Source organism: Simochromis diagramma, unplaced genomic scaffold (assembly GCF_900408965.1).
Source record: "Simochromis diagramma unplaced genomic scaffold, fSimDia1.1 OVJJ01000031.1, whole genome shotgun sequence".
NCBI lineage: Eukaryota > Metazoa > Chordata > Actinopteri > Cichliformes > Cichlidae > Simochromis > Simochromis diagramma.
The window spans coordinates 868790-1124222 of NW_024386983.1; the positions used below are offsets into that span (position 1 = coordinate 868790).

Sequence of the window (255433 nt, forward strand, 5' to 3'; positions counted from 1 at the left end):
ACACGAATAACTTGAGCTTATGAAATAATAGAGAATATTTCTAACTAACCAAGCAGCTCATTCTATTTCTTTTGATGATACTTACCTTACACAGTTGTATGATATTAACAGACGTCATCATCAGAAAAAATGTTCCAGTTACAAGAAAACCGCTGAAAGTTGAAGACTTTGAACAGAGCAGAGCAAAATGTCTTAAACTGGAACAGTTTGAAATTCAGTGTAACACAGTTGTGTAGTTAAATGTTTGAAGGTTGAAGCGTTCGTGGATTTGTGGTTACAGTCTAAGACTGGGGTGTACTACTCCAGCACACTGACTCTCCAGCTTCACCCATAAAAACACTGAAGCTAATGTGTCCCTGTGGATGTGGTGATGTGGATGAAGCTGTGATTGGCTTAGAGCAGAGGTTCCCAAAGTGTGGGGCCCGCCCCTTAGGTGGGGCGCAGAGCCGTTGCAGGGGCGTGGTATGAAAAAAAAAAAAAGAGTGCTTGGACACTGCTAGCATCATGGACAGGTTTTTTGACGGGGCGCCCACTCAAACGCAAAGCAGGAGGTGAAGCATCGCTGAACATGTTTCCAAACCAACTTCATTCTAAGCCAAAGACTAGAAAATATGGTGAAGCAAATCTTCCCTTTGGCTTCACCTGCACAAGTGCGAGGTAGGTCTCCCTGCAGGATTGGTTTTCCCTGCGTCGGGAGCAGCGCTGGGCTGTTTAGATCACAGACAAACAGGATCCCACAGCTGTTTATGTTTTTGAACCCATTTTGCACAGAAAAGCATTTTTTGAAAAATGTATTGATGCAATGTTGAACATTATTACACAGGAAAAAACACCTACACATAAAATAACACGAATGAATATAAATCAATAAAACAAAGGAGTCCAATGTTGACTTCACTTTAAAAGGTCACTTGTCAAAAGTCCAAGTACAGCTTAGAGCAGTATATTTACACACCTTCTGTCTAACACACACACACACACACACACACTGACCCAGAAAGGCATTTATATTTTTTGATAAAGCCTGTTTTCCCTGTCAAACCCCTTCATCCAACATCACATTGGACTGACTACGCTTTTCCCCTCGGCTCGATTGGTCGGGTCGTGGGTGAACCAATCGGGGGATAAATCGACTGTTGACTTCCTGTCAGGCATGCTGCACGCTCCTCTGGGATTCAGGGTGTTTATCCGATCACGGATTACACACTGATAAGTTGAGTAACAGCGAGTATGTGTGTTTAGATTCGAGTGCAGTCACTTCCTGAGGTTGTATCACTCTCCGAGCTGGGGAAATCCAACAAGAAGGAAGACGTGTGACCTCAAACCTGCGACCAAAGAACACAAAGGCCCTGTTTGAGTCCTGGAGGCCTCCAGGTGAATGCCACCGATGTGAAACAGCAGAGTCATCCTTCACTGCGTAACGTGTGACAGAAAGTTTGGTAAAACCCAAACACGTCTCTGATGCATTACTAGATCAGCTGCCAAAGTAAACAGAGAGCTGAGCGAGCGCGACTCGTACCGACAACGATAACGTACCATGAGTCAGAATTCAAATTAAACCATTATTCTCATGTTTGCCTGTAAATAATTACAAACACCACCGGGTTTGTTGTTTTGAAGGGAGTTTCTTTCAAAAGAGCAAGAAAATGAAGGTACAAATTCAAATGTACTGATGTCACAAGTCAAAACATCACTCAGATATCAGATAAACTGTCCGTCATCAAAGCAACAAATAAATCTCAGCTGCCTTTTAAAGTTACAAATACTGAGAACTGTACCGATATGGTCGTTATTAACTGTGGAAACGTTTGATTTAATCAAAGTGTTTTAAGATGAAAGTGTTCATGAACATTTCTGTGATCAAGAAAAAGAAAGAAAGAAAAACTTTGTGTCCTCTTGGGATTTAACGTGATTTCTGCACTGATTACGCAGAGAAGCGAGCTCAGGAAGCAGGTGGTTGGCAGCACGTAGACTGCAAATGTTTTCTTTTTCGCTCTGAGGAGGAAACAACCTGAATGAAAAAGCCGTGGGAGGGAAATTCAGGACATGGCGAGGCGTACGAGATGAAAAGTGATGAAAAAACTTCCTTTAACACTTCTGACAAGCATTGAAGTGACAGAGTAGGTGATGTAAAACTTACAGAGACAGCAGGAAATGATTCGGAGTACCATCTGACACTGCTGAGGGCAGAAACCAGGACCATGCAAGTTCAGCATATCTCTGCGTTACCTGGATTCACTCACAATAATGTCAGCGAGCAGGATATGATGTCACACAAAGCTTGTTAATGATTCGTTAACTCAGGGTTTCTCTTGGGGAGCATCTGACCAATCAGAGTGGTGGATACTGATGCTGATATGAATGATTGAATGAAGGATAAAAGTGTTATTGCTGTTGAGTGTGAGTGCTTTAAATGATTTGGTCAGTGAGACTGGAAGAGAGCGTCGCACAAGTTTAGCCTGTTTGAAGGCAGGAAGGGAAGCTGGTGAACCCACAGACTCTGAGTTAAGACGGATCATCAGGAGAATGTGATGGGTTTAGTTTTTATTGTTTCAGCTGCAGGTTCGGTGGAGTGAAACAACCTGACAGGAAAGAATAAGAATAAATGGCTCAGTTCAATTCAGTTCAATTCAGTCCAATTCAGTTCAATTCAGTTTTATTTATACAGCACCAAATCACAACAACAGTCACCTCAAGGTCTTTATACTGTAAGGTAGACCCTACAATAATGCATACAGAGAAAAACCCAACAATCATATGACCCCTATAAGCAGCACTTTGGCGACAGTGGGAAGGAAAGGAAAAACTCCCTTTTAACAGGAAGAAACCTCCAGCAGAACCAGGCTCAGGGAGGGGCGGGGCCATCTGCTGTGACTGGTTGGGGTGAGAGAAGGAAGACAGGATAAAGACATGCTGTGGAAGAGAGACAGAGGTTAATAGAAGGAAACAGGAGAGTTAACAGAGGACAGAGAGAGAAATCTGCTTCAACACCTGCTGAAAAAAACAAGCAACAAGAAAACAACACAGCAGAGAAACCACAGCAACAACAACATACGCATAACAGTAAATCATAAATATTAAATGTTACTGAGCAGGTAACAGCCAACCCAGACTCTGTGTTTCTGTGCGTACACCTGTCACCCATAGATGTGACATCTGAACGGTCTGTGCGACTCCCGTCCTTAACCTCGAGTAGACAAACCTCGAGTAGACAAACTGAAAAGCTGCACTCATGTCCTCATTTTTTCTCAAGTTCACACAGACTTGTGCTTACAGAGTCTCAGCCAGGCGGCTTTGTTTTATGTGCACATGTGTTCTGAACAGAGCGTTCTCACTCCCGAGGCGTAACATGTCGACGTTTTGTCTCCTTTTGTCTCCTTTCGCGTTCCTGAGGAACTCGAAAGGAGACCTTCGGCGTTCTTATGGTACGCGGCGGGTTATGGCTGGAATCCAGTGCAATGACGCTCCCGCGGTAATAGACGTTCCAGCCCTGTATTCCAGCCCTAAACCTAACCTTATCCCTAGCCCTGACCATAACCTTATTCCTGACCTTAACCAGGACTTTAATGATGTTAAATAGCGTGTTTCTAAGCGATTTGAAGAAAAAGAGCGAACATGTGTAGGTTCAGTCCAGACGGTTCTCATATTTCCTCTTTTTTCCGAGGTCGTCATTTAGGAACGTGGTGGGTAGCCAAAAACGTAATATGGTGACGATTTGTCACCTAGCGTAAAATGTTACGCTTTGGGAGTGAGAACGGGTTGTTCTGAAACACACACACAAACGGGACCCAGCACATTAAGTTCTTTAAAAAACACCCATGGCACTGGGAATATCGAAAACCCAAACGTGCCACATAAGTGCTTTGTTCTCAGACATGAGGACAGCAGAGAAATAAATAGAGAGAGTCGTTTGATCAGAGCCGGCGAGTTTTTTCTTCCATCTGCGTGTCGACCTGCAGACCGGCAGGTGCGGCGGCATAAGCTGGAAACATGAACATGAACAACTAAAGAAGAAGAGCAGCGTGAAAGGAAAACTGGCTCAGAGCGTGTGGCGAGAGTGCATTACACACCTGCGAGAGAACAAGGTGACGAGGGAGGAGCAGGTGCACCAGCAGCATCGCTCACCTCTGCAGGGCGAACGGTTTAAACGCAACAACCGTGCAGCCACAACCCCTCCACACACCCCTCATTTCCCTCCTGCCTTTTGTTGTGCTTGGTCGCCCTGTATACTTCTCTCTGTGGTCAGTTATTTATAACGCCTGTAATACTTCACAGATGTCACAGATTTGTGACTGAGTGTGTTTTCTCGTGTGATTGTTTAAAGGAAACTGCAGGCCTTCTGGCTCAGTTTGAATTTTCTGCAGCCTGCTCAGAAAAGCTTTAATCACAGTTCTGATCATCACACAAGAAGATGGTTCAGTTTTTGCTTCTTGCTTTCAGCCTTCCACTAACATCCTCTGATGATTACATTTCTACAACTAACGAGGCGATAGGAAACAATTAGTTCAACTTATTTTTATAATATAGTTCATGAGACTAAATTACAAAACCTGAAAGTCTGAAAGTTCTTCCTATAGAGCTCCTTTTTTCCTTTCAGGATTATCATATCAGTTTCAGTCTACGGGTGCCTCTCGTCCTGTAACTTTATCCTGTTCAGAATGCACCACTCTAAAAATGATGTATTTAAATATATTATAAGAAATATTAAAAAGTTTCTATTGTAAATGATCTCTCATACCCACCTGCAGCATCTTTGTGTCCCACTGTGAGGCCACAATCTGATGATATTTGAAGTCAGCATGCACATCAAACAAAATAGCAACAGGGTGAAGAGTGTGTGTGAGGGGTGTGTGGGGTCCTCCACGATGCTGGAGGACCCCACACATTGCACCTGCCGGCTTTCCGGATGCAGCGGGTGCGATGGGTGTCTGTGATGGAGGGAAGAGAGGCTCCAATGATCTTCTCAGGTGGTTTTGTGGACACTAGTTTCAGTTTCAGACAATTGAAGTGATCATATTTTATGACCTTTCATTTATAATTTTATTATTTCTTTTCTTGTCTTTACTAAATAATTCAGTGAAGAAGGGAAGGGAACATGTGAAGGAGAGCGGGAGGAGACACGCAGCAGAGGGGCTGAGTCAAATCAACCCGGGCTGCTGTCTTTGGTGCATTTGTGTTTGCCTGCTGAGCTAAATCAGCACCTATAAAAGAACTCCTGTTACCTCCACATCAGATGGTTGTTTCAGAGGTAAGACTTAGGGTTAAAGGGCGGTGACATGACTGTGACAGTTCTCAGTCATCCAGGTCATCGTAGTCTAAGGAGCTTGGAAAGGAAACCATTTGGAAGCTTCTTCAGTTCTAAGAGCAACTGGTGGAGAGTCTCAGACTTTAAATCCAACTGGGAGTGTCCCCAAGAGGGTCATGGACCCCCCATTGATCCTCAACCTAATCACATGAACGTGAAACCGGTGTGAAAACGGGTGTAGGTCACAATCAGCCAAGGTCTTGATGCATGCTCAATCATCCAGGTGATGAGGATGTTCACATCCTGGACGGGGAGGAACGCTGGTTTGAGGGCGGAGTCAAGGAGGCCATTTACGTGAAAAGGGAAAGCTACGTCCAGATGAACAGAATCAACGTTTGGAGACAATCAGCCAGGGTTTCAGGTGAGCTCATTGTGAAACCTGGCCCCACCCTATCATGTGATTTCCTGAGGTCAGATGGCCCAGGATGTGAGTGGGCGTTAAGGCGTCTGGGAAAGGTTCTGAAAACTGGATTATAGATGGCAGACAGTTGATGTCATAAGCCCCGCCCTCTGATCAAAGATGGCCATTCACAGTGGACATAGATGCTTCTTTCACTTCTCTTTCAATCCTTCTGTCTTCTCTGTCCAAAATGTGAACATCCTTGAAAGAGTGACCTTTGTCCCTTAGATGCAGATGGACGAGTCTTGTCCTGTCCAGGACCCTAATGGGGACACTCCCAATAGGGCTTAAAAAAATCTGGGACTCTTCGCCTGTTACTCTTAGAACTGAAGCTTCTGAGATGAGAGCTGAAACTCAAGAAACTCAAAGAAGTCCAGAAGCTTTTCTTTCCAAGCTTCTTAGACAAGGGTGATGATGGTGTAACGATGAGCAAAGAGGCAGCCAGTGCCATCGTGAGCATCTTGATCATTTTTTAAAGTAAGTAGGGGCTTTTATTTTCCAAGTCCCACAGAATGAACAGAGTGTAATAACATCCATTAAATAACTGGAGTCTTTAATTTGAAAAAAGCGAGACTGTGAAATTTCTGTCAGCCTGCTGGACACTCCCAAAAAAATCTTGGCTACAGTGCTGAATACCAAAACCATCTGAAGTGTTCCTGAGAAACAGCCAGACTCAGTTTATCTGAGGCAATTATGACCCAAACTGAGAACCAAGACTAAAGTACGTCACGGTGGAGTGGAAGGAAGTTCATCTGGGCTCGCTTTTACAGCCTGATGGCCCAGCTGACCTTCATTAACTGATGTGGGTGAGCTGTCAGTGAGGGAAAGTGAAGACGGGGCAACATTAATCTCTGCGAGCCAAAGATCAGGACTGCTGTAATCTCCATCCAGCATACGGAGCAGCTCACAAGCACTCGGGGCAGCTTCTCAGCATGCTTCCAGAAACGGGCCAATCAGAAGAAACTGGGAATAAAGAGTGGGCGGTGCTTGGTTGGTTTCCCTGCTCCGGTCATTTACAGGGGATCTTCCTAATATGGTTATCTCAGGTGCCGAAGCACCGCCCATCTTCTGCTGAAACCATCTGTTTATTCAGTTCAATTCAGTTTTTCTTTCCTTATAGCACCAAATCACAACAAAGGTCAGCTAAAGGTGCTTTACACTGTCAGGTGAAGACCCTGCAGTCCTCCGGGGAAAAGCCCAACAACCCGGTAACAACCTATGAGCAGCACTTGGCAATGGTAGGAAAGAAAAACTCCCTTTTAACAGGAAGAAACCTCCAACAAGGGAAGTTTCTTCCTGTTAAGAGACCTGAAGGAAAGCTGTTAGTGAGTGACAGCCAATCAGAAAACAGTTGGTTTAAACCTCTTAAACCAGTTACAGTCACAGGTTTAAGAGGAAGTTTTATATTTGGTTTTATGGGCGCTTTTTTGTGGACTTGTATGTTTCATGTTTTCATTTCCCAAAAGGCTTTGGTATTCAGATCAGGTTGTTTCCAGTCATGCTCAGTGTGGTAAACAAACCCAAGAAATAAACTCACATAGTTTTCTGTCATTATGTTTAATCACTCTGCTTCCTGAGTGGATGCGCCCCTCTGTAGGAACGCCGGGTAATTCCAGGTTTTATATCAGAGATTTTAATGACACGGCGTGATTGACAGGTTAGAAAACAACAAGCTGAGGTTTTTATTTATGTAAGGCAGAGTTCAAGGAGAGTTGATTGCTCCCGGCCGGTCCCTCGGATTTGCGTAATTTGCACAATTACGTGAAAGTCCGATGTGTTTTTTCCCCTTCCTGCTTGCGACGCCTTACACCTGTAAGTGAAGTCACCATCTGATCTCAGCGATATCAGCATCCGAACTGGGGCTCAAACCGGCAACCTTCAGGTCACTCCTGAAGACCGCATAGGCAACGAATTAACCGAGATAAAGCTTTAAAAGGGTGAAACTTGCTGCTATGTAGAAAGGTGTTGGTTAAGTGAGAAGCAGCTCATTGACAGACAACAGGAAGTGATAGAAAACGCCTCAGGGCTCATGTCAGAGCGCCAACAGACACGCTGAACCCATTCTGATCAACTGTTGTGGAAAAAACCCCAGAGTTTCCCAACTCAGAGTAACCCAGCTAGGATATCAGGACCAGACTCTGGGGATGCGAACGGTTAAGAGCTTTTGGAGGATGAAGAGGATGAATCAGAGTTTGTTTCTGTGCATTCAGTGCTGGTTTGTGTTTGGGGATCTGATAACATGACAAATGACGCCAGTCTGGTGTAAACGCTGAGTTTAGTGTAAAATAACACAGCTGGAAGAAAGCCATCTGTGATGCAAATGCTTTAATATGAACATTTCTCAAGCCTGCAGAGAACAGCTGACCTCAGCCTGAGTGTTGTAATCGCAGCTCCTCTGTTTATGCAAGTAACACAAACTGGTTAGTCAGCAGCTCCCTCCCCTCTCACCTGGCTGGCGTCGTGCCTGACATGCTGCGGTTATCACTCCGTGCCAGCGTTATACCAGCAGCGCATCATCCACGAGTCGCAACTGAATCAACAACTGCTACTTTCACTATTCGAGTAAACCTCAGCTCGAACGGTGGCCCTCGAAGTCCTTAATAAGTCACTTGGTGAGCACATTTAACCAGAAAGAATGCAGGAGCTCAAAATGAAAGCGAAAGCATTTTATCTGCACATATATCTTATCTTAATTAGTCACAACAGAGAACTATAAATGTTATCAGAACTCTCAGGCCCCCGCTTCACATTCCTCACTGAGACACACAAACCAGCACACGTGTCAGAAGTTTTGGTCAGTCAGGCAGTCCTAATATAGCACTTTTCTGTTGTGTTTTATTACAGTCACACACAGTCATAGGCGCTTTCATTTCTGTGCCTAAATGTAACCCAGGGTTCAGTGTCTCCACCTGTTCTACCTCCTGGCCTCAGGTGCACGAGGTGTTCAGAAAGACTGACTGTACATAAGAGATGGAAGTAGCAATAGCAACGTCATCCAGTGTTGTTCTCGACCGCACATTTTTGAACCTTTGGAGCCAGAAGTGACAATATTTGGATGAGAGCTAATGGTGGCGAGCCTGGAGATCGAGCTGCATCCACAGACTGTGTGGGAGCCTCTGGTGGATGTTAGAGGTACAGCGGTGCAGTTTTGGCACGTCACTGGTGGTTGCCGCTTGATTTATTTTAGTTTCTGATCATCGTTACTCCGATGTGACACAACAGTCTGATCCCAGAGGGAAATCTGAGGAGACAGAAGCATTCACCTCCCTGCTGCCCCTCTGCTTAAGTCCGGAGAAGTTGTCCTCTGGGCTCAGCGTTCGGAGAAAATCATCGACAGTGATGGCGTTGTCACTTTGGATCACAGCGTGACAATAAAGACACTGACTAACACGGAGGAATGTGCGCTCAGAGCTGCACGGTCACCCCAGCAGGAGGTGAGCAGACGGAGGTCAAACACATGCCAGAGTGGATGAACTCCTCACTGCAGCTCCACAACAACCCGATGTTTCTGCACATGCTTCTTTCAGATCAAAATACAAACCTGCTTCTTAGATTTTCACAAATCACATTTTTGAATAAACATAAGTGAGCAGCCCGGTCTGCCACATGTAAACAGCTAACAGGGGGACATAAACATGCCTGGTGCACACCACACATCCAGACAAACAGATGAGGAGTGGATTGTTCTCCAGGAGAGGTTGGAACGAAGCGAGGGGGAACCAACTGAGTGTCATTTCAAACTCAAACTCAACTGCACGTGCAGCAATTCTAGCGTTTAGTACGGGTACATGCAGAAGGAAAAAAGGGATGAGGGTTTTGCAGAGTACGCACCGTTACCGTGTCAGATTCTTTATATTAAGATGGAATTAAGCATTTTAAACTCTTTGAGCTCCTTCGGGCACAGATTGAAAGCTGCAGGCCTACAGCGATCCCTGCGCGTTTGATACGCAGGACTGTGACTGCAGCGGAGCTCAGGTGGAGGCCGGTAGTGCCGCATAGCTGAGAGGAGCTGAGGCGTGATGAGACATGCAGCACCAGAACACTCTGCACGCTTTTCTGGGTCACGGCCAGCCTCAGAGACACAGAAGCAGCAGCGCTGACGTGCCGACGCACAGCAGCTGCCAAACAAAAAGTCTATAAGTCATGATACGCAACGCGTTCTGTTGTTACCCTCGTGAGGACAGAAATCTTAAAGCCGGGACGAGTTTTAGCAGCATGAATCCAGGGTTGCAGGTATCACCCAAGGATCTAAAATGAGGCCAATCAGACAGAAGCTGTGCAAATACTCCCTGAGATACAGCAGCAGTGTGGCAGCTACAGATCGGCTGCCCTCTGAGTCAACAGGACGTGACCTTTCACCAACAGGAAAAAGGATATAAGCTGAAAGGAAAAGCTTTTTTCGTAGAAACATTAAGAGCCTTCGTAAAGGCACTGACTAGACGAAAGGAGACAGAACAACAGGAAGGCAGACAGAGGGGGTAAAGAAATACAGAAATACTGTATTTATCTTTGTTTTGTCAGCTCATTAAGCTCCCCTCATTTCCCTCCACTCTCTGCGCCTTTGTTTACCGTCCTCTGATTGGTCAGTCGGCCTTGATTAGACGCACAGAGGAAATGTATATGTGCCTCCGGTCTTCCTCTTCATCCCTGTACGTATTTTTAGCCGGCTCTTCCTGCCTGAGTGAAAGACACAAACAAACATTTTCAGAGCGGGCTCAGAGGTGGGAGCTGTTCTATAACCCGACCACACAGTAAAGCTTTGACTGTTTTAATACAGGATTTACATATTTGTTAGTAATCAGACTTCAGCGTTTGTTCCTTTCCCGCAGTGTTAAAGTTCCTGCATTAGGTTGTTTATATAAAGCCAAAATTTCCTGCATGTGTTTCACATTAAAAGCCATACATCACTTCAGTAGACAGCAACAGTTTCTCATTTCTTATTGAGGCTTTTATTTTGAAATATTTGTAAGACTAAATTGTATGTGAAGAAATACACGTGATTATCTGTGGATATCACAGGAAACTGGTTAGTAATTTGTGGGTTATATCAGGACAGACAGGGAGACACAGACAGGTGTCAGAGGCCACGCCCCCATGTAAACATCTTTATTTCTGCTGACAACATGGAGTCTATGGAGACTGACTCACTGTTAGAGCCTCGAATGGACGATAGAGGAACTGCACGTTTGGCTCGACAGTCACATGTGCAGGAGCTGCAGGAGTTTATCAAACAACCATACCTGGCGTCAGTCAGTAGGACTCCCAGCATCATCTCCAACTCTGTCTCTGACCTCTGCAGACGGGTTCGTTCTGACAGCTTTCAGGGGCAGTTGCAGGTGACAGGTGTCGTATTTTGTGTGAGGTTCAGCTTTTCCTGAGCACAGCAACAACTTGAATTAACTGTGACCTCTGACCTCACTGCAGAGACAGACAGCGTGTGGCAGAGGATCACAGAGATTCCTCATGCTTGTTACAGTACTGTTCTCAGCAGCGGTTTATGATGGACATGTGAAGCAGGTGGGACACAACGCGTCACCCTTCCTCTAAAGGAGGGTCGGGGAACTCCAGGCCTCGAGGGCCGGTGTCCTGCAGGTTTTAGATCTCACCCTGGGTCAGCACACCTGAGTCACATGATTAGTTCATTACCAGGCTTCTAATGACACCCGGTTACGCCAATCGGAGGTCACTAAAATCAATATTGAATCGGTGTGCAACTTTGCCAAAACAATGTGGGACTCTGTAGTTTTCTCTGGTCCCCTCCCCAATCAGACCAGGAGTGACATGTTTAGCTGCATGTTCTCCTTAAATTGCTGGCTGTCTGAGTGGTGTCCCAGAAACGATGTGGGCTTCATAGATAATTGGCAAACCTTCTGGAGGAAACCTGGTCTTGTTAGGAGAGACGGCATCCATCCCACTTTGGATGGAGCAGCTCTCATTTCTAGAAATATGGACAAATTTATTAAACCCCCCAAAATATGAGTATCCAGAGTTGGGACCAGGAAGCAGAGTTGCAGTCTTACACGCCTCTCTGCAGCTTCTCTCCTCCTGCTACCCCCCCAAAAACCCATCTCCATAGAGACTGTGTCAGCTCCCAAACAGACAAAAAACAAACTAAAAACCAGCAACAAACAACTTAAACATAAACAATTACAAAGAAAGAACAATACAGTATCCACATCTGAACCAAAGAGTAAAACAGTGAAATGTGGATTATTAAATATTAGGTCTCTCTCCTCCAAGTCTCTGTTAGTACATGACTTAATAATTGATCAACAAATTGATTTACTCTGCCTTACAGAAACCTGGTTGCAGCAGGATGATTATGTTAGTTTAAATGAATCAACACCCCCGAGTCATTCTAACTACCAGAAATCTCGAAGCACAGGCCGAGGGGGCGGTGTGGCAGCAATTTTTCACACCAGCCTATTAATTAATGAAAGACCAAGACAGACTTTTAATTCATTTGAAAGCCTGATGCTGAGCCTCGTCCACCCCAGCTGTGAAACTCAGAAACCAGTCTTACTTGTTATCATCTATCGTCCACCTGGGCCTTACACAGAGTTTCTCTCTGATTTCTCAGACTTTTTATCTGATTTAGTTCTGAGCTCAGATAAAATAATTATTGTGGGTGATTTTAACATCCATGTAGATGCTAAAAATGACAGCCTCAACATGGCATTTAATCTGTTATTAGACTCAATTGGCTTCTCTCAAAATGTAAAAGAACCCACCCACCACTTTAATCACACTCTAGATCTTGTTTTAACATATGGCATAGAGACTGAACATTTAACAGTGTTTCCTGAAAACCCTCTCCTGTCTGATCATTTCCTGATAACATTTACATTTACAATAATTGATTACACAGTGGTGAAGAGTAGACTTTATCAAAGTAGATGTCTTTCTGAAAGTGCTGTAACTAAGTTTAAGAATATAATCCACCCACTGTTATCATCTCCAATGCCCTGTACCAACATAGAGCAGAGCAGCTATCTGAACGCTACCCCAACAGAGGTCGATTATCTTGTTAATAATTTCACCTCCTCACTACGTACGACTCTGGATACTGTAGCTCCTGTGAAAACTAAGGCCTCAAATCAGAAGTACCTGACTCCGTGGTATAATTCTCAAACACGTACCCTAAAGCAGATGACTCGTAATCTGGAGAGGAAATGGCGTGTCACAAATTTAGAGGATCATCATTTAACCTGGAGAAATAGTTTGCTGCTTTATAAGAAAGCCCTCCGCAAAGCCAGAACATCCTACTATTCGTCACTGATTGAAGAAAATAAGAACAACCCCAGGTTTCTCTTCAGCACTGTAGCCAGGCTGACAAAAAGTCAGAGCTCTTTTGAGCCAACCATCCCTTTAACGTTAACTAGTAATGACTTCATGAACTTCTTCACAAATAAAATTTTTATCATTAGAGAAAAAATTACCAGTAATCATCCCACAGATGTAATATTATCTACAGCTACTCTTAGTACCACTGATGTTAAGTTAGACTCTTTTTCTCCAGTTGATCTTTCTGAGTTAACTTCAATAATTACTTCCTCCAAACCATCAACGTGTTTTTTAGACCCCATTCCTACAAAACTGCTCAAAGAAGTCCTGCCATTAATTAATTCTTCGATCTTAAATATGATCAACCTATCTCTAATGATCGGCTATGTAGCACAGGCCTTCAAGCTGGCTGTAGTTAAACCTTTACTCAAAAAGCATCTCTAGACCCAGCAGTCTTAGCTAATTATAGGCCAATCTCCAACCTTCCTTTCATATCAAAAATCCTTGAAAGAGTAGTTGTCAAACAGCTAACTGATCATCTGCAGAGGAATGGTTTATTTGAAGAGTTTCAGTCAGGTTTCAGAGCTCATCACAGCACAGAAACAGCTTTAGTGAAGGTTACAAATGATCTTCTTATGGCCTCTGACAGTGGACTCATCTCTGTGCTTGTCCTGCTAGACCTCAGTGCAGCGTTCGATACTGTCGACCATAATATCCTATTAGAGCGATTAGAACATGCTGTAGGTATTACAGGTACTGCGCTGCAGTGGTTTGTATCATATCTATCTAATAGACTCCAGTTTGTGCATGTAAATGGAGAGTCCTCTTCACACACTGAGGTTAATTATGGAGTTCCACAGGGTTCAGTGCTAGGACCAATTCTGTTTACATTATACATGCTTCCCTTAGGCAGCATCATTAGAAGACATAGCATACATTTTCACTGCTATGCAGATGACACCCAGCTCTATCTGTCCATGAAGCCAGATGACACACACCAATGAGTTAAACTGCAGGAATGTCTTAAAGACATAAAGACCTGGATGGCCGCTAACTTTCTGCTTCTTAATTCAGATCAAACTGAGGTTATTGTACTCGGCCCTGAAAATCTTAGAAATATGATATCTAACCAGATTCTTACTCTGGATGGCATTACCTTGGCCTCCAGTAACACTGTGAGGAACCTTGGAGTCATTTTTGACCAGGACATGTCCTTCAACGCACATATTAAACAAATATGTAAGACTGCTTTCTTCCATTTGCGCAACATCTCTAAAATTAGAAATATCCTGTCTCAGAGTGACGCTGAAAAACTAGTTCATGCATTTATTACTTCCAGGCTGGACGACTGTAATTCATTATTATCAGGATGTCCTAAAAACTCCCTGAAAAGCCTTCAACTAATCCAAAATGCTGCAGCAAGAGTCCTGACAGGGACTAGAAAGAGAGAGCAGATTTCTCCTGTTTTGGCTTCCTGTTAAATCCAGAATTCAAAATCCTGCTCCTCACATACAAGGTCTTAAATAATCAGGCCCCATCTTATCTTAATGACCTTGTAGTACCATATCACCCTATTAGAGCACTTTGCTCTCGCTCTGCAGGCCTACTTGTTGTTCCTAGAGTATTTAAAAGTAGAATGGGAGGGAGAGCCTTCAGTTTTCAGGCCCCTCTTCTGTGGAACCAGCTTCCAGTTTGGATTCAGGAGACAGACACTATCTCTACTTTTAAGATTAGGCTTCAAACTTTCCTTTTTGCTAAAGCATATAGTTAGGGCTGGACCAGGTGACCCTGAATCCTCCCTTAGTTATGCTGCAATAGACATAGGCTGCCGGGGATTCCCATGATGCATTGAGTTTTTCCTTTCCAGTCACCTTTCTCACTCACTATGTATTAACAGACCTCTCTGCATTGAATCATATCTGTTATTAATCTCTGTCTCTCTTCCACAGCATGTCTTTATCCTGTCTTCCTTCTCTCACCCCAACCGGTCGCAGCAGATGGCCGCCCCTCCCTGAGCCTGGTTCTGCCGGAGGTTTCTTCCTGTTAAAAGGGAGTTTTTCCTTCCCACTGTCGCCAAAGTGCTGCTCATAGGGGGTCATATGATTGTTGGGTTTTTCTCTGTATCTATGAAGCGCCTTGAGGCGACTTTTGTTGTGATTTGGCGGTATATAAATAAAATTGAATTGAAAAATTGAATTGAATTGAATTGAATTGGAGAACTTCAGGACATGTTGAGGAGGTCATTTAGCCGTTTAAATCAGCTGTGTTGGATCAAGGACACATCTAAAAGCATCCAGGAAATCACAAAAGAACCCAGGACAGCACCTGCACAAAACCACTGAAGAACACAAAAGCATGTCTCATATTTGCCAGAAAACATCTGGACGAGCGGCAGAATTCCCAGAAGTTACTTCTTCAAAGTTTTGGGAAAAGTATGACGAGACAAAAGCCGAAGCTTCATCTGGCATCAAACTAACACAGCATTTCATAAAAAGGAGATCACAGCAACAGTCAGACCTCGTGGTGTTACGGTGATGAATAACACATCGTGAGGGAAGAAGGAACACCCAGTGCATCATGGGAATCCCCCAGCATCTGAGGCCTGCTGGGAGAATTCTGCTCTCTATGTCTGAGCGCCAGTTTGTGAAACTGAAGCAGACAATTCGAAACACACCAGCAAGTTTATATCATGGAAGGATCTCCCGATGTTCATCGTAGGCTTCGATTTAGCTGCACGCACGTTAGATCCAGGTTGTGTGTGTGGCGTGCTTCAGAGTCTGAACTGAGTGGAAATGTAAGAAAGTGTGTGTGTGTGTGTGTGTGTGTGTGTGTGTGTGTGTGTGTGTGTGTGTAGACATAACAGGACGAACACATGGTAAAGTCATCAGCAGTCCATAAACCTGCGAGGTGCCCATCTACATGAAACAGATCTGAGTCACAACATCCTTCGTTATCTCTGCCCTCATCTGCTCCCAACTCATCACTGCGAGCTTTTTGCCACGTCAGCCGGGACTTTCTCTTCCTATTGTCCTCCCTGCACCGACCTGGATGTTTAAAAAACGACATTTAGACATTTCTATTTTTCAGGCAGAGCATATGAAGTTGAAAGGTGAATCTTTTCACAGCGTCACTGCTTGATTATTGTTGTACGGATGTTTCTGCAGCTAAAAATGGAAATAAAATGGCTTTGGACTCATTCATAATGACTTTTTATTCTCTGTGTTTAAATGAGCTGGAAACTGTTCACAGGTGGACACATGCACCATCATTTACTCTTTAAGGTGAGTTTTTTGATAAAACACTTCAAGATAACAAATGAATGGAAATGGATTCTGCTTCGAATCAGATGAGTCTTTTTATACGAGGTCACATGCAACCATGAAGACGTGTGCTGCATTACATACACATATATGAATAACCTGCTAACAGCAGTGGAGTAAGTAATACTTGTCTCAGCACCTTTCCTGGTTGGAGCCCTCACACTCCTCACTGATTATTCCATTCTCACCTTCATCCCCAAAAACAGAGTAACTAGCTGACCTTCCAACCTGATGATTGGCTAACGTAACAAACAGCAGGGCAGCAGGGGGGTTTGAACATTAGTGGCTGCGACTTACATTTTACTTACATTTGTACTCTGGCCAAGTTTTCAACAACAAGCCATTTTATTTCTACGCCTTTAAGCAGTTTTCCCTAATATTCATACACATCTGCACTCAAATGCATCACAGTTTAGTATCTTCTACATGCAGGGCTGCAGACTGATGATAGGAGGACGGCCTTGCGCTACCTTCAGAGCCACAGCTCCCCAAATACAGTCCTGATCAAATGTTTAAGACCACTTGGAAAAATGGCAAGAAAACATATTTTGGTTGGATATAAACACATCCTGCGTGTCCCAGGGATCTAAATCCAATTGAGAACTTGGACAAATGTCCCCCCTCACCTCATGGAAACGCTTGCATCAAGCATGCCGCACCAAATTTAAAGTGATCAACAATAAGAGTGGAGCTGCTCATTACTCAGCTCATGTTTGGTCCTAAACTTCTGACGAGCTGTAAACAGCCTGTTTCAGTTTAAGCGTTGTTTGTCTCACTCCCATTTCTACATGTTGAATGTTGAAGCTCTACTTGGAACCTTGTTCAGATCCAACTATGCAAAATATGATTTTTTGCCATTATTCAAGCGGTGATGGTAATAAGTAACATTTTATTTATATAGCGTCTTTCAAGATAAAAATCACAGAAGCTAAAACACGAAGACAAAATCAACCAAAAGCAGGTTTAAAAAGATGAGTTTTGAGCTGTTTTTTCAAAGCGACCACTGAGTCCACAGATCTCACAGTCTGGGGGCCACAGTTACAAAAGCTCGGTCTCCTTTTGTTTTCAGCCTCGTGTGCTGGACAACCAGCAAGCCCTGATCACATGACCTCAGGGACCTGCTGGGGATGTATGGATGTAAAAGTCCACATATGTTGGTGCTTGTCCACGCAGAGCCCTGAATGTCAAAGTCAAAACCTTAAAGTGGATTCTGAATCTAATAGGGAGCCAGTGCAGCTGAATCAGCACTTGGAGGACTTGGTCAGAAGCGTTGCAGCAGCTCTCTCTGTTAGCCTGTTAAAGTAAGGATGTGCCACAGCATGAGAGAGCCATGGGTAAAGGAGTCCTTGTGCATCAAATACATGATTTCCTTGAAGTGCACAGTAATAAATCAGCACCAGATTCACTGAAAGCGATTCAGTGGTTCATTCTAAAGTGAAACAGCTGTTTTGTGACATGGAAGTGAGCTCGGAGATGTGTTAGGTCTTGTTTTTAATAAAACAGCACTTCTCTGGATGAATTTGGTGCTCTAAGCTCTCAGATCTGTTCAGCCCTAACCTCAAAGATCCCCAGCAGCATCTGTTGGAGGGCTCTGATCTCTCGGCTGCCTCTCCTCGATCTGAGCTGCTTCGCGTTTCAGATCGGCCCATTTTCTGTATTTTACATTTGCGAACTGACCTGGGTTCATCTGTGCGTTGTTTGGTCGCCCACTGTTAGACTGACTCCGTGACAGTGAGATTATGGTTCTAGTTATGTCCCACTGTTTCTTATGTAATCCCAGACTCTGTGACACATCGGGGCACTGCATGTTTCTGGATGTGGTTCAGCTCCTCTTTGAAATTAGTTTTGGAGCACATTGAAGATTTCTGTGGGTTTAGGCCTCTCATTCTGTTCTGTATGAGTCTGGCTGGGTTGTGCTCCCATCAGATGAATTTGGGACAAACATCCAAAGAGAACACAAATGTTCCATGCCTTCAGCCTTTTGTGAATCAAAATCCTTCTCGCACAGGGGAAAACCAGGATTCCATAACCCCCCTATTACAGGACGTGGTTTTAGGTCACATCCGAGTAAAACTAAGGTATGTGAGAGATGAAATAACTGACTGAAAGCAGAGATTTTCCTTGTACACTTCTCTCTCCTGTATCTTTGTCATAAACTTGCTGTCGGGCTAATTTTGTCCAGGATTTTTCTGATTTTCCACAGCTGTGGTCAGCTTTCTCCTCGCTCTCTAACCAGCAGCAAAGCAACTGATTGCAAACATTAATGTGCCGTAAACTCGAACTGAAAACCAGAGGGGGTCCTTAAAGGTTTCCATGGTGATGTGTAGATTACTACATCAATACTTAGGTAATAATCTAGTTGCACCACATTTCCATCTCAGCGTTGGTTAACCGCAATTAGTGTGTTATCAATTACTCACACCCACACAGCAGATGTTAGCTGATATGCTCTTCGCAGTCTTGCCAAAGAAACAGATTTGGATTGTTTGTGTTGCAGTAAGCGGAGGAGGGGAGTGCACTATAAAAATCACAACTTTCTGGGCAGTTAAAAAATGGTTACGGCTTTGAGCAGCTAAATGTGTGAACTTCACAGATACCTGATGATATTGATCATTCAATCCTTCATGGGCCTTCTGCAGCTGGTTGCTCTCAAGCTCAGCATCTGAAAAATGAAGCTGTGCAGCCTGGACTCCGTTTTAATGGGCAGCAGGGAGCGAATAAGAATAAGAGCGTATCAGGGTCTCCTCAGCAGCCACACGATTATTGTTCACACATGGAGGGAAATGCCTCACGGCTCCCGTGCTGTCTAAAACTGTGCAAACACACGACAGGTGTGCTGCTCGCCCCAAATGATGCCAGCCTCAGGCATCCTGCCCCACAAACAACAGCCCCCCATCACAGAGAAAGCAGAGACGAACTCAATGAAATCTGTTTAGCAAAAAACAGCAACGAGAAAGTTTGTTGCGTTCACAAAGTGTCCGTTTTGTCGAGACGGTGAGTCGCACGTATGTTATCCAGACGGCCGTTGGATTTTTTTTGCCTTTTTAAAGTGACGCCGTTGTTTTTACAGTGCATCTGCGTTTGGCTCTCAAACTGAAAGGTCTTCAGTTAAATCGCCTCTGCCTTCCTTTCATTCCTCCTGTCAGATGTTCTGCTGCTGTTTCAAAATAAATGGACACACAAACAGGATGTAAGGGTCAGCAGTCGCTGAATTAAAGAGGGGGTGAGGACATGTAATAATTCTTTTCAGTAACACTCACAGTCAAAGCGAGAGACCTTGAAGAGATAAACTGTGGAGACAACAGCATGGAGAGGAAAGTGCAGACATCCTAAAACGATCAGGGCATGTAGTGGTTTTGTAGATAAGTGTTTCTTCATCAGCCTCAAGCATTTTCCCAGAGTTTAAAAAAAAAAAAATCATATTTTTAGGAGCAGCGGACAGACCAGTAAACACCACACCAGCTTTTAACCTTGTATCAACAATTTAATCCAATTAAAAAGACAACTGAGATATTTCAATAAATGTCCCGTTATTAAAACATATCAACTTCTCAAAAGTTAACAGAACAGCGGTGAGCACAGCATCAACTAAACTAAACGTCTGGGGTCCTGATCAGGTCCGTGGAGCAGCAGAGGGGCTGCTGATCAGGTCCAGCTGCTTTGGTGTTCATGAAATTAACAACAGGTGCACTATAGGGCAACAATGGGGCAACTCCAACAATAGGAATGGGTTCCCTCCTCATCAAACTACAGAGCACCACTTTGAATTTGCAATTCAAATTACAGCAAAACAGACTCACCAACAGCATCACTTTTTCACTTTGGTTTTTGGGTGATTAATGATTTGCATTTCCATCAAATGACGTGTCATCCTTTCATTCTAACACCTGACCACATCAGTACAGATATCCTGCAGGATTCTTTTTTCCATTGAGACATGATGTGTTTCCAAAGTGTTGCTTTATATTTTTAAACGCTGTGTATATATTTATTCCATTTAAAAAATAGTGACAGAGCAAATGAAACCAACCAAGAAGAAAACCAGTGGAACAAAAAACAAAAGGTCCACCAGTAAACCATTAAAAAGCCTTCGTGTTTTACACATCGCAGTAAAACTCAAAAAGGCTCCACAAACCTTCAGTTTACACAAATATATTCCTGCTATGCAAAGTTTGACATCAGTTTGTCTAACAGATGGTTTTAGACTAAATGATACTGTAGCTTTTTGGTGAGTGAAGCTCGTTGATTTTGTCCTTCTGGATATAAACCGAGGAGAAACAGCTTCGGTTGAGTGGAACTACTTTTGACACAGTTTTCTCAAATCACTCTCGGAGGTTTCCAGAATATCTGAATCCTTCTGTCAAACACAGCAAAGCAGCATTCCTTTGGCCCGGCCTGAGTGTATTTATATGCACACGCGAGAACACTATGTGCCAGTATTATGTGTATGAGGAGCTAGAAATAAAATACAGAGGATCCTAATCCTCTGTTCCAAGGAGGTTGACTTCAGCCCTCTTAGCCTCCAACTCTGCAGCCTGTGCACCTGCTCACGATCACCTCATCACCTGTCATTTTATCAACTGGCTCCACGTTCAGTCTTCACCAGATTGTCATCGAACCCAGAGTTGTAATCTGGCTCCTCAATGACTGTCTTATTTCTTTGTGTGGTCCCTAATATGACTTCCTTGTAGGGCTGTGCGATATGACCAAAATCTCATATCCCGATATAAGAATTCTATCGTCCGATAACGATATAAATCACAAAAATGTAACATTTTCTGTAAATTCTGTGAATCTCGGGTAGGTGAAGTGTTTCCAGCTGGGCGTCATGTAGCTGGAGTTGAGTGTTTTAACCGATGCATGAAACGATACATTTTTAGACATAAGTTGTAACGGCCGCCGTTTTCTTTGTGAGTATTTATTACACGGCGTGCTGCGGGGAAAAGCCTGTTCTAACGTTTGCGTCTAAGGTTTATTTTTTAGCACCTGGCGGCTCTTTTTTACTTCTCATCCGTAAATAATCTGCTCTTTCACGTGATTCGGTTTATTTTGAAAAGTCTCAACAGGATCTTGAGCTTTATTGTGAAAGGTTTATGTGGAACATAAACAAGCGGACACGCGATGGTGTTACCGTCGTTGTTGCTAACGACAATGCATAAAAACAGGCGCTTGTCCGTCCGTAGTGTGGCTATATTAAATATAAGAGAAAGAGAGAACTTTAAGAAATTAATACAGCCACTACAGTGACCATCAAAACATGAAAAAATATTGTCGTAAACATTTTATTTTGCGACACCACAAAACAAACGATAGCGTAAAATGAAACGATAGATGTTTTTATATCGTCATCCGATATATATCGTTATATCGAACAGCCCTACGTCCTTGTGTTATTTCTCATTCCTGAAATAAACCCAGATTCACTTGAGCTGCTCTACTTTCCCCAAAGAAACCCATCTAAATACTCTCTGTCCAGATCCACCTGCCTGCTCCTTTTCCAGCCGAGTGGATTCCTGCCCAAGCCCTGAACAGTGCCTTTCATCTGCAGTTTGTTCCTCCTCAGGTCCAACTACTCAACAGTAAGCGATTGAGTATATTTACTCTCACTGATACTGTGGACTGGGCACAGCACCCATCTCCTGTTGTTCCCAGAGACACCACACTCTTCCCAGTGCCCAGCTAAGTAAAAACTCCCCGTGTAAAAATAAACTCAGTGTAAAACAGTGCGCTATTGTATCCCAGGTCCAGAGTCTGTTCTCTGACAACACCTTTCATGGTCATGATACCTGCCAACTTTGGTTTCTGCAGGAATCCAAATCTGCTGTCAGAGGTCGGACTCCAAACATTTTCCATTATTCTGTGTTAACCTGAGCTCCAATCCTGAGAGTTCATATTCACAGAGGCACAGCACCAGATACTGAAGGCTGTGGTGTGGGGGTCGACACTGAAATATCGATTCCTCCAACACCAGATGTCAGAACAGATTCTCATTAAAATATTGATATTTTAGCAGTTTGGGGAAAACAGGTTTCCACAATTTACAGGAATACAGTGGAAAGTAACTAAGTAATAATTGGGACTGTCTACAGGATCTGCAGGAATTACTTCTTCCACTTGTCACGGCTGTTTGTGGAGCTATTTCAGCTTCACAAACAGCTACGACGTGGTTTGTGACAAACTTTGTTGAACACAACCATGAGGATGACTTCATGATGAGATGAGAGGGACAGGTGCTGCTAGGGCGGAGCCCTTTGCAGGTACTATCCAGGTACAGGGGGAGAAAATATGGAGCTGCTGACTTTTCAGGTTTTTTATTTCTTGTATGATTTTCTTCATAGTTAAACAATATGAACAAATAGTTTGATGCCTTGCATTCATTCTGAAGATATCATTTGAAATACCTCCGATGTTCCAAACACGTTTTTGTACAAAGTATCAGATCAGCTCCGTTGATAGATCGGATCGGAAAGGAAATCCATGGTATCACACGTCACTAAACGACACGCCTACTTCTCTCTCTGTGGACAGCAGGGACCCGAAAGTTTGCACAGTTTCTATTTAAGTGTTTAGATGAAACGAGTTTGTGCAAAACCTCTCAGCTGCAAATCTTGTTTGAATTTATGCCTCAGTTCTTCAAGGGCCACGATAAATTCAGAGCTTCGAAGATAAAGATCTTGACTTTTTTTCAAACCCAGTTTTAATGCATCATATGTTCTCCAGTCCTCGTAGCAAATTGTTTGTTTCTTTTATGCATGTTCCCACATTATGCCAAATTTTAATCATATGAAGGCCGTGAGATGAGCCTGTTTTGTGAGTTTTTGTTGTTGTTCAAAGATTTCATGTGTGTGCAAGAGAAATATTATCTGCTGAAAAATAAAATATAATGGACCTCAGCTGTGCAGCCCAGCAACAATAAACTGGCACATTTAAATCCCCCGTCATTAAAAGACAAGTATAAAAGAATCAGTAATCCCACGTTCTTGATTTTTAGTTCACAAACACTTGTTGTAATGACTAACTACTCCTGACATGTTGGAGATGTTTAGCTCTTTATACAGTAAAGTTACAGCGGGTTACAAATAACATCAGGCTGATCCTACCACGATTTCTTCCCCCGGTTCAAATCACAGACAAACAGGATCCCACAGCTGTTTATGTTTTTAAATCCATTTTGCACAGAGAGAAATCTTTGAAAAATGTATTGATATCAATGTTGAATATTATTACACAGGAAAAAAACCAACTACAGTAAAATAATCACACCGTGACGCCTCTGCCTTTGTAAACAGAGGGACAGTAACTGTGTGTATGTAAGCGTGTAAAACCTGACGATAGAGACAAAATGCTGTTAATCTGACTATCTGCCATTCTGCAATTCATGTAAACAATAACGTGGCCACAGCGTGACGTGAATAAAGGCACATACCTTTGACGTTGCGTGATGAACTCTGTATTCCTCGTCCACACGTAAACGCAAAAAAGGAGTTTTAAAAAAATCTCAGTTTTCGGTGATTGGAAACGCCGTTTACGTGGACGAAACAGCTGCGTGTTCAAAAACACCCGTGTAGGTGCGGACGCAGCGTAAAAGAGTTTATTTTATAGTTTATTTTATTGCTACCAGTAATTTATTGCTGTTTACTTGTATTTGTTTAATTGTTTACTAAATGTTTGAGGTGTGAAATAATTTTTTTTGTAAAAGAAAGGGGGGCCTAACAAAAAAAGTTTGGGAACCACTGCCTTAATATAACATCTTGGTTTTGTTAACATTTTATTTATTGTTTAAACTGTTAGTTTTTCCAGTTTACTGTTTGAGAACTCACCCTACTTTCTTTCTTTACCCTGCCGCCTACTGGTGTTGGCCAGAGGGGCCGATGGCGATATGGCAGCCTCGCTTCTGCCAGTCTGCCCCAGGGCAGCTGTGGCTACAACTGTAGCTGCCTCCACCAGTGTGTGAGTGTGAGAGTGAATGAATAGTGGAATTGTAAAGCGCGTTGGGTGCTTGAAAAGCGCTATATAAATGCAATCCATTATTAATCCATTATTACTTTCCTGTGTTCCAGGAGCAAAAGGAGGAGGTCCCGTCCTGTATTGGTATTTGTAGCTTCCTGTTTAGTGCTGATGTCACAGGAAGGGAGCAGGTGAAGCGGGAGAAGAAAATTGTTGTAATTTAGGGTTTTTTTGTTTTAGTGTTATATGTATTATTGTAAAATGTAATGGCTACACTTTAGAGGTGGGCGTTTTGTTGCTGGTAAAAAGAAGCATCATAATGTTTAGTCTTACACGTTGTTTGGATAGCTTGAGTATTTAAACAGAAGAAGTCCGGTATTTTTGCACAGGCAGATTTTTCTCTGCGTTCCGGCCTTTGTCCACATAAGCTGAGTTTGGAATCACTGAAAACTGAGATTTTTTAAAACTCCTGCCACGGTGAAGATTTTCAAAAACTCAAACTAAGATTTAGTCTCTCAAAGGTGTGAGCTGTGCGCTACGTTATCGTTTACATGAGATGAATTTCTACAATGATACAAACAAAATACTGTTGCTGTTAATCTGACTGTCTGCAGTTTTAACACACTTACAGGTACACACAGTTACTGCGTTTGACTTTCTTGTGTTTACACGTGGGCAGATTTTTTTTTTAAACGAAAGCAGAAAATCTCAGTTGATATAAAAATACCCGTGTACGTGTGTGTACGTGTGTGTACGTGTGTGCACGTGTGTGTACGTGTGTGTACGTGTGTGCACGTGTGTGCACGTGTGTGTACGTGTGTGTACGTGTGTGCACGTGTGTGCACGTGTGTGTATGTGTGTGTACGTGTGTGCACGTGTGTGTACGTGTGTGGTTCAGTTATGTTTATTTGTTCCGAGTTAACTTTGGAGTTATTGAGTTTTTTTTATTTATGTAAATATTTTTGGTCAGTGATTCTAAATAAATCACCGGCTGCACTGGACAGCATCGTCTCCTGCCCTGCTTCTCCCACCTTGGCCAAGCTATCTCGTGTGTATTTAAAGCTATTTGATAAGGTGTAGGTAGCTATCTTTTTTGGTTATTAAAATATAGCATTATTTAATACCAGACACTTCAAATGTTACTCACATGTGAGAAGCATCTCCACCAGTTTCCAGTGTGATGAATTTACAGAGTGTACCGTTTTAACTCGAGCATCAAAATCAAGCAGCGTAAAATGAATTTAAGCAACAATGTATCAATAAAAATCTAAAATGTGATTCTTTTTCCTACAAAAGAATAAACAAAAGGTTGCTGTTTGCGTCCATCTTCAGACACAGATCCCTTTGTGGTTGCATCAGAAACAATCCAGCACCAAAGAAATTAACACGCAGAGCTGAAAGCAGAACAAAGGCAGGAACAGTGGGGCGTCTAATTTAGACCAAAACAAAAAGTTTACACAGAGGTAAGGAACGTTTTCAAGTTCATGACTTTGCAAAGTAATTTCTCATGAAAGCCACACAGCAGCAGTTCCCAGTTTGAGACAGGCGGTCTGAATCTGGAACGATTCAGCCCAGCAGCCACATTAGAGTGAAAATGACCTTTCATACAAAGAGCTGCATTTTTACAGCCCAGCCAAAGCTCAGAAAACAGCTCACAGAGAAAATAAAATTCTCGAAATCGTATCAACAATCACCCCAATCTTTCCGCCGATGCATAAACACATCAGTTTTTATTCTGAGGAAATTATAAACAGGTTTGTTTCTCTGGAAGATGTCCTTGCTTATGATTAAGAGAAACACTGAAGTGTAATTTGGGAAAAGAAAAGGAAAAGATTTCCATATTTGGGAAATTTCTAAAGGCCTTTAGACACAGGTCCTGAAGGAGTTCAGAGAACAATGTGGTGCCTATAAATAAAAGTCTGGCCATAATCAAGTTTGATTTCCTTGCAATGAAATCTCAGCATGTGGAGAAACAATGTACTGTGTGGATCTCAGCGCCTGATATACTCGATTACCGTGAGCCTTAGAGCTCCACTGGTGTCCAAAAACCATCACAAACCCATCTGTGGGACATGTTCCATTATAACCCACACACACACTGTGTATCTGACACAGATCCACACACACCATCCGACTGCAACAATCAGATCACCACATGTGGATTAATTCACAGGTTACAAAAGTCAGCGCAGACATTTCAGATGGGCTGGACACAACATAAGCAACGCTGTGACGTGGGCTCATGTCTACATCACTGAGAACATGAAGGACCACTGTTGAAAAATGTTTGGTTTCTATTATTTTTTAGCCTTTATTAATTATTATTGTATGGAAAGGATATGTCAGAAGCAAGATTTAGGAAAATCAGTGCAGGTACTGAACGTGCAGTTGACTCGTAGACATCCAAGATCTCAATGAATGAGTCCATCGAGGCTTATGGTCATGGTGGCCCCATGCCCATAAGCCTTGTAGGGACACCGTGACCATAAGGTTGAGGGTTCGAATATGCTGAATATTCTGCTTCATGGGTTAAATGCAGAGATGAATTTCCCCATGGGGATCAACAAAGTTATTAATGTTAATTATTATGTTAAAAAATTTTCCCACATCTAGTATAAGTTGTCAGTTTAGTTCTTTGCAATCAGGCTTGCAGCACTGTAGCCTCCATTCCTGCTTTTTTGTACAGGAGAGTCACCGTGACAACCACTTTAAATTGTCTTTGGGCTGCTTTTCATGCTTTGTGTTCATATGTAAACACGTATGTTTGTCCTTATTAGAATACGGATTGGTGTTGGTGTGCAGGACGCTAGCCTCAGGTTTGTATTGTTAAATGGCAATTATGTGACAATGTGTTTCAGAAATGTTACAAATTCAAATTCAAATTCAAATTCAAATTCAAATTTTATTTGTCACGTACACAGTCATACACAGTACGATATGCAGTGAAATGCTTGGACAACTGCTCGTGACCCATAGAAAACAAAAAAAGGAAAGGCTATGAATAAGATAGGAAATAAATATGAAAAATTAAAAAGAAAAATTAAAAAGGGTAAATTTAACTAGGAAGGAATAAAATTAAATTAAGGTTAAAATGAAATAACTGTACAACACAAATTAGAATGAAGGGTAAATTTAACTGGGAAGAATAAGATAAAATATATAAATTAAAGTTGAAAATAAAATAACTGTACAACAAAATACACAATACACAATATAGAACTATATAAGAATGTATGAAGAAATCTAAATATAAATATATATACACAATAACAGCAGCTGTACAAGTATTACCGGAAATGAAGAATATAGTGACCAGTGTTGTGCAAAAACAAAGTCCAGAAAGTCCAGTGTGTGTGTAAGAACCATATGTGTGGGTCAGTACTGTGTGGTGGTGTGATTGAGAGACCGTATCGCCTGCGGGAAGAAGCTCCTCCTCAGTCTCTCTGTGTTGGTCTTCAGGGAGCGGAATCGCTTTCCTGACCTCAACAGAGAGAACAGTCTGTTGTTGGGATGGCTGAGGTCCTTCACGATCTTCCTGGCCTTGGTCCAGCACCGCCTGCTGTAGATTGAGTGCAGGTCAGGGAGCTCGGAACGGATGGTGCGCTCAGCTGACCGCACAACCCTCTGTAGAGCTCGTCTGTCCTGCATGGTGCTGTTCCCGAACCAGGTTAAGATGTTTCCCGCCAGGATGCTCTCTACAAGTAGAATAACTAATTACTTCCTCTGATGAGTAATTAAGTAATGAACTGGAATATTTTTAAAGTAACAAGTAATGCGTAATAGATTACTTTTTTTGAGTAATGACCCCAACACTGGTTCTAGATAAGCTAACCTTTATTAGTCTGACATGTAGAAAATTTGTTTTGTTACACCAAAAAGTGGACAGTACAAAGTTACAGATCAAAAATGAGAAAAACACTGGAATAGGATATAACTGAGAATAAGATACTGTACACAGCTGTACACAGCTGTACACAACAGAACAGGAGGGCTGTCGACCAGGCCTGTGTAACTGAAACCGTAACCAAACATTTTTCAGTGCTTGGGTCACCGTGAGCACTTGGACGTAGTCACGCTGTGGGTTTAAAAAAACAATAATCTTGAAGACGTGCTGCCATTAACTTTCTAATAAAGAACTGAAGGATCACCTGTGTCCAAAAAACCAAGAGAAAAAGCACTGCGGCGGTGTCGTCCAGTCAGGATGTGCTTGGACCACCAACAGAGTTTGTGCATCTCCTCACAGGTGAACCAGCTTGTTCAAAAATCCTGGGAAAAACAAAAAGACCATTTCTTTGAATGCCTGCACAGCCTGCTGTGATGCATCATTCGCTGGGAACTACTGAGATAAAATAAATTCATGGAGAAACAACTGTTAGATGGGAATTCTGCAGGTCTTTTCCGTGTCAGTAATTCTCAGAGCTGCCTCAGAGAAATGTCTTCATCCCAGCAGAACAGGTTCAAACAGAACTGCAGCTGTTTTTTTAGGATGATAATCTGTGACATAATAGTTTCATAAATAATACCAAGGAATACATTTCTTCTCCTTCCAGCAGTGCTGGATGTGATTTCATGTTTAGTTTGTGACATGCAGCTGTGCTTGATTCATGATCGTCAAAACTCAGACTCGAGGCTAAATTTATTACACTAATAAAAGTGTTCGATAAACAGTGAACAGGACAGTTTCTCTTCATTTTGCACTTTGACAGGACCATGTGTCCGTCTGTCAGCATAGCAATAGAGAAATAATCAAACCACTGAAAATTAAACCAAATTTTTCTAGATTATTATTTTGTATGTATTTCCAATTAATGTGTGCATTAACAGACTGTGCTTAGACTGTTCCTCCCCTATGCAAGGCCACCTGGGTTGGCTGGAAGACTGTTTACTTAGCCTGGCAGGGCGAAGGACACTGTCTCAGCTGAACTCTGAACACACACACACACTGATAGTGATAAGAATCAAAGTGCTGCCAAGGTCCAAAGTCCAGACCTCAGCCCGACTGGGATGCTGTGGTGGAACCTGTGCACCTAAATAGCTTCACGGTGATGTGACTTGCACAGAAAACCATCACTGCAGGTTACTGCTGAGGATCCTGTAGAAAACTCTATATGTTCTATATTCATTACATGCATTTTAATCCTGATGATCACGGCTCATAATTGATGAAAATTAAAATCAAATACCTAAAATTATTAGTCTACTTTCATTAAATGACTATTCTAACAGTACAGAGATACCATATATCTCTCAGTCTACTTCAGTACACACTCAGTACTCCTCCCACAGCTACATGTGGACTTTCTACCTGTTAAAAGGGAACAATAGTAACACACATGAACACAAATCAATACATAGATGAAAAATCACATCCAGAGGTATTAGAGCATTTCACAAACTGCTGTGTGATGTTGCTGCCTGACACGAGCCTGCACGCTTGCTGGGAGATGACGGTGGTGCTGACTCACTGGCTGTGGCTAATCTGTTAGTGGGTGTCGTGTGTTTGTGGGCTAGCTTGCATTGAAGTGGCTCTACTCCTGAAATCTGTATCTGATCTTATCTGATCCCTGATAATCCTGTCTGCACTCGTGACACGTCACTGGCTGTGATGCTTCATCACTGGAAGCAGAAAAGAAGGCTGCTCGTTTCCCTGAAACGACTCTTTTTGTAAACTTTTTTAAACATATGTGTGTGGCTCATGCAGAAAGAAATCCTGTGACCCTGCAGAAGCTGTGTGTGTCAGTGTGTTCTCTAGAAAAAATGTGTGAATGAGGAAGCATCAGAGATGTGGTAGGTAATTTACATAAATAAAGTTTTAACTGTAATTTTATGTCCAGTCACCCCACACACCACTCATTTCAGCTGCCACAGTTAGTTTAACTGCTCAGTGTAATATTCATCTGACAGAAAGAGAATTTCCAACATAGTCATTTTTCTATTTGTCTACACAGTACAGGGTCAAGTTTTATTTATATAGCACCAAATCATAAGAGCCGTCACCTCAAGGCGCTTTATACTGTGAGGTAAACACCCTACAATAATACATCAAACGCCTAACAATGAGACAAACTCTATGAGCAGCACTTTGGCGACAGTGGGAAGGAAAAACTCCCTTTTAACAGGAAGAAACCTCCAACAGAACCAGGCTCAGGGAGGGGCGGGGCCATCTGCTGTGATTGGTTGAGAAGGAAGACAGGATAAAGACATGCTGTGGAAGAGAGACAGAGATGAATAATAACTAATAATTAAATGCAGAGAGGTCTGTTAACACATAGTGAGTGAAGAAGAAACACCCAGTGCATCATGGGAATCCCCCGGCAGCCTACACCTGTTGCAGCATAACTGAGGGAGGATTCAGGGTCACCTGGTCCAGCTCGAACTATATGCTTTAGGAAGAAGGAAAGTTTAAAGTAATAGATATAGAAGCTTACAGTGAATTTTAAAACACATGATTGAATATAAAGTTCTACATACACAAGTTAGAATGTTCACAAGTCAATGTTTCCCCCTCAAGACGGGCAGCGTGTTTCCATATGAAACTCCTCCCATATTTGCAGGCATGTCTGTAACCACTGCTGTGGTTATGCTATCCACCGGCCAACAGGTGAAACTCACAAATCCACTCTTTCCACCAGTACGTAGCTGATGAACAGCTGCAGAGTTAAAGGACTTTGACTCTTTTTGATACAAAGAACTGCCGCTTTTTACGCATGAAGCATGTCGAAGTTGGTCGGTTTGATCAGTAAGACCTGCAGGATTTCGATGGTGACCCTGATATCCAGAACAAAGACGTATCACTGCTGTCACAATGTGAGGTCCACACCCAAATTAGCAAAGGCCAAAGACAAACATGAGCCTAAAATCCAGAATTGGATGTAAACACAAACCCCAGCAGTAGCATACAAAGGCACACGAGAGATGCTGAAGCACACAGTGCACAACACATGACAAACAGCTGGTTACAGGAATCAGGTTCCAGGGCTGGACAGGTTTTTCTCCCTGTTCGCTCTCACACACCTTCTCCTATCTTGAGCCTACTGTTCCTGCTCCTCAGCTGACACACCTGTACCTCATCAGTCCACTGCCTACCAACCAGCTGAAGATCCCGTTCTTCAGCGGACAGCTGTTACATATCGAGAGCCTCAGTGAACTTCCTGTGCTAATGTCTTTTCTCTCTTTCTGTTAAAGAAAGGAATTGTTTTTATTTTTCGGGAAGCTCAGCTGCCTGTCCACTCAGGAAAAAGTAAAAGTAAGAAGACAGAAGTAATTATTATATAAAAACCTTCAGTGTTTAACTGCCAACAAGGCAAAAACACAAGTCTGCTCTCGTGTGATCAAACCAAGATAAACCTGAGTGCATGTAAAGAAATAAACCCTTTAAACTGTGTTTGGATCCTGCTTCAGGAACGCTGTATTAATCGCATCAGTCATGACAACAGGAAACGAGACAGACGAGGAAGTGGAACTAAATGCAAGCATAAGACAAATACCTATTAAAATAAAAGAGGAAATGAATAACAGCATAGCTGAGGCACAGAAACATGAATGGAGGGGAGCCCAGAGACAGCCGGAAACATCGACAAATACTGGACAAACTTAAAACACAGTAACACAATCCAGACACCTGAACTACATCCAGGAGACAAAGTTGTGCCAGTTTAGCTGAAATAGAAAATTAGTGCAGGGAACTGGCACAGAACGCATGGATCACAGTTTTCTGGCTCAGCCGTTTGTCCTGTTACAGATTTATTTTGTGAAAATTGGAGGTTTACAAGACTTTAAATAGAATTTGTGGTGGATGTTCATGTGTGGGGCTTAAAAAAGCTTAACAAAGGCTCAACAAAGCAAAGAAAGCTATGATTTCAAAGCTTGATGCAAAATTTTCTGTGCGTTTTTGTCCTTGACGGGTTAAACCACAATAAATAGAGATAGCGTACACGTGGTGTGTGTGTAGTTGTCTGCCTCGTATAACTCCAGTGATTTTCCTACAGTTTGAAATCTCGTGTGATCTTGTGAATTCCATGAGTCCAGCAGCTAACCGCTCTTGTATCACGGCATCTCAACAAGAACAAATTAAGTTGTTGAATTTCTGACAGCTCTTACATGATTTATTTAAGTTCACCTTAGAAACATGAAATGATTTTGTTCAAATTACAAGTTAGACTTTTGTAAATGTAACAACCATCCAATTTCCTTTTGTTGGTGTACTGAAAAAAGTAGAGGCGGCCGCCCTAACCCGAACCCTTCCTCAAACCACGATCCAAAGTGCGTGACATGAAATGCTGTGCGGTGTCGCGAGATTTACCATTACTGATTTACTTTACACAAACATGATATGTTTAATATTTAACATACCCTCTCTGTATATCCTGTACTTTCTACACTATATAGTTACACTTAACTTTAAAGCATCAGGCAACTGTGTTGAATGCACACAAGACGCTTACATAAATCCAAGAGATGGCCTTCTTTCAGTGTACACTGGGAGCCGTTCGGTTTAAGAATTGATTTGACGATTTTCAATACTTTCCACAGTATTTTCTGCACTTCTGTGATCTTTGAACAAACTTCCATCTGTTGAGCAGATGGCCCGGATTACAAACATAGAGGAGATCGCGCCTTTGCAGTAACTGCTCCTAAACTATGGAACAAACTGCCTCTCAGCATCAGGAATGTTTTAAACCTGGTTTTCTCCTTTGGCCTTTAAACCAGCCTGCGCTCTGACTTTTTCTACTTTTTACTTTATTTTTCTTTAAATTTCATGTTCTGTTGTTTTATATTGCTGCTGACTTAATTTTCTACAGTTATAGTTCGTCTACTTTTGTTTATTTTATCTTTTATGTTCTTTTCAGTTTTATTTTCCTAACATCTAAGATTTGACTTTTTGCACACGGCTGAGTGAAGAATCTATAAAACATTTGAATCCAGTGTTTATTAAAGTTAGATATCAGTAGACTGCAGATTACAGTCAACTGAATTCTGTTTTCCTTCTCCTCCTAATTCAGGACATCCTGAATCTAATGGTATCGCTGCTGTTAGCCTCTGTTAGCCTCTGTTAGCCTCTGTTAGCTGCAGTTAGCAAGTGTTGGGGAAACTGAAACTTTGAAGTGGTTCTAGCATTGCTGGATGTGAGAATGCAATGCAACTGTTTATCAGAGAGAAAGTATGATTTTTGAGCCAAATATTAGTTGGTATAGTGTTAGCTAATAACCAGCTGTTGTTGTTGTTTCGCCACTATTGCTAGCTGCCCAGAGATGGGAGTGTCACATGTCTAACCTCCTTCAGTTCAGGAGATGAGCTCCAGGTGAGGAGGAAGAGGAGAACATTTTATTAGGAAGCTACTGCACCTTAAAACCAGAGTTTTGCTGACATATGACCCAATTTTAATATTAGACAAAGCAACATACCAAGTAAACACAAAACATGTTTTTTAAATGATGGTTTAATTTAATAGGGTAAAAAATCCCAGTGAAACTGGGTTTTGTGAAACTGGAAAATCAATTAAATCCTGCATTGACTGTGATTAACATTTATTTTGGAGAGCAGAGTTCAGTTTCAGTGCAACATCAGGTTACTGCCAGAGCTCCTGAATAAAAGAAATCACTTAAATCGAAGCTTTCTGACAAAGTAAAGCAGGCTTAAAGATCTCAAAAAGCAACATGTCATTTTGCAATCTAAAGACACAGCTTAGACTCAAAGTCACTGACATCTATCTGCCTACAAAGGGTTACAGAGCCATTTCTAAGGCTTTGGACTCAAGTGAACTACGGTGAGAGCCATTATTTGTGTAACACCCGTCCCACGGTCTATTGAGGGGGGTCCTGGGTTCCTGTTGTTACTTTCCTACTGATACTCCCTTTTTAATGCTTATGACATAAATTATGTAATAAAACTACACTATATGGAAATAAACCACACACAAGCAAGTCAATTATAAAGTTAACTCCACTTTAGTGAATGATTAATTAACAACAACACAAAAGAAAATAAGTAAAATTAATAAAGTTTGTTAAACAATGGTGAGGTATCTACCTCAACAGAAACAAAATAATCAAATAATATTGTGGGCCCACACGTGGGACCTAAAACAATGTGGTCGCTTCACTTGTTGCCAAGCAGTAAAACAAAAAGCACGCGCAAACAACAGTACTCACACCTCCAGGCAGTTCAAGGGGATAGCGGGGAAACTGGGTCAAGGCCACCAGCAGCACTCACAGTGGTCTCCACATGCTCCCACGTGAACACATAGCTTCATCACAGCAGCAGAAGGGACCTCTCTGACACGCCAGCAAGACGACTCCTCCTACTCACAGTAGGGTACAACAGATTTCCACTCCAGCTAACTATCCGTCAACCTGAAAATACGTCGCCCTTCTATAAACTCCGCGTCCACTCGACACTGCTGTCCATCTCTCGTCTCTCTCACTTTTACATCGCGGCTCCCCACTTACCCCCACCCCCTCTACCTGAGACTACTTCAGGGTTCACTGGAGCTGTAGTACATATCAATACCATATCAAAAATCAATACAAATGAACTATTTAAATAATGACCTATTTATATAGTCAGGGCTACACTTGGAACAGCGCAAAACCTTCCCAGGAGCGTCCGTCCAACCAAAATTACTCCAAGAACGTGTCTTCAACTCATCCAGGAGGTCACAGATGAACCCAGAACAACATATAAAGAACCGCAGGCCTTACTTATGTCAGTTAAGGTCAGAGTTCATGATTCATCCATGGGAGAGCGCCAAGGAGAAAACCACTGCTGACCAGAAAGATCGCCAAAGTTGTGGCAGAAATATTCTGTGGACGTCACACCACCAATCAACCATAGTGGTGGTTGTGTGATGGTCTTTACATCGCAGCCCGTCCAGACATGAAATGATGTTCTCTGTTAAACTGGCATCATCCAAGGGTCCTGCTCCGTGGTGTTCAAGGACGCGCTCCTGAACCACACCATCATCTTACAACTAGAGACAGTTTTTCTGTCTCATCTGCCAAATAGAAAAATGTTCACTGTGGACCTCGTGACAGTCGTCTTTTCACTAAGGCATCATGTTCGCTCATAAGATCTAAGGTCTTGAGGACATTTCCCTGTTTTTTTGTTGTTGTTTTTTTTTTGGGGGGGGGGGGGGGGTCCTGTTTCATCGTGGCCGCATTGAGAAATGTTCTGAGTTGCTGTGAAAAGCAAACTTTCAGCCAGAGTTTTACTGTTAGTGTGATTTTAAATAACTTGTTTTTATTAACATCTCCCATCAACCTTAGCACACATGTATCTTTCCTTGCTATACTTTTGCACTCACTTCAAGCTGTCATGGCATTCACGCGTGCATCTGGCTTGGTATGTGCATCGAACCCACTGTCTGACGGGAATAAACTTTTTTCTTGTCTGCAGGCAAAGCAATCGACTGCACCTCTTGACGGAGACTTGTTACTGTCATTGTAGCCTCTTTGTTCTTTTCCCAGTCTGACGGTAAGAATGTAACGCGGTTTCATTCTGTCAGAGCCAAAGTGAAACTTCAGCCCCTGAAACAGCAACCCCCCCCCCCGACATTTTTTCATATCTAAACTTGTGTTTATTGCAAACAAAACTAAGAGCAATGACTTGGAAAACGTTTGTCCCTTAATAAATTAAATCCACATCTAAAAATTGCGTGATTAATTTCCTCTGCTTATCTTTGTCTAACAATAACGTTTGTTGGATGATCTGAAATATCTAAGTGTGATAATATGTTAAAAACAACAAATGCTTTCTCTCAGCGCTGTGCGTGTTGCAGTAGTGTGGTGTCTGTTTTTCCACGGTATGAGATACAAAGCAGATCTGTTCCCCTGAGGACTCACTAGGTCTTTTGTCAGGTATCATTGAGTGAAAATTTTCTTCAATTAATTTGGAATAATAAACAACGGCTCTGAATACACATGAAAGCTTCGTGAAAACACCAGGAGTGCCAAGATAAGCACACAGGTTGGGCAACAAACCCAAATAGGAACTGCATGACAACACAGTCGCTGATGCTGCCATATGTCAGCCTGCAGGCACAAAAGGAAACAAAGCTCTGGCTGTGTGCCCATCAACCACTTTCCACCCATTCCAGCCACTGGTTTCTGTGGAAGGAAGGTGATAACAATATGCCAACGTTCTGCAGAAACCAAAGGGACCAAACCCGCAATGAAGCAAACAAAGATGTGAATCAACCTTCTCAACTGCAGCAGTGACACAGGCAGGGCTCCTTGATGTCCGGCCGTGCTTCCTTTTAACGTAAGACAGGAGTTTTTCGTGCCTGTGGTTCACCATACATGCGGCTTTGTGTGTAACCTCCATTTATTCTCTGTTGTCAAACAATATTCAGTTCAGTCATTTTAATTTACAGTAGACAGATTAACAAGAGCCTGAGTGATGCGAGAAAATTCAGAGAAATATCTCAAAATATTTGAGCTGATAATTGTAAGCTGGTAAGTTAAGGAGAAACACACATGCATGCATGTGTATAAAAGTGAGGTTGTAGGTGGCGTCTCAACGACATGATTGGAAGGATGTGCTGTTGGTGGTGTTTTAATATAGGGTGTATTAAAGTTTTCTTTCTTCTAATTTGCTGGTGCGGGCCGTGTACAGTTGACATTTTTTCTTTGTGAACTCATGTTTAGCTGTTTTTTCCTCATAAATTTCAATTTGGTTCCTTTCTGTTTATGTAGCACCGAGTCAACTGTTGCCTCAAGGCAAAGGCCATAAAAAAACACCAACAGTCAAAGCTTATGAGCAAGCACTGGGTGACAGTGGGAAGGAAAAACTTTTAACAGGAAGAAACCTTCTGCAGAACCGGGCTCAGGGAGGGGCGGGGCCATCTGTCGTGACTGGTTGAGGGCGAGGAAAGGAAGACTAAAAACACCGAGAATTTGGTCCTTGTATCTTAAAAAGTTTGAAAATATTCGTAAAAAACTTTTTCCATGGGTTGTTTTTGCCTTTATTTCCACAAGGGTGTAAGATCACGTCCCCAAAGTGGCTCCTGTGTGGTGAAATGTGCTTACAGAAGAGCATTTACATACTTTGAATAATGTTTCACTGCTTTCTTTTCTTCTTTACAAAAAGTTAAATTTAGAATATAGAAGAAGAAAAGCACGCCGCAATAGATCAAACACATATGAGATAATACAATTTCCATGATCAGCTAAATGGAGCCTTTAGGCAGAGTAGTTAAATCAGGAGGCACCTGTTTAAATCCTAATTTCCTCGTGCTGCCAACTCTTCACCCTCGCATTCAGACTTCCTGGCACTGCAGGTCCGGACCTGCCGCGAGTCAAACGTCTCTCTGATTGGGTAATGCTTGGTAAGGACTGAAACGCACAAATGAAACTGTGCGTTTCAGTGCAGAGCAGGATGTTGGAAAGCTCTCAGGTACATCGCCACAAAGGTCTGATTAAAAACACATAATTCTAAACTAAAGGTCACAACAGATGGGAAATTCTGCTGACTGGATTCTGATCAAACACATTTTTCCTGGTTCACGTTTCCTGTAATCTTTGATCAAACAACACACAGATATTTTGATCTCTGTCTTTTATTGGTTAGGTGTGATCAGGATTTCAAAATATTGTGCTTGTGTCCACTCACCTTTGTTTTTTTTTCTGTCTGAATAATACAGCTACAAGTGCAGAAAAAGGGGAAGACAGGGCGTCAAGGCTTCACAACAGCATTTCAAACTGGAGCAAGAATACTGGGAAACTCCGCTGTGATGTTCTTTAAAAACACTAACCAAAAACACTCACCTATGCTCCCCGTCTCATTTCATGCTTTCATCTATAGTTTGACTGATTTTGTTCTTTTCTGGTTATCTGCTCACATGCACAAAAACTTGCTCAATGTGCTAATTAATAAGAATTTTCTAAATGCAGTTGTTAATGGAAATACTTTGGGTCTCTAAATATTTATTTTCCTTAGTTTTGTTACGTGTTCAGGAAAAGGTGAAAAGCAGTCAAACGGCACCAAAACACAGCAGTTGACGTAAGGTGCTTTATACTTTAACATTGTGGCCACAATGTTACAGAAAACCCCCAACAATGAGATGACCCCCTGTGAGTAAGGGCTTGGTGACAGTGGGAAGGAAAAACTTCCTTTTAACAGGAAGAAACCTCCGACAGAACTCAGGGTGGGGCGGCCATGTGCCACGACCTGATGGGGTGATGGCAGCAAGACAGGACAAAGACACGCTGTGGAAGAGAGCCAGAGATGAATAATAACTATTGATTTAATGCAGAGCGATGTATAAACACATAGTGAGAGAAGAAGAAACACAGAGCGTCATGGGAATCCCCCAGCATGAGGACTATATGCTTAAAAACAAGTGTTATATTAAGTGTTAAGTGTGGATCTGACCCATGTGGGTCTGCCTGAAATCGTACCCTGCTTCTTTGTCCTCTCTGATTCTAATAATGATCTGGGATCAGCCTGGGGGGCCACAAAGACTTTGATAATAACCTTAACTGACCTAACAGGAAACCACTCACTGAGTTCTTGGATCAAGTGATTAGGCTCATTGTCTCACTTTTTATAATGGAGTGAGCCTGATAAAGGTGCTGAAGCATTGGCTTTAACAGAGCGGCAGCCATGGCATTGTAACCCAAATCAGCCATGGACATAACTCTGTAAATATGAGACCAGTGTGATGAAAGGAAACAATGGGGAAATATTTGGAAGGACATACACAATCCAAGTGTACAAAGGAAATTTGACTAAGTAACTAATCACGTTAAACTTCTGCTTTCAGGTTTCACCAGTTTGTCAGCCATTTCTGCTACACATCTGTAATACGGATATTTCACCAGAAATCATACAGATCAGTTCTTCATTACCGCCAAACGCTTCTTTGGAAGTGCTTGTCAGATTAGGGGATCTGAGTCTGACAGTTTGCCCTCTCAAAACCACTTATATTCACGCCCCATTTTTCACCAGGATCGCTGCACCCTGCAGACGTTAGTGAAGCCTTTTACTCTTCAGCTGCTAACAATCACCGGTAACCTGATGACTGGCAGCTGCAATATGAAGAAAACCAGCTCACACACTGGATAACAATGAAACTACACCTGCCTTTACCTGGAAGAGAAGCGGTTTCCATTCCCTCACTAAACATGTCCAATCACGTTGAAGTTAAACCCCTGTTAAACCAAGTCATTCACTTTAATAATATTAGTCGTTAGTTGCTACCTTTGGATATGGCCCATGTAAGAAAAGCCAAACAGGGCAGGAAAAAACGAGAGTAAAGTTAGGCTCTTAGATAATGACGTGTGGTTGAACCCAAAGAAAGCCAAAGGGTTACAACAGTTTGAACAAGGAGGAGAAAAGACCACCAATACAAACGTACCCTTTAGTTTCCTGGGGTCCGATACTCTAACTGAAGACTTAACAACAACAACAACAACAAACTTTATTTATATAGCACATTTAAAAACCATTGGTATGCCAAAGTGCTTAGCATACAAGAGGGTCAGATGTAAGTAATAGAGACAGATGAAGACCATGGCAAAGTACCAAACATGCTAGCAGGTTGATGGCATTAAAAACACAGAAACAAAAGAAATGCATATAAAAGCATAATAGAACAATATGTGTTAAAGATAAAAGAGTCAAGAAAAAATTTAAAATAATTAAAAGCAGTTACGAATAGAACAAAAGTAGCAACAAGCACTAAACTAACTAACAAACAAGCATTAACTGGTAGAAAAGGTTAAATAAATAGGTTTTTAACCGCGATTTGAAGGATTGAATGGAATCAGACTCACGGATAGCGATGGGGAGGTTATTCCACAAATTGGGTGCAGCCAAGGCAAACATGCGGTCACCTCTAGTCTTCAGCCGGGACCTCGGCTCTACCAAGAGTGACTGGGAAGATGATCTTAGTGCTCTAGAAGGGGTGTATGATCTAAGTAGTTCAATGAGGTAACTTGGCGCTATATTGTTGATAGTTTTAAAGGTGAGAAGCAGGATTTTGAATTAAATACGGTACTTAACGGGAAGCCAATGCAGGTCGGCAAGGACGGGGGTGATAGAGACACGCCGCCGCCCGGTACCAGTAAGGAGACGAGCTGCCGCATTCTGAACAATTTGCAATCTATTCAATTCAATTTTATTTATATAGCACCAAATCACAACAAAAGTCGCCTCAAGGCGCTTCATAGATACAGAGAAAAACCCAACAATCATGTGACCCCCTATGAGCAAGCACTTTGGCAACAGTGGGAAGGAAAAACTCCCTTTTAACAGGAAGAAACCTCCAGAAGAACCAGGCTCAGGGAGGGGCGGGGCCATCTGCTGTGATTGGTTGGGGTGAGAGAAGGAAGACAGGATAAAGACATGCTGTGGAAGAGAGACAGAGGTTACGATCTATGGAGAAGAGTAGAGTTAAGACCAAAGTAAAGGGAGTTGCAGTGGATAAGCTTTGCCAGGCCCCTGTGCGGGACACTAGTGTCCCGCACAGGGGCCTGGCAAATAAGACGCAATTGGTGGAAGCAAGATTTGACAACAGAAGACACTTGTTTGTCGAATTTAAATGAGCTGTCCAGAAACACACCCAGGTCACTAACAGTTTCAGTAAGAAAACTGGCAAAGGAACCAAAGGCGTCACGGAGTTGGCCACGAGGGATATTACTGTCAAACACGATGATTTCAGTTTTCATGTCATTTAAGATAAGAGAGTTACCTGCGAGCCAATCTTTGACCTCACGCATACACTCACGAAAACAGTGCAAAGACATGGCAGGACCATCAGTTAATTCGAAATAGATCTGAGTATCATCAGCATAACAATGATGTGCAATGTTGCGCTTCTCAAAGTTTGCGCCTGAGGGAAGCATATACAGTGAGATGAGCAGGGGACCAAGGACAGATCCTTGAGGCACGCCGCAGGAGACAGGTGCAGCAGAGGAAAAATAAGGGCCCAAATTGACTGAGAAAGACCTATTAGAAAGGTATGACTTAAACCAATCTAGGGCGGCACCTCTAATGCCAACTGTGTGTTCAGGTCTCGCTAATAGGATGTTATGATCCACCATATCAAAGGCCGAAGATAGATCTAGTAGGACCAGGACTGCGGAGCGTCTAGAGTCAGCAATCAGGAGGAGATCATTCAGGACTCTGAGCAACGCCGTTTCAGTGCTATGATAGGGTTTGTAAGCAGACTGAAATTTATCATTAATGGCATTCACATCCAAATACGGCTGGAGTTGTGAAAGAACGATCCTCTCCAGGATTTTGGACAGGAATGGAAGCTTAGAAATCGACCTATAGTTCACAAAATCGTTATGATCAAGGTTCCTTTTTTAAAGAACAGCTGGACAACAGCGCGTTTAAAGGCTGAAGGAACAGAGACAGAAATTAGGGATTAATTCATTAACAATAAGATGCTGGGTCCAATTACGTCAAAGCAATCCTTAGCTATGCGAGATGGAAGAATATTGTAGGCAGGAGAGATATTCTTTGATTGTTCAATAAGTTGCTTGAGAGTGTGGAGTGACACAGGCTCAAACTGTTGGAATGATGATGAACAACCAGGGGTGGGAACAGAACTCGGTACTAAAGGAAGCGAGGACTTAAGATATGAAACTTTATCAATAAAGTAAGAAATTGTTCACAGAGAGGAGGAGAGCCTGCCAGTGGCATTTATGGCCAGGGGTTAACCAATGAATTGAAAATATTAAACAGGGATCGGGGTTGTGACCATTAGCACAAATAATTTTAGATAGGAAGGCAGCTTTAGCCATTTTAGCAGCGATTTGAAATTGCAACCGGCTGGCACGCAGGATATCATAAAAAACCTGGAGTCTATCTTTCTTCTATCTTCTCTCATCGCGACGGCACACAAGTCGCAGGGCACGTGTAGAATCATTTAGCCAACATCAGGAAAAGGATCTAGGCCGCTTCATTTTAACAGGGGCAACAGTGTTGAGGATAGAGGAGCATTCGAGAAAAAAGGTGCTGGCGAAGTCATCAACCATGGGAGACAGGGAACAGTCGGAAATGGAGGAGGCAAGTTTAAGAAAACACATAGAAAGATTCTCCACAATTCCAGAAGTAATTATACGTGTAGGAGAGACTCGGAGTGAAGTTCAGAATTACATAAATTAACATCAAAGACAACAGGAAAGTGATCAGGAATCCCAACATTGCTTATATCCCTAATGCAAATGTCCAAGCCATATGAAAAAAACAGATTGAGAGTATGGCCCTTAGCATGCGTTGGTTAGTTAACCCACTGGGCAAGATTGCTGTGCTTCAAGGTAAGCCTTCATACGAACACGAAAGCCACTCCTTTTACCCCGTCTCCTGTATTGTTTCTTATACAGGTTGAAAGGGGGTAGGCGGGGAAGGCTAGTGGGGGAGTCTGGTCGTAGTGGGGCGGCGTCTCCCAGAGTCCAGCATCGGTCAAAGCGATGTGAATAGAAGAAACGGAGATCTAGGAGTGTTTGCCGGTCAATAGGTCAATAATGCGCAGCCACCTGATGAGCACAATATGAAGAAAATAAAAAGTACAATGCCAAGGTCCAGAAGGCGAGGTAGAGAGGGTAGGCAGCAGAGGGGCAGATGCAGACAGGAGCGAGAGCGAGAACAAAGACGGCCAGCCACGGACACCGGCGCCATCTTGGCTCTAGGGATTATTGAAGGCGAGGTAGAGGTCACCAGCGAGCCGTAATTAATCACGCGAGCCGTATTTGATGTCAGTATTTCCACTCATGGAAATCTAAGATGGACTTCTTGAGGGTATCTAACGTTTTACAGTTTAAAGAAGTAGAGCACATCCTTCAACCACTGTGGAAAAGGCGGAGGAGTGAGTTATGTCCATTTCAGAAGAATCATTCAGGAACCTTATAAGCAGTGATCAGCTGACTGTGGAGGCCATTTGAGTACAGTGAACTCACCGTCCAGTTCAGGAAACCTCCACCGTTGACAAAACTCAGGGTGGATCGGTGCTTTTACATTGGTTACAACAAAAAATTCCATGTTGATAAGACATTTTCACCTAAAGCTGCTGCTCACTGGATTATTTTTCTCTTTTAAGACCATTCCCTGTAAATTCAGAGATGGTGGGACAATCCCAGCAGATCAGCAGTTTCTGAAATACTCAGACCAACAACAAGTTCAAAGTCACTTACATCCCTTTCTTTCCCACTCTGATGCTCATTTTGAACTTCAGCAGCTCATCTTTACTGTGTCTGCCGACCTAAATACACTGAGCTGCTGCCATGTGTTTGGGTGATTAGATATTTGTGTTAATGTGAAGTTGAACAGGTGTACCTAATGGATGACCAGATTGCTCTAATCCCTTTGCTAAACCACAAAGTAAGCATGCAGTTTAAACCTCTCTGAAGTTCCAAACGGAGCCGATATTCTGATGAACTCTTTCATTTCGAGTTAGGCTATTACTCAAGAGGGACAAACCTGCATCTGCTATTGAGCTCAGATTATTAAAAGAAGATGCAAATGCACTAACGGAAGATTTTTCGGGGGAAAGGACTTTTAACAAAGTAGTATTCGTTAGGGGAAACGCTGCAGGCGTTATCGAAGTTTAGTTTCCATCTGACTCTGATTCTCACTCAAAGTCATTAATGGACATTTTTACATTTACAGAAAATCACACAAATGACGAACCCCTCATTATGAACATGCAAATCAGGTTTTTTTGGAGCAATTAGTAGAAGTTGATGTTGCAAAATTAGCACAAGTCATGAAACCACTGCGGAGACATTAAAGGGAAATAGAGCATGCTGAAGTAAAGCAGAATGTAAATGTTCAAACCTCAGAGGAACAGAAAGTAAAAGTAGACTGAAAGCTGCTGGACAATAAAACTGCAATGTGACAGGAAACTCTGAGAAATCTGTCATACTATACGCACCAAGAGGTCAGCCAAGTGTTATCCGGCAAACTCAATCAGTCTTAATCTGCTTCCTGCCACATGTGGCATTCAATAAGAAACGATTAAAACATCCGGAAAGACTACCGTCCCACTGTGGATGCCGAGAAAGTCATAGTGGACCATCATCTGTCGGTTCACCCTCTAAACCATCAGTGCCATCAGGTGTCATCATGTGATTCTTAGGTAAGTTAACAACAAGAAAAGCCCCAAACCAACAAAATGCCAATCTCCAAGTATTTTCACTTCCTGCCCAACACTTACATCTTTGAAAACAACAATAAGTGGTTTTAGGGCCCTGCTGATATTTGTAAGGTGTTTTTGAACAGAAGTAAACAATTGGGACTACTTACAGTGGTGGATTAATCCACGGTTGGAATAGTCTTTCACACAGTAAATTCCCCTAATCAGAGATGCTTTTCATAAGCTTTCAGGAAGGCACAAAACAAATGACTCATTTCTCAAAAATGTAACCTGTTAGTTTTGTTGTTAAAAAGCACAACAAAATTTATATCTATTAATATAAATAATAAAATAGTTACTTTTTCATACAATATCTAGCTTATCTTTTTCTCAGAGAGAAAAGAGACCATGAAAATTAAAGTTTTAAAATTACGTTTAAATTTAAAATGAATTTTAGCAACAAATAATGTTTCTTTTCAAATAAACTGATTTTGGATGAATTATCCATTGAAGACACTGACGACAGGGTTTTGCCAGGTGAGACAGCTTTGTTAGTTAGCATTAGCAAATTAGCATTAGCAAACTAGCATTAGCACACTAGCATTAGCAAACTTTGCTGTGAATTTCATGCCTTCCTAATGGTACCCATAGTTTTCCACTAACACTTAAATTTCTGTTTCCTTTCTCCTTTCTAGTCACTTTCTGTTTTTATTCTACAAACAAACATTTCTTGGCTCGTGTGATTAGGTAGAGGATCAATAGGGGGTCCGTGACCCTCTTGGGGACACTCCCATAAGGCTTAAAATCTGTGACTCTCCACCAGTTGCTCTTAGAACTGAAGAAGCTTCTCGGATGAAGTGTCTTCAAGGAAACTTAAAGAAGTCCAGATGCTTTTCTTTCCAAGCTCCTTAAACTACATGACCTGGAGGACTGAGAACCTTCACAGACACATTGCTTGATAGCAAACTCGGCGTGTTAGCTAACCTTAACCTTCAGGCAACCACTGGGGGATAAATGTTTAAGCGTACTCTGTGGTAGTGCAACTGTGAAACGTGCACGTGCTGGCAGTGACAAGGAGGCAGAAATTTTCATTTAAAAGTGAACGTGCTCCACAAAGTTGCAGGCAAGTTGGCGTCTTACAATGCAAACAGCCAATCGCAGCAATCTGCGAGTGACCAAAGTCATCTCTGATTGATTTCAGCCTGCAGAAAAGCACTCAGCGACCGTTCTGGGAATATATATTGTCTTCTTGCTACTGCTGGCTGTATATGGCTCATATGACCTACAGCTCTCAAGCAACGTGTGAGCAACATCACATGAGAAACTTCTACTGGGAAATCAAAGGCAGGAACTCAGAAACATAACCACCACACCCTTTGGGTTTTTACGAATTCAACCAGAGTCCTTCACATAGAAATCAGTCCACAGGCTTTTAGAGGCGGTGAGATTTGGTGAAGCTCTCATTGTGTAAGTGTTACAAGTCCAGACGCTGGCAATAGAAAAGAAGAAGAAGAAGAAGAACCCGTCAACATCGTCAGGTTTAACTGAATGCGCTTGGAGGAGAGTTTAGTCCTTAAAGCTGTTAGTCTTTGAGTCGTAACGTACAGAGGGAACTGAAAAACCCACACACACACGCCTCTATATCAACTCCTTTCACTTTCCCTGGAGTCACACCACAGGTGTAATTAAAAGGCAGCACAATACAAAAGTCATAAATGACGCAGTTTGTTTGTTATTTAACCTTTAAACTCAGGAATCTCCTGTGAACACCGTGAAGGCTCACGCTCTGACGTCAGTCTGAATTATATCATATTCTGAGAATTCAGGTTTTATCATTTGGCTCGAGTCTAACAGTCCTTGAGTTGTTTACAGTCTTTAAGATGAACTTAAAGGCTGTAAACATTTGACTGAAATTTACTTCTTCAGGGTCAGTCGGGGGAAAGATTTTTTTAAATGTATGTTGGGAGTTATTATCATTATTGTGTCTCCTTTCTTTTCTAATGAAAGGGCAACAGGAATCAGAAAACATGCTACGTTAACACTTCCTCCACTGTGCCCTTGACCCAGACTAATGATTAACCAGGAGAGGTTCAGATATAGAAACAGGCCATTCTGTATAATGAATGCTTTCATCTTAAGTACCTTTTGATGTTCAAAGTTCAAAGTCAGCTTTATTGTCAAAGACCATATGTACAGTCATACACAGGAATTTGAAACTGGAATGCTCCCGTGGCCCCCAGTTTACACTAAAATACAAATATAAAAAAGGAAAGAAAAACAAATAAAAATAAAATAAAAGTTCGAGTGCAGTGGGAGTGGGGCAGTCAACGAAAGGGCAATGGTGGTGGGTCAGAGTTTGTATGTTTGGGGGGGTGGGGGGGGTTCAAAGGGGAGATCATGTGTGTGAGAGCAGGGAGAGAGTTCAGCATCCTGACAGCCTGATGGACGAAGCTGGTTCTGGGCCCGAGGCTCTTCAGTCTCCTTCCTGATGGCAGCAAACTGAAGAAGCAGTTGGACGGTTGGGTGGAGTCTCTGTGATGCAGAGAGCTTTCTGGATGAGGCGGGTGCAGCAGATGTCCTGGAGGGAGGGAAGAGAAGTACCCACGATCCTCTCAGCTGCTCTCACTACTCGTTGTAGCTGTTTCCAGCAGGAACCAGTGCTCAGTGGATCAATTTAGGAGATTCTTAGTGTCAGAATGTAGGATTATCCAGGTTTGTCGATGTTTGTGCTCGATCCACCTGTCACTCGGCAGTTTACAGTCAAATAACCACTTTTATTTTCTAAGATTCCCAAGTGTCTGCCAGCCAAAATAACAGCTGGTTCAATACTCCAAGTACGAGGGAGAGGTGCTTCAGTGCTTCCTGTATTATTGGATAGTTTAGGAAAGGAAACGAGTTCATAGCTACGCATCGTAACACCATCATTAATGGTAAACGGCCTGGTTCTTGTATAGAGCCGTTCTACTGTACATTAAAACAATCAACATGACTGATAAGTGTCATAATTAACAGTGTGTTTTACATTTCAGGACATAACCTGCTGATATGGTCGTGAACCTTGAATGCGAGGCTGATAAAGTGTTAGACAGCTGTGATAACATCTGCTTCGTATCAGGCTGCTGCCTCGTGTGAAGAAAGTAGATCTCTTAAAAAGCTTATGAGCCGTATTAAAACCATCGATGTGACTTTAATGTTTGCCATAATTCAGTTTGTATTATTTGTACAGTTTAAGTGTGGCTGACGTCAGGCACTAATATATTTGATATCAGTCTCATGAAGTCTGCAGCTGCTGATTTCATTTAACTTCATGGACTGTTTATTCGGATGCATATATTATTATAACCCTGTTAAAGAGGCCGTATTTTCCACCCGGCGGTGTGAAACAACACAGCGTGACCACGTTTACCAAACTATATTTGAACTCCACCTTTGTGTAGTTTTACCACAGCAGACCCACACCAACAACCTTTGCTACACCAAGCCTTTCCTTTCCCTGTTAATCCTTGTTTACGTCTGTGACGCCTGAGCAGCAGACACGGGAGAGAAAACGAACTACAACAAAAAGTGAGTTATTTATTAAAGCTGATAGCAAAACTCAAAATAAAGCGAAGTGAGGCAAAACTAAAACCCAAACTGGGATCAACAAAAGCTGAATGTGAAAACGATGACGTGAACATGAACTGAACAGGATCGTGCAAAACTATGATGTGTGGTAAGCAAGATAGAGCAGGAACCTGAACCTGAACAGGAGTTCAGTGAAAAATCCACTGAAATACACAGAAGGGTAATGAAGGAAGTGGAAACCCACATGGAAAAGATTTATATAAACCTTATAAAGTTTGTATCTGTCTTGTGTGAAACTTGTATGAAAAGCATACAAGAGTGAAAACAGATATAAGATCCCTTGAAAGATTATATAATGAAACTTGTATGTTTTGGATACTAAAACAATATATGAAAGTAATGAGAAAGTGGCCACTTTCATGAGTAAATCATACAAGTTGTTACTATTTCTTTTCCATATGGGAACATTTGAAGAAACATTAACCTGACGCCACAGGGAAGGCATAACTAAACCCACTGAACATGGAAACACAAGACTTTCAGAATAGAACAGGAAACATGGAGACGTGACAACACAATCACGACAGACGGGGGAACAAAAAGGAGCACAGAGAGAAGAACGAGGGGACAGATAAGGGGGACGAGGCTCGTCCTCTATGTGTAACTAAAAGTTATTAATTAATATTAACCAGACAAACCCCAGCTAATAATAACTGAACATTATCCACATCATGAGAAATCAAAAACACAAAATAACAGACTCCCTGACAACATCGAGATGGTGACTGAGCTGGTGGGCAGGTAAATACCACGCAACACAATGTCACATAAAATAACTACACAAACAGTTTTACTTAGGAAGTATCACCAAGGCAAGAACTCTCACTGTTTATTAGCCAGTTGTTGTGTCTAACCCTGATCTTTTCAGTGGCCACGTCCGCACTAATACGTTTTTGTTTGAAAACATATCTTTTTTTTCTCTTTGGCCTCGCGTCCACGCTGAGACGGCGTTTTCGGTCAAGGAAAACTGAGCTTTTTGAAAAACGCTCTCCAACGTGGATGAATCGCAGTGTGGACTGTGAAAATGGAGGCTGACGCAAACAATGACGCATTTTAGTCATGTGATGCAGTCATGTGACCAATTCAACTAGGATGGCAGACGGCATCGTACAGCAGTTGTTCTGTTTGAGTTTGCAGCCCTATTAAAGATTAACATCAGTTTGTACATGATCCAGAGAGCTTTTCTTCAAAGGAGACGTTTACTCAGAGCTGTTGTTCAGCAACTTTATACTTTTGTGTTACTCGCAGCAACAACTCCACCTCATTGTCAGTCCATTTAACAAACTCTGTGCTTTTCCTCGACATTTGACCGGAAAATATATAAACGGTAGACGGAAATGATGCAGGTCGAGTCGTTTCACGCATGCGAGCTACAGGAACATAAGCGTTTTCAGTGTGGACGAACAACTCTCGGAAACGATTGAAAACGACACTGGAGGCAGAGCATTTTTAGACCACAACTTCATTTTCAGATGTATCCGGATTAGTGTAGACGTAGCCTCAATCTATACACACATAGCTCCTAATTACTAAACCTAACTAAACCATTATTTCTTAGTTCTTTAACCAAGTGCATGCCTACACTTAACCAAGTGATGCATTTTTAATGACTAGTGTAAATAATAATGCATTCAAAAGTAACACCTCAAATGTGTGATCCTGGTGTGAGCAGCGAAACGATTTGCTTCAGCACTGAGCATGTACACAAGCCTGTAACTGAGACTGGGCTGATGAAATGTTGCATTCAGGGTCACAGGTCGATCGCCTGAAGGCTGCGACTGTTAAAGATCCTGGTATCACGATCACTGCGCTCTCTGCTGATGACAGGTTGGCCTTTAACGGTAACTTCTAATAAATGAGAAGCTTCAGACTTTGAGCAGAAACCAACAATGATGTCATTCTCTTGGTTACTGAGCAGTGACGATGTGGAGACTGACTGACGGGAATAAAACAGAGAAATACGACAAATTTGCTGCATAATGCTGCACACACCCAACAAAAGGACCTTTAACACACACACACATGCAAACATGCTGCCTCATGAGAAAAGTCCCTTACTGCTAGCAGCAGATTCTTATCAGCCTTTGACACAACAACTCTCCTCTTCCTCTTTTCTCACAAGCACTCCAACACTGTGCTCGCAGCTCGTCTGTCGGTGACAGAAAAATCTCACAACTGGTCAGCATTTGGCTTAAAGGCTTGTTTTCCTTTTACTAATGGACTGAACAGAAGCAAAATAAGAAATGGACGCGTGTAAATACTGATGTAACTTTAGTGCCATTGATATTACCAGCATGTAACTCCTCTTCAGTGATTCTTCCACATCACCTGGGTTTTAGGAAGATCCGTCTGTGCTGTTCTGCTTCTGCTTCCTCCCATAAAAACTCCCAGTGATGTTCGACAGTCATGCTTGTGGGGATGTGTCAGAGTAAAGTATCGCTGCATTCTCAGACTCGCCTAGAGTAGCTTTGCACGGTGCGTCGTTCAGAATAGTCCTTATTTGTCCGTTTCTGAAACATCTGTCTGTTTTACCTCACTTTCTTTCTCATTGGCTGCCCCTCACAGGCAGGTGGGTGGAGTCAGTCTCTATAGGATCCCATGTTTGCAGCCTGACACAAAAACTGTTTTGGTCTCTAAAAACATGAAATCCATAATATTTGTGGATGCCGTGTGTTAGCAGTAGCTGTTAACTTAGCACTCCTTTCATGCACATTTGGTCACTTCTGGCCCCAAACACCAGTTTGTCAGTGGCCGAATGCTAACATACCGCATCTGCTAACAGCATCTGAATTCTCAGAAGTGAAGTCACAGCAGCTACGTACTAGTGCTGGGCCATATCATACCGTTCACGGTAATAATGTTGGGCAACGATAAGAAAATGAAATATGACGATAGAATATGGGTAAAACGCGCATGCGCAGTGCCTTTGTTTTCATTAGCACATGGCGGCGACGAAGAACGAGGAGAGCGAAAGCGGATCGTTGAATGAAACGGATGAACCTGAACTGGTTTGTAAAAATGCTGCAGCTTCACTGGTGTGGAACTGGTTTAGCTTTCGTCCGTCAGATACACAACAAAGCACTATTTTTGGTAGCGCATGCTAGCGGGCCGTCGTTATTACCGTGTTGTTTGGAAAATACGGCGCACTTAAAATCAATCCTTTGATTTTTCTGAAAATCGACAGAGCCCCTTATAATCCCGTGTGCCTTATGTATGAACTCTGGTTGTGTTACTGACCTCGAAACGATTTTATGTGCACGGCGCTCGAAAATCTGTCAAATGTTTCAGTACGACTTTGCAAAGCTACGAAGCCGCACCGCTTGATGGATTGTCGGAGCATTACGGCTGTCGTAGGCGGAGCCTCGCGGAGTGATACGTACTGTGCTTCAACATAATGTTACCGTATTGTGTGTGTATAACCTCTTTTTAAGTTTTGTGGATATTATACATGGTTATGCTGAGGACATGTCGGCCAGTTTCCACTGGAAATGCCTTTTGGTTAAACTGTCAGCGAGGAATTTGCATTTGCACTGTTAAAGTTTATATAACTTTAATGCACATAAAAAACAGCTGCTTGTTTAAGTGGAAATAGGTTGATGAGTTTCTTTTTTGCACTAATAAAGTTGTGGAGTTAAAGTATTTTGTCTCGCGTCAATTATATTGTCAGTTATATTGTTATCGCAAATTTTCAAATGTATATTGTGATAAATATTTTTGGTCATATCGCCCTGCTCTACCACCTACTGCTATATACATTTGTCTACACCCATCCTTTATGCACAGACTTCAGGTTTCTTTTATCAGATACAAACAGGCCTATTTATGGCACCACTGTCCAGTTTTCGGTGGAGTCTGACGCTTCCTCTCTCTCGTGTGTTATCAAATCACGTCCATAAACTTCCCTTGGATTCTCTCCCGGACACCTTTGCCACATCTCATAATTTGTCTTCTGCCGGCTCGTTCAAATGTGACGACTTCCGGTGGAGTGCAGGTTGGAGGCTGTAGAGGTTATCGGTGAAATTCGAGCGGAGCAGGAGGAGCAGCTTCCTCTGGCAGCTGTTCTGCTGAGCTGATATTCCTGGAAATGTGCGGTTCATGGCTACATTTGAAAAACAAGACAGAACACTTAAGCTTAATTTAGACAGAAGCTTCCTCTAATATCTAGTGAGCGGCACTCGGTCTGCTTGTCTGCAGTAAGTTAGTGATAAAATCTCACTTTAACCTCAGTCATGAGGAGTGAAGCTATCGAGAATCATCATTATTATCAGGATTGCTCCTCCGTGGTTTAGTCCCAGAGGTTTGTTTGCTGATTTATAGATGTGCTTGTTTGTTTGTGGTTGGAGAGGAATGCGGTGGGAACAACAGCTGTTTCGCACCGCAGGCCGGCTCCCAGTCATTCACACACTGTCGCTCTCCAGACCAAAGCAGATCGGATTCCTTCATCAGTCCTTGAGCCTCCGTGTCAGAAAATAGACTCAGGTGTTTTTTCACTTATGGAACAAAGAGAAAATGATTGATTTCTTAAATTTATTTAACCAGGAAGTCCGTTGAGATTAAAATCTATTTTTTAGGGACGAGAAGGTTCATGGTTCAAATCCCAGCTGACATCCTAACACAAAAAAACACAGAATGAGTTAAAATAACACAAAAACGTGGTCAAGCTTCTGAAAAGTCTTAATGAGAGACACAAGCATTCAGCTTTAATGTGCTCTGAAGGGTTTTTATGTGACGAGGTGCAAAATAACAGAACGCCCATCCTGTCCTGGTTCCTCTAAAGAGGAACCAACCAGAGAACCACAAATCATAGCAGCTGTTTGAGGCTATTAAGAGTTTACACAGATAAGGAAGTTCAATCAGGATGGTTTGTACATGAAAACAAACCAGTGCAGTCGTTTAGTGATGAGTACAGGACAACATATGGATGTAAGAGTACACAGAGCACAGGGAAGGAAAACACATATAAATAATGTCCCTATAATTAATAATATTTAAGAAAGTAGTCTGATAAATCACAACAGAGCATATTTCTGTAAAACAACTCCACTCTGACCTTCTGCTGTCTCATCAAGCGCTCAGGAAAGTCTGTCAAAAATATTATTTCCAAATATTTCTACGATGAAACTATTTCGGTAAAAAAACACACATTTTTTACTTAAGTAAAAGTACAAATACTTGTGTTAAAAATACTCAAGTAAAAGCTAAAGTGCTGATTCAACTTCTTTACTCAGTTAAAAGTGAAAAAGTACCGACTCTGAAATGTAGTCAGAGTAAGAAAGTAAAAAGTAGCGCCTTGGAGGACGCTACAGGTAGATATAATATTAGCACATGACAATACAAATGTTCATTAATCGAATCTCTGATTTTCATGAATGTACTCATCAATCATTTCTGCTGAGAGCTGCAGAAGATTTACTTGTGCAGGCTGTGATCAGCTGACCTGCTGCTCTGCACACAACTCAGTTCAAGCAGATGTTTCGCAGATGTTTCGCAGGTATCTCGGCCGAGTTGCATTTACTACACTGACAGTATAAAGTTGAATCTGGGCATCATCGGCTCAAATGTAAAGTCATCTCTGCCACACCAGCCACACACTTACAACCATGGAAATGGAAATAATACGTTTAGAGAACGCAAATAAATTATTAATATTATAGAAAAACTGTGATTTAACTCTGTGCAGACTTTCTGTGAGGAGCTGATTATATATGAGGTGTAACAGTGACTTCATCAGATGCTCTCAGGCTGCATGGCGTGCACACAGCGAGTCTTTAAGGCTGCAGTCTGTCTGTTTTTCCACAGTTCCCACAGTTTGTGATTGATGACAGGTTGTAAATTTTTCTCGTCATCTCCTGACCGAGTGATGGAGTCGAGTTTCAGTCTGACGGTGGGAGAGTTTCCTTCACAGGAGCACTTTTCTTTCTTCACACAGTTCTGCTGATCTCGTCTTCAGACGCATTTTTAAAATAAAAGTTTCAGATAATAATGTTTCATTTCTCCTTCAAGTCTCTGATGTTACCTCGTACATTTGTAAAGATTTTCATGCCAATGAATTATACTGCTGTGTTTCCTTGATTTCTGCTTAAACGTTGCAAACTAACCTGACGAAGGTTTAGTGGCCGTCACGCAGGGCTTTAAGGCTGGTTGCCTGCACAGTATGCAGATGTATCCATGTGTTCCAGCTGTGACGTGTTGTTTATTTGAGTTGCTCTCTGGCTGTTTCCTCCAGCTTTCTGAAAGACTGAGGAGAGTCACGAGCCGTTTTGTGTACCCACGTCTGATAAATGGTCTCTGTTAGTATTTTATTATGAAAGGTTCAGGAAGCAGCATCCACATTCAGACGTGTGCGTGCCGACAGGTGCTGCGGTGGTCTGTTAGACTCATCATCGCCGTGGTAATGTTCTCCCGATCGTCACGCCAACTCATCCTTCTGACGATGTTCCCACGATGGGCAGGTTCAAAGGTCGGGTGCTAGACGGATGTAGGGAAGGGGGGGAGGAGGAGGAGGGTGGGAAAAGCGTGGAGGAGAGAGGTGGAGGAGTAAAATGTTGCAGATTTAAAGGCGATGGTTTTAATTATTTAGTTCATTAGTCTCAGAAGTAGGTTTTTATTTTTCATCAGTTCAAAGTTTCGTGATCAAACAGACACGAGCCAGAAACAACACGTTGTTGTTTGAACATCTTCCAGAGCAATAGTAAAGGAAGCAGCTGTGACTGAGGTCGATGGGAAATAAGGATTAATATTAGATATAACTACATCGTGCAGTTTCAGCCACCGAACACTCTTTGATGAGCTGTTTTGCTTTGCTTGTTCTTCATGTTTGTACATGTGTGCAAGTGGATTCGATGGTTGGAGCAGCTGTTTATGAGAGATGTGGGTTTGAGCAGCTCACACTCAGAAAGGAAAGACTGATGCAGATTTTAGAGGTTTTCAAAAGACAAAGACCCGTAAGTATTTGTTGAGGTCAGACGTAAACCCAGTTCTTAGTTTATGGAGAGCCGACTAAACATGCAGAAAAATACAAGAACTTGACTGAACGTTTGTGAGCAAAGTTGCAAAAGCAACGAGGACTTTGTTTTCTTTTACAGACGGAGCAGTAAAAAGCAGCTTTGTGATTTCCCACAGTAATCATAAAGAACAGTGAGCAGCGCTCTGGTGCAGTTTATCAAAGAGTGTTTGTTAGACTCTGCCACGCTAATATGCTGTGAACAAACGACACATTGGAGAATATGCTCCTCAAAGGACTAATCAAGGACATCGAGAGAAATCTGGAGCTTCACTTGTAAAACAAAGCAGACTTTTACTCCATGGCTCTGGATGAGAGCTGCCATGTACACAAATAACCCAGTTTTACTCATGTTTTATGTGCAATAATAAAGGAGTTTGAGATTACAGAGGAGCTGGCAGCTCAATAAAAGGGACCACGGCAGGTGTTCCAACCGACGGCTGTCCAAATCTGACAAAAACATCAGACTTTTGAAAACAAAGAACTGAAATTGGTATTTTTGCAGTTTCATCGGGATGAGAGCACTAAATCCCAGTTTGTTGCACAAGAGCATGCGACTGAAACGGTGACATAGGCTACCACACAGCGGTCAGGTGGTTCAGCTTCGGAGCTGAGAGCAGCTCATTTCAGAGCTCTCACATGCAGAATGGAAAGCAGATCCTGTGCTGGCTGTTGATGCATCTGCACTAAATAATGAACTACCCACAGGAACAGGGCTTATTTGCACATGAATCGTACAGCCTGGTGAAAACTTTCATGAGAAACTTGCAGTTTCTTTTAACCCTGCTGGAGACAAAGATCCTTACTGGGACAGCAGCAATAAAGATGTTGATCTGTGAAACATACTGTTATAAAGTCAGATACAGATCCTCTCTCAGTGATGAGTCCCTCGCATTGAATCTGTCTTTATTGCACCTTTTCAAGTTTAAAACACACCAAATTTCCCTCACTGAACAAGAAAAAAACATTTTTGTTGCCCAAATGCAAAATCTACTCTCACCAGCAGCAGTTTATAAAGAGATCAATTAAAACTGAGCAGAGCTGAGTTCAGCTTATTGGTGCAGCCCTCTGCAGCAGTCCCAGTTTCTCACATGGCCACTTGGGAAAATCAATTGCCCACCTGTGGTCTAAGAGTAAAAAAAGGAGGCGAGCAGGAATGCAAACACGTCGTGACTCGAAGCATAAACTGTTTTTACTGTGCCGTGGCCTCTGCTTCCCGTGCAGTGACCTGCGGAGGGCTGGGTGGCCCTGACTGTGTGACAGAAGAGATTTACGCCACTTTAAGCATCAAAGTCCAGCTGAGATGAACCAGGGCCATGTGGAGGAGGTGCGAGAGTGTGTGCTTCATGTGGCGACGGCATGAAACTGCACACAGTCATTTTCTCAAAGCTGCTGGCGTGGTTCATTTATGCAGAAGGTTTCCTTTGTTGGCCTTACCCTCAGTCATGGTGTTGTGAGGTGGATCTGTTGCTCCCAGCTCATCACTTACCTCGGACTATGGCCTTTTTCAAAACACTCAGCTCATTATGTGGAAGCCTAGAGAGTAAAGATTCAAACATGAATAAGACAGGCAACAAAACAGACACTGCGAGGGGAGCCACGTCCTCCAGCTGATAAACCGTTGCATATTGCAGCACCACCCTGCTAAACCGCTAATGTGGTGGCAAATGTTTACATGGCGTTCCTGTGACAGCACGAATCACAATAAGAGAACCAAAGACTTGGAGGTGCATGCAAATACTCATATTCCTGTAGGTATGTAGCGTTTCACACTAAAAGCTGTTTGTATTAATGATAACTTTAAGATAACGTTTAGATTCTCTGTTTCGGGTAAACAAAGAGCACGTTAGACTATAGATGCATGCGAGGAAGGAGTGCTGCACACTCCTACACCAACTACAGGTTGGTTTTGTTAATGAAACTTTACCCATCACAATAAAAGCTGTTGGGCTCCTCGTCTCACAGGAACATGATGCACCACAGATTCAGGGATTTAAATAAAGAATAATATTACTAATAGTGAAATAAATTATGACTTTCTTAAATTGTAAAATTGTGCTAATATGAACATAAGTATTTTAGACCTGCTTATTCTTATTTTGAAGAATGTTTGTCCATTTTTTTGTCTCATAAACAAAACAGTGATAAATTACTTTAGCTGTAGTTAAATAAAGTTTTTTTTAAATTTCTGGTGAACACGCTCTGGATGAGTGGATATCCTGAACGTGGCTGCAAGGAGGTCCAGGACGAGTTACACGAGGATTATTTCGAAGCGCGAGTCATGCAAAGCTACTCTCAGAGCTACACTTCAAGTCTAAAAATATGGAGCTGAGAATGGGAAGTCGTTGGGTACCTGCGAAGAAGAAAACTTTACGTTGTTTTTCTCATCACTTTCCTGACCTCTGACACACAAACACACACATTACAGCTCTCTGTCTGTCTGTTAGCTCGCTCACTTCCTTCCTGGACGACCTCTGACCTTCCTGGGTCACAGCAGCTGATTTGGGGGGGGGGCTCCATCACGATGCACTCCTGCTGGGAGAGTTGTAATGCTGTGGTGTTAAACAGGATTTGGTTCCTTCTGTTTTCATGTTTCATAACTTCATATAAAAGCAGTCAGAGTGCAGAAGGCCCCTGAATGTCCTCTGTCCTCCTCCTCTGTCATGCACCACCATTTATGCTTTTCACCCTGAATATTAAAACCATCCACCTCCTCCACCGCCTCCTGCTCTTTCAGAGGAACACCAAGGCGTTCACCGCCCAGCGTTTTCTGGGTCTGACCCGGGATCTCCTCCCAAATGGACATGCCCGATTCGTCTGGGAAGTATCCTGATCAGATGCCCGGAGCAGCGAGCAGCTCCTATCGATGGAGGACAGTAACTCTCTGTTCTGAGCTCGTGCTGCATGACTGATCTCTTCCCCCTGTCGCTCTGCAAAGCTCGTTTCTGCTGCTTGTAACCACAATCGCAGTCCCGTGGTTTCTACCCACAGTTTGTGTGCAGATGTCTTATATTCTTACCTTTTTATAACAGAAGAACTTTAAGCACATCAACCTGAAAGTTAACTGAAACTCTTCTTGTTTGTGGTTGGAAAGCTGCCTAGCCTGAAGCGGTTTCACGGTCACTTCTATGACCATACCTGTCTTAACCATCTCCATCAGGTCTCAGCATGACTGAGCTTCTCCCTCTACCTCTAAGGCTGATCCCAGGCATGTTTCAGACGCCCTCTCAGCTGAGCAAAGTGGCCTCGGATGTGCTCGTTCAAATCCCAGCCAGAGAGCAAACCTCTGAAGCCAACACTGGCAGTAATCATGGACTTCATCTTAGTGGTCGATCTTTAGCAGTGTGCTACAAAAAGTCTTGAAAGGCATAAATACACATTTACTAGTAACAGGCCTGAAGTTTTACTTTGGCACATGAGAATTTCCAGCACACACAACATTAACCGTGTTACCCACTAACACTTTTAGACTGTTTTACATATGGTAAGCAGGTTACAGTAACACGAGGCTGACAGCTAATTTAGTTCATGTGCCTGTAAAAACATCAGTTGTAGAAATCCTCGACTAAACTTTCAGAATGAGACGACCAAAGTTTTTACAAAACCACATCATGTGGACGTGTGTGTGCGACCAGCCTGACTTCATGCATGTTACAGTGCGTGTGTGTGTGCGCGCGCATTCACGAGCATTATCAGGGTAAATGGATGTGGTGCAGAAAGTGCAGACAAAACCGCAGCAGCACAAAGAGTCGATGAGAACACAAAAGCTGATAACAACGCTGCAGTTATGACGCCCACTGAGCCTGAATAAAACACACTCTTTCCTCACACTCCGATCATATCTGATCATTGGGCAGCAGATGATGCTTTAAAGATTTCAATCATTAGTGTTGGTGCCAGTTCCTCAGAATTAAACAGCAGAGGCGGTTTTCCAGTTTAGAAGATAAGCTGAGTGTTTCCAGTCTCCCTGCAGTCAAAGGTGGATCTTTGAACCACGTTTTAATTGAAGAAAGTTGCTTATTTGTAGATTCTGCACTTTTCTTTCAGGTAAATGAAGGAAGACTTCCTGATATCACTTCTGAACTTTCTGCAGCAAATGCTATTATGTTGGTGTTATGCCACCAGCTGAGTTCCTCATACTTGGGAACTTAGGTACCTGGGCATTCCTGGGAATAATATCCACTTCCCTTTTCTTGGAAACATATCTTTAAACATCCTGCAGCATCCCGGGACATTGAGCATGTATTTGCACATGGGTTTATGCAGTAATTATGCAATGACATCCTGCACACAATGAAGTCGGCCAGCTTTAACGTTAAAATGTGAAAATGAAGACTTAAGCAATGCTTTGGAAGTTAAACGCATCACTGTTGTGCATGTATGAATGAAGATGTTAGGAACTGCTGCTCTTTATGACGGAGACACGTCAGGTTGGGACGGTCAGTGTGTGTGTGTGTGTGTGTGTGTGTGTGTGTGTGTGTGTGTGTGTGTGTCTGAAATATTCATTATGAGAGAGAAGAAAGGTGAAGACAGTTGATTCATGTCTTTGTCTTTATCCTTCCTGTTCTTGTTTCCTCTTCATAACTTTCTCTCTCTCTTACACACACACACACACACACACACACACACACACACACACACACACACACACACACACACACCTACCTTCATGTCAGGATTGAGGGTAGGGTGTGTGTATCCAAAACAAGCTGGGAAAGAGAAGAGGGGAGGTCAGAGGTCAGAGACGGTGATGGAGTGATGACAGGTGTGTGTTTCATCTGTGTGTGTTCTTCACTTTCTCCCTTTCATCTGTCTCTCTGCTGAACCTCTCTGCTCGCCGTCTCTCACACAGCAGTTTTACTTTACAGATGCTAGAAATGAGATTTTACAGTATTGTACAATGAAAATGTGTCTGATGACGACGTTCAGCTGCCTCTGGTTGAGATTAATCTACAGATTAGGTCATAATCTGCAGTTTCTCTGGGTTCTAAATTTAATGTTTGGACCTTAAAAATATTAACAGATTAGTCCCACTACGGTAAAACTAGGACGCCAGCCAAACTCTGGTGGTTGATTTGTAGTTGCAGATTTTCTGTTGTTGTTAAAGACCGACTGCAAGTCATTCTAGCGCCATGGTGGTCATCAAGAATTAAGCATGCAACAAGTTCAACCTCTACGTGACCTGGTTTGCAAGGCAATGGCAAAGGTCGACTAGTGGTAGGCAGCAGGTCTCCAAACAATCGCATCCCAGCTCGGACTGACTGGAATTACTCTCCAAGAGGTTGGCAAATAATCACCGTTTTTATAAACACATTTTGCAGTCTGAGTCTCTTTGTGGTAGGGGGCTGGACTCCACTGGTTGGCAGCTGTTTGCATGCTGGTTATATTCCTGTATGCAGAAACACAAGTGTCATTTAGCAGTTAAATCGCCATCCAGCAGCAACTACGTCACTACTTGTGGAGGAATTTCTGTTTCACATCTACGAGGTTCGGTTGGCCTTAGAATGTAAGTAGTTAATGTAAATTTTTGTTTATGCAGACAATAATAATAATAGTAATAATAGCATGTAAATAATGAATGAAAGAGGCCCCGATACTGCACCCTGGGGCACACCAACAGAAGCAGCAAATGAGTGCGATTAGAAAGATATAAGACTAATGCCAATGAATTCAACCGGAAGATCCAAAGTGCAGACGTTTTAAGGCCTTAATGGCAACAGATTTGTGCTTTTGCCTATTTGTTACAATTACCTGCTGGATTATTACAGATCACAAGAAACTGCCAATCGCAAACTGTTTCCCCTAATGTGACTTATTAAACCCCAGCAGGAACCTCGGGGGGCCAACGCAGAAGCATCAAAAGCTGCAGTTCCTCTAATGTCCACCAGAGGCTCCAGCAGTGAGTCAGTCCCCACAGACTCCCATTTGAAATCTTTACAGCAGATATAAACATGTTTAGAGCCTGCTGTAAAAATTTGTAAAAATCCCCTCATAACCTGTTTCTACTTTCGGCATCACAACGAGTCAAATATTAAACATTTTTGCCAGTTTTGACTTCTCGGTACTTCCTAAAAAATTTTATTAAAATGCACCTCCCTGTTTGGGCCTAAAATCCCCGCAGTGCTTAGATTGTATCTGTAAGTTTCACCCAGTGTCAACTTTAGAAGTCAGTACAGGACAACCAGTCTTATATACAAAGTTGGGATATGGATCAGCATGGCTGTGTTATTACAGGGTTATACCTGACAATATAAAGCACCTTGTGGTGACTGTTGTTGTGATTTGGTACAATAAAATTGTACTGAACTGAATGAGCGTTTCCTTTATTCAGGAGTTTACTTCCTGTCATGGACCTTCATTGGGAACCAAAATCCTCAAAGTAGAACCCAGAAAGCTGAGAAGCTGCGTGAAATAAAAACAAATTCAATGATTTGCAAATCTCATTTTATTCACAATTAATGTTCACATAAGTTCTTGGAAAAATCAAAGCATCTTATCTTGAATTAGTTTGTAAATTATGTTTTTTAAACTGTATTAAGGAGGCTTCACCTCAGCTTACTGGAGTCCCTGAACTGGACCTCGAAACTGTGTTTGTGCTGTTGGAGCCTTTTGGAGCACTTTTAATACAAATATCTGCACAATGATTCGGCTGCTGTGCGGCTTATTACTATAAGAACCTGAAGAAAAACAGGCTTAACAGAGGGACAGGTGGGGTTGTTGTGTGTGGGATATCATCTAATCTGGAGGGAAGCTCTGTATGTCCAGAAAAAAGAAGAAAAAAAAAACCCCACACATAAACTGAACATGAAAAACTAAACTGGAACATATGACACTAAAAAGTCAGCTTTCAGTGCTGAGCCTACAGACGTGATGTAAATGTAACTACAACGAAGTAAAGAAGTGGTGTTATTTTCATCTGCACTTACTTATATTTGGGGCTGGGACAACAACAGACAGCAGCATCAATAACAGCAGATATAACGTTAAGTCAGAAACAAGAAAAAGATGGAGCTGGAGATGATTTGGGTTGCAAAGAGGCTTGCAGATGTGACTGTAGGCAGGATAAAGCAGACCCAGCAGCATGTCTTACATGAGGTTTACGGACTGGACGCCAAGGTGAGACGAATGCTGTGCTTGATTAGTATCAGTGTGAGGATGCACTAAGAAAGAAACTGAAAGCTGTTTAAACTGTAATTTTATGGCATCAGGAGTAAATACCAGCTACAAATATGGTTATGAGTTTATTTCCTTCAGTGGTTAATTTTTGGATTCGGTCTTGGCACTTTTGGCTTACCGTACGCTTTCACTGCCTCAAAGCATCACTTAGATATTTTGCTTAAGAGCTGGTAGAGACCAAACACAGAGCTCAAAGAGAAGCACTGTGTTCTAACGAGCCCACATACCAAAAATGAGTCCTGTAGGTTTAGTCCTGACCCAGAAACTTAAACTATCCAAAGCTCGGCAGTGCGGACGTTTTTCACGCAAGCAGCTTCTCTTTGTGTTTTTGCCTTTTGCTCCCTTATCGCTCACTCCTGCTTCATGTCATTCACATTTGGTGCCCCTGCACTGGGTCTTACCCCACTACAGGCAACTGTAAGTCCATCCAACTGGGACAAGAGAACAAAGCAGGGGGAGGATTTTCTATCCCTTAATGGCCCGGGAACACCTCAGGAGAAGGTGGCTGAGGACTGGGCCAGCTTCGGCTACGTCCACACTAGCCCGGATAGATTTGAAAACTGCGTTTTCGTCTAAAAAACTGCGTTTTCGTCTGAAAACGCTCCGCGTCCACACTAGCGTTTTCAGTTGTTTTCAGAGTTGCGCATCCACATTGAAATGGCCGAAAACGCTTGCGTTCCAGTTCTGCACATGCCTGAAACGCAAGAAGATTCAACCTGCCTCATGTAGTCTGACGCTCCTTTACTTTCCGGCTCTTTGAAAGGTCGCAGCAAAATGTTGAGGAAAAGCAGCGAGTTTTTTAAATGGACTAACAATGAGGAGTTGTTGCTGCGAGTAACACAAAAGCACAAAGTTGCAAAAGTGAGTGAGAATTAAATAATTTGAAGAAAAGCTCTCTGGAGCATGAAAAAACATTAATCTTTAATAGGGCTGTCAATCAAAACAACTGCTGTGTAATGCCCTCCGCTATCATTGTTTAATTGGTCACATGACTGCATCACATGACTGTTTTCACCGTCCACACTGTGACACGAAAGCGCTGCTTTGAAATGTATGTCTCAGTGTGGACGGGAGGCCAAAACAGAGAGAAAACCACGTGCTGTCAAATGAAAACACGTTAGTGTGGACGCAGCCTTAGACTGCTCTGCTACCTTATCTTTGCCCTTAACCTTGATTGGCCCTGTGACCACGGCAGACCCGATGACACGCTCATGCTTTGCAGCGTAATCTTTATTTACACTCACGGTTGCTGTACAGTCCAGGAGCTAGCCGAGGTGTGACTGCAGATGCAGCTCAGGTGCGTTCGCCTCCCCTGCAGCAGCACTGCAGACCACCACCACAGGCCCCCTCCAAGCAGTGACCATGTTAGAGGTTCAATAGAATTCACCTATTAACAGGCTCAGCGCTCAGACGTCGTGACCTTTGAGCTCACTGATTCAGCAGAGTTCACAGTTCATTCTGAAGACAGGTGTGTGTGTGTGTTTTCAGAGACACAGCCAGCCAGGTGGACAGCAGGTGAGCCAGAGTCGGAAGTGACACGTGGCAGAAGCTACTCATTAGCCAGGAGTCAAAACAACAACATCAGATCAAAGTTTAAAGTGAGAACGTGAAAGTAAAGAGAAAAAGAAACAAAAGAAAAGCAGACAAAGGACTGAGGGGAGGAGGGAGGTGAACCGGCCGGAGGCGGACAAAGAAGGAAGTTTGTCACATCCGTTGGAGAAGTTCTTCTTCTATTCAGCTTTACAACCGAGGTGTAAAGATAAGACAGCAAAGATGTGGGTGACTCTGTGCAACACTGAGAACCTGTATAGCTTCTACCTCAGCCTAATATTCATTAGAGCACCAAACGTGGCTCCAAAGTGTGGATGAGATGTTTGCAACACGATTTCAGTCTGTGCCCATAAACTTATGGACCTTTGTTTTGTGGTTTTGCTTTCATACACCAGTGCAGTGGATTTTAAATCAGGCGATCATGGTATGACCAGCCGTGTCCCGTTCTCTCAGTATTCATGGACAAATTAAACAGCTGATTCCAAGATACCATTGTTATTTTTATTTGGGTTTCTTAAGCCTGTCAGGTAGAGAGGAAAAACAATCTACAGCTGAGTTCATTCTTATGGATCCAAAAGACCACAGACGACACATGAAGTGAATGATGACAGGATTATTTCTATGGTTCAGGAAAACAACGTCACAACTAACCAAGTGGTGAATATGCTCGATGAGACAGACGCATCGCTGTCTACGGTCAAAAGGTGCAAACCGCCGGTTACACTCAACAAATGGAAGGCCAGGCTGTGTGTAAAATGACTGAAATTCCTTAACAGTTAATGCAAAATCTTTGTAAAACCACCAGGACATGTCGTTAAACACACCCCAACAGCACAAACGCAGCCAGAGGTCCAGTTCAGGGACTCCAGTTAGCTCAGGGGAAGCCTAGCAGACAGCTAGCAGCTACAGCCACCTGTGTCCCCATCCACCTGTCGGTCAAAGAAGCCACGCCCCTGATAACGCAAACATTAATGACTGCTGACTAATCGAAACAGGTGAGTTATAAACAGTTGTTATGAAGGGGGAAACGAAAGAGTTCCAGCTAACTAGAAACGTTACATGACCACGAACACATAGCTCTCCTCTTCCTCAGCTTAGGCACTCGTTAGCCTGATCGCTGAGAGAGAAGGTAGCAGGTAGGTGAGGCAGCCATCATGGTTTCATGAAGTCCTGCCTGTTGGAGCAGTAAAGTGAAATTTATTGGGACGCTGTAAACACTGAGGTAAACGGGATAAAGATACTCAGTGTCCATGTTTTGGTCTGACACACACACACACACACACACAGACACACACACACAGACACACACACACAGCAGCTGCTGATCGTCCTGCTGATTGTGCAGCTATCAGTGTGTGTTTTATGACTCTGGAGGCTTTTAAATCGTAATTTTCCTGCATCTGATTCCATTTACAGGACTAATAAGACTTTATTCAGTCGTCGCACTGACTGTGGCTTGGTAGGGAAGGATAAAGAGGTCTCATAAAATGATCGATGATTGTATGAATACAGATACGTTTCATTAATGCTGGGCTTCACTGGCTTCAGGACCACGGGACCATTTTTTAAGCTGTCATCGGGAACGACAGAGAAGGCGATCGGTGGACATCGTGGATTTATTATCAGCGCAGAATAAAACAGAAAGATTTTCAAAACTCCCTTTTCAAAACTCGGTGGAAACAAAGGCAGCTCTTACGGAGGACCAAAACTGAAACACAATTTCACTTAATGCACCCAAAAATATTTAAAATAAAAGCAGGGCCAAGGCAGCTGTAATACAAGGAAGGAACTACAATATTTTATAAATGAAAAAAGAAGAGTTAATAATAAAAGAAGGTAACTACAGTGTTGTTTTAAATACATTTAAAAAATGGTTAAATTAATATTATTGTTTGTATTGGACATAAATAACCATTTATTTTCATTTTTATGGTTTATAAAAAAGAAAATTACAAGTAAAGATTATTATTAATAAATGAAATAAATAAATTATACAAAGGAAATTAAATAGTGAGATATTATAAATGAATTCTTATTAATGTTGTGAGCACTGGACATAAAAAAAAAAAAATGATGGGTATAATCTGTAAATAAATGAAATACTCGACTACGACTGCTTTTATTGCGATTTGTCATGTATTTACCTCCTTTTTTTTGTCATTTAACACGTCGGCAGTTTTGGTCCTCGACATAAAATAAGCTGGAGGCTCAACTGAGAGCCTAAATTTAGTTTGTAGACATGGAAATGTACAAAGTCTCGGTTACACAGACAGAAAGAAAAACACAGTACAGATAATGTTAATATTATTTTTCTAATTTATTTAAGAAAAATATATATTTGTTGATTCTGATGGAGACATTAGGCACATTAACGTAGACATATGTACAATTCTCTTTCATAAATACAAAATTATTTACAACGAGCAAAATTAAATAGGAAAACGTTCTTCTGGGAGGTATGTACACATTGCATTGTTCTCTTAAATTAATGAAGATAATACAAAGACACGTCTACACAAGAACAACACGTATTTTTGGTATCAAATGGATTATTAAAAAAAAACAAAGGAATAAAAACTCTTTGGAGTCCTTCACTGATATAAAACGTTTTCTTTTTTTTTTCTTATATAAAAAGCAAAAAAACCCGTCAGCGGCGTTTTTATTGTCAGACCGACTGAACTGGGTCTGCAGCGGTTTCATGAAGGCAGCTTTGAAGTTTAGCTTTTTGATTAATAGAAATATAAAATTCAGCCGGGAACAAATGGACCCGTACGATGAATCCAGCCCAACGGTTCGACTTTGATTATCTTTCAATTCACAAGGCGGAAAGGCAGGAAACAGCTGATTGTTATTAGGGGAACAAAGCCCCCCCGGTTCACCTGAAACATCATTTACACAGCGATTAATATCCAGGGGTGAAGGCTGGAGATACAACTGGGGCTCAGAGACGGGTGGACAGACAGGCTCAGCTCAGGATTTGAACACAACTTACCATTAAAAACCATAATAAAACTCGTCCAGTCTTCTGGGAGAACATCAGACAGTCACGTTCTCACTCTGATTGCTGGCTTCAAGTCTTTTTGATGTTTTTAGGAACAGAGGCACTTTGGATTCTGCAGGTTTGGTGATTGTAAGGCGGATATTGTTCTTACTGAACAGGCCACAATGTGACGAGGAAATATTGAACGGCGATTGAAGGTGGACGACAGAAACGTTGTCACAAACGATCCAGCCCAGGTCACAGATACATGATCTGTGGAAAGGTACGGCTGTTTGACCTAAAAGAAAAAGGTTTGCCTCCCATTTCTGCGAGCAGGTCCTCTGATGATTGCGAAATTAGGGAGCATAGCTAAGGCACCCGTCTGTGTGAGAGGCGGACAATTCTCGCTTCGATCGTTTCGATCGTGGATCCAAAGAAGATTAAGAAAGAGTGCAGAGACAGAAGGTCAGGGCAAGATTTAAAGAATGAATAGTGCAAATGATGCCGGACGTTCAGTCTTTCCTCCCTCGTCTTCTCATTGCCATCCGAACATTGACAGTATCCAAGCAGACTAAAACAACAGAAGTCTCTCCATTGAGCAGCAGTAATAAATATTAAATTAAAAAACTGTGTAGAATAGATCCTCTGGGTATACTGTTCTGGACAAAACGCTTTCAGGCCCTCAGCAGAAAAGATCCTTTACTGGTGGTCTGAAAAATCTCAGGTTATACCTGAGAACGAGACAGAGAAGCAGCGGTTAGTCATCAGCGTACGGCATCACTGCACTGCGCCATGAACATCATTCATGAAGCACAACGTTAGAAGAAATATTAATAAGTGTTTTTAACCTCTTCCACCTGGAGGCACTGGGACCAGTCCGGACCTGTTAGAAAAAAGTTTGCACTTTCAGCGAGCAGCCCGCCTGAAACACCGCTGTGCTTCATTTCTCTGCAGTTTATGGAGCTGCAGTGAAATCAGTGTCGCTGACTCTCACATTCACAGTTGTGATTAGGTCAGCACGATATTAAACAATAACACTGACGACGGGATATTAGCATTCTTTACATTTTGTGATAGGCGCAGTATTGCAATAACATAGCACAATTTGCCAGCAGTTTAATTGAATTTATGAGACATTAATATTTTGTGTCCTTGCATCGTCACACAGGATACTGCAGTACTATGATGTATTCATTTTCTCACCCCTACGGGGGGCGTTTTTTCCAGTTTTTTGCAAAAATCTCTCACTCAGAGGTCACAGCTTTGTTCTTTCTTATGGACTTACAGATAAGTTGTAACATTGTAGCCAGAAGACATGCAAACATCAGTGCTGAGCATTAGAGTGAAAGGAAGGGGCATCTGGTGCATATCATATTACTGCAACCGACCAATCACAATGTTGTGATGCTAAAATAGCAGAGCCTGCATCAGGGGTCCAACTCCAGTCCTCGAGGGCCGCTGTCCTGAAACCTTTCCATGTGTCCCGCTGCAACACACCTGAATAACATTAGTAGGTCATTAGCAAGACTCAGAACCTGAACGCATGCTGGACAGCGGCCCTCGAGGGCTGGAGGTGGACCCCTGGCCTACATAAAGATGAAGTTCTGACGTGAGACTTTGAGTCTGGCTAATTTAAAATTAATTATTTCAAAAAGTTTGCATAAAACAGACGATTAATAGTAATAATGTTTCTCTGTGGCACAAAAACCCTGAGAGTGAACGTCTCCCATGCACCGAGCAAGCAAGTCAATAAACCGGTAAATACTATTAATAATATGAAAAATACAATCCTGGTGGCTTTTTTCTGCAGATGTCAGCTGCTCTAAATTTGCCTTCTCATTTCCACTTTCAGAGGAAATGTTTATTTATCATAAATCGGTGCAGTTACTAACTTGTTTTTTTAATCTAGATTATTGTGCACACACTGAACCCACACAAACAGCTGTCCATCATCCTCATCGAGTTCAAGTCATTTGTATAACAGTATGAATTTAATGCTCTGGACATGCTGAGCAAAGACACGCTGAACCAAGTTTAATTTTGCTTCGTCGAGCTTGCAGAGAAAAACCAAAGTGTAAATTCAGTGTCAGATGTTTAAAGACGACTTTGAACTTTGAACCTTCCTCAGCCTCCCATTCTGCGTTTCGCTGCCACTCTTCCATTAACAAAATGAATCCTTGTAATAGTAATGTGATCGACCCAAGTCAACAACAGAGAGATAAACGCTCGCGTGGTTGTGTTCCTCACCTCAGTAGCAAACACACACTGCTCCAGCTGGTCTGGGATGATGAACACTGAGTGATACAGACTGTCCTTTGCAAAACTGAGAGGAGGGACGATGACGGACGGCTCGCATTTCTTACTGTTAGAGGAAACAAGAGCGAGACAGACAGACAGACAGACAGACAGAGGGAAGGTTGGTCCAACAGCAAACAAAGATTTTGACAGCAAGACTCAGTGAAGATCCCCCCCCGCCCCCCATGGACTGATCAGTTAAGACACAACGAGCTGCGACTTGTCTGAATTAAACTCACAGGAACGAAGCACAAACAGAAACAGAGATAACTATCAAACCATCAGGTCCTTACAGGTCAAACTTGTTCTTGTCCAGGTGCTGCTCCTCCTTCGCCAGGTTGTAATCTGCCATTTTGTTTTTAAACATGGCCACGTTGTCGCTGCCCTTGTCCACCAGCGCTACATCCTTATTGGACATTTTAAGATGAGCTCCCGGGAGGAGAAAGGCCTCTTTCTCCTTCAGGCTGCCCAGAGTCGCTCCAGCTAAGCTCCCGTTCTTGGGCGCCCCTCCGCCAATCACCGCGTTGCGGTTGTTCACCGTCTCCAGGTCATTTTTTACTGACGTGGAAAGGGCTCTCAGCTCCCTGCCCCGGTACAGGTGGCGCAGAACGAAGATGGCGGCGCACACCAGCAGGGAAAATGTCACTATTCCCAGAGCAATAGCGGCAATCATGGCCGCTGGAGGGTCTCCATTCGCGGCCGGTTTCACAGTTGGCTTGAGGGAGTGTTCGCAGCGTGTGCCCATGAAGTTTTGCAGGCACTGGCACACGGGGCCGGTGAAGTGGGTGAAACACGTGCCGCCGTTTTCGCACGGGAACTGGTCGCAGAGGCTGGCGCGCACCGTGCAGTCCTTGCCGGAGAAGCCGAGGGTGCACGTGCAGCTGTAGTTGTTGATTCTGTCGAAGCAGGTGCCGCCGTTCCTGCAGGGATTGCTGGCACAGTCGTCGATGTTGGTCTCGCAGCGAGAGCCGGTGAAGCCTGGCTGACAGCGACACATGACGATGTTGCCGACGTCAAAACACAGAGCACCTGCAGACAGGAAAAAACAGGTGTGTGTTAATAACAACTGGAGGAAACACCTGGCAAGGTAAAGCAGAAGAGGGCAGATGTTCATCTGCTACTGACTGATGTTGAGACTTCAAAGAGGTGAACGAGCCCCAGTTTTAGGGTCATTTATTCTGCTGAGCAGTAAGTGGAACCAGATATGTAGTTAGCATGTTGGCCATGAAGCATCATTTGGAAAGGAAATAAAGTGTGTAGACGTTTAATAGATTCTGATGCCTTCATCCCTGCTTACGAGCTAAAGCCATACAGCAGACACAGGAAACAAGGTTTTTGTGAAATACTCATCATTGAATCGCTCTAAACGTCTCATACGTTCACTGGTATTTCTGAGTATTAGTATGTGGACTAGAAAAAACAGGGGAACCACAGCAGAGCCTTGTGGGAGGCCGGAGGAGGCTAAATACTCCGAATCACAGTTTCATTCTAAAAAAAACAACAAAAGAAAGAAAGAAAAGAAACCAGGTTTCTGAAAATTTGACAAACTGTGGTAATAATTAAGCCGACAGTGTGCAGAAGACATTTTGAACCCTGCAGACTCGCCACAACGAAGCAAACTCCATCTGGACAGAGGAAGGACGAGCCGGGGCTGAGAGCGGGAGGGGAAAAATGTTCTTTACAACATTTCCTCTCAACAGATGCCCCTCAGAAAAACATGTGTGATTAGAAACATCCTGAGAAGTTGTTTTCCAGCACCAGGAAGTCATGTGATCTGCCAGAACAGTGGATTATAAAACTTAAACAGCCATATCCGTCATTTCAGTTTAACTTCCCTGAAACAGGAGAAGATGCGCATCACAAATTAGCTAACAAATGATTCATTTTTGCTTTTGCTGTGATTTCGTGCTCTAAAAGCATTTTTAGGAGGGGAGAGGCACTGATCCTGCAGCCATGTATGGGTTCATGTTGGGCTGTTATTCCAAACTGCAGGCTGTGTGCTGTAAAAACAGACCCATATTTGGTTGTTCTGTGTTGCAACACTGCAAACAGAGCACAGCGTCATGTATCAGGCAGCAGTATTTTTTTACCCTCTGTCAGGCTCACTGAAAGACAGGAATGACTGCAGATTGAAGATAAGCAGGCGGCGGTTTCCACATGTTAATGAGAACCTCAGGGAGAACCGAGGGGTCGACAGGCACCCCGAGAAGCGGGGGCGGATGATAGGCCGATGATGACTGTTGTTTAATTATAAACTCTGAGATATGCTTCCTTTATTAATGCCAGGTCTGCCGGTGGAGCCGTCTGACTCTGATTATGCGTCTCCTCTCGTAAACGACGTGAAACTTTAAACTGACTGTTGGCCCAGCTCGCACGAGAACAGGTTACCCAACCACAGACCACAGATTATAGAAATCAAACAGCAAAACATCGTGCACGGTGCAAAATATCAAGCTTTAGAGCCAGATCAACGTTAAAATCTGAACTCCAGCGGCTTTGTTGTGTTTTCCTCACACGCACATGCACACACACACACACACACACACACACACACACGCACGCACACACACACGCACACGCACACACACGCACACGCACACACACGCACACACACACACACGGCTGTCAGCCACGACATTAACACTACTGACAGAGAATAAAAAAACATTATCTAGCATCTAAACACTCGTGTCTCACCAAAACCATTTTGCATATTAGGTCAGGACAGTTGCTCGTAGCGACGACACTCCCCGGAGGCAGCGGTCTCTACAAACATCCCAGTGTCCGCCACAGGACACGTCCATCCCTAATGAGTCAAGTTTCTTCAAACAACCCAAAACTATTTGTTGGAAATACTTCTCTACGATATCTGGTGCTCTTCTGACTCTTTACGGCAGCAGCAAAGATGCAAACCTGTTGTGGGAAAGAAGTCAAGTTTATCCGCCTCCTTTATTAACACAAGAATGCTTTCATACTGTTTTTGATAACTCTCCTATCCCTCAAACTTTCTCACAGACGTTCTCTGAGGTGAGGATATGTTTATCTCCACAGCTCTAAACAGCTCAGACATCTTGTCTGCCTGACAAGGACACGATATCCCCAGACGTCCCCAACCCCCCAGATGTAAAACAGTCGATTGCACATTAAACACGCTGAATTAAATCACATGAAATACTGTGCAAAAGTCTTGAATTATCCAAATTTCCTTGTGTTTTTTGGGGAGTTTGTCCGGTTCCAGCTTGACCTCTCTGTGCCAGCTTCTGTAACGTCTGTGAGGATCTTCAGGAACAGTTCTCCAGACGTCCTGAAGGATTCAAAGCTTTTCTTTCTGCCTTTTGTTCTTCTCTCTGTCGGGATGATCCCAAACTGACCAATGACTGATCAGATGTGTGTTTTTCCATGAAGGAATGGTTTTACTGTATCGGCCCTGTGTTTGAATCATCACTGTGCTGAAAAATGAAGCCGTTAGCAGACAGACGGTTTCCAGGTGGTACTACACGGTGGGTTCATAGTTGCATAAAGATCTGCAACACCACTGACCACAGCCCAAATAATACAGAGCCTCTACCGTGTCTCTCCCGACCTCTCTGCATACTGACCTGATCCTGCAGCATCAGGATGACCGCGACCATCATCCCGACACACCGCACACCATGACGAGACACGCCCGGCTGCTTGGAAATCACTTTTTTCACCCCCAAATATTTTTATGTCAAAATGTGAAATCTTTGATTGAACTAAAGAAATGGAAACAACTGATGTGTGTTTATGACAGGCTGCTGGTAACAATGAGCCTAAAGACACCATTTCACAGTGGCTAAGTTGTGTGTTATACGTACACGACACCGGTTCGCTCGTTAGGAGCCTTTGTGTCATCAGGTACAAGATCAGGACAGAACACGAGTGAAAACGCGGCCAGTGTCTAAAAATCTGTAAACTCAGGTTCTGTGTAAGCAAACGATAAAGACGTGACTGACTCAAGACTTTTGCACAGTGCTTTAAGTATATGATGAGGTTACATCACAGTTTAATTAGTAATATTTGTGACATTTGGATATTCAGCGTGTATATGATTGAATACTAGCAGTACCAGAAAGCCTGAATCAATATTTATGATCAACTATAGTTGAACTATTATGGATTATTGATCTGGAGCAATTTGAAGTTCTGGACACAAATAAGAGAAAATAATACTGATAAGAATAAACTGCTTGAAAAGAGAAATGAAAACTTTCACTGTGTTTCCTGGATCGTTTGCATTAACTGACTTCTCAGGAATCACACACACGTCTGCGTATATTTGCGTGCCGCTATGAGCCTACTTTATGGTTATCTTGCTGTTGTGAAGCTCTGGTCTGCATTTCCAGGAAGAAATGAGCCGTGGATGAAAACTCTATCAGACTGTTAACAGCTGGCAGCAGAGCTGGACTCTCGACAGAGTCGAGTGCAATCAGGTAGGTGAAAAAAAGGACGAGCTCGTCTCCAGAGCTGCTGCGAAAACAGGTTTGTTTACAGCAACGAGGACAGAGTGTTTGTAATTGTGCGGGAGGTGACGAGACATGTTCGAGAGCTCCCGCCAAGCAACACACACACAGCACTAACACCACTCGCAGGTGGAGCGGCTAACGTTGATTATGCTGACCAATCGCACCCTCGTCATTGCAAAGACGCCCCCAGATGGCAGCAGCCAAGTCTTCCGGGTACCAAACGGATCTAAACGAGGTCCAGGACACTACTGGACACTACAGGACGCTCAGCCACACGTCCTGAATCCATACCCTGATCATTAGCAGCTGCTTTGGTGGTCCGAGTAGGGATCTACGCAAAGCCTGGCACTCGTCCCGACACATGTCTTTGATTACAAGCGTTTAAAGATCGCAGGTCCACGTCTCTGTACAGTTACTGGTAGAAACGTTTAACTTTGCATCATAAATTGTGCTCAGAGCAGAAATGACTCAACATTTTCCAAACACTGGAACAATTCAGTGCAGGGTTGACGAGTGCTTGCAAACTTTATTGTAAAAGCCGTGCGACATGCACAACAGTCATGCTAACCTGGTTCCACTCATGCCTGCAGTGAGAGACGGTCTTCAAAATAAACTTTGGCTCAAAAGCCAGCGACAGACAGATATGACCATCGTGAGGGCAGGTGGAGGAAGAACAGAGCTACTAATGTGCTTTTAACTCTGTGAAGCTGATGAAAATCTACATGTCTGCAGCTGCTTGTGCCGAGTGTTGTTGGTGCTACAGTCATGGCAACATCAAAGCTCTAAATCGTGTTAAGGAGCTCTCAGCCTATGTTAGGCTGCGGGTAATAAAGCTCATGTCATGCTTCATCAACTGAAATATAAACCGAGAATCATAAGCAGATGTTTTATCCGCTCCTATCCTTCGTTGGCAGCAGAGAAATATTTGGGTTCACAACAAGAACAACAAATGACAACATAACGATTCCCAGGAAGAGTCGGGACTGGTATTTCATGTTCTATCACATCTGAAAGGCTCGCTGTGAGGTTTACAGGAGTTTAGCTCCGATTCTCTCCACACCAGCCTTCGCACTCTGGGCAAGACTAAGCCGAGCCCCAAACGAGTCGCATTTTGTTGATGAAACACATGAATGCATTTCATCTAAGCATGCAAATTCCAAATATTCATATTCTGAATATGAATTTACCGGCTCCAGAACCTGATAAGATATGAGTGATGTTATCAGTGCTGACTGGGAAACTGGGAACCAGCAAAATAAACAAAGGTGACTTCGATTCACTCCAACACAAACATCAGGCCTCGTCTCAGTAATGCTTTTTATATTTCTGTCATGTAGAGAGGAGAGACCGTTAACTGTAATGGAAAGCTGCAGCCAGACAGGTAGGTGTCACCAAACAGTAACATCATTTGCTCCTTTTTGTGTCTTATTACCAAAAACACCTCAAACCTGAACTTTACCACAGCTGTGCAGTTTAGAGCAACACGCTGCTGATCAGAAGACAGATTAACATCCCAGTGACGCAGATGATGCACTGAGATGATTTTCCTGAGGCTGTCCCTGCACTTCAAGCCACATATACCAGCTGAGATTACACTGCAGTTTTAAAGTCAACCCTCTGATGTCTGAATCATCCTCGGTGACCTCAGCGCCAACCCGAGTCATCAAAATATCAGGAAACAAAGAAAATGACGTTGGAGCTGAAACGCTTTAAAACCTCAGCAGGTTACGCGACCTGTAGCAGTCATGTCTAAAATATGCACTGATATCTTCAAGCTCACACGGCGCCTACAAAGCACCGAATCTGTGACTATTTTTTATTTAGACGAAAACTGTAAGACTGTGTTGACTCCGACAGGAGCGACCTTTCACTTAACCTGACTGCTGGGTGACAACGAAAGTAAACACAATGAAACTGAACTGGTTGAAACTCTGGTGCATTTCTGTGTGTTGTGGTTGTTTCACGTGTCATTATTTAATCATTACTGCAGCCTGTGCACTGTGAGTCATTGATTTATAGCAGTATTTAAATTAAAGTTTAACTGATGCACGGCCCAGCCTTTGGGATGTCGAGGCTTTAAGCCAAGGTCGCCAACGCAAAGCCACTGCAGTAAAACTATCAGAGCTGAAGAGTCGGACAAACAGCAGGTGAGAAAAAGCACCAAACTCTGATAAGCTGAGAAGCATTCAAAGAATCTGCACGTAATAAAGAAAAGCAGCCAGACTGGACACATTCCTGCAGCTCAGTCCCTCGCTGTTACACTTTGAGCTGCAGCGATCTCATTCAGAGACTTCAGCTGCTATTTTTAGCTGCACAGACACCAACGCTGGTTAGAGAGCAAATCGGATATTAGTTTCATGGATTAAGCACGCGTGAGTGCGCATTTACTGCATTGTTTACATGGATGTCAGCCACTTGCAAGTCTGAACTGCACAGGCACAGAGTATCTCAACTTTCTATCAGCTTTTCCTGCTCCCAACGTGTTTTGAATGCACAGATAGGAGGCTGCTGTTATGTGGTTCAGTCTTATCTGGCAAGTACAAACAGGACTGTTGGAACAATAAAGCCGAGCCTGCTGTTCTGTTTGTATTCAGTTTGCAGCAGCAGCTCAGAAAGCACGCGATCGATCAGACAGACCGGACGCACGAGAAAATAAACCAGCACGACCGTCTTTGTCCTTTACCAGAGCGTGTCCCTCTCCACAGCCACCTCTGGAACTCCCACAGTGTGTGAAACATGCCTGTGATTGGCTCACACGCAGACCAGGTGAAAATGCAAACGCTCTCTCTCTCTCTCGTTACATTTGTTTCTGAGGAAAGTTCAAAAATGGTATTAAGTCATAATATCTGCCTGGTTCTGTTCATTGTATAAAAGTGGTTAATGGGGACCTAATAAGATCCATCAGCCTCATTGAAAGTTTATACAAAAAAGATTTTTAACAGTGATGTTTTTCGACGTGTGTTGTGGCGTCAAAACTTCACTAGGAATGCACGAGTCCCTGCAAACACACACGTGCACGTCTATGAAGGCGTTTGAATGCAAAGGTATCTCAATATTTCACACACAATTATTAACTGTGTGTGTGTGTGTGTGTGTGTGTGTTTCAGCAGAGACACAGCAAAGTCACAGTTTTCAGTTTTCTCTGATTTCTCTGATGACTCATGCGATGCTGTGATGATGCTTCAAAAGCCTGGACAGCTGCTTCCACCGGTTCCTCACTGACCTGCTTCTTCTCAGGAACGTATTTTGAAGTATTTCGCTGCTTCTATTTATTCTGTCCTTTGACTTGCATGACTTATTCCAAATCTGCAGAGGAGCAAACGCAGCAGCGTGCATCGTGTCACCGGGGCACTGAATTAAAAGTAAGTGTTGCTCCACATGTGTGAATTCTGAGAGGTCTGTCAACTATTTCCTGTTAATCATCAAGCCGACTGTTTACAGGCGGCTAAACCAACCCTTGGACCACAGGTGTCGAACTCCAGGCCTCGAGGGCCGGTGTCCTGCAGGTTTTAGACGTAACCTTGATACAACACAGCTGATTTAAACGGCTAAATAACCTCCTCAACATGTCCTGAAGTTCTCCTGAGGCCTGGTAATGAACTAATCATTTGATTCAGGTGTGTTGATCCAGGGTGAGATCTAAAACCTGCAGGACGCCGGCCCTTGAGGCCTGGAGTTTGACACCCCTGCCTTAGATGGTGCCCAGGAGCTCCTGAGGGGCTCTGCTGGTGACCCTGAACAGGTGCTGAATCCAGCTGCCAGGCTGAGCCGATGGAACTTTGATATATTCGATTTTTATTACCAAAAACGTGAAAGTTTTATTTTTACGCCTTATAGCTCATGAAAACCAAAATTCCAGTATCTCAAATTATTAGAAATATTTCAGGTTTGACTCGTTCACTGTTGGAACAGCATAAACACCGTGCAGCTTTTGGTCTAGTTGACTACATGCAAACACAACCGTGGGGACGACTGTTGACCTGGACTGAGCTGATCCTCGAGGAGCCAAATTTCTCTTTTCACTGAAGCAAGTTTTGCATTTTATTTGGAAACGAAGGTCCTGGAGGAAGTCGGAGAGACACAGAATCCAGGGGTCTGAAGTCTAATGTCAGGTTTCTGTGATGGTTTGGGGTGTCGTCCAAAATCGGCGCAGCCATCTACCAGAAGATGCTGGCGCACTTCATGCTTCCAACTGCTGACGAGGTTTGCTAACCACGACAGGAACACGAGACGCACCCGACAGGAGCTGGTGGCCGTCACAGCTTCAACAACGCCTGAGCAACAACACGCTCGCCATGTCCACGACATACTGATGCAGCGGTTCGTGGTAATGGGACTCCAACCACGTGTCTGAATCAACTGCTATCAGAAGTCTCTGTATGCAAATCTTTATTTATATACATTCTAATAATATGAGATACAGTGCTTTAGATTTTCATGAGCTAAAAGCAGTAAAAAGCTTTCAAATATGTGACTTTACATGTAATCGATAGAGAGTATATGAAATCTGCAGCCTTGTGGATTCGAGCCCGTTTGGGGTCGTCAGCCTGGAGGTCTGAGGGTCGTTCTGGCCCTGTGTGAACAGTCTGTGGCCAAACATCATTCAAAGAGAACTTAAAACGTACTAGGATAACATAGAAAGCGTAACTGTGAACTTTAGCATGGTTAGAGATCAGACGGCACTCTCTGTGTTTCTGATGATGTGAAGTGCATGAACTGGGCTACACTCGACTGGTACCGTTAGTGCAGGGGCTGCTGCTGCTGCATCGATCCATCCTCTTCTCACAGTTGGAGCCTGTGAAGTTGGACGGGCAGCGGCAGGTGTACCCGCCGGTGTCTTCCTGTATGCAAGTGCCTCCATTAAAGCACGGCCCGTCAGCGCACCTCATGGCGCTGATCTCGCAGCTCTTCCCGTAGAAACCCTGAGGGCACGTGCAGGAGTAATCGTTCTCCGAGTCCTGGAGGAGAGACAGAGGAGAAGAACAAGGTGAGGAGGCGACAAGCAAAGCTGCGTGTGATTCTGATTCTGCAGCATCGGTTAGCAAAGGTGCGGCCTGCTGCGAGCAGTTAGTGCAGGTTATAGTTCGGTGAACTATTACATCATCAGCAAAATCACACGGACTTTGCACCAGCGATCCGCACCGTTACCCCTCTGAGGTACAAGCACTGTTCAGAATTAGCTTTGTGAACATTAGTGAGTTTTTGTTTAAGATACTATTTTAATTCATCAGAAGGTTCAATAAACAGCACTGATGAAAAATAACATTTACTGACAATTACTTCATGCTTCAGGCTCCCTAAAAGATGATGATGAGCTAACAGTGTTAACACTCCAACAGCCCCCCGACCCCGACCCTGACCCCGACCCTGACCCCGACCCCGACCTTTACCTCAGTTGTGGAGAAAAACGCTTTTTTGGAAATGCACACCAGCTGATTACTCTTTGTTTTTTCCTCCCTGATTGCTAAGACTTTGCACGACAAGATTTGGATTAGGGTGACCGTTACGACTGAGTGTGCAGGTGCTCCTCCATGATTGGTGCATCCAGGGTGGATGGATCGTACCGACTGGCTAACAACCGGGAGGCAGCGCATAAGAAGACACCGCCAGGGACTGCCAGGTGATTCATCCTCGGCCCGACCCAACCGGCAGACCGTTCACTGTGTCACTATGTTGGTTTAATGTAGGAGCGTGTAGGGGTGGACCGCCTTTTTGTTGTGGTCTGGCCGCGCCTAGACGGGCCATAACAGTGACCATCAGTGACCTCTGACCTCTCAGGGCTAACAGCTTGACATCCAGTCCGACTGTGTCTGGCATTTTTGTTCCAACATGCTACTCCGCCAGGAAACGCTCTATCCTGCACGTGAGAAGCTGGTAAAGTTGGGAGTTACTTCCTAAACGATCTGAAGAGTTAAAGAAAAGGAGGTTTGGCTGCACCGAGCCCGTTGCTGACTTACGTTGCAGCTGCCGCCGTTCCTGCAGGGGTTGCTGTCGCACTCGTTGATTTCGACCTCGCAGTCTTTGCCGGTGTAGCCGGGCCGGCAGGCGCACGTATAGCTGCCCTCGCCGGTGTTGGTGCAGGAGGCGCCGTTCTGGCACGGCTTGTGGTTGGTGCAGTAATTCAGGTCTGCAGTGAAGAAAGAAGATTACAGGAAACGGGAAACAACAACATCCACAACAAGAGACGAGGCAACTGTGGCGTCTGCTGTTTTAGTGTTTTGATTGTTACCATAATCCTTGTCGGTGTCGGTGCTGTGCTTTTGGAAACCGAATTTCCCAGAGGAACCCACCCGAGGGATTAATAAAGTTTTATCTTATCTTTGGTGTTTGAAAGTCGAACTCAAAACCACAACAAAATCCCCTCAGTGCCACTAAATTAAAGTGTTTTGGTTTTGTTATTATGATTGATATTTCTAATTTCACACACACACACACACATCTGTGGAGTTCCCTGTTCACAATGCGATTCATGTGTTTTCTTGCAAACATAATTCACGAGTCCAGCTCATCTCTGCAGCGACAGATGGAGCTGCTGTAAAACACTAAACAACATGTTTCTGTTTGAAATGCTAAAACCAGCTGACACAGTTGGAAACTGTCGCATTAACCACGACAGCAGCAGGCAGGTAATTTAACATTTACAATAATATTTATTCTACTGCAGATCTCAAACACAGATCCACGTAACCCTAATCAATCAGCAGGTGACTGGCGATGTATCTTAGAGGTGAGAGGTTTGGTTAAGCTGACAGTTTACTGTTCAGAACGGGAAAAGCAAAAATGTTCAGGACTTCATTTGAAATGCAACATGTAGTTAAGTTTTAGGTACCTGAACATTTTTGAGTCTACTGAACAATCACTTTAAAGCAATAACTGGTCCAAGAGGAGATCAAAAGACACATTTGCTAAAATTAAATCTCAGAGTAATTATCCATAACCAGAATGCAAATAATGTAAACCCTGAGCGGTGCATGTAGAGGCAAAAAGACAAAGTCATGTGAGCTGTTATTAGATTACTTGGATCAATGCGAGTGATCAGTGTGTGAACATATGAACAAAAAAGGAAAATAAAAGGACAGGCATTAAGGAAAATGTAAAAGGGCTCAGGATGGCGCCCTGAGGTGCCCCGCTTCAGCTCAAACACAATGCTGTCGACCTCGGTGCCTTTGCCTAAAGGTTTACTTTTATAAATGATCAAATGCTGCTGAGGAGCAAATCCTCATTCCCAGGGTGCCAAATCCTGCCGTTAAAAGTTAAAGTAGAGGACTCGGTGTCCTCTGTGCTCGGTGTCATCGATGGAAGCAACAGTGAGACTGTTTTTCTCCCAGCTCGTCACATACGGATGTCCGGTCAGGCACCAGCAGTGTCACGTCTGAGGGGAATATTAGAAATGGCTTTTCTACCATCCCACCACCTCCACCCTCCCACTGCCCTGTCTGGACTTTGTGGGAACAAAAACCAGCTGGAAAAACATATTTATTGTTCATGTTTTGGTTATACTGGCCCAACATAACCGTCTTCATTTAAACACAGTACATGTGGGTTTTTTCTGCACGCATAAAAACATCCCCTCATAAAAATCTGTTATCAAATGTGGAAATTTGTCTTTAATGTTTTCAACCTTTAACCTTGAATCTATTGATATTCTGCAGACGAGCAGGGTCAGAGGTCATACCTCTGCATGGCAGCACAGTTCTCAGTTCTGGGATTTAAAAACCGCTGTGGCCAAAAGTTTGTGTCACCAAAGACAAAACTGAATGTTTAACTTCTTTATATGACATGTTCATGATTACTCTTCACTGCGTCACAGCAAAAACAATCATCTGAACTGAAGGTTCAGCAGCAAAGTGCATGAAACACAACATTTGTGTCGCTAACCTGCTGTGGTGCGTGGCTTTAAAGAACCTGCGTATAAAGTAATCATTGTTACAGTCACTTAAAAACTGTTATTGGCTCATAAAACTAAACCAGCAGCTTATTTCTAAAGATTGTCAGAAATGTATTTAGAGCTGCTGACATGATGTCTGCTGACATTTCAGGTAAAAGTCTCTGAAACAGAAAATAACTGATGCGGTGAACCAAAAGCTTGTCTGCAAAGGGGTTTGCTTCCACACGAATGCAGCCCTCATTTCATATCAGCCCCAAGCTTCTTCTATATTGTGAATAAATTGCATCATATCAGGTCATTTAAAGATATAAGTGACAAATTAATCTGATCTTAGTTAGTCAGACGCCTCCGGCATCAGAAACGACGGTTAAAAACAGCTCTACACTTCCTTAAACTAAAAATAAAACATCTTTAAAGAGCACTCTTGGTTTTTACTTGCTGTTCGATGAGAGTTGTGAAATAAATCATAGTTTCAGCTAAAATGCGTCACTGTGGGAGGACAGTAACAGCTGACGTACAGGCAGAAAAACACCTCATAGTGAAATACATCAGCTTCACACTGTTTTCCTGAAAGTTTAAATCGTTGCCAACAAACTGGGTGAATCTTTTTGCAGCTCTGAAAGTGTGTGGATTTATTTCAATAAACAGAAAAAGGAGAAGTTACAAATCAGCCGCAGCGTCGGTTTGTTGTGGGGGCGGGGTGGGGGTATGCTTGAACCTGCAAAGGAAACCCTCAGCTGCCCGTTAACCCCACCGGGGCGACGCTCCCGCAGGTTTAAACCCACCTTGGTCGCAGTACAGGCCGCCCCAGCCCTCCCTGCAGTCGCACTGCCAGGGCAGCTTACAGGTCCCGTGTTTGCAGCCGGGGTGTCGGACGCACTCGTCGCAGCTCTTGCCCTGCCAGCCCTGCTGGCACACGCACTCCCCGGGAGACTTGCAGAAACCATGCTGCTCGCTGCACCCTGCACAGATGGCTGATGGGAGGAGGAGGGACGCAGGGAGAGAGAGGGCAGGAGGAGGAAGGTCAAAGAACGCAAGAAAGAGAGGGAAGGGAGGAAATATTATCATGACTGTGTGTGTGTGTGTGTGTGTGTGTGTGTGTGTGTGTGTGTGTGTGTGTGTGTGTGTGTGTGTGTGTGTGTGTGTGTGCGTGTGAGAGAGACAGAGAGAGACAAAACAGCTCCTCACCCCTCTAAGGGACTCCTCCTTAAACTCACACACGGTCACGATTACATGACTGCATCACGTTAACTTTCTCTAATTTCCTGGAGACTCACTTTAACCTGGACCTGCCGAAAGCTCACCTTAAAACTGAATGAATACACACACACACACACACACACACACAGCTCCCCTACAAGTGCTTGTTAAGTGCTGAACGAAGCAGCTGGCCCGCACAACAAAAGCAACACATGCTGTCTCCTTTCACGCAAGGCAGCACACATTAAGCTGCAGCGCGTGTCCCCTTAAAGGCGGGCGGGCCGGGGGCCGACTGGGGGCCCATTGTTGATCTCAAAACAAAAGGAGCAGACCTCAGAGGCACACATGCACGCACACACGCACGCACACTGGAAACGACATAAGCTCTAACATCTCTTTTTTGTCCCCTGCAGCCACCAGGGCCAGCGGTGGCACTGACAACTGCTTGACTTCACAATTTCAAGGCCGCCAAGGGTCCCATTCTTTACCCCGCCCCCCCCTCCCCCCCCTCCTCAGCAGGAGAAACGTTAGAATAAAAAATGGAGGGAGCTCAGGAGGAGGAGTTACACTACTGTAAGAAAACAAGAGATTGCTCCTGATTTGGAGCCAGTTTTGTTGCATCATTGAACGTTTTTAGTATATTTTCGTGAGACTGGAGCCGTTAAAAACAGCTTTGCTCAGCGTGTGACTCTGGGTGTAATCTTAAGTGAGAAGGGCACCAATGACTCTCCTCAAATGATCATAAGCAGTAAAATTACACCTTAAAGGACAATTTCTGTTGAATTGCTGAAAGCATCACAGAGGATACTCACCCACTGTGCAATACTCTCCTTTCCAGCCCTCCAGGCAGTTAATCTTCCCTTCCTTGTCACAGGTGTAGTGGCCGAAGGTGTCGTTGCGTGGCCGGCAGTAGGCGGAGCAGGCCTCCCCGTGGTAGAACTCATTGCACACGACGTGGTAGGAGTAACGGAGCTCGCTCTGGTTGCTGGTGTTCTCGCCCTTGGTCCAGTCCTCTCCAACCCTCAGCTTGTGGCGGGTGGCCAGCCGGCTGATCAGGTTGTTCTGATTCTCTGGTTGGAAATTCATCATCATCATCAGACAAAAACACCACTCGTGTTTTTAATTATGTTCGTCTGTGGCGATGGTAAACATTGACAAATAATAGTTTTAAGTGTCTTTATCTGGTGCTTGTTGATGTTCACAGGTACGAATCACGAGTGGATTCTCTGTGCGGGAAGATGAACTGTGAGCATGAGGCCTGATTGTGTGAGCTGTCGCCACCTGCCGGTGAGCCGGCGGCGATGCGTCGGGAGTTTACCTGTGGACCGTCCTGGAGCGTCCGCCTTCCAGGCTTCAATGATCAGAGAGAACGTCCCCTGAAAGTAACCGGGAAAGGAAACATCTTAGTTAGTTAGATGTTAGTAGACGTGGAGGGAAACGGCACATTTGAGTTTGCTTTGTCTTTCTGAGGCTTTTGAGAAAAGTTTCTTCTTCTCTGGATGTTTGTGGCTGAAAACCTTTAAGATTTCAAGAGCAATAAAGAAATAACTCCTTTAGTGCATTCGCTGCGCTGCTGTCACGCCTGAAACACGCGTGACTGTCGTCACTTACCGGCCACTTGAATTGAAACTGCACTCTTATGGGCTCTCTCTCGGAGATGGAGTTGGAGTCGGCGTCGAAGACATCCGTGGACGCTTCGCCGTACGTGCACGGCGGCTCCGGCGTAATAACGTTCTGCGAGTGTTTGAGGCACACGCGGAAAAAAATCAGGCAGTCCTCAGACTTTTGGCCACAGATGCCGCTGGAGCTGGTGAAGGAGTCGATCTTGAGCTCGAAAACTCCGGCGGTAAGAGCCTGAGGGGGCAAAGAGAGGAGAGGGGTCACCTGGGGCAAAGACGCACACGAATTCATCACTGCAAAACGGCGCACGTCTGCATCACAAACCCGACGCGCGCGGTTTCTGCAGCGAAGCGTGTCCGAAACACGTAACACAACAGTTTAACAAAAGCATCAACAAAGCCCCACGCCCCCGTGGGTCCCGTGAGCGCTGTCACTCACCGTCTGTGCCGAGGCGAGCAGCAGGAGACACGGCAGCAGCGAGCGTGCCATGGCGCGTCCACAGGTCCAGTGCGTAAAGTCCAAAGGATCCAAAATCAAACGGAGAGACGAAGAAAAACCTCCAGAAAGAGCGGGCAGTGTGCGCGTGTCCGCGGTGTGCAACCCGAACTGAAACAAAGTTTAATCCGCTCCGCGCTGAACTCTGGACCGCAGCTGTCGTCCCACCTCCTTTATACCTCAGGAGGAGGGCAGGAAGGAGGTGCGTCGACTGCAAGGAGGGAGGGCTGCTGTGGGCCTGTGCTGATGTTTCTGTGAAATGAGTTTAGAACGAAAGAAAAACAAAAGCAGCAGTGAGTGAAACTCCCCATGCCGCGCGCCGTTACGCACGCTTTACGCGTTCTTTTAACTTTTTATTTTTCAGGCGCTTCTTTTCTCCAGCGCTGCGAGAACACGAAGCCTGAGCCACTCAGATTATACAGATTTCCAACACTCTGTGTGACGATGTCCCGAGGGACGGGGGGATGCTTTGATTGGCTTTCACCAGCTGATGGTGCAATTACGCAGCAAAGTGCCAGGAGCCAAACGCTCACGACGGAGGCGCTGCTTTTACTGCCTCTGTGACGTCACAAAGTGTCCGCAGGTATTTACCTTCTGCGGTCAGCACGCTGTGGAAGTGAAACTACCTCTCCTGTCGCGTGCCGTCCCACGAGTGAGGAGGAAGACTGAAATTATGGTGGGTGGTTTTGAAGCTCTGAAGCGCGAAACAGCGAAGCCAGAAGAACCTGAACGTGGTCCTGTCAAGTTCTTAGTGTGACAGGATTAAATCACCATGGTAACTGACACGTCGCCTGAGATTTTTATATTCAGAGGTTGAGTTTAAAATGCGCGAAACCTTTATTGTTTGATTTAGAGCTGCTGAAATCAATAAAACCAACAAATTCAGCTGTTTGTCCGGAATTTTCAGCCACTGATGTGTTTCACAGTTCTTTATATTTGCAGATTAAAGATATCTGCAGTCTTTAATCTGCGGGGACTGCACAGGTTACACAAATAAATCAATCACTGAGAATTTGTGTTCAGTGAAGTCACCTGATAGTAATCAAACTAAAGCACTTTCCACGTTTCTGTGATCGAGCTGTTGCTCAGTCTCATACATTCAGTTTAGTTTAAAGACTCAGACTCTGCTGTGAGAGATGTTAGAAAAGAATGAAGAGTCCAGTCCAGCTGTCCGTCACACGCACACTTACAGCTGCTTTGTCCCGTTTGGAGTTTTGCTTCTTTCTCATCACTGGTTTGCTTTTTACCCATCAGGGCTCTCCAACACCAACCGAGTCATTTTGGGAGCCCAGTTATACTCGCTGTTCTTGAGGTCGGTGTCACACGTCACAGTGGGACAGAGTGACGTCGTTATTTTTCATCAACATAAGCAATGGGGCGAACTTAAACCAAACCAAACAATCATTTACAGGGATCTCTGCTGATCTTTGACATATTTCTACTCTTGCACTACAGCAGCTCTGCATGATCCACAGTTCATAATAATCTTTCTTTATCTAACACTCGCCCTCAGGTGCAGCCTCGGAGCTGCTGTCTGAAACAAGCTCCTCGTTCCTCCGCTTTTGCGCCTCCAGGCTGCCGTAGCTGAGGCACGCCTCACACACACTTCAACAAATGAGATTTCAATCTAGATTACATGCACCTTAGTGTGTGTGTGTGTGTCTGTTGGGGTCTCAGCTGTATGATAATGACCCACCTTCAGGCTGTGGAGCTTCGCTGATGTCGCTAACTTGTCACCAAAAACAGAGCCATAAACTCTCTGCGTACAGTGTCAACACATGAGAGTATATAAGGCCGGCTGCATTCATTCATTCATTCATTCATTCATTCATTCATTCATGTATTACTGGTAATGCCTGAGCCCTGAGCCCATCACTAGGTGTTTCCAGGGGTGTTTAAATGCACACAGACTTGAGTTTTAACCAATCAGAGCTGTTGTTGCTGCGTTGCTGTGAAGGTGCCAGTTTTCAGCTGGCTGTGTTCTGTTTGCAGCTAAACAGCTGCTGCTGCTGGTGGTGGTGGTGGTGGTGGTGGTGCTGGTGGTGGTGGGGTCTAATCTACAGAGAGAACTTTAAACCAGTTTAACAGCTGTGGAGCTTTCAGGTGACTTTTGAAAGTTACTCTGGTTAAATTTAGAAGAATAAACCTGATCTCAGAGCTACTGCGGAGCTTTGAGCTCACAGGTTTGACGAGCACGTCCATAAACACAGATTTCTGCTGTCAGCTGTGAAAACAAAGACACTCCTGCTCACTTTCAGGAAAATGTTCAGCGAATGGACCGAAACACAAAGCTCGGGCCTCCCCTTCACCTCAGGTGTATGAGGAGGAGGAGGCGCTCATGCTGATGAGCTGTAGCTTTTGTTGGGCTGCCACCCCCACCACCCAACCCCCCACCTCCACCATTTGTATTTGAATGAGGGCAGCGCGTGCCTCTGCTGGTCCTGAATTCAGCCCCCCTCCTTCCTGGCACGAGGCACGCTTCATCACACCCTATTGTTTGTGTGTGTGTGTGTGTGTGTGTGTGTGTGTGTGTGTGTGTGTGTGTGTGTGTGTGTGTGTGTGTGTGTGTGTGTGTGTGTGTGTCGCAGGGATGAATTCTATAATATAAACCAACAACAACAGATGTTTGGCTCGAGACGAGTCGGCAGAGTCTCAGAGAAACAAGAAGGAGGCGTGAAAACTCCTCCGAGCTGTAAACTGGATGTTTCACACATAAACCGGTCACATGACCCCAGCCCATGTGGTGTCACTGAGGAAGAACAGGAGGAAGAGCTGAAAGTCAGAGCATCATTTTTCCAGCTGTGCAGGCTTCAGGGTGAAGGTCTGATCTTATCCTCAGACCACAGCACGACGTCTCATTTCAAGAATCAAGTGCAGTTTTTCCCAAACCCTAAAACACGTTTCAGAAACTTTTGACTCGGCTGCACATCCGAGTCCAACAACATCCCAGAACCAATTCTGCCGTTTGGTTTCATACATGTGCAAAAACACAACGTGTCACAGCTCTGCCCCTCACATCGTCTACAGCTCATATTAACCTTCATCACGTCGTGCTGTTTAAGCAGGGAGCTCGGTGCAGCTCGTGAATCTCAAGGAGGATGTGCAGAAACATCCAATCAGAGCTGCAGGTGATCGACATGCAGGTGAAAACTGCTCAAACCACATTCTCACATAATTTATTGAATCTGCTAGAAAGAGAGGAAGCACTTTAGTGCACGAATGCATGTTTAAACATTCGAGTCAGACCGTCTCAGTCCTGCAGCAGCCGCCTGACGCTGGAAACACGTCAGCTTCATGCAGTGTTTGTGTATGGATGCATGGATGCATCAGGAGGGGTGATGAGTCAGAGTACCGGGCTGTGGTCGACTCCTTTGTCACGTGGTGCGAGCAGAATCATCTGCAGCTCAACGTGGCAAAGACCAAGGAACTGATCGTGGACTTCAGTAAGACCAGGAAACACTTGACCCCGTTTCAATCCACGGGGTCAACGTGGACGACTATAAATGCCTCTGGGTTTAAAAACACTACTACACTTTACAGGAAAGGCCAGAGTCATCTCTATTTTCTGAGGCGGCTGAGGTCCTTTAACATCTGTCGAACTATGCTCTGGATTTTCTACGAGTCTGTTTTGGCCAGTCCTCTATGCCGTTGCATGCTGGGGGAGCAGGTTGAGGTTTGCTGATGCTAACAGACAAAATAAACTGATCCACAAGGCCAGTAATGTTGTGGGGCTGGAGCTGGACTCCCTTAAAGTGGTGTCGGAGGCGAATGTTGTCCAAGATAAAGACAATGTTGGACACCCCCTCCCACCCACTCCATGACGTGCTGGCTAGCCACGGGAGCACGTTCAGTGACAGACCGAGGTCACCAAAAAGCACCACTGAACGACACAGGACATCATTCCTGCCCGTGGCTCCCTGTACAGCTCCTCCACCTTGTTGCTGTCAATTTTCAAGATATTTCCTTATAATCACATCTGCCAACCCTGGATACTTATTATGTGTTGATTTTTATATATTGTGCTATTCCTTATATCCTGACATATTGTATTGTTAAATAGTTTAGTCTGTTTTTGTTGATGTTACTGTACTGCAGCAACTGCAACCCACATAAATTCCTCAGGGATTAATAAAGTATGCTGATTCTGTGTGTGTGTGTGTGTGTGTGTGTGTGTGTGTGTGTGTGTGTGTGTGTGTGTGTGTGTGTGTGATTTATGAATGAAATTAAATTATGAAAAATGGCCTCCGTTTATTATATGAGCGAGTTGCACGTGCTCATATAATGTGGCGCATGCGTTTCGAGCTTTAGAGCGTCTTTTTTTACCTGATGAGCACGTGCAGCGTCGGCACCCCGGGGAGTGAGGGCGCGTGCACACACCAGCAGGAAGCATCAGCGGACAATATGCACATATTCAATCGCGCGCCATCTGCTTATCGATCAGACCCCCCCTCCTCCTCAGACACACGCGCGCCACGCGCTTCGCCTCCTCCAAATGAGTATGTGCGCGTGCCCCTGCGCACGGGAGCGACAGGTTGATGCAGGTGAGCCTCAGTTGCTGCTTTTGTTTTGTTCAAAGCTTTATTGATCAGGTGAAACGCCGCGGACTGCGTCACAGCATCGCAGGTAAAGCTTCGTTTACACTGAGCGAAAGTCAGAGGTTAAAGGTCAGCAGGTGTGTGTCTGTGTCTCTGAAGTGAGGAAGAGGAGGCCCAGTGCTCCATCAGCCCGAGCTCTGCTCCTCCTCCTGAGGAGGTTTTACTGCCGCCGGAAGGACCTGAAAGGCTTCACACCTCCATCGCCTCCTTTTGTCCTCCAACACGTGCCCAAATGGCCCGAGGAGAGGCGGCACGAGCTTTTGTTCAGGTGAGACGACACATGGCGTGTGCCGCCCGCGAGGAGGATAAAGGAGGTGTCTGGGGGGGGAGGCAGGCCGTGGGAAAGTCTCAGGTGTGAACAGCTTGGTGCGTTCACAAAAGTGAGCGAGGCGTCAACTCTGACACCTGAGCAGACATGCGCAGATAAACAAACGCTCTGCATCAGGAGGAGGGGGCGTAGTCTGGAGGGTCCTGAAGGAGCAGGCAGGTAAATGACAGAGCACGGTGAAGTCTCACCTGTGAATCAGGGACTGTGTTAGCCCCGCCCACACGAACAAAGTTACATTTTTTATTTGTTTAAAGGTTCATTTAGTTAATTTTATAGTTTACTGAATTTATGGAATTCATAATTTAGTCTCTGAAACATTTTATTCTACTGTAGACGTTTTTACTCAGTTTTTTTAAATATTTAATTTATATATATATTTTTATATCTTTCTTATATTTTCTTATATTTTTAAAGAGTTTTTTTCTTTTTTTTCTTACTTTTAGACTCAGAATTTTCATTTAATTTTCTTACTTTAAATATTTCTGTTTTTTTGTTTTTAACTGTCATTTAAATTATTATCTCCTTTGTTTTATTTTACTTTTTATAATTTACTTGAGCGCTCGTCTTGTGAGTAGTTTTACCTTTAGGAGATATTTCGCTTTGTCATATTGATAATAAATGTTGAAATTATCCCCCCGGTGTAAGTAAAGTGTGTTTCAGTGTAAATGCGACACCTGGGCTGGTTTAGTGTTTTTGGGGCTGCAGTCTGCTGCCTTCTGTTAGCGTGTGACAGCTGAACAGCCGTGAGCTGCTGTGAGGCAAATGGAGGAGTCATAAAGCTCTGCGGCAGCCTCGGCGTTCCCAGGTTCACACCTCCACGCTGAGTGGGAAGTCTGAGTGGAAGCACATTTAGGTCCCAAACCTCCCAGCCTGCACTCAGACACGAGCCGCGGCTCAGATCAGTGCAAACGAAGCCAGACTTTGTGTTTGTGAACATTTCGACCACATCACGTGTTCTTCTTCGTCTGTCTGCCCTTTTGTCTCCGCTCTTATGCGAGCTTTCTCAGATCGGGGAATCAAACGAGCAGCTCAGGGTCCAGTCTGGCCCACTGGAGCTTTTGCAGTGTCAAAAATGCAGCAAACTCTTGAATACTTTCAGCTTTCTCAGAAAAACACAGCACAGTACCTGCTGAGGCGATGACAGCTGTGGGTGGAGATACTGTTGGAACATCTGTAGATGTGTGATCATTAAATGTGAACTTTTACTTGTTATGGAAGTTTGACTCCTGGAAGCCTCAGACTTTGAGTCATGGCAGTGAGTTTGGGATGAAAAATGAAGCTGTTATTAATCAGGTGGTTCTTTCTGTGTTTGTGAGTCCATCAGTTTTAACAAAGATCTCCAACACCACTGGCTGACCTACAGCCCAAACCACGACAGAGCCTCCACCGCAGCTGGCTGCAGACTGACTGCTGAGCCTCTCTCCTGACCATGATGTGGACCCATTTCTCCATCACACCTGTTCCTCTGATCTTCAGCCCAGTTCTTGTGTCATTTTCATACCTCCAGCCTTTCCTTCAGTTTCCCTTCATTAAGCACGGCTTCCTGACAGCTGCCCATCCACTGAGACCATTTCGCTGAGGCTTCAGTGAGCAGTAGATGGTCGTCTCTCAGGTTCTGCTGTAGAGTTTTTATAAACAGGTGACCGTCACAGATTTGTTGTTTAATTAAAGTTAAACCTCCAACATTTGGAAGATGATCTTTGATGAGTCTTTTTTGTGGGTGCGTTTTTAGCATGAGCGTTTTTCATCATCTGGGAACATCTGGGAACATCTGGGAGTTCATTAACGGTTTAATCTCACGGTCTGAATGACGTCACCAGAAATGATCACAAACTGATCAGCTGTATTGATCTGTGAAAGAAAACCTATGGACCTGATGGTTTCTGTTTAAGATGGAAGCGCCACAACTTAAAAAGGACACACGCACACACACGTGCACGTGGAGCGGCGGATTTGGGCGCGCGCTCGCTCACCTCACTGCCTGTTTGCAGGTGGGCACTCTCACAACATCATGTGCTCGTTGTGTCCGCGTTTATTTTAAAGCTGCGGTCTCCAACCTTTTTTGCGCCACGGACCGGTTTATGCCCGACAATATTTTCACGGACCGGCCTTTAAGGTGTCGCGGATAAATACAACAAAATAAAACTAGTACCGGTACCGAAAAAAAGAAGATTTATTCATAACACACGTGAAAAGACCCAGGAAAACCGAGTAAACGATAAAAACGATAACAAAATAACGCTGAAAACCGATAAAAACCCTGAAAACCAGACATTTCACACCTGAGCCTCAACTCTCGCGGCCCGGTACTAAACGACTCACGGACCGGTACCGGTCCGAGGCCCGGGGGTTGGGGACCGCTGTTTTAAAGCAAATCAGGACATTTTCAGCATTTCAAGCAGGAACCAGCAAATAGTCGGTGTCGGCATGATCACACCTTCCTGCATCAGTCAGCAGATGGAAGGAGGGGGGCTGATGCTTTAAAATGGAAATGAACTTTCCATTTCTGGTGTGAAACGAGCCTCACCTGGCCGTCAAACACTAATCAGCTAGTTAACCAATCACAGGTCTCTGCAAATGAGTCTGAACTTCAGTCACATCGTTTCTGAGGTCAAATCCTCAGCGGTGCTGCAGAAAACGACATCAAATCTTTCGTTGTCATCGTGGATCTCACGTCGCGTGCACAGAGACGACAATCAAAGCTTCATTTTTACTGAGAACATTTCAGAAGAACAGATTGTTGCTGTTGTTATGAAACCATGCTTTTGTGTTCCTTTATGAATGTCGGTGCTACATTTAAGAACACAGCATGCATTCGTGCTTTATGTGCATCAGTTTGCATCGGCAGGAAGTTAAATCTCAGACTTGGAGAACAGGACTGAGAATGGAAACAAGCTCCTGGATCCTGCAGATCTGGATCTGTGTCACGAGTCGGACAGAGCATCAAATGTGATGAGTTTGAGCTGAGGAGCCGTGCTGGCGGGTTGTTTTGATCACACTGAACTAAATGTAGAAAAACACATTTTTCTCTGCCGCTCATTATAAACGGATGGGTCATTAAATGTGAACTTTTCCGGGATGGTACTGATTTCACACCAAAGTAAAAGAATCTGGAGCTATTTTTGTTATTATGCAGCAACTTGAGATTTCAGGGCCCACCTGTGGTTAAATGAACCGCCCCTGCTCTGTGAAGTCAGCCGCGGTCTCCTTATTTAATCCTGTAATCTGTAAAAACAGACTTTTTAAACCACTCCATCCTCAGCAAACGGCAGCATGTGGGGGGGCTCATCACCCACTCTGGATAAATGAAGATCTGCTTTAGTTTGTGTTTGACTTTCTATTTAATCTGTTTGCCTTAAACCCCGAGCAGCCCACAGCTCCCACTGCACAAACAGCAAGAAAGTGGAAAGTTACTGCTTCAATTATTTAAAGACGGCCGCCTCCCCTTTGCTAAGAGTCCAAAGTAGAGTTTATGAGAGGGATTTATGTCTAATATATTTCCAGTTGAGTTTGGCAGGACTCTGTGTGTATTTGCACTTTATGAGCAGTTAGGAGGGTCAAATATTTGGAGTCTGAATGGCAAAGTGTTCCAAATATGCTATTTATACATTTATTCACACAGGAGTGTTCTGGGTTTCATCACTGCCTGTAGTAAACACCAGGAAAACATGCAAAAATAACCCTGAGCCTACCCAGCACATAGCCTGGACCAATTCATACTTTTCAGTGATAATTTAACACGTATAATACATATAAAACACAAATTACACCAGGCTGTCAGACACCAAAACTTGGTGTAATTTGTTACCACCTGCATCTCACAGGTGGTACCTGTCCCGCCTCCACGGGACATAAACGTGCTGTGAAGAGAAAAACATATTTACAGGTTCTGGGCACCACGGGGCTCCTGCTGTAACTCCAACAAAGAGCACATTTCTCACGTTCGGCCCAGCGCCGGCCTCATTTTCCGTACATTAAACGTATACAGCAGCGCCGCACATGTTCTATTAAAACTCGGCACGAACGCTTCTGCGAAGCCCGAGGAGCAGCCAGAAGATCAAAAGCATCCCGGCCGTGTCCTCCTCTGTCCAACGCGCTCAATAACAGCACGTTTCAGATGCATTTGTTAGAGGGAAGCATCCTGAACCAGCGCAATCTCATTAAAAGAGGGAAAATTCAAAGCTTGTAAACAGCGAAGGGAAAACTATAAAACCTAAAATGATTCATATTATGAGCCTGAAACGCCAAAGATTCCACCGATTTACACTTTAAAAAGACCGAAGAAAAAGCAGGAAAATCCACACATCGTCACGCTGGTCGGTTTGATTTATTCTGGGTTTATTACCAATGGTGAGTTTACATCAACATGCATATTGAGACGAATGATCTCTGGACTCGTTGCTCTGGAGAAAGAATAAAACTCGGAGGCCTCGGAGGGCGGCGATCGTCGGTTTATCTGCAGCAGATCTGACTGAAAGTCTTTGTTTTTTCCTAAATGAGTGTAAAGCAGAAATGCAGCACGCCGTCCTCTTTGTAAAACACGCTGCTGTTTAAAGCCAAGAACGAGCCACCGCATCAGACTCGTGTACAGCGCTGTGCACAGGTCTTACGCCTCTCCTCTAATCTTTATACTCTGCAGGAAAATGAGAACCAAGTGCAGCGATTTATTGAAACACGGTCTCTATGAGGCAGAAACGGGTGACAGTATTTGAGTGGACACCTTTATTCTCCAGCACAGGCTGTAAAATCTCTCCAGGCTTCTTGAAGGACACGCAAAGCTCTTCTGTTCTTGTTCTGCTCTGCCGGGAGGATCCCACACTGCTTCAGTAATGCTACGCTGCAGGAGGCTGCACTGTGCGCTTTCACTGCGTTGGGATCATTGTCAGGCTTTGCAGAAGGATCAAATTCAGTCTGATGGTACTTTGTTAAAACTGATGAATCGAACGTCACTAACTGAAATCCAGACCCAGCCTCCACTGTGGCCTCACTGTTGGACCTCCTCTGTACATATCGCCAAAGATTTGGACTCATCGCTCCCTCTGACCTGTTGTTACCGAGTTTCAGTCCAGTTCTTGTGTAGTTTGGATGGTTCAGCTGAAGGCCCCGTGATTTTTAGGCTGAACACTTGTTGTTTTGTCCGCCACTTGTCCAGTTTCCTCACATTTTTTAAGGACACACTGCACACCGTGCGAGATCCGCCAGGTTTTCTGCAAATAGTTCAGAGAATCCATTGTTGGTCCAAAAATGACATTTTATGACAAACTACTATCTTCAGGATTTTTCACAGATTCAACTAAAGAAACTAGAATAAATCATCGGTTTGTGTGACAGGCTGCTTTCATCAAAGAGCCTGAAGATAAACTTTAAGATGGATTCTGGCAAGTCGTTATGTGCAGAGACATAACGACTTTACCTCGGAGCCTTTATGATGCCTGAGTGATGAGGTCAGAGTTAAATGGAAACAAAGAAAAACGTCTGAAAATGGTCAGGTACGAGGACTGGAAACGAGGGAACACTGAAGGATCTTCAGAAAGCTGGAGGAGGATTCTTTGTGAAAAAGTCTGACTGCTTGGAAGCAAAACAGAGAGAAATGAGGGGTTGCTTAAGACTTCTGCACAACTGTGTACAGCACAGGAACCAGGCGTGGCTCGGCATGCATCTTTGGTAGCTTCGTCACGTGGAGGTGATCTCTGTGGATCGATCACATGTTCAGTCGGGGTGGCAGGTCGGGTCAACACTTCAGGCTCTCTGACGTGTTCCTTGAGGTGCTCCCGAACACGTCTGCTGGTGGCCTAATATTGCCGAGCTATGCAAGCTAACGTGATCTAGTTTGATCTAATGAAGCCCTCATAGGACCAGACCAGGTACGACAGGTGAGCCACCCCGAGCCAAACACTGTCGCCAAGATTTCCTCCACTCCTCCAACACAGTCTGTTGTTCTTCCTCAGAGTCACGTCTCACACACCAGGATGTGCTCACACAGACAGAACATCACAAGACCTCATCCCTCTCGCTGTTACGTCCTGGACGCATATTCGTCTACGCCACGGCGGCCGACGCCGCTTGGCGCTCTGACATATTCACCAAACTCTCATAAATGCTACTTATTGTTTATTTGTATCATTATAAACAATATTCATGATGTGACGTTCGCCTCCAACAGCACAGTCTGAGACACACACACAGGAACAGAAAATAAAATACACATTCTCAAAGTGTGGCAGATGACAGCTGATCTCAGGTCAGATCCAGTGAGCGGCGAGGCGACCGGAGCTGGAGTGGCGACGGCAGCGCTGATTCCCGATCAGCCTCCAACCACCAGCAACCAGAGTTTAGACCGACCTGGATCCTCTTAAATGCTTAAAAATGCATCAGGTGTCACAAAGATGAGGCCCCACCTCCACAAAAACCAGGAAGTGCAGGGCCAGTTACAGTCCTAGCTCCGGTCCAGCGCAACAGCCCCGCCCACTGAGACGTCCGTGACGGCGGAGACCATTCGCCTGCAGCACACGGGTCTCTCCCCTCCTCTCTCTCTCACCCTCACCTTGGACGAGTGATAGGTGGAAAGCGAGCAAGGGAGGGGGTGGGGCTCATTGCTGCTTGGAGCGCCAAAACCGCGAGGCGATGGAGCCGATCGAGAGTCCCTGTTTCTTCTGCTGGGAGAGCTCGGACAGACGCTGCTCCTCCTCCTGACGGGCAGAGAAAACAGAGTCAAAGCCGTTCCAGGTGAAACCTGTGACAGGTGCGTTTGATTTCTGCTCCTACCTGTGCCAGCTGAGCCTGTCGGCGCTTGAAGGCCTCGATGGGGTCTTCCTCCAGCGCGTAGTTCTCCAACACCGAACGCACGTCGTCCACGCCGCTCATAGCGATGGCTGACGGGAGAGGAGGAGACGGAGGAGGTGAAACAACAACAGACAGGAAACACGGGAAGGTCAACCAATCAAACATGAGCTTAGTGACAGTAGAGGGATGCACTGACGAACACAAGAAGCAGAAGTCAACTACAAAAACAAATTAAGTTAAGGAACGGCTGGGTGACAGGACGGTCCCCGAACGCCTCGCCGTGCGTCTTACTCTTGAGGAAGTTGGCGAGGTCGTAGAGCGTTCGGTCCTCAGAGTTTCCGTCCCATTTCTTCAGAGCCAGGCCGTTGAAAGGCTGCAGGCTGAACGCCTCCCGCTTACAGTCCACCACGATGACCTTACTGCTGTCGCGGTTCAGACACGACACATCCTAAAAGACACACACACACACACACACACACACACACACACACACACACACACACACACACACACACACGTTTACTCTCCTGCTGCAGATAAAATCACTAATTCGATGACTGATGAGATAAACGCCTCCTCCATCACTCCAGCCCGACTAAAGTTGACACTGGTGATCTTTCATGCCTCATCAAATAAGAGACTCCATTACCTTAATGACCCTTAAGGTAACACTTGCTAGCCCCAGCTGGTCTGTGTGTGTGTGTGTGTATTCATATCTTTGTAGGGACCAAAAATTGGAAATCCTCACGAGTCTGAAGGTATTTTTCAGACTCAGGATGTGGTTTTAGTGTCAGGGTTACAACTGGGTTATGGTTGGGTTTAGGCTCAGGGTTAGGCATTCACTTTTGATGGTTAGGGTAAAGGGCGAGGGGAAGCATTATTTCAATTAGATGTCCCCACAAGAAATGAATACCCGACGTGTGTGTGAGTGAGACAGATGGAGAGGGACTGTCTGTGGCCCAATCATCCTCCACGTCCTCACAGCTGATGAAAGAAGGCCGCCGTTCTCCTTCACGTTGTGTTTGTGTGAAGGAATCAAGCTGCCACTGAAGAATCGGACCTTCTCAGTCTTTTACGCCATTGTGGAGCAATTTTGGCCGCTCTTCTTTCCAGCATTGCTTCAGTTCATTGAGATTTGAACGGTGGATCTAAGCACAGCTCTCTGAAGGTGTCAGCAGGCTGAGCAGTCTGGACTTTTTCTTTTTCAGGATCTCTGCAGTTGAGGACAAACCTCTCCACATTGGTATCATCCATTTGAAGGACGCTGTTCCAGAAGTGGTTTATTCAGCCTTTGTAAACCTCAGCTAAGGAAATGGCCTCGTAGCCCTCCCTCAGCAGACGCTTCTCTAAGATCACTGCTGATTGCAGACCTGCAAACTGCCCAAACCTCTGCTTTTATAGGGAAGCTTGAGCTTTCAGATGATCGGTTAATCAGTGCATTTGGTAGCCGACACCTGGCTGCTCCTTTCCCTCTTCCACATATTGTTTGTGCAGTTAGTCTTCGTTTCAGGTACATGAATAATGACTATGAATGTAAGTGACGTAGAGAAGATGCAATAGAGCAACATGGCGTGGGCGTCTGACAACGACGGTCTCTGATCTTAATTAGAGCTCTTATGATGCCATGTGACCAATAAAAGCCGTCTGAAGCCTGTCATGTTGAATGTTCTAAATACTTGACGATTCAAACTGTGAAACATTGGCTTCACTCTAGAACGGCAGCTGGACGGGACTAAAGCAGGAGTTTGCTCCAGGTTGGGGGTTAACTAACACACACACACACAGTTACGTCAATGAAAGGTCGCGCCCCGACAACTTCCCCAGCACCACACTTCTCCGTCTTTGTATGAAAATTCCTCTCGTCAAATCTGCCGTGCGATGTTATTGGCAGGCGCCATCTGTGGCTGCCCTCTCCGTTGGGAGATTAGAAATAGGAATGACATCTACTGCTGTGCAGCGTCCAGCAGAGGAAACTTTGCCGTCACAGACGCTCACAAACACCAGCGTGACTCCCTCCTGCGAGACCCTCGGCTCATGTTCTCGACAAATTGGGCAGCAGCGTTTTTACAGAGTCTGTGAAGTGCTAAGAAATGCTGCACACACTCACAAATACAGTTTAGGTAAATGTGTTATGTACTGTACTGCAAGCTGACAGTAAGATTCTACTTATCCCAATCATATCAGAGCCTGACTCCGCCCACTGCATGGTCTTGAAAAAGACCAAAACATTTATTTGGGTCATTTCGAGCTGGATGGCTCCTCCTCTCCAACATCTTCTCCCTCTGATGTCTTGGAGCACTGCAGTAGTTGGCAGATGCATCAGTTTGAAGAGTCCGCTTGTCCTGTTATTGATGGACCAGCATGCAGTCTGTAACAGTGGGGCCAATACTTAAGGTATACTTAGCTAGAACCGGGTTGAACCTTCTTTTTCCTTCAGAGCCGTTTTAATTCTTCATGTCTCAGATTCCTCGACATGACAGTGTCACACAGCTGCTGCACGTCTATGACCTCCCACTCCACTACATCATAAAAAAAAAAAGACTATTTGATTAAGATTAAGTGACTGTGGATGTTTGAGTGAACGTCACGGTCAAGAAACCAGTTTGATGATCTGAGTTCGTAACGTGGTGATTTATTCTGTGGAGTTTGAACGATGCTCGGCTGGTACTGAGGAGAGAAGAGTCCACCAAGGAAATAACTCCCACACCATCACACCAGCAGCCTGAACTGGTGACACAGGCACGATGGATCCATGATTTTATGACGTTTAGCCACATTCTGACCAGGTTTGTCTTTCCGGTCTTCTGCTGCCCAGTTTTGGTGAGTCTGTGTGAGCCGTCGTCTCATTTTCCTGTTCGTAGCTGACAGGAGTGACACTCATTGTGGTCTTCTGCTGCTGTAGCCCAGCTCGAAGCGCTCTGTCCATTCTCCTCTGACCTCTGGTATCAACAAGTCATTTTCTCGCGGAGAACTCCTGCTCATAGGACATTTTCGAATTGGACCGTTTTCTGTAAACTCAGATGGTTGGTGGAAGAATCCCAGCAGATTAGCAGTTTCTGCACAGTGCATGTTCAAAGTCACTAAAATCACATTTCTTTCCCATTCTGGTGCTCAGTCTGAACTTCAGCAGGTCTTCCTGGGCGTGGTTATATGCTCTACATCTTTAACCATAACTATTGTTGCAGTTCATTACTGCCTTTTTTAAACTGTATTTATTCTTTTTAACTGTTTTGCTTATTGCACTGTAGAGGCTGGTGAGAAACAGAATTTCGTTTCAGGCTGGGCAACTCCATAAAAATGACAAACTTGTTGAGTCTACATGTGACTGGCTGATTAAATATTTACTGAAACAAAATATCCTTGAAATTCAAAAAGTAAGCCTTAAGTTTATTATTTAACTCTGTGCTTAAAGATGTTACTCTGAGCAGCTCTTTGTGGTTTCATTGGGATATTGTCTGAGTTAATGAGTGAAATCTACTTTATATTAATGTTAAATGTATTCTGAGTTTGTTATAACAGATTAAGGTCATTTTTAGAGTGAGAAGCGTGCACATGTACGTGAACCAATACAAGAGCTGGGATCCCTTCAGTGTGTTTTAGTGTCTGCAGACCTCCTGATTTGGGGTTTTGCATATATAAACTAAACATCAGGCTTAAAATTAATGATTTAAAAATAACGAAGTTAATCCAACTGTTGCGTTTCTTATCCGGCAGCAGCCAACAAACAATAAGACGTCTGATCCACTTCAGGCCAGCAGCCGACGCTCGGATGCAGGCCAGCCAACAATAGGCAGAGGAAGGGTTAACGCTGAGGTAATTATCTCATTGTGGTGTTAGTTTAATATTCCTGAAGGAATATCAGACAGTGGAGAATAAAACGGCTGGTAGAACAGGATCAGTATGCCTCATTAGACCGAACGTCCGCCACAAACCCAGATTATACTCTGTGAAATAAAAAGACAGCCATTGTTTTTCCAACTCAGCGGTCGAGCATCCATGCAGAGCAGCTTTGCTCATTTTTAGGTGCGGAATAAGAAAAAAAAGCTAAAATAATAACTAATGTAGACGATGCACAGATATAATTACATTTTAAAGTTTTATTTAAAAAGCACCACGCACCGCCAAGGTGCTCGTTACTGTAAGGTAAATATCCTCAATGATACAAAGAGAACCCCAACAGTCAGATGATCCCTGTGGAGCAAGCACTTGGCGACAGTGGGAAGAAAAAAAACCCTTTTAACAGGAAGAAACCTCACAATCCAAGTGACAAACGAAAGAGCATCCATACAGACTGATCGGTGCTAAATAGTTCCCCTAAATCTGAGGGACTCGGAAAAAACTGGAACCAAAACCGGAAAATTAGCCAAAATGCATTTTTTTGAAGTTTTGTCCAGTTACAGAAAAGAAAACAGACTTCAGATTGAGACTCTGTGATGTCTGTTTGAAGCCTGATGGTGTTTGTTTGGATCAAACTCGTCCACGGCTGCTAAAAGCACAGCCACAGGCATCATTAAACAACTGTTTTAATTTCACAGGGACTTAATAACTTTCTCTTGTTGCCATATACAGCACTTTAACTCTCTCTCAGCATCTGTTGCATTCAGCCTGTCTTGGCATTATGGAGATGAGCTGGTAAAGTGTGTCTTTGCTCTGGGAAGTAGGTTAAACCAGCTCCTTCCAGCCTCCACCCAGCTCTTTAATGCACAGAGATGGCAGTTGGAGGGAGACAGAAGGAGGAGGAGGACGAAGAAAGTGGGGTGAGGGAGGGTGAAAGGGAGGTGACATAAGAGGAAGAGGGGAGAAAGGAAGCAGAAGGTTAATGAGGCCTGAGAGGGAGAGCGAGGGGAGGAGGAGGAGAAATCAATTTGTGCAGCAGAAGGCGAACATGGAGAGAGGACACGGGGGTGACGCAGCACCGCCGAGCTGCTGTAGCAGAGTTTAGAAACTTAAACTTCCTGCTCACGGTTTCATCTTCTGGAAGGAGCTGGAAAGTAAAAGTTTGGGCACAAAACCTGATCAGGCAGTAGTAGTGGATTATCGATTAGTTTGGTCTGGTGGTGCAACAGAGGAGAAACTGCAAATGGTACAAAATGGAGCAGCACGAATGCTTCTTTGTTGTGCGCATAGAACAGATGTTGCTAACTGTAAACTTCATGCTTCACTTGGATTTATCAGAAATATGTCCGCTCAGATTCTTTCTGTATTTTGTATAGAAAATGTGTTTCACTGTATTTATAATTGAGCCATTTGTTAACTTTGTAATATACTGCATTATTTAATTGGTTCAGTCTGTTACTGTCTTAGAGCAGGGGTCTCAAACTCGTGGCCCACGTCAGCCCTAGAAAAGAATAATCTTTATTATCCAACGGATAAGAAATCTCGGTTACAGAGCTCTTACAGCACGGGAAAATAAAATATAAAAGGAAGACACAAGGTGGTCCTATAAACATAAGCAACCAAAGTTCGTATATACAGGTAACAATGTGCAGAATATGTATAGAAAAATTGAGAAAATTGTACCATAAACAAACAGGCTGGTGAGTAAGACGACCAAAGCATGTTAAGCTGCGTCATAGAGTCTGACAGCTGCTGTAATGACCTCCTTCCTACTGCTGAACGAGCTGCTCGGTGTTCAGTCTCATGCAGGGGCGGGAGGTGATGTCCGTGATGGATGTTAGCTTAGACAACATCCTCTCCTCCCAGCCTGCTCGATGGACCTCAGCGGACAGTCCGGGACAGAGCTGGCCCTCCTGACCAGTTTGAGTTCCCCCCGTCCCTCTCTGCCACTCCACCATGACAGCAGACCGCAGCATAGAAAATCGCAGACGCCACCACAGTGTCGTAAAAAAACTATATTGATGTGAAGAAATATAACTCAGTTTGGCCCTTGAAGTGACTCTTTGTGTTCGGAGGATTTGTTCGTTGTTGAGTCCAATGTTGAAATAAGTTCTTTAAATGATTGAATATGAAGCGACATGAGCAAAGAGCACAAACCTGCTGAGGCTGTGTTAGCTCAGTGAGTCACATGTCTGTGTTTGGATTGTGTGAAATACAAACACACTGACAGCAGCAGTGCTGCCACGTGTGTGACCGACTCAGACGACCGACGGCTTTATTTGGTGCTTCAAGGCTTCAGTTAGTTAAGGGGGAGGAAAAAAATGTGTTCACGTTTTGTTTTGTTATACAATATTTAAAATTTACAAAACAAACAAACAAACAAACAAAACGCTACAATTTCAGAAATATTTGTGGGCGTTTCCTTGTTTGTTTTTGTACTACTTGAACACTAAAGTGTCAGCAGAGGCTCGCGGCTCATTTCAGTTTCAGACCCGTTTCTGAGCAGAGACGCTTTTATTACACGGAGCAAAAAAAACCAATAAAACTGGGTTTAAAAAACTTTCTTTGGTCTGACCTTCAGGTAGAAACCGTGTGCTGAGGCACTGACGGCTAATTTAAATGTTATCAGCGTTTACCCGACACTGATAACATGATAACACACGCCAACGACAGGAGGCATCGTTGTTTCCCTGCTGCAGGTAACGGGGATCAGATACTAAACGAGCACAGCACCCTGACCTCACCTGCAGCACAGCAGCTCTGTAGAAGAACCAGTCAACTAACCATAAACTGCACAGTGAGTGTGGACGGACACCTCAGCGTTTTAATTAATGAAGGAAGACAAAATGAACAAAGACTATGTTAGTTGGACGTGTTTCACTGTTAACAGTCGACTTAAGCGAACGAGATGCTTTGGGATGATTTTAGTTAAACTCGCCACGCCCCGCCCTTCACAGAGGGGGCGCCGTCTCGTTTTAAAATTTACATTGTGAGATTATAATATTATCTTATGCCACGTTATGCCCTGATTAATGATTGTGAAACTATTATGTAGGTTTAGTTTGCATTATTCTCCTGAATTAGAAGAAGGTGAAACGATTACATTTGTTAAACTGATCGGTATTACATCAGACTGCTGATTTATTGTGAATGAATGGTATTGTTTATGATGCATTATACTGCTGAGTTATAAGAAATACTGTTTTCAGAGTCAGGACTTTGCTTTTTCTGATAGTGGAGGAGTCAGAGCACATTCCACGGGAGCTTCACTCCCGCCGTTGTTAAAGGCAGACGAAATAGGGAGCCAAGGCCAAGTCAGGCTCGCTAGGAGTTAGGAAAATGTGAATGTTTAGGCTTTTACGACTAGGTGGGGGTCAACGGTGGCTATAAGAGTTTGAGTAATGCTCCACCATTTGGAGATCGATGCTGTCGGTGGGCAGTGTTCATCTCCCCACGCGTGTGTTCATTAAAATCATTGTTTGACCGAAGCTCTTCTGGACCAGTGTTGTGTTTGTGCTCACCCTCAATATCTGAACCCGCAACAACATCCATCCAGAAATCAGCACTAAAGATGGTTTAACGCATGAATAAAGTTATCTAACACAAGCTGAACACTTCTTTAACTGAATCTAAAACTTTAACACTTTTTATTATTAAAATGTAAAAGAAATTTAGGATTTTTTGAGCCACAAATTCAAACTGATGTGAAACATGAGATTATTCCAAAGGTTTGTTGGTCAAAAACACCTTTAAATGTATGTTAGTGTCCTTTAAGTCAACATTTCTGTCATGTCAGGCTGACATAACACCACACAGACGAGCACCTCAGCAGTAACCGCACACACACACGCGCACACACACACACACACCTTGATATGATGTCCCTCCACGTAACGTGTTGCGTCTCTGAAGAGACGGTACATGACGAAACCCTGAGGGTCGATGCTGTCGATCAGAGGATACGCCGTCTGCACACGAGAGGAAGCACAAAGCATGGATGCAAAGAGCGGATTTAATGTGTCGTCACGCCTCAGATTAGTAAATAAGACAGAAACACGCTCCTCTCCCCCCACGTGAGCTCAAAGTGGTACGATCCCATTAAAGAGGGCCGACCTGTGGGCCCGTGTGGAAACAGCAGGAGAGGGAACTGTAAGCCGTCTCTATGAGCAGCTGCTGAAACGCTCACCATGCCGGTCTCTGCGGTGAAGACGACGATCTCGTAGAGCGGCGCCACCTGCTGGAACAGGTAATCGATGCCCGGACGTTTCTTAAAGCGCCAACCTGTTGCCAACTGCAGAGAGAAAGAGCAGCTGTTTAAACACATCTGGATTGAAGCGTAGGGTTTCCAGCTGCTGCTCATCATGAACAAAGTCCTGCAGCTTTTTCTGCACTTTGGTGGACGCGAGCAGTTTGCTTCCCTTTCTGAGTTTCTCTGTTTATCATAATAAAGTTTTATCACATGTGTTGTTAAGAATACAACACAACACAGTGTCTGCGAGACCAGAAAAGAGTCGTTAATAAAGGTTACATGAATCGTTCTGCAAAAGTATGAAGGCGTGAGGCACCGACAGCTGCAGGAAGGAGATCTGACAGCCACTGTCTGGGCACGCTCAGAGGTCGTGACCTCGTCGCTCAGGCTGCTTTGAGTTAAACAGATAAAACAAGCTTTGTCCCATTATCACCTGTGTGTGTGTGTGTGTGTGTGTGTGTGTGTGTGTGTGTGTGTGTGTGTGTGTGTGTGTGTGTATAACAGGAAGGAAGGCTGACACGGTCCAGCAGGTGAACGTGTTTGCCTGCTTTAACCGGCGGCAGGTGTTGGCTGCTGCACACCTGTCAGGTAAGAGGCGTGTTTTACACGAGTGAAAAGGAGCAGACACTGAGACGAGCGGACAGGTGGTGGACACGCCTCCAGCACATCCTCCACCTGTCTCTCCTGAACTGTAACCTGTTTGTTAAAGGATCATTTCAGGATTATTCAGTCTTGAGGAGTTCACTGTAGCTCTTTGTGTGCTTCAAGTTTAAGGGAACGAGGACAGGAAACGAGGACAATAAGAGGCCAAGCACAAGCTCGCAGCAGCTTTCTAAAAAACAGCAGGTGAGGAGCCCTGGAAGCAGGAAGCTACGTACCACAGCTCTAACTCGGGTTTCTTTGTTGGCGACTAATGGAGTTCATCTCCTGAGACACTGTTTGGCCAAACAATTAATATCCATTCTCTTCCGTTTATGTAATTCAAGGTCACAGGGGGAGGAGCCTATCCCAGCTGTCTCAGGGTGGGAGGCGGGGCACACCTTGGCCAGGTCGCAGGTCTGTCACAGGGATAACACAGCATCCATCCCGTTTTGGCTGCAGCAGGTCTCCTTTCTAGAAATCTGGCTAAATGTATTAGACCCTCCAAAACGTGACGATCCAGAGTTGCAGTCTTACACGCCTCTCTCAGCTTCTCACCTCCCGTTTTCCACCAAAGGCCCATCAGAAAACATCATCTACAGCTACTCTCAGTACCATTGGTTTAGGTGGTCTTGACTCCAAGTCTACTTTATACAGATAAGGTGCTGGGATCAGGGGTATCTGTAATTGACCGATTATAATCTGTGGGGCTGGTTGTAAAGGATCAAATACACCACGCTGTTGCTTTGCTCCGAGTTCACACCTCTGCAGGGCTGACAGAGCACTGACAGAGCACTGACAGAGCACTGACAGAGCACTGACAGAGCACTGACAGAGCACTGACAGAGCACTGACAGAGCACTGACAGAGCATGCTTCTTCTGCCTGCTGATTCCTCACCTTCATAACGTTCTGAAGGAAGTTGGAAAAACTTGACTAATTTAACTTTCACAGTTTTCAGTTCTGTTCAGTTTCAGTGGGATTGCTGCAGTGTTACCCTCCAGCTTCCCATTGGACCGTTTATAATCGACAAAGGCTGTAAAGCTCTCGGAGAAGCAGACGTACCGACCACTCCGGGTGCAGCAGGACGTCCGTGAGCTCCAGCACCAGCGTGTAAGGAGGCTGGTAGTACGGCTCCTTCAGAGGGTCGGGGAGCAGCTTCGGGCTCGTGGGCTCGATGATCATCTGACATCATCAACGAGAGACAAACAAAGACGAGGTCACAGAGAGCCTCTAAAAGTCCGAAACAGGTAATGCAATAGTTCAACTGGCTGCACTAAAGCTGGGTCTACACTTTAATCGGATCTTAATTGTTTGATTCTCATGAAAGTTAGTTCTGGATGTTTCCATGCACCGACGCTGACTGGACTCACCTGTCTGTAGTCCTTAAAGTATTTGAAGGTTCTTCGTAACTGTTGGATGACCGGAGGGTCTGAAAGAAAAGGGAAAAGTGCCCAGTTACATAAGTGCATTGACTGTGAGACGGAGGCTGACGGTGCAGGAGATGATCAAAGAGGAGGCGGGACTCCTCTGTTAGCTGCTTAGAGCCCATTTAAAGCCGACAGATGACTGAAAGTGAGCACAGCTGTAGTTCTAATGGCTTCTGAAAACTACAACTCCCTGAGGGGATGCAAACAGCTGATAAGATCTCAGCGAGTGCGCGTGGAGCTGGACTTCCAGCCAAGCCAAGCCGACGCTGAAGCCGCAGGTCTCCGACAGCATCTTTTTATTTTCATCTTTTTCTCATTTTTATTTATCGAGGTTCCCACGGGAACCCTGGTAAATAACAGCAAAAACACACAGCATCCATGATCTTCATACATTTCTGTGAGATGGCATTGAATGTGATTATTATGTATATACTTGTATTAATTTGGCAATTTTTAAATTCACTTTTAGCTTTAACAAATGCTGGAGTAGCAGGAGGAGATCTGATTGGTCAGAATAAAACCCAAAGCTGAGCTGACTGGTTTATCAGCGTGGTGATCGGGGGAGACGATGCCGAGTCTTCGTGCTAATGACTACTAAATAACAATGACTCCATTTCCCATGGGGTGGTGGGCTCATTACTGCACACCTCTATCCTTCATCTCCCTCTAAACACAAGCACTGAGAGACGCACGCTGTGTTCCCGAGGGACTCAGTCCCCCAGAGTTCATTGCAGGAAGCGAGGGAGCCATCTGCCTGATGTGATGACACGCTGAGGAGGTGGACACACACGGTGTGGAAATATGTACATGTATATATGGTTAATAATTAGAGAGGGGCGGAGCAAAGGAGAGAGTGCATGACTCCGAATTAGAAGGTCAAAGCATCCATCCATCAAAACACGGACAGCAAAGATGGAGCTCAGATTCCTTATCGTGTTCCACTCAGCCCTGTGAAGACGAGGCCTTCATTCCCACTGCACCGCTCTGCTTTGTGTCATTAACAAGAACAACAGATCTTTTAAAAGAGGACGGGAAGGCAAACAAAGCAAGCTTAGAGCATCCAGTTTTCAAAATAAAAGACCCTGTGGAGACCTGGATCACTCTGCTCGAGCTCCAGCAGTGAGCCAGTCCTCATTAAAACTTTACAGCAGAAATAAAGGTGTTTGCAGCCTAATTTCAGCGTTCAGGTCCTGACGTTTCCCTACAAGCCAAAGACATTTATATTAGAGCTGACATCACGTGGCCCGACTGTGACCACCGTCTGAGCTCAAACACTGCAAAAACAAACCTGTACTGTCATTTAAGAACTTCAGTAATCCTGTCCTGTCTAGATTACTTTTCACTGTTTGGACCACACAGTCTTCATCAGCTGGGCCGTCTCTCATATTCTTGCTTCCTTAATTGGCTTCCAGTGAAATCTGGTATTTATTTGAACATTTATAAATAATGTGCAACACCCTACATGGCTCCTGCTTATATCTCAGATCTCCTCTGATCTTATTCCTGCCTCGCCGACCATCTAATCCACCATGTCCTTTTATATCCACATTTTGAGGTTGGATCACTTTGGAAAAGACTTCCTTCTTCCATCGGAGCTTCATTTTAAACATCACGCTAGCTCAGTTTGTTCTGGTTAGATCCCCTGTACTGCTGTCTGTGTGTGATATGTTGGTAATTCTTTAAGGTTTGCTTTTATCCAAATAATAAAATACTGTAACTGTATCCAGATGGCCCCGCCCCTCCCTGAGCCTGGTTCTGCTGGAGGTTTCTTCCTGTTAAAAGGGAGTTTTTCCTTCCCACTGTCGCCAAAGTGCTGCTCATAGGGGGTCATATGATTGTTGGGTTTCTCTGTGTGTGTTATTGTAGGGTCGACCTTACAATATAAAGACCTTGAGGCGACTGTTGTTGTGATTTGGCGCTGTATAAATAAAGTTCAGTTAAAGATGTCCAGAAGTAAACAAGGAAATGACCATGCAGGGGAGACTGACCACATTTAAATCTGGTTTCTGTTTCGATGTATACTCATATACGCATGACATTTACAGACATAAAAAAAAAAAGACAAAATGCCAACAAATATCCAGAAATATCCACAAAATCGAGAAAAAAGTCCAGAAAAAAAAATAACCAGAAAATGAGACCAAAACACCTGCATTAAGATCCTAAGAAGCCCAGAAATAACAGAACAAACATCAAAAACATGAAATGGCCACAAAGAGACAGACAACAAACTCTAAGACACACAATGACCTGAAAGGAAACATAAAACCTCCAGTGAGGTTTTTCCTGCTCTGCATGAGCATCTGTGTTCAGATTATTTGTGACAACAGCTAGATTACACACGGGGGAAAGTAGTGTGTGATGTCAGAGAAGGTATGTCCATCTTTTACATACAGGCTGTGGGGTGCTAGCAAACAGATGGTGTGAGAGTAATGAAATAAAAGAGGAGCGATAATATCCTCGAGGCTGAAGAAGAGGATGTTTACGCGTGCAGGCAGCGTGGGGTGTAAAGCGTGGCTGCTGAGTAACCTGTCCCCTGGGAGCCCCACCAAACACACCAGGAAAAGTGTGTGTGTGTGTGTGTGTGTGTGTGTGTGTGTGTGTGTGTGTGTGTGTGTGAGTGTGAGAGAGAGAGAGAGAGGGAACTCTAGGACGCCAGTGTGTGGGGATATCCTCCACAGAGGGGAGGGGGATTAATCTGGGCTTTTATCATGCTAATGGAGCAGAGGAGAGGTGATGGAGGTGGTGATGGGGGAGGAATCTGTCTTTCTGACAGTTTCTACGACTGAGAGGAGGAAGGTGGTGTTCGAGGCAACACCAGGATGTTAACCACATTTTACTGGATTACACTGGAATTTGTTTCAGTTGTCAAAATGCAGCCAAAGACACACCAAAGACTTCCTCATCAAATCGAATGAGTACACAACGTGACTGGTTTCGCTTCCTAAACGAGAATATTTTCCCTTTCTTGACTTTTCTTTTGTTTATGACTTGGAAACCTGCAACACACTCCAAACACGACCTATTCTACTGTTTCCAGCTCTGAAACAAGCCATTTTAGCACCACCTTAGATGCCCCTGTCTCTATGACCTCACAAAGATCCAAGAGAAGAGAAAACAATCTGAATCTGAGTGTTAAGAGCAGAGAAGCTCAGTAAGTTTTTACTGTTTCTGAAATAAAAAGGTGGGGGAGGAGGAGGTATGATGAAGATGACAAAGAGAGAGGGACAGAGGAGTAAGGGGATGAAGAAAGAGTTAAAGAGGGAGGTGTGTGGAGAGATGGCGTCTCTGGCCTTAAACAAAAGCCACGGTGAGGACGGGCATCTGCTGCACAACGCCACCTCCTCCTCTTCCTCAGATATCAATCGTTCGCTTTCTCTCCGGGTGACAAACGACGGCACGCCGTGGCCTCTTCAATGTGTTCATACGAGGCCCCCGGGCTGACTGCGAGGGGTTATTAATGCTCCGGCGGCAGGCCGCAGTACGAACGTGTCAGGTTCAAACACCACGGAGGGCTCGGCGTGGACAGAAAGACGGTTTTTAGGCTTAGAGCGCACAGATCCACCAACGTATGAACAGCAGACATCCAGGGGACATTTTTAGGGCTGAAAGAGCTGCCCACTCACAGTGTCACGATATGAAGCAATGTGAATATGAAGTGCATTCTGGGTAAATGTTGCAGGCTCATATCAGAGTGTGGGACAGGTGGCAGGACGTGAGATTTCCCCCTTTCCACCATCTCCAAGTCTCGTCTGTCGCTCTGAAGGTAAAACTTTGCATTGTGTGTGCGAGGCGTGTCACATGCTGGTTGCTATGGTATCTGACGCTCCTCAGCATCACAGACACAAATGCCGCCACTTGGCACGCGAACAGATTCTGCAGCCAAACGTGTCCCAGAAGTCCCATTCGCACATCCATCGCCCCACTCACCTTCTGCCGCTCCCTGAGGAGGAGGAGGAGGAGGAAGGTAGAATATAAAAGAGGAGTGAGGACTGAGGAGGATGAAAGATGTGGAGGCGCGTCTCCCTGAGGGGTGGTGAACTTTTAGGCCGCTCCCTAAGCTAATCAGGGATCATTTGCCCCTGGTTCCTAAGGTCCCGCAGGTCATGATGTGCATGAATCCACCACTCATCACCATTCTGACATTTCTTCTTCTCCTCGCTGTGAATACATTTAGAGCCCCTCAGACCGCATGTGAGAACTAATGATGAAGGTCGGCTCTTCTTCAGCATCTTCAGTGTTCGTCATAACTGATGGTCTGCTGTCAGAGAGCGCCAGCAGCGATTTCTACTCACGAAGCAAACCGGCTGCAAACACCAACGAGCCGTTTTCTCCTTACAGTCAGTATTAATTAAAACAGCAATAAAGTCCTTCTGTGTGCACAGCTAAACGTGACGCAGATCAGTTTTGGCCGCGGGTTCGTTTCACGCGGCGACGGCGGCGCTGAAACTGAAGCCGACTGAGCTTTGAAGCCTGCAGACTTCTGTTTCACTTTGTTCTTGCTTTGGTGCATGGATGTGGATTTAGATGCATCTGTGCGGCTAATGCTGTCGTTCACTCTCGTAAAAGGTTTGAATTTTCCTGTTTGAATAAAACAGACAACTTCTAATTTAAAACTTTAGTTATTTTTTTCCACTATAGATAAAATATCGAATATAAATCTGACAATGATTTGTGCTTTAATCGTGCAGATTAACAGCTTTATGTAGAGACGTTAAACTCTTTTCTCATGTCTGACACACTGTTCCGAGGACACGGAGGGAAAATGATTATTACCTCTACAAAACTTTCCTTCTGCACAGAAACTTGAATTAAAACAAAGTTTTGTGTATAAAAACAGTTTAAGAGTCAAACTGCTGGTTTAAGAAGATAAAAGTGTGACGTGGGGAGCTGTCCACACTGTAAATGAGTGTGTGGTGGACAGCTGTGAGCGTCACATCAGCCCGGATCTAATCCACTCATCAATACTCAGTGTCCCTGAGCTTCAGTCCAACCTCGTCCTTCTGTTCATCAATCAATCGATCAATCCACACATCCTCCCTCTCTCCCGTCTGTCCCGACCGGTTCCAGCCTCGGCATCGCGAGCTGCCGACCGCAGACAGGCAGAGAGGGGGCGAAGGCGTCACCCACAGAGGGAGGAGAGACGGAGGTTTGCAGCCAGATGAGGACAAAGTGGACCTCAGGGAGCGATTTAGGCTGGAAAGGGAGGACTGGAGGAGAGGAGGCAGATTGGACCACCGGGAGGAAGAGATATTGACCATCTGATTATTAGGTTTAATAAGCAATCAGAATAGCTTTTTAAGAAAGAGAGCAGATCAATGTGAGGAGCAGAAAGGCCAGAAGAATGAAGATTTACTCTGTTTACATCATGTTCTTCCTCCTGCATGTAGAAATGATGCAGCTCAGGGATTCACTCTCCATTCACTTATTGAATTTACACGAGCCACACATGGAAGCCGTTCAATCATTTATAGATATTAATCGTAAGATGAACTTTGTCGACTTTGTTTCTAAAGCTTGGAAAACACGTCAGGAGAGATTATTTCTTTATTACTTCATCTTTAAATTAAGCTGCTGCTTCAGTTTTATTGTTATAAACATCTTGTGAACCTGTTTGGGCGGGGCATGTCGTTTTCTGCACGACTCAGCAATAAAATAAAATCAATAATGACTGACGTGCATGAAGAGGTGTGCAGACGAGCATCTCGGATTGAGCAGATGAGCTACATCAGCAGAAGACCACACCCCGCCCCCCCGTCAGTTATTTAAACCCTGCAGCCCGTTACTGTGACCAGGAGAAGAGGAGATGCTCGGACCACCCTTAGCTTCTAAAAGCTAAAAGGTGGTCCAGCCTGCTACTGGTCATCTGTACGTATGCAAAGCTACTGCTGCACAGAACTGCACCTCAGCTAATGAACGCAGCTTTCCACACTCACACCTTCAGCATGCCAGTGGTCTCCACATGTATTTTTAGCACTACTCCCATTATTCTGTCATCTTGTTAAGAGGCAGCGGGTTAACGGAGGCGATGAGGTGTAGTCTGTCTCGCTGGATGGAAATGTGTGCATTTGTGCTGACAGGCAGCTCAGGGGTGGGCGGGGTGAATGATGGGGCATATGGATGATTGGAGCAAACACACAGAGTGAGAACAGTTGGCACCGAGTGATCAATCATTCACACAAACAGAGAGCGCCTCAGCTGTGAGCAGTAAACACAGTTTAAGATCAGTTTAACTGTGAGCTCGAGCTGAGAAAAAAAAAAAGAAAAGGTTTACACTCACCTTTGTCGAACTCGTCTGGAATCTGTGAGGAGGAGCAGAAAGGAGGTGGTTACAAATCTGCTCTCATCAATCACGTCTGCTCATCAGAGCTGTGAGGGCAGCGTAAACATGCAGCTCCACATCGGTCTGCTTACTTATGCGTGTGCTGATACACTGCAGAAAATCAAAGCTGAAGGGATGAATTCTGTTTTATGTTCATGGCACAGACCTCAGGTGAGACAGGTACTGATCAGCTGATTATTAGCTAACAGGATTCAAATGAGATTTACTTATAAACAAAACAGCAAAAAGCTCAATAAAGTCTGAACAAAATACAATAAAATGCATTTATTTATCGGGACAAAATAAAACAGAGGTAAAAAGAAATAAAAACTATCAAGTATCACAGGTATAATGTATAATTACATTATATGACTTCTATGATTCATCTACAGCTTCATGACTTTTTCTGGGCGTAAAAATGACACAAAGATTTGTTTTTAAAAGTTTAAATTGTTTAAAAATCGAAGGACTAAGAAAATCTTTTTAGAGATAAAACAGAAATATAAGATAAGATGATGAAGGAAGTGAAGGACAGAGGCTGAAAGAGAGACGAAGGCCTCCCCCTGGTGGACATGCAGCGACACTGCAGTTACTACGCTGGACCACAGGTACGTGTCACTGACTCTGTTGGACTTTGCTCACTTTAAGACTTTTAGGAGTTTATTCTGGAAATAAACACTCTGGGATTAGAGACATGAGACTTTACTGCAAAGTAAAAAAGGAATGACAGTGTGGGCTCTTCATGGGAATTTATTACTGATCTGTATGAGACAATAAAATCTCAGACTTGTATCCACCTTTGAAAGATTTTCCAGGGATGGCAAATAAATAACCGTCCTCACCTTCAAGGTTTAATCAGTGAATAAAGAAAAAAATGAAATAACAATTAAACGTCTTATTTTATTTATATTAAGAGCTTTTTCTGTTTTCCTGGGAATAATCCTGATATTCAAACAGATTTCCAAGATTCCTACCAGCTGATGCTAGAAGGCAAGGCAAGTTTATTTGGTGATTCAAAGTGCTTTACAGAGACAGAAACAAAAACAAATAAAAAGCATGATTTAAAATTGATTAAAACAAGCAAATGCACTTTATTATTTTAATTCGACTCTTGAATGATTTTAATGTCATTCTGATGGGCAGACGTGTGGGAAAAGGGTGGATGTGCATGAACCTCCTCTGGTGAAGCTCTTTTCTTTTTACAGAGTGGAGAAAATGGCTAATTAGAGGCGTGCAGATGCTCTCGTGCGGGGGTGATGTCAGCGCAGAGGCGAGGAAGAGGCCGTTAAACCCTCATCGACACCTCGGTGCGACTGCAGAGCAGCCTGGGAGAGCGGGACGGGTTCCCACACTCCCCAAACTCGACGTGTCGAGGACAGAAAGTACAAAAACATCCCAGAATCTGAGCTGGCAAACGGAGACCACCGGCCGAATGTGATTCATCATTTAAACGTGTCGCGCTGGCAACAGAGAGCCCTCAAACACATAACTCCACACAGACATCCAATAAAAGCAAAGCATTTCACGGCTCTAGTTTAACAGGCCAACCTGGCTGTGCAGGAACCTGCACGACTAGAACAGGAAGTAGTTTTCGGTGGTGGAGCTCACGTGTACGAAACATCAGAACTGTTTTTGTACAAACGTTTCATTCTTAGAAAACTGAGATCGCTCGAGGACCGTTTATCGCAGCGGTGCCTCGTTTGTTCACACACGCCGGCTCAAACTTTATGCCCACAAATCAAACGAGTGTCTTCAAGTCTGGGCTCGTGGATTTTTGTTTGTCGTCATTTATGGCCATAACCACGCTGCCCTCACACATGCACTGACCGTGTCACCCCTCCACACACAGACTACACCAGCTACGAAGTTACGTCCAGCGGCGCAGAGCTTCACTCGCTGCAGAGCAGAATAGCCCATAAACATCCCAATGATGAGAACCTCTCATAACATTTACATCTGATATAACTGACGACCTCATGATTACTTGAGTATGTAAAGACTTTACATTTTGTAGTTATGAGAAAGTCATTATGAAGTCAAAGGTTATCATTTCGCCTGCATGACTTGCAGCGTGCCAAACCCTGTAACAGGCCAACAGCTTGTTCTTCAGGGACACCGGGAGCCGTTCCTGGAAGAAGCCTCGGTGCTCACCTCTTCTCCCAAAGCTGTCTGAGAGCTCCAGCAGGCGGCTGTTTGCTGCTCTTAATTCATTTGTGCTTCATCGGATTTTTACCCCGACGGCCGCCGAGCCGACCGTAACGTGTAAATCTGTTCAAAGTGTGTCGTCTGAAGGGTTTCTCCTCCTGACAGCCGGGTCGTGTGACCTCACGAGGGGGGCAGGCTAGCAGGAAGGCGTGAGAAGTGTGCCTCGGCTTTGAAGTGGTCCGGCCCGCCTGCTGGCTCGACAGGATACAGCCGGAGGCTTTAATGTGAGAGAGCGGTCCTTACGGCGCAGCACGGAAAAGAGGCCGGCCTGCGGTTCCCGTGTCCTCGCGGCGCTGATTTTAGAACATTTACAGTTCCATCATACTGACCACAGTGTTAAATAACAGCAGAGGGTTCCCACAGGTCCGCTCACGTGTGAGTCCTCGCATGCAGACAAACCACAAGGACGTCCACAAAAACCCTAAAAACAAACCTGTGCGTGTCAGCGTGAGCCGTGGTCAGCAGCAGGTTTCCCCACGCTGCAGCCAACGCTCTGGTTTAAGAGTATTTGAGATGCACTTTCACAGATTTACTCTCACACATTAACGGGGCCTCCATGTTACTCCTGCCATGTGCACTAACGCCCCCGAGCACCACCAGGGCGCTTTGTGCTGGGTTTCATGGTAAAGTTGGGCGATATTCATCAGTCCAATAAATGATGATAGGCGATATATTCGCGCAGGTGACTTTTTGATGGGCGGAGCAATGTAATCAAACCCCAAAGTCGCCCATCAGGGATTTTCTTTGGCTTTAAACCAGATGAAAGAGGCAAACCTGAGGGTGTAACCAAAGGGCTGTGCCGCTGGCGCACACGCACAGCTCCAGCAAACACGACTAACCTGCATGAGCATCTACGTGTCCACTATCCGGCTGAGTATGCTCGGCTATCACCAGCAGAATAGCAAAGTGCTCTTGCTAAAACGGTTGAATATTAACCCTGTCACGCATCAATCATGACAACCTCAATCAGGACTTTTTTCTTAAGTATTTTTTTATTCATCTTTAGGCATGAAAAAAAGATTTTTGAACTTCTAAGAGGTTTTAATTTAAATAAGAATCTTTTTGTGCACCAACGCTGGCTGTCCACTGTAGTGACCACCATGAAAGGGTTAAATGGACAGCTCAGGTGGACACAGTGCACTGTCAAAGGAAATGATGTCGCATCATACTGTGGAAAAGGATCATTCGTTGGATTGCTGAAAACGTTTGGCGAACATGTGCTTCCAGGACGGAAACATTTAATAACATAAACAGCCCTGTTGCTCGTTTCACCACCTACCACTTCTCTCAGCTTCAACCAGCATTATTAGCAACGACCGGCTCAGCCGATCGGCAATAAGTTCCAACCTGAACGTCCATCCCAAAGTTTCAATCGTTTCCTTTTGACAGTCCGGTCGGTTTCAGCAGACGAAGATACTGATGACGCCCCTCAGCCTCCTCACAGACACTGCTCACTCAAAAGTCCTCGGTGACTTTCTTCTCGAGTTACAGCATTCACAAGATTTTCAGAACACTTGACCTTTGACCTCGACATCACTGAGATTCAAACCTGTCTGAGATTTTCAGGAGACCCCCCCCCCCACACCTTCAGCATTAATTTCACACTCCTACGTCGCCTACCAAACTTGTGTGTCCATGCTGCCCGCCCACCGCGCGGGGTGACGACAACACCTCACACAGCAGGTAAAAACGTCTAAACAGTGAAGTAATCGTTTCATTTCATTACGTTTGTAGAAATGTGACATCGAGACGAATCACACCTGTGGTTTCAAACAGCAGGGAGATCAAACTTAAAACTGGAAAATAATTAAAACTTTATGACTAAAGAGCAGCTGACACACACACACACACACACACACACACACACACACACACACACACACACACTCTGGGAAGTGTTTTCTGCATAAACACCTCTCCGAGCGCCGGCACACGCCGCCGTTAAATGCCCTGAAGACGACAGTTTGAGGATGAGGAGTTGGTAAGTGTTAGCGCAGACACACTGCAGAAGACGGGCGTCACGGCAACATGAGAAGTGTGCCGTCTGATTGGAGCTCCTGACAGGAAGTCAGGTGAGATAAGTGTGCCCTTTGAAGAGAGAAATCCTCTCGTGCCGGGACAAAGCGAGCTCATCCTTCCCACATCCACACCTCATCTCATCACAGCCGGCCTCAAACTGAAACTACCCTACCTGACCAGACGGTCGATTCACATCCTGTCAGTTAAAGCTTGCACGGTCAGGCAGATCAGATTCTGAATTACTAAATGTACGATTTGTAATACAGTAAAATACATAATCAGGGTAAAAAATGAAACGCACCAGTTTCCTCCCTTCCAGTTTGGATCGTAGCTGATCCTGAGGTGGATGATTCACACGGAGATAAAGCACGACGCCTGTGCTTCAGGTGTCCATCACTCTCTGCACCGAGCTGTCTCAGACGTCCCGAGGTAGACGACCGGCCCGACCCACTAATCAAACCCAGCTTTGCACCAGAACCCCCCCCCCATCTGTTTGCTTTTCATTTAAATTCAGCTCGAGCACATCTGTCTGTAAAAGGACACTTTAGAAAGCTGTAAGTGTGCAGTAATGAAGTGCAGAGCAAGTTTATGAGTCAACTGAAGACAACAAACGACTGAAGTTACTGCAGGCTTCAGTCTGGGGTCCTTTTCTCCGACGCTGATGTCCGCGGCCGGCTCTTCTGTTCCCGAGCTTCAAATACACACCGAGCAAACGACACGCTCACCTCTTTGTCACCAACAAAAGGATCCTAATGAGACTGAAGTGTGCCCTTTGAAGTGGCCATTAACGCCTCCAACAAAGATCCTGTCCCTAAAGACCAGCATCACAGGAAACCGCAAAACTCAAGCCAACCCCCCCCCTAATCTGACAGCTTGATCCAAGTCTTCAGCTGTTATTACTTTCAAAAGCACCATCAGCTCAGGTCTGTCACACACAGACACTGCTGATGTCTCCAGATGCTAATAAACATCTGTTTCCATCAGTAAACACTGCCCTGTATCAGTTCACCACAGAAACACATCTGGCTTGCCTTTCAGCTGGTTAGCAGCAACTGAGCTGAGCAAAGTAAGAGCGAGGGGGCGATCTTATTACCTGAACAAAGCAAAGCTTCTGCACTGGAAAGGCTGGTTATCTGAACACAAACATGTATAATCTGAAGGCGACGGCTGGAGCTGCGCATGTTTAAAACGCTGATGCTGCTCTCGCAGCCTGCTGAACATCTGGATCACCGTCTGGCTGGAAGTGCAGGTCGTTGTCCTGCTCAATCCCGTTACAGTATGAAAGCGGACAAAAGGTGAGATAAGTGTGCTGCTTCCTCTCCCACAGCGACACCTCTCACCCCTCCATCACGCAGCGAGCTGTTAAGTGTGCTCCTCATGTGCCAGATGCCTGATTTGAATCTGAACAGGTGACTTCACAATCAAACACCGTCGCCTTAAAGCATGAGCACGACCACACGTGTGTGTGTGTGTGTGTGTGTGTGTGTGTGTGTGTGTGTGTGTGTGAGAGAGAGGGAGACAGCAAAACTTACCGTGTTTCCTTGTTCATCCACCGAATTTGTGCCTGAAAAAAGAAGAAATAAAACAGTTTATCATCTCCCTCCATTCTCTTCCACTTATCCTGGACAGGTCACCAGTCTGTCACAGGGCTAACACGCAGACAACCATTCACACCTATGGGCACTTTAGAGCAGGGGTCCCCAATCCCAGTACACAAGGGCCGGTGTCCTGCAGGGTTTCAGATGTGTCCTTGATCCATCACAGCTGATTTAAATGCTAAACGACCTTCTCAACATGTCCTGAAGTTCTCCAGATTCCTGGTAATGAACTAATCATGTGATTCAGGTGTGCTGACCCAGGGTGAGATCTGAAACCTGCAGGACACCGGCCCTTGTGGACTGGGATTGGGGACCCCTGCTTTAGAGTTACCAGTTAACCTGTCCCCACTAACTGCATGTGTTTGGACTGTGGCAGGAAGCCGGAGTACCTGGAGAGAACCCACAGTGTATCACCTGTTCAGGTGATTTCCTAGATTTGAGGCAGGTGACACGCACACTTCACAATAATGCTTGAACCTTCCAGCAGAAATATTAGCAAACACAGAGAAATCAATATTTGAAAACACGCGTGAGTAAACAGACATCACTGGTTGTGGTCGAGCAAAAACATTTTCTCATGTTTTAAAAATAAATGAGACGAAAAAAAACAACCAAACCGTCCAATAACCAACAAGCACCAACAGCAACATCTCATCTCCTCCCGGGATGTTCGCTTGTTAGAAATGGTTAAACCACGACACCGTGGAGCCGCTGTTACACACATTTAAAAGCTTCATTATTACATTTCCAGGTAGGTGCCCTGCAGGTTAAAGGTCAGGTTACAGATCTATTTATACTCATCAGAAGCAAGCAGCTGTGGTTTGGGCTCTCTGATTTCTGTAAGCCTGAAAAGATGAAACTCAGCGGTGTCGGTGTTTCCTGTTTCAGCTGCGTCTTCTCCTTTGCCTGCACCGACACCGAGGTCGTTTCTGAGTCAAGACTGCAGTGAGGCCTGGGCCCTCAGGTGCTAGCACACCGTCAGAGGCTGTGGTGGCTTCACGTGCTGCTGGTAACATCACACAGCGCCACCTCAGCCCTGACACAGGAAGAGAACAAGTCAGAACCAGAAGTTTTCAAACTGTCTCCCGCCGTGTCTCTGCCGATCTCTGAGCTTCTGTACCGCCACGTCGTTACAGTCGTGGCTTCAGCACAGTGCTAACCTGCACACTGCACCAGGTTACCACAACAAGAAAAATGACTTGCACGAGCAGCTGGAGTGACGAGGTGCAGGTGTTAAAGTGCTGTGATGGCATCACACACATCACTAACTATGATGCTGATTATTATTATTAACTCAGCAGCTCTTACACGAGTCTGATCACTGTAATAACCTCCTTTCAACGAACCAATCACAGTCTTTACATATTTATGTTCATTTAAACCTTCGGTGCAGCCGCCTGAGCCGAAAGCTACAAAGCAAAGCACAAAGAATCACACAGAGAAACAGCAGGTTATAATCCTGAACATCTCCAGGTATGAGCCACAGAAAAGATGTGATTAAAAACAAAATTATCACCATAAAATCCCTTCTGGCATTCTCACAGTGCAGCACAAATATTTCACAACTAAAGGAGAAAGTCAAAGTGGAAAAGGTGGAAAAACTCCAGGAGGAACGAACTTCAAAAGGATCCAAAATACGATCGAAAGCGTGGAATTAAAAACATAAAATCCCATTCCTGTGAAGACCGAGGTCACAGAGTCTTCAAAACACGCAGAGAAAAAGCAAATCAAAAATCTCCAATAACTTCATGAACGACTTGGTTCTGAAGAGGACGACTCCCCAAAGAAATCCTTCATCCTGTCCTCACCCGAGTCCGACTCCACAAATCAAAGATTACATTTCCATCCTCTCCTCCTCTTTAAACGGATCACTCTGGGTCCATTTTTCTACTCGACGAACCTGTGAACAACGCCCTTCACCATCCTCAGTCTGACTCTCCTCTGAAGGACAGGCTGCTAGCTCCACCCACCTGTCCCTGCAATCAGGGAGCCAAGTGTGAAAAGACCAATCACACCCACCTTTCCATCAGAGGAAGTTCAGAGGCCCAGCGCGGCCAGAAATACAGATTATACCTGTTCTTTTGTTCTTTTGAAGATGGCTCAGAGAATAAAGCTGCATCTCCTGTTTGAAACGCCTTAAACTGACGTGTTTAAACCCAGCAGCAGAACCAAACATCTGATCCATGTTTCATCCGTGACCAACAACCACGTGCTGGGTTCATGTTTTCAAACAGGGGTATGTATAAAAGCGCCCGGCCGAAAAGCCCACGGTGATCTTTCCAGGAGTTTAATATTAGTGACCCCCAGAGTAGCTGTGGCACATTTATTCCAACAAAACCCTCATTAAAGTCTAAAGAGAAAAATACAGAGCTGCCCTGCATGCATAAACCCTCACAGCACACTCGCATGAAGGAAACAATAAAAACCCTCTCTTCCTTTAAAAATGCCACACCACACTAGACTCTGTCAACTATTAGTTTAAAAAAAACGCTCCTAAAACCTTTTCAAGAATTTCTGTTTGTCCTCAAACAAATCTCTTCTTTTCTTTACATGGAAGGTTTGACATGATCAATCTGATCCAGTGGGAAACATCTGGATTACAGGCTTATTCTTGACTTTATTCCAGGGGTGGGGAACTCCAGGCCTCGAGGGCCGGTGTCCTGCAGGTTTTAGATGCGTCCTTGATCCAACACAGCTGATTCAAATGGCTAAACGACCTCAACATGTAACGTTCTCCAGAGGCCTGGTAATGAACTAATCATGTGATTAGGCGTCCTGCAGATCTAAAACCTGCAGGACGCCGGCCCTCGAGGCCTGGAGTTTCCCACCCCTGATCTAACACATTTAAACTCTGCAGCTCTTGAATGTTTGTCAAGTTTCTGGATAGAAACCAGGTAGAAACAGCTTTGTGTCTACTGAAATTTATTTTCAGGTGATCCTTTGTCACATCACCCCTACAGAAAGAGGTTGAACCGGATTTGAACATAGAGACCTGCTGCTGAGCAAGCTGATTGGCTGACAGTGACCATGTTTCCACCTGTGAAGCAAACCGGCTGAAACTGACTAAGTGAGGACGCCGTTTCAGGAGAGGCAGCAAAGTCTCTCCCTCTGAGTGCACAGGACGAAGCTTAAAGACTCACCGAATATATAAACGATGGCGACCGCGCCGCCGACTCCCATGAATCCGGCCAACCGTAGCACCATCTTCTTGGCGTAGGCCGTGTTCTCCTTCTGCTTCCTGTCCTCTGCCTTCTCGCCCTCCTTCTCGCCCTCCCCTCCCTCTGGAGGAGGCTGACCCTTAAACAAAAACAAGCGTTTCTGTTTGACTATGAACTAGCATTAATGAAATGTGCAGCACTGATGCGCTCACCTTCAGTCTGAACTGAGAGGAAAGCGTTAGAGACGTCAGCTTCATTCAGTTTAACACAAGGAAACGTTTTTGTGTCTCTTTTAAACAAACAAGCAAAAAAAAAAAGAAAAACAAAAAAAACTTTATTCCCAAAAACAGAATTTACAGAAACAATAAAAACTGACAGGAGGTGGTTTGGTGTGTATGCTGGCACAGTCGACAGAGTGTGGAGGAGAGCCGTGCAGGGCAGTAGAGGAGTGCTGCATAACAGCCTCCATCGTGCTCCTCGTGCATGTTTCTGAGCTGACTGTCAGAATCAGACCGCATGCAGCAGGGCTCGTGCTCACAGCACAGTGCAGCAGAGGACAACAACCAACAGTCCAGCTCTGGTGGATGACAGCAGGTTCACACTGAGCACTGGAGACAGATGAGAGTCTGGAGACGAACGTTATGATACCTTCAGGTTCATCCAGCATGACTGGTTTAGCTGGATAAAGACCTGATGCTGCTGCGGTAGGCCCTTGTGTAGCCACAGTGTGTAGCCAGTGTCTGAAAGATGACGACTCTCATGCTCCCCAGACTTGAACCCAAGGAGAACCTCAGGGAGGTTCATGCACCTGATGCTGCCAAACAGAACTGCAGACTGCAGCACGCACAGATGCATTGGTCCATGTCTGGGAGGAGATCACCCCCAAAACACCGTCCATCATCTCATCAGGAGCATGCCAAACTAACTGAAAAGGCATGGATGTGTGAATGTGTGCAAATGTTATACAGCATTTAAAACAACACAGACTGACAGAAACCAACATGGTGTAATGGAACGCTGTTGATTTCCTTCATGTCCAATTAAATTCATGGATTTTAACAGATTTCAGCACTTTCTGTATCTGCTGCTGGGAAGAAGTGGAGTGGCAATTATTTAGTCTTTAACTAAAACCCTTATTACAGTTCGTCTGTAGATGTCACACTTTTATGTTTGGAGTCTGTGGGAAACCCACGGTTAGGAGTCACGTGGTGGGTGGCTTCCTCCATGACCAGACACCACACTGATCTGCACGGGGAGGAGGGTGGGGGTCTGCTCTGACCTTCAGAGCGAAACAAACCTCGGCTGTTAACGCGATTTATCCCGCAGATAAAATCAAGCTGTGGCACTGACAAACACACGCACAGCTGCGGGTGAAGGGCAGGTAACCACAGCAGTGCCAGCTGCACTCACTGTCACACAGTTAGGGTTAACCCTAACCCTAGGGTTACTGTTCAGAGGAACACACACTGTGAGGACACTCACGTGAGCCGGGCTCGGGTAAGCTGTGTTGCTACAGCCAGACTAGATAAACGCATGCTAACATTAGCATGCTGGCTAGCTAGTTGATGCCAGGTTCATTCATTCAGCAGACAGCTGAGCCCGCGTGGGGTGGTGCTGTCATAACGTCACATTTCTGAAGATCACGTGTGTCGCGACAAACACCACAAAACACACAGTTTAGTCCGTCCGGGACCGCGTGGGTCAGGAAAATAACTTTATGTAAGCTAGCTGTCAGTCTGAGCTAAGGTTGGAAATGTTCGTTCATGAGTTGATTTACATCACCAGGGCAGCTCGTGAAGGCGGGGTTTCACGGTCGGACCTACTACTTAATACAGTTACCCCCGTCGACGCCACTGAGTGCTGTTAAGGTTGTAAAATGAAGCGCACCTGAGTCGGCTGCTGTTGCTGCTGGAGTCTCTCCTGGAGGATCGCCTGAGCTAACCCGCCCGTCGCACTGCCCGCTGCGGCCGGCGGCTTGTCCGTGGACAGTGTCCGGATGACGTCCACCATGGCTGGGGCGGAGGCACCCGCCGCCGCGCTCCTGAGCCGGAGGAGGCCCCGGCTCGCCCGGAGACACATGGGGAGCACACACACAGCCGACATGTTGGAAAGTAGCACTACAGCTAACGCAAATGACGCGAGTAAGAAGGACAAAAGCACCCGATTGGCCGAGGCCCTGTGAGGGGCAGGCAGACGCCCCAATCAGAGGAGTGGAAAGCCACGTGTGGCGCTAGGAGGGAGGGCCTTTTAGGGTTGGCACCAATCAGAAGAAAGAGTGAGTCTGACCTTCGATTGCGACATTAACCCTCATATTCTCCTCAATTATTACTAACACGTTTTACCACCAAGAGATATTTGCCTCAAGGAAATGGTTTGCATATGGCTGATGAGCAAGTGTTTGTGTCAGGCACTATATTTATTTATTGAATACATAAATGGCCCCTTGGTAATGAAACTCTAGCGCCACCATCAGGTCAAACTTTTAATTTTAGATTTATTTTCTAATTATGTTTCTAATCAGGTGCTTCACCAGGGGATTTACCTCTGTATTTTTTTTTGTTCTTTATTTTTCTCTCACTTTCTCTGTTTTTTAGTTTTCTTTTTCTAAACTTTTCTTTCTACTGTCTTTTCAGCTGCTGGCACTGTAGAGTCCCAGTGCTTACTGCCCAGATGCGTATCACATCTGGTAGGTGTGTTTCTTCAGGCTGAACCCCTACCATAAAGCTCTACCAGTTAAAATAAAATGTGTTTGTTTGTGTTGTAGATCCGGACCGTGGTCCGCCTGTTAGCGCTCTCTGATCTGTGGTATCAAAAATAAGGTGTCGTCAATAAGTCTTATCAGGAAGTCATTCTCAAGAAAAAAACAGCTCAAAATTTGTGATTTTCTAACTTGTCCACATTATCAGCCATGAGCAAAACAAGCCCCTAACACCCCTCTCCATGTTAAACCTTAAAGCTAGGCTGGAACTGAATTGCAAGAAATTGTAGGAAAACAAATAGTATTGCAAGAAGAAACTACTTACTTAAAAAGACAATGAAGGAAGGGCAAAAATTATGGTGATACTGACAGTAATGGGCAGTAAACTGAAGTACTGTCCTGCTGCACCAGGGTGGAGTCAGCCATGCTCCAGAAGAGACTGAGCGCAAAGTCCGAGCAGATTCATCAGCACGTCTAAATTTCAGGTGGAACGTAAAGCCACTTTCTTTTCAAACATTAGTATTTGATCCATCTGCTGACACTGTAGTGCCCCTTCCCTGTATACATAATAGATACACATGTCTATAAAATCACCAAATCATCACGTCAGATTTGACTCACCTGCAATTTGCTGAAATCATTTCAAAATGAGTTGAAATTAGTAAAACATTTGAAGATATGTGGGGTTATGAAACTTAATTATTTTAGCTTTTATTATTATAAAGAGACACCGACTTAAATATTAAAACATAGCTTCCAGTTAGGTTCTATAAATCATTAGCCATTGATTAATTAATAAAAATTAAGAAATACATGCTTATATACGCTGCTTAATTGTTTATGTGTGTTATTTGTGCAAGAATTTACAAAACTACTACTAATAATAATACATTTTATTTATAGGCGCCTTTAAGACCCTCAAGGTCACTTTACAATAGCGCAAGAACAATAGAAGCAGTAAAATATAATAAGCACAACACAATAAAATATAGAGAAAAGGTAAAAGGTTAAAAAAAGATAAGGGAAAAAAAAGATGCAAACTATCAAAAAAAAATTCACAATCTGTATTTTTCACTGTTGGTGGAATCCTGGTGAAGTACCTGGAGAGAACATGCAAGATGCAAAAAAATAAAAAAAATCAGCCTCAAATTTACCCTAACTATAAAAATATTAGTGTTTACTCTGATATAACAGCTGGATTGATTTAGATTATGAGATAGGCGAGAAGAGGGAGAGGTGAGTGAGAAGACGGAAATCTAAGATGCTTGGAAAGACCTATCTTATGTCTAAGTCTATGTTTAAGTCTATCTTATGGCCAACCTCTGGCTGTATCTTGGACCTGGAAAATGGCGCCGCGTTCCCACAATACATTGCGGCGTGATGTCAACTCCAAAGCCCTATTGGTGGAGAGTCCTGGATTGGGAAGTCCTAATGGGAGTGTTCCTAAGAGGTTTCATTGACCCACTATTGATCATGTGCCTCATCACATCAACCAAGTGTGAAAACAGGTGTGGGTCACTATCAGAGGTTTTGGGTGAACCCATTGTGAGAGCTTGCTGAGGTCAAATGGCCCCAGGATGTGAGTGGGTGTTAAGGCGTCTGGGAAGGATCTCAAAACTGGATTATAAATGACAGACAGCGTCGTAAGCCCCGCCCTCCGTTCAAAGATGGTCGTTCACAGTGGACATAGATGGCTTCTTTGTGAACTGGTTTAGACTTCTGGATTCCTTTGGAGAGTTAACCCCTGCGTATTAGCTTAAAACGCTACAAAGAGCCAAGAATAAAGGAGGACAAGATCTACCTAACTTCCAACACTACTTCTTAGCCAATGGGCTACAATTCATCCCAGGATGCCTAAATCACAGCCACTTAGATGAACCCTAGCTAGACACAGAACAGGCACTATGCAATATAAATAGAGACCTCAGACCTACCATTCATTAGCTCAAACATCAAATACGATGTATGCAAAAGCATCAACATCAGCTGCTCTCTGACAGCATGGTGTCTTCATTGATCCCAAGCAAACGTGCACCCATCTGGAACAACCCTGACATACTACAGAACAATAATATGATTAACTTCACAGACTGGAGTCGTAAAGGAATTAAATACTTGGAAGATATATTTGAAGGAACAGACTTTATTCCATTTGACAGATTAGTTATACAATACACGACCAGGCACTAACACTTTTTATTATGGGTGATAAACAGGATACTAAAACAGATTAAGGTGCCCTTAGGTCTGATCTCGGCTCATGTTTCTCCTTCTGCAACTTTCTGGGCATCTCCTTATTTGGAGTCACTGCTTCACCCATCACCATGGCAACCACCTCCTACCCTCCAGTCAGATCTGCATAAAGGAGTGTATAGTGCATACCATCGCCTAACAACTGATTTATCACCTTAGCTATATTCCACAGAGAGGAATGCTTCTCTCTGCTCATGTCTGTTAGCATCAGAGTGAATCCAAAATGATTCCACAATACACTGTGTGCAGTAAAAGACAAAACACAAATATGTGGTGCTAATTATGCGACAATCCCAACACTTGTCTTTAGTTGCTCACAGGTTCTTGCTCTTGGTTCAGTTTTGGTTGCTTTATGTTTTGAAATGTTACATTTACATTTTTCTTTACTTTAAATAGTAATGAATTTATTATAATGATGCATTAAAAAAAACTGCATTAACTCTATGCCTTGAAAGCTGTCAGCTGACTTTTTCTATTTAGCTTTTTAATTTTTTTATGTATTTTTTCTATTAAAGATTTTACTATTATTATAATATGGAGGTAATTTCCTGCCAGATATGGAGGTCTCCCACTGTAGTTGTTTGATTTTGAAATGTGATGTCATGGTCCTCCAATTCTCCCTGGTTTCCTGTCAGTGCTTGTTATTGTGTGTCCCTCTGTCCCTCCCATCCTCACTCCTTTCCGCCTGGGTGGTGTTGCATTGCAGATTTCCACCTTTGGCCAACGCACCTGCTGGCAATCAACTCACCTGCTGCTCATCATCCCCATCAGACTGGTCACTATGGCGGCTGAGTTGTGGTCATCGCTGGCTCGTGTAGCCCCAGCTGTCACAGTTTCTCTTCTCCCTGGTGCAGACCTTCCTTGATCCCTCCCTGTTTCCGTTGGACCCTGTTGAGCGAGTGTATTCATGAGTGAGCGTCAGCGTGGAGTGCAGGTTTGGTCATGTAAGTGACTGGCTTTGTGAAGACAGGAGTTTGGGCGTGTTTCCCTTCTCTGGATTCTATGGAGCTCCTGTTCCCTTCACCATTGTATATAGCAGCTGGTGTCACTTAAATAAACTCACCTTTATTGTGAACATTCAGAGACCCGCGTTTGAGTCCTGTCAATCATCTTGACATGTGAATGGGCAGATTGAAGGCTCAGTCTGAAAGCCCAGAAACAACCTCCATAAAGTAGCTCTGCTTTTGTCACTGTGGACTGCTACCAGTATTATTTGTGTCACAGTAAATATTCAAATTTTCTTTAGATTTCTCTGTTTTCCAAGCATATCAGTGACATATCGGCAAATCAGTTCTCTCTCTGTGGCACTGTTAGCTAAAAGTTAATAAATTAACACAAGGTGTTATTCTGAGGTTTTTTAATTTTTCCCCTTTTTGACAGACATTAAAATGAAGCAAAATCTTACAAATTTAAAGGAAGGAGATAATGAAGAATTCAGAACTGATGAAAAATGGCAATAGTAACTGTTAGGTAAGTCACACTGGCTGGTAAAAGCAAAGAGAAGTTCCTTCAGTGGGCTGGTTTCAGTCATTATGCAAATGTACTGTTTATAAGATTGGGGAAACCTGCAGTCAGCTGAGACTGAAGAAGTCACCTGGATGAGTGATGAAACGTTTCTCCCACTGAAAACGCTACTTCCAGATGAACAGAATCAACCATTTGGAGATCTGCTTACCTGGATGACTGAGCATGCATCAAGACAAAGAGAAGTTAACCTTTATTTAGTGATATGACCAAATAGCAAAATGGACTTTTTGGGAGGAAGTCTGCAGAATTGAACCCAAAGTCATTCTGGCATTCTTCTTCCCGCTTCGGATTTTTTTTTTTTTTGTCAAATTTTTTTTCAGGGCCAACAAATGTTGAAAGAAGCCTTTAACTGTCAAACTTCTTGTTTGGACCTCTAATAAAATCATCATGTCTGACTAGCTTGTCTGATATGGCTAAAAACCAAATTGTGCTACCCTCTTCACTCATTTGGATGAGCAATTTAGGTTCTCACCACAGCGAGGCCGCTGGTAGGTCAAAAACTTTGAGTATCCCTAACCACTTATATGAAGGAACAAATAACAGTGTATGGAGAAGAGCCAATCGGGGGGCGATTGTGGCTCAGGGGGTTGGGAAGCGTATCTGTAACTGGAAGTTCGCTGGTTCGATCCCCGGGCTCTCTGTCATGGTCGGTGTGTCCATGGGCAAGACACTTTACCTATCGCCTACTGGTGATGGCCAGAGGGGCGATGGCGCGATATGGCAGCCTCGCCTCTGTCAGTCTGCCCAGGGCAGCTGTGGCTACAACTGTAGCTGCCTCCACCAGTGTGTGATGTGAGAATGATGAATCGTGGTATTGTAAAGCGCTTTGGGTGCCGTGAACAGCGCTATAGAAATCCAATCCATTATCCATTATTATTAAAATATCACTTTAAAAAAAAACAATATTCAAGTACAATACAGATAGCTTGAAAATTCTACGTTAAGTACAGTAGTCATACCTGGGTCCTGGGTGAGCAACCAGACAAAAACATTCAAAAAGTCCTAGGAGTGAAGGGAACAGTTTACCCAGCCCAGGATAGGGTTACCACCCGGGAGCCAGGTCCGAGGAGGGGGCCTGGGGGCGAACGTCTGGCAGCTGGGCCTTAGTCCACGGGGCCCGCCCAGACACAGTCCAATAAATGGACATTAGCCCAGACTCCTGTAGGCCCATCACCAGCAGGAAGCACTCTAGGGGTCGGGTGCAGTGTGTGCTGGGCAGCTGCCAGGGGATTCTCACAAACCATCAGGCGACTCAGGTTGGTTGACACACCTCTACAATGTTGCATGTAGATCAGGGTGGAACCTCTTGACCGGGGTGGTGTTTTCCATCTTCAAGAAGCGTGGGCCCAAGAGCATGCTCCAACTATAGGGGGGAAAATCACACTGCTCGGCCAGAGTTCGTCCATTAGTCGAATGTCGGATACCGGAGGAACAATGTGGTTTTCATCCTGGTCATGGAACGCTGGCCCTGCTCTTCACGCTCTTGAGGATACTTGAGGGTGCATGGGAGTTTGCCCAGCCAGTCTACACGTGTTTTGTGTACTTGGAAAAGGTATTCAACTGTGTCCGTCTGAGTGTTCTGTGGGAGGTTCTTCGAGAGTATTCGGGTGTCTGGCACACTGATGGGGGCCATTTGATCCTTATAGAACTTTTGCAAGAGCTTGGTCCGCATAGCCGGTAATAAGTCATACTCATTTCCAGTGGGGTTTGGACTCTGCCAAATCTGTTCTTTGTCACTGATTCAGATTATTTGTACAGAATTTCAAGGCATAGCCAGGTGGTGGGAGGTTTCCACTAGGACTGCCTGAGAATTTCATCTCTGCTTTTCGCAGATAATATGGTTCTGTTGGCTTTATCAGGTGGTGGCCTCCAGTTCACATCGGAGCAATTCTCACGCCAGTGTGAAGCAGCGGGAATGACAATCAGCACCTCCAAATCTGAGGCCATGGTCTTCAGCAGAAAAAAGGGTGAAGTGCCCACTCCAGGTCAGGGACCTGGAATCTCCTCCCCAAGTGGAGGAGTTTAAGTATCTCTGGGTTTTCTTCACAAGTAAGGGAAGAAGATGGATTGGTGCAGCGTCTGCAGTGATACGGACGCTGTACAGGTCTGTCTATAAACTGTTGTCGAACAGATCCTGACTCAAGAGTCTGGATCACTGTATCAGAGGGCAGAATCTTGTTTTGATTTCTTTTGAAGGAATAACTGGACTATAAGAAATTTCAGAGTCATTATTTTGAATATGAATCTGTCACGACGGAGCAGGATAGACTCACGCACAGACTGCGAATCACAATAAACAGTTCCTTATTAACACAACTCTAAGTGCACCATATACAAGTGGGGAAAAGGGGGTCCAGGGATCCCAGGAGTCCACTGCCGGTCCGCTCACTCCACATGGAAATCCTCCTCCTTCTACATGCCACACTTAAACTGCCACACTCACGTACAGGTTCTGAAACAGGGTCTCAAGACGGGGCAAGGAGAATCTATATACAGGGTCAAGGTATTTAATACTAAGAAAACATGAATAGAACTCGAAATGTTGGAAAGCCCAGAATTACACTAAGGAGTGTTACACAATAGTCCAGCGACGAAGGTCTCATAGCCACTGCCTTAAGAAGTGGCAGACAGACAGGTTGATGAATCACAGGTGAGTAATTACTTGCAGGTGTGAGGACCGAAAGCAGGAGCCCATGATGAACTCCACCCAGGCAGACCGTTGCAAGCAGGGACGAGAGAGAGAGAGAGAAACCAGAACAAACACATGTAGCCTCACTGGGCCGACTGGGCAGACACAGGGACCGTGACAGTATGTTACCCAAGCAAAATAACAGAAACAAAAGAGTTGTGTTGTCATGGTCCTCCTGGATGTCCCCTGTCCCCTCTCCCTCTGGTTTTTCTTTCTTTTTCTATCTGTCTGTGCTGTGTGGGTGCACTAACCACACCCTGTGTTTTAGAGGTGGATCTTCTGCCTACTCCAGCCAGACTGGGCACACCTGGGTACCTGAGGTGATTACCCCACCTGTTTCTGAACTTGTGATCTGCCGCTCCCTACTGAGGCTTGAGGAAGACGTCCATTTGATGCCAGACTGTTAATAAAGACCTGTTAGTGAGATTGGTGTCTCAGTATGGAAATGTCTTGATGCACGCTCAATCATCCAGGTAAGGAAATCCCAAAAAGTTGATTCTGTTCATTTGGAGTATGGAAATGTTTGTCTGCTTACCTTCTGCTTCTTTCTGTGCCGATATCTAGACCTGGGGTGTGAGTAAAAAGGAGGATTAAGGATCTGTTGAACTGGCGGAGAGTCGTAACTGAGGAGTTATGGATCAGACGGCTTGAAGGTTCTGCTATCGCTGGCAACTTGATGTTCTAATTGTAAAAAGACAAAAACGCTCTGAACTTGGATTCTGAGTCTGTGTTTTCAGTCAGAAAACCTCAAACATGACAGGTATAGTACATGTACATGTTAAAACAGGAGTTTGCAGTGTAACTAATCAACTATGTGTTTTATAAAACATGTTAGTGAAATTGTAGTCAAGTTCCTAAACTTGCAAAAAAAAAAGGGTTGTTTTTTTGTTTTTTTTATTGTGATAAACTTCTTCAAATTTAAAATTGTATTCAATTTTGGTTATTGTTATTGTGTCCACTTGTAAATAACATTTACGTTGTGCAAGTCTTACTTATTTTTCACTTTTTCTTTGTCATGCCACCTTTGTGTTGAACTGAATTTGGGTTTTAGCCCTTGTTTATTTTTCTTGTCCTGGAGCTTCTAAATTATTCATTTTGTCTTGAGACTTCTTTAAAGCTCTTATAATTATGCACCCTGCAAGCTTCTCCTTTTACTACATTTCCGTTAACATTTGACACTACTCAACAATTCTGTTTCTACTTGCTCTTGCTGGACTGGTTTGACAAGGTGTTAGAACTCAAAGGGCATAAGTAGCGTTTCTAATGCTGTTTGAATCTAACGTACTACTTTTGCAACTATCCCACTCAGATAAGTTTCCTTAGAAGTGCAGTATGCAGATGATCTGATGGATCCAAAAATGAATAACTCCAGTAAGTCCTATTATTTTCTTTTTCATATTTATTGTTTTTTTTGTTTTGTTTTTTGAGGACTTTTAATAATAAAATGAATAATTAAAATAATCTTCAACCTGAGTGCTAATTTAGTTTTTTCTTTTTGCTCTTAGGTGCATCCTCTAACAAGAAAAGGTAATCCCATGTTTATATCGTGCTTTCATTCCCTTAAACACATTTCTCATGTACTGATGAAGCTCATGATCTGAGTTGTTATGAAATTGAACACATTAAACTCCAAAAAAAAAAAGAAAATGTATGGTTTTAATTTAAGTGGTGTACAAAGAGTCATCCTAAGGATGGTCAAAAGTAGATGAAAATTAAGGACTTGGATTAAAGAATTGAAAGTGGTTCTTTTGAGGCTACATTAGTCAAGTCTGGTTTTACTGGTTTCCCATATGCTAGCTCAATCCAAAGAAGTGAGGACTTGTTAAACTGAACCTACATGTTCCTAAAACATATATATCTATATAACAATGCTTTGTATGTATATTTATCATATAAGGGTTTCAGTCTTCATGCTCCAAGCTTGTGTCCTCTACCAGAGGCCTGGGAGCTTGAGGGTCCTGTTCCTTCTTCCTGATGTTGCTGTCATTCGGTATCACTACAGCTATCATTACAGCCGTCTGCTTCTGGTTGTCTACCACCACTATGTCCATTTGGTTAGCTGCCACCGTTTTGCCCATCTGTATCTTGAAGTCCCAAAAGATCTTTGGTCAGTTATTCTGCACCACCCTAGTAGGAGTCTCCCATGTTGATCTCAGGACTTCCAGTCCATACTCGGCCCAGATGTTCCTGTATTCTACGCCGGCCACTGGTTTGTTGGGGGTTTTGTTTGTTTGCTTTTTTATATATATGTAAATATTTATCATGAACTCATGGGGATGTGGTGAACAACACTAAAGGTCAACTTGAAGCCAATAGCGTCAGTCAGCATCAAGTGCGGGATCTACCAAGGAGATGCTCTGTCCCCCCTGATGTTCTGCAGGGGCCTGAAGAACAATACGGGCCTCGACAAAGGCATCATTTGGACACACCCCATTTGCTTGATACAGGCCTGGGGGTTTCAATGTCAGGTGTAACATCACTAGCAATCAATAAACCTTTTCAAATTACATCTGCCTGCCTCTGAATGTGTACATGTGGGTCGTGCTCACAACTACAATGTGTTTCTCTGGCAGACATTAGCATTCTGATGCTTTTTTTGTCTCTCGGCAGTCAGTCTTTCTGTTAGCATGATTAACCTACATTGAAGTGAGACATGTCATTGTGTTCTCTTCCTTTGATTTATTTACGCTGTAAATTTGGCCATTTTTAGATGTGAATCTGTTGCGCTCAGTCTGTTTTGTGACAGCTGCTCACAACTGCAGGTGGTCATGAGATCACAACTGTGTTAGTTAAACTACTGTACAAATCTTTCTGCTATAGATAAGCATTATTTACTATTAACTACCTGTAGGTACTGCATGTAAACTATGACACATTACGCATAGTTTTATTTCTCTGCAGAGATCATGGGGACGGAACCGAATCTGCCAGTTTTCCATCTTTCCATAACAATCCTCAAGACTTGGACTCCATATTTGCAGTATGTGATTGTAGAAAATTTTTCACCATCGTTAAAATCATTGAAAAATTATCTGTTTTGATGATCCTTGCAGTGCTATTAAGACTAGTGTTGTCAACTCCTACTACACTGCCTGATTGTGGTTCTGTCTGTTCTGTTACAGTTACTTCAGGAGGACATTATAGCATTTGTGAAGAATGAACTGCAGATGATTCAGAGTGTTTTGAGTCAAGGAAACTCTGACTATTTAGAGACTCAGAAGAAGCACGAGGATGTGGGAGATTTTGGTGAAGAAAAGCAGATCAGGATCAGGAGAACGGCTTTTCTTAAGATCACACTGCAGTTCCTGAGGAGAATGAATCACAACGAACTAGCTGAGTCCATCCAGAGCAGTAAGACATCTTAACAATACTGAGAAACAAATGATGATAATTAAAATGACAAAGGCTATGACATCTAATGATGCCACACTGATCCATAATACTGTCATGGATTGCTGTATGGTGGGCAGGAAGTGAACCTTAATGCAGGACTCATGAAAAAAGGAAATAAACTCAAAACGGGTTTAATACTGAAGTCTTTCAAAATATACATGCAAAAAACAGAACAGAGGAACAGCTAATGCCGAGATGTAGACTTAACCTATGAACTGGACACAATGGGGAAAAACTCAGAAAGTGACAGGAGAATAAACCTGAATTGGGATGCCACCAGCATCAACATAACAAAACAAAAACTAAGGCTCAGCATATCAGTGTGATTACAAGTAAGCTGAATTTATTTGCTCACTTGAGACTTCCATAAAAATCTTTATTTTCATGGAGAGAAAGAATGTAATACACAATCAAAAATCCAGAAAAAACACACACAAAGTTATACATACTAACTTTATGGACTGTGCTGACTTTGCTTTTTTTCTGGATTTTTGGTTGATATTCTCTCTCTGTTAAAATGCAAACAACTACTGTGACTGTTTGGGTGTGGTCTATGGCGCCACTGCAGGGAGGCTGACACACCGGAGCTGCATCAGCTCATCACACCTCCCCTGCATTAATACCAAGACTCTTTTATGAATACATGCTGTTGGAATGCACTCACAATGTGGTTGGGTATTGTCTTGCTGAATTAAGCAATGAAAAAGACATGGGTTAGATAGTAGCATTCATATAAATCTTTATGGTGCATCCCCAGATGTAAAGGTTTTACATGCCATGTGTACAAATCATGGAACAATATAAATAATGGATGTAATACAGGTCTAAAAACTGAAGCCATTACAACTCCATTACACATGTGTACCGTATTATTCAGACCAAACAAAACAAAACAGTCAGATAAGTCAAACTTTACTCAACTTATTCTTCTTGCTTCCTCCACTTCTGTACCATTGATTCATTAATGTTGAATTCTCAGGCAGCTGTTCTATTCCCATGTTGTTGCAGTATATTAGTGACTAACCTCGTATTGTGGATGGATTATCTCAGTTGTTCTCCTGACTGAAGTTTGGTCCGTTTACAGCATCCTGCCATGCGATTGCATTTGTCTCTAACCATCAGTAACCCTCACGTTAACTTTTACCGAGTGGAAAAAAGTTAGCGTTCATCCTCCAGCTTCAGTGAGTTTATGCTATGCTAACATAGCTGTGTTGCTAGCGATCACGTAGCACATCATTATATAGCAGCTAGCCCAACTTCAGTAACCCTACAAACGTCACTGCTGTTTAGTTTTCTGTCTTCATTTGCGTTGGAAGTGACAGCAGAGCTGTAAGATTGAATTTTTCAGAAATCTCTCAGTCAGAACATGCTATATCATGTTTAGGTGGAAGTTAGCGAGCTAACTTCCTGCTAACTTCTAACTCCGTTAAATGTATTAAATTCTGTTTTCATGGATGCCTGGATGTTAAACTTAATTGTTACACCTGGTAAAGCAGCAACGCTGATCATTTTATTAAGGATGAAAGAATTTAGACAGTTTTTAACTCTCAGTGATGCCGTAGTGTTCGTTTGACTTTGGGACCTGAAGTGTTGGAGTTTAGGACCCAGATTACTCCACGAGGTTCCTGACTACGATAGCCGTAATGCTCCGACAATCAATCAAGGAGGCTTCGTAGCTTAGCAAAGTCATACTAAAACATTTTTGACAGATTTCTGAGCGCCGTGTACCACATTAAATTGGTTCGAGGTCAGTAAGTACAACCAGAATTCATCATAAGTCGCACCAGATTATAAGGTGCACTGTTGATTTTTGAGAAAATTAAAGCATTTTAAGTACGCCTAATAGTCTGAAAAATGCAGTACTCAAATATGTATTTAAAATCACTGGATTCTGTTTTTGGATTTTACACACTGTCTAAACTCTTTTGAAAATGAGGTTGTATCACATTTGCCATTGTTACTGCAAACTCCACTTGGTGTTATTACTGGGGTTTTTTATGTTTTGTTTTTGTTTGTTTGTTTTTAATTCAGAAACTAACACAATGAACTGCCAGCGGAAAGTCAAATTTAATCTGAAGAAGAAGTTTGAGGGAGTTGCTAAAGCTGGAAATCCAATGCTCCTCACAGAGCTCTACATCACAGAGGGGGGAACTGGAAAAGTCAATGATGAACATGAGATCCGACAAATTGAAGCAGTATTTAGGAAAACAGCCACAACAGAAACGACAATCAAATGTGAAGATATCTTTAAAACTTCATCTGAAAGAGATGGGCCAATCAGAACAGTGCTGACAAACGGAGTGGCTGGCATTGGGAAAACAGTCTTAACACAGAAATACACTCTTGACTGGGCTGAAGACAAAGCCAATCAGGACATTCAGTTTATATTTCCATTTACTTTCAGAGAGCTGAATGTGCTGAAAGAGAAAAAGTTCAGCTTGAAGAAACTTCTTCATCACTTCTTTTCTGAAACAAAAGGAGAAACCTACAACTATAACAAGCCCCAAGTTGTGTTCATCTTTGACGGTCTGGATGAGTGCCGCCTTCCTCTGGATTTCGAAAAAAATAAAACTTTGACTAATGTCAGAGAGTCGACTTCACTGGATGTGCTGCTGACAAACCTCATCAGTGGTAAACTCCTTCCCTCCGCTCGCCTCTGGATAACCACACGACCTGCAGCAGCCAATCAGATCCCTCCTGAGTATGTGCACATGGTGACGGAGGTCAGAGGGTTTTCTGATCCACAGAAGGAGGAGTATTTCAGGAAGAGATTCAGAGATGAGCGACAGGCTAGCATTGTCCTCAGCAATATCCAGACATCGCGAAGCCTCCACATCATGTGCTGCATCCCAGTCTTCTGTTGGATCACTGCTACAGTTCTGGAAGATGTGCTGAAAACCAGAAGGGGAGGACAGCTGCCCAAGACCCTGACTGAGATGTACATCCACTTCCTGGTGGTTCAGGCCAAAGTGAAGAAGGTCAAGTGTGATGGAGGAGCTGAGACATATCAATACTGGAGGAAGATGACAGAGTCTCTGGGCAAACTGGCGTTTGATCAGCTGCAGAAAGGAAACCTGATCTTCTATGAATCAGACCTGACAGAGAGTGGCATCGATGTCAGAGCAGCCTCAGTGTACTCAGGAGTGTTCACACAGATCTTCAAAGAGGAGAGAGGACTGTATCAGGAAAAGGTGTTCTGCTTCGTCCATCTGAGCGTTCAGGAGTTTCTGGCTGCTCTTCATGTCCATCTGACCTTCATCAACTCTGGAGTCAATCTGCTTTCTGATGCACAATCTAAATCCAAGTTGTCCAAACTGTTATTTAAGGACAACGCAGCTACAAAGTTTTACCAGACTGCTGTGGACAAAGCCTTGCAGAGCCCAAATGGACACCTAGATCTCTTCCTCCGTTTCCTCTTGGGTCTTTCACTGGAAACCAACCAGAGTCTCCTGCAAGGTTTGCCAAGGCGGCAAGACAGTTGCTCAAAACCTAAACAGAAAACAATCCAATACATCAAAAAGATGATAACAAAAGTCTCTTCACAGAGAAGCATCAATCTGTTTTACTGTCTGAATGAACTGAATGACAGTTCTCTAGTGGAAGAAATTCAAAAATCACTGAGGTCAGGAAGACTCTCCACAAACCAACTATCACCTGCTCACTGGTCAGCACTGGTCTTCATCCTACTGTCATCTGAAGAAAATTTGAATGTGTTTGACCTAAAGAAATACTCTGCTTCAGAGGAGGCTCTTCTGAGGCTGCTGCCAGTGGTCAAAACCTCCAGCACAGCTCTGTAGGTTGATTTTTATAAATAACAATATATAGAAGCATGAAAGAAAAAAACAACAACCATAAATTACTTCCATTTGTAATATTTGTAACTTTCTGTTTTTTCCCCCCAGACTAAGTGACTGTAAACTGACAGACAGAAGCTGCTTATTTCTGGCAAACGTTTTTAACTCCCCATTGTGTAATTTGGTTGAACTAGACCTTAGTAACAACAACCTCCAAGATTCAGGAGTGATCTCACTCTGTGCTGGACTGCAGAATCCAAACTGTCAACTGAAAACTCTCAGGTGTTTGTTTATTTTATTGTAAGGAAGACTTTTATTTCAATTTCAGTTTCTTAAATAAAACCAAATTTGTTTCTTTTAACATCTAGGTTGGACCAAAACAGCCTCACAAGCGCATGCTGTCAGGATCTCTCATCAGTCCTCAGCACCCAGTCCAGTCTGACAACTCTGTCCCTGAATTATAACAAGCTGCAGAATTCAGCAGTGAAGCTGCTTTCTGATGGCTTGTCCAGTCCACAGTGTAAACTCCAAGTTCTCGGGTTAGATAAATTTTACATTGCTCAGTGTGTGTGTGTGTGTGTGTGTGTGTGTACACATATATAGCTCTGTATGCCGCCTCGTCTTCCCCAAAGATGAGCCCCACCATGGTGGTATCATCTGCAAACTTAATCACTGCGTTGTTGCGTTGTCTGGGTGGGTACTGACACAGTCATGTGTGTACAGAGTGTACAGTAGGGGACTTAGTACACAGTCTTGTGGAGAGTTGCTGTTAAGGCTGGGGAAAGATGAGGCCCCACTCTAACTCTCTGACAGGAAGTCTCTAATCCAGCAGCAGGTAGTTGAAGGAAGTTCAATATCCAGCAGTTTTATTATTGGTCTGTCCGGGAGTATTGTATTGAAAGCACAGCTAAAGTCAACAAGGAGCAGCCTGTTGTTCCAGGTGAGAGATGGTGGTGTGGAGCGTTGTAACAATGGCATCTTCAGTTGATCTGTTAGCTCTGTATGGAAACTGGAGCGGGTCAAGTGTGGGTGGCAGGCACAGGGTGGATCACACTGATGCAGTTTCTCCTGTACCGTGCCATTGGTGGCGGGAGTCTTTTAAATCACTGGCTAACGCGGGGAGCATCAGTAGTGAGTCACGGATGGGAGTGGGCTTTCAAAGCTAGCAGGGACACCACTATGAATACAATACATGAACATTTTAGAACCGAGAAACAGCATGCCATGACACCCAGCGCCATCTTTCCTGTGTTTCCTGAGTTCTTATTATGTCCTCCGGAAAGCCGTAGAAGTGGTGATAGTCCAACGTAATGTTCCTTGCACAGCGTAATCCCAAACTCAGAATATCACTTGTTGTTCCTAGAGTATTTAAAAGTAGAATGGGAGGCTTCAGTTTTCAGGCCCCTCTTCTGTGGAACCAGCTTCCAGTTTGGATTCAGGAGACAGACACTATCTCTACTTTCAAGATCAGGCTTCAAACTTTCCTTTTTGCTAAAGCATATAGTTAGGGCTGGACCAGGTGACCCTGAATCCTCCCTTAGTTATGCTGCAATAGACGTAGGCTGCCGGGGATTCCCATGATGCACTGGGTGTTTCTTCTTCACTCACTATGTGCTTATACACCTCTACATTTAATCATTAGTTATTTTCAGTCTCCGGCTCTCTTCCACAGCGTGTCTTTGTCCTATCTTCCTACCCACACCTCAGCCAATCACAGCAGATGGCCCCGCCCCTCCCTGAACCTTGTTGTACCGGAAGTTTCTTCCTGTTAAACGGGAGTTTTTTCCTTTTCACAGATGCCAAAACGTTTGCACAGTGGGGTCATATATAATTGGGTGGATGGGTTTTCTTGTTTGTTGGGGTTTTTTAGTATTATTGTAGGATCTTTGCCTTACAATATAAAGTGCCTTAAGGCAACTGTTGTTGTGATTTGATGCTATATAAATCAAACTAAATTGAGAATTGATGGTAAGTGTTGTAACTCGTCCACATAGGGATAAGAAGTTTATGAACTGTGCAGCCTATGCTTTGGATATGTAATGGATGTACTGTTGATGCAGTTTATGGAATAGTAGGAGATTTTATAAGTTTTTCTTGACAAGCTTGAATGTTTTATGAAGTGATGAATATGAACAGCAAAATGCCGTCTGGATATAAACAGGTTTTGTGATCAGTGGTATATCTTAGAATTCCATTGTTTTGTTTTGGGGTTAAACATCTGAATCAAAACAAAAGTGTTTCTTTTAACATCTAGGTTGGAAAGAAACTGCCTCACAAATGCATCCTGCCAGATACTCTCATCAGTCCTCAGCACCCAGTCCTCCAGTCTGAGAACTCTGTCCCTGAATTACAATCTGCTGCAGGATTCAGGGGTGAAGCTGCTTTCTGTTGGCTTGTCCAGTCCACAGTGTAAACTCCAGATTCTCAGGTATGATGTATTTTACCTAGAGCTCATCAAGACTCTTGAATATGCTCTCTCTCTCAGACATTACATACATAGAACATTAGAGACAATGGTAATATTTAAATATTGAAGTGAGTGTGTATGTTATATAATGCCTGTAATTCTATTAAATCCAGCAGTGAGTATTTGTGAGAGAGCAAATAGTAAGTGCAAAGAAAAGGAACAAACAAAAAAATAAAGGTAACATAAAATAACATGAAAAAAATGTAATTAAATTTATTTTTATAGTGTCAAATTACAACAACAATTGTGTCAAGGCACTTTATATTGTAGAGACAAGATACTACAATAATAAATTGAAAAACTCAACAATTTGGGTTAGTTTTAGCCTCCTAACCCTCTCAGCCTCTGAGTCACTATAAGAAGAAACAAAATTACAATCATCTGCAGTGGTTCTGTAGATCCCCGAGAGCTTGACAGAAAAGGCTGGTGTTAGTGCTCCACATAATATGAACCTAGAAAGCAGATGTGAGAATAGTATATGGTTCAGACTGTGACTACATTGTGATGAGATGGGAACACAGCTTTTGCTTAACAAAAAAGCAAAAACTTTCATCAAAATTACATAATCTGAGTAAAAAATACTGAAGTAACTATGATTTATCACGGGCAGTGCCAACTGCAATGTCATCAGAGAGAAGCAGTAATAATGTCACTTTCAATTTATTGTTATTTTTATCAAAATATATTTTAAAAACATTATTTATAATAATATTATTTTGTACATCAATCTAATACAGCAAGAGAAGCGTGAGGGACACTGGTGTTGTAAACATTATTTGATATTATTAATATTATTTGTGGTATGCCATTTTAAAAAGTGTAACATTACTTTAAAAACACATAGCTCTGTTATAGTGACTCATTAAATGACTCGTTTTCTATTATAATTGAATACCATCTAATGTGCGTGGGGTTGTTATAGCAAGGCAGCTGAGCGTCCTGTGATGTAATTAGTATTTCACACAAATGCCACAAGAAAGGTGGACATCGAGGCTGCAGGTGGATCCTCTCTCATGCCCTGGATTACCTGACAGGAAGACCACAGTATGTGCATCTTCAACATTTTGTGTCTGACTAGAGGATCAGCAACACAGGGGCACCACAAGGGGCCGTCCTCGCCCCCTTCCTCTTCATTCTACACCACAGACTTCAGCCACTGCACAGAGACCTCCGTCTTCAGAGGTTTTCTGCCGACTCTGCGGTGGTTGGATGCATCAGTGACGGTGATGAGACAGAGTACCAGGCTGTGGTCGACTGTGTGTGAGCAGAATCATCTGCAGCTCAACGTGGCAAAGACCAAAGAATCAACTGTTGACTGAAAGCTGAGGTCATTGTGACCATGATGACCTTAGCCTCTTAGCAAACAACAGAAAATCATTTGCAAGAAATTTATGAGTGATCTTTGATAGCAATTTAATCTTTGATAAACAGATGAACAATGTAATCAAAACTAGCAAAAGTTAAGCCTTTTCTCTGCTTCAGAGATTTTGAGAAAGCGATCCATGGCTTCACCTCACCTCGACTTCTGTAATAGCCTCTATTCTGGTGTTACCTCGTCATCTACTGGCTGACTGCAGCTGGTCCAAAACACTGCAGCGGGGCTCCTAACTGGCACACGCAAGCGAGATCACATATCTCCCATACTTGCATCATTACACTGGCTGCCAGTCAGTTTTCAAATTGATTTTAAGATTTTAACACTTGTTTTTAAGGCGCTGCATGGACTAGTTCCTGCATATCTTTCTGATCTTCTAACCTGGTATACTCCTGCAAGATCTTTGAGGTCTGCGGACCAAATGCTACTAGTTGTCCCAAGGTCCAGATTAAAACTCTGAGGAGACCGGGCATTTGTGGCGGCTGCTCCTAAATTGTGGAACACTTCGCCTCTGCACATCAGGACCTCCCCAACACTGGAGACTTTCAAAACCCATCTAAACCTATTTTTATTGTCTTGCTTTTAAATCAGTATGAGTCTGTAACTATTGTTTTTATTATCATTCTATGATTCTATTCCCTTCTAACTTTATCCTATTTTATGTCTTTTGCTTTAACTATTTTTATTGTACCACAATCTACAGGAAGTGCCAGAGTCGTCTCTGTTGTCTTTCAACATCTGAGTCGGTTTGTTTTAGCAATGTAAACATAGTTGTTATTCAGACCTAATTTTCCACCTAAAATCATCCCTGTACTCCAACAATGCAGCCACAATCTTTCAATGAGCACAGTCCAATCAGTACTTGCCAAAAGAAAAGAGGCTATGAAGAAATACAGCATTATGTATTGGAGGTGCTGTAAGTGATCGGTCCTAGAAAACTAAGATTGCACTGCTTAATTTATCATTTCTTCATTTTTACACTTTCAGGTTGTCTTACTGTTTTCTGTCATCGGGAAGTTGTGGTTTTCTGGCTTCAGTTTTCAGCAATCAGCCTTCCAGCCTGAGAGAACTGGATATGAGCCACAATAGTCTGTGGGATTCAGGAGTCAAGCAGCTCTGTGTTGGTCTACAGAGTCGATTCTGTAGACTGGAAACTCTCAGGTCAGAGTTCTAACTGTGATATTTCATGTTGATTTTTTTCTATCATCCCCACTTTCTTTTTGTGTGGCTTAATCAGTAATTAACATACTCCCCCCCCCCCCCCCCCCCCCCCCAGCCTGAGGTTCTGTGGGCTGAAAGAGAAAAGCTGTGAATTTCTGGGTTCACTTCTCAGCTCCAAGGAGTGTCATCTGAAAGTGGTTAATTTAAGTGCCAATAAATTGCTGGATTCAGGAGTGATGAAGCTTTCAGCTGAACTACAAAGTCCTGATTGTCAAATAAAATCTCTCAGGTAAGGAATCCTTAAATCAGACAAATTAGCTGTGTTCTATGCACTGGCATGCTTATCTTAAATGTTTAGTTGCTTAGGTCTTCACAACCTGATTAGCAGACAACAAGCTGTCATTTCTTGATGACATTTACAAAAATGGATTTCACAGCAGTGGGGAATACATTTCATTACAGTAGATGTCTTTCTGAAAACGCTAGAAGTATTTATTTTTTTAAACATTTATTTATTGGTTTTAACCGGTTTTACATGGTGCACCGTGAGCATTAAAAAAAATAAAGTAAAAAATAAATAAATACATAAATAAAAACAAAACCACAACAACAACAACGGTTCTGGGTCAGTATTGACCCAGAACCGTGACAATAACCAGGAAGAAATAATACCAGGAAGAAAGTTGTTATTGTCACGGTTCTGGGTCAGTATTGACCCAGAACCGTGACAATAACCAGGAAGAAATAATACCAGGAAGAAAGTTGTTATTTCCAAATATCGGAGTAAACCTAGACAGTTGTATCATTTCTCCGAAGTAGTTATGTGTTAAAATGTACTAAATGTATTAATGAGACTTAATATGGATGGTATTGATTTGTTTAAATTAGTGCAGAACAGGATCACATCATCTGCTATAAGTATTGTTATTGCCAATGTCATGTGCAAACAGTGCAGAGTAGCTACATAAATTCTACTCACACCGAAGTTGATTATTTGTTAATAGTTTTACATCCTTGCTGCATATATTTATTACTTCTAGATTGAACTAATTCATTATTATCAGGATTTCCTAAAAACTCCCTGAAAAAGCCTTCAGCTGATCCAAAATGCTGCTTTCAGACTCCTGGCTTACACGGTTCCTACGGTGTTTAAAAGTAGGCTTTGAGGTGCTGCAGTATTCCTGAACAATAAGAATCAGCTCTCAGACAATATCGCCACATAAGCAATGATGACGTCAAAACTGCATATACAACTACTGTCTATAAACAGCATGTCTCTGAGCTTGCTTGCTCATAAGGGTCTATCTGACATACAATTTATTCTCTGCCTACTGTTTTTTGCTTTTGTAGTCTGTCAGGCTGCTGGATACGTGAGAAAGGATGCATTTCTCTGGCTTCAGCCCTCACATCCAACCCCTTCAGCCTGAAGGAGCTGGACCTGACCTACAATTGTCCTGGTGACCTGGGAGCAAAACTGCTTTCTGCTAAACTGAAGGATCCCCAATGCAGCCTTGAGACTCTCAGGTATAAAGAGCCTTTTTGTCTTGTACAGATGTCTAAGCATCATGTTTGTGAACTAACCCATTATAATATAATGGGTGTATCAGTATAATCTCATTATTATACACCCATTATATTATATATCACCCATTAACCAGATCAAAGTTGATACTGATCATCTTCAGTGCAGAATTCAAGGTTGTGACATTCATGTGATTCTTACATGACTGAAAACAAGAACACTGTATTTTTTCAAATACAAAATATTTGTCGATGTGTCTCATTATGCTTTATTCATAAAAATGTGGCCCCTTTATGCATTTTCTCAGATTATGTTTACTTCATCCATCCATGATTGGCTTCATGAGTAGTTGTGGGAATAGCAGCCTGAGTGTCATGAATCGGCTGTGGCACGCAGGATGTAGGACCCAAAACACAGGACACTCAGACGGAGGAGTAAACTCAAAGAGGCTGCTTTTATTGCAGTAGCAGAAAAAACTCCATAAACTATAAACTTGCAAAAACTAAACTAAACTAATACTAAACTCTAAGAAACCTAGGGACGAGGCGCACAAAGGGAAACCACACAGCATGAGGGGCCAACGCGACACTGACACAGGGCTAAAATACACTGAGGGATAACGAGGGGATGGGACACAGGAGGAGAGCACAGCTGGGAGTAATCAAACACAACAAGACCAGAGGAAGCCAAACTAGAGACTAACAAAGTAAAACAGGAAACACAACACATAGACGCGGATTTGACAAGGGGAGACTGGGTCTGTCTCTCAGTGGGACAAAACCACCAGGAGGCATCCTAACTGGAGTAGCAGCTCTTCCTCTTTTAAATGATGGATGAAAATAGCAGAAAGACAACTAAGACAGTCCCACAACATCCAGAATGTTAAGGAACCTGAGACAAATCTCATTCACCCCACGGAGCAGACCACTGAGACTTATATGGGCGACCGTGGCTCAGGGGGTTGGGAAGCGTATCTGTAACCGGAAGGTCGCCGGTTCGATCCCTGGGCTCTCTGTCCTGGTCGTTGTGTCCTTGGGCAAGACACTTTACCCTACTGGTGTTGGCCAGAGGGGCCGATGGCGCGATATGGCAGCCTGGCTTCTGTCAGTCAGCCCCAGGGCAGCTGTGGCTACAACTGTAGCTGCCTCCACCAGTGTGTGAATGTGAGAGTGAATGAATAGTGGCATTGTGAAGCGCTTTGGTGCCTTGAAAAGCGCTTTATAAATCCAATCCATTATTATATGCCTCATTCTTACTTAACCTTTTAATTACATGTTGTATCAGGAAAAATGTAAAAAACACTTTTCACTAACAAATCGAACTATGGAAAGCATAAGCTGCATGAGACATGCGTAAAATACATATAAAACTGACTATTAGATTGCTTTTTTAAAAATTAATTTTCATTTTGGAAATAATAAATGTAATTGTTACACAGCACGGTGGTTAGCACTGTTGCCGCACAGCAACAAGGTCCTGAGTTCAATTCCACCATCAGGCCGGGTCTTTGTATGTGGAGTTGGCACGTTCCCGTATGTGTGTGGGTTCCTTACGGGTACTCCAGCTTCCTCCCACAGCCCAAAGACATGCAGCTTGTGGGGATAGGTTCATTGATTAGTCTAAATTGCCCATAGGTGAGAATACGGGAGTGAATGTGAGCGCGAATGATTTTTTACTCTTCGTTTCAGGCTGGACTACTCAGGAGCAGAGGGTGCGAAGAAGGGTAAGTAATTCATTAAGTCTTTTTTTTTTTAACTGGGAAGCTCAATACTATGTTTAATTCCTGAAAATATGTCAATAACAGTGTGCGCTAGTTTGCATTAATGTAACCTACATGAACGTGTTATTAATGGCACCTGTGGTTAGTTAACTGAATAGCATCCTGCTGCACACAAAGTTTTTGATATTCATGTTCAAACACTGCTGTAGATTTCAATGTGCAAATAAAAGAGGCCTGAAAGTGAGTAGACAGAAGATTTTTCAAAGCAAAAAACAAAACAACTTCAAGTGTTTTATTCATAAAGCTAAACTTTCAAAGCGCTCTTTAATATTCAAACATGTGTATAACCCCAAAAGTTGATTCAGTTGATCTGGACGCAGCGTTTTCAGTGTTAGAAACGTTACATCATCATCAGCTGACTGCAGGTTTCAACCTTATGAACAACATTTGCATAATGACTGAAACTAGCACTGAATGAACTGTGAGGTCAGCTCTTTGACATTTCTCCAGATGAACATGATTTACTTACCCTGACGACCGAGCATGCATCAGGACAAATGTGTAAAACCTGTGAGAAACACTGCAGTGATGAAACATCTCAGTGTTGTATATTTTTCTTCCAACAGTTGCCTGCAGTCTCACACTGGACCCCGATACAGCTCACAGGAACCTTGCTCTCTCTGCAGACAGAAAGGCAGTACTTGGGTCGAAACGACCAATTTTACATTCACGGTGGGAATTATTTCCTAGCAGTCCAGAGGTTTATTATAAGTGGGAGCAGGTGCTATGTACACAGGGTCTCACTGGTTTAAGTATCTGGGAGGTAGAGTGGAAGGGAACTGTTTCCATAGGTGTAACTTACAAAGCTGGACCTGACAAAGGTCCAGATGAATCCTGGCATGGAGGAAATGACAGATCCTGGATGCTGCTCTGCAGAGATAATCATTACTCAGCGTGGCACGATTACAAAATGACAGAAATACGACTTTCTCCGCGCCCCGCTGGTTTTCAAAAAGTTGGAGTTTTTTTGGACTGGCCAGCTGGCATTCTGTCCTTCTTTGATGTCTCCTCTGATACCCCGGTCCACCTCCACACCGTTTTCTGCAGGTTCACTGAGCCCCTCTACCCTGCACTGTGGTTCTGGTTTACACTTGAAATGTACAAGTGCTCAGCAGCTTTGTGTGACCTGCAGGGATAGCAGTCACCAAATGTAAACAAGTACTTAAGTGCCACACAGAACAACCTTTGTACACACCGTGATCACCTGACCACATATTTTGAGACACGTCAGACTTTGATGCAGAAATATTTTATTATGTTTTTCTCTGAAAAAAGTGTTTGATCACCAAGTCTCTGACCCTAATGGTTAAGACTGGAATTTAGAGTAAGTGGAAGCAGCCATAGTCAGTCTCTGCATGAATAATGATTCCAACATAAATACCTGCTGATTATTAAGTTAGTCAGGGATTAAAGACCTGTTCTGCTCATGTTCACTTCTAAAGTGTTTTTCTTGGACTCCAGCGTAGCTTTGTTCAGTTTATGTATCTTACATGAGGACTTGTGTACTTGCCTTGTTTATGAATACTTCAGGACCTCATAGAGCACATTGTTATATTAATTAACATTACATAGTTATATTTGCAATGATACAATAATGTGTTCTGTTAGATATATTTCATGTATCTGCTGATCATTTGTAATCTTTTGTTCTGGTCATGATTAAATCTAAATGCTTTTTAACAGAAGAACTGTGTGTACCAGTATGCTCTCCCACAACACTGTGTAAGCTGTGCAGGACTCAGTGACTGAAGCACATCTTTAGTCTTCATACTACATCCTGGGGCATACGTCACAAATCTGTGCTTCTGAATCTTTATCTGGATCATGTGACTCTTTCATCCAACTACAGTGGCTCTCTGTGGCTTTGACAAAAAACAAATTACTACTGTTACTTGTTAAAAAGTCCTCCTGCCTCCCTGCAGTACCTCAGATCCTAATATGCCTACACTGCACATAAGGAGGCGGTGCTTCCTCTGCTCCGCAGAGCAGAGGTTGTTGAAGTCATCAGAGCAGGTCCTCACCTACACAGCAGAGATTCAGAGAGTAAAAAGGGACGTCCATGTTGTCAAACTTGAGCTTGGGGCTGTGTCCACAGATTGTCCACCCTGAATCAGAGATATAGGCTGTGTCTCAATTCAGGGGCTGCATCCTTTGAAGGCCGATTACGTCACAGCAACGAGACGAAGGCTGCTTCAAATGCATCCTTCATTTCCCCGAATTTGAAGGATGGCTCGGGTGTGTCCTTCATGGCCCGACCTATCCCAGAGTTCATACCCTTCATACTCGGTTACCCTGTTACCCACCAGCTTGATAGCTAGTCGGGAGGTTAAAGGTCACTAGGGCCAATGAGAACAGCGAACTCCCGGCACATCGTTTTCAGATCCCTGTGGTCTTTCACTACTCAGGTTAAACGTGATATATAAGTCACTTAGATATCTTAAAAATTTTATTGTTTGGCTTTTTTCAGTGTTTGATTTGTTCCTCAGTAAATCTGTTTGGCTGAGATTAAAGTTCTAGTTTTCACACAGCTGAATAAACGTCAAACAGAAAACCGATTAAACAGAAATGTGAGACGGTCGAGAGTTTACTCCAGCGTCCTGTTATATTCAGATAGCAAGGAGCAGACGGCCCAGTTTATTAAACTCCACAGAGACAGCGGTGACGCAGATCTGAAGGCCACACCGTCCAATTTCACAGCCGCTCACTTCCGGCCTACCCGACCTTCTGAGGACCCGGCCCACGTAGACCGAGAAGGCCGGGTCCTGGAAGGATGCGGCCTCTGAGTTGAGACAGCTATTGATTAAACAGAGATGGCCTCACAACCAGGTACTGGCCAAAACTTTTGGAAGCGTTTCATTTAAATATTTTCTTCCGAGCCTGCAGAGCAGACAAAAGTGGCACTTCAAGACTCCTGACATTCTTGGGGGCAAAGCAGTTATGATTGTAGATCCACGGCTTCCCTGTGCACTGTGGCTGGTGGGATGAATCACAGAAACTTTCCCAGGATCAGATGGACTGGTCAGAACTTTAATGGTGGAAGTAAGTGGGCGTGGATACACCCGCCTTCTTACCCTGCTTATTTATCTTCCTGCGTTACCAGACTAATGGAGGAAATTCACCCATGTAGACACTTTGTTACTGCCAGTGTGAGAGTAGCCACGTTGTAATAGTGAAGCATGTAGTAGCCTGGCTTCACAGGCTATATTTCCATTTATACGTTCATTGTTGTTGTTATTGTGTAGAGCTAATGTTTACCAGACGGTGTTATCTGTTGTAATTACTGTATTAATATACAAACCTGTGTTTGCTGACAGCTCCGTGTCATCATAGCGACATTATGTGAATATCTGTGTCCACTAGAGGGCGGCGTTGATCCACAAATGACAGATTTAATCCAGTTTAGCTGTGATTCTGTGTCTGCCATCTTGATATTATATTATTATAAACTTATTATATCATCTGCGCTTAATATTATATTGTGTTATTGACGTTAATACTTAATGTGAAAGACGCTGAATCATGGGAGGAGATGTTTTTATTATTTCTTCTCACACCCGTTCACCAATGTCACTTTCATTACAAGGAAGGAAAAATGCTAAAACTAAATTTCCCTTAACCTTTTTATTGAAAAGGAAAAGGAAACTCAGATTCTAGGGCATTTCAGTCGGAGCATGTTCAGTTTCTAATTTTGCAAGTTTACATTAGAGACACGGTCCTGTGGTTCTTGGGCCCAGAAACAAAAGTCATTGATTGTTTTCAGGTTTGGAGCATAAAAAAAAAAAGGAAAAGTCAGTCTTTTTTTTTTTTTTTTCTATCTCTTAACTCGAGAAAACTCGAACATGTAATACAAGAAAACGAAACTAGAAACTCAAAACATGAAGCTCAAACCAGAAAACAGAGAACCAGAACATCACCAGGAGCACAGAAGAAAAACAGCACTGTAAGGGGAAATCACAGCACTTAAATACACGAGGGACTAACAAGGAAATGGGAAACAGGAGGCAAACACAGCTGGGACTAATCTGACATAATGAGACGACGGGGAAAACTCAAAACTCAATGCACTGAACACAGGACAAGAAACAGAAGACAGACAAGGAGACGTGACTGACTGGGGAGGAACACAGGGAAGACGCAGTGACAGAGAACTGAGACAAACATACAACACATGGAGACAAATAAGGAGAACAAGAATACAGAAGGAAACCTTCAGTGGAGACACAACACCAGGAACTCAGGGGAGGCCCTGAAACAGAACAGAAACCAGGAACTATAAATATAATACAAGCAGGAAGCAATCATTCAAATAAAATAACTTAAACCAAACACAGAAACAGTGGGTCACCAGACCTGTACGTGACATAACTATAGCACTAACAGGAAATCACATATTACTCCAGTTTTGGCTTCTGTTCGCTACATACTGTAGATCTTAAGTTAATCTCAGAGAGGATGGTTGGAGGACTTTGACGGACAGTGCACAGGCTTTAAACCATCTAAGCCACATACAAGAGTGAGAGAAGAAGCACTGATCTGCATGTCTTAAAGTGGTCATTGCTTGTATGGAGCTCAGAGGAGTTACATAAAAAAATAATGCTGTTGGTAATTTTAAGATCAGACAACTGATCAAATTTGAGAACTTTAAACTGAAAGCTGGAAAGTGTAAGAGGAATAGTAACTATTAGACTAGAGGGAAGAAGCTCAAATGTAAGAATCTGGAGCCTCAGTAAACATGTAGGTGAAGGGAACAGAGGGGATTTAGATGTGTTGGGCAGGTGTGGTGTTAATGAGATAAATGCTGAAGAACAAATAGTGGCAAATTTTGCAAAAAGAAGAATAAGAATGGAAATGACTGTGGCGAACCCATAGTTCAAGAAAAGGGAGGAAGGTGCACAGGTTGAATATATCTTATGATGGAGGTGCAATCTGAAAGAAATAGGAGATGGTTCTTCAGGAAATGCAGAAGATTTGTAAGGAGGAAGTGAGGGCAGCTACAGCAGGGTCCAGTTGGTCCAGATGAAATACCTGCTGATGAACTTTTTAACCAGCTTGTTTAACGCAATCCAGGAGAGTGAGAGGACACCGGAGGAACTGAGAAGTGCAATGGTACGGAGTTTCAAGAACAAAGGTGATGTGCAGTGCTGCAGTAAAACTGATGAAAGAACTGTTGGAACTAGGTTAACCCACGAGGTCTTTTAGGTCAAACTAACCTACTTCTTCAACCATTCACGCAATCGCAAAATTCAAATGACTCCTGAAAGCCGCAACTGTGCGTTTCAGTGATATTAGGGTCATTATGGTGATTCAATCCCAGGCAAGGCGCCAAATCCAAATCTTGGCAACTAACACAGAAAACAATGCAGCAAAGAGCAAAAACAAAGCACACACACACGCGCACACATCTGAGCCCCTTCTTGTTTGCAGTGGTGATGGGCAAGTTGACAGAAGAGGTGAGGCATGAGTCTCTGATATTTGCAGATGGTATTTTGGTTGGTACTGAGAGTAGGGAGCAGCTGGAGAGGTGGAGGTATGCACTGAAGAGAAGACGAATGAAGGCCAGTGGCAGTGAGAGAGAATACACGTGTGCCAATGAGAGGGAGACGGGTGGAAAGGTGAACAGATGAAGGTGAAGAAGAGAGTGCAGGCAGGGTGGGGATGAGTGTCAAGCGTGAAAGAATTTAATATGCCATCAACCTGGCTAGCAGCTAAATATTTACATAATGAATACAGGTGCTCATGTAGATTAATGTGCATTGTCCTTTTTAAATAAAAATAAATGGTAGTGAGACATGCTGTGATGTGTGGTTTGGAGATGCTGGCGCTGACAGAATGACAGGAAGCAGAGCTGAACATGGCAGTGATGAAGATGGTAGATTTCAGTGTGAGTAACCAGAATGGACGGAATTATACAGCGGGATGCAAACCTTTGGGCAACTTTGTATAGTCATTATTTTCCTGCATAAATCGTTGGTTGTTACAACAAAAAATGTCAGTTAAATATATCATATAGGAGACACACACAGTGATATTTGAGAGGTGAAATGAAGTTTATTTTTGTTCTTTAGCTCACTTTATGCCGCTGTTTTATAGTGAAAGCACAGAGATTTTTAAATGAGTCATACTTCAGATATTGGGGCGTTATTATAATTGTAATCATACACGTTTACCACTTTTAAAAAATAGTCTAACGTCTCCTCAGACGTTTCATCGACTTTTAAAGTGTTTGCGGTGAGGTGAGGGAGAGAGGCGGTGGAGCGACGCAGACGGAAACAGCCAGAACCGTCTGGGCGGGGAGAGAGAGGGAGGACTATATACAGCGGCGGAAGGAGCGCAGCGTCACAGAGGTGAGTGCTGCGGAGCTGCCATCAGACAGGAGAGAAGCTCGTCACCCACTCATCAACCAGCGGCTTGTTCTCAGGTAAGTAAAACACGCCAAAGCGCAGATTTGAGTCCGAGCTGAGCTTCATTTACGGGGTTTGGAGGCGACGAGACGATGGAGGCAGAGCAGGTGCTTTAGCGAGGATGACGATGCTGAGGAGGAAGGATGGAGAAAACAGCAGCAGCTTCAAATCTCTTTAAAGTGGCTCCGGTGGGCTTTGAGCAGCCTGCCGATGTTTTCATTGTGTCACAGGGGCGTTTTTCCCGTCCTGGCCTTCACTGCGCACATCGCCACAAACGCGCACCGAGCCCGAATCCCAACATTTTCATCACTCAGCGTCAGAAACACGCTGCGTGGGGAGGAGACCGTGGGTTCGGGCATGTTCTGACTCGGTTCGCAGCGATTTTGTCTTCATGTTTGGTTTGATGTAAAATGGAGGCTGGGTGGAGGAGGAGGAGGATGCTGAAGCTGCCATGGCCTCCTTCCTCTCCCCTCCTCCTTTCCTTCCTCCCTTCCTCCGCCTCCCACATCACGTGGCGTCTAACAGCTTCTAACCACCACAAACCGACACAAATATCGCGCAGCTGTCGCGTTATAAGCGCTCAGGTCTGCGTGTCGGTCAATCTTTAAAACGAGCTCTTTGCTGGGTAGAGCGGAGCGTTCCCAGTATTCCCAGTAACAGATCGATCCTTCTCCAGTCTGCGAGCTGAGTGGGCCGATCTAAGAAAACACGGACATCTTTGAATATGCATGAGGAGATTTATCCATAATATGTTGGAAAGTATGGATATTTTAAATAGTGCGCAGTTTGCCATGTAATCTGTAAAAGGAGCTGTTTGTTGGTGGTAACAGAGGTTTCCCAGTATTCCCAGTAAGAGGTCGATGTTGCTCCAGTGTGTGAACTGAGCCGGTCGATTTGTGGAAATGAAAATATTTTTGTTCACGAGGAAAATTGGGGGAAAATGTTCGTTTTGGAAAGTAGGAGTATTCTTCGACACTGTGTTGCAGGAAAAAGGAAAAGTTGCTTCCACGAGAAGACATTTAAAAAAGTGAAAACACTTTCATGTGGTCAGATTCAAGGCTCGCTGGAAGGTCTTAGGAAAGTCGGAACATTATGGAACATCTGGAGATTTTAGAAATTTACTGGAAAGTTTGAATTTTTAGAAAGCAGGAATATTATTGGGGGGGGGGCAGTTTGTTAGTTATTGATGATAAAATTATTACTGGGAAAGGCTTTGCTACTTTGCTGGGATGTTTTGGCTATAAGGAAACTGCTGGATGTGTTAGTTTTGCTAATGAAGGAACATTTTGAACACGGGACAACGTGGTTATCTTTAAAACGGGAACATCTTGGACATCGTGGAGATTTTGGGAAATACGTCTTACGTGTCTGGACACTGACTTTCTCCTGATGGTGCACATAGAAAAATCCAGAAGAGCCTGTGACTGTGAACGCGTTTGTTCCTGTTTGAGAACATGGATGTAGCACAGTGGCCTTACAAAAGGTCAAAAGCGCCTCCTTAGAGGCGACGTGCTGCAGTTTGTACCTGTAGGGACAGAAACGCTTTTTGTTTCTCGGTGTCGTCGTCCAGTCAACAATAATCTGGAATATAATCCAAACTCATGTTTATTAACACAGATGATCTCTGTTGTCAGAATGCTGAGCGTGGCTGTAACTTTGGTGCTGCTCAGGCTTTCATCAGGAATCTCTCATTTCTTTATTTTTGTTTCAGTAAATCTACATGAAGTTGTGTTTAGTACATGTGCCATAAACATGAAGTGAATACATGTAACATGTATGTGCGTGTCGCCTTCACTGGTCCTAAATCAGCCCGGATCATTTGACCTGGAAGCTTGTGCACTTCACCTGTGTGTGTGTGTGTGTGTGTGTGTGTGTGTGTGTGTGTGTGTGTGTGTGTGTGTGTCCACGCTGACTCATAGGGTTGTGTTGCGTAACCTCGATCGTGGCCTCAGCTGAGTCCCGTTGTCGTTGTGTCCCGCTGGGATCTCAGATTACATAAAGCACTGATAATGAGCTTAATCAGAGAAATCAAACCCACTAAATGGTGCACAGAGGGAAGTGTTTATCCCACTCATGCTTTTCAGGTCATTTTCACGTGTAAACAGCCCACAGTGACACGTTCAGGCCTGTTCTGGAAGATTCTGCAGATACATGAGATCCATGGCGTGCATAGACTGCACGGCTGCATCGCACAGACATTTGATAAATAACGTGAAGAAATAAAGAAAACGCTGCCTTTAGCGTCTGAAAGCAGCCTAAACCTAAACCAGCACACTCTGCATGATGCTGACTCAGTGATGGATGCAGTCGGATGGATTTCAGCATCGTGTCCATTTGCTAAAGTGGATTTAATCCAGTCAACAGCTAATGATGGGCAGCAGGGGTTAGCGTTAGCCCTCTAAGCCACTGTGCAGTGGGTCAATTAGCCTGCTTTCAGCTCTTTCCTCTCTCTCACACACTCACACACACACCCTCTCTCTGGAGTTATACTTAGCACTCGTGTTGTGATGCTGAATGGAAACAGAGACAACAAGACGCTGAAGGAAAACAAACCTCGGCCGGTCTCAGCTGCATCCCGGCCACGCCCTCGTGGCGGAGCCGTGCGGTGGTTCGGGCCGAGTCCAGCACGACAAACTGCTGAAATGTTGTGTTACTGGCAACAAACTGCGTCACTGATTGAATCTGTTTATTTAAAGTCATTCTGCAGCAGAAACCTAAAGTAAAGCTGCTTGAAGCGCGTCACAGCACAGCTCAGAAACATAATGTGGTGCTAGTGGAATGATTATGTAATTACAAAATGTAATTATTGAGTAAATACCAAGTAATAACTAAGCTCGAGCCCAGTATTAGCAGGTTTATCTGAGTAATGTTAGTTTCATGTAACAGCACAGTAATAGAATTCTAACTGTTTGGATTCAGGTGTGATGTTAAGATGCAGACGGTCATTGTCTTTATGTGCTGCCAATAAAGCTTTATTATGAGTGTTTGTGCACAGAACATTTGAAACATCACACGGAGCAGATTTAGTCTGAAACAGTAACCTCACCTTAGATTCAATCAAACATCTGAACTGTAAAGATTTTCTGTCTTTTTGGAGCAAAGAAAATGAGCTGGTTTCGATGATGACGAGGTCTGTTTCGTGGTATCCTGTGTTCTGGTTCATATCATGCTTATTATCTGCAGCAGTCTCACCCGCGTCGCAGTTTTGGACTTCTTGTGGTTGATTCCGTTTCACAAAATGCGAATATTAAACCAAACAAGAGGGGCAATCATTGCAGCTAGAAGTCTTTCAGGTCACACGAGACAATGTGACAGAAACAGAACCTCAGTCTGCAGGAAAGCAAAGGAAGCAGCTCCTTTTAAAGACTCTGTGTCAGTTACAAAGACGGGGCTGTTAGCACACACCTGTCTTCTCTGATCAGACTTGTACAGTCGGTCAAAAAGTGTGAAGGCCCAGCAGTCTGATGGAGTAAAACATCAAGAAAGGCTGTGAAACCTGGTTCTTCATGAAGGTCAGTCAGACTGGATGGTGTCCTGACCGAGGACGTAAGGCTCCCTGAATCAGGGATGTCCTTAGTTATTCGTATTTACTACTCACTGACAGTTTGTGCTCTCCAACATCCAGCTTCCTGTTTGAACCTCTGCTTGTATTCTCATTAGTGTTTGAGGAGCACAAACGCTGAGAATTCCTGAACAAAATGTGAGCAAAATGTTGTTTAAAGGACAAAATAATAGAAAATCTGTTACTGCGTCCTCTCTGACAGGCCCTGCTGCAGAATCCCTCATCATGACAAAAGAGGAGAACCTGGAGGTGCAGGAGAAGGAGAGGCACGACCGGGAGGAGCAGGAGGAGGGGAGGGTCCAGAGAGAGGAGGAGGAGGCGCTGACTGAAGAAGAGGAAGAGGAGGAAGGAGTAGAGGAGGAGGAAGAAGATGAAGAGGAGGAGTATGAGCTAGAGGAAGAGAGGGAGCAGGAGGAGAGGACAGAAGTGGAGGAGGACGAGGAGGAAGAGCAGCAGGAGGAGGAGCGGGGGGAGAGAGAGGAGCGCGAGGAAGAGGAGGAGGCTCCAGCTGAACCGGAGCCAGAGCCCGTGTCTGTGTCCGAGTACCAGAGTCCGGTTCACGAGCCGCGGCGCCGAGCCATGGTGCACCCGTCCGCCCAGGCACCGCTGCCCAAAGACTACGGTACGTCATACCACCTTAAATTCAGACACCTTAAATGCTGCCAGTCACGCTGTTAAAGTGGAGACTGCTGGAGTCACAGCTCACTGTCAGCACTCGCAGTCTGTCTGATCGACTGATCGGCCTGTTGTATTGATGACAGCCAATCACTGTTCAGTAAGCAAATCACTGCAGTTCACGGAGCAGCACAGCAGAGGGCGCTCTCAAGCTGACTTTTACTCTTTCAGCATTAACTCCTACTCTGTGCACTTCCTGCTCCCTAGGGGGCGCTCTGAGGAGCTGTAGAGCAAAAATATAAATGTGAGGTAAATGTTTGGTCCCAACAACAGCTTCACTTTAATTTTTAGATGTTTCTCACAGGTTTCTCTGAGTATTACTGATGTTACAGCACCACAAGCTGCTTAATGGCATCTGCCATTTTGATTTGGGGCGTGAAGCAAACAGCAGCAGAGACTGTGTAGCTGCATCACCTTCAACCACCACAACCAGCTGCTTCTTCTTCTTTAACTTCTAACGTCCGGTTATCTTTTGGGAATGGGCGCCATTGAGGGAGGACGTCCTTAAGTGACCGATCAGCTTGCATTAGCAGAATGCATTTTATAGATAAAGTTAGACATCGGTGGTATTTTATTTCAGTCCCATTCATAAGACCTTCTCCATTAGTACCTACTCAGTAGGGGTGCAACGATACTCGTATGGATATTGAACCGTTCGATACAGTGCTTTCGGTTCGGTACGCATATGTATCGAACAATACAACATTTGTAATTTATTTTATCAACTTTTCTTCTGACGATGCTGTCTGTGTTGAGCGCTCAGTGGATCTGCGCTCGACTACTCCGCCTAGGCTGCACTGTCGAGCGCAGATCCACTGAGCGCAGCGCAAGCTAGCAAGACAGAAGCTAAGCTCGTTGCAACATGGCAAATTGAACCTCCCCCACCCTCATTCAGATCTGGCGTTTGGAACTATTTTGGTTTTCATGTGACGTATGACCCTGAAGGTAAGCGCGTCATGGACTAAAGTAAAACAGTATGTTGGATGTGCCACGCAATGCTCAATTACATGGGTGGGAGCTAGTGCGTTAGCGCAGTTAGCTCGTTAACGTGTTGGCCGTCCAGCCCCATGCACGGGGCGATCGGCGGTAGCTCGTTAACGGAGATTTGCCGTGTTGTGGCGTTAAGGTCATTTCAACGAGATTAACGCTGACAGCACTAGTGGGAACACAACGAATATGACTGCACATTTACTCCGACAGCATCCTAGTGCAAAGACAAGTGGAAGCAGACAAAAACAACAAGCATGCTACAAACTTTACCCGAGTCATTTAGACAGCCGTTAGCACAGGATTCTCCTTATGGGGACCTGATATGTTTAATATGCTGCTGAGAATATAGCCCAGAAGAAGCGTATAGTAGAGCTTTTATTTTGGAAAGAGACATTTCTCTGTAATAAACTCTCTTTTCCAAAGATGAGTGATTTCTCCATCAGATAGATTTATTTTTTATTACTTTGTTGTTTCAGCAACATTAAATTTAAAAACTGTACTTTTGAGTTAAAATATATATTTATAATTTTAATAAATGACAAATTAAAAAAGCATGAACATTTTTTTTGTATCGAAAAAATATCGAACCGAACCATGAATTTTGTGTATCGTTGCACCCCTACTACTCAGCTCCACTGATTTTCCATTACAACCCAGTGTGCGTGCTTGTCGTCATAGCAACACATCTGCGCGTCCCACGACGTAATCAATAAGTGACACGACTGCCACAACAAAGGTGGACGTCAAGGTGATGATATACCTGCTGCTCAGTCTGTGGCTTTCCTCACACTCTGGATCACGGCGTCGTTTTTGTAGCCGTTTCCCTCGTTGTCAAGCTTCAAAAATGGTGGTTTTGATTTTCGTAAACAATCGAGTGACGCTACTGACCAGCCAGTTAGTGGGATGAAGTCTGACGATGTCACATTTTAGTACCTGCTCGGATCGCTAGGAACCCCGAGTGAGCAGGTACTATGACCTAATGGAAAACCCTGAAAACTGTAGCGAATCGTGCTGAGTCGATCGAGTAGGTACTAATGGAAAAGGGGCTATTGAGGACAAGCTCATGAGCGCCCCCTGCTGTGCCTCAAGATGAATATGCAGCTGATTTCCTTCATTGTTATTAGCAGGAAGTGGAATGGCTCTCCCGGAGCTGCTGACAGTGAGTCGCAGTGGGGCAGGTTGTCAGGCTGATGGCAGTGAAATAAAACCCTCCTCAGAGCTGCAGAGCCTGCAGGAAGAGAAACTGCAGCACTCGCAGGTTATTTCTGATTTGATGACGGGGACAGATTCTTCTTGGTGTCACCGTCTGGAACCATCGCCTGCCTGCTTTCCTCGCTCCTCTCCGTTTACCTTTCTTTGTCTCTTTAAGCTCATCTGTGATTTCTTCCTGTTTGCGTGCAGCGTTCACCTTCTTCGACCCAAATGACCCGGCCTGCTTGGAGATCCTCATGAATCCCCAAACCACGGTCCCTGAGCTGTTCGCCATCGTGCGACAGTGGGTTCCCCAGGTGCAGCACAAGATTGACATCATCGGCAATGAGGTGAGAACATAAAAGCAAAAAAAAAAAAACCACTAGAAAACCTGCAGTTCCTCTAACGTCCACTAGAGGCTCCAGCAGTGAGTCCGTCCCCACAGACTCCCCTGTTCAAACTTTACAGCAGAAATAAACACGTTTACAGTCTGAGCATAAAAACTTGCTGCTTTCTACACATAATTTCCTGATTCATACATTCATAGTTAATTTTTTAATAACTTGTCCATTAGGCTTAAACTTTGGAGCTCATGTCTCCGTTTTTGAAACCTCGGCAGTGCTGCAGCTTCTCTTTCAGCCTGCTGCAGTCCTCTGTGTCACTGGCTTAAAGCCAACACTGATTCATTGTCACATTGACCCAGATTCAACCCTCTGGACACACACACACACACACACACACACACACACACACACAGTGATGTCTCTCTGAGCAGCTCTTGTCAGGCCCTTAAAGCCTGAATGCTGAAAGCTTCTGTTCAAAGCACAAATTATGGTCCATGCAATTAAAAAAATACAGGCTGGGAAGATTATTTATTATTGATGATTGATTTGGACTGGATACCAGATAACAATATGGAGGCTCTTCCATGTGATAAAGTGCTCTCTGCATCAGACACCTGTATGTGCACTTTGATTGCATCACCAGCAGCGTCTCAAAGGTTGTTGCTGCCGTTACTTTATTTTTAGTCAAAAGTGAGAAGAAGCCGCTGTGCCAAGTTTTTAGCAACCATGGTGACCAAGGCACAGATACCATGTAATTGTTGCTAAGCAACATGCAAATAACATCCTAGAGGAGATTGGATGCGCGGGCCCCACAGCTGGACATGCTGTTTGTCAGATCACTGCACTGAAAATGCTCCAAAGCAAACCTAAAGCAGCAGCATCCATGTGCATCATCAGGCCCATCCGCTCATCGTAACCTAAACAATTATTTAAAAAAATCCATCCCTTAGGGAGGGGAAAGGTTTATGAAGGGGGCATATCTGTACAGACCTTCTGTAATGGTCACACTGGCAGCAGCGCTGCACACAGAGAGATGGTGATAATGACCCAGTTAAAATGGCTGCATGGAAACAGGAGGCAGAGCAAGTGGTGCAGAGGGAGAGGGAGCGATGGAAAGTCAGTGAGGCTTCACCGTGACTCAGCGTGAAGCCGACTCAGCCTGGAGGAAAGAAAAACAAGGAGAGAGCGGCACAGCGACGATCGCGGAGAAGAAATCAGCCAACGAGCTGGAAGGCTGGCGGCCAGCACGGCCAGGATGTGAACTCAGGGTTTTCCCACTTTAAAGTTTATTATACAACCATAACATCACATGTAGGAGCGATATACTGATGTTAAATAAAATATTATAAATGTATCCTCAGCTATCTGCCCCTCCTGGCTTTATTTAACGTTTTTGTTTAGTGTGACAGGAAAGTGACGCCTAAAAATCCAGAAAACTGAAAGCCTGATATCAATAACTGCTGTGTGATAACCAGAACATGCTCTGACACGATTAAAAAAACCCAGAGTACAAGTGGCTCTAAACAGAAATGGAAAGTTCCAGAAACCTGCACGTGCAGATATCAGTTTGTAAAGTTTCGGTGTGAAATCTCTGGTCAGGTTACCTGTAACTGTCTTTCCTCCGTCTCAGCTCCTGAAGCGTGGTTGCCATGTGAACGACCGCGATGGTTTGACCGACATGACGCTGCTTCACTACAGCTGCAAGGCCGGAGCTCACGGAGTTGGTAAGTTACTTTATTTGATACTTATTAGGGAAGCATCGGTCTAGAGGTGCACCGACCGACCGACCAGAGACCAGGATCAGACAGTTCCTGGCTTAATTAGCCTGTTTCATATATGTGCAGCATACACACAGCGATGTGTTCAAATACTCAGTTGCAGACTCACAGGCAGGTCGTTAGTGTGAGGCTGTGGCTGTTAGCGAGCTCTTCGCTGTGAGTGATGGAGACAATAAACCTCACGAGACTCGTAATTCACCCTCAGCCAGTTAACAAAGTTATCCAAACCTCAGCCGCAAGCTAGCAGCCTCGGTATGAGCAAAGGATCAAGGCGGCTACGAGCAAAACTACAGAGACGAGTGAAAAACAGAAAAAAAAGTTGCTGGCTCGGTGAGGTCGGGTATCCGGCTACAGCTCATTTCACTTCATTATTTGTGCCTCTTTCCAGGAGCATTTTCATTAGTTCAGTAGTTTAAGTGAGAGAAACTCTTGTAACTCATCACAGTTTATGTTCAAAAAGATTCTTTAATTATGAAGAAAAGCTGTTGTTTTGGTTCTTAGAAACATCATCTAAGTCAGCAGGTCACATTTGGAAAACGTTTTCCAAGAAAACTGGAGTCAGTGCGTCTCTGTTAATCATCCCAGAATAAATATCTGACAAATGACTCGCTGATATCAGCCCAGAATATCACAAATCTTCAACTTTACCATCCTGGGTCTAACTCGACGTTACCGCTGATGACTCTGACTCCACCCGCGAGAAAATAATAAAACTATTTACATATTTTTCCCATAAACCTTCTGTGAAGAGTTTGTGTTATTACCTGTGAAAACTTGGACCTCAGAGGGTTGAATTCTAATAATCACATGAAACAAAAAAATCCCAACGACGCACCAAACCAACTTCAGTCCAAAGTCTCAAATCCTTCCACCCTCGATTCAGAAGAGATTTTGCTTCAGGAGGAAGAGCAGAGGAGCGATCCTTGTTTCAGGTCCCACGTTCCTCTAGTTCGTCCTGATGTAACAACTGGGAATAATGCCGACTCGAGCTCTCACGTGGTTCCAAGTTATTGTACAGGGCAGCTGCTTGGACCTGCTCTGGGGCGGCCGGCGTCTGTGCGTGTGGTGGATTCAGCTCCTCCGCGTCTTAGTTTCGTCCTCATTGTGTGTGCAGGCGACCCGGCGGCAGCGCTGCGTCTCACCACTCAGCTGATCTCGCTGGGCGCCGACGTGAGCCTGAGGAGCCGCTGGACCAACATGAACGCCCTGCACTATGCCGCGTACTTTGACGTCCCGGAGCTGATCCGAGTCCTGCTCAAAGCAGCCAAACCCAGAGGTAATTTCTACACCAGGCAGTATTTTAGTGATCGTTCTGAAGGTAACAGGAGGTGAGACTCTCCTTCCGTGTTCTCCTCAGTCCTGAACTCCACATGCAGCGATTTCCACTATGGTACGGCTCTCCACATCGCCGCCTCCAACCTCTGCCTGGGTGCAGTCAAATGTCTGCTGGAGCACGGAGCCAACCCCACCGTTCGGGTAAGGACAGCTTTCCTTACTTACTACTGGGGGCTAATTAAATGGGCTCATCTCCAGCTCCATGTTTGTTTGTTTTTAACTCATTCACTGCCAGCCATTGGCAGTGAATGAGTTAAACCCATTGACTCATTCACTGCCATTGACGGCTATAGACGTCAATGGCAGTGAATGAGTTAATTCATGAATTAACGTAGCTTTGCATAATTTTCAGTTCAAAGTAATCCTTCTTTACCTTGTCCCAGTCCTTGTGGTGCAAACCCTCAGTTCTTTTTAATTCTGTAACAAGCCTTTTTAGCTTCTGCCGAACTCTCCTCTGATTGGCTGATCCAGTCTGTGAAGGTCTGAACTGCAGGTGGAGGATAAGGATAATAAGACTGCTTCAGCTCTTAGAGTTTTTTGTGCTGCTGTTCCTTTAAAGCTGAAATCCAGAGACCCTTAATGGTGATTTATCGTCTCAAATCTGGCTTTCTGACTTGTTTCTGCAGAACGATAAGGGTCAGGTTCCAGCAGAGGTGGTTCCCGACCCAATGGACATGAGCCTGGACAAGGCGGAGGCGGCAATGGTGGCCAAAGAGCTGAAGCAGCTGCTACTGGACGCCGTTCCACTGAGCTGCAATCTTCCCAGAGCCACGCTGCCCAACTACGACAACATCCCAGGAAACCTGATGCTGGCCGCTCTGGGGCTGAAGCTGGGAGACCGCGTGGTGCTGGACGACATGAAGGTCAGACACGCTGAGATCAAACTGGGATAAATTGACGGACATTGAAACAACCAATCTTCTGTATTTCTGCATAAACATGACCTAAAACATCACGGTCCTGAACCTCTGAACATCCACCAGGTCAACAGTGACCTCTTTAGGGTTAGAGGTACAGTTTGGTTCACGTCTACTCACTTACATGATATTTGTGCTCATATGCAGACTTGCAACAAAAGACCGAACTCATGTAAGAGACTAGATTTGGAAGGTGGCATCTTCTAGTTTCTGAGCCGGTGCTTGTTTAGCGTGTCGCTCACATGCAAACCCTAAGATGTTCTGTGGCAGCCTGGTGGATGGAGGTCAAGGAGACTCAAAGAGATGCAAGTACAGGAAATTACATTAAAATGTTAGATTTGTACTTTTTAATACTCCAGAGGGTTACAGGTATGTGGACCTTTGCTTTGGATATTTGCTGTGAGCCACCTCGTGTATCAAAAACTACAAACGACCTTTTCAGGCAGCTGTTGAGGGATTTGACCCCATTCCCAGGTACAGGCATCCTCAGCTCTGAGAGGGAGGGGCTCTGAGGTCTTCTTCTTCTTCTTTGTAGGATGCGATGATGGTTCTTGTGGTGCTGCACGGTTCAGTTCACAGACAGGTCTCCTGATATTTTCTGCTAATTATAAGTCAGAATTCATCGTTTCATTGATGATTATAAGCCATGTTAACCTTGATATGACCACCATGCCTCACTAATGACGCTCTTATGGTTGAATGCAGCATTTTCTTTCTTCTTATCGAAAGCCAGAAGTTGTACTTTGGTGTCAAAACTCTCATTCCAGTTTCCCTCCTGCCTGGAAACTAGTTTTGTCTGGTTTTTGGAGTAATGCTCTCCAGGTTTGTCCAGTGTTTTCTTGATGTTCACCTGGGGTTTCACACCTGGATTGATCTGGGTTGACATGTGGAAGGGATCGGTGGTTTGGAATTTGCTCCGTAGGTGGATTTTCGAGCAGTTTCTGCAGGATTCTGTTCATCTGGACGTTTTCAGTGGGAGAAACGTTTCATCATCATCCAGGTGACGTCTTCAGTCTCAGCTGACTGCAGGTTTCAACCTTATAAACAGGACATTGCACAGTGACTGAAACCTGCAGCACTGAAGGAACAATGGCTTTACTTGGATGAGTTGATGTTTCTCCCACTGAAAAGTCTAAATCCCGACGAACAGATTCAACAGATTTACTTACCTGGATGATCGAGCATCAAGTCGTTATTTTTGGTCGGCAGATTTTCAGAAACTAGAAGATGTTACATTTCAAATAAAGTCTTGTTTGAATCGCAGTTTTTTATTAACAGCTTTTACATTTGGGCGTTTAAAATAGGACCCTGTAGCCTTTGGGGGGGTTGCCAGTGGATGTTAAGAGGTTAATCTGATCGGCAGTTTCTTTTTAACAACATGTAAACAGCAGTGTGTGTGTGTGTGGTGGCAGTTTGTCCTTCACACTGTGCTTCTTGAGCTCTGAACAGTGTGTTTTCACTGTGTAGCCCCACAGAGACCAGAGCAGAGACGACAGCCCGGCTGCAAAACGCAGACAGGTTGGTTGGAGTGGCTGGATTGTAGACTAACTGAAGTGACTCACCACGCTGCCAACATGTTGTCTTCCTATGAAATCACCGTCACTCCATCTGTAGCGTTGATGTCACGTTTGTCCCTTTCATAAAACACAGCAGCAGACACCCAGACTATCTGCCCCCATGCAACCTAACCAGAAAAAATCTCTTTTGCAGTCATGCTCCGAGAGTGCGAGAGGTCACCTCTGACTCCGCCCTCTCGTTTTGTTTCTGTCTCTCTCAGACTGGCACTCTGAGGTTTTGTGGTACTACAGAGTTCGCCAGCGGGCAGTGGGTCGGCGTGGAGCTAGACGAGCCAGAGGGCAAGAACGATGGCAGCGTGGGCGGCGTCCGCTACTTCATCTGCCCTCCGAAGTTAGGTGAGAGATTTGTGGTTTCTACAGGCGAGACAAAGACTCCTTTCATTTTGTTCCCGTTATCTGAAATCAAGTCACCGTGTTAAGTAGCGTATTCTAGGCGACTTTTCCCAGGATTTTTCCAGTTGCTCCGGGTTCTCACAAGTGAGTTCTGATCTGCTCCCCATTGGATGTTCCCAGAAAACCTCCAAAGGGGAATCAGACAAACCTAACTCAAGTTTAGTAATACTTCCTGAATCTGCAGGAAGTGACTGTGGCTCTTCAAGACCTCCAAGCTTTAGAACATCCAGCGAATCAGTGAATACATCAGAGAACGTGACATCTAAAGACGTCATATCTCTGTTCATCACTAAAAAACACAGGAGGCAAACACGAAGAGTCCTTCCCTCATTTCACCGTTTAAAGTCATCTCCTTGTTCATGTTCGGTCGGCTGTCCTTGCTGGAAGTCCTGGTCTGAGCTCTTTGATTTCATCGTAAACAAACTCACTGACCGACTGTTCTTGTGGAGGTTTTTGGTGGAGAAGTGAGACTTCTGGAGGAGCACGCTCGTCATCTTTCCAGCATGGAAACAGGAGTTGTTGCTGTTTCTCACTGCGTTGATCTACTTCTGCCCTGCAGGGATTTTCGCTCCAGTTTCAAAGATTTCCAAATCTGTGGACCAGACGGCTTCATCAGTCACCTCCACCCCAAGAACACCCCGCATGGATCTGGCCTCCCGCCTCGCAGGAAAGACCAAGAAGGAGAAAGAGAAGAAGGAGAAAGAGCGAGAGAAAGGTAACCGAGCTACAGTCTTTGCTAATAGCTTCGTTCGATTAGGTTTATCTGTGCTTCTCATCAGTTTTGTTCTGCATTCTCAGCCCAGAAGAAGAAAGCTTCAGTAGCCAGTCTGGATCCAGAGGGAATGAATGTGGAAGTCGGAGATCAGGTTCTGGTGGCCGGACAGAAGCACGGCATCGTTCGTTACTTTGGCAAGACAGACTTTGCTCCAGGTGCGTTTGCTGATCCTCAGTCGGTTCTCTGAACTGTGCACACGTGGATACTTGTAGGACTGTGTTGTCTGTCCTTCTCCAGTCCGGAGAAACTTTGCACTAATCCTGCAGAAATGCTTATCAGACAGAGCAGCTGTGACCGGATCTGTGTCCCTGCAGGTTACTGGTTCGGTATCGAGCTGGACCAGCCCACAGGGAAACACGACGGCTCGGTGTTTGGGGTCCGCTACTTCAGCTGCCTGCCCAAATATGGAGTGTTTGCTCCGCCCTCCCGTGTCCAGAGGTGAGGATATGTCGAAGGTACTGTGATGTTTTTGTGTGTGTAATAAATGAGAATGGGGAGATAATCAGCTTCAGGATTAATTAGCTCAGAAATTCTTCCAATGTTGGAAATGAAAAAGATTAAATACATGAAAAAAACTGAAAATACAGCAGAGCATTAAAAGCTGTGGAAGCTTGAAGTGAAGCTTCAAAGTAACCAGGACGATGTGACATTAAGGCTTTTTAAAATCTTTGATTCCTGAGCGACGCCTTAAAAGTCACCAATAAACACTGTTGTTGTCAGAATCGGAGGCCCTAAGGACGGCTCACAGAACGACAGCTCCACGGTGAAGAAGGTCCACCAGATCACCAGTAAGTGACGACCATAGTGTTTTATTATTATCATTCTTTACCCCTGAAAACCGTATTTGTCGCCTTGTTCTAACAAACGTTGTGTGCTTGTGCGCTGCAGTGTCACAGCCGAAGCGTAACTTCAACACGATGCGTTCCCCTAAAGACCTCACGTCTGAGAGCTCCATATCCAGGTCAGCCCTGCTCCGTCACATTGCAAACAGTCCTGCGCTCTTTGCTGTTCGGCTTTCTTGGACTTTTTGACAAGAGGAAATTTTGGAAACGGTTCAATTTGAGCTTTTAAAAGAAAAGCAAAATAAAACTGTGTTTTCACCTTTTTATCAAAAGTCCAAATAAGTCCAGCAAAGCAGGCAGGATTAGACTTACTGAACCCTGCTCTTCCTCCTCCTCCTCGTCTCCTGCAGGCTGCTCTTCTGTTGTTGGTTTCCGTGGATGCTGCGCGCTGAGATGCAGTCCTAACTACGCCCTTCCTCTTCTCTCTTCTACTCCACCACCAGATCAGTCTCTCCGCTGTACTTACTCTCCATCTTCTACTCCTGCTTTCACCGACTTTCGCCGTCGTCAGTCAAACTTCTCGTGGTGACCCCGTCCCCCTCCTCTCTTAATCTCAGCCCAGAACCTCCTAATTTAGCCGTTCTATAGCAAAATCTATAGTGCCTTGTATCTGATCAAAACGTTCCGCATTCCTTTGAAGAAACCGAGAATCCGATTCCTCCAAAAAACCCAACCTTTCACGTCTTCTCACCTCATCGTCCCAGCTCGGTATTTGTCCGTGTTGTGCTGTCATTCGGGGCCTAACAACAACCACAAAACGTTCGTTTGTGCTGCTACGTGCTTTTGTTTTTGCTGCTACTAGCTTTGGGTCTTAAACAGATTTTCTCATTAATGCCAAGCTCGGCACAAGCTAGCTCAAACGTGGGCAATAATGCAGATATTCAGCCTGTGCTTTGTGGTTTGGCAGATGTGTTTGTTAAATTCTCAGACGTTTTTTGCGCAAATGAACAAGAGCAGCGCACGAGAGCTCAGTTTGTGCAAAATAAGTTTGTCTGCTCGTCTGAGACCAAGAACCTCTGCCGTCTCCGCTTGAGTTAAGATGTAAAAATCCCGAGTGCATGGAGGGAAAATCCCAGAAAACATCCCGACTCCAAACTGTTTGAAACTCAGAAGTGAAAACAGGGTTTTTACTTGAACACAGCCAATAATTGTCTGTAGGAGACTTTATTTCCACTGCTGATGTGTGAGATAAGTAAGTGGTTCTTGGCCTCCGGGTTGACTCGCTGTATGTGGAGGAGTGTGGATGCTAACATTTAATAACAAGAAGAAGCTTTATCTTTAATTTACGTTTCCAGCAATCCTGACCACAAAGAACAGCTGGATTTGATGTTTTTCCTGCTGTTTGTCAGCCGTTAATCTTTAAAGGTACTTTTAGCAAACGTCTGGCAGGAAATGCAACGCACATTTTCACCACAAGGTGGCAGCGCTTCATCTGAGCTCCAGTGTAGTTTTCCACCAGCACTACAGTCGTCTACATGCACAGAACGATTTTTGTGCTCCAATGAATAAAATAAGTCTGATTAGCAACATTTGTACGAATGTTGAGCTAATTTTAGAATTTCTCGTGAGCAGCTTAGGTCCACCTGGTGGTCGACAGAGGTATTACATCAATTTGCATCTGCAACATAAATGTCTTTGACATAAAGGCGCAAGCTGGTTTATTTTTTGAAGGATTGAATCCGCTTTTGTCCAAGAATTCTTTACAAAAAGTACCTTTGATTATAGTCACTGCTAATCAGCGTACTGCCAAATACTTTAACACTAATAACAGGCTCCAGTTGTAATCTGTTAACCATAAACTGCTAACTGACCCAAACCGTTGACGTTTCCGGCCCCATTTCATGAGACTGTCATGTCTGTATGTTGCCTCTGAACACGAGCTTCAGTTCCAGCTAAATGTGATGTCCAGTCCATTCAGGGTTGAATATGTCTTTGTAATATTAAGCGTCCCTTCATCAGCGCCTCCATTTCGAGGTTTTTAATGACCTTTACTTAGAAGTTTAACCCCCAAACGAGCTCCCGAGTCCAAATCTTTGATCTTCCTCTGACCCTCCTCTCTCGCTCCTCTCTCTCTCCATTTAAATAAGACTTTGGTATCTTTTGTGAATGTGAGCATCCGCGAAAAGAAAAACACAAGCTAACCTAAATGTGTGCTTAATGGTAAATCTCTGCATAACTGAGAAACAGCAATATGTAAACAGTGTACCTATCTCTGTGTGGAAACGTTTCCTGTGTTAATGTCTCGTTACACTCTGTGAGCACTCGATACAGAGAGATGAACACACTCGCGCTCGGATGGCCGAGGCTGCTGGGGCGAGCCCAGAGAATAACCCGACAAGCGAAGGGATGAAATCCATCCTCAGTTTTGATCCAAGTCAAGTGGAAAGTGACCCAGATGCCACCAGGAAGACCGTGGAGCGTATTTGGTGAGGTCAGATCCTCAGTTTGTGCTGCTTCATTATTCTGTTATCTGATTCTTGGACGGAGCTTTCAGATCTCATGAACAAGACCGGGCAGATTTGGTAACTTGTTTCCGGAGATGTAAAACTTTAAACTATGAGAATTATGAAATACGACCAACCACCTTCCTGCAAACACTGGTGGAAGGTCATTTTAGAGAATGAAGAGGTCGCCTTTCAGGCGGGGCTTGCCGGTTTTTCTCTCCGTGTGCTCTGCAGCCTCGGCCAAAGGAGACATTTGTGGTTGCTCGTGCACACTGCTGTGGATAATGTCCTGTTTGTGCCCGTGGAATCAGCTTCAACATTATACTAACGAGAACTGCAGTGCTTTTGCTTTTCCACTCACCGGGCGCTCAGTTTAACTCAGTCAGCTGCAGGATTTAGTCCATGTGGTCACAAACCTTTCATTCCTGCTTGAACTTGACCTGAGCCTCGCCTCTGAATGACTTAACCAGGCGAGCGGTAGGTTGAGTCATGTCGCGTTCCCCACGGACACAAACTGGTGTCCTGGTAGGACTGTAGTAAATTTAAGCTGCTTTAAGGATGTCCTGAAATCATCATGGATGAGATGAACACAAAAAGTCAGTCCTGCATCCATCGAGTTGTTGGAACCGTCCAAAACTGTCCTGAGAAGCAGCTTTTTGAAAAATGGGACTAGACGTTCGAGCGATGTGCAGATGAGTTACTGCTTTACCTTCACAAATAAATATCACAGCCACAGCCCAAACAAGCCAGACGAACCGGAGTCAGTCCACGTGTCGTATTTGCATCTGTTTATAGTTTCACTCTGGAAATTCATCGCCACAAGTCAGCTGTCGTAGCACGGCGTTCAATGCTGAAGCTCCACCCAGTCGGGCGAGCGTTAGTGGACCGCAGTGATGGTGGAGGTTTGTCTTTGTACAGTAAACGTACAGTAACAGTACAGTCGATATGTCGGTTTGAACGTAGCGTGCTGTGTAGATGTGGAGCGTCACCAGTTATTAATCTCACGCTAAAGGAAGCGTTACAGACGTTTTTATCGCCACATATTTTCACTTTGGTTTCTGTATCCAAGGCCGTTGCCGCTCTTTTTGCCTGATTTAGCTCTTTAACTACAAACTCTCAGTTTGTCGTTTTTGTTGATTGGATTTCAAACATGCTTTTACTTTAAGATTGGTTTCCTTACTTTGAGGCAGCAGGAATGTTTGAAATTTTGCATCCTTGTCGAGATTCAGCCACTGAAACTCCGTCACGTCGTAGCCATCATCTTCTCCTAATCGAAACCAAAATGTGACTGTAAATTAAAAATGTTCTAGAAATGTTTCCACTTTTTGGTTTCAAATGAAAATCCTGTTTGATGCCTTCATCGCCCACGTTGGCTTCGCTTCTCCACACTTCAACAAGATGAGGTGAAGTTAAATATATGTATCCTGAGAATCGTGATCAGGGATGCACCGATCAAACTTTTTCAGCTCCAGTGTGGTAGCCTGGCTTTGGGTGTCTGCTGATATCGAGGACTGACCCAGGAACAGTCTGAAATGAGGAAGCAGTGATCTTTACTGATCTTTACTGGAGCTTCCCTGATGAAACACAAACCAAACAAAAACAAGATTATGACAATATTATCTTATTAAAGACTCACAAATACAACAGATATTCAGGAAATCTGTTTGTATTTCAAATGTCTGGAAGACAAAAATATCATTGGTTGAACTGATTTGTGCGTCGCGTCTGTTACTTTAGTTCCCTTTGGTCCTCTCGGTCTGAGTGCTCCTCACATGCACGTTTGTATCATCCACAAATAAAAGCTGTTTGCATCGGAGGTGTGAAAAGCCTCAGAGTTGCTTTCCTGTTGGCTCCCTCCATGCTACACCACAGCTGACAGGCCCTTGCTGATGGGCGGTGTAAGCTACATACAGCTGAACGACTTGTTCGGCGTCAGACTGACAGACAACCCAAATGTCCGATCAGTGCATCCGTGATCACGGTTGGTTCTGGAGAAGCGTTGTTATTATGTCGTATGAGCACAAACACGGCGATCGTCTCTCATCTTCCACAACTCAAGATGAAGCTGAGTCAGGAGTTTATTGTCAGTCGCCTCTGTGATTTCTTTCCTCCTGATGTGAAGCCGGAGCCGTTGGACAGTTTTAGCGGCTCAGCTCTTGTTTGCAACATAACTTCTCTGCAAGCAGATTTTCAGAGCTGCACTGACGCCAGCGGCTGCTTAAAGGAAGGAAATCAGTCACGTTTGGATCAGCAGGAATGGAAACTGTGATTTGTAGTTAACTGAGAGAGTCGGTGTCCTTTAAAGAAGTGACGGCTGTCTGAGGATGTAACGTCGAAATCACAGAAACGAACTCGGCACTGCTCGTTTCAACATTCGGAGTCTGAAGATTATACAGTATATAGCCTATATTTTGATAACTTCACTAAGTGTACTTTTTGTTCTCTGGTTTTGTAAAGTGTGCGTGTGTGTTACTTTAGTCCATGTGTGTGAGTCACTCCTGTTTTCAAAGTGTGTTTAAAGCCGACGGGCGCTGAAGCAGAAACAGGAGAGAACGAGCATCGACGTCTTCTTCCTAACAGATCCTCACTGCATGCTCTCTCAGTATTTTCTCATTCGGGGTTTTCAGTGTATCTTCTCATCAGCATGAAAATGCTTCTAATAATAACAACTATGAATATAATAAAGATTTGATGTTTTTCTAAACCTTCTGTCTGCTGGGACTTTTTATCTGCGTTCAGATACAATCAAGTGAAACAGTAACTAATAAAACTGATACATTTATTATCTTTTTTTATTTGACTCAGACTATAAAAGGATTCACACTGACACCTTGTAGCCAATTATCAGAGCACACCCACAAAATCTACAGAGTGAAAATGATTTATATGCATATTTTTACATTTTAGACAGACAATAAATATAAATAAATTCATACTTACAGCATAATTACATGTTGATTTTAGTTTGATGGGGATTCTTTGTGCTTCTTTCTCCCCGTGAGCTCCTCCGTGGCTCACACAGGTGTCTGTAGACCTGGGGTATCAAACATGAGGCCCTTTGGAAAATGTGAAGGAGGAAAATGATTTTGGGTTTTAAATGTGGTTTGTTTGTTCTTTGACAAAGACCTCACCCACAGCCATTTATAATACACCAAAGAAATGATAGATTTCTGTAATTCTACACATTTCTTACAATTTAAGCAAAGGTTTAATAAAAAGAGTTTTCTACATTTACTGCAGCAACATTTCTCTGTCACAGACTGTCCTGTGTGCACCCTGCCTCTTCTGCTATGGTTGCTTGGCCAGCCTTGTGTTACTCTTTTAGTCTCCAACAAAACGACGTCACGTAACAGCTTATTTTACTCCAGAAATATGAAGACCACAATTAAAAATGATTAACAGTGACACCCGGTGGCCAGTTTCCAGAACACACTTTCCTCTGGTCACAGTCTTCGTCGCTACTACCACACAAACCCCAGTCATACCGGGATTTTTCGTTTTTATGGGCCGATGGGGTTTTATTTCTTTTCTTTTTTTAACAGGATAAATGAAAGGTGGTGGATTGGCCAGTTGGTCATGATCGACTCTGGGCTGGACCAATTACAGCCGAGGAGGTCGAACTTTAAAGTTGAGGTGAAAAGGAAAGCGATTTGTCCCCGTTCCTCTTCAGCTAGAAAGTTGCTAATTCAATCATGAAACTGATCAATGATCAGCTGATCAGCTTTTCTCTCTGCGCCAGAAAGAAGAAAAAACAGCAGATGTCGCGCTAAACAACAGCAGCACGTTTGATCAGCTGTTGTTAGAATTGATTTAATATTAATTTCTAGTATCAGCTGATGTTTGCTGGAGCCACAGCTGTAAAGCTGCTGGTCATGATGGTTTGGATATGTGGTGAGAGGGAAACATGAAGATGAAACCAGGAGATGTCCTTACTGAACCATCAGAGCTGAACAGGTGATGGAGAAACAGGTTTACCTTTTAGGTGACATGGATGAGTTGAAGTTATGAACTGTTTCTGAGAGACAAATAACACCAGGATCTGTTTCTAAGCAGCTGACAGCTGGTAACTGTGCAGGGGCGGGTCTAGCAAAGTGTTGCCAGGGGGGCAGGTAGGGCATTAACAGGGAGAGGGGGGCACAAAGAAATACTTTTCTTTCTTATTCTCATTTAAAAAGTCTCGTTTTTAATAAATAATCATCTGAATCTTACAACCAAAGTTTTTATCTGATTAAAATTTATAGAAATCCATTATTGTATTCAGTAAATATTAAGCCTGGTATATATCCTAGTAAGTTATAGTATTCTTTCCTTTGGGAAGGTACCATCTGTGCAGTCTGCGATTCTGTTGAAGAAAGATGTTGAATCTATTTAATTACTGGAGAAAAATAACAGATTTCTGTGCTTTTGTTTTATACGTGCATTAAATTAAAAACGTTTTTGTCCGTTAAGCATCTTGAGGCAGAGGGTTCCCTATTTTTATTTTCTTTTTTTGCTGGGAGTTGGCAACCCTATTAGTGAGGAATATGTAATTATAAATTAGGTTGTTTTATATTTTTAAGTACTGTTTAGAATAGCAGAATAGGGAGGACGGTGTAGGTTTAAGTTTATTACAAAGGCTTTATGGCTTTTCCTATAATACCACGGTGGGCCGGTCACTAGTCAAAATGCCCAGGCTGATTTTTTTGTCCCAGTCCAGCCCTGCAGTAACACTACCTGTCATGTGTTCCTGAATGTGCATCAATACAAAGAACATTATAAATCATGTTACTGATTCTGTGAATAAAGGCACAAACACACAGAACTGGATTTTATGGATTTTAATCATAACTCCATTTATTTTCAAAAACCTCTCCAAGTTACAAACTCTGCTTCAGAGGTGCGTTTGTTTTTTTTTGTTATTTTTGAATGCTCAAAGAAAAAAGAAGAATTTTATAAATTAAATTTTAGGCCAAACAGTCTGAACGAAACATTTCATCATTCATTCTTCCTGAGGTTCATCGTGGTATTGAGACAAGGCTCAGAAATGTGCAGCGTAAAGTATTTTCGTGTACTGCCACCAGGGGGCAGTGTCATAAATAAGGGTCGTGTTCCTACTGGCCATTAAGAAGAATGCAGGGTTCAGGGACTTCGGCTTCAGGTGAACAGCAGGCGGGCAGTCTGGGAGGTGAAGGTGTTCTCGGAGAAGAAGAGCGAGCTTCACTGGCGCTTCCTCCGAGCTCTGCGGTTCTTAAACCACACCTGGAAACGAAGGAGACACAGAGTTAGTCTCGTGATTCTAATATGCGTGCGCATTTGGGTCTGAGAGCACAGTGCAGCTTACGAAAATATAACAGTTCAGTACCAAAACTGTAATCTTGAACTACAAACTGCAGTCTTAGTGAAGTACTAATCCTTCACAGGTCTTCATATATTAGAAATACCGGGTAAAGGTCTAAAGTACTCAAACACTACAGTATGTTGGAAGGCATGAAGGTACCTAACGTTTCAAAAGGCCCAATACTGAAAACTAGTAACCAGTGTAGTATCAGTACTGGGAACGTTAAAGAGATTCAAAGCATCGTCCATCTTCACTGATACTAAACTTTTAAAAGTCTTCGAACTTTTCCAGGCAACTATTTTTTCTCCTCTTATTTAATGAGTCAGTTCTACAAAACATGAAACTTCGGCTACAGCACGAGTCAAATTTAGTCCAAACAATTAAGTCAAATTTCAGGAATATTTCATTTTTCCCATCAGTGAGTCTGCTGTCATTACAAGCACCATTTACAGCGCCTGCGCGTGAGACATTTTTATTATTTTTTCCGTTTCAAAATGCAGAATCTTAAAATTGTTAAATAATAACATAAACTCTGGTTTAATGGTGTTTTTCTAAATAGTGAATTCGTATGTTGTTCATTCCCTGGCTGCTCTGTGCGCAAAGATTTAAAAAAGGCCTTTGTGTTTAATGTATGCATGTAATAAAATACCCTTATTATTTTTAATTACTTGAGTCAAAGTAAAATGGAACTTGGGAGCCTTTTGTGTAACTTGGAGGGATTTTACGCACGGACGGTCACTTGTTCGTTCCTCACGGCCTCCTGACAGCCTCACACCCCAAATCATCATGTCGGACTCACCCTGACGGTCTCCTCGCTCAGCCCGGTGCGCCTCGCCAGCTCGGCACGAGTCTCCACTGAGGGGTAGTCCGTGATCTCGAACAGCGCCTCGAGCTGCTTGATCTGACTGTCAGTGAACACCGTCCTCACCCGGAACTTCTGAAGCGACTGCGGGGGCACCGCCGAGGGCTGCGGGTATCCGCTGTAAGCCGCCAGAGGCTGCATATCTGGGGGGAAAGGACCAGAAATGCTTTTAGCGAAGAAAGAATCAGACAAAACAGAAGCATGAATATCACAGCAAACACATCCTGACTGTGACTAAAAAAAATAATAAAAGTTTCCCATTTTTAAAAAAAAGAGTCTCAAAGTTTTGGTGAAGAAATAAAACTTGAACTGTGAGAGTCTCTGCTTACCGGCACGGTTTTGGCTGAAGTGCGCGTAAACTCCGGGGTTTGAGTAGAAGTGCTGCTGATGGACAGCGGGTCTGTAAAGCGGGAATCGTTCCTCTCCGAAGCTCATCTCTCTGCACTGCTGGCAGCCCATCGCCTGTAACGGGACCTGGACCGGCGAGGGAGCTCTGACATTGCCGATGACCCCCCGGTGATACCAGTTCGGTGGAAAGTCCCGCAGCGGCGGCCTCGGGCCGAGCTGCGGGGAAAGGATGCGCTCGATGCTGAAGTCCGACACTCGGCCTCGGTCCATGGTTTCTCTCTTTGACCCGAGAGCTCCAGCGTCCACCTTTAAACACCTTCTGCTCTTTAACATGTTAATCAGCTCCTGAATTCAGACATGAGAAGAAATCTGGACTTTGATTTGACCCCTGACCCTTTGATGGTTTGAAGTGGACGATGACTGACAGCAGCTTCTGTAATGGGTGTGTTACCTGTAACTTCAAAGAGCTCCTTCATCAGTGATGGCGCAGTTTTAGCTGTTAATGACGTTTTTGATTAAAAGTTCAACTTTTGTTTCACTCTGAAAAGATGAAAGACTTTGGATCTTAATTAACCCCAGTTTGTAAACGCCTCAGAGACAACAGCCAAGACTGGAGCGAATCAAACCCTCATCGATTAAATGTTAATGAAACCACATTATGTAAAAACCCATAGTGTACGAAAGACACACTTCTTTACATTTGGAAACTCTGTGTGAGAACAGAATAGTTTGATACATACGAGATTTACTTTTCATCTCACGACGTTTTACATTTAAATCCCTTTAGTTCCGTTTGAAAGACCAAAACTCCTCTTTATTCTTTATCTTTGAATATGACTTAAAATAATATTCGAGATATGTTTAGTAAGTAAATTTAAAACGTGTCTTTTACCGTAAATTATCCGTATTTTGACAAACATTTTAAAATACAGGAGAGAGGATCATCATTTATGAAAGCAGGCAGAGCGAATAATACGGAAAAAAACTTTAAATGCTTTTTTATCCATTTTATTTTTATTAAACACTCTAATAAAATTCGTTTATTTATGTTTATTTTTATTTTATTTATCTTCCGTCACACAAGCAACCAGATAATTATTTATTTTTTATCTACTTAAATGAACATTCTTCACAATGTAGATGATATTTAGATAGATAGATATTTTTGTTGTATTTAATAAGCGACAATTGAACGATTTATTTTAATTTTATTTAATTTAAAATTATTTATTTAATGAATTTCATATGTTGTATATTTATTTCATTCTTTATTTTTTATGTATTTATTTCTTGCAGTGTGTGCTGGTGACCACCAGATGTCGCCGCAGTCCAGTTTTAGTTACATATACAAATCTGCTAAGAGGCAGATGGGCCTCCTGCACTGTTACCAATAAAGTTTTTTTTTTTTTTAAAGAAAAGTTTAATAAGAAATAAAAAAGGTCACGTGGTTCCGAGAGCATGAAAGCTCTGGAGTGAAACCAGCGTGTTTGTGCATCGCTGCTTTCATCATGTGGAGATTTCACAAACTGGAGACATCAAAGCATCAAAAGCTCGATGAGCTTTTCTCACTTTTTTTCTGGTTTGATCATCTTAAGTCCAGCATGAAACCCAGCAGGGATCCAACACCGAACACAACCATAAAAATAAGGTTCAGCGCCTCAAACTGCTCTCAGACATTAGTCTGATAAAAGTTTCCATCAGAGGTTTGGAGGAGCTGTCATGTTTGTATATACAGTTCAGAACATTTTACAGTTTTAATCACAGGTAGAAAGCAGCGTTTTATTGGCCTCGTCACGTCAATCTCATCTTACATACAGGCTAATAAGACCCCTGCATGAACAGGACAGTGAAGGAAGATCAATCAGTAATCAACAGCAGATCAATGACTTTCCTCTCTTTGAAGTCTCCTCCTCAAATCTGAGGGATCGTTAAGAAATGAAAAGGAGAAACTGACAGTTAAAGAGCAACTTCTCAAAGATCAAAGGGAACATTTAAACCTGTGCAGAGTTTCTACAGAGATTTGATAAGATAGACACAAAAACCACCTCAGAAAAGCCTGGATTAGAGTCTAGAAGCTGAGCTTTGTAAAACTGTGTTTTAAATCACATTTAAAGGGTTACTGGTAACATCCAGAACAGTAATCACAGCCCAAAACACAAAAAAGAGGAGTTTGACAAAATAAAATATGATCCAATAAAGTAGCTCATTAAAGGAAAAATACAAAAAGTGCTCACCGTCTGTGTAAAGTCTGAATATTATAGAGGACGACAAAATGCTGTAAAATAATAAGGGCTCTGGTATTTAAACTGGAGGAAGGTTAGAAATATAGCTTTAATATGCAGCTTGTGTTTATATCAGGGGAGCAGATTTAATTGGTCCGTTCACAGAAAGCTGGATTTGTTGGCTCCTCTGTGTTTTCTTCATTAAGTAAGCAGATAAAGTTCTGCAGATGACCCTCGTGTGGCTTTGGACGTGAAACTGAAGCTGTGAAGATACAAGCCTGAGCAGCAACGTGCAGTTCCTCTAATGTCCACTGGAGGCAGGCAGAGGGATAACACGACCCTAACGAAGTCAGGGCTCCAGTTGTGCTGGACGATGTTCTACCTTTACTGTGACATTTGCATCGTGTTTGTTCATCTCTGATCGTAAAAGCTGGAGAAAGGAACGAGCTTGGTCTGAAGCATCAGGAGAACGGCAGAGGTCACACAGGGCTTTAGGCAGCATCCGCCCCAACAACTGGCGTTTCTCGTGATTCAGCGCGTGCAGATGAATGATAGTGGGTGCGCAGGCCCCGCAGTCGTGGACCTGATCTTATTTTGTCGTGCGGGTTTTAATTTGCCTTGCAGCTTCCTTTCCCCTCTGTGCCTGCGGACTGCTTTACGTCTGCCTCGTCGCTCTCAGCGTGAATCAGCAAATCGTGGTGATGCCCAGACTGCTCTCCGAGCTGGGCTCCAGACACCCAGCCCCCCCCTCCCCGCTTCGCTGTCTGGCTCTGGCTGCTGGTCAGTGAGCGCGGCGGGGGTTCACTCGCAGGGCTTTCTGGGCACGTTTCATTCCTCATCTGTCGTCTCCTCCCTGCGCCTGCAGTGCTGCTGCCCAGTGCTCCTCTGGGCTGGATCTGTTCATGTTTTGGGGATGTGTGTCAGCACTCTGCAGCTCTGCACAGGTTCACTGGCTGCGCCTTTTTATCAGCTGCTTTCAGGGTTCCTTCAGTCTGTGTTTGGGCTGCTTTTTAACTGCGTTGTTGCCTCAGCAGCACAGTTCTACGACGCCTCACTCAGTCTGTTTTTGGAGGGTTTTCAACGCTGGTCAGCAGTAAAAGGCAAACAGCAACGAGACAGCAAAGCTCATTGCAAAGTTCCTCTTGGCATCTTCTCCACGAGTCACAGACAGAGAGCGGAGCTCGGTCGGGCTGCAGGCCCGGGTACTGGCAGGGGGCATCGTACCATCTTTGAACCCACGGTGACCTGCTGCTGCACTTTAATGAAATAAAAATAATTCCCAGATAAAGAATAAGACGCAGTGGCGATTCATACCGCACCAAAGAATGACGTGAAAGATTTCTATAACTTCATTTCTTATAGTTTAAGCCCAAAGGGACGTCTTTGAATAGTTCCACCATTCTGACTCCACATAAGATCACAGTGGGCTGTGTGTGCAGCTTCAGTTTTATTCATGCAGCACCAAATCCCAACAACGTCCGTGTGCTTTATGTTGTTAGACTCTACAGTGTTAAAGAGTCCAGCAATCAGACGATGCCCTCTCAGCAGCGCTGGGTGACAGCGGGAAGGAAAAACTCCCGTTTAACAGGAAGAACAATCCAGGAGAAGCGAGGGGCAGCCATCTGCGATCAGCCCGGGGAAAGAAGAATGCAACGTCCTGACATGTACATGTTACATTTTATTAAACAAATAAGACCTGGAGTTTCAGGGGGAGGAGCTGTGTTAATAAAAGTTAAATAAAAATAATCAGCAGTGGAGTATGAACATCTGGTCACAGGAAACAGGTGAAGGCAGCCCAGGAAAGTTTCAGAAAATGTGTCCACGAGCTGTTCACCTTCTTTAAAGATGCTGTGATGAGGCATAAAAGGATGAGAGCGAGTCTGAGGTTTAAGCCTCGGCCTGGAACCCGGCGATGACCCGAATCATCTGAGGACAGGAGACAGAACTAAGAGTGACGCTGGTTATTTATCGATGAGGACAGCAGAGGATCGCTCCCCTCTGTCTGTCTGCTCGGATCAGCTGAGGAGGGCGTTTGGGATCGTTATCAGAAACTGTTCAGAGCTCAGTCTGTTGTTCTGCTGCTGTCTGAGTCTCTGCTCCGTGGATGACTCATCATAGAGAGTTTGGAAATACTGAGTCTGTGTGTCTGACGTTTACATGTAAGCGCCTTTTTTCATTTTTAGAAGAAACTCTGGAAGGAAATCACAGTAAAAGACTTCTGTGCTGCTTTAGCGTGTTCACAGTTACCTGGACCTCGTCTTTAACGTCCTATTCTTTGTAACTGCAGTGATGACATTTTTATCAACATAGAAAACATTTCTAATTAATGAATTATAAATGTGGCCCCCTGGTGGCTCATGGAGGTACTGCAAGTAGCACAACCGGTCTGTCATGAGAACTTAGAGCAAATCAAAAACAAGGAAACATTTTTTAAATTTTCAAATAAAACCTTTTTATCATAAATGTATGACGTTTACCTCCAACGAAACTGCAGCAAATTTCTGAAAAATGAGTTAAAATGGAATTTGGATTTAAATTGTCCTTAAATAAGAGAACAACAAACTGTCCCATCCAAGAGGGTGCAGCTGAAGTTTAAAGTACCTGTTAAACTGTTAAACTAGCTGGCTCGACGTGTTCGTGTGGTGTTAGCTTACTGTGTTGCTTTCTGCTTGGCACTTTAAAATCAAGCCTGAGTTTCGTTCTTTTAAACTGTGATTTGACTCTTTGGAACAAAACGAAACTGTGCAGCTCAAAAGTTTTATTCTTCCTCCTGTTTGCATTTGATTTCATGGATGTTGCACCAACAGAGGGTCTCTCTCTCTCTCTCTGTCATTTTTCAGCGTACTTACATAATGACGACTCTGAGTGATTGTTCACAGACGCTGCAGTTCACCGTTGTGACCAGCAGGCGGCGGCGCAGACAGACGGCTGGTAAAAACCATTATGTAACGTCTGTGTTTTCCTCTTTTATGTTTTCACCGACTTATCTGTCATTCAGCTTCCATCTCTCTCTCCCTCTCAGCACACCAGTCTTTCTTAATGTGGCTCGCCCTTTCTCTCTGCTGCCACCTTACACCTGTTTCCGCCTTAAATGTAACTATATGATTTAAAATAACCCTCGAGAGACTTCTGGCTCTCTTCTCTTTGTCTCACAGACACACACTCGCTAGACAGTCATTAGACAACTGTCCGACCTTCACAGTGCTGCATACCCCACAGGACACACACACACACACACACACACACACACACACACACACACACACACACACACACACACACACACACACACACACACAGCCTCCATCCTGCTGTGCTGCTCCACACCTGAGGCGGTACAGAAGTCTTTCTCTGAATAATGTGATCTCTCTTCAGGCGCGGTTGATTTAACTCAGCTCTGCAGGATTTTATTTCTTCTGCAGAGACCTCAGAGAGATCCGCCCGTCTTTACTCCTTCTAATGAATGAAATGCGCCCCCAGCTTTCCACGGAGCTGAGCGCTGAACTCTGCTTCTAGCAAGGATGAAGAAGAAAGAGACACAGAGGCTGGATGGGACAGTGCTGGTTGTGAATGAGTCTTTTCAGTCTGACATGACTGTAAAGTAATCGTCAGAATTCAAAGCTCTGACACTTCCTGAACTTTCAAAGACGTTGACCTCTAACGGCACCGTGGAGCCTGGATCAGGTCTGACTGCCCTCAGGGCCAAACTGGAAGAGGGCCTAGACTCTGATGTTGGTCCATCCATCCATCCATCCATCCATCCATCCATCCATCCATCCATCCATCCATCCATCCATCCATCCATCTCTGCTGCTTATCCAGGTTCAGGTTCCAGGGCCAGCAGTCTAAGTAAAGACCTCCAGACCTCCCTCTCCCAACCAGCTGCTTCAGCTCTTCCAAGCCATCTAAAAGGGGTAATCTGCACATCCTGGTTCTGGTCGATGTTTAGCGTGTGCCCTCTGAGTTGAACGTCCCTGAGGTGAACCATGAACCATTGGAAGGTGGAGGAGTGGATTTACTCTCAAGTCCTCCTGAATGAGGGAGCTATCTGTAACAGGAAGTCCTTTAGTGGAAGCTGATTTCTGCCACATTCTTTTAGTCACTCAAAGTGATGATCAAAGGTGAGCAGTGAAATGCGGGTTGACTGCCCTCTCACTAATGCAGTCTGTCAGTCTCCCTCCTTCCCTCCCTCTTGAATAAGACGCTGAGATACTTAAACTCTTCCACATTCTTAATCTGGAGTTAGGACTCCATCGTTTTCCTACTGAGAACAAAGGTCTTAGACCTGGACATGCTACTTCTCACCTCTGCAGCATCAGGTCATCAATCAACCACGTGTGGCTGCTGCTTTCTATGGAGATGATTCCTCATGGTAAAACAAATAAACTGGAAGGCACGCTGGTGTCTGCACAGATCCTCAGGCTAAAGGTCTGATAACACAGATTAACATCACTGGGACCCAAGCAGAGACCAGTGGACTCACGGACATGGAAAGAATAATTCCTGTTTTACACCCATCAGAAATTGAGAGTGTGAATGTAGCCTAGATTTCAGGTAACGTGCAGGAAACAGTTTTACTCTGGATCTGTGGTCCCAGGGTTGTATCTCTGTTTGTGTTACTCGTCTCTCAGTGATTCCTGAGATTAGGGACAAAGCAGGTTTTAATTTTCTAAAATATAGTTTTTGATTTTTCAAAAACATATTTACATATAATTGTTACACAAAGTTGTGGCTGTCTCACCATGTTTTGGTCTCCCAGGTGTAACACTTTTTAATCATTTATGTTTTTGCTGGAGAAGTGCAAGGTTTTTTTCAAAGAAAAGCAAAAATATATATTTTAAATTACGTTGTTTCACATATTTTGACTATTAGCAGCTTCTCTATTCTGTTTATGCACATATGTTTTCAAAGTAATTACCACATTTAAAAGTAAGATTGTTTTGGCTTTTTATTATTAGAGTTACAGTCATACATATTTTCAGAGGCTTGTATTTAATCTCTATAAGAAACAATCATATTAAGCAGAATGCAAATTACACATTTATTGAGGAAATTACTTATTTTTATTGGAAGATCATGAGGGAGGAAAATATATGTCTCGGTTCTCCAAAAGAGAAAAATAAATAAAAACTCCATATTATGGAGTTGACAAGGTGCTGACGGTGGTGACACACTAGTAGAAAATGGTAAATGGCCTGTATTTGTATAGCCTTTATAGGACCCCAAAGCGCTTTACACATCCAGTCACCCACACATCCACATCCACACACACATCCACATCCACACACACATCCACACACTGGTAAAAGCTACATTGTAGCCACAGCCACCCTGGGGCGCACTGACAGAGGCGACAAGATATAAAACAAGATGTTATTTCTTTCAAAATGACCATTAAACCTTAAAACCTTTGTAATATCACAAGACGCATCATAACAACTCTGTTTTTGCACATGTCGAGTTCTGCATCTTAATAGTTCACCAGCAAGCAGCCGCCTGCTCCTGATTCCTAAAGTTCTCTGTGGTTGTGTTTAGACGCTGCTGGACTTTCTCTCCTTTTGTCTCTGTTCTTGTTTCCAAAACCTTCTCTTCTGCCTTTTTTCTCTTTCTTTCAGATCACTGATGTTCTTTATTTTTCCCTCTTTCACTCTATTTCTCCATCTTTCCCTTTATGAGAAACTCTTTCTTCAACTCAGGCTGGCTGTTAATGTTTTGTCGCCAACCCCCCTGGGCGCTGTAGCTGCCAGGGCTAGCTGGTTAACATGATTTGCTACTTGATCGCTAGCGACCAGCTATGTTAGCCATAACTACACACAGTGAAGGACTGGGCGGGATGAAAGACGCAAACTTTTTACCACCTTGATAAAAGTTAACGTGAGGGTTCGTGATGGTTAGGCTGACAGTGATCACTGGCTGTTTTTAGGGGCTTGTTCAGATGTAATAGAACAAGATAAAAAGCATTAAAACATTTTAACAGCACAACAGGCTTAATAAACACAGAGTAGTTTGGGCCCGGGAACAGCTCTCGGGGCACAGCTAGCTCAGTAGATGCCACATGATCGAAAGGTTGGGTGTTTAAATCCAACGAACAGAGGCTATCCTGGATTGGTAGCTGCCCACTGCATCACTGAGTGAATGGGTCAAATGCAGAGGACTAAGCATGTTCCTACAGGATTAATAAAGTATACATAAACAATGAGATTCAAGATAAGGCAAATTTGATAATATTTGACACACCTGTGAAGCAGAAATATCAGTAAAATACACAGGAAGTAATATGACTGAAATATTAGTAAAAATAACTTCATATAAATGGTGAATAGCACACATTTGTGATATTTGTCAACACCATTAGAAAAAGGGTCAACACCGTCAGACAAAAATCTGATGGTGTTGACACAATACTTTCTCTCATAACACATGTTTTTCTGACAGAAGCCATCTTGTTTTTCATCAGCTGCTTATGGCCTCAACAATCTACCTAAATGAAGCTGTTTGTACAAGAAAAAATAATTAAATCTTGGATTACGACGCACTATGGCTGTGACACAGAGTTTTATCAGAAAGGTGTGCAATAATTGAAATAAAAACAAACAAATTATCACAGCAGTGACCTCATGGCATGTGTCTCAAACAGGAAGTGGTGGAGGGGTCCTCAGAGTGTAAGCTGCCCACAATAATTCCTGATTTTTTTGTACTTTTAAAAAAAGCTGATGGTGTTGACAAAAACTCTGGACACTATTTTAATCACTTAAAAATATGTAAAAATAAATTTTCAATTGGATATTTTGATATTATATAAGGTATTGACTTAAATACTTAGTGACCAGAGCCATGATGTTTAATTTTACATTACTTTTAATTTTTTTCCCTGTATTTTAATATTATCACACCTGCTTCTGGACAGTGGATTTTTAAGGTACTGGTAATGTATTGTACCATTAAAAATATATATATTTATAAAAAATGCAAAATCATAGTTTTGTTGTATAAACATTGCCTTGGTTTGTCTTTTAGGCAGTTGGGTAACACTTGTATGCATATTTTTAACCACAAAATTGGGTTTTATCTGCCGGACATGTTTTGTCCCTTATCTCCAGAATCATTGCTCTAACTTAACAGTGATGTGCTTCCACACAGTCCTCCAAAAGAACAGCAGCATGTCGAACAGCAGGCGAGGACACCGATCAGCTGGTGAAATAAAGAAAAGGATAAAGACAGGATTACACACACACACACATGCTCGTTTTGATATCTCAGGGAGGACATCTCATTGATATAATGCTTTCCCTAGGCCCTAATCCTATCCTTCAGCCTAAACCTAAACATAACCTAACTCTAACCCTGACAACTCGTGAGGACGGGCACTTTTGTCCTCACAAGTGACTGTTGGTCCCCACAAGTGTAGTAACATTCACATTTTTGGTCACCGGGGGGCGTTTTCCTGTAGACATCTTTTTGCAGCCACAGGTATCGCCCCCTGGTGGGCGTTAAAAAGGCTGTATGGCCATTTTTACTGTGTGTGGTTGTTCACATATGCTTGTCACTGTCCCACCATGAAGCAGTTTTGATGTTTGAATCATTTAGTTTGCAGAAATGAGACAAACAGACAATCATGAAGTGACTCCAAGCTGTTGCATCAGTTTCTTTATTCTCAGGTCTGTGGCGCCGTCTCGGCTCTTCAGGTGCGATTAAAATGCAAATTCAGCTCCAGTGCACGATGTGTCGTGGTCGCCTGGTGAAAATGTGAGAAAATGTCAGCGATTAACAACAAGGACAACAAAAACAAGACATTTGACCCTTTTTTGTCACTTTTCTCCTCTTAGCGTGTCAGATAAAATGCAGCTAAAAAGGTCGCAGCCGATGTAGCTGTAAAGGTCAGGAGACGCACACACACAGAGCACAAGTGTACAGTGAACAACACAAAGAACGGCCGAGTGGAGTTCAATCCCGCAGCGTGTGTTCACGGGCGGAGTTGGGTCCAGACTGGGTAGTCTGCCTTCTCATTGGTCGGTTTTGGGGGCACATATGGAGTCCTGATTGGCTCATTTGCATCATAACAGGAGCTGTTACTGGCTGACGGCCTGACAGGCGGCCGTGCCATTGGTCAGTTTAGAGAACAAAAGGCTGTTTGGGCATCGAGGCGGAAAGGTGAGGAGGTCGGAGAGTGTGCTGAAGCCCACATGTTCCCTCTGCTCTCGAATGAATCGCACACAAATCATCTCCAGGAAATGTGAGCCTGAAGGCTTTTATACCAAATATACAAGCTGCAATTTTACTCACACATCCATCCATCAGTAACACTGGTATGTTCTTGGATTTCAAGCTAAGCACCATGAAAATCCATACGTTAACATTACCACTCATTGTCTTCCACTGATCTGATTCATGGTCACGGGGGCCTGGAGCTTATCCCAGCTGTCACAGGGCGAGAGGCGGGGCCACCCAGAGAGCCAGACAACCGCCCAATTTAGAAACGCCATGCACGTTTTTGGACTGTGCGAGGAAGCCGGGGTACCTGGAGAGAGCCCGCACTGAGAACGTGCAAACTCCACGCCACGGCTCCAGACGAACACAGGACGTGCTAACACTGCACCACTGTGCTGTCCTGTTAATATGACACGTGTTAAATATAAAAGACTGGAGAGAAGCACGCAAAAAACTGTTTCTAAGAGAAAACGAAACCTCGGCGTTATCATCACACCCGGTGGTTTTAGTTTGTGTCGTGTTCCTCGTGTTAGGTTCAGGCAGGTTTGATTCCCACTGGGCTGTTTTGGGTAATGTAACTGTATTCTGTTGAAGCTGAAATAGCTGAACTCTCATGGAATATCCCTTTGATCCAGGAGCTGACGTCCAGCCTGGCCTGAACCAACACGATATACAGATAACTAGCTAATGTTAGCGCAACATGCACAACATGAATTCATGTAACTGTCATACTCAGCCGACTTATTTCAGTAGAATAGAAACATTAGATTAGAAGACGTCTTTTAAGCAGCAATACAAAATAACTTCCAACATGTGTAAAAAATGGTATACCAGTCGGGGTGGACAACTATACTGAAAATGCTGCCACCGTGTGGTGAAAACTTGAATTTATTTATTTTTAACAGTAAGTACCATTAAAGGGAACCTCTGTCTGTCCATGCAGAAAACAAATGTTAAATCACTTGATTGTGAAATCGATTTATTTCAGTAGTAAATATGTTTCTTGTTGTAGTGACTTTGCAGAGACGCGTCACAAGTTTTATTTTAAAATCATGATCTACAGTTTTATTAGGAATATGTAAAAATACTCTAACCACAGGGAGCGATGACGTTATTTACACCACTGCTGAGCCCTCCTGCCTCCAAGTGCAGACTTGGTGCACACGCAGTAGATGTTTGTCCTACGCTCTGTTTTTATGGCCACTCCTGCACTCTGGGCAGAATTGAAATAACTGACTGATATCTTGAGTGTCTGTACAATGATCTCAAGTTTCCTTTAAACCTGAAAGCTGAATCTTCTGGATTGAGATGAATCTCTTAGGCCATAGAAACCCTGGCACAGAAAAACTGTTCTGTCGCCACACTGCCTGAAGTTTAATCAGTGCTATCTCTGCCTCTGAAGCAGACTCTGATGCTAAAGCTATCACAGATACTCCCATTCTCTGCCTCAGGAGCCTTAGCTCACTGAAGCCAAGAGATGCAGCCCCCATCAAACTGCCATCAGCTAATCCTCCACAGCCGCTCTGTAGCATCTTCTCTCCATCAGAGGAATGCACTCAGCTCAGTAACGGCTTCATCCCTATCCACCGGTTTAAGTTGCTCTTAGACCCAAGTGAGGCTAATCAACCACTGAAAACCACACATGAATATTCATGGACAGGAGCACACGTCATGATCCTGGGTTTTGTATCCAGCGTTTTCTGTTTTAAGAAGAAGAAGAAGAAAAAACCTTTATTGTCCTGGTACAATGAAATTATGGGTGCTCCACGCCAACTGTGCAGGAGTAAAAACTATATAAATAGTAAAGACATCAGGAATAAATAGTAAACAGAAGAGATTTATACAAACTAGAGAAATATATACAAAATGATAGAAAGGCACACACTGGAGAGCAAAGTGCTCGGAGGTGCAAAGAAAAGACTCGTCTGAATAGAGTCTGTATGTGAGTGATGAGGGTTACTCAGACCGAGACTCAGACTGGTGAGGTGGGTGGGCAGGGGTGGGGGGAAGGTGTTTGTTTGATTCTGATGAAACTAATGTTTTACTCAAGGGTAACCATGGATACAGTAATTCGGAAGCTTTTATTTTATTAATGCCATATGGCCCGTACCCCATACTTCTCTAAGAAGACAATCTTCCCCATTCCCATACTGAACAATGGTTGGATGTAGTTCCTGTACAACCACAGCAACAGGTTGGTTTGCATTCCTGACAATACGTCAGATTAGTGCCCAGCAGCAGCTGACTGTGGGCTTTCAGAGCGATCCTTTGTCACAGATGTGTTTGAAACTTTACAGAAAGAAGTTTTAGCTAGCTAGCTGGAGGATAGCTAGCTAGCCGGGGCAGCTCTGCTCAGACCGTTGTGTCCTGACCCGGATCCAAACAATAAGCACAAAGATGGATGGATGGATGAAACGCAATGCAAGATAAGATTACTCAAACTTCACAGTCGACTTCACTTCAGTACTGGGCAGCAATGCTAGAGAAACCGCCTGTCCTAATGCGTAACCCTTTAACATGGAGTTCGTAGACGTCTACATCAGCCCCTGAAAAGCCAAAATAAATTGTACAGTACATTTTAGTAAATAAAAAAAAGAAAAACAGCAGAATGTAGCCAATGTAAACAAATGAAAACTCATAATGCAAATTAATATTTACCTTTTACCTGATTCTGCTCTCCCCCCCCCCCCCTCACCCTCTGCTTACCCGAACTAAATTCATGGTTCTCTTCTAATTTTCTCAAACTCAATAGTAATAAATCCGAGCTTCTCTTGGTCGGCACTAAATCAACATTATCCAGAACCAACAGTTTGTCTGTTACTTCCTCTGTGAAAAGCTTGGGTCTCATCCTCGACAGCACTCGATCTTTCAATTCACACATTAATAATGTCACTCGGTCTGCATATTTTCAGTTGCGCTACATTAATCGTCTCCGTCCTTTTCTCACCCCACATGCCGCTGCCATTCTTGTCCACAGCCTTGTTACTTCCCAGATCAATTATTGTAATTCACTTCTTTTGGTCTTACTCAAAAATCCATCCACAAGCTCCAACGCATCCAGAACCCTTCTGCCCGCATTATCACCAGGACCCCTTCTGCCCACCACATCACTCCTGTCCTGCAGCAGCATCAATTGTACACATTTAAGGCTATTCATCATCTCTCTCCTCCATATCTCTCTGATCTGGTTCAGATCACCGCCCCATCTCGATGTCTCAGATCTTCTTCTTCCCTTTCTCTCTCCGTCCCTTCCCCCCCGTCTTGCCACCATGGGGAGCAGGGCTTTCAGCTGCTCTGCTCCTCGACTCTGGAATTCCCTTCCTCCTGATTTAAGAAACATCTCTTCCTTCTCTCTCTTTAAGTCCCAACTCAAAACTCACTTGTTCAAAACAGCTTATCCCACATAACCTCTCCACTCTGCTATTTTAAATTTGTTTTATGTCCTATGCTTTTATGATTGTGTAAACTGCTGGCTTTTATGTTGCTTTTATTATTCTACTGTGTACAGTGTCCTTGAGTGTTCTGAAAGGTGCTTTCAAATGAAATGTATCATTATTATTATTATTATTATTATTATTGTTTTTTTAATTTGTCATTTTCAAGAAAATAGAATTTTCTGGGGATTATTTTATGGTTCAGGCTTCAAAAGGTTAAAATGAGAAACAAAAATAAAAAGGTTTTATCGATTAAAGGAAATACTGGAGAACAGAACCCGAACTTTTCTACAGTCGTTCATGTTTATTGGATGAAAGTTCGTTTCAGCTGCCACTCAGGCCTCGGCTCAGTTTGAAGAAAATATTCAGTCAATCAAGATTTTTGTTTTGTTTTGCACATCAGGTGAGTTTTGTTGAGGTTCAAGCACCTTCAGCATCACTGCTACAGTAACAGTCATGTGATTAAAGGTTATAAACGGACAAAAACAAGCAACACTGACTCTTTGTGTGAAACTGGAAATAAACAACAACTTCAAGTCCAGTCCAGTGTTTTGTCTGCCCAACTACCCACCCCAAACTCCTCATAACTACCCATTTCTTTCATTTTCTGTTCCCTTCACACCCTCTGCAGGTAAAGAAACATCATTAAAGAAAAAAGAGGTGGATACGGGCTTTAAAGCAGCATCTAAGCCTCATAAAGGCACCAAGCAGGATGGACAGTTCAGATATAATTATTGAAAGTACAAAAATATGTTTATGCACTTAACCATAAGAAAAAGCAAGTCCAACATAATAAGAGCAGTGATCAGTCCATGAATTATTATAATGGTGAGCTGAGAGAGCCAGAATCAGCGTGAAGGCGACAGATGGGGCCATGACAAGGTCATCCATTCGGCTCAGTGGCACCAAAAACTGAACTTGGCAAGATTTTTGTGTAAACAGTTGTTTTGGGCCAAAAATGACAAAACAGAGCAGAGGGAGGTGATGTGGATTCTTTCCTTGGTCCAAATTCAAATCTGCTTAGTTTTGAGTCTGAAAATCAGCTGATCAGAGTGTGTCTGAGAGCAACCAGACAGCAGGAGACCATTAAATATGAGTTTATCAAACAGGGAACTTTAAAAACTCATGGGTGGCTCTGGTGGTTAAACCTTTTGAACAAAAAGAGCTTCCCATGACTGGCAGATGTGACAAACCAAGCAGCTACAACCTAAATTTACCAGCTCCCTGGCTCGTGTCGGCCGTTAAATTCCCTTTTACTCGTAGCCATAAATACAGCTCATTGTCCTGGTGGGATTGTGTTGGCAGCACGCCGTTCGCCGTGGCCGTAAATAGCCTCAGAACCAGCATCTTATGTAATTTCCTACTAAACCTCTCTTTGAAATACGCCGCCTTACGTAACTGTCCTACAACACCGGGCCTCATTTACATAATTGTATAGCGATAAACTCATTGCGCTAATCTATGGCCCAGAGTGTGTCCCCTCATTTACATATATGCAAATGAGCCTCACGTGTCTACAATTCCTCAAAATATGGCAGGACTTTGATTTCTTCTGTCTGTTTTTTTTAATGTGTGTATGTGAGCATGTATTCATATGTTTGTGGGGACCAAAATCCTGGTCCCCACAAGTTCAAAAGCATTTTTGAGGCTCAGTTTTGTTCTGCTGTCTGCCCCCACAACAGATAATTTGACTCCTCTTCAGCTGTCAGATTCAGCTCTGTGTTATAAATCTGTGATTTTGGACGATGATGATCATGGATGGTTAATCATCCAACATGTCGTTCACGTTATAGTCCAGAGATGCTACGTTACAAATGAAAAGTGAATGCAGTGTTGGGCGAGTCTCACGCCACCCCCCTTCTCTTTATATTACAGACAATATGTTTATTGAAATGTATGAAAACATAAACTAAAACAAAGCAAAAGAAAAAAGAAAGAAGAGGAAAACAGTGACGCTGTTATCAGTCAGATGCTTTCCGGATAAATCTGATGGTGTCGTCTGCGTTCGTAATTCCAGCAGTTTCGAAGGATCTCCAACATCACCGATTAAAAAGCCAAACACGACAGAGCCTCCAGCGTGTTCACAGATGGCTGCAGACTCCGACTGCTGACCTTCTGCTGACCGTGGATCCATCTCTCCATCAGACCGGTTCCTCTGGTCTTCAGTCCACTTTCATACTTCTCCCTTCGTTAAGCACGGCTTCCTGACAGCCGTCCTTCGCTGAGACCATTTCTGCTGAGACTCCAGAGAACAGCAGACGATCAGCCGAAGGTCCCGATCGTCTCTCTGCTCTCGTCTCAGCTCTTTGCTGGATTGTTTTCCTGTTTCTTTCAGACGCTGTTCATTTGTTGCAGACAGTTTTTTTAGACGTTACACTTCTTTTGCCCAGCTTCCTCAGAATTTCTAACAGCTCTTTTGTTTGTGCAGAAATACTCTTTCATGCTGTCAAACTGTGTTTTCTTTGAGATTTTTTATAGATTCAACTAAAGAAATTGTTCAAAAATGTGTTGTGTGACAGGCTGCTGGTAACAAGGTGTCTAAAGATACTTTTTAGACCTGGTTCTTTGCTCAGTCCTCTGTGATGTGCAGACAACGTTGTTCGTGCGTTGAGTTGGGAGCCCTTCATGCTTGAACGATTCATACGTCTGCGTTATCGTTCCGGTGAAAAAGCAGCTCGTGTCCAAAGGAAAACTCTGACAGGTCTCCAGAAGGAAAACTGTTGCTCAGGAGCACTTTAAGACATTACCAGACATTTGGCTCCTTGGAAGGTTTGACTCAAGACTTTTGCACTTTTGCATCTCCCTTTGTAATCTCACTGATAACAAAATCAGACAGGAAATAGTTTGTTAGCTTACCAAACCAGCAGTTAACACGAGCCATGATGCTAACTCATCTCTCCAGCCTGATATCAAAGCCACACATGACATGGTCACCTAACGGTAATCTGTCTTCTTAGACATGAACATCACATCTCATCTCCATCACCCACACCTTCAACCTTCAAATGTGGACTTTACAAGTAGAAAATGTTCATCTTGTATACACTGACATGAATTATGAACACGTGAGACCAAAGAGACGAAAATTTGCTTTCAGAAACACGAATCAGATGTTTGAAGGTCGTGACTGTTTCACAGAGCGCTGTGACATCAGCCTGCAGAGACTCAAAGAGCATAGTCTGAGGTACGTCACATGCAGGCTCTGTTAGCTGTCAGATGTGTTTCATTTACAATGTAAGGGCCTCCACGGTCACTCATAATGGTTTTCTGGACTTACACCAGGCTCGTTTCAGGCTGGCTCAGACGCACGATGGATATCTGGGTCAGTTTTAGGAAAGAAAACAGCAAAAAAAGAAGAAAATATACAAGAAGAAAGTTTTAAAATAAGCACGTTTTTGTTCATCTCAACATCTCACATTTCCTTCTATCTGAACACTGGCACCAAAACATCATCTTGCAAATATAAAGACATTTTTAAACTGTCGGGTTTTGAAATGTCTGCCTTTTTTTGTCCTCACTGCTGAGGAAACGGCCCGTATGTGCAGGCAGCTCATTACGACTGTAGTTACTGTGCAAACTCAGAGAGTGACATGAAGACGTATATCACACGGACAAAAGAAAGGAAAGAAAACATCAGTTCATAAAGGACTGCGAGTTTTTTCCATGGTGATGTTGTCACTGCGCGAGTGCTGAACAAACACCTTCCCCTCTGCACATAAAACGCACAAAGGTGTTGTGTGGGCTGCCTGATGAAGCCTCCGCCTGGGCATGTTTTCACACAGGGGTCAGGACGGCGCCGGGAAACGAGGCGAGGCCGGCCACACGGGCTTCACTTTTCCTTTTGTGGCCTTTGAATGTTTTTAATTTCAACAGTTATGTACAAAAAGACCAAAAGCTATAATTAAACTACACAAAACACTAAAAAAAATGAATAATTATCTGAAAACAGCCTCAAATCTGGTGAAACTGCTGGTTCAGGTGGACGCTCACGTCTCCATCCTGGAACATTTCAATCCTGATCATGAAGCAGCTTCATGAGACACAAACACCATAAAATATAAAACCAACACTTCAGAAAGCAGCACGTGTTTGTGCCCGTTGACACGGAGCGTCCGAGTTTTCCTCACAGTCACAAATATTCATGGATTTTAATAAGAGCGGATTTGTCTTCAGTAGGGATCTGTTGCCACGGCAACCCAGAAAACAGGGCTTTAAAAAACTCTTTGAACCGAAAACACGAATGTTTTCTGAGCTTTCTGCTGGTTAAAACTTACAAAGTTTTCAGGGCTTGACTTTAACTTTATATAATTAATAGTGAGATTAAAATAGTCTGTAGCAGTCAGCTGTGTGAGGAAGTCGAACTGAGCTCTCCAGGGTTCAAAGGTCGACTTTTTCATCCACTAACAGTGCAAAAACTAAACATTGTGTACATGGATGTGTTTTAAAACATGTGAAGTGTTGTGGCTGAGCTGGAGAGGAGCAGGTGCCCGTGAGCACAAGTGTTGTGCAGTTTTCATCATAAACGTGTTGCTGTGCGTGAATGTGTTTCAGGTTTTGCTTAAAGACTAAATGCGGTTCAGTGTCGGTGCTTTGGCAGCTCAGGTGAGCACAACAATACCTGAATAAGGTTTATAATTAACGCTGCGATTATAAATGCTGCATCATCACATGTGAGGCCTTGGAAAGTGTGTCTGCTCATTAAAAATTAAGCTGCGTGTTTACAGTTCTGAACTAGATGGTTTCTGAGTTTTATTGCTTTATGGTTTGATTACAAATTGAAAGCAGGCCAGGCTGACGTGGCCACGTCCCATTCCGAACTCGGAGCACATCTATGCGTCCTTAACAGACACCTGTGGACCGAGGCAATCCTCAGACAGACTAAACACGAATGAAATAAAGACTGAAGAGCACAAAAGCTTCACGAGGACGTGAAAGGTCGTGATTCTCTGAGTAAGGAGGCGAACGAGGACACATCAGAGGAAGGTTTGGCACAGAAGTAGGACGCAGGAAACCAAAATAGGATGAGCTATTGCAGCGTGATGCAGGTGACCTGCAGCAGGTGTTTTTGTGTGCGTGCGTGCAGACAGGTCTGTGGAGGGGGCGTGGCTTATAAACTACCTGCAGCAGGTAAGGTTCGGGTTACCTGCAGCGCTCCAGTCTCTGCGCCGCTTTGGAAGAACATAATTCAGTGTTTGCTGATGAGTTTGTTCACTTATCGTTCAGCCGATCAGGAGCCCAGAGTCGCAGAGCGGAGATCATCCACCCGCAGGTGAGTCGGTCATTACTCACACCTGCGGCCTCTGCACAGCGTCTCCTCACAGCCTGAGCTGCTTCTTCTTTTTATTCTGCTGTTTGTTGGCTGGTTGGTTTCTGGTTGTGTTTTGTTTTTGTTTTTTTATTGGTTTGTTTGTTTGTTGCTGGCTGGCTGTCGCGTGAGAGCAGACTTCAGTAATCACTTCCAGCGAAACTCCATCAACGCTCGTACTGTTTTCAGGAAACATGCGGTTTTAATGCGAGACTGTGACGTGTAATTCATACCTGCGTAAGAACTGGTTTTGTGCACGCGCGTGTTGTTGGATGCAGGGCTGCTGGGAGTGTATCCGGTGTGCTCTCCCGACACGAGTTTGCAGAGGTGCGTGCGTGAGTGTTTGGTGTGCAAATGGTCCTGTTGCCTTGGTTACAGTGACATCACGCATGCTGCTGGGGTCACTTCAGCTTCACACGCAATAAATTTAATGTGCATACATATATTTTTAAATCTAGTAAATGCTTTGTTATTGGCGGCGTCTGCGGAGTCCGCTTCATGATCAGCAGCGCCGTCATGTTTGCGTCACTTAACCTAATATTGACTTAAACTAACACGAACCTGTGCAAACCACCTGAGGACAAAACCAACACTGATACGGGATTTTGAAAACAAACTCTACAAATCCTTAAAACTTGTAAAAACATTACATATGAACTATACGTATGTTATATTTAGTGGGTGGTAATAAGTTTGAGCGTCGGGCCGCAGCAGATGGTTTGATGTCGAACAGCCGCTCATCGTCTGTTTCTGCGCCGTTTTAACCAAAACTGGATCCAAACTGGAGGTTTTGTTGCCGTTAGCTCGGCTCTGTTTCACGCTTCCTGGACTTTGGATCAAAGGAAAGTTTGGCTATTGGAAGTTTTTTGTGCTGCACGCTTTTATGAGTTTGAGCAAACATAAAGGAGGAAGAACAGAAAATGGAAACGCTGTGATAGATGGTTACTCTTGTTCCGCTAACCATTCATTAACCAAGTACATTGTCATTTAAATGTTGCACTGAAAGTACAAAGAACATGAATTTGCTTACTTTATTGCAATAATATGATCGAATTCAGTTGCTGCTGCCTTTGGAAGCCACTTTGAACCCCCCGCCCCACCCCAGCTCCTTTCATGCTATCTCTAAAACGGGCCATAAACGAGGTGGACTTTAGAGAGCGTCTGCAGCACTGTGACATACTGCAAAACAATCTTAAAGAACTTACCACTGTTACTCCTGACACGTGATGACTGAAAATATTCAGATTAATGAGTTTAATGTTATGTTCATCTTAATCTTTCAGTCACTAAAAAAGTCAAACTGATTAAAAACCTCCCAAATCAGAAGATTTACTACATTTTATAGTTTTATATCACTTTGAACTTGTTATCTTTAGCTGACCAAAGCACCCTGGATGCTAACATCCTAACATTAAGCTTTCTATAAATTTCGATAAGTTGTGTCTTCTCTCTCCCATGTTTTGCACAGTAAAGTATTATCAACAGGTCTTAATCCACTCCAAACATAAGTGTACGTTCAGGCGCACCCTCGCCGCCTCCGGTCTGTGTTGACTGGTTCGCTGCAGGAATGTGTGGCTGTGGTTGAACAGCTTCTCCACCCAGCTACAGCAGAAAAATACTCATACCTACTGTGGGCGTCCGACAGCAGGCTGATCCTCCGCCACGCCTGAGCTAAGAAACAATTAGATGCGCGTTTATCGGTCTCTGAATTTTTCCACCAACTGAACAAACAAAAGCCCGTCTGACACCACAGGGCAGCAAACACTAGAGTTTATCTACCCAAAATGAGTAATCAGTTAAAGGAGGCTTGCTTTGTGATTAAAGATTTAATCTTGCAGTCCGGATTTAATGGCTGACATTATGCCTCAAACACTGAGCGTGCCAGCTGGTCTTAGACATGAGTTTAGGGTTAGCTTAATGACTTCAACCCATCTCAGATCTAAAAGTTGGCTTTTCTAGGTTTTCCTCCTTTGCCTGGTTCTTTTTTTTTTTTTCTTCCAGGTTTTGTCAGATTACAGCATCTTTATTTTCTAAGTTTTCGAACATTTCAAATGTTTAATCAACAAGTCGTGTAAAAGACTGGTGACCCGTCCAGAGCGTACCCTGCCTCTCTCCTTACGGCAGCTGGGATGTTGACGGCCCAAATCGTAGACGTGGACAGCAGGCAGGATTCAATAATAGGCGAGCTGCTTATTTACAAGGGACAAAACAAAGTCCAAACTAATGAACCACAAGTTGTACGTGCAGACACTCTGACAAAGGCCGACGACTGCACAGAAAAGCATCCAGACACACGGCTGGATGATACTAGAGCAGGGTGGGCAACTCCAGGCCTCGAGGGCCGCTGTCCTGCAGGGTTTAGATGTGTCCTTGATCCATCACAGCTGATTTAAACTACCTCCTCAACATGTCCTGAAGTTCTCCAGAGGCCTGGTAATGAACTAATCATGTGATTCGGGTGTGTTGACCCAGGGTGAGATCTGAAACCTGCAGGGACACCGGCCCTCGAGGCCTGGAGTTCCTCACCCCTGCTCTAGAGATAAATAACCACCAGAATAAAACAGGAAGTGAGAAATGATAACTAAACGGCGAAACACAAAGACATTTACTTTAGATCAGGGACTCGAGAGGATGGAACAAGAAACTCTAAAGGAAAAACTAAACGCTAATACAACCAGGAGCAGAGAAATCTAAACTCGGTACACTAAAGGAATGCACGACGCACCAACTCCGGGTCAAAGGCCGAGCACCGTGACTGCTACAACATGACTAATTTCTCCCTTTCTGATTGTTGGTGGATGCTCACAGAACAAGGATTCGCTGTTCTGCAGGTGTCCGCTACAGTTTCCTTTCACCTTGCAGAGTTAAAAATGTTTGACCTGAGGTTTTCCTGTTCAGTAAAGTCTGGCGAGTGTCAGCTGAGCTGCGAGCTCAGACTCCGTCACCACGAGCTAAACCCTTCACGGCTCCGATGATGCCCGGGTGTCTGTTTGGCAATTACTTTGAGTCAATTTGATCGGTTTAAAGTCCGACATTAAACAAATACCTGGAAGAAGTGAGGCGCCACCTGCTCTGCTAATGTGCTGCCAGAGCGGGCATCAGGTCGATACTGCGTCCTTATGCAACCTCGAGTCTGAGCGCGTGCAGCTGTGTCAGGTTTAAGATTCTCAGGTTGTATGTTTTGGTCACATGTTAGTGCCGCTGATTCTTATTGACGAGCTCTGGCTGGTCTGGATGTTTGTCAGAGGAACATTCAGACTGTCGGCTTTTCTCGTCTTTCTGTAGTTTAAACCTGATTGCTGCAGACTTGCGTTATACGGCTGTCCCATGTATGATGTCATTGATGTCACTGTGGGATAACTAGCCAATCCCTCACCTTAGGCTGCAGGCTTAAATTAGCTGTTAAATGTACTTGGTTGGCTCCTGTATGAACTCTGAGGGGAAGGTGACTGTGTCGCAGAGCACAGGTGAGGTCACCTGCAGCTTTTAATTGTGTGACAGATCACATGACTGTCTACAGTTTCACTTCAGCCTGAGGTGTTCAACGGTGATTGGACCTGATGGAGTTACTGGAGAGAGCCGCCTGACCCTGAAGCTCCAGTGTTTATCGCTTTGAAATTTAAAAGTTTTGATCTTTAAAGGAAACTTCTTGTATTTAAAATAATTTTGAAAGCTTGCAAATGTGACTGTCAGCAGAATTTGAAGAGACATTTTTGACTTTATCTCCCAAAACTTCCCAGCAAACACGTTTGAAACGACGCTGCTGTCTTTCAGATAAACTCATCAGGGTGTGATGGCAAAATTCACCCAGTAGACGAAGGTTCACAGTGTTTCCTTGTGGGCCATAACGCAGGTCCAGCGTGTCCCCGTGCACACACCGGTGAATATAAACACGCTCAATTTGCCAACATGTGATTTTTGGATTTGGTGCATGATGAACTCGACTAGTATGGACGGTTGTAACCATATCAGCGTTGTGATGTGAGCAGTTTGTGAGAAATGAGTTGGAGTCGTCTACACGGAGTATGACGGTTTAGTTTTTATTCTTCTCTCCATCGAGATTAGTTTGTTTCATTTTGTTCAAAAAAGCGCTTAAAATAATTTTTGACTCAAACTTTCTAGCAAGAGGAAGTTTAATGAGCACGTCAAAGCAATGTGTAAGAATGACCCCCAACACACGTGAACTTTGACCTCCAACATCATTCTGAATAAAAACCTGTGAGAGGAGTCAGACAGCAGCTGGTCAGTGCTGAGATGTTTGCTGGGTCTGGGCTGTGTTGACCGCAGTTCTACTGAAGTACTTTTTTGTACTAAACATGGGCCAAAGACCTGGCAGGTCATTTTAGAAGAGCTTTTTTATTTACACCGCTGTTCTATTAAAGGCCACACCTGACTTCCCGCATGAGTCAGGTGTGGCAGAGAAATGTGCGAGGCTGGTGCGGGACAGGTACGAGGACAGTGGAGATGTGTGCAGGAGGAGTGACAGATGGGTTCGTGGTGGGACTACATCAGGGATCTGCTCTGATCCCCTTCTTGTTTGCAGTGGTGATGGACAGACTGACAGATGGGGTCAGGCAGGAGTGTCTGTGGAGCTGGCGAGCTGTAGTGAGAGTGGGGAGCAGGTGGGAAAGAGCCTGGAGAGGTGAAGGAATGCTTTGGAGAGAAGAATGGAAGTCAGAAGAACCAAGATGGAACACGTGTGAGTGAGATGGAGACGTGCAGTGTGATGGTGAAGGTAGACGAGTTTAAATACCTGGATTAACAATGCACGTGAGAGGTGAAGAGATTCCAGGCAGGGTGGAGTGGGTGAAGACGAAACAAAGACGAAATGGTGGGTAGTGTCTGAGGAGCTGGAGGCTGAGCTGGAGGCAGCAGAGATGAAGCTCGGGTTGAGTGGTTCGGAGACAAAGTTAGAGGTACGGCTGAAACATGTGGACGTGCAGAGGAGAGTGGCTTTGTTGGACAAAGTACTTATAGACGTGTAACGGTCTGTACGAGCTAGCTGTGAACGTCTTCTTCCTGTATTTACTTTTGTTGCTCCGCCCCAGACACATCTGGCCAATAAGCAGACTGAACATTGTCACGTGGTTTCAGTGACATTTCGGTTCGCTTGGAGTTTGCTTGAATTTTTCTCAAATCACGAGAAAAGTTTGCAAACTCAGAGTAAATGACCTACAGGCATGAAAACGCCCCGAGTGACTTGTTACTGCTGCAGAGCTGCTCTGTCATTTTAATGCAGAGGTCTGGATTTAAGAGGAGGGAGTCACTTTGATATTTAAGACAAAAAGCAGCATTTTCCTCTTTGTGAAGCTGCAGCAAACAGCAGATTTGTCTTTGTTATCATTCACCAAACAATCATCTCATGGTTTCAGCTCCAAACAAACACTTCTGGGTCTCCGAGTCGAGTGTTTTGTTTGGAAGAAATGTGTGTGTGGATGATGATGCTGATTACCGATGTTTGCTGTCTGGAACAGTCGGTGCATTTCTTTGAGCCCTGAGATCAACCTGGTTGGGAAAAGCCAAAATACTGACAGCTGTGAATCTGAACCTGAAGGAGAGGAAAACCACAGGAAGGGTAAGCGGAGCAGGCTCCGAGTTGATGAGCGTTTTCTAATGTGTTTCATTAGAGCAGCCGAGGCTGCTGGGATTCATTATGACTCAGATAATCTTAACAGTGTCCCGAGGCTCCGCCCACCCCGAGGCGGCGGGCCGCTCTGACTCTCAGCTAGCTAACATCTGCAGGCTAATGTCCCCTCTGATGGCCATAACAACACATAATGTTATTACACCATTAAACAGCCTGTTTCCTTCAGCTTTATGGCTGCTGTTACCTGCAGCCCTCTCACACAAACACACTCAGGCAGCCTGCAGACCCACACGAGCTTCCTTTGCAGTGTTTACTGTCAGGATGTGGCTGAAAATTGCACTGATAGTTCAGTGAGGCAAATGCCTGAATAACAGCAGTGCATCTGCAGCTAAGTGCCACCTGGAGGGATGTGTGTGCGAGCCTCGGTGCTCCATGTTACCGGATGAGGTTGCATCAAAAGTCGAGACTTTTATTTATTGCAACTGCTGTTTCCCTGCTGTGCAAACACAGAAGCCTCTTTGAATAAATGGTTTAATCGGGATGTTTGTAAAGCTGATTTAATAGTCGGGGTATCGGGAACCAGAAAGCTGAGCACAATCTAATGGATGAAGTAAAACGTTTGTATTTAAGAACTGCTTAAAAACTTTATTGCCTTCTTTAACTATCAGTTTAAATGTGTGCTGCTTGGAAAAAGCTTTTTGGGTTGAAGTACAGCCAAATAAAAGTGTTACACACACCTTGGAAAGCTGGATTTAAGGTGTCGGCACCTGTGCACTCGGCCTCCAGAGTTCAATGAGCTGCTTAAAGAGACTGTAATGCTAATTTACAGCCAGATGTTTGACATTAGAGAAGCTTTGCATGATTCAGAGTTCACATTGATCCTCATTCATCTTACCTGGGCCTTCGTGCAGCCACTTAGTCCATCCTCTGCCTGAAACAAGATGTTTTAGCTCATCTCTCTTTACGCCTTTACTGGGAAATACTGACATGCAGTCTTACACCTCATAGAAAAGCCATTTGGAGACACCTGATCTCTTCATTATGAAGGTGAAGTTTGAAGAAAGGTCACGAGGCCGTAAAAGTCTGATCCAGAAGTCTCCTGATGTGTATAAAAAGTATTATAATGAGACCTGTAGAGACCTGCTGCCTGCAGATAACATGGCAGTAGCAACGGTCGTTTTTAGGGTCACGCGTGGAAAGACGCTACTCCGCTCTGTGATCCTCTCGTCTCAAACGCTCGCTCCTTCCTCCGCCTTTAATTCATCGCAATCCGCCGCCTCGTGACGCCACTTTCAGATGAGTTGGTTTAACATTCAAATCTCCAGAGCGGCATTAGCGTATTTGGGTCACGAGATAAAGATCTATGCAGTAAAAAGAGAGTCCTCCGACACCTTTAGAAAGTCCTTTTTTCTGTCCTGAAACCAAACGGGACATAATCACTGAGCCTGAGTTATGATCTCACATCTGTCCGATGTGCTCTTAGAAAACTGAGACTGCTGTTTTTGCATTTTAGGAAAAATAATCTGGGGTTCGAGTCGTTCTGTTTTAATGCCACGGTTTGAGAAATGACGCCTCGGTGTCTTTGCAGTACAGCAGCTGGCGTCAGAGTGCCAAATAAAAGCAGGACGCTAACAACTCGCTGGCCTCGACTGAGACGCTCTCCGGGGCAAATGTAATTATCTTGATTTATAAACGTGTGTTTATCGCCTGCTCCGCTGGCCTCTGCTCCATTAAAGGTGTTAGATGCTGGTTTGTAAAATCAACATGTCAGAGCCTCGTTAATTTTTAAGAACCGGCCAAAATGATCACTAAGAAATGTGACTTTCAGCCTCCTGTGGCCTCCACAGAGCGAAATCTGCAGGAAGAAGAGTTTGTGTGTGGATGTGGAGGGGAGGGGCTTCCTTTTAATTAAGCCTTGCAGAAGACGATAATGGAGATGTCGTTGGTCTGATGATTGGACTGAACAGACCACAAGTTTTACTTCATGGTTCTTTCTAGTCTTCTATCCACATGAGTCACTCGGGTTGGATCAAATGCGTCTGAACGAGACATTCCCGAGACACAGTTTCGCAGTCGTGGGCTCTTCTCCTGGTAGGACACGCCACAACACCGTCACCTAAGAGGCCTCCAGGACCAGAGCCGCCAGTGGAGGCCTGGGTGGTCCAATCCCTGTTTGAACGGGCCATGGGTGGCTGCTGATGCCCACGCTGCCTGCTGTACTTCTGGCTTTGTGCAGTTTCTAAGAGGAATCAAACCTGTCAGTATTCAGCTAATTTCATTTAAAAGGATCATTGTTTCCGTCCTTCACAGCAGGCGACTGGATCCTTTTTGTATTTGTGGGGCTGAATTTTCTTTCTCTTAAAGACTTTAAATCCACATGAGTCGCTCCACATTTAATATAAAACATTTTGGTTGTTTTAAACTCAATTATCTGCTTTTGTCTGAACAGTTTGATGATAAATTATAAAAATATTTTCTGAAAATTACACAAAAAAGCTCTGAAGAAGGTTTTAAGTCGTACATTTGCTCTGTCTGGCAGTCAAATCTAGAATTAAAGTGATTGAGACTTAAAGCTCTTATAAACTGGATTTTTTTTTTTTCCCAAACCCACGTTTCTCTGCATCACTGCATGTTCACCACAGTCGTGCTCACGGAAACATCTGTTTGCTTTGAGCTCTGTTCATTTCTTAAAACATTCAAGATTCAGCGGAGTCACAAAGTAAAGCTTGAAATGGTCTCTGGAAGCTGTCGGTGCTCAGTGTGAGCCCAAAATGTGTTTCTTGAAAGTTTATCTGAAGACTTTGATCTGTTATCAGCTTCAGTCTCATCATCGGCCACAATCTGGGTTGAGAACATGAGGGGGGGAAAAAACGGGGAGAAATTTAAAACTTTAAACTTTAAATTAAGCAAATCTCCAGAGAAGAGCTCTTGCTTTTAGCTTTGTGATGTGCACTTTTGTTTTTATTTCTCCTTCTTAAATTTGGCAAACGGAGGACGAAACCATCTCACGTTTCACTGAAGCGGCGTTTTCCTGCAGAGGCTCGTATTACCTTCTATCTGAATTACTTTACCATCCATTTAAACCGTGCTGCTGCCACAGCAGGACAAACCCGGGTGCATGTGAAGGTGTCGAACAGAAACCGTGACATTGAAGCCGTTTCCATTCTGCAGGCCTCGCTCTGTAATCCTCTGGTTACTGTTGAACTGCAGCTGAGCTCCTAAGACGGCGCCCGAGCCTCGGGACAAGTTTCTGTACAATAATAACAAAACACGATGAGTCACAGACTCAGTAAAGCCAAATGTAGCTCCCAGGTCTGAGGACTGCACCTTTGATTCTTCTTGATGAACAGCAGGTGTATTATTTGTCAGGTAGTTTTATTAAAGCTGCTCCAGCATCACAAACAGTCCAGAGGACCAGTTCAGGCTTTTATCTGGCGTTGGCGTTTTATCCTCAGTAGTGTCCAACTCGATGAGTCATAAAATAAATGATCCCCTGCACAGCTGTGTTCGTATCAGGCTGTAAACGTGTTTATTTCTGCTGTAAAGTCGGACATTTTAGCGCGGGACTGTTTGACTCGCTGCTGGAGCCTCGTGTGGACATTAGAGGAACAACAGCTTCCTTCTTGGGCTCTGCCCGTCACTTCCTCTGCTGTGAAAGCTTTTCAGAGGAGCTTGATTTGAATATTTGGATAACACGTCAGCGCTGCATAACCACAAACCCACACACTGAAGTTTGTTTTGACTCAGACGGCTTTAAATGAGATTAATCTGCTGCCAAAAAGAGCCAATAACAAATGCACTTTGTTTGCTGAGAGTCACGAAGATGAGCCCGTTGTTAGCTGTCCAGAAAAACACAACACCTCAGTGTTTTGTCCCACGTGGCTCTGACTGTATTTTCTCGGTCGGTTATTTTGGAGATGATCGGTAAACTCTGCACCGTCCACCTATTCTCGCCGTCTCACTTTCCATCATCTCGCATCCTCGTCTACTTCTACATAATCTGTCTCTTCTCTGCGAGGACGACACAAAGGCTGCTTGTTCCCAGCCTGCCTGCCTTTGTCCAGAACAGACAATGCAGTGACTCCAGGGGACGAAGGGGGGGAGGAGGAGGAGGCAAAAGTGAGTTAGACGGAGAAAAAGGTGACAATAGGAAAAGAGACTAATTTTACCCATGCCTGTGAAAAACACGAGTGTCTATATCAAGTTAAAGTGTTTTTTTTCTAGTGTATGAAATTTAGGAACATCACAAAAAACACAAAATCAGCAGCAAGTTTCTTCCTGTTTATAATTTATTACATTTATATATGCAGAGCTGCTCATTGCAAACTCCATGTGTTTATTATTGGAGTCCTCTGGAGTAGCTCTGCATGATTCACAGTTCATAATAATCCTCCTTCATTGTACACGTCATTGTTTTTCCAACCTGTCTCCGACCTGCCTTTCCACGTGATGTCTGTGCTATGTATGTATGGTTGGGGGTTCACTGCAGGTGTAAACTTTGCATGTGACAAATAAAAGGCTTCATCTTTCTTCATCTTTGTCTTACTGGGCTTCGAGGAAACCCCTCAGTCCAGAAAATATCTGAATGGAGCCTTTTTTTAGCTCCTCCCCCTTTAAATTCTTCTTTCCTCTGATTGGCAGCCTTGTAAAAACTAAGCAGAGGCCTTCTGCTTACAGTGATTCCTGGGTCATTATTCTCTTTTTTTATCAGCATGTAATCGAGACTTGGTGTCTCCTAATTTTTATGTTTGAGCAGATCGACCAAAGTGCTCCTCAGTTAAAGGTCGGCGTGGACGCTCGTCTCGTGTAAGGTGACTGAAAAGCCCCAAACCAGAAAATGTCGTCTGAGTAATAACTTAATTTATAAACAATCTTCTTTCAGCAAACTGCAGCACGACACCGCAAACACTTCAACGCGGTCTAACAAAGCCGAGCTCGTAGTTTGTCGCCTGCTATACTGAGCTTATTGGAAATTTATTTCCTTTTTAAATTCAACTTAAGTCTTTAATTAATAAAAATCCAGTTTCACCACTTTTTCCAACTTTAACAGGAATTTTAAAATGAATTCTTGAATTTTTCTTCAACCCTCAGTGGCCCTAATACAGGTGTAGGGGAACTCCAGGCCTCGAGGGCCGGTGTCCTGCAGGTCTTAGATGTGTCCAACACAGCTGATTTAAACGGCTAAATGACCTCCTCAACATGTCCTGAAGTTCTCCAGATTCCTGGTAATGAACTAATCATCTGATTCAGGTGTGTTGACCCAGGGTGAGATCTAAAACCTGCAGGACACCGGCCCTCGAGGCCTGGAGTTCTCCACCCCTGCCCTGATAGATCTTTGTTAATAATGGTGTGAACACAGACTTTAATGGATTTAAATATTCATGAATGCCTGTGTTTAGTCATTTCAGTGTTTTGCCAAAGTGGATAATGTTGAAAGGCCTTACGGGGAAAGGGCTAAACCAGCTTGTTTCAGACGATCAACTGAGGCTCTTCTTTATAAGATAAAGAAGGATTATTTTGAGCTGTGACTCATGCAAAGCTGCTTTCGGGTCTAGCCCGGCTGTTCTCAGACATGTTTCTGAATCGGCGATTTCCTGCTGAGATGATGTAAAACTGTCGATACAACAAACGATGCTTAATGTGGTCGCCGAGAGGCCACAGAAGCTCAGGTTTCAGGTGTTTGTTCTCTGCTGAGGAGCAGGGGGGATGATTAACTTTGTCTCAGGACACAGACGTTATTTTAATCAGTCTTGGTTCTAATAGTCCTGATTTCCTCTCACCTTCATCATCTCCTCAGCTGAATATCGCTTTCCCTCTAAAGCGGCCGAGCTCTAATAGGAGCCATTCGTCTCTTCTCCTCGCCGCCGAAGCTTCAGCGAGTGATGCATTTCAGAGCTGCGTTTCCAGCGTTTTCCAAACTGCACTCGTTGACTTGCGCTGCTTCGCTCTGCACGCACAATATGCTCGATGCCAGTTTTAAGGTCACAGCCAAATTAAACTGTCACCTTGACTGCCAGCTATGCACGTGGAAACAAATGGAGAGCCAGATTCCTGCTTTTTATTTATTTTTAATGGAAACATTTCTTAAACATGGATTTTTTTTTTTTTCCTGCATTGTTCATTGGAAATTATGCTGCATCCACAGAAAGGAGGGTGATGGGAAAAGCTCCGGTTCAGCGTATTTTACTGTGAAACTGGTCTAATAGATAAATCGAGGTAATACAGTTAGAACTTTAAAAAGCTGAGCTGCACTTTATTCTTTAATGATATAATTGCGCAGGATACAAGTGGGTTAGACTTGAAAACACCGCATGCATCTGTTTCTGTATTTGGAGCTTTTGACGTGAATAAAATCCAATTTTCCAACGAAGCCGCTGCGTTCGGGGGCAAACGCGTAAAAACAAACGTCTGGAGCGGTGGTCGTTATGAATTATCCATCACTGCGTGAGCTCAACATTGTTTAAAAAGACTGAGACACAGTGATCAGATGATTTTTGGAGTGTTCACCTATGCCCACAGATACGTGCTAATCACAGCTGACCAACATCTGCACGAAATCCCAGAATTTCCTCAAATCTGTAGCTCCGCCTTCTTGGATGGTATCTTAGTACAGTAACCTCACAGCAGCCATATTACTGGTCAGATAATGTCATTAAAAAGGCTCCAACATCACAAACACAGTCCAGAGGTCCAGTTCAGTGAAGCCTATCAGACAGCTAGCAGCTATGGCCCACTTGGAGGAAGGCCCCGCAGACCCCTCTGTTTGTGGCCTGTCTGCTAATTCTGCCAATTCTTATTATATATTCTAGAAACGTGTTTAACGTTTTTTTCTTTTTAGGGAATGCCACACAGTTAAAGTGTAAATCTGGCTGCATGCAAGCCCCTTCTACCTCAGACACATCCTGCGTATTGCTGGTGCTCTGCTCTGTAGTCTCAGGACAGTGTGGGGCACTGTGGGAGTGTCATCCTGCTCTGAAGCTGTAAACTCGCCTCCTGTCACCTTCACAGCTGCACATTCTGCACATCTAATTGGATAAAACCACCTCAGAGTGCCGTGCTAATAAAGCTATGTAGAAGTTAAGCCCCGCCCCTTTATCTTGCTATAATAAAGTATGGTTCAGGGCACAGAGGAAGCAGAATCGCCTCTTCCCCTCTCCTCCTCCTCTTCATCTTAATCTCTCCCTCAGTTCGATATCAATATCAGCCTTAACCAGAGCCATTTCCTTAATCTTAATAACTCGAATTCATTTCCTATCTCTGCTGCAGCGCGGTTTACAGCAGAGGTGATAGCCTCCTCATCCCAGCAGGGACGGGTCTTAATAGTAGTGATGAGCTGCCTCCCCTCGTTCCCTCACGCTGCTCCGTCTGCCTGCTTGTGGTTTCACGCAGACAGAACAGAGTGGCACGGTGAATAAAATCTTACGTAATCTAAGAGAAATCTGCTGGTATCCAACAGAAGATCTGCCAACAGGGTTAGAAAAAGTTAGCGGATAAGATCCACTACTGCGTGCTGTCTGACCTTAAAGAGCAGGGGACAGAGAGAAGCTTGCTGGAAACGGCAGAAAGGGAGATAAAGCTTCCTGAAACTGGATTTTCTTAATTCGCTCAATTAAAATTGTAGCTCAGAGGAAGATCTGATAACGCCATCCTCTCCCTCGACTCTGGTCGGGTTGTCAGAGTAGTTAACCTTAAAAAAACAAAACTTTAATAAGATGATGTAAATGAAGTATTATTCAGAAGCAGTGCGACCACAATCACCCTCCGTGTTTCAGGAACATGGAAATAAAGTGGGTTCTGCTTCTCCTTACGTCTCGTGGTACATCTCCTGCTCCATCCGTGGGCGTTCACGTTCAACGTTAAAGTTAAAAACTTCCAATGATGGTCAGTGGCTGCTCTCAGACCATCGGTGTTTCCTACTCTTGCAGATGCAGGGGCAGCACATCGGAAGGGGTTTAAAGGGGGAGGAGCTAAAACAGTCCGTTTCAGGTAAGCGGAGGTTATAAGATGAAGATCTTTGACTCGCAGTGCAAACTACAGAGTACTCTGAAAAACTGCAGTTCCTCTGATGTCCACTCGAGGCTCCAGCAGCGAGTCAGTCACGTCAGGCTCGATGTTAAAACTGTACAGCAGAAACACCAGAAGGTCAAAGGTAAAACTAAAACTGGTGTTTTATTTTATTTTTTTTTAAATTGCAGTATGTGGTGTCAGCCTGTGATGTCATTGTGACATCATATGGCGTCGTGTTGAAAAAATGAAGTGTGCTGCACAGCTCTCTGCCTGCCCTCTCACTCGATATTCAAGAAACCGTATTTACTGATAATTTTTATTTTAAGTTTAACTTTGACTGCAAACAACGAAGGTTAAACCTGAAGATGATCCATTTACTGGTTTTCACATGTGGTGTCACCTAATGACCTTGACCTGGTTTCCACCAAAAATTCAATCAGCTGATTACATCCTGGCGCCCTTCAAGGGGAGAATAAACATGTTTACAGGCAGCTACTGATGAGCTTTCTAGGAATAGTTTAATACTTCGTAATAACTGCGTAACTCTGGTTAAATTCTATTAAGGCATAAAGTTTGCATCATTGGGGCGTGGCCTGTTTGACGGATGGCGACAGAGGTGGCTGTAGCTGCTAGCTGTCAGCTAGGTGTCGCCTCAGCTACCTGGAGTGCCTGAACTGGACCTTTGTACCACGTTTGTGCTGTTGGACCTTTTTAATGCAATTATCTGACCAATAATACGGCTGCTGTCTCTGCCAGGTCTGGTTTGTGAAAGATTTTAATTCAGTTTCACTTCCTCAGAAAGAAAATGATGTGAACAAAGACATTTTTAACCACTGCATTAACCTAATTGGGGTGTGTGAAAGTGAGAACGGTGCCAGAAAACAACACCAGCAAGACGCTTGTGGGTTCACACTGTGTCGACTTCTTTTATTCTTCTTTGAATGAAGGGAGGACGGGTCCATCAGTCAAAGTCACATGACATTAAACAAGCCCTATTAAACCTCACTCTTCGTGGAAGGGATGAGGAAAAGGCAAACATCGTGTAGTAACCCCCACAGAGCTCCTAAATGTCCCGAGAGTCAGATTTCCTGGTTAATAAAGGTTTAAATGAATCCAGATCTCCCAAAACTGATTGGCTACACAGATTTCTCGGCTCCAGGAGCGAACATTGCGCTCTTTCTGCAACAGATTGCCCTGATGTCGTTTCCTTTCTGATGAAATTAGATTCTGCTAGAGGCTGGTAACGTCTGAAAATGCAAGTTCAGGTGTTAAAATGATGAAAAGTGGGCCAATAAAATGAAATGCAGGCAGAAGAGGTGGATTTCTGGATCCAGCTGAAAAAGAGAGGAGAATAAGGACAGCTGGTTTTACGCCCTGCTGAGCCTCAGCCCGGCTGTTTGTCCCTGCAGACAGGTGTTACCGGCGTCAAAGTCATGGAAGACGCGCACACGCACGTGCGCACAGACACGCACAGCTGTCGGGGAATCATATTGGATGACGAAGCATCAATCATTACAGCCAATCAGACTTCACTGCTTGTATTCTCGTCCAATACGATCACAAGATTTTTATTTATTTATTTTTTGCCTCCCTGGTCCTGCTGGTGATTGACATCATAAGTGATGTCATCAGTATGTCAGGTAGTAGACTTATTGTCTCTGTTTGGGTAAAGGTGTGTGTGCGTGTGTGTGCGTTGCATTCCTGAATGTCCTCTAAGACCTGATCAGACTCTAATGTTTGAGCAGTTCTTCCTGTAATTCAGCCGGGTGGGTGTATCTCATATTCAAATTTTTCCCTCTCATGGAAAATTTCCAGACACCTGCCTGCTGTTGTCCTGGGCTCTGCGCTCTGTCCACATTTGAAGGACTGGTTCAGCAGTTCGGGGGAAGTGCACTCATCGTTCTCGGCAATAAGCAAATATGTTTAGATGGCCATGAAGCTAATGCCACAAACGGTTAGCCGAGCTTAGCACACAGACAGGAAACTGGGGTTAAAGTGGACCTGTTCTGTTCTTATTTCCTGTCATGTCTCGTGTTCATATTAATGTTTCAAATAACAAGTAGTAATCCTTTTGTCTCGAGCTCTTCTCTCAAGCATGGAGGTTTTTTTTCCCTGTATAAATATAATGAATATATAATGAGCTTGTCCTCGGTTGGTTGCAGGAAATGGTTTCAGCCTCGTGCTGTGAGTCTGTTACACACTAGGCTGCTGCATAACGAGGGAAACTGAAGATGGCACGTTTGTTCAGTCTGACAGGAAATTCCACACTTTTTCCCACCCTGTCAAATTTCCAGAGTCTCTTAGTAACATTTTGTGTTGTTATTCAAACTCACTTTTAATTTCTGCTGATTGGCGTAACTTACATTTGTTTTTACTGAGAGAAGTGCAGCAGGGATCAGCAGAGTAACAGAAAATCGTTTTGTTTCCCCTTTTTAATCTTTATTTTAAGCATTCTGCATATCTGGAAATGTTTTATTGCTCCTATTGCACTTTCCTTTAGATGCAACAAAGGTTAATGAGTTTATTTTATCTGTGGAGTTGGATGTTGTTCACTGGTTCAATTCCAAACGCTGTTATGAATCAACTTACAGAGAAAAGACGTGAAAGAGTCAAAGTTAGATCTGCTCAGTCTGTTTTCTTCATCTTGTTCTTGGCTGTTCCCTTTAAGTGGCATCACAGCAGATCATCTGCCTCCATCTCCTCCTGTCCCAGCATCCTCCTCTGTCACGCCGACGTCTTACACCTGCTGGGTCTAAAATAGACTAATGTTGACTTCCTCCAGGGTCTGAAACTGCACTGACAGCACTAAGAGGACAGCTCGGGACTGAGGGTTCACTCGTGTCTCTGATAAGACTCAATGAGTGGGGGGTGAGGTTGATGCAGTCATTAAATCAGGTGTGTGTGTGTGTGTGTGTGTGTGTGTGTGTGTGTGTGTGTGTGTGTGTGTGTCTGAACTGCAGGCAGCTGGTGACTCATCAGCAGATAAAGATGCTCGCTTGCTCTGTCTGGTAAATCTACATAGTGAAGCTTCATTCACACTTTGAGCTCAGTGGGAAAACAGCCGTGTGTGTGTTCAGATGTTAAGCAGATGTTCACGTCTGTTCTGTGGAGACTGAGGTGATAAATGTCACTAAATGAACTGAGATGAACCTGCCTGTCTGCCGCTTTCATACTTCAAATGGTAAATGTCCTGTATTTGTAAAGCGCTTTATTAGTCCCTGTGGAACCAAAAGCGCTTTACACACCGGTGATGGCAGCTACATTGTAGCCACAGCCACCCTGGGGCGCACTGACAGAGGCGAGGCTGCCGGACACTGGCGCCACCGGGCCCTCTGACCACCACCAGTAGGAAACAGGTGAAGTGTCTTGCCCAAGGACACAACAACCGAGACTGTCGGAGCCGGGGCTCGAACCGGCAACCTTCCGATTACAAGACGAACTGCCAACTCTTGAGCCACGATCGCCCACTTCAGGCACAGACTGCACCACAGCGTCGATGTACACGTACAATGGCAATGAACGGCTGTTTTATTCTATCCTATACAAAAGATGATCTAGATGCCGTGTCAGCTCCCTCCCCAGCACCAGTGGTTCGGTTCAGGGAGTTCCTCTTTAATCAGTCCCGTGCAGTGAATTACCTGCAGGCAACTAAAACCTGCTGCTCAAACATGATTGGTCAGTAGACATGACGTTACAAAGCTGCTCTCAGTTTACCATCTGACAATCAAACCTGATTAAAGCTTTTAAAGGCCTGAGGCCATAAAACTGGTGTGAAGGTAAAGTCCAGGTCAGACATGCACACATGCTTTCGCTGTGTAAGAAATAAATGGTGTGTAATGGTTAAAATATAACTGGACGCAGACTGGAGAGGTGCACACGCTCTGCTGTAGCAGGCAGACAGGTGAGCAGGATCTATGCAGCCTCAGTGGTCCAGGTCTGACGCCTTGGCCTCATAACTCTGTTACACACTCAGTCCCCAGGTGGGAGTCTGGAGGAGGCGGCCTCGGCCTGATAGGACAGGCAGCGCCTGATCTATGAGTCTGGGATACTCAAGCGCTCAGGTGGAAACACAAAGGTGTGTGTGCGAGCACCTGAGGTGGCTGTCTGACCGGAGAGGGAAGGACGAGGAGCAAACGGACGACACGGTGAAAGGAAATCTGTTACAGTTATAGACTGTATATAAAAGATGGCCATCATAGCATCACTGAGCAGCAGCCTGAGGGGCTGAAAAGAAAACTCTACAAACAAACCAGTGCTGAGAGTTTGCAATCCAACATCTGAGACCATAAACTCATCAGGAAACTGTTTACTGGAACTTGTCCCAGCTATCATAGGGCGAGAGGCGGGGTACACCGTGGACAGGTCGCCAAAGCATTTGAATATAAGAGGGCTGCTACGTAGAGTCTCTCCAGATGTGGCTTGTACAAAAACAGCTGTGCATTACTACACTTACTACACTACACCGCCTCCGTGCATCTTGGGGATTCAGGAAAACCTCTTTCGGGATGGCTCGCTGATTCATGGCTCACTGGCAGGAGGACAGACCGTCTCTGTCAGCTTGATGATGTTGTTGTTCTTCCCCCTGGTGGACAAAAACCGGTCAACTAGTAAAGATGTTGACCGATACGTGACCATAAATAATGATATTTTCTCTTATTTATTTCCTTATCATAAGAGTTAATTAGTTAACCTCTTAAGCCCCAAGCCTACCTGATCTCCTGCTTTTTGCCCCCTGAAAGCAGGAGATCAGGTAGGCTTGGGGCTTAAGAGGTTAAATAAAGGTGCACAGAAAACTGAGTGTTGGAAAGGGAAACCAAGCAGCCTGTCTGTCTTCAAACGGAGGACGAGCAGTTTTCTCTTCATTAAACTTGAGCTTGAACTTCAGCTTCACTGAACTGTGAAATCCCTGCAGCACACTTTCTGATGAGACTCTACAGTTTGCATTTGTCTGAATTTACTGAGCTGAGACTGGCAGATCTGCCATCACTGTTTCCTCTGTGTTCATTTTATCTCAGAGTACACTCCTGCTCCTCCACTAAACGCACAATAGATGGGTATGATTTATGACAGGAAGTGTTTTGTGTGTGTGTGTGTGTGTGTGTGTGCGTGCGTGAGAGAGTGTACAGACTCGTGTGTTTTCTTATTTTTGCGTGGACCTCTCATTGACATAATGCTTTCCCTAACCATCAAAAATCAATGCCTAACCCTGGCCTAACATAAGCCTGACATTAAAACCACATTTAGTCTCAACTTTGTGATGATCTATTTACTGGCACTTTGTCCCCATATATACCTCACATAGCTATATAAACATGGGGGGGACACACATACGTCATTCACTCTGTCTTTAATTGTGTTCACTGTTAGTCTTGAGGTGGAGTCGAGCTCGTATTTTCTTGTCACACTTTATTCGTTTTTGATGGTTTTGGTTCATGCACTGATTTAAAAAAACTGCTCGAGTGGTGTCTAAAGTGTTCGGATTTTAGTTTCTCTGTTGTGCTGCAACAAGTCGTGAGTTTAATCAATCACCAGATGATTAGGAATGTGATTCGATAAGACGCAGTTATTTATTTGAATAATGTTTCAGCCCGTCATGATTGGATGATCAAACTCTGATGTCAGAGGAGAAAGGGTCAGACTCTCCTCTCAGCTAAGAACAGGAAAGTTTGTTTTTTTTTTTTTTTTTTTTTATTAGAGTCAGGGTTACAGTTAGGTTATGGTTGGGGTTAGCATTATGTTAATTAGATGTCCTCACTAAGATATGAAAGTGTTTTTTCTCTGAGAAGAGCAGCGTATTTAAACGTGTTTAAATTGGGCTGTAACAGCTTTTACAGACGTCTCTCACCATCATCTGGGGAAGCACAGCTGGCAGGTTAGTCAGCAGCACAAGTAACTGGGCTAAATTATAAAATCTCTATTTACGTACCTTTTATTACATGATCGTCTACTTTAACTTCCACATTGCCAAATCCCCTGAATGCTGTCTGAAAATGTTTGTGATCATCTTAATTTTGAGACGTTTGGAGGGGAAAATGGCGTTTTATTGTGCAGAGAGCGCCTGGATGTCGGTCACAGGTCCTGAGTGTGTAATCACCTGCTGCGTCTGTAAATCGGGAGATAATTACACACAGACTGTGAGCACCAACTGAATGAAAGGTGCAGTGTAAATTTGTCCTGCTTTTCATAAATCAGACTCGCTCTGTCTCCACTCAGTGTGTGTGTGTGTGTGTGTGTGTGTGTGTGTGTCCTAGTGGAAGTGATAATGGTGAATCATGGCTGTGTGGTCGTCCTCCTGGCTCGGAGGATTTAAGCCACTGACTGGCAGCCTGATTTCTTGTTTGCGTTTCTCCAGGAGCGCCGTCTCAAACGTGTTCGTGTCACCTTGTTAAAGCAGTCGCATCAACTTCAGGAACAACTAAAGACTGTGGGAATAAAACGACAGAGTGAGGAAATTATTTGATCCCCCTGCTGAATTTAAGTTTTCTCAGAATAAAATGAATTAATTTTGTTTTAATATTAATGGACATGGACAGAATCTCAACCAAAAATCCAGAAAAACACAAACTGACCCAGAGTCGGATCAGCAGAGCACGGAGGGGTGGTTGGCAGCGGTTAGTGTAACCAATATTGTTGCCGTGTTGTGTTAGGCATATGTCTCTGAATTAATGTGAATTCTAATCAGTGGCGTCTTCTCCATCAGGTAAAGGTCACATGATGTTGAAATGCCTGGCATAGACCTGCCCACCTCGGAACGCCACAGCAGCATCACCCCAAACCCTGCAGGAAGTGATGTTGTACCCGGAGATGAAGTGAGTGACACGGAGCACCTCCTGGATCTGTACCACTCGTCTCCAGTGGAGCTAAAGGAGGAAATGCAGCGAGTCGACAGCAGCTGGAGCCAAGATGGAGACCTGCAGGACTGTGGACAGTGAGTGTCCTTCAGCTGCTAATCTGACCTGAGTAATCAGTAAAACAGATTTTTAAGAGTTGCTGTGCAGCTACTCTGCAGCATTTTTTCAGCTGAGGTCACTTTTACCTCAAAGTTTGAAAGAAGTGGATAGAAACTATATATTCTGAAAACATTGAACGATGAATTTGCGCTGCTGACTAATAACGGCACAGTTACACTTTTCTCAGGTTTCTTGTTCAGCTTGAAAACTTCTCACTTTGTGCATATTTCTGCCAGGTTGGAGGGGAGATGGCTGCTCTGGCATGAGTTTATGAAGGAGTACGACCACTTGGATGCTTGGCTGAGATTGGCCGAGGAGGCCGTCTCTTCCCCAAACTCCGTCCACATTGCCTACCAGACCGCCAAGGAGGAAATGAAGAAGTTTGAGGTGGGGAAAAAGAAATAACTTAACCAGAAACTGAAATCTAAACTTGGCTTCGGGTGTTTTAACCTCACAGGGATTCCAGCAACCATCTTTCACCTTGGACTGATCTGTATTTTTGTTGTGCACTGAATCTCTTTTGTTGTCTCTCTGTGACAGAATTGATGTTTGAGCTCTGTGTTTGTGTTCAGGCACTCGCACAAATTAAAACCTGGGTCAGAGCAAAGCTGGGCCAAAGTTCAGCACATGGTTAAAGTTGTCATCCAGCCAGGGTGTAAATATCACTCAGCAGCCAGTCGTAAAGCTGAAGCAGGCAGCATCAACACATAAATCTACTCGTGCTGCCGGCTTAAATAACAAGACCACCTCTGACCGAAAAGCTGTAGATTCTTCTTGTTTGCACAAATTAATTCAGGTTCACACTGATTGTGTCTGCAGCTCCAACAAAATGAGGAAGAGGAGAAACAATTAGACTGAATTAGAATTTGATGGAAAAGGAGGACAAGGAGAAGGAAGAGAATCGGGAGACTGAGCATCTTTATGCATCTCTATGATGTCACTGAGGTTTCCTGTCATTAATACGATCCTCTCACAAAGAAAGACGCCCCCAATGTAGTTCACCTACTTCCTGCATTAACCCCCTAAGACCCGAACTCTCATGCCATTTTTAATTTCTCTTTGCTATTTGGACTGATTGGGACCTGATGAATGTAAAAACAAAGAATTGCATGATTTTATTTTATTTTTAAATCTGATTTTTGTTTCTGAGAAACTTGAGATCCACATATGATGATATGACCTTGGCAGTATATCGTCCTCGTAAGTGGACATCAGGCCCATGTAGAGCAAAATTTAGTATTTTGGTCTAGACAACCCAAACTGATGTCCACATATGTGGACGCCAGGTCCTCGGAGGTTAAATGCTGGTTTGCAAAATGTTCTGATCAGGTTTGCATCTGCAGGTAAATGAACATCAAATCTCTAAAACGGATTAAAATCTGTTTATACTCTTAGTCTTAAGACCATATGTTGTATATTTATCATCCTTGTGATAAACCCATGTCAGCCTTTGGTTTATGGACTTTGCATTTTGAAGCTTTAGCATTTGCTTTATTGCTATGTTTGTTTTTGTGAGCCACATATTAGGACGAGGGATCAGGATCTGGAGTCGTGCACACTGTAGTTTTATTAAGTGTGTATTTATAAGATTTCTACAACAGATCTAAGTTGTGCCTGAGAACAGGAAAGTCATCTGCATAGAGGAGAACTTTCATAGCAGGCTTGTACAAAGTGAGGCTTTGTGCTCACATTGTAGATGTGTAGCTACATTTGTAGCTACAAACACTCGTTTTAATTCTGTCAGCCTGTTTTGATGCACAATTTAGTTGAAATCCGGCAGAAACGGGACTTTTAGAGTGTTCTTCTGAACTGTTTGTATATCGCATACATTTGATTTGGGTTTCATTCTTTCTGGAAGACAACAGTCGCAGGCTCGTCCAAGTTTTCCAAATATAAGAATATCTCCACCTGATCAAGCCTGGATTTGGGAAACCAAAAAACATCTGCTTCAGATGCACTTTGTGTTTGTGTGTTCAGAGGCTGCGGCGAGAGGCGGGGCCTCGCCTCATCCAGCTGGACAGCCTGACCCGGAGGAATCGAACACTAACTCGGCTCTTCCAGGGTACCATGCAGGCTCGGCTGCTGTCATCGGCGAGGGAGTGCGGCCGCCGCTGGGATGACGTGAGCGCCAAACTGCAGTCCATCACAGGCCAACTGCAGGTACGCGAGTCAGACCTTCTGAGGAGGATTTCACTTCTCTCTCTTCTTTATAGTTGACTCTTCCCTCTCTCTCAGCTCTTTGTCTCAGAGTGGGAGGAGTTTGATGCGCAAAGGGAGGAGCTTGCAGTTTGGTTGGCTGACATGGATGTCCGCCTGATCGAGGTTGAGCAGCTGACAGGAAACGCCTGTGAAAAACTGAGACAGCTGCAGGTGTGGGCTTGTTTTGAAGTGACACATCAGTTTTTTCTGCATGTTTTTACTTTGTTATTCATTTTATTTCATCTTTTTTATGCGTAGTCGTTTCAGGAGTGCGTGTGCGAGAATTCGGGGCGTGTGAACGCCCTGCTGCAGCGTGGCGAAGCGTTGATCCAGCACAGTGTGCCTTCTGACGCTCAGCATGTCGAGAGCCAGCTGCTGGAGCTGCTGCAGCATTGCAGCCACGTCTACAACAACATTGGACGAACGCACACCCGGCTGCTCAGCATGAGACTGGTACACACACACACACAGACACACACACAGTAATCAAAGCGTGTCTCAGGTAATTAATATAGTGTTTGATTTTTGTGCTTTTAGACGTTTAAAAACATGTCAGGATCTGAAGTAATCACACTTATCATTCATTTGGTGTTTGTGCATCGTGTCAGCATGAGTCTGGTAACCTGAGGGCACAAAACAAACAGTGTGTAGAACAAATACCTGTTTGAAATGTTGATTTTAAAACTCTTGAATGTAAAATTTAACTTCTCTGCAGCTCCCAATAAAATAGAATAGAATAGCTCTTTATTGTCATTCTACATGTACAATGGCACCACACAAACTGTGCTGGAATAAAATATAAATGGTAGACGTCAGGAATAAATAACATGCAGGAGAATTGTGTACAATCAACAGGAATATGTTCGAAAATGATAAAGGCACACATCAGAGAACCAGATGCAAAGTGCTCTGAGGTAGTGCAAAGAAAAGACGACCTCACAGGTGAGATCAGCAGAGGTGTGGGGTGGGGGGGGGAGTGGAGCCGTCTGTGCTTCATGAAGTCCAGGATGAGTTTATGTTTGAAGGGACATTCAGGTTCAGGTTAGTGGGAATATTCAGAACTTGAGGGATGAGGTTTTTTGTACTCCGTCCTTCCTTCCTTGGGATGATGCCAAGGCATTCCCAGTCTACCCCTTCTCCGTGTCCTGGGTCTGTCCCAGGGTCTTCTCCCATTGGATGATGCCCAGAACATTTTACACAGGAGTCATCCTGGTCAGATACCTGAACTACTTCAACTGGTTCCTTTCGATGATGAGGATTAGTGGACCGCCTCTTTGCCCCTCCCAGAGTTCCTCATCCCATCCCCGAGGCTGAGCCCAGACACCCTTGGGCAGAATCTCATTTCTCTTGCTTTTATCCACCACCTCATTCTTTCTATCACCACTGAAGGTTTGTGGCCATTTCCCAGTAGACTGGCTTTGCTCTTCAATCTCTTGCTTCACTCACAGAGAAGTGACACTGACACTCCCCTCTTTCCACCTGAGAACTATGCCCTCAGACTTTGAGGCGCTAATTTTCATTCAATCTGCTCCAACCTCGGCCGCCACCTGATGAAGCCAATAAAACCATCATCCCCAAGAAGCAGAGACGAGATCCTGAGACCACTGAACCAGACGCCCACTTAACCCTCGGATTGGTTCCAAGAAGCTTCCTGGTTACTATTTAGATAGAGATATCTAAATATCTATGGTTACATAGAGATGCGTAACAGTAACTCGGGCGTATTAAGGACTTAATGTTGTGGTCTGACATGAGTGCTCCAGTAACTGAGTACTGTGAGCTTCAAAAACATGCACATCAACCAAACCCCAGCACTCATAAATATCCTCTTCCTCCAGGTGTTTGAGGACGACTGCATCCTGTCCCAGGCTACAGACTCTGGTTGTCCTTCGGAGAGTCTTTTAGAAGATGAGGGAACAGCTGAAAAGCAAAATGTGGACCTCCCCGCATCGTCAAACAATCCTAAAGGTAAACCAACATCTCTGACCTGAAGGAGTCGATTTGATCAGTTACTCACAAAAGGATTAAGATCAAAACGAACCATAAACCTCTCATCTGCCTCCTCCTCAGACCCTCCCTCACCCATTCACCATCCTCCATCCTCTCCTACCCATGAGCACCTGGGGCTGGAGTGGGACCCGTCAGTTGACATTGGGCGCTCTGTCTCCCGTGACGACGCCGACTCATCGTATTTCAGTGCCAGCACAGGTAAGAAGATACCTCACCTTACACGGGAATACCACCTTAAGAAATCTAAGGTGGCACCGTGAGAATGCAGATTTGTTCTCTCAACAGGATTTTTTTTTTTTTCTTCTGCAGGTCTGAAGAGGTGGAGCTACCTGAGTTCCTTTGACTCTCGGTCTGACATCAGCGCCGACATCAGGAACCAGGAGGGAGACTTGGTGAGTTAAACTCTAACATTGATCCAATTCCACAGGTTAGTAGAAAGAAATCTTGATTGTGATCTGCAGTGAACCCCGCAGACTTCCTGCTGCACAAACTCTTGGAAATATTCCACTTCTGCCGCCCATTTGTCATTTATGTCCTTTTATTTACTTTGTTACTCCGTGCTTCTCTTTCAAAGGATGGGAATCGCCCGACTGCGGTGACTTCACTGTAATTTGTTATTGATCAAACTGTTACAGAGTCAATAGTTCATCTATATTTTGGTGATGGAGGATACTGTGATACATTTATTCTATTCCCTCAAACCATAAACTCCAATTTTCTGATTTGACACGCACAAAGTGGCACAAAAGTGGAAGCAGCTCGTCCGTTACCGGCCTCTAAGGACGGACAGGACTGGATTCTGAAGTAAAAATCTGGTTCCAGTTTCCGAGCCCTGGACTGCAGTGATGAGTAGTTTTCTCATTTGAAATCATCATTTGTCATTTTTGTCACCAGTTAACGAGTTTTAAATCGCAGAGATTGTTTCACTCTAAAAAAACGTTTGCTGTTACGATACCACCAAGATTCTCACAATGAGTGGTCCTGGAATTGAACCCTGGGGAACACCTTTAGTTCCATTATGGTAGAAGTGATTCCTTCTGCCTGCGCACACTCACATCTGTATGACAGGTGATTGTCAAACCATCCAGCAGTGTTTGATTTGTTCTCCGGTTTAACGCCTTAGCTCGATTGATACGAACCACATTGTTTTTTTTGTGTGTTTGTTTTTTGAATGGATAAAGTCATTTATTTCTCTTGAGGTTCTGAAAAAAGACATCATTTGGTTATTTTAGTCAATGAAACCTCCCATCTCTCCCTCCATCACAGCATCCACCAAACTGTAGTCTGGAGCACACCGTGATGATATAAACCAGCAAAACACTGATGTTGGAAAACCTTTTCTTGCAAAAACCTCTGGCTGAAATTAAAGCCAGTCTTTGTGGTGTTTGGCCTCCTAATTGTGTTGTTTGTTCTCTCCTCTTGGTTGTTCTGCTCTGACCCAGATGCTGCATGGCCCAGAGGCCTGTCTGCCTGCCTCCGTCTCTCTCACACAGTCATTGATGTTCAGATACAGCGGCTCTCTAAAAACGTTCCCCATCAGCGGCTGTCGGCTGTATGAGCTGGTTACAGCAGTTCACCTCCTCTTCTGCTGATTTATTGATGATGCCTGCAGAACGTGGCACCTCTGCATGTTGTCGGGTTTCCTTTTTTAGCTTTATTGTGGCGAGACGCTGCAGTGTGCTGAAAAAGCTGCTGTATGAGACAGGCAGAGGAGGGGGGAAAAGGGGAAAATAAGATGGGGAAACAAAGGCAAGGACAGACGTTGTCAGAGTCTGAAGTAATTTGAATGTCCTCTGGCAGCCTGTAGCTTCCTCGTTTTTGTGTATTTCTGTCTCTTTCAGACAAACGCACTGTGTCGCACTGTCGGTGAAACCCAAAGCCCAACAGGAAAGAAACAAACGAGAGGCGCACGTAAAACTGAATTAGCATCTGATTACAGCTGCAGGATCATAACAAAGACATCAAAGTTTGTGTCATCTCACTCTGCTTTCTTATAAGCCCAGCCTCATTATTTACTGGGCTGGCGAAGACGTGATGTCAGCGTGCCATCCCCACGGGCTCGGCTCGGCACCACCTGCCCCGAGGACTCGTGTGGTCGTACTTCATTAAATCTGCGACTGTGTGACCTCGTCTCTGGGTGCTCGCACGCCACATGAATTCTGAGTGCTACTCAAAAGGCGTGCCTGCAGAGTTTTGTGATCATGTCCACTACAGTCACCACCGCTGGCTCCTGTAAAAAGATTTGTTTTTTCCATTTCTTGTGATTTCATGACTGAAAATGTTCCTGGTCGTCTTTTTATACAGTTAACTTATTAAAGGTACATTTTGTGAGAGCCCTCTGCAAAGTGTAATGACGACCTGCACCACAAGGTGGCGTCGTCTTAATGAACATCATGTTTACAGCACAGATAATCTTTGCATCATTTCCCACAATGTTTTAAAAAAAAATTAAGAAAAGAAATAAATGCACACGAGCTGCTATAAGATTAAAATAAAAAATATCGATATAAACTAAACCTTACAGTTCATGAGGTGACGACTCAAAAATAACTGATAACTTAATTGCTTGTTACTAAACTACTTTTAGCAAAATTAAGTTACTTAATTACTTGCCAGAATAAAATAATTACACGACTCGTTGCAGTACTTAAAGATCTAAAAACACATTTTCACATAATTACCAGTTAATATAAACCTGTAGGCTCTCACACACCAGCATAGACCCTGTCTGCATGAGGACACACAGGATCTTTCATTTAGCTTTTATGTACAAGCACAAAGCAGAGTTAGTGGTGAGCGGCCTGGATGCACTTTCCACTTCACCATCCTGCGACACCACCCTTTGTTCCCTTTTGTGGAACAAAATTAATCTTCTGCTTTTCTTTACTTCATGCTGTCTTCCTGTTTGTTTGCTTCTTCTACTCTAACTTTTGCTAAGCTGCTCCAGCAGATAATAAAACACAAAGGTGGGAATGAGCAGAATAACTGGAAGTTTTGCAAACCTGGATGGATAATAGAGTTCAGGGTTTGACTTGGAAAATAAAAAAGAAGTTAAATCATCTCAGTGAGGTTTTAAACTTTTCTGTAATGAACTCTGTCTGCAGGAATGGCTTGATCACACTCAGCTGGGCTTCTCGCCTGTCGCAGACCAAAAGGAAGAAGCTCTGGGCTGCAGGGACCAGTGGAAGACCTCGACTCCCGACCGACAGGACGGCGAGCCGGTTGACTTTGACGGAGGCCGCGTGCAGGCGTGGCTGAGGGTCCAGAGCGCCGCTTTGCCAGAGAGGAGCACGTCCTGTTCGAAAGAAGTGCAGACTGATGGGAGGCTGAAGGTACTGTCTTAAAAAAATGCTCATGTTCAAGATCCATGGTTATACTTCCTCTGTGGTCCAAATATAACCATGAAAAACAACCGAACAGCGCGCTCGATCGCTGAAGTTATCTTTATAGTTTATTCTTTACAAATAACATTCTCCGAGATGCTTAACCAGTTGGTGCTGCTGCGCTTCTCACAAATCTTAAGTCATTAGAAGTTCATGAGCGGAGCTGTGCATTCAGAACTGTTTTATTTTCCATTTAAACACTTCCAAAACGAAGCCGGTGCCCTCGAGGTCGGCCCTTCATTTGAGAGCGTCTGTTTGTGGGAGAGTGAAGCAGAATGTCAGCAGACGCAGGTCAGGAGGTTTTACACGCAGATGATATTCATGTGCTGAATGTTAATGCTCAACTCCAGGAAAACCGGTTCAGTAAAAAAAAATAAAATAAAAACCCAAAAAGAGTTGAGGACAGTCGGTTTGGTTTTATTCCAGATGTTCATCACAGACGACACATGAAGACTCCAAATGAAAAGCTCAAAGCACTGCAGATATAAACAGCACCCGTCACAATAACATGTGTAAGGTGACCCCTCACATAGATACTCGCCTCTAACAGCCACAGGGCCAAGCAGGAGGAGACGGTTGGAATCAAGTCTCAGTATTTTCACGTCTCCATGAAGTCCTACGGTTTCTCTAAGCTCTGCTGCTTTTATTGAACTTTGTGGTTGTACACAGTACAATTAGACTTAGGTTGCAACTTCACCTTATATGAAAAATAAAACAAACAATAATTAAAAAAAATATATATATATATAATATTAAAGGATGTAGACATGCGTATGACATGCAGGGTCACAGTGAGGTCGTTATAACTGAGAGTCCAAACGGTTCTACCAGGATGACTCTCAGACTGAAAGTGAGCTGTGAGGGTGAAGAATGAAAGCCTCTGTGGGGTTTGGTCGGTGGGAGAAGTTCAGGCAGGCGCGTGGGGTCACTGCAGCTGCTGGTGGCTTTCCCGAGGCAGTGTCTGTGCTTCAGAGAGAAGCTAAACCACTGCCAGCTGCCTTCAAACGCCATTGATAAGCTCCTCCTCCTTTATGCCTGTCGGGGGCATCAGGAGAAGCCCGGCTGATGGGTTGTGATGACAATGGCACATTTTTAACTCCCGCAAACACAGATTTTCCTCTGTTCCTGTCACCTGGGACAAATTAGTATTACTGCTTTGACTGCATCAAGAGTTCATGTTTGGTTGCATTCAATAAAAGAAAAATAAAGACCAGATTTGAATGAACTTAATGAATGAAATGAGATGACAACGTCAATAAGAAAAAACATCACCACAAGGTGGCAGCAGTTTACCACAAAGTTTGGCCTAATTTAATGTTTGTACTGTTTTCTATTTAAAAACGACGACGGCACAGATTGAGCTCCTGAAGCTACCAAAATAAATCCGCAAAGTGTGGCGTTAACATGAATTCTGTACAAATTTGGAGCTAGCAGTGGCCTGAAAAAAGAGGTCTTGTGCTGGAGGGTAAATCGAACGCCGCCTTGTGGTTAAAAGCGGAATTACACACTAGTACAGCTCAGGTCTAGTTCAACTTTAGTTGATATCTACGCAGATATCACACGGACATCTGTAATATCTTTTTTTTGATGGATTTAGAAAGTTTTTAAGTTCTTTTTAAGCAAGTTTGTAGAAATCGAAGCTGTGAGCGACATGTCAGACGCGCAGCTTTAAACAGTTTACGCTCTCCTCACTGACTGCCAAAAGTGAGAGTGAGCAGATTTGATAATTGTAAGCAAGAGAAGCTCTGTTGATCTCTCAGATTTAGTTACACAATTTCTTTTGCATGGCTCCAAACAGCTGCTGCATTAATGAGTCTGTCCTCAATCACACACACAAATCCAATTCGGCTCTTACAAATCTGTCCTGCGTGCTCTCAGATGTAGAGTTGCGGCCCGACTTTGGAGAGCACAGATTTGTTTAGCGCTCACTCACGTCCTTATTGTTTACCTTGGTTTGTCCCGAGATGGTAGTCGGGTCCCCGAAGTGTGGGTGAAGAGGCAGAAGTGTCCCCAGAAGCTCATTAATACAGGTTTAGACTTTACACTGACGCAGCCGCACAGTCTATATGTTCCAGTTTAAAGTTGCAGCTCGCACAACAGATCCCATCAGCCTTTATTTTCCTCCCAGATTCATCCTCCTGAATAACTGTCCTCTCCAGGCCTCATGTTTCTCTCTCCATTTAGACTTCATTGGCCTCAGCCTTCATTTTCTCTCCCTCGCTCTCATTACTGGGGAATAGCATCTATTTATCCTCCTCTTCCTCCGTCCCGTCTGCTGCTCCTCGGGCTGCCGAATGAATCCATAAAGTCTTGATTTATGCATCGTCTGACTGCACTTTAACTGTCACCATAAAAACAGAGAAGCACGCAGACTTCCTCCTTTCCTTCTTCCTTCTTTAGTTTCTCCTTGCCCTCGTCTTCCTCCGTCTGACTTACAGCCAGTCCACATAACTGTCCGTGTGCAGGAAATCTATAAAGATGAGGAAGAGAGGGATGAAAGTTTGTGGATTAGTTTTTAGGGGTCAATTCAGATGACAAAGTGTTATTGTATCAGATTTCTTTATGTACTTGAATTTGAATTATGCAAATTTGATTGAGCGCGTGTTTGTGCGAAATAGCACTGGGACGTTCTAATGGAGGTTCATTACAGAAAAAACTATTGAGTGAGTGCAAAACAAATTGGAGGAGAAATTAGCTGCAAGTCCAGATCGAGAGCAGCGAAGGAGAAAGTCACAAAGTTCGTCGATGTTTTGCAGCAGCTGCAAACTTGTGATGAAAACAGAACTGTGTGGCGTTTGTTCATGCGACAGGATATAAACTGTATATAAAAGATGGACACAGTCGTGATGAAAAATGAGTTATAAAACTAAATCTATCCCCGTACAGCTGTTATGAAGGAGGACATTGGCCCTAGAGACCAAACAGGTGTTTGTAACCACGTTAACTTGGGCGTCTGTGGACTGATTCACTGCTGGTGCTTCTAGTGGACATTTGAGGAGCTGCATGTTTTTGGGACTTCCTCATTTGCTTAATGCTTCAATCCCGATGTTGCTGCTCTCCGATCTGACGGATAACAATGCAAATATAATCTCAAAGCTCAAAAACACAGCGTCCGTGTCTGAGTTGTCGTCCATCTTTAAACATTGACCGTGATTTGAGGAAGGATGAAGTAAACTCTAACATTTACATTTGTTTACCAAAATCCCCACGTTCAGATGTCGCAGTGTTGCATGGATGAAAACCACGCTGATGCATCCAGCAGCAGCCATGGCTGCCTCGATGACACACGGCGGCTTTCACCGTCAGATCACCTGAATTTAAAGGCCAGCTCTGATAGGATGAGGAACAACTATCAGTCACAAGCACCGGTGAGCTGATGGTTTTCAATAACAACTCTTTGTTTTTGTTACTTCAAGGAGAAAATAAGCATCTGGACGTGTTGGTAGATCGTTTTAAATCTATGAAGTTATAAGCTGTTGACACTGGTGTGGATTATTGGAGGCTCTCTGTTCTTTTAGGAGGAAGAGGAGCTGTACTGCTGTGAGGAACCAGAGCGTCTCATCTCTGAACAAAGGTGAGGAAACACAGAAATCCCTCAGAGAGGAACTCTGATGCAACAGGAAACTGTCACATATGTCCTGTTCTAACAGTTTGTTCAGGTCAGCAAATGCAAAAGTAATTCAGTTCAGATTGCTGTAAATACTATCAGTGTTTTTTCTACTGTCGATCTGTATGATGTCACGTGGAGCAGATATGCCTGATATGATAGTTGATAAGTCTCAGCCCAATCTTAACTGATTCATTTTTGAAGTATTAAAATATTCAATATGTGGGACACTGTGTCCCATAGCCTGTGTTTTTAAAGAAACTGGACTTCAAGCTACGCTTCACCTGAAAACATGCAGAAGTAGGATGATGACTGTATTGTTTTTAAAGGCTTGGAGCCATAAAAGGGTTAAATATCACTCAATACTTAACTGGGAATATAAAGCATGTTGGTAGCTGGTCACATAAATATCTGACCTCTAGATTTAGGATATGATTAGACAGTTGGATATAATATTTAATATTAGTATTTAAATATATTCTTTAACCTTGTTCTGTATATTTTGATTCATTTTTACCTCTTAACATTAACATTAACATTAACATTAATGTAAATAAAGGAAAACCCAAGTTAAGAAAAGAAAGAACAACTAAAATGATGATACTTGATCGCAGAGGAGCAAAGATTTATTTCTCCGGGAAGTGATTCTTGGATTTGTTGCATAAAGTTTGATGTCATGTGTGAAACGATCATGAAGTCAGAACGCCGTGTCATCCGTGTAGAAATGTGATCGAGTTTGTTTCCTGATGGGAACCTTTTTGCTCGTATTTCTGTTCAGTGGAACTAAAGCTTCTGTTTGGCTGATTAAACTGAAAGCTGGTCAGCATCAGTGTGCGTCGTGTGTCCCATCAGCACGGCCTTTGTCTGTGAACTCCCTGAAATGCTGAGACAAGATGAGGTTTGTGGTGTCGCCTCAGTGTGAGGAGGTTTCTCCGGCTGCTCGCGTTTCTTCTCGAACCACAAAGACTCGTATCTCAGGCTGGTGACTGAGAGGAGATGAAGCGCTCGAACTGCCTTTATTGATGTGACTGTGTGGATGTGGTGTAAAGCTCTGAGAGGTCAGGAAGAGAAGAAAACTGTTACATAAACAGTCAGTTTCCATTTGCACAGCTTTGAGCAGAAAGGCGAGTACTCGCCTTTCTGCTCAAACTTCAGATGCCCAAAGCAAATTTCTTAAAATGCTTTAATTATTCAACTTTTCATGTTTTAATTATTGATTTAGTGCCTCAATTATATTTTCTGCAGGTTTTATTTAAATGGCGTATTTCCAGGGCAGTTTCTGATGACTTTATAACTTTTTACATCTGGTGACTGAGCACAGTGAAGTCCCATCAGACGATGGGATACTGTTCTCACTGAGGGATGGAGGTGATCGGCAACAACGCTCAGGCAGGCTACGGAGTTTAAACAAGAGGCCCAGAGTGTGCCAAGAAAACCTCCCCCACACCATCACACCACCAGCAGCCTGAACTGGTGCATGCATCCATCCTGTCAGCATCACCATCTAAATGTCGCAGCAGAAATTGAGACGCATCGGGAAACTTTTTTTCCATCTGTTATTGTCCAGTTTTGGTGGGTCTGTGAGCTGTAGCCTCAGCTTTCTGTTCTTAGCTGACAGCAGTGGTACCCGGTGGTCTTCTGCTGCTGTGTCTGCTTTAAGGTTTGAGATGCAGAGATGCTCTTCTACATGGTTTGGTTGTAATGAGTGAGTACTTGAGTTGGTGTTGCTTCAGCTTAAAGCAGTCTGACACTTTCTCCCGGAGAATTTTTCCTGACCATTATCTGTAAACCTGAGTGTGTAAAATCATCTTTCTTCCTCATTCTGATGCAGAGTTTGAACTTCAGCAGGTTGTCTTAACCGCAGGGCTAAATGTGCAGAATCGCTGCCATGTTATTGGTACCTAATAAAGTGGCCAATGAATCTACATCTGCTTCCTAATGTTATTGTTGGCAAAATCAGATTACATCAAACACGACAAACCGCAGCCCTGACTCAGTTTATCTGACATCAGCAGGTCTCCTTAAAACCTAACGGTTTGCACTGAGCTCCTTTAAACTCCCCGGGCAGGTAAACCAAACACTAACGCCTCCACCTTCCCCTGCAGTGTTCCCCGTGTGACCTCCAGCAGCAGCAGCGGGGCTGTTTCCTCGCGCTCCCCCACCCTCCTCTGCCTCCTCCTGGCTGCAGCACTGGTTCTGCTGGCCTGTCTGGCCTGGGTCTTCGCGGAGCAGCCATGTCACCGCAGCAACACGATGGCCCGTACCTGCCACCTGACACTGAGATACGTCAACGGACCCCCGCCTACCTGAGTGCCAGTGGAAACGCTTTCTTGTGGCTCTTCAGGACAGAGGTTTGCAGCTCGCTGTGAGCAGTTCAAACAGCAATAACTTGAAACGAGACCACAAAAACAAACAGGTCTTCTGCTAGAAGATGGAAGAAAGTCTGTATACAATGATACACAGGATGCACCTAATGTTGGAGATCTTCTCACTCTGAAGTCTGACTTGCAGGGACCTCACATTATGTAAAAACTGTAAAAATGATATGGGAGAGGTTTATATATCCACGATGTGTCCTCAAACTGTGCTAATGTTAAAATGCAGCTTACAAACTGACCTCCCCCCCTCACTACATGACTGTATATAATGTTGCCATTTATATCAAATATTTGTAGTATTTTGTACTTCATAGTCCACGTCTGCCCGTGACGGTACTTTCCTAACTCACTTTGTACAGTGTTGCATGTTTTACAGGAAAATGCTTTACTTTGAGTGAACATCAGCGTTTGTGTCCAAGCTCATGACCGAGAGTGACGTTGACATTTTTCTAAACCACTTCAGTTTTTAAAGACTTTAAACGGGGCCGGGTTCTATTTTTTGCGTGTAATAAGACTTTAAACCAGAAGGTGGCGCACTGAGGTAAAGACGTCCCAAAAATAGTCAAGCTAATCCGACTTACTCTGGATTCGTTAGAGTTCATCCTTCAGAATAGTTAAAAGAAAATACGATTGAGAAGATGACAGTTTGACGGCAACAATGAAACCTTCTGGTCAACGTGCTGCCACCTTGTGGTGGAATATTTTCATTACAATTTAGAAAAAGTACCTTTTTGTTATTTCCAAGGTTTCAGACTTCTGTGAGAATCAAACTGTAGAGCCCATCTTTGGCCCTGTTGGTACCTAACATAGTCTCTGTTGATTTCAAAGTTCAGAGCTGTTCTCACGCACTGAAACCTGATTACTCAGACCATTTTTGAAGGTGGTCTGGGCGACACTGAAGGACCACCTACACAGCTCACAGCTCACAGCTCTGCTAGTCTACCGAGCTATGTGGGGCCGGGTTGCAAACCAGGACCCGTGCAGGACTCTGGCATCTGGTCTTTGCAAACATAAAGAAAATGTAGGGAGAGACATCCTGGAAGAACTGGTCCCCTGATGTTCTTGGAGCTGTGGATGCACATTAATGAGAGGTGTAAACAGGGCCTGTGGAAGTCAACATGGCGTCTTTTTAAACAGAGAGACGAGCTTTGACTGACCGGCAGTCATGTTCTGCAGAGGTATGTGAAGCAGTCACACATTAGAAGAAGTGAGCATGTTTTCAGTATGAAGAGCTGTTTGATGCCATGTGTGAGTCTGAGTTCAGCACAGCTTCCTAAATGTTTGAGGGAAAAGTCATTTTCTGTTGCTGTCATGAGCTACATAATTATGAGATTGTGTTTTTTAAAGCTTTAATGTGTTGGCAAAATAACTGTAAAACTGAAGTTTATATTGGTCGCCTGCCACCTTTCTCTTTTTTTTTTTTTTTTTTTTTTTTAAAATACAAGAATAATTCTTGATGTGTTGTTGAATATTTGAAAAAAGCCTTTTTGTCCAATGAAATGTCTTTTTTATATAAATGTGTTAACATTAATAAAAATTAATTAAATGGAAAAAGTGGTATTTTCTGATCTTTGATCAATGACCTCAGTAATTCCTGATCAGTTTCTGGTCAAAGTCCACGTTACTGTCTGCAGTTTAGCTTTGACTGAATCTAAAGAGCCAAACGGACTTTCCTGACTTTCCTTCCCCCTTTGAGATTAATTGTAATTCCACTGAAGCTTCTCAAATATTCACTAAGGTGGTGTTTGAAATGGTATTTGCTGATTCTCAGAATGGGGGGGGGGACTGTAATGTGGGAGTTTAGGACTTTAAAGTGATAAAGAAAATGTCTCTTTTGGTCACTTTAGTTGGCAGTTAAAACTCTATCTGTCCGTCTAAGCTGTGAGAAAATCACTAGAAGCAGAGATGCCCACACTTCCCTCTTAACACCCACCTTCTTGACTTCTTCTGAAGGCGATACTGAGGTGTTTCCACGAAAGACCTCGGTCTTTCCTCTGGCTTTCCTGCAGTCTCCATCCAAAGAACATCTCAATCATCATGAGCGGTGGATCCCCTCTGAGCTCCTCCTGAATGAATAAGCTCCTCATCTTATTGCTAAAGCTGAACTCAGACACCCTTTGACGGACTCTGATTGTATCTTTGAGCTTATTCTTTCAGTCCCTGTCTTCAGCTCATTGCCACAGGTGAGACTAGAAAGGAATCAACCAGCAAACTGGATTTGGGGAGAAAAAAAAAGTTTATTTCATAATCTGTTTTCTTGGACTCAGACAACGTCCATGCTGCAGACCTGAAACTCCCTGAAACGTGCTGGTTTTAAAGGGTTGACTGTAACGAAAAACCTCACACCCACAGTGCACAGTCCATCATTTTCCAGCCAATAATCAGGGACTTGGACTTGGAGGAGCCAGTTTTCCTCCTTGCTGTGTCGGCTACAAACCAGCTCAGCAGGACCTGGATGTCCAGAAGGACCAGAAGACTCCAGGAAGCTTTAACAATTCCAGCTGAACAGCCAGTTTGGTGCAAACCACACTGGAAGGTCAAGTTTGACTGCAGCGTGTCTGCAGGTTGAATTTCTGTGAGATGTTCGAGGCATCATCTAATCTAGAGCCGTGTGTGCGTGCGTGAGAGATTTTGCGTTGCCCAGATTTGCATGCTGGCTCTCATGCTGCACTCACGTGTCTGCAGAATGCCGAGTCACAGCGATCAGTGACACTGCTAATACACTTAAAAGGGATCAATGCTGCAGGGCGAGGTGTGTGCATGGAGCTCTGTACATGACATTCGGCACCACTGGATGTCGCACGAGAACACAGGTGTGACAGCCACACCTCCTCCCCTCCTTTTCCTTCATGTTCTCATGTGTAGTGAAGCACTGACGAGATAAAGGAAGTTACCTGTTTGTGCTGAGACCAGGTAAGCAAGCAAGAGGATGTTGCGGTCGCCTCTCCTTTCAGATATAGAGCTCCACTAATATAAACTAAAGTGGCTGTATGGTGAAGTGCTCAGCTTGACTAGGATCAGTTTCTAAACCAAACAATCATCATTCCTCAACCTAAAGCTCAAACACAACCCAGTCAGGGGCACTGCGCAGTGGGCCATAACTTTGTTAATTTCCTGTAGACTCCTTCAAAGTAAAAGCTGTCTTTAACAACATTAATCTGTGCCAGTCCAGACCTCAGTGACCTCCTAGCTGTTGTTGTGATGAGAAGCCAGACTGCCCACGGATTTCCTAGTCCTCGATGTCTGATGTGTGTACACCAGGGGTGCCCAAGACATCGATCGCGATCTACCCGGCGATCGCAAAGGTAGCGTGGGTAGATCGCATGGCATTTAATAAAAAAATTGACATCAGCCAAGTAAGAAGCCAAAAACCTCCCATCTCCATACAGAATGGGAGGACTTTTTTTTTTCGTAATGTCACATTCAAAGTGTGTTTGCCCTCATCTGCCAGTCTACCACTGCTATTCCAAAGAAGCGAAGTGTGGAGCGGCAATTTTGGACTGCTCACTGAAATTTCACCGGTAGATTCTACTGTATCAGATTCTACTGTATCAAATTCTACCGTTCCACCATGATGGTGATCATTTGGAAGTTGGCCTGACAGCAGCTGCTATCTGGAGTATCCCAAAAGGTTGAAACGCTACATCCAGATGAGCAGAATCAACCTTTTGGGATTTACTTACTTGGATGATTGAGCATGCATCGAGATATCCGGACTATGCATCCCTGGCTGAGTCCATTCAGTCCAAGTCATCAGAGTAAGGTAATAACCAAAAATGTATTGTGCAATATGGGTTCATACAGTTATGCAAGGTACATCAACATGGATTGCACAAATAAAGAATACTGTTTTATAAATGTTTTACATTTTTATAGCAGGTAGATCATTTTCACTTTCATTTTTATAACTAGCTCGCATGCTGAAAAAGTGCGCACGCCTCTGGTGTAAACTGTTCGATGCTTAATCACAGGCAGGTCAGAGAAATATCACAGTAACCTGAATTCTGTACAAACAGTGAGCAAAGATTAGTTCGAGAGGGCAGGTTGAACGCTTCGCTGACTCACTGTACCATCATGGGGCGATCGTGGCTCAAGAGTTGGGCGTTCGTCTTGTAATCGGAAGGTTGCCGGTTCGAGCCCTGGCTCGGACAGTCTCGGTCGTTGTGTCCTTGGGCAAGACGCTTCACCCGTTGCCTACTGGTGGTGGTCAGAGGGCCCGGTGGCGCCAGTGTCCGGCAGCCTCGCCTCTGTCAGTGCGCCCCAGGGTGGCTGTGGCTACAATGTAGCTGCCATCACCAGTGTGTGGATGTGTGGATGACTCTGTATAGTGTAAAGCGCTTTGGGGTCCTTAGGACCAAGTAAAGCACTATACAAATACAGGCCATTTACCATCTTGTGGTTAGAAGTAGTATTACTCACAGAGAACCTTATTTGATCTTTAATTGATATCACTCTGTGAGGGGCTGATTACTGATATAGCTTCAATTAAGGCATCCTTAAATTATGTTTTTAAACCAGGAGCTATTTGAACACTTATGTTCGGGTGTTCAGCTATATTTTTGTCACACTCTGCCTGTTTTTTCCTGCACGAGTGTTTCTTCAGAGACGGATTTTCATCTGTGTGTGTCTGTGTGTGTGCTTTCTTATGAATGACTCCACTGATAATATACTTTTATCTGCGTGACTTTCCAGCTTCTGTGTGTGTGTGTGTGTGTGTGTGCGTGTGTGTGCGCGCACGCTTTGCTGGTGATCCAGTTAATGAAAGTGCTCCATCTGTTCGGAGCGCCGGCAGGCCTGCAGCTGAGACAATGATGATTATGATATCCGCTCATTAAGAGGAGGGAAAAAGAGAAGAGAATTTTAAACTTCCTTCACTGAAACCACAAGACGACCAAAACAACCACTGCACTGTAGTTAAGTTTCAAATTTAAGCCAAAAGCGCGGGGGACTGAATTTTTTCTTCACACTAAGAACAAAATATTCCTGGAAGATCTGTTGAGGTTTTACACACTCGCACAAATCTCATTTCTTTAGCTTCTTTGCGAGTAGCAGCAGCATTTTTTTTGAAACCCCATCAATAAGCTGGATTCCCATTTCAAATCTGCACATTGTCTGATAGAGATAGCGTGTGTTTGGATGGACAAGGCCTGTTTTTCAGCCTCTGCGCGTGGAAACGGGACGGAGGTTCAGGGAGGCGGAAAGCGTACGAGGGCGGCGAGCAAATGAATGGACACGATTGTTTCCAACAGCTGGGAAATCGGCACAAATTCAGTTAGAGGGCAAATAATTTCACATTAGCAGAGGAATTCAACAGTGGACTTTTAACCCAGCAGTTGTGGCACACAAAGAGATGGAAAGAGAAGATAAAAGAATAGAATATAATAGCCCTTTATTGCCGCTGTACATGTACAACAAAATTACGGGTGCTCCACACCAGCAGTGCAGGAATCAAATATAAATAGGAGGAACACAAAATCTACAACGAAGATGGATACATGCAAAACGAGAAAGGCACACATTGAAGAGCAAAGTGTTTGGAAGCAGTGTGAAGGACTTGGTCTGAGTATAGAGTCCATGTGTGAGTGGCCCGAGTGATGAGGGTTACTCAGACCATGGCTCGGACTGGTGAGGTGAGTGGGGAGGATAGTGTTACATAACGCTTGTGTAAAATGGAGATCACAACTGGAAGCTTCAAAATAATTCTGCAAAACATTTGTTGCAGACTGAAGAGTTCCAAAGATGATGTGAGTGAAACTTTCACCACAAACCTGAAAGTGTTGACGATGTTGGAGTTGTGCAGGTTTGCAGTTCTTAAACTAAAGCTCACTGTGACTGATTCTGCCGCCAACATATGTCACTGTGGGACAGCAGAGACTTTTCCACAGCTTCTCTGCCACTTTGGAGGAATGTCCTACCTTTTTTCTGTGACCTGTACCATAAGGTCAGGTCAAAACGCTGCCTACAGAAAGGACAAACATGTCAGTTTGTGGGGGAGTTAAAAATAAAGATGCATTATTTAAGAGCCTGCCTAAGACTACACATGACTTCCAGAGAGCACGAACAAATTTACTCTGAATTTATCTTGGAATGGGAGTTCTTTTATATTTAAGTCTATATGTTTCCCTTCCAAAGAGCATTAAATAGCAGTGGGTTAATTCTCGGAAGCAGTCCTACTCAAAAAAAACTGAAATCCAATCAGAGTTCAGGAAAAGGTCCTGCCGGTTTCATGGACTACCAAAGTTGTTGGAAACCCCTGAGATGCCGCTGTAATTAAGTGATATCTTTCACTGGGCTGTCCTCATTTTTACTGCAGAACACACAAATATGTAAGATGAGATTTTTGTAATCCGTCTTGAGGACATGACAAACCAAAGACCACATTATGGCTCACACTGAAAGTAAAAAAAAAACAGGATGGTAACTAAGAGGAAGACAAAAAATTAAAATCAGTGATCAAGGTTTTTTATTTTGGTTTTTTACTGTCGGATTTTAAACACAGACCAACTTGTTTATGAACCAAGCTGGTGTAAAACAGCAGTATGATAGAGTCAGTCTGCTATCAGATTGCGACTGAATGGGGTCAAGTTGGTCATCTGTTGGTGACGATCCAGTCTTTCAGTGATGATGTATGAATCCTGCTTCTGGGTCCAAACTACTCTGCGTTTATTAAGGCTGTTGTGTTTTTAACATGTTTTAATGCTTTGTATCTTGTTCTATTTAATCTGAACGAGCCCCTAAAAACAGTCAGTGATCACTGTCGGCCTCTCTCGGTTTTTATTACCACTGTTCATTTTAAAGCTCAGTTTTTAAAACTTTACGATGTAACTACAGCCCAGCAGCAGTGTATTAATGACTAACCTGGTATTGTGGATGGATTATCTCAGTTGTTCTTCTGACTGAAGTTTGGTCTGTTTACAGCATCCTGCCATGCGATTGCATTTGTCTCTAACCATCGGGAACCCTTCACGTTAACTTTTATCGAGTGGAAAAAGTTAGCGTTCATCCTCCAGCTTCACTGTGTTTATGCTATGCTAACATAGCTGTGTCGCTAACCACCACGTAGCACATCATTATATAGCAGCTAGCCCAACTTCAGTAACCCTACAAACGTCACTGCTGTTTAGTTTTCTGTCTTCATTTATGTTGGAAGTGATAGCAGAGCTGTACGTTTTCATTTGTCAGTAATCCCTCAGTCAGAACATGCTATATCATGCTCAGATGGAAGCTAGCAAGCTAACTCCCTGCTAACTTCAGACTCGGTTAAACTTCATGAATCCTGTTTTCTTGGATTTTCATGGAATCATCAAAAATCACAAACCTGTTGGCATCTATGTACACAGACTGACCGTTTTTATTTTATTATATGTATAACAATGTAATCAGATTACAAACAGCTGGAAAGCAGCTGTCTGCTGTTTGAGAGTTGCGTTGCAGATGAGTTGCGCTCGTCAGTTCAGACCGGCTCAGACTGATTGCAACATTTTTAATTTGTAATTATAAGTTAGGCAGTCATTGGCAAACTTCACCACTCTTCCTGAAAGTTACTGCAGTCAGTCAAATATGCACATATTACATAGTTCTTTATCTACAAAGTGCATTTCACAGTCACTGGAACCAGAATATCTCCTGCTTTGTGCTACACCTGAGAAATATCCTCACTTTATCCAGAGTTCATGTGTAAAATCACCCTAATTTTCAACAAATACAACTGAGATGCCTTTATTAAGACTTATAAATGTGCAGGCATTCATCTAAACTAGAAATAAACAGCAGTGTGCAAAAGTCTTGAGCCACCCATGCTGTATTTCTGTCTATACTTGCAAATTTCAATAATTCCTGCACATATTTTAGTTTCTTAGCAAAATATAAAGAATTGAAAGGTGGCTCAAGACTTTTGCACAACATTGTGAACTGCACTAAAGTTAACTCAGCCGAACTGCAGAAACAAACCACGAAAAGGGAAAAGACTGCGATGGATTCCAGTCGCATTGCAGCTGCATTCAGGAATGTGAGATATTTCAGAGCATGTTTAGGAAGAGCACACAGGCCGTGTTGTTGCATCCACAAACCCTCCTTCAGCCTCCAGGCTATAGATAACTCTGTTCGCAGCTGCTTCCTCGCACTGAGGCCACAGTTTAGCATTTTAACATGCTAACGTTTCTCATTAAAGAATTTTAAACGCCATTCCTTCGGAGCACCAACGGAGCAAATGTAAAGGAAAAAAAAACAAATTCCTGCACTGATTTGATTTAATTTGAGCTGCGTACGCCAGCTGCTAGCTGCTGTGGCTAATCAGATTTAAAACACACTGAGGTTTTAGTGACGTTTAAAGAAAATTGATGTCAGAGAGAAACATTCCTGATTTAATGGAGATGTAATGGAGTTAGTCTATTAAGTGCTTAAAAACACAAAACCAGAAAAACGCAGCTTTCTTTTTAGACTCGCTGTGTGTGTGTGTGTGTGTGCGTGTGTGTGCGCGCGCGCACGTGTGCAGATAACCCAGTGTGGCTCCAGGCTGGACACACACTCTCCCTGATCTCTAAAACTAATGAACCGTCCAAATTACCATCCTGGACAGCCATCTTCTCGAGGTTTCAGCATCCTTAAAAGACTCTCTTATCACTTCTGTCCCAAACACATTCTCTGCATTTCAGCATCACAAATACATCCACACAGACGCAGTTTGTTTTTAGTGTATGGAACAGCAGTGGCTGAAAGCCAATATTATCATGACTGTGAGAAATATAAACTTTTATCACCTTTTAATTTTTCTACATGAAGAAGAGTAAATGTGAGATTCTTCAGTGATCAAGTCGCCTGATCTGAAGTCAACAGAGCAGCTGTAAAGACAAACCTGCAGCAAAGGAGAAGCAGAGTATCTGACAACGGGAGGAGCTGCACCAGAGCCCTGTACAAGAAAAGGATTGATGCAAAGCTACTCTACTAGAGTAGAGTAGCTTTACATCAAGAGTTACAGTGTGGAGCTGGAAGTGAGCAGAAAAAATCTTTTGGTATGAAAATGTGTGAGAAAGAAATTCAATAAAAAAAACCCCAAAAAACCTATGAAATCAAGTAGGAGGACGTCATCCTGACCTCCAGCTCAGGCTGTTTAAAGCGCTGCTAATGTTGGCGAGGTCACGGGTTCGGATCACTAATAACGCTAACCATCATCGCTCTGCTGCGAGCGTTAATGCAGATAAAAGCATCCAAAGGAGGTTAATCGTAGTCCTGAGCCTGTAAACACACCAATTAACACAGCATTACCTGCACCCATCTGTAGGACAGGACAGGTGTGTGTGTGTGTTAGTACTGCAGTGCAGGATGAAGTCAGGATGTTCCTCTAGCTAACCGCTTTGGATCAGAGCCTGACAGTGACAGAAGTGACTGACTGACCAACCGGCTGCTGTGGCAAAACATCTGGATCTCTGCCAACTCAACACACACACCAGCTGAGGCAGGAAGCTGATGGTGGGAAGCGTGTGTGTGTGTGTGTGTGTGTGTGTGTGTGTGTGTGTGTGTGTGTGTGTGTGTGTGTGTGTGTGTGTGTGGCAGGAAGCTGATGCTTTTTGGAAATTGAAAGTGACACGCTGGATCCGGAGCATGAAAAGGGGAAGACGTTGGGGTGTTTTTGCTACTTAATTATTTAAAATGAGCCTGTGAAGCGATCGACACCAGAGCAGACTGACTGGAATATTTAAGAAGTTGATGCTGTAAGCTTCATGTAGCTCTTTAAACGGCGTCAATTTCTCAAAAAGTCTTAGAAAAACACAATTAAACCAGGTTTACACTGAATATTTCCTGTGTCTGTGCTGGAGCTTCATCAGATGGTCCGTTAGTACAATTAATACAACTGATCAGAGAAAATCAACCGGTGAAGCTGAGCAGGCAGCTAGCAGCTGCCTCCACCTGTCAGTCAAAGAGGCCACGGCCCTAATAATTCAAACTTTATCATCCATACAGATGAGCTACAAAAGAAGTCTCAGTGAGCAGTTCGAAACTGCAAAATGAGCTGAATGAATTAAATTAATCAAACATTTATTTGTAATCAGATTTTTGTAACACTACACATGTGTGTCTTTATTATTTAAAGCCAAATATTCAGAGGTTTAAACATCACGGTGGGTGGTCTTCAGTCAGCGTCCCAGGGTTAAAGGTCACTGAGGTTAGAGCCTCAGTAGATTAGTATTGACCTGAGTCAGTGCTCCCTCAGGTCCAATCATCTGTCCGCCTGTTAGAGCCCAGGCCCCCCAGTGGAGACGATGGTGGAGTGCTGCATGCTCACCTGTGCAAGTACTCAGGTTTTATTTCAGCAATCATCAGTTATGTTCATTTTTAGTTTTGTGTTCTTTATGTGAGCAGTTAAAATTCTGAGGTCAGAATAAAGACGGTCGAGACAGCTGAGCTGTGGCGAGCTGTGCGGCTCCGTCCAGGCGATCTAAGACGTTCGTTCTCCACCTGAGCAGCGATGCCTCGCAGGCTGCCGGCTTTTTATTTTTGAATGACTTGACATTTAAGTGATTTTGTACGGAGGTGAGCTCTGTGTGTGTTTGTGTGTGTTCACTGTGGAAACACATCACTATCTGCCTCTCTCCATGTCTCTCGTCCCGAGGGTCCACTCAGTACACCAGTCAAACCGCTATGAGTTCACTCAACCACCGCTCCCCTGGGGCATTATGGGTAAACTCACAACATTATGTTCTCTATTGACTAGGTGAGTGTACTCCGGGGACTGTGGACCCAGAGCAGTTACACACACAACTGAATCATGCAGATGTACACAGGTGCGCTGTGCTACGTGCATCAGGGGATTGATGCTACACACACACACACACACACACACACACACACGAGATCAGGTGAAAACATCCTCACACATGGGGCGTTGTCTGTGCTCGACTATCTGAGTGACAGAAAACAGCTACGCCTGCTTCCTCAGTACAGAGTGGTGACACGCTGCGAGCTGTTGAAGACTCGATATGTCTGGACGAAGCCGCCATGACATCACCAGGTGGGTTCGTGGAAAAATTAAACACCACGTAGGTTTTTTACTGTTGTTGTTTTTATATTTAGAAGCTGCATTATTTAGATCAGTGTTATCATCGAATGTTAGCCAGCTCACATAGAAAGCTGAACTGCAGAGACTCGGATAACCTGCAGTCAGACTAATGAACTCCTCGTACTTCTTAGATGATCTGTTAGTTCAACCAACCACACAGCAGGCATAACGGGCTCACTCACTGGTGCACCGTTTCCCTTCATTTGTTCAGGTGTGTGCGAAGCATGAAGTCCCCTTGAACTGAACTTTCACTGTCACCATGCTGAGGCTTTGGAACCTACGACGGAGCCTCAGGGCCACATTAGGAAAAATATTATTGGTCGCTTTGAGAATGATTCCAGTTGCTGCCACGGCTGCTATACCCTCTACAAACTGCGTTAGTGAAAGTGCACTTCATCAGTATGAGGATGTTGAAAAGACGGTGCAGAAAACTGCGTCTGGTCAGAAGGAAGAGTTGGCCTGATCTGTGCGATGTGAAATGGTTTGTGACGGACAGATCTGAAACTCAAAGGTCAAACCTCGGAGCAAACCACAGCCTGATCGCTGAGACAGCTGCCCACTACCGCCACCTCTCCAACCTCCTAACATGGACTTTGTGCTTCTCTAAAACAATCCTGTCATCTGTTGGCGGCTCACACATCAACACACAAATGCCAGAGACCACCTGGTGCGTCTGACAAAATGGCATCATGGGGAGGTGGGGAAGGCGCTGACTGTACCCCGAGGCGTGGGGTCAGTAAGGTTTTGGGGCTCACTCCTGCAAGCTCGCAGTGAGTCACAGAGAAAAAACAGAAAGAGGAAAAAACTGTGTTTTTAGGGCAGTCTGGTTAAGATTTGACTGTCCCAGAATATAGAGCTGACACTGTGTGTGTGTGTGTGTGTGTGTGTGTGTGTGTGTGTGTGTGCGCGCGTGTGTGTGTGCGCGCGTGTGTGTGTGCGTGTGTGTGTGTGTGCACGGTACACTCAGCAGTAGGTCTGCCTCTCTGGGACAGCTCTCACTAGGAGCTGGAGCAACAGTGTAGAATAAATCGGTAGCAGTGAGCCGGGCTCTGTGTCGCGGCTTCTATCAGAGTACGTGACAGAAACTGTTTCCGATAGATTCAGACGTCCATTCACGAAGTGGATGCAACACAAACGAAGCTCAAATGAGACCACAGCAGGTGAAGCAGAGGAATTTAACACAGGTTGGTGACTTGTGGTCTAATGGTGAACAGTTTAGTTCACATGCTTACTTATTGTGAGCTAAAGCGATGCATGAGCGACGACTCTGGGACCTAAAATCTGCTTCATTAATTCAACCCTGGAGAACCCATGGGGTCAGAGCCGACCCCACTGGTTCTCCAGGGTTAAAGAAATGTGAAAAGCCTGGTCTGTCTCAAGCATGTTTCTGCTCATTCAAAGTCATTTATGTAACATGCCTCATTCACACAGCAGTTTCTTCTACATCTTAGTGCTGTCTAACATATATACCCCAACGGGTGCATCACACATGAACTTGGGTTCAGTATTTTGCCCAAGGATATTTGGCAAACTGGAGCAATCAGGGATTGAACCATCAACCTTCTCAATTAGTGGATGACCCGTTGCACCTCCTGAGCCACAGTCACATCATCCATGGGAGACACCAATGAGGAGCACTGACGCTGGAACCTGAAACTGTGACAAGTCCTACAGTCGGCATGATTTATATCAAAGTATATTTCCTTTAACCCTTTAACATCCACCAGTTCATCAGCAGCCCAGCTAGGGTCAAGTGTAGGGTGTGAGCTTGTAAGCATACAGGACAAAGGTAACAAAGCCCTAGCCTGGTCACTGTTGGAGATTAAAAGGGAGCAGATATTTCTCCAAACGCTGGGTGTTCATATTAAACATGACCAAAATTTGAAGGCTTATTTTGAACTGGAAATGATGCAAAGCTACTCTGATAGAGTCCAACAATAAAGAGCAATAGAACAGGTCCACATTCAGCAGCTGTATCAGATTTTTGTGCCGCATCTTTCTTACACAGATGCTGTTTTTCTCACTGCTATCTAAATATGGAGGTGGTCTATATATCCTGGGCTATAAACAACCTCCTGTCTGTCTTTCTTTATCCTGATAATTCAGTGACTGTACAGTTTCAGTTTAAGGTAAGATGTCTGTGAGCGACAGAATAAAACAAAGATCCTGAACCATCTGTTTGAAGCAATCTAAAATAACTCCAGAGTTCATGTTTTAACCCATTTAGTTTCGTATCCTGTCGTCCTCGCTGTATGAAAAATGTCTTTTTACCTCAGTAAATACTCCCAGTGTCTTTTTCTGCTGACCACTGCCTGTTCATGTTTTTGTTTCACTTACAGTGTTGTACAGCTGCTGCCGGGCTTAGCGTACTGTCCTGGTTTGACTTGTAAATCTGCCCTGTTGTCCACCCATTGGCCAGTTTCAAACCATGTTTACTGCCACCAGATTAGCCTTTAGCCTGACTGTACAGCTGATTGTTGGCCAGCAGACTGGTTACGCTGCCCACAACAACTTTCCTGCTGGAGCCATCAGGTGTGTCACAGGTGAGGTGAACACCGACCTCTTTGTGCGTATCACATATGCCGCCCTACATTTCCAAATTTTCCAAATTTTAATTCTCAAGCATTATGGATGTGCTTTTTGTTCGTCTTTTACATGGATTACTGTTTCAGACAATCAAGTTTTGGATGATTTGGCTCAAATCCTCCAGACAGAATTTACTCCCCTATAAAAGTGCACATATTTTATTTTTCTTTCTCTTAAACGTCAAAGTTTAAACGTAATCGCTGCGAGCCAAACCCCTGCAGACCGCTCCAAACCCTCAGCTGATTAATATTTTCTCTGCATGTGCAGAAATCTTGTTTTTCCTATTTGATTTAAAAACAGAAAACATTAATTGCTCTGTGACCTTTTAATCGGTCACAGAGCAATAGCAGAAAAATCGAATATACCTGTTTGAAGATTATTTGACATTTCCGACCTGGTGTTTGCTGCTGCTCGCTCTGAATATTAAGGAATAAATCACAAAGAGCAATAAAAGGAAAGATCAGTCGATGAGTGAACATTTGTCCCTCTTCACTTCTTTCTGCTTTTCTTAATCTCTTTCTCCTCCTCGTCTTATCCTCTCCTTCACGCTGAGTTTTCTGACTGACCTTTATTCTGTGTTCGCCTCTGTTATCTTGGACTTCCTGTAACAGACTTTTGTTTCTCTCTTTCATGTTTACATTCTCTGTGCAGTAAAAAGTATGTTATAAAGAGTCTCTAATATCAGCGGGAGAAGGACCGGCCACGTTATTACTTTCCCAAACCTCAGTCACCTTTTGTTTCTCTGATTTTTGGTGAATTTCTGATACTGATACGTTTCCCCTGCTCAGCTACTACACGAGCAAGTCATCATCACAGGTGGTTGAATCTGGCTGCTTTGATAAACTGAATAAACCGAATTAGCAAATCCTGGTTGAGCAACTTTACCTTGGATCTATTTATCCAGTGGGTGAAGTTGTGACAGATGTTTACGTCCATAGACAGTGGTGTTTCAGAGAAAACCATCCGGTCCTACACAGCTGTGAAAGGTTTAATCGATCTCAAGAAGAACCAGCGCGTTCAGTTAGTTTCTCCATCCTGCACGAGGCGACAGGCCTGGTCTCACAGTAAATCATGAAATCATGAAAGAGCAGAAAGAAACAAAAGAAATCAGCTTTAAAAGAAGCGACAGCTATTATTTGAACTCAGATTTGAGCTCTTTATAACACATCTCGAGTCAGGCACTTTGAATGATGTGTGAAAGTCTGTGTCTGATGTGAGCGGTGAAACGATTTGCTCCACCACCAAACCCTCCAACCTTCAGATGTGGACTTTTTCACCTTTTTGAAGTAGAAAATATTCTTGTCATGCACACAGACGTGAATCCTGTGAGACCCGACAGGAACACGAACCAGTGATTAGATTTTATTTAGACGACATATTTTATTAGGAAAGGACACAAAAGCATCGCTTTCAGTCCGATTCTGTTTTTTGAATTCTCAAACATAAACCAGACGAGATGGGCACGAAGCACTGCTCAGACATGACGCTCACAGGGTAACGGTGTGTGTCCTGGTAACGTCCTGGCTCTGTGTTTATGGATTTGTTCATTTCTATTCTGGTTTAATTATTATTATTTGAGTATTTATCTGGTTCCGGGTCTCTGAGTTGTTTTCTGCTTGTGTTATGTTTGTATTTTCTAGTCTTTACCTCCCGTGTTTCACGTTTCCATGTTCGGCGTTCCCTTTCTGTCTCCTCAGTCAGTTATGTTCCCATGCCTGTTCTCCCCCCGTTCCCACGTGTCTTAGTCTTTGTCTCCATGGTTATTGTACATCCTGTTTTATTTTGACAGTCTCTCCTGTGTTCAGTGTGTTAGGTTTTGCTTCCCTCTGTCTCTCATGTCTGATTAGTTCCCTCTGTGTTCCCTCGTGTTTCCCATGCTCTTGTTATCCTGAGTGGATTTAATTTTATGTCATTAGGCGTTCATCATCATTCCTGCAACAAACACCAAACAGAGTCTGATCGTATAAATTTGGTGCCACTTCAACGCAGCACAAAAACCTTTCTTCTAACTCCTGGAAGCAGCACGACTCAAATCTGGATCCTCGTTTCTGCTGCAGCCCGATAAAAACATCCAATATGGCTGCCAGCAGGTGCGTTACATCACCTGAAAATCCTTCCGTTCTTTTCCCCCACCCCCACCGCTAGCCCTCCTCCCCTCCCCCCAGAGTGGGTTGGGCTACATAATGAGATCACGCCAGCTAATCAGCAGGGAGGCTTCCCATTGGCCGGTCTGGTTCATGGCGGGAGGTTGGCATGACGAGAACACTGATTGACACTGACAGGTCGTTGCTACACATAATGGGATTATGGAGGGACAAGGGGTGGAGGGATGGGAGAGGGAGGCTTTGTTCCCCCTCTTTGCTCTGACAGGGTTTGTGTCGCTGTGTGTTGGATCCAAAGTTTATCTGCTGTGCTCCAGCGTTTTCACATCACAGCTAAAGAGGAACACGACTGCCCCAAAGGTTTGTTGCCATAGTGACGGGAAAGCAGACCCCCACCTGAAAAAAAGCCTCCCACCCTCAATAACTGATACAGGTCAGAAACAGCAGTCAGTCCAGAGCACAAGGCCAGCGAGGGCAAGACATCACTGTGTTAATGTAACTCACATATAAGGCAGCAGAAAGCAGCTTCATTCAGCTTCATTTCTTCATTCTTGGACTCTGCTACAGTAGCTTTGCATGATTCAAAGTTGGAATCAGTTATTTTTATTCAGAAAAGAGTAAAACACAAGGTTGAAACAGGATGGCTGACAAACCTGCGACATTTAGTCCAACAAGAACTGAGCCAAGGTGTACAGAAGAAGCAAAGGAGTAGTCGTATGAGGCTGACCTCATAATCAATAGTAACAGTGCTAAATAAGTATTTGAGAGGACAATATTTCCTAAGTGTCTCCAGTAACAGAAATAACCGCAGCACTCCTGGCTCATAAACTCAGCGGTTCACACATGCACAGCAGCCCTGAACTGTTCTACGATGTGAGAACACAAATGTCATCAGTCAGACGTGTCCTTCACTCATCACGTCCGCTTTCAAAACACCAACATCATGTAACAACATGGTGGATATGGCATTTTCTTCACTGTGTGTAATCGCAGTGGCATCAGGCTAAATACGTTAGCGTGTTCTTCCTTGGTCTAAGCCAGGGGTGGTGGAGCTCCAGGCCTCGAGGGCCGGTGTCCTGCAGGTTTTAGACGTGTCCTTGATCCAACACAGCTGATTCAAATGGCCAAATGACCTCCTCAACATGTCTTGAAGTTCTCCGGAGGCCTGGCAATGAACTAATCATTTGATTCAGGTATTTTGACCCAGGATCTAAAACCTGCAGGACACCGGCTCCTGAGGCCTGGAGTTTCCCACCACTTGTGGTGTGGAGAATGGTATTATATTTCTAAGATAGAGCGAGCCTTGAATACCTGTACAGATGCGCCTTTAACCTGCTAACAGCAGGCAGGTTCTGACCCGTCCAGGGTTAGCCAAATGCTGAAATGGCAGTTTTTATACAGCTGAAGATGTGACCATTTAAATAAAGTCACACACAGTAACTTTGGCCTTACAGTTGACTTTAGATTTCAGTGTTTGAAACAGGCAGAAATAATATTAAAAGGGGCGGAGCTTAACTTGGTTCAATCCAGAACCTTTCCTGGGTGGCTGTTGGTCAAGTTAAAGGTGAGCTCAGTCATTCATCAAAAGAGGCGTGTCTTCTTTCTTTATTCACAGCTCATGACCAAAGGTAGGGAGTGAAACTGTAGACTTAAATGTCCTTTTTTCCTAATTAGAACCACTTTCACATCGGGTCAAAGGTCAAGATCTTTGGTAGTAGTAGCCTTCTGATTTCCATTTGTAGTCTGAGTGGAGTCCAAGTCCACCAAAGCAGAGTGGGCTTTGGTTTCATGTTTGAGTTTGGAGAGCAAGCGAAGGACTGAGTTACGGCAGATTACCTACATTCATAAACAATAACTGGAACTGTTGCTGCAGGTAAGCAAACACACATACATGATGTTCATGGCTGTTTTTCTTTCATACAAACATGAAATATGAAGTTATTTTCTTCCTTTCTGTTGAAATTATGCTTCTCTCTCAGGATAATATACCCAGTCTCCAACTGTGAAACAGTCATAACTGTAATGAGATTAAAGTGATAATGCAGCACATTCCTACCAAAATTAAACCCAAGACAAGAACACATCACTATAAAAATGATTGCCAGGTTTCTTAATATTCTGCGCAAAACCCAAATATGAGTTTCTGCTATTTTATTATGCTTCCAGCATAAGAATTTTCCAGACAAAACAAGAAAAGGGCAAACTAAATAAACTCAGTTCTTATTTTCTGTCTGCAGCCGTCCTGACCCTGTTTGTCCTCCTGCTGCTGCTGAGGTTTCAGGGCTGTTTGGGGATGTGACCCAAAGAGGTGAAAGACAGCAGACAGCACTAGTCAGCACAGATAACACACACACACACACACACAGGCTGAGCAGCCAGTAGGGCTTGTGTTTGAGTGCTACCAGCCTGACTGTCATGTCAGCCCCTGCAGCTCTGCCATGAATCAGCAACACAGAGACAGACGGAAACAGGCCATCGAGACACAGAGAAGGACAAACGGATGAAGAGATGGAAATACTGCATGTAAACAAATCAATTAAGCGACTTCATCATTTTATCTTAAATATGTGCAAAATTACCGCCCACTAAGCACAAGAGCTTCATGGAGGGTAAATTTTGTACCAAATCTGGTATTTAACCCTTTATAAGATTTATTTTCATGTTCAAATTCTATTTAAAAATCCATCCATCCATCTATTCAACCATCATCCATCTTTTCATCCATCCATCCATGCATCATCCATCATGCATCCATCCATCCATCCATCCATCCATCCATCTATTCAACCATCATCCATCCATCCATCCATCCATCTATTCAACCATCATCCATCCATCCATCCATTCAACCATCATCCATCCATCCATCCATCCATCCATCCATTCAACCATCATCCATCCATCCATCCATCCATCCATCTATTCAACCATCATCCATCATGCATCCATCCATCCATCCATCCATTCAACCATCATCCATCCATCCATCCATCCATCTATTCAACCATCATCCATCTTTTCATCCATCCATCCATGCATCATCCATCATGCATCCATCCATCCATCCATCTATTCAACCATCATCCATCTTTTCATCCATCCATCCATGCATCATCCATCATTCATCCATCCATCTATTCAACCATCATCCATCCATCCATCCATCCATCCATCTATTCAACCATCATCCATCATGCATCCATCCATCCATCCATCCATCTATTCAACCATCATCCATCTTTTCATCCATCCATCCATGCATCATCCATCATGCATCCATCCATCCATCCATCCATCCATCCATCTATTCAACCATCATCCATCTATTCATCCATCATCCATGCATCATCCATCCATCCATTCATCCTTCCATCCATGCATCCATCCATGCATCCATTATGCATCCATCCATCTATTCAACCATCAATTTATATAGCACTTACAGAAAACTCCCAACTGAAAACAAAGTGCCATGCACTGCGATACATTTAATACATCCATCCATACATCCATCCATACTTACGCTTATCCAATTCAGGGTCCTGGGGGGGCCTACCCCCCGTGCCACAGGTTGAGAGGCAGGGTTCGCCCTGAACAGGTTGCTAGTCTGACACAGGACTTGGTTAAAAAGTAAAATGTTTTGAAGACATAAACATCGGCATCAGCTTCAGGTATTGAGCTCATTAGCACACTGATACAGCAAACTACAGCTGTGTCTAAAATCATGTACATACTCACATGCTAACTATTCTGAGGGCATGCGTGTCTTCACACCATCGACTACTACCTCATAAAGGGCTCTAAGAGTATGTGAAAGGTCAAAAAGCTGGATGCTCACCATCTTGGCTTCGGAGAGGAAACAGAAAGATCACAAAACATTTTTCAGCCAGTGGAAGGAAGAAATGAGGATGTCAAAGAATCCAGCGTGAATGGGGCTCTGTGAAATGTAGACTTTGTGGGGAAAACACTTTTCTTCTGGAAATTTTCATCATATTTTTGACAGAAGGGGCTGAGATAACAGATATAGTGGAATTTTTAGATTGTTTTCGACTGGTTTCTGCTATAGTAAAATACCTTTCTGTGAGTATCAGGAATATTTGAGCACCACGAGCCGAAGCATTTGGTGAGCAGCAGAAGATTTTTAGCTGCAGCCTCCTGATGGTATCCTCTCCAACCACCACGACCAGCTGCTTCTACACACATGGAAGCTCCTGCTGGGCTTTAATTGCACCTTAACTTGTTCTAGTTATTAAAGTAAAACCTTACCTGGTCAGTACTTATTTTTCACAAAGTTGTCTAATAATTTTTAACTATGGTTTGTTCAGAAGTTGGCATCAACTCATAAACATATAAAAGATGGACCAATCCACTTTGACATCACCCACTGGTGAGTGAATTCACAATGATCCACCTTTCTAACACAATGGCCAAAACGTATTTTAAAAAAAATGCTTCATGTTTCATTCAGTAAGACCTGAAACTCGTGACTGAGACCATGAACCCATCAGGGAGGTGTTGACAGGCGTCACGGCTCATGGTTGTTTGTCACACACACTTCTATAGGACTGGAAATCTTTTGCAGCCACAGCTGGTAGTTTCACTTATTTGATTTTGCAGTTTTATGCTGGATGCTCTTCCTCACACAAACCCAAAGGAGATTTAAAAATGTTTAGTAGACATCAAGATCAAACCTCGCCTTTGTTCCAGAAGGTCAAAATAATACCACATTTGACTGACATCTGGGGAGATACGCCGAAATTCGATGTTCTTGTGATGAGTACACACACACACACGTATGTAAAACTTTGAACTTTGTGTGTTCACCGTTGGTGTGCTTCTGCTCATGTCAGTTAGGTAAAAATAGGCCAAACGTTGTACTGAGCTGCAGACTTGATGTTGAATCAAGTGACACTAATCTCAAACTCACTCCTTTATCCAGGTTAAGGCTTAAGTAGAGGTTATTTGATGCCTCCAGCAAGCAGCTGGTGGCTCCTTACTCCTTTCATCTCAGCTCCACCTGGACTGAACTTTGGGGTTTTTTGTAAAGAAGATAGAGCGAACAAACCCGAATTCCAGGATTCACGGCATCCCCTCAGCTTTTCCCTACAGTCTGCAGGATTTAGAGATGTTACAGATAAACAGCTCTTTGCTTCTACTTACAACAGCACAAGCTGATGCATTTATGGAGGCCAATAAGCAGATACTCACATGGAGGATTTTCCTCATCCCTTCATATTTTCCACTATTATGGTAAAATAACAGTACAATGCCACTAAGCTTGGTGTGAGCATCTCTATTCTTCAGCATAGCTTGAAGGCTCTTCTTGTTCTGGTCCCTGTCCGGATGATCCCACACCGCTCCAGTAATGTTGAGGTCCGGGCTCCAGGGACACCGATTCATGACTGATAGTGATCACCTTGTGAAAACTGCCACCTGAGCATACCCGAGACCATTTCTGATGAGTGAACAGTAGATGGATCAGATGCATCTCTCAGGTCCTGTGTCGGGTCTTTGCTGGATGTTTTCCTGTTTCTTAACGACGTGACTTTCAGATCCTGTTTGTCTGCTGCGGATAGTTTTTTAGGCCCTACACTTTGGTCCTCCACTCGTCCACTTTCCTCAGCTCCTGCACACCGCGCTGAGATATGTTTTCAGATAACAGGTCTTTAAGAATGGTGCAGAAACGCTATTTTATGTCTGTCAAACTGTCTTATCCTCGATAAAGGAAATGTGACAGGCCATTAGTAACAAAGCGCCTAAATGTAGGCAATTTGTTAAATGATGTGTTATGTGTGAGTCCCTTTTTCATGCCTGAATGATTCATAGGTCAGTATTAAGTGGCTCAACAAACAAATGACTCCTCTGAAAGCAGTCAGATACAAAGACTGGAGTGAAAAAGCAGCCAATGTCAAAAGAAAAAGGAGAACTGTTGCTCAAGACCACTTTAAAACATCGCAAGAAAGCCTGGCTCCTTTGATTCAAGATCAGTACTAGACTTCAACCAGAACATGGCTTATCAGGTAACTTCCTGCTGACTTATTCAGTTAACCCTCTTGGATGCCCGGCCACGCTGATTGGTTATCACAGCTGAAAGAATTTGGACTGTTTTTAACTCTCAGGGGAGCCTGGACGTTTGTCTGAGGGAGCATTTGGACCCGGTAATGGATAATGACGTCAGACTTAACGAGCAGATAGGTAGCGCATTGGTTTGTCATTATCATGTTAGCAAGGTGACATTAGTGTTCGACCCAGTGCAGCTTTGTAGAGCTGTGACTGCGGGCTTGTAGTCTTGCTCCTTGTTTCTATCCACCATGAATAATTAAACTCAGTCCTTCCAGGTTCTGTGTGTGAACGGGGCTCCAGAGATTTAGCCAGGAAAAAGAGAAGCTGGAGTTTGTAGAAAAGCGGAGGAAAAAGGAAGCGAATGACGCAGAAAGAAAAACAAGAGAAGATACAGAGAGGGAACGAATGAGTAGGAAAGGTAATGGAGTAAAATTAAGAGAGAAGAGGAGGAAATGTAGAGGAAGAAGAAAAGGAAACAGAAGAGGAAGGCCAAGGAAAAAGATAAGAGGAGGAAAGGAGGTAAAACAAGCTTCGAACCTAATTACACAGATTAATGTGGCGTGGAGAGAGCAGTTACCCAAATGGACTAAAAAGACAGAATGAGAGAGAGAGCGGGTGAGAGAGAGAGACTATTAGACTCCATGATGCTCCAGACTCTAATGTTAATAGATGACTTCCCAGCTCGCTCTCTCTCTCCGCTTCCTATACCTTTCACCCTCTCTCGCTCGTTCTCGTTAGACAGCATGTGTCAGCACTATACTTTATAATCTCCCTCACTTTTTCTAATTTCTCCTCTCCCTCTTTGTCACTTCACTTCAATTCGATGGGTTTAGTGAAATAAAGCACAGTTCAGCGTGTGGCATGGCCGAACAAAATAACACCTCGTGGAAATGACTGAGCCCGTCCCGAGTGGGCAGATTTTCAGTGGCTTTTAAGGACAGATTAACACGTTTCCATTACACCGTTTCTGAAACAAATCACTGACATCACCAAGAATTGGAACTAATGAAATTGGAGATCCAGAGAGTCCCGTTTGATGGATTGATGTGTGAGTTTGAAGGCTGCACAGAAACAGTTTTACAACTCCGGAGAGTTATCACAGCGACGGCTGCTTTATCGTCTGTCTCACTGATTCTGAGGTAAACAGTAAATTTGGGAGGTTTCCGCCTCCGCTGCTGCAATTTTCACCATTCTTTTACAATCCCTCAACTTTATGTTTATATAAAGTGCAACATTAAATCATTGCAGAACTTTCTGAAATAACTTTTTCCAGTATTTTCTTATTGTTGACAGACAGCAAACACTGGGGAGGGGCTCCACAGACAGAACAGCTGTTCTTTCAACATCAGTAAACTTACAACGTGTGCACAATATGATCATCTTATTAACCTGTTGGCCTGAACATATCATTTATAGTGCATCAACAGGTTATAGTGCAGAACTGGAAACTGGTTATTTTCTGGCACCTTTCCTAACTATATGGTTAAGGAAAGGTGAAGGCGGTTACCCAGGCAACTTATTTCAGGTAGTACATTTGGACTGGGTTAACACCTCATAGAAATAGTCCTGAGTGGGCTGATTTATGGACAGATTAACTCACTTCTATTACCCTCTATATTAAACATTTTTTTCTGTTTAAGTTTATTTATATAATGCCAATTTACAACAATATTCACTTTTAAAAAAGGGCTTTATGGTGTGAGGTACAGTATTGGAGAAAACCTCCTTCCAACATTCAGACAACCCCCTGTGGGCAAGCACTTTTAGATGGTGGGAAGGAAAAACTCCCTTTTAACAGGAAGACACCTCTGATAGCACAAAGCTCAGGAGGAAGGAGCATCCATCTGTCATGACCAGCTGGACGTGAGGGGAAATTACAGACATTAAGAACTGGAACTAAAACCTCCTTGGTTATGTTTAAGCAAGAAAACTATTTGATGAGCTTTAGCTCAGTGATGGAATATTCCAGATTACTTTGGTTATGATGATGTGAATTCGTGGTTCTAAAACATCAGGTGGAGTTGTGACCATCATGGCATAAAAAATGTAGCCTGATCTTTTTGAAATCCTATCCGATGAGTCAAAGCCAAACGTCAGGGTGAACCAGAGTGTCCTGGGTAAAACTCTTAACCAATGAGTTTCATTCTTTGTTTGGTGTTACTGTACACTTCCGTCATGGTGTTTTTCACTGTATGGTTGAGTTTAGGCACCAAAGCTGCAGAGTTAGTTTTACAATAGCAAGTGTTTCAAATCCTGGTCAACTAAATCCCAGAAAGATGATTCTGTTTGTCTAGATGGAGAAAAGACTCCACTGGCTGAAGGGTTCCCCAACCCTATAAAAGTACATCTGTATGATGACCTGCAATCCGTTTATAAGTGATGACGTATGAACAGTGTTGGGAAGGTTACTTTTAAAATGTATTCCACTACAGATTACAGAACACATGCCCCAAAATGTATTCTGTAACGTATTTCGTTACGTTACTCAATGAGAGTAACGTATTCTGAATACTTTGGATTACTTAATATATTATCATGCTTTTTACAACAACGTGAATGTACTATTGCTGTGTGATTTATTACTATTACTGAAGGTCCGCGGCTCCGAACTGTAGTAAAGGGACCTCTGACTAATACGTCGGGTTCGTGTCGGGCTCGTAGCTGAAAACTAGCTTTACTTTGTTGTCTGGGTCAACTTTGAGACAGAGAGAGGCGATGAAAGACTGCTCCAACAGAACTCATTGTTTCGGAGGAAAACACGAACACGGTGTACAGTCGAGTCTTAATAGCTTACTTACAACTGGGCTCGTCAGGCTCTCTTCTTGGCTGCAGTGGTTATTATTATATTTACATGCTTCCAGCTCCCGTTTCTGCTCGATGACAACTCGTACTTTTCCACTCTCATTTTACTACCTTCTACCTAGTGGAAAAAAGTTAGCGTTCATCCTCCAGCTTCACTGTGTTTATGCTATGCTAACATAGCTGTGTAGCTAGCCACCACGTAGCACATCATACCAGCTAGCCCAACTTCAGTAACCCTACAAACGTCACTGCTGTTTAGTTTTCTGCTGTTTAGTTTTTCTGTCTTCATTTATGATAGCAGAGCTGTACGTTTGAATTTTTCATGAATCCCTCAATCTTTAGATGGAAACTAACGAGCTAACTTCCTGCTAACTTCTAATGCCGTTAAATTTAATAAATTCTGTTTTCATGGACGCCTGGATGTTAAACTTAATTGTTACACCTGGTAGAGCAGCCACACTGATCATTTTATTAAAGATGAAAGAATTTAGACAGTTTGTAGCTCTCAGACTTTGACTTTGGGACCTAAAGCGGAGAACGGAAAACGGCTAATGACATCAGACTTAAAGAGCGGACGGTTGCAGCAATTCCCCAGCTCTCTGTGAATGCAGTCATGGTCATTGATGAGTCTTCACTACAGTTTGCATGTTAATGATCATGAAACTGACCTCACAGCTCAAGGTTAGTCAGTGGTGCCAGTTTTGAGTCAACTTTTTGAGACTTTCCTTACCTGGATCATTGAGTGTGATCAAAACACAGACCGACTAAACTTATTCCATGTTGTGCCGTGAGATGCGGTGAGTCTTAAGTGATAACTCTATAGTGCACGTTGTGTGGAGCTAACGGTTCAAAAACTGGTTTACTGCACTATCAGCAAAAACACTCACACTTTACATTTAGCACCTACACATTTGTGCACACAATTTCACACACAGTTAATGAAGCCTTGAGAAAAATGGTTTTATTTTTCACGGTTTTACTAATATCACAAGTTCACAAAGCCCTCTCCATCTGCTGTTCCAGCCCCCAGCTTCTCATTCATTTCATTTTGCTGCCATTACCTCACCTCTGTGTGAGCGTGTGTGTGTGATGAGTCATACTTTTATTTTGTGGCGGTCTTTAGTTCCAGCCGATGGCTTGGACCGCTCAGGGTGACAATGACACACACACACAGCCTTTAATTCATGTGAATGGGGGGGTTGTGGGATATTTGGGGGCGGAGGACGCTGACATGCATCAACGCACAGCCACTGAAAGGAGACCAGCTCCTCCTCATTTTTTTCCTTCGTACCCCCTTCTCTTCTACT

General features: G+C 43.8%; 6 protein-coding genes and 1 long non-coding RNA gene across 15 annotated transcripts; 4 read left to right on the plus strand and 3 right to left on the minus strand.

Moving 5' to 3' along the window:
- Positions 1 to 65793: 65793 nt before the first annotated feature.
- On the minus strand, positions 65794 to 84818 carry dlc (deltaC). Of its 3 annotated transcripts, XM_040039615.1 has the most exons (11): positions 84599 to 84818; positions 84152 to 84394; positions 83859 to 83916; positions 83353 to 83610; positions 82126 to 82314; positions 79410 to 79579; positions 78191 to 78410; positions 69259 to 69994; positions 68918 to 69032; positions 67519 to 67553; positions 65794 to 67401 (listed from the first exon to the last, which is right to left on the minus strand). In XM_040039615.1, the coding sequence occupies exons 1-11, from the start codon at positions 84647 to 84649 to the stop codon at positions 67353 to 67355; spliced, it is 2124 nt and encodes a 707-aa protein (XP_039895549.1). In that variant the 5' UTR covers positions 84650 to 84818; the 3' UTR covers positions 65794 to 67352. The 3 variants fall into 3 exon arrangements, with proteins under 3 accessions (XP_039895549.1, XP_039895550.1, XP_039895548.1); XM_040039616.1 differs by lacking the exon at positions 67519 to 67553 and having other exon boundaries at positions 84599 to 84817; XM_040039614.1 differs by having other exon boundaries at positions 65794 to 69032; positions 84599 to 84817.
- A 9081-nt stretch (positions 84819 to 93899) lies between these two features.
- timm50 (translocase of inner mitochondrial membrane 50 homolog (S. cerevisiae)) lies at positions 93900 to 124043 on the minus strand. The gene is made up of 11 exons (XM_040039618.1): positions 123705 to 124043; positions 121800 to 121956; positions 118594 to 118625; positions 112796 to 112817; positions 106459 to 106517; positions 106151 to 106270; positions 104385 to 104489; positions 104068 to 104166; positions 96653 to 96809; positions 96344 to 96450; positions 93900 to 96267 (listed from the first exon to the last, which is right to left on the minus strand). Exons 1-11 carry the CDS (start codon positions 123918 to 123920, stop codon positions 96169 to 96171), a joined length of 1173 nt encoding a protein of 390 aa, XP_039895552.1. The 5' UTR covers positions 123921 to 124043; the 3' UTR covers positions 93900 to 96168.
- LOC120738406 lies at positions 123990 to 127843 on the plus strand. Its single transcript, XR_005696970.1, has 3 exons — positions 123990 to 124092; positions 124451 to 124503; positions 127475 to 127843. It is a non-coding gene; the product is annotated as an uncharacterized LOC120738406 (long non-coding RNA).
- A 1344-nt stretch (positions 127844 to 129187) lies between these two features.
- On the plus strand, positions 129188 to 147646 carry LOC120738480 (NACHT, LRR and PYD domains-containing protein 3-like). Of its 2 annotated transcripts, XM_040039761.1 has the most exons (15): positions 129188 to 131457; positions 131549 to 131744; positions 132294 to 132355; positions 132490 to 132511; positions 133886 to 133964; positions 134107 to 134335; positions 136409 to 138170; positions 138280 to 138453; positions 138540 to 138710; positions 140426 to 140599; positions 143001 to 143174; positions 143290 to 143463; positions 144525 to 144698; positions 146385 to 146419; positions 147043 to 147646. In XM_040039761.1, the coding sequence occupies exons 3-15, from the start codon at positions 132331 to 132333 to the stop codon at positions 147612 to 147614; spliced, it is 3765 nt and encodes a 1254-aa protein (XP_039895695.1). In that variant the 5' UTR covers positions 129188 to 131457; positions 131549 to 131744; positions 132294 to 132330; the 3' UTR covers positions 147615 to 147646. The 2 variants fall into 2 exon arrangements, with proteins under 2 accessions (XP_039895695.1, XP_039895696.1); XM_040039762.1 differs by lacking the exons at positions 143001 to 143174; positions 143290 to 143463 and having other exon boundaries at positions 129189 to 131457.
- A 9199-nt stretch (positions 147647 to 156845) lies between these two features.
- clip3 (CAP-GLY domain containing linker protein 3) lies at positions 156846 to 172404 on the plus strand. The gene is made up of 14 exons (XM_040039701.1): positions 156846 to 157061; positions 159506 to 159645; positions 161270 to 161363; positions 162532 to 162693; positions 162775 to 162893; positions 163379 to 163615; positions 165137 to 165187; positions 165447 to 165582; positions 166199 to 166354; positions 166438 to 166569; positions 166729 to 166852; positions 167135 to 167202; positions 167303 to 167375; positions 167607 to 172404. Exons 1-14 carry the CDS (start codon positions 157019 to 157021, stop codon positions 167659 to 167661), a joined length of 1590 nt encoding a protein of 529 aa, XP_039895635.1. The 5' UTR covers positions 156846 to 157018; the 3' UTR covers positions 167662 to 172404.
- Positions 172405 to 174896: 2492 nt separating this feature from the next.
- On the minus strand, positions 174897 to 176497 carry dharma. The gene is made up of 3 exons (XM_040039692.1): positions 176209 to 176497; positions 175817 to 176022; positions 174897 to 174938 (listed from the first exon to the last, which is right to left on the minus strand). The coding sequence occupies exons 1-3, from the start codon at positions 176495 to 176497 to the stop codon at positions 174897 to 174899; spliced, it is 537 nt and encodes a 178-aa protein (XP_039895626.1).
- An 18684-nt stretch (positions 176498 to 195181) lies between these two features.
- On the plus strand, positions 195182 to 230539 carry LOC120738478 (nesprin-2-like). 6 transcript variants are annotated; one of them, XM_040039750.1, is made up of 14 exons: positions 195182 to 195360; positions 208909 to 208969; positions 215691 to 215918; positions 216177 to 216327; positions 217918 to 218100; positions 218176 to 218310; positions 218398 to 218592; positions 219978 to 220107; positions 220210 to 220347; positions 220459 to 220541; positions 223254 to 223481; positions 226748 to 226900; positions 227051 to 227106; positions 229245 to 230539. In XM_040039750.1, the coding sequence occupies exons 3-14, from the start codon at positions 215713 to 215715 to the stop codon at positions 229447 to 229449; spliced, it is 1863 nt and encodes a 620-aa protein (XP_039895684.1). In that variant the 5' UTR covers positions 195182 to 195360; positions 208909 to 208969; positions 215691 to 215712; the 3' UTR covers positions 229450 to 230539. The 6 variants fall into 6 exon arrangements, with proteins under 6 accessions (XP_039895684.1, XP_039895686.1, XP_039895685.1 ...); XM_040039752.1 differs by lacking the exon at positions 208909 to 208969 and having other exon boundaries at positions 227054 to 227106; XM_040039751.1 differs by lacking the exon at positions 208909 to 208969 and having other exon boundaries at positions 195182 to 195351; positions 215688 to 215918.
- Positions 230540 to 255433: the final 24894 nt, after the last annotated feature.

Bases quoted from the DNA above. Each gene is read 5' to 3' on its own strand.
- LOC120738478 (XM_040039750.1), top strand. From the start codon at position 215,713: ATGCCTGGCATAGACCTGCCCACCTCGGAACGCCACAGCAGCATCACC. The intron at 220,542-223,253 runs GTGAGTTAAACT...CTCTGTCTGCAG, and splicing joins GGAACCAGGAGGGAGACTTG to GAATGGCTTGATCACACTCA. The intron at 223,482-226,747 runs GTACTGTCTTAA...CCCCACGTTCAG, and splicing joins AGACTGATGGGAGGCTGAAG to ATGTCGCAGTGTTGCATGGA.
- LOC120738480 (XM_040039761.1), top strand. From the start codon at position 132,331: ATGGATCCAAAAATGAATAACTCCA. The intron at 138,171-138,279 runs GTAGGTTGATTT...TTTTCCCCCCAG, and splicing joins AAAACCTCCAGCACAGCTCT to ACTAAGTGACTGTAAACTGA. The intron at 143,175-143,289 runs GTCAGAGTTCTA...CCCCCCCCCCAG, and splicing joins TGTAGACTGGAAACTCTCAG to CCTGAGGTTCTGTGGGCTGA.
- clip3 (XM_040039701.1), top strand. From the start codon at position 157,019: ATGGTGCACCCGTCCGCCCAGGCACCGCTGCCCAAAGACTACG. The intron at 159,646-161,269 runs GTGAGAACATAA...CCTCCGTCTCAG, and splicing joins TTGACATCATCGGCAATGAG to CTCCTGAAGCGTGGTTGCCA. The intron at 167,376-167,606 runs GTCAGCCCTGCT...CGTCTCCTGCAG, and splicing joins TCTGAGAGCTCCATATCCAG to GCTGCTCTTCTGTTGTTGGT.
- dlc (XM_040039614.1), bottom strand. From the start codon at position 84,649: ATGGCACGCTCGCTGCTGCCGTGTCTCCTGCTGCTCGCCTCGGCACAG. The intron at 83,611-83,858 runs GTAAACTCCCGA...ATTTCCAACCAG, and splicing joins CGCTCCAGGACGGTCCACAG to AGAATCAGAACAACCTGATC. The intron at 69,033-69,258 runs GTAAGGACCTGA...TTCCTCTAACAG, and splicing joins GACAAGAACAAGTTTGACCT to TAAGAAATGCGAGCCGTCCG.
- dharma (XM_040039692.1), bottom strand. From the start codon at position 176,497: ATGGACCGAGGCCGAGTGTCGGACTTCAGCATCGAGCGCATCCTTTCC. The intron at 176,023-176,208 runs GTAAGCAGAGAC...CTTTCCCCCCAG, and splicing joins CTTCAGCCAAAACCGTGCCG to ATATGCAGCCTCTGGCGGCT. The intron at 174,939-175,816 runs GTGAGTCCGACA...CTTCGTTTCCAG, and splicing joins TGAGCGAGGAGACCGTCAGG to GTGTGGTTTAAGAACCGCAG.
- timm50 (XM_040039618.1), bottom strand. From the start codon at position 123,920: ATGTCGGCTGTGTGTGTGCTCCCCATGTGTCTCCGGGCGAGCCGGGGC. The intron at 118,626-121,799 runs GTGAGTCTTTAA...TTCTTTTTTCAG, and splicing joins CGCCATCGTTTATATATTCG to GCACAAATTCGGTGGATGAA. The intron at 96,451-96,652 runs GTAAGACGCACG...CTCTCCCGTCAG, and splicing joins CCTCGCCAACTTCCTCAAGA to CCATCGCTATGAGCGGCGTG.